We start from the raw sequence: 288,358 nt of genomic DNA on the forward strand, positions 1-288,358 counted from the left end.
GCATTGCATGTGCGAAAATAAAACGTTGAGTATGGAATCAACAATTTGTCCTGTGGTTGTTGGGGATCAGTTCATTTCACTTGAACCTGGGTCTGAGGAGGTGTAAGAGGAGACAGATAACCATTGCTTGGTGGTGGAAACAAATGTAACTCCAAGTCACAGAGGCTTCACATCCTGTACAGATGCAGTGGTGCACTGCTGCTGCTGGAATCATTTACGCAGTGAGCTTTGAAATTCATTATTCTTCATGCCCATAGCTTTTTCTCAATGTATCTAGAATGCACTGCACTTTGTAGATCAAATACAAGCTCAAAGAGGAGCCTTCGTTCTCCTGCATCACAGCATCACTTGACAAGGAGAAGGCATACTTGGAGTATAAAATGCAGTAAAGGAGATTGACAATGATGGTGGTGATGATGACACTGACCAGGCTGGATGAAAGAAACACAAAGGTGGTGGGAAGGGGGAGTAGGACAACTTAGGGCTTGCTATGATCACCTTTTGGCTTCACTTTAGCAAAGGAGCAGATGATGTAATACCTTGTATTGACGGAGAACAGTAAATCTTAGTTTATTCGAGTCAGGACAACTTTAAGCGACAACTCTTGCAGGGTTCTACTTTTGCTTCCATAAACACCAAAGACATGGGTCCCTGAGTGTGTGCGTTTGATGTTAATAACTGTAGGATGTCTGCACATAGGCCACATGCTTGTACATGGAATGGGGTCCCCAATTTTGAACTTTGCTTCAATTACATTTTAGTCAGTGTTGCAAAAATAAAGAACCTTTTACTGAACATCTTGAAAATAGTTTTACATATTTGGTAGTAGGCATAAATCTTATTCTTCTATGTTATACAGAGTTTCAAGCTTAATGGTTGCAAGGTTCAACATAGTGATGGTATGATGATATCTAGCAAATATACCTGGAGCTCTTCTCTGTACATTCCTCTCAGTCTCTATCTTCTCCAGCACACTACTATAGTAGTACCAATGTCCCCTCCTGGTCATAGTAAACTTACACTTTTCTTCCAGGACCGGCTAACACAATTTAGTTTCAGCCCTTCTCCTACTAGCTTCATTGGAGACATAATAGTAGCTAGTCTCATCCCATAAGCTCAAAGTAGAACACAAATTAAGAAGTAGTGTCTGCAGAGGGCAAAACTGGTGAAAAACCAGTATACAAGATTTTCACAGCTTATTGTGATACAGTATATTTATATATATATATATATATATATATATATATATAAATATATATATATATATATATATACAGTACAGACCAAAAGTTTGGACACACCTTCTCATTTAAAGATTTTTCTGTATTTTTATGACTTTGAAAATTGTACATTCACACTGAAGGCATCAAAACTATGAATTAACACATGTGGAATTATATACTTAACAAAAAGGTGTGAAACAAATGAAAATATGTCTTATATTCTAGGTTCTTCAAAGTAGCCACCTTTTGCTTTGATGACTGCTTTGCACACTCTTGGCATTCTCTTGATGAGCTTCAAGAGGTAGTCACCGGAAATGGTTTTCACTTCACAGGTGTGCCCTGTCAGGTTTAATAAGTGGGATTTCTTGCCTTATAAATGGGGTTGGGACCATCAGTTGTGTTGTGCAGAAGTCTGATGGATACACAGCTGATAGTCCTACTGAATAGACTGTTAGAATTTGTATTATGGCAAGAAAAAAGCAGCTAAGTAAAGAAAAACAAGTGGCCATCATTACTAAAAGAAATGAAGGTCAGTAAGTCTGAAAAATTGGGAAAACTTTGAAAGTGTCCCCATGTGCAGTTGCAAAAACCATCAAGCGCTACAAAGAAACTGGCTCACATGAGGACCGTCCCAGGAAAGGAAGACCAAGAGTCACCTCTGCTTCTGAGGATAAGTTTATCTGAGTCACCAGACTCAGAAATTGCAGGTTAACAGCAGCTCAGATTAGAGACCAGGTCAATGCCACACAGAGTTCTAGCAGCAGACTGTTAAGAGGAGACTTTGTGCAGCCGGCCTTCATGGTAAAATAGCTGCTAGGAAACCACTGCTAAGGACAGGCAACAAGCAGAAGAGACTTGTTTGGGCTAAATAACACAAGGAATGGTTATTAGACCAGTGGAAATCTGTGCTTTGGTCTGATGAGTCCAAATTTGAGATCTTTGATTCCAACTACCGTGTCTTTATGCGACGCAGAAAAGGTGAATGGATGGACTCTACATGCCTGGTTCCCACCGTGAAGCATGGAGGAGGAGGTGTGATGTGTGGGGGTGCTTTGATGGTGACACAGTTGGGGATTTATTCAAAATTGAAGGCATACTGAACCAGCATGGCTACCACAGCATCTTGCAGCGGCATGCTATTCCATCCGGTTTGCGTTTAGTTGGACCATCATTTATTTTTCAACAGCCCTCCCGGCTGTGTAAGGGCTATTTGACCAAGAAGGAGCGTGAAGTGGTGCTACGCCAGATGACCTGGCCTCCACAGTCACCAGACCTGAACCCAATCGAGATGGTTTGGGGTGAGCTGGACTGAAGACTGAAGGCAAAAGGGCCAACAAGTGCTAAGCATCTCTAGGAACTCCTTCAAGATTGTCGGAAGACCATTTCCGGTGACTACCTCTTGAAGCTCATCAAGAGAATGCCAAGAGTGTGCAAAGCAGTCATCAAAGTAAAAGGTGGCTACTCTGAAGAACCTAGAATATAAGACATATTTTCATTTGTTTCACACTTTTTTGTTAAGTATATAATTACACATGTGTTAATTCATAGTTTTGAGGTCTTCAGTGTGAATGTACAATTTTCATAGTCATGAAAATGCCGAAAAATGTTTAAATGAAAAGGTGTGTCCAAACTTTTGGTCTGTACTGTATATACAACTGAACTAAAAGTCCTTCTGAGGAATAATCCAGCTGCATATATTCAGTGGTGATAGTAGGAGTTGAAAATACAGTTATCATTTAAAATATAAATGAAAACATATAGTTACAATTTGTTTTGCTGCTTTTTCTAGATAAAAGTTGTGTTTACATTGGGTTTATATTTTTTGTTTTCTGCAGCACCATTTCTAAGCTTTTTGCATATGTATTATTATTTGTTATATTATATTTAAAGTAAAATATTATAGACATTACTTATATATAGAAGTTTTTGTATAAAAGCGTCAAAGATTATTGTGAATAATTCAACAATGTTTTTTGTCTTTCTGGCGATGCTGCTAATAATATCATCTTTCTACTGAATAAACATTTTAGAAACATAATTGTAGTGGCTTAAAAATGCTCAAATGTTGATGTATAAAACCTAAAATGTGAAAGTAAGAAAATAGAGTATGTATGTGTGATATTTAGTACGGTGTAAAAGTTTTAGGCAGGTTTGTAAAAAATGTTTCAAAGTAAAGATGCATTCAAAAATAGAAGTGTTAAAAATGTGTTTTTATATACTAACAAAATACAAAGTGAATGTACTAAAGAGAAATCTAAATCAAATCAATATTTCAGTGATCACCCCTTTGCCTTCAAAACAGTAAAAATTCTTCTAGGTACAGTTATATGAAAAAGTTTGGGCACCCCTATTAATCTTAAGCTTAATGTTTTATAAAAATTGGTGTTTTTGCAACAGCTATTTCAGTTTGATATATGTAATAACTGTTGGAAACAGTAATGTTTATGCCTTGAAATGAGGTTTATTGTACTAACAGAAAATGTGCAATCTGCATTCAAACTAAATTTGACAGGTGCATAAGTATGGGCACCTCACCAGAAAAGTGACATTAATATTTAGTAGATCCTCCTTTTGCAAAAATAACAGCCTCTAGTCGCTTCCTGTAGCTTTTAATGATTTCCTGGATCCTGGATGAAGGTATTTTTGACCATTCCTCTTTACAAAACAATTCCAGTTCAGTTAAGTTTGATGGTCGCCGAGCATGGACAGCCCTCTTCAAATGATCCCACAGATGTTCAATGATATTCAGGTCTGGGGACTGGGATGGCCATTTCAGAACATTGTAATTGTTCCTCTGCATGAATGCCTGAGTAGATTTGGAGCGGTGTTTTGGATCATTGTCTTGCTGAAAGATCCATCCCCTGCGTAACTTCAACTTTGTCACTGATTCTTGAACATTATTGTCAAGAATCTGCTGATACTGAGTGGAATCCATGCGTCCCTCAACTTTAACAAGATTCCCGGTGCCGGCATTGGCCACACAGCCCCAAAGCATGATGGAACCTCCACCAAATTTTACTGAGGGTAGCAAGTGTTTTTCTTGGAATGCTGTGATTTTTTGCCGCCATGCATAACGCCTTTTTGGATGACCAAACAACTCAATCTTGGTTTCATCAGTCCACAGGACCTTCTTCCAAAAAGAAATTGGCTTCTCCAAATGTGCTTTTGCATACCTCAGCCGACTCTGTTTGTGGCATGCTTGCAGAAACGGCATCTTTTGCATCACTCTCCCTTACAGCTTCTCCTTGTGCAAAGTGTGTTGTATAGTTGACCGATGCACAGTGACACCATCTGCAGCAAATTGATGCTGCAGCTCTCTGGAGGTGGTCTGAGGATTGTCCTTGACTGATCTCACCATTCTTCTTCTCCACCTTTCTGATGTTTTTCTTGGCCTGCCACTTCTGGCCTTAACAAGAACTGTCCCTGTGTTCTTCCATTTCCTTACTATGTTCCTCACAGTGGAAACTGACAGGTTAAATCTCTGAGACAGCTTTTTGCATCCCTCCCCTGAACAACTATGTTGAATAATCTTTGTTTTCAGATCATTTGACAGTTGTTTTGAGGAGCCCATGATGCCACTCTTCAGAGGAGATTCAAATAGGAGAACAACTTGCAAGTGGCCACTTTAAGTAGCATTTCTCATGATTGCATACACCTGGCTATGAAGTTCAAAGCTCAATGAGGTTACAAAGCCAAAAAAAGTGCTTTAGTAAGTCAGTAAAAAGTAGGTAGAAGTATTTAAAACAAGAAATTGATAAGGGTGTCCATACTTATGCACCTGTCAAATTTAGTTTGAATGCAGATTGCACATTTTCTGTTAGTACAATAAACCTCATTTCAAGGCAGAAACATTACTGTGTCCAACGGTTATTACATATATCAAACTGAAATAGCTGTTGCAAAAACACCAATTTTTATAAAACATTAAGCTTAAGATTAATAGGGGTGCCCAAAATTTTCATATAACTGTACATTTCACAGAATATTTTAATCAACTCAGGTTGTTCCACATATCTTGGAGAATTAACCACATATCGTCTGTGTATGAAAGCTTGCACAAATTATTCTTTCTCTGAGAGTAATTTCAGACAGATTCGCTGAACAGGACCTTGCATGGATCAAATCATCCCTTCCAGGAAACCTTGTTCATCTTTATGCTGACAGTAATTCTTAATGTAATTGACTGCACTTTTAGGGTCATTGTCCTGTTGCAGAATTAATTTAAAGCCAATCAGATGCCTCTCAGATGGTATTGCATGATGAATAAGCATTTTTGTGTATTTTACAGCATAAATGACACCTTATATCCTGGCCAAATCCCCAACTACATTTGCTGAAATGCAGCCCCAAATTTTAAAATAATCTCCACCATGCTTCACTGTTGATTGCAGACAATCCTTATTGTACCACTCTATAGCCCTTTGGTGGACAAACTGACTTCTGTTACAGCCATATATTTCACATTTTGACTCATCTGTTTAGAGCACCTGCTGCCAGTTTTCTTCATCCCGCTTCGTATGTTTTCATACATAGTTGAGTTGCTTGGTCTTGTGTTTATGTCAAGGGTAGGGCTTTTTGTCTCCAATTTTTAAAAGAAAACCATTTCTAGCAAGACACCTACAAACAATAGATGAGTATAACTGGGGACCATTGGTTTCTACCAGTTCTGAGTTAATGGTATTGCTGGACATCTTTTGATTTGGAAAGGAAGAAAAGACTGCTGTGTCTTCCATCTGCAGCATTGTTTCCATGGCTGACCACTTTGCTTATAGTCCTCAGTGTTGCCCATTTCTTTGAGCTTCTTCAAAAGAGCTTGAACAGCACATTTTAAAACCCAAGTCTACTTTGAAATCTTTCCCTGGGAGAGATCTTTCTAATGCAGTATAATTGCTAAGTTTCTTGTTTTAGTGTTGCCATGGTGTATTATCTGTGACATGAAACTGCCTTCTACAACCTCACCTTTGTAGAAATGTTTAGCATTCTACACAACTGTGTCTATTTCAGTTAATGACTGTGCTTCAACTTACATACAGTAATCATGATCTTTATCACTTATTTGGTATAATTAGTAGTGATGAGCGAGCGTGCTCGTCACTGCTCGGTACTCACCCGAACATCTCATTGCTTGATATGCTCGGCGAGTATTTTGGGATGCTCAGGTGGAAGCTCGGGTCCCTGCCCAGCATGTTTGGCGCTCTTTAGAGAGCTAATTAATATGCAGGGATTGCTTGCCTAGCACTGTAATGCCGTAGCCATGTTGGTTGTGGCCTTTCAGTGATTGGCTGTCCGCATAGCGTCATCAGGACTATATAAGAACTGGTGGCCTATGCTAATCACAGTCTAACCAGGAAACAGGCAGAGTAGGGAGAGATGCTGCTGAGCTAGGGAGAGAATTGGCGGTGTAGTTAGATATAGGTATTCCACACCTAGATATATATCCATCTGAATTAACAATCCTTCTGAGGTCTAATTCAGCTGCATATATTAATCCTGATAGCAGGAGTTAGGCAGGGTTTGTGGCACATTCTGTCTGCTGCTGCTGTTACTGATACCCATATAGCCCTACATATCTGGGCTTTTTTTCTCTTAATCCTGATTATTTGCTTAAAAAGCAATACAGAGTATACCATTTTAGTGCTCCACTTGCTTGTTAGCAGAATACAGCCATATTTTTTTGATTATATTTGCATTACTGTGGAATAAGAGAAACTTTTCCATGATCAGACGTGATCCCATATTACTGCTGTAATAATAAAACATTTTGTGGAACATGCCAAATATTACACCCCATTTAAAATAAGCCAGCTGTGCTTTGTTGAACCTATTCACACTTGGTTGCTGACCAATACCATACTATTGGGCAACTGCCTGAAAGAGTGGCCATCAAACGTGATCCCATATAACTGCCATAATAATACAGACATTTTTGGGAATGTGTCACATATTACACTGCATTTAAAGTCTGCCAGGTGTACAGTGTCCATTTTAGGACATGATCAGATATCAAAATCAAACATCAGAATGATGTCAGTTTGAGGCTAAATACCCTGTCTGAGAAGTGATCCTGACAAGTGATTCTGACAAATGATTCTGACAAGCGATTTTGACAAGCGATTCTGACAAGCGACTTTGACAAGTGACTTTTACAAGTGACTTTTACAACTGTAATAATAATAATGAAAAAAAAAGTAACTGTTCGCTGATGGGACTTGAACCCAAAATTCTGTGCCCTAAAGCTAGTGTACTAACCACTGAGCTATAAACACAGTTTTAAAAACCTAGGAGTTCTATTTGGTTATATGATTTTCAGTGTCTAAAACTCAATGGGACTTATGCACTTATTATTACAGTTGTAAAAGACATTTGTCAAAGTCACATGTCAGAATCACTTGTCAAGATCACTTGTCAGGATCACTTGTCAGACAGGGTATTTAGGCTCAAACTGACATCATTCTGATGTTTGATTTTGATATCTGATCATGTCCTAAAATGGACACTGTACTCCTGGATTGATCTTTCACTCTCAATTTATGGGGAACATTTGTAAAATATTTTTTTTAGAGAAGATGCATTTTCAAATTACTGAGATAGGTGAAGTCAGTTGGCAGGGGCTGGTTGGCAAATTTTATTATTATTATTATTTATTATTATTATTATTAGGCGACGGTCTGAAACCGTGTTCCCATATTACTGCAATAATAATACAGAATTTTTTGGGAAGGTATCAGATATTACACTGCATTTAAAGTATGGCAGTTGTGTGTTCAAACCTATTCACAGTTGGTCACTGACAAATAGCATGTCTGTGAACAATGTTGTCAGAGTATTATGCCACTTTTACGGACTGAAAATAAAACCTACAAAATCAATCTAAAATAGATTTTACTGGAAAAAAAATGTTAAGAAACATTCTTTCCAGGGCAATGATTTGTATATAAGGCCAAAGAAATAGTAAACAAAAAGTTATGTACTGTGGAAAAGATTTATGCAACACTCAACTTGAGCTGATGATACCACCTAGCACCTGTCCCTATTGGAAATGCATCTAACAGGGTTATCGATAGGGAATAGAATAGATTTTTACTTTTTTTAAGGCAGCACCAGCAGAATGCAGTATAAGGCAATAACACCTGGCTGGATCGGTGTAATACGCTATAAATACTGCGATACCTCACCAGTAAATGAATTTCAGATAAGACATGTAATATTCTAAAATATAGAATCTATTTGAATTGTCCTTCCCATTATTAAAGATTTGGTCTCCTATATTGTTATTCCGTATATGTAGCAATTTGAAGGGCTGGCAAAAATTAGGACGCACTTCAATACGCATTTGAAGAGATGTAAAAAAACAAAAATATATAAAGACACATCAGGATCTTTAGTATAAAAACAAACCAGACTCGCCAATGTAACCTCAATGTAATCATATTGTACAGCTCCTGCACCTCCTCTTCCTCTTCGGCCTCCATCTCCGAAATAACCATATCATACTCAAGCTGGAAGCACTGCAGCACTGCCTCGGCCAAGCAGCAACTGGCTGTGCTGAAGATAATATGCTTATGCCTAGGTGACAAACCGCATACCATTGCCTAGTTGTTGAAAGCTGTAACACAGCATGTAGATCTGTGGCTCTCACTGCTGAACATACAGCCAGGCAGGGTTGTGTGTGACAATGTCCGGAACCTGGTGGTGGAGAAATAACAGCCGGAGTAGATACAGTTTCCTTCTATGCCAGTCCTTTCACCGAACTAAAAAATATGGCTGTGGTGAAATACAACTCTCACTGAGAAGCAGTGTTAGAACAACATTGGGCTCACCAGAGAATTTGATTCTGGGGGCCCATCTTTCTCCCCCACTCAAGAGTCCCATAGCAGCTGCAAGGTTTGCACTATGAACTCTCCTGAAGGAGAAGCCAGGGCCCATTGGAGTATTCTCCAGTTTTCTGGTGGGCCCATCCAACCCTGCCGAGAAGCAACACTGACTAAGAAAAGTCTGTGTGAAGGTTCCTGGACACTGTATGGCTGCTTTTTTACTGAGGACTGGCTCCAGCAATACATAAGATTGCAATCTATAATATCCCTTCACTGGTTCACAATTTCTCAGCATATCCAGTTCAAACTAACACTGATCTACAAACGCACCCATAGCCTTTCTCCTCTATACATCTCTGAACTAATGTCCCGATATATATTCCCTTACATAATCTCCTGTCTATCATGCTGGAGAAACTTGCACAAACTGCCACTCAGTATCTTCAGCTCCTTTGTGAGAAACTAATCGTTGGGCAGCCACTCAGTCTACAAAATAAAATTCCTGAGAAGGAAATTGTGGATGGCTTCGCTTCTGGTACTGGGTGCACTGCTAATACCATGGCGTGCCATAATTCACTGGAAATATTCCTGGCTGATTGGACACAAGCTTATTTCCACAGAAAAGTACCAGAAAGCTAAGGAGATGGATAGAGGCTATCAGCATGAATAATTTGCTTGTAGTCTAGGAGACCGACCACTGCTGCTGTCTATCTTGTAAACATTGTGTTGAAGCTTGATTGACCCAGGGCCCGCTATCCTATGCGTCGGGAAGATGTGTTCCGAGGGTCTGACTGAGTACCGGCTTCCATAATATTAACCCAGTGATACATCAGTGAGATGTACCATCCACATGTCTGTGATAGGAGGTCCTTCCCACTAACTGCACTGTTGAGGATATGAGTAATGTTCTGGGACCCGTGCTCGTATAAGGCAGGGATGACACTGGGAGAAATAGTGGTGGCTGGGGATCGAGTACCAAGGGCCAACTGCCGCAAAGAGACTGCGGAAAGCTTCCACATCCATGAGCTTAAAAGGCAAAATTTCTAGTGCAAGCAGTTGAGAAATGTGGCAGTTTAATATTGTGGCCTGTGGGTGGTTGGTTGCGCATTTGCGCTTGTGTTCAAAGGACTGGGGTAGGGACAACTGAACGCTGCGCTGGGACAAGGACATGGACATGATTGCTGATGGTGATGGTTTCAAGTGTGCAAAAACAGGTGCAGAGTGGCAGGCATTTTTGCCTGCATCATGGATGGAGGCTTGGCGTTCATGTACAATAGGGGAAGAGGCAGTGGTGTCACCCGCAGACACTGTTTTTGGACCCTGGCGTTCGGCCCATCAACTTCATCGTCCACCACCTCATCTTACACTCGCACCCTGGTCCTCCTTCTGACTTTCTGTCCATTGTGTCTCATCATCATCCACCTCTTGCAACAGTAATTGCAGTTTCCCACCATCACCAATGGGTGATCATGGCTGCTCAAATATTTGAGCATCGCTACATGTAATCTTCTGTTGCCTTGCTTGAAGCGGACCGTGCGAGTGGCCTGAATCTATAAATGGAAAAGTGAACAGCTCTTGGGGTAACCCTGGACTCTAATCTCTCCTTCAAATCACATATCCAAGCCCTTTCCACTTCCTGCCGACTCCAACTCAAAAATATCTCCCGAATCCACACATTCCTCAACCACAAATCTGCAAAAACACTAGTGCACACCCTCATCATCTCCCGTCATGACAACTGAAACCTCCTGCTCTGTGGCCTCCCTTCCAACTCTTGCACTCCTCCACTCTATCCTAAATTCTGCTGCTTGACTAATCCACCTGTCCCCCCGCTATTTCCTGGCCTCCCCTCTCTGGCTCCCCATTGCTCAGAGACTCCAGTTCAAAACCCTAAACATGGCATGCAAAACCATCCACAGCCTGTCTCCTCCATATACAGTATCTGTGACCTAGTCTCCAGTTACATACCTGCACGCAACCTCCGATCCTCACAAGATCTCTTTCTCTACTGCCCTCTTATCTCCTCTTCCCACAATCGCATACAAGATTTCACCTGTGCATCTCCCCTACTCTGGAACTCTCGCCTACTGTTGAAACCTTCAAAAGGAAGCTGAAGACCCACCTCTTCCGACAAGCATAAAACCTGCAGTATCCCTTGCTCCACCATTCTGCTGCACGAGCAACTCTACCCTCACCTACTGTATCCTCACCCATCCCTTATAGACTGTTTGTGCATCCTCACGGGCAAGGTCCTCTCTCCTCTTGTACCAGTCGGTGCCTTTTTTTCACATATAAAGCGCCATGGAATAAATGGTGCTTTAATAATAAATAATTATTACACTACTTGTACTCTGGATCATTTGATGGCACTTTCCTGGTGTCTTCCCCTAATTTGATGTGTTTTCGCAGCTTTTGGTCCCATTTGAAGGTTGTGCATGGGTTTTGTTTTGGCCCCCATTGAATCCAATGCCATTCAGCAATGTTGGGCGAATATTTAACAAATACATTAGCGAATATTGCAAAAACGGGGATCGTAATTCGAAACGAATATTGAAATCTTCGCTCGTCTCTAATCAGGAACAACCTTTAGCTTAAAAAAATTATGTGGGCATGGCATTATAGTCACCCTGGTGATATGGTGATGGAGGATGAGGAGGAGGGTGACATAAAATAGAAGAATTCCTGAAGAGTATACCCATGTCTGGATGTGAAGGGATTCATATGAATAGCCCCCCCCCCCAAAAAAAAAAAACACTGGATTTGAGTTTATGTTCTGATTCTATGATCTGGTGGTGTTGAGAAGTCTGTCCCAATCCATCTCTTGTTCATTTTGAGAAGTGTCAGCCAGTCAGCATTGTCAGTTGACAGGTGGATGCGCCTATCAGTTATATCAGTTATAATGCCCCCGGCTGCACTAAAAACCATCTCTGACAAAGCGCTAGCGGTCATGACCTCCAAGGCATACAGAGACAGTTCATGCCATGTGTCTAGCTTGGATTCCCAACAGTTGTAAGGCACAGAGAGGAATAATGGAGGACGCTGGTTTAGTTGCCAAGGTAGTACTTCAGCATTTCCAACACTTTTCCCTCCTTGTCAGAGTACCCCATGTATTAGGGCTTGGACGCTGGGAGGGTCTGATAACCTCTGCCGCATCTGGTTTGTGTCTCCCTCGCCCGTACTCCTGGGTTGCCCAATGGACTGTCTGTGACCTCTGCCGCCAGCATTGTCAGATGGGAATATTTTTTTAATTCTTCAACAAGGGCCTGAACTGAATATCTCCAAAAATTAACTCCTACTGTTTCCACCCTCTACTAACCTACTTATATCTAACTTTTTCTAACCTACCAAAATCTATATACTTTGCAATTTCCTTTAGGTGGTGCCACCATAATTCCCACTCGGCACGCCTGCTGTCTAGGAGTCATATTTGACACACAACTTTCCTTTACAGTATTAAACTTGGAAAATCATTCACTCGCTCATGTCCCCTGCACCCTAAAAACATCTCCAAAATCTGACATTTTCTCACCTTTGATACTGCAAAAACTCTTACTGTCGCTCTTATTCACTACTGCAACTCTTTACTAATCGATTTCCCTCTAAGCAAACTGTCTCCTCTCCAATCCCTTCTGAATGCAGCAGCCAGGGTCGTATTTCTATCAAGCAGCTTCACTGACACCACTACCCTGTGCTAGTCATTGTACTGGCTAGGTTTCCCGTTCACTACAGAATACTATACAAACTCATCTCTCTCACCCACCAAGCTGTCCACAGTTCTACACAGCCCTATATCTCATCCTTCATTTATGTCTATCACCACTCTTGTGTACTCTGTTCTGCAACTGATCTAAGACTAACATCCTCTTTAATCAGAACCTCACACCCCCATCTCAAAGACTTCTCTCATGTTGCGCCAGTTTTCAGTAATGCCCTAAATGCGTACAACACGAGGGTTACGGTCAAGGCAGCTGAACATAAAGTCAGTCCTCACAAAATATCCTTCTCTACTCCCATCTTATCTCCTCTTCCCACAATCGCATACAAGATTTCTCCCATGGATCCCCCCTAATCTGGAACTCTGTACTCCAACATATCAAACTCTTGCCTACTGTTGAAACACTCAAAAAGAACCTGAAGACCCACATCTTCTGACAAGCGTACAACCTGCAGTAACCCTCGCTCCACCATACCGCTGCACAATGAGCTCTACCCTCACCTAGTATATCATCAACCATCCCTTGTAGACTGTGAGCCCTCGTGGGCAGAGTCCTCTCGTCTCCTGTACCAGTCAGCTTCACATTTTTGTTCAAGATTATTGTATTTGTTTTTACGATCTATACTCCTTTTTCACATGTAAAGTGCCATGGAATAAATGGTGCTAAAGTAATAATAATAAGAATGTTGTCCAGACTCATGGCTACTGAGACTGGACCTTGTGGAAGACAGGGTGGTGGTGGTAGCAAACTGACTGGAAACATTATCTGCTATTCAACCAACAACCTTTTCACACTGCTCTAGCTTCAATAGTTGTGTTCCGTGGCCCCTTCGAAATTGGGACAGGAAGGTATTTGACATGATGTGGGTGTTTGTTGTGCTCCCTCAGCAGGCACAGTTTCATCTTGCCCAAGGCCTCGGCCTCAGCATGCACCATCACCATTACGTCCACTTCCCCGTCCCTTGCCACGAGCCTTGCCCATATTAAATGGAGTTTAATATTTGTCACATTTCCAAAAATGTTTGTATTATTACAGCAGTAATATAGGATAACGTCTGATGACCACAGGTTTAGGCAGTGACCTGGAAGTCAGAGATGCTTTCAGGGGTCTTCCCTATGCTGTTCCCAAGTCTTTTCAGCACTGTATGGATGTGTCTGATCATGTCACACACACCACATGGCCTGATAAGGTAGTAAAATGTTAAAATGACATTTACCGGTGAATGTATTTTTCACCGTTGAAAGAAATGCAAAAGTCCAAAAATGCATCAAAAACGCTACGTGTGAACATAGCCCAAGGTGTGGAGGAGCATTTTTGTTTTTGGTTATCTATTTTGCCTTATATACAAGTCATTACCCTGGAAAGGATGTTCCTTAACATATTTACCAGGAAAATGCATTTTGGTTTCATTTTTGCATGTTTTATTTTGAGCCCATAAAAGTGGCATAATACTCTGACAACATTGTTCACAGCAGTGACCTGGGAGTCAGAGATGCTTCCAGGGGTCTTCCCCATGCTGTTCTTATGTCATTTGAGCACTGTTCCCATTGATTTGGGCAATTTTTAGGCCCCTGCAGAAATCCAGGGGGGGCCGCCCGGAAAGATGCTCAAGCTTCTCATATACTTACATTGGGCTCGTTGCTATGGTCAAGCTCCCGAGTATTCCAATTTGCTCGACCCGAACAACGAGCACCCAAGCATTTTAGTGCTCGCTCATCACTAATAATTAGTTACTCTTAAAACTTCTTACAGTATTATAAAATCTCTGACTTTGTGCAACAGTACCTAGAAGAATTAATCCTGTTTTGAAGGTAAATGGCGGCCACACTAAATATTGATTTGATTTACATTTCTTGTTTGTTCATTCACTTTGCAATTTGTTAATTGATAAATATAAACTATTACACTTTTTTTTTTAAAACATTCTTACTTTACAGGATTTTTTTCATAACTGCCTAAAATTTTTGCACGTTACTGTATATGTCTGCATTGATCTAAGTTAAAAAAAAAAAAAACAACAAACTTTTTTTGGTGACATATAAATATATACATATTTGGAAAGTTTTAAGTTTGTTATCTTTTGATATACCTCTTTAAACATTTATCTATTGGAACAGAAATCTTCTATTCTGCTGACTGCATCCATTTTCAATGACTTCTGGTTCATCTTTCCGTGCTTCATAAATCATTTATTGGATCTGAGACATATGCTATCCAATTCAAATTGTCAGATTACTTTGTAGGTTGAAGCAAACTTTCTTATGATGTCATTGATCAGAAGTATATCAGACAATTGTCTTAGTGTTTTATAGTATTGTTTTCAGGTGAATGTCCTGCCATCAAAATAGTAAAATATTTATTAGATTGGAAGATTTGGTAAAATGATTCAAATCTATAACTTTAGTAGCATAGAGAAAGCAGTATTTTCAATATATTAAATGTTGTTAAAAAGTGACTAAAATAATCTTTTATCTGTAAATATCTATTTAGGAACTCACAAGTGCAGCCTATAGTGGGATGGTGTCAGACCAGGGCACGTTATTGAACATTAGAAGAGTAAGGAGAAGAGCAGAAAGTGGACAGTGTCAGCATGAATGCAGCATCAGACTGCAGTGAGAAAGATGCTGGGGAGCAGCAGAATGGTGACAAATGTTAAAATCAATTTGTTTCTACAAGAATTGTAAGAGTCATTACACAATGGGTCTATTATTACTTAGTGTTGTTGAACTCATCTTAACTCCTGGCAGCCATGCAAGGTCTTTATCAGTCAAATAGCTAGTGATTAGTGTTGAGCCACCCCCGTAGTGTTCGAGTTCGGTTCGGTTCGTCGAACACCCGTGTGTTCGCCGAACTGTTCGTCGAACTGTTCGTCGAACACCTTCGAACACCGTTAAAACCAATGGCAGGCAAAAAAGAACACATAGAAACACATAGAAAACACCTTCAAAGGTGTCCAAAAGCTGACAAACTGCTCTGAAGACACAACTAACACATGGAAAAGTGACAAGTACATATAGTCATGCGAAAAGAAAAGAGGTGGAGGAGTAAAAGGAGGGGGAGACACAGATATAGGCATGTCATGCCCTTCTAAAATCCAAAAAGTCAGAAGCCGACACGTTCAGTCCGCTCCTGCCCGTGCCACCTCCGTGTCGCCGGGTTTGTGGCAGAGCCGCGGTGAACCCTGACGGCCAGCCCCCCTCTCCCAATACTGGTGCCTGTCCGCTGGTGGGTCGAGCGAGCCCCCCTGTGGTGGAGGCAGCTCTAAGCTTTTTAATTTAAATTGTCTCTCTAATTTGAATGAATACACTTTAAATCCATTTACAAGGATCTATTGGAGGGCAAGTCTCATGCCAGCAGCCGCGTAATTCCAGCTCCAGTAGCGTCCACTAAAGCTGCTGCAGTTAATAAGCTTTTATAAGGATCGAGCTCGGCTGTCCACCGCAAGGCATCCTACTGCCAGTCCCAGCCCCTATGCCGTGGGGTGCATCCTGATGCTCTTCACTGAGTATCCCGTGGTCCCGAAGCATTTCCTTTGAAAAAATTAAGTGTCAAAACTACAGGTGGTGTAGCTTGCTTAACAGCCGGGATAATCCGCTGACTAGCAGACACTGCTACTAGGCACAAAGTATTTCCTGGGCTAGATGCAGTTAAAAATTTGTAATTAGATACTCTCGCTGAGAAAGCATTCCATAGAGTCTCCTGGCACGCCATATATGATTCTCTTAAAAAGCTTGGGGTAGGGGTCTAGGGGACCCTTTTATAGCCAAAATCACGGCCCTGTATCTCAATAAATCACCTAGGCTGAAGATAAATGGAACTGTATTACCCTGAGGGCTCGGTTGCTACAGAGGTATTGCACCTCACCCAGAGGTGTGATATCTCACTCTCAGGTAAGGATGGAGTGTGGATCAGGACCCGACACCTGCATGCATTACACCACATTGCCGTGGGGCAGGGCGACCAATATGCCCCTGAGATGGGCACGACAGTCCCTGTCCCTGGCTGGAGTGGGGGGAGGGAATACTGAGGAAGGGGAACCCTGTAGTGCAGGAGCAGGGAGGAAGCAGTTCCTGGGTGCATTGAGAAGGGAGTATAAAAGGTGGGCACCATCTTAGTTCAGTGCAGAGAAGTCTGAGCAGAAGTGGCAGGGAGCAGGGGCTCTGCATGAGCTCTGCTCCGGAGGCGGGCCTAGTAACAGAGTCCCTGGCCTGGAAGAGGGAGAAGGAAGGAAGAGGAGCGGAGAAGGCTCCAGGAACGAGGAATGAAGGGATCCCAGGGGTGCGGACGGGCGAGTCGCCACCGCACGCCCGAATCCACCTGCGTGGAGGGGTCAGGCCAAAGGGGGAGACCGGTCCCCGAAACTAGTGGAGGCAGGAAACGACCCTAAGCTAGAAACCGGAGGCTGTGACATTTTATGTGGCGCAGCCCCTCGCTACACCCGCTAGGAAGGCACCACATAGGGTCAGGGAAACTGGCGCCAAGTTTATCAAGAGGAGGCCCGAGGCAGCCGGACAGAAGGGTTGGTAAGAAAGGCCAGACAAAGGACACACAAAGGGGGTCCTGTGAAGCGCTCCAAAGTTATCTGGGAGTTGTCTGAGCCCCTCACCTGGTGAGCACAGTACGACGTGGGCAGCCGTTACCTGCAGACTTGGTCTGGATAATAAGAACTGTGAGTAAAGGCCCTGGACTGCATCACTGACTCCGTGTCGTTACTGCTGCTGCCCTGCACCATCACCCCCATCCTCCGCATAGACTGCCCTGAGGCTATACTCCTCCCGTGGGGAGTTATGCTACGCTCTGCTGCACCCACAACACCAGCCTCAGCGGTCTGCCCTGGAGCGGCGGTTCACTCTGACCGCAATCCACGGGTGGCGTAGTCGGACATTTAAACATCAAAACCACATAAATAGTTCCGCCACTGGTTTGACCGCCCTGAGCCACGGAACCGGGTCGCCGCCACGGAGACTACAACCACCAGCATCCACCAAAAAGGGTCCGGCTCCAGGTGTCCCAAGGCCCAGGGGGCGCGTCAGAACATTTTCATCACCTTTCACAATCACCAATGGGACTAGGCAGGGATGTTCTCTGTCCCCTCTCTTACACATCCTAGTGACGGAGCACCTGCTCTCATCAATTCGCCATAACCCCAATATTAGGTGGATTAAGGTGGGAGGGACCGAGTACAAGTGCTCTCTATTTGCTGATGATGTCCTAGTATATATCACTCAATCACATATATCCATCCATGCTGTTATGGCTGAAATAGATCACTTTGTTACATGGTCAAATTTTAAAATTAATGCAGCGAAGTCTGAGGCCCTCGATGTCTCCCTCCCCAAATCCATATAGGATTCCATCCAGTCCAACTTCCCCTTTGCCTGGCCCTCACAGGGTATCAAATACTTAGGAATTCCTATTCATAGAGACCTCTCCCATCTATATTATCTTAATTTTGGGCCCTTTATTGAACAACTCCATACATTTTCTGCCAAAATGGGAAAGAAAAAGGATGTGTCGGCTGCTGAGAAGCAACAAATTGTGGAGTGTTTAGGTCAAGGCATGACTACAATCAACATTGTGCGATGATCAGGATGAAGTGTCTTGGCAATCAAGAATTATGTAGCTGATTCACAGTACACACATGTGCGTGCTGATAAGGGTAAATTGAGAACTCTTTCCTACAAGCAATTACGTCAGGTTAAAAGAGCAGCGGCAAAAAAGCCTTGTCATAGCAGCAGACAAGTTTTTGAAGCTGCTGGTGCCTCCAACGTCCCCCGAACAACAAGATGCAGGGTCCTTCAGAGGTTTGCAGCTGTGCATACGCCATCCTGTCGACCTCCTCTATCCACTTCACACAAGCAGAAACGGCTCCAGTGGGCCAAACATTACATGAAGACTGATTTCAAAACTGTTTTGTTCACGGATGAGTGCCGTGCAGCGCTCGATGGTCCAGATGGATGGAGTGGAGGATGGCTGGTTGATGGACACCCCACGCAAACACGGCTACAGCGCCAACAAGGAGGAGGTGGAGTAATGTTTTGGGCTGGAATCATGGGGAGAGAGATTGTCGGCCCCTTTAGGATCCCTGAAGGCGCTAAAGATGAACTCCATAATGTATGTGGATTTTCTCAAACAGCACTTCCTGCCATGGTTCAAGAAGAAGAACCGTGTATTTCACAGCAAGATCATTTTTTTGCATGATAATGCACCATCTCATGCTACACATAAAACATCTGCATCTCTGGCTGATATGGGCATAAAAGGGGACAAACTTATGGTGTGACCCCCATGCTCCCCTGACCTCTACCCCATTCAGAACCTCTGGAGCATCATCAAAAGGAGTGTCTATGATGGCGGGAGGCAGTTCACATCTAAGCAACAGCTCTGGGAGGGTATTCTGTCCTCATGCAAAACAATTGAAGCAGAAACCATCCAAAACCTGACAAATTCAATGGACGAGAGAGTTCAGAAGCTCCTTTCGAACAAGGGGTCCTATGTGAAAATGTAACATCACCTAGAATAAAGTTTTGAGTTGAAAACTGTTTGATTTCAGTTTCTAATAACCTGCTAATGCTTATAATTTCAAAAATGACCATTTTTTGGTCTTTATTAAAATGAAAAGGTTGATCGAAAAGTTTGGCGGATCTAAGAGTGTGGCAACCCAGTAGTCATGATTACTTCGAATTCTGACAATATGAGGGTCATGTTGCAGGTAGTGCAGCAAGAAGGCAGTTATGTGTCTTGCGCATCTCGGAGCTCCAAAATTATTTTCCGGGCTAGATGCAGCTAAAAATTATTATTAATTTTAAATCTGGTGGAGCTTAGTATAGATGGCCTAATAGGATCAGTGCTGTACACTGCTACAAAACCCAAATTATTTTCCAGCCAAGATACAGATAAACATGATTAGTAATTTTAAATCTGGTGGAGCTTATTATAGATGGCCTAATAGAATCAGTGCTGCACACTGCTACAAAGCCCAAATTATTTTCCAGCCAAGATACAGATAAAAATGATTAGTAATTTGAAAGCTTAAAACGGTTGGTAGGGTGATTTTAACCAATCATCCATCTTTTACTCTCCCCAGGATGACACAGGGGTTGAAAAGTCGTTTCGGATCCATGATTTGTTCATCTTTATGAACGTGAGTCTGTCTACATTATCAGTGGAGAGCCGCGTGCGCTTATCTGTCAGCACACCACCAGCAGCGCTGAACACACGTTCAGACAGAACGCTGGCTGCGGGGCATGACAAGATCTACAAGGCGTAAGTGGCTAGCTCCGGCCATTTATCCAGATTGGAAGCCCAAAAAGAGCAAGGGTCCAGTGACACAGTCATGGCTTCAATGTTTACTTGGAGATACTCCTGTACCATCGTCTCTAGGCGTTGACTATGTGTCAGACTTCTTGTCTCCTGTGGCCTTGCAAAGGATGGGCTAAAAAAGTGGTGAAATGATTGCGCAAAATTGATGTTACCAGCAGATACTGTGGTTCTGTTATGGTTTGAGTGCTGAACACTTGACGGTCCCACGGTTGGCAAGTTGGAACTTTGAGATTCACTACGTGCACCACTGGTGTTTTGTGGAAAAGCACATGTAAGATTCTGCAACAGTCTCTGCTGATACTCCTGCATGCGTGCATCCCTTTCTATGGCAGGAATAATTTCTGCAAATTTACTTTTGTACCGGGGATCTAACAGTGTGGCAACCCAGTAGTCAGGATTATTTCTAATTCTCCCAATTCGAGAGTCATGTTGCAGGTAGTGCAGCAAGAAGGCACTCATGTGTGTTGCGCATCCAGGAGCACCAAGTCCCTGTTGTGTTGGTGGCGAGGTAACAATTATGCTTCCTTCCTCTGTCCTCTCCCCCCAACCTCGCACAACAGAAATGTGATCAAGGTCTCCCTCATCTGATGAGTCTTCCATCAGTTCGTCCTCCACTTCTTCCTGGGCTCCTGCACCTTCCTCACTAGTTTGGCTGCTACCATGCGCCCTGGTAAAACCATCTCCCCCACCCTCACATGCCTGCCGCCTTGGTGCTGCCGAACGTCTGGACCTTGCAGATGTTAGCCCTTCCGCATACAACTCCTCCTCCTCTACTTCCCCCACCTCCTCTTGTGCCACCACCTGACTCCGAATTCTGTTTAACATGTGCTCCAGCATGTAAATCACCGGAATAGTCATGCTGATAATGGCATCGTCAGCACTAAACATCTTCGTCGCCATTTCAAAACTGTGCAGAAGGGTGCATAGGTCCCTGATCTGAGACCACTCCTCCAGCGTGATTTGCCCCACGTCTGGATCTCGTTGGCCCAGGCTATACGTCAGAACGTATTGCACCAGGGCTTGTCGGTGCTGCCACAGTCGCTGCAACATGTGCAGAGTTGAATTCCACCGGGTAGGCACATCGCATTTTAGCCGGTGAAGTGGCAGGCCCAACGACTTCTGTAGAGATGTAAGTCGCTGAGCTGCGGGATGCGAACGGCGGAAGTGAGCACACAGCGACCGTGCCCTCTGCAGAAGGCCATCTAGTCTGGGATAGTGGGCTAAAAATTGCTGGACAACCAGGTTCAACACGTGAGCCATACAAGGCACGTGTGTGACATTGCCCCGGCGAAGGGCCGCACCCAGGTTTGCAGCATTGTCGCACACGGCCTTCCCTGGTTTCAGGTCCAGTGGAGACAACCATTCATGAAATTGGTTCTCCAGAGCTTACCACAACTCCTCAGCTGTGTGACTCACATTTCCCAGACATTTCAAAGTAAAAACCGCCTGATGACGTTGAGCCCTACTGCCAGCATAGTAAGGAGGTGTGCACGATCCCTTCTGCGCAGTTAGAAAGCTTGTGGCATGACCAGACAGGCTTTGGGTGCAGGTGGAAGACTGAGAGGAGGTTGAGGAGGCAGAAGCAGTGGAGGAACTTTGACATAAAGAGGATTGATGCACAACTCGTGGGGACGGCAAGACTTGGACAGCAGCCCCTTGTCCTGCTGTCACCATAGTTACCCAGTGCCCAGTCAGCGACATGTAACGCCCCTGTCCATGCCTACTCGTCCAAGTGTCTGTGGTGAAATGCACCCTGTCACACACAGAGTATCTCAAAGAAGCGGTGACGTTGTGTGCGACATGCTGGTGGAGCGCAGGCACACCTTTCTTTGAGAAGTAGTGCCGACTGGGCATCTGGTACTGGGGCACTGCGACGGACATAAGGTCTCGAAAATCCTGTGTCCACCAGGCGGAAAGGCAGCATTTCTGTAGCCAAGAGCTTGCAGATGGTGAAATTCAACCTCTTAGCTTTCTCATGGCTAGGCGGAAATGGTCTTTTACTTGTCCACATCTGAGGGACCGAGGGCTGGCTATTGTGCTTAGACGGGGTTGATAAGGGTGTCCCCGGCAAACTGCCGGTCTGTGAGGAAGATGCAGGCGGACATGTTAGGTTGCCTTGATCCAAAGGTGGTGCTATCGATGTCGGACAGCGCTCAACACCAGCTGGTGTTACCACCTCCAAAGAAAATGATGACCTGCCAATCACGCTGGCTGTTGCGGGTAAAGAGGTGGCAGGTCTGCGCCCCAAAACAGGTGTGACTGCTGTCCCCCCAGTCACAGAGGATGAAGAGGCCGTGTATGCACAAGATATGGCAGACGGTGGTTGGCCCGGCCGGCTAGGCCGCACTGTAGCACACTGAGCTTCCCACTGCAACTTATGCTTCATGTCCATGTGCCGGATCATGCATGAAGTACTCAAACTATGTATTTTTTGGCCTCTACTTAGCTTTTGCTGACAAATGTTACAGATTACACGAGTTGGGTCATCTTTATTGATCTGAAAAAATGCCCAGGCTATGCAAGGCTTAGCACCCATGCGACCTGAAGAGCCACCACGACTTGTGGTGAGAGGCAGAGTTGTGTTTGAGGATGCAGTTGTTGACGTGCTTACAGTACTACGTCTCTGTCCAGGAAGGCGCAACCTGACCTCGTCGTCACTAGCATCTTCCTCCACCTCCTCTGCTGACCTCATCTCTTGGCTGACTGAGGGTTGAAAGTAAGTGGGATCTCCAACCTCATCATCATCACCCTGTGCGTTATCACACCCGTCGTCCTCAGAGCCAACCATTTCCTGCCCTGACAAAAAACTAAAGTTGTCGCTCCAATCAGGTATTTGAGTCTCATCATCGTCTTCCTCATTGTCTCCACCAACAGGAGTTACAGTTTGGGAATGAGGGTCTACATTATGGTCAGAACCTTCTGCGTCTGGTCCTGGATCCGACTCATAAAGATTCTGGGCATCAGTGCAGATCATTTCCTCGTCTGGATTCACAGAAGCGCTGGAGTCGACCTCTGATTCCCAGGCTATAGTATGAGTAAACAGCTCTGCAGACTCAACCATCTGTTCTACCTCATACTCAGACGGGCAGCTGGAGATTTGGGAGCTGTGAGGAAGCAAGTGTGATTGGGGAGACACCTTTGAGAACTGGAGTATTTGTGATGTTGAAGTTGATGTGGAGGAGAGCCCACTTAAAGGAGCACTTGATATCCGTTGAAGCACCTGCTGTTTTTGTGCCTCATCTGGAATTTGTAGCGATTGGCGTGGCCGTAAGAAAGGGATCTTATCACATTGTCCGCTAAAAGAAGTAGACATTTTAGTTTGGCTGGAAGATGGTCTTTCTTCTGCAGATGTTACTGTTGCTTTAACACCTACCCCACGGACACAACCTTTTTTCCCCTTCCCAACACGCCTATTCCCCTTTCCACCAGCAGCAGGCCTTTTTCCACTCATTTTGGTGGTTAACTAATTCACAACTCTGGAGTTGTTTGCACAAAAAAACAATGGATGGGAACCGAGCAGAGCTGAGTGGCCAAACTGTGGTATTAGGCAAAAACTATTGGCTGGGTTAGATGCAGAAAAAAATTATATACAATTTGCAACCTGATGAAGGTCAGTATAGATGGACTAATAGAACAAGTCCCACACACAGCTAGAAGCCCAAATATTTTTTCAGAGGTAGATGCAGAAAAAAAAATATTCAGTTTGCAACCTGATGGAGGTCAGTATAGATGGACTAATAGAGAAAGTCCCACACACTGCTAGAAGGCCAAATATTTTTTCAGAGCTAGATGCAGACAAAAAATTATTTTGAATTTGCAACCTGATGGAGGTCAGTATAGGTGGACTAATAGAACAAGTCCCACACACTGCTAGAAGGCCAAATATTTTTTCAGAGCTAGATGCAGAAAAAAATTATATTCAGTTTGCAACCTGATGGAGGTCAGTATAGATGGACTAATAGAGAAAGTCCCACACACTGCTAGAAGGCCAAATATTTTTTCAGAGCTAGATGCAGAAAAAAATTATATTCAGTTTGCAACCTGATGGAGGTCAGTATAGATGGACTAATAGAGAAAGTCCCACACACTGCTAGAAGGCCAAATATTTTTTCAGAGCTAGATGCAGAAAAAAATTATATTCAGTTTGCAACCTGATGGAGGTCTGTATAGATGGATTAATAGAACAAGTCCCACACACAGCTAGAAGCCCAATATTTTTTCAGAGGTAGATGCAGAAAAAAATATATTCAGTTTGCAACCTGATGGAGGTCAGTATAGATGGACTAATACAACAAGTCCCACACACAGCTAGAAGCCCAATATTTTTTCAGAGCTAGATGCAGAAAAAATTTTTATTCAATTTGCAACCTGATGGAGGTCAGTATAGATGGACTAATAGAACAAGTCCCACACACAGCTAGAAGCCCAAATATTTTTTCAGAGCTAGATGCAGATAAAAATTATTTTTAATTTGCAACCTGATGGAGGTCAGTATAGATGGACTAATAGAGAAAGTCCCACACACAGCTAGAAGGCCAAATATTTTTTCAGAGCTAGATGCAGAAAAAAATTATATTCAGTTTGCAACCTGATGGAGGTCTGTATAGATTGATTAATAGAACAAGTCCCACACACAGCTAGAAGCCCAATATTTTTTCAGAGGTAGATGCAGAAAAAAATATATTCAGTTTGCAACCTGATGGAGGTGAGTATAGATGGACTAATACAACAAGTCCCACACACAGCTAGAAGCCCAATATTTTTTCAGAGCTAGATGCAGAAAAAAATTTTATTCAGTTTGCAACCTGATGGAGGTCTGTATAGATGGATTAATAGAACAAGTCCCACACACAGCTAGAAGCACAATATTTTTTCAGAGGTAGATGCAGAAAAAAATTATTTTTAATTTGCCACCTGATGGAGGTCAGTATAGATGTACTAATAGAGAAAGTCCCACACACTGCTAGAAGGCCAAATAATTTTTCAGAGCTAGATGCAGAAAAAAATTATATTCAGTTTGCAACCTGATGGAGGTCTGTATAGATGGATTAAGAGAACAAGTCCCACACACAGCTAGAAGCCCAATATTTTTTCAGAGGTAGATGCAGAAAAAAATATATTCAGTTTGCAACCTGATGGAGGTCAGTATAGATGGACTAATACAACAAGTCCCACACACAGCTAGAAGCCCAATATTTTTTCAGAGCTAGATGCAGAAAAAAATTATATTCAATTTGCAACCTGATGGAGGTCAGTATAGATGGAGTAATAGAACAAGTCCCACACACAGCTAGAAGCCCAAATATTTTTTCAGAGCTAGATGCAGATAAAAATTATTTTTAATTTGCAACCTAATGGAGGTCAGTATAGATGGACTAATAGAGAAAGTCCCACACAGAGCTAGAAGGCCAAATATTTTTTCAGAGCTAGATGCAGAAAAAAATTATATTCAGTTTGCAACCTGATGGAGGTCTGTATAGATGGATTAATAGAACAAGTCCCACACACAGCTAGAAGCCCAATATTTTTTCAGAGGTAGATGCAGAAAAAAATATATTCAGTTTGCAACCTGATGGAGGTCAGTATAGATGGACTAATACAACAAGTCCCACACACAGCTAGAAGCCCAATATTTTTTCAGAGCTAGATGCAGAAAAAAATTATATTCAATTTGCAACCTGATGGAGGTCAGTATAGATGGAGTAATAGAACAAGTCTCAGACACAGCTAGAAGCCCAAATATTTTTTCAGAGGTAGATGCAGATAAAAATTATTTTTAATTTGCCACCTGATGGAGGTCAGTATAGATGGACTAATAGAGAAAGTCCCACACACTGCTAGAACGCCAAATAATTTTTCAGAGCTAGATGCAGAAAAAAATTATATTCAGATTGCAACCTGATGGAGGTCTGTATAGATGGATTAATAGAACAAGTCCCACACACAGCTAGAAGCCCAATATTTTTTCAGAGGTAGATGCAGAAAAAAATATATTCAGTTTGCAACCTGATGGAGGTCAGTATAGATGGACTAATACAACAAGTCCCACACACAGCTAGAAGCCCAATATTTTTTCAGAGCTAGATGCAGAAAAAAATTATATTCAGTTTGCAACCTGACGGAGGTCAGTATAGATGGACTAATAGAGAAAGTCCCACACACTGCTAGAAGGCCAAATATTTTTTCAGAGCTAGATGCAGAAAAAAATTATATTCAGTTTGCAACCTGATGGAGGTCAGTATAGATGGACTAATACAACAAGTCCCACACACAGCTAGAAGCCCAATATTTTTTCAGAGCTAGATGCAGAAAAAAATTATATTCAGTTTGCAACCTGATGGAGGTCAGTATAGATGGACTAATAGAGAAAGTCCCACACACTGCTAGAAGGCCAAATATTTTTTCAGAGCTAGATGCAGAAAAAAATTATATTCAGTTTGCAACCTGATGGAGGTCTGTATAGATGGATTAATAGAACAAGTCCCACACACAGCTAGAAGCCCAATATTTTTTCAGAGGTAGATGCAGAAAAAAATATATTCAGTTTGCAACCTGATGGAGGTCAGTATAGATGGACTAATACAACAAGTCCCACACACAGCTAGAAGCCCAATATTTTTTCAGAGCTAGATGCAGAAAAAAATTATATTCAATTTGCAACCTGATGGAGGTCAGTATAGATGGAGTAATAGAACAAGTCCCACACACAGCTAGAAGCCCAAATATTTTTTCAGAGCTAGATGCAGATAAAAATTATTTTTAATTTGCAACCTGATGGAGGTCAGTATAGATGGACTAATAGAGAAAGTCCCACACACAGCTAGAAGGCCAAATATTTTTTCAGAGCTAGATGCAGAAAAAAATTATATTCAGTTTGCAACCTGATGGAGGTCTGTATAGATTGATTAATAGAACAAGTCCCACACACAGCTAGAAGCCCAATATTTTTTCAGAGGTAGATGCAGAAAAAAATATATTCAGTTTGCAACCTGATGGAGGTCAGTATAGATGGACTAATACAACAAGTCCCACACACAGCTAGAAGCCCAATATTTTTTTCAGAGCTAGATGCAGAAAAAAATTATATTCAGTTTGCAACCTGATGGAGGTCTGTATAGATGGATTAATAGAACAAGTCCCACACACAGCTAGAAGCACAATATTTTTTCAGAGGTAGATGCAGAAAAAAATATATTCAGTTTGCAACCTGATGGAGGTCAGTATAGATGGACTAATACAACAAGTCCCACACACAGCTAGAAGCCCAATATTTTTTCAGAGCTAGATGCAGAAAAAAATTATATTCAATTTGCAACCTGATGGAGGTGAGTATAGATGGAGTAATAGAACAAGTCTCAGACACAGCTAGAAGCCCAAATATTTTTTCAGAGGTAGATGCAGATAAAAATTATTTTTAATTTGCCACCTGATGGAGGTCAGTATAGATGTACTAATAGAGAAAGTCCCACACACTGCTAGAAGGCCAAATAATTTTTCAGAGCTAGATGCAGAAAAAAATTATATTCAGTTTGCAACCTGATGGAGGTCTGTATAGATGGATTAAGAGAACAAGTCCCACACACAGCTAGAAGCCCAATATTTTTTCAGAGGTAGATGCAGAAAAAAATATATTCAGTTTGCAACCTGATGGAGGTCAGTATAGATGGACTAATACAACAAGTCCCACACACAGCTAGAAGCCCAATATTTTTTCAGAGCTAGATGCAGAAAAAAATTATATTCAATTTGCAACCTGATGGAGGTCAGTATAGATGGAGTAATAGAACAAGTCCCACACACAGCTAGAAGCCCAAATATTTTTTCAGAGCTAGATGCAGATAAAAATTATTTTTAATTTGCAACCTAATGGAGGTCAGTATAGATGGACTAATAGAGAAAGTCCCACACACAGCTAGAAGGCCAAATATTTTTTCAGAGCTAGATGCAGAAAAAAATTATATTCAGTTTGCAACCTGATGGAGGTCTGTATAGATGGATTAATAGAACAAGTCCCACACACAGCTAGAAGCCCAATATTTTTTCAGAGGTAGATGCAGAAAAAAATATATTCAGTTTGCAACCTGATGGAGGTCAGTATAGATGGACTAATACAACAAGTCCCACACACAGCTAGAAGCCCAATATTTTTTCAGAGCTAGATGCAGAAAAAAATTATATTCAATTTGCAACCTGATGGAGGTCAGTATAGATGGAGTAATAGAACAAGTCTCAGACACAGCTAGAAGCCCAAATATTTTTTCAGAGGTAGATGCAGATAAAAATTATTTTTAATTTGCCACCTGATGGAGGTCAGTATAGATGGACTAATAGAGAAAGTCCCACACACTGCTAGAACGCCAAATAATTTTTCAGAGCTAGATGCAGAAAAAAATTATATTCAGATTGCAACCTGATGGAGGTCTGTATAGATGGATTAATAGAACAAGTCCCACACACAGCTAGAAGCCCAATATTTTTTCAGAGGTAGATGCAGAAAAAAATATATTCAGTTTGCAACCTGATGGAGGTCAGTATAGATGGACTAATACAACAAGTCCCACACACAGCTAGAAGCCCAATATTTTTTCAGAGCTAGATGCAGAAAAAAATTATATTCAATTTGCAACCTGATGGAGGTCAGTATAGATGGAGTAATAGAACAAGTCCCACACACAGCTAGAAGACCAAATATTTTTTCAGAGCTAGATGCAGATAAAAATAATTTTTAATTTGCAGCCTGATGGAGGTCAGTATAGATGGACTAATATAGAAATTCCCACACACTGCTAGAAGGCCAAATATTTTTTCAGAGCAAGATGTAGAAAAAAATTATATTCAGTTTGCAACCTGATGGAGGTCTGTATAGATGGATAAATAGAACAAGTCCCACACACAGCTAGAAGCCCAATATTTTTTCAGAGGTAGATGCAGAAAAAAATATATTCAGTTTGCAACCTGATGGAGGTCAGTATAGATGGACTAATACAACAAGTCCCACACACAGCTAGAAGAACAATATTTTTTCAGAGCTAGATGCAGAAAAAAATTATATTCAATTTGCAACCTGATGGAGGTCAGTATAGATGGAGTAATAGAACAAGTCCCACACACAGCTAGAAGCCCAAATATTTTTTCAGAGGTAGATGCAGATAAAAATTATTTTTAAATTGCAACCTGATGGAGGTCAGTATAGATGGACTAATAGAGAAAGTCCCGCACACTGCTAGAAGGCCAAATATTTTTTCAGAGCTAGATGCAGAAAAAAATTATATTCAGTTTGCAACCTGATGGAGGTCAGTATAGATGGACTAATAGAGAAAGTCCCACACACTGCTAGAAGGCCAAATATTTTTTCAGAGCTAGATGCAGAAAAAAATTATATTCAGTTTGCAACCTGATGGAGGTCTGTATAGATGGATTAATAGAACAAGTCCCACACACAGCTAGAAGCCCAATATTTTTTCAGAGGTAGATGCAGAAAAAATATATTCAGTTTGCAACCTGATGGAGGTCAGTATAGATGGACTAATACAACAAGTCCCACACACAGCTAGAAGCCCAATATTTTTTCAGAGCTAGATGCAGAAAAAAATTATATTCAATTTGCAACCTGATGGAGGTCAGTATAGATGGAGTAGTAGAACAAGTCCCACACACAGCTAGAAGACCAAATATTTTTTCAGAGCTAGATGCAGATAAAAATTATTTTTAATTTGCAACCTGATGGAGGTCAGTATAGATGGACTAATAGAGAAAGTCCCACATACTGATAGAAGGCCAAATATTTTTTCAGAGCTAGATGCAGAAAAAAATTATATTCAGTTTGCAACCTGATGGAGGTCTGTATGGATGGACTAATACAACAAGTCCCACACACAGCTAGAAGCCCAATATTTTTTCAGAGCTAGATGCAGAAAAAAATTATATTCAATTTGCAACCTGATGGAGGTCAGTATAGATGGACTAATACAACAAGTCCCACACACAGCTAGAAGCCCAATATTTTTTCAGAGCTAGATGCAGAAAAAAATTATATTCAATTTGCAACCTGATGGAGGTCAGTATAGATGGAGTAATAGAACAAGTCCCACACACAGCTAGAAGCCCAAATATTTTTTCAGAGGTAGATGCAGATAAAAATTATTTTTAATTTGCAACCTGATGGAGGTCAGTATAGATGGACTAATAGAGAAAGTCCCACACACTGCTAGAAGGCCAAATATTTTTTCAGAGCTAGATGCAGAAAAAAATTATATTCAGTTTGCAACCTGATGGAGGTCTGTATAGATGGATTAATAGAACAAGTCCCACACACAGCTAGAAGCCCAATATTTTTTCAGAGGTAGATGCAGAAAAAAATATATTCAGTTTGCAACCTGATGGAGGTCATTATAGATGGACTAATACAACAAGTCCCACACACAGCTAGAAGCCCAATATTTTTTCAGAGCTAGATGCAGAAAAAAATTATATTCAATTTGCAACCTGATGGAGGTCAGTATAGATGGAGTAATAGAACAAGTCCCACACACAGCTAGAAGCCCAAATATTTTTTCAGAGCTATATGCAGATAAAAATTATTTTTAATTTGCAACCTGATGGAGGTCAGTATAGATGGACTAATAGAGAAAGTCCCACACACTGCTAGAAGGCCAAATATTTTTTCAGAGCTAGATGCAGAAAAAAATTATATTCAGTTTGCAACCTGATGGAGGTCTGTATAGATGGATTAATAGAACAAGTCCCACACACAGCTAGAAGCCCAATATTTTTTCAGAGGTAGATGCAGAAAAAAATATATTCAGTTTGCAACCTGATGGAGGTCATTATAGATGGACTAATACAACAAGTCCCACACACAGCTAGAAGCCCAATATTTTTTCAGAGCTAGATGCAGAAAAAAATTATATTAAATTTGCAACCTGATGGAGGTCAGTATAGATGGAGTAATAGAACAAGTCCCACACACAGCTAGAAGCCCAAATATTTTTTCAGAGCTATATGCAGATAAAAATTATTTTTAATTTGCAACCTGATGGAGGTCAGTATAGATGGACTAATAGAGAAAGTCCCACACACTGCTAGAAGGCCAAATATTTTTTCAGAGCTAGATGCAGAAAAAAATTATATTCAGTTTGCAACCTGATGGAGGTCTGTATAGATGGATTAATAGAACAAGTCCCACACACAGCTAGAAGCCCAATATTTTTTCAGAGGTAGATGCAGAAAAAAATATATTCAGTTTGCAACCTGATGGAGGTCATTATAGATGGACTAATACAACAAGTCCCACACACAGCTAGAAGCCCAATATTTTTTCAGAGCTAGATGCAGAAAAAAATTATATTCAATTTGCAACCTGATGGAGGTCAGTATAGATGGAGTAATAGAACAAGTCCCACACACAGCTAGAAGCCCAAATATTTTTTCAGAGGTAGATGCAGAAAAAAATTATATTCAGTTTGCAACCTGATGGAGGTCTGTATAGATGGATTAATAGAACAAGTCCCACACACAGCTACAAGCCCAATATTTTTTCAGAGGTAGATGCAGAAAAAAATATATTCAGTTTGCAACCTGATATAGGTCAGTATAGATGGACTAATAGAGAAAGTCCCACACACTGCTAGAAGGCCAAATATTTTTTCAGAGGTAGATGCAGAAAAAAATATATTCAATTTGCAACCTGATGGAGGTCAGTATAGATGGACTAATAGAATGATGCTATGCCCAAAAGATTTTACTTCACTAGGTGCAGTAAAAAAATTGGTATTCTATACACAGGTGGTATATCTTGCAACACAGATAGGCTACTCCACTGACTAACACAATCTGCAATAGGCCAAAAAGGATTAGCTTTGCTAGATTCAGCCAAATGTTGTGAAAAAAACTTGCACAGCACTGGCACAGACCTGCCTGGCAAAAACTGATAGGAACTGATGTAACCTAGTCCTGAAAAGGACTCCAATTACAATTAGTCTTTACTCCCACAACCTATCTATTTAAGAGCACAGACCTGCCTGATAAAAGTCGTAGGAAATGCTGTAACCTAGTCCTTAAAAGGACTGCAATCACAACTATTCCCTGCTCCCAAGCTATCTGTAGATTTGTGCGAAAATTGGCTTGAAATTAACAAGGTATAGCGCACACAGCAACAGCGTTGCCATCTAACACGCAGCTGCAGCAGTGAGAAAATGGTGGCGACGGGGAAAATGGCTTGGTCTTATAGGGCAAGGACATGTGACATACACTGCCAATGACACATGCCCTTGCTTGTGTGAAAAAAAGCACTTCGCTCCGTGTGTGCGCTGCTGATAGGCTGACAGATTGCACCTCCCCACTGTAAATGCGGGAAAGAGAAAAAAAAATGGAGATCTTCATTATTCCTGCAGAGATCCATCCCCTGCCCCTCCCCCCACCCCGTTGTACACTCAAACTGCGTATTAACATTAATTTTCATCATTACTGAGAAAAAATCCAGTTATGATTTTGGTGCACGAACAGTTATCGAACATAACCTCGAACAGCCGAATTTTTCTCAAATCGTTCGTGTTCGCCGAACGGCTCGAACACCGCCCAAAACAGCTCGAATTTGAGATTGGCGAACAGTTCGAGTAGAACAACGCTCATCTCTACTAGTGATGAGCGAGCACTAAAATGCTCAGGTGCTCGATGCTTGGGTTGAACACATTGGAATACTCGGGTGCTCGACCCGAGCAAAGTCTATGGGACCCGTAAGTCTATGGGAAACGCATTTTTCAGGCGGCTCCCCCCGGCGGTATGCAGAGGGCCTAAAAATTGCCCAAATCGATGGGAACAGTGCTCAAATCACATGGGGACAGCATGGGGAAGACCCCTGGAATCATTTATGACTCCCAGGTCACTACTGTCAAGAATGTTGGAAGAGACGTGGAGGTCAGAGGGCCGACTGAAAACAATGTTCCCATTATTAGGAAGTGGGTCTCCCATTGTGTTTGCCAATGCAGTGAATGCAAGGGCTGCCAAAAATTGGGAGGCACTCCAATGCCCCTTGCAAGAGACGTGGAGGAGGACCACATAAAAAAATGTTCCCATTAGAAAGGAGCGGGCTTCCTATCCTTGTAATGGCCATGCACTAAGTGTATGGGCTGACAAACATTTATCCCTGGGGGGTATACATGAACATACTGTATAATTATTTTTTTTTACGGTCATCATAAACACCCTTTAAAAAAATTATGCATCATGGACCACGGTCGCCCTGGTGATATGGTGGTGGAGGATGAGTAGAAGGAGGAGGACAAGAGCAAATAGCCAAAATCAGGAAGCGTATACCCATGTGTGGGTGTGAAAAGGTGCATGGGAATACACCTCCCAAGAAAAGACACTGGATTTGAGTTTATGTTACGCTACTATCATTCGGTGGTGTTGAGAAGTCTGGCCCAATCCAGCCCTTGTTCATTTTAATAAGAGTCAGCCTGTTAGCATTTTCAGTTGACAGGCGGATGTGCTTAACAGTTATAATTCAACCAGCGGAACTAGATAGAGAGCCAGTTCATACCATGTATCCAGCTTGGATACCCAATAATTATAAGGCACAGAGGAAACACGGAGGACGTTGGTACGGTCGGCAAGGTACTCCCTCAGCATCTTCCCAAACTTTGCACTCCTTGTGAGAGTACCCCGCGCCTCAGGGCTTGTGCGATGGGAGGGGCTGAGAAAATTCTCCCAGAACTTTGACAGTGTTCCCCTGCCTCTGCTAGATTGAAGTTGTGTCTCTCTCGCTTGTACTCCTTGGTTGTCCAACGAAGTGTGACCTCTGCCGCCAGTGTTTTCAGATGAGAATTTTTTTAATAGCTCCGCAACAAGGGCCTTCTGGTACAGCCCCATTTTTAAAGACCTGTCCGCCTCAGGAATAAGAGATATAAAGTTCTCCTTGTATCGTGGGTCTAGAAGTGTCACCAACAAGTAATGACTGTCACCCAAAATTTTGAGAACGCGAGGGTCATGGGAAAGACAGAGTAACATAAACTCAGCCATGCGTGCCAGACTGGTAACGGGCAAGACTTCCATGTCCTCACCAAGATGACGACTGACCATGCTCTTCTCCAACTCCTCCTCTCTTCCTCTTCCTCCTCCTCTCTGTCCTCTGGCCATGCACGCTGAACAGACAGTATGACAGCTGTGCAGGCAGTACTATCTATAGCAGATGAAACTAGCTCCTCCTCTTCCTCCTCCTCCTCTTCCTCATTGTCTCCTAATCCACATTGGGATGAGATGAGGCTGGGCTGTGTGTAATCACCCTGTATGGTTCCTTGCTCAATCTCATCGTGCTCCGCTTGCAATGCATCCTCTTTGATTGTGTGCAGAGAGCATTTCAAAAGACAGAGAAGCGGGATGGTGATGCTAAATATGGCGTCATTGCCGCTCACCATCTTGGTGGAGTCCTCAAAGTTTTGGAGGATGGTACATATGTCTGACATTCATGTCCACTCCTGAGGTCTTATGTGTGGAGTTTGAACTGAATACCGATGGCCTTGTTGATGCTGGTAATCAACAACTGCCCTCTTCTGCTCACAAATCATTCCCAACATCTGCAGTGTAGAATTCCAACATCACACACCAGTCTGTGAGCCGGAGGCTGCAAACGCTGCTGAAACACGGCAAGGGCGGCAGAAGCTGTAGCTGACTTTCTAAAATGGGCACACAGGTGGCGTACATTAACAAGCAGATCCGGCAGCTCCCGGTAGGATTTGAGAAACCGCTGAACTACGAGGTTAAGCACATGGGCCAGGCATGGTACGTGTGTGAGCTCGCCTCGCCTCAGAGCCGCCACCAGGTTCCGGCCATTGTCACACACGGACCATGCCTGGCTCTAAGTTCAGCGGTGTGAGCCACAGATATGCCTGCTCTTTCAGAGCTGTCCACAACTCTTCAGCATTGTGTGGTTTGTCACTTAAGCATATTAGCTTCAGCAAAGCCTGTTGCTGCTTGGCTGAGGCAGTGCTGCAGTGCTTCCAGCTTGTGACTGACATGGTCATTTCGGAGATGGACGTGTTCCATCCCAAGCTCTGACTAGGTCCCGGCTTCCACTATGTTAACCCAGTGTGCCATCAGAAAGATGTACCGTCCCTGCCCACAAGCACTTGTCCACGTGTCAGTGCTTAGGTGGACTTTCCCGGTATCTGCGTTGTCGATGGCACGGCTAATGTTGTGGGACACGTGCTTGTGTAATGCGGGGACGGCACACCAGGAGAATTAGTGGCGGCTGGTGACTGAGTACCAAGGGATGGCCGCCGACATAAGGTTGCGGAATGCTTCCGTCTCCATGAGCCTAAAAGGCAACATTTCGAGCGCAAGCAGTCGTGAAATGTGAGAATTTAGTAGTGTGGCCTGTGGGGCGTTGGCTGCGTATTTTCGCTTGCGTTCCAAGGACTGTGGTATGGACAACTGAACGCTGCGCTGGGACAAGGATGTGGATGTGCTTTCTGATGCTGCTACTTGAGAGTGTGCAACGACAGGTGCAGGGCAGGTGCAGTGACTCAAACATATCACCGAGCATGCTGTAAATACTCGGCTATACTGGGCTATAGGATTAACGAAACATACTCCCTCATCACTAGTGAACAGCTCTACAGAGTGTCCAAGTGTGGGATCATTTGTCTCAAGGCACTCGGCATGGTGGGAGGAATGAGGATCAGGGTGAGTAATATGCGGTCCAGACTCACGGCTACTGAGACTTGACCGTGTGGAAGTCAGGGCTAGTGTTAGAACTCTCCTTTTAGGTTTTTTCTATTTTGCTGGTCACATGACCTTTTTGCCTATTTAATCCTGCTCCTTCAGGCCATGCTGGACTTCATTGTAATTTCTACTCTTAAGCTAGCCAGGTGCTTTGTAACCTTTCTCAGTCAGTTTAGCTAGGTCTTTTGACCTTTATGTTATATGTTGTGTGTTTGTCTTTTTACTGCTACAATTTCTGCTAGGAGGTGTCCATCTTTCTCCCAGTCCCTAGTTCTTGTAGGGATCCCTCCCTCACATCTATAGGTCTTCGTTCAGACTAGCTGAGGACTTTAGCGGGTATGATCGCAGGATCAGGTTCCCCGTTACATCGTAGGGATCTAGCTTAGTTCTATTGTAGGGACAGATCTCCTGTCTTTCCTTAGTGCTTGTAGCCTATCAAAACAGTAAGTCCAGCCCAAAAATATCTCTTAGGAAAGACCTCCAGCTTCCATCATGATGTCGGTTCAGGATTTGGCTCAACGCCTGCTGGACTCTCTCTGGAGGTGGACGAGCTCCATCAACACGTGAGTAGCTGTTCTGGAGCGCATTTTGTGGAGCCAAAGGTACGATTGCCTGATTTATTTTTTGGTGAACAACAAGATTTTTTTCCTTTAAAAATGCTTGTTTATTGTATTTTCGTTTGAGACCCAGATCCTCTGGTGATGAATCACAGCACATAGGGCTCATAATGTCACTTTTGCGCAAAGAACCTAAGGGATGGGCCTTTTCTCTCCAACCTAGTGATCCGTGCTTTAGATCAGTGGATAGTTTTTTTCTGATTTGGGGTTGTTGTACGATGATCCTGATCGTGTCTCATCAGCTGAGACGGAATTGAGACTTTTGAGACAGGGATCAGGTAATGTGGAAAATTATTGTACTCACTTCCGTCGGTGGTCTGCTCAGGTGGGGTGGAACGATTCAGCTCTGAAAAGTTTGTTTCTTGCTGGGCTAGGTGAAAGGGTTAAGGATCTGCTTATTGCTTATCCTACACCTGGAAACTTGCAGGAGGCAATGCAATTAGCTATACTGGTGGACAGGAGACTGCGTGCAAGGGTTAATGAGAGTAAATTCTTTGCCATATCAGCTTCCAGTCTTGAGAGGGTCTGTACTGACATTGGAGAGCCGATGGAGATTGGGGCGATGTCACTCCGCTCTCAGGAAAAAGACCGCAGGTTTTCTGAAGGTTTGTGCTTTTATTGTGGAAAATCTCACCATTTCATTAAGAACTGTGTGCTTCGTATGAACAAAGAAGAAAAAAAAAAGGTCAGTTACGCCCGTATAGCCTGTTTAAACACTAAGGGGATATTTCTTTCTGCTACTACTGCAGCTCAGGAAGAATTAATTGAATTTCGGGTATTTGTGGATTGTGGTTCTACTCTGAATGTGATTGATGGGGGATTCTTGGAAAAAACTTAAATTAAAACCCAAACCTTTGTCATCCTCTATTGCCGTGGTTTCAGTCGATAGCTCTCCCTTGAAATGTGTTACTCACAAGGTTTATGAATTTCCCCTCACTACTAATGGTATTCACCAAGAAAATTTGGATTTGGTAGTATTAAATAATTAGCCTTCTCCAGTAATTTTGGGGTTTCCCTGGTTAAAATTGCACAATCCTGTACTGGATTGGTCTACTAATGAAATTAAGTCCTGGAGCCCTAAGTGTTATGACAAGTGTTGTAACGGGCGCATTGCTGCTGTGGATAAAGGGGAATTACCAGTACCTATTCAGGATTTTTGGAAAGTTTTTTCTGAGGAGGAGTCGCAAATTTTGCCTCCCCATAGAGACTATGATTGTAGCATTGAATTTGTCCCTGGAGTGACTCTTCCTAAAAGTCGTTTATTTAATCTTACTATTCCTGAGAGAAAGGCTTTGGAGGAATACATACAAACGAGCTTGGCTGCCGGTCATATCAGACCCTCTAAGTCACCTGTGGCTGTTGGATTTTTTTTTGTTAAAAAAATGGACGGCGGTTTACGTCCTTGTCTGGACTTTCGCGAGATTAATAAAATTACTGTACATAATCCCTACCCACTGCCATTGATTCCTGATTTGTTTAACCAGTTAGTGGGGGCCAAGTAGTTCTCTAAAATTGATCTCCGGGGGGCATACAATTTGTTGCGCATGAAGGAGGGTGATGAATGGAAGACTGCTTTTAACACTCCTGTGGGTCATTTTGAGAATCTGGTTATGCCTTTTGGTCTTACCAATGCACCAGCATTTTTTCAGAATCTTATTAATGACATCCTTAGACCTTTGATCGGCAAAAATGTGGTTGTGTATTTGGATGACATTTTGATTTATTCGCCTGATCTGGAGTCTCATTGGCGGAGCGTATGTGAGGTATTACAGTTATTAATTGACAATTCGCTTTTTGCTAAGCTAGAGAAATGTGAGTTCGCTGTACAGAGAATTAGTTTCTTGGGCTACATTATCTCCAGCGAGGGCTTTGAGATGGACCCGGTGAAAGTTCAAGCTGTGCAGGAATGGCCTAGGCCTATTGGTTTGAAATAGATACAGAGGTTTTTGAGTTTCGCCAAGTATTACAGAAAATTCATTAAAAAATTTTCTATTATTGTTAAACCACTGACCGATCTCACCAGGAAAGGTGCTAATACCGTTCAGTGGACTACTGACGCCATTGAAGCGTTTGTGTTTCTAAAGGAGAGGTTCAGCTCTGCCCCCATCCTTATGCAGCCTGATGTGACTAAGCCGTTTTTGGTTGAGGTTGATGCTTCTTCTGTGGGGGTCGGTGCAGTGTTGTCTCAGGAAAACAAGGATGGACTACATCCCTGTGCCTTTTTTTCAAAAAATTTTTCTGAGACTGAACTTAATTACGATATTGGGAATTGCTGGCTATTAAACTCGCATTTGAACACTGGCGTCATCTCTTGGAAGGTGCTGAATTTCCCATTCAGGTTTTCACTGATCATAAAAATCTGATCTATCTTGATGCTGCCAAGTGCTTGAATGCCCGTCAGGCTATGTGGGCACTTTTTTTTTCGCGGTTTAATTTTTCCATTACTTACATCCCGGGTACCAAGAATGTTAAAGCTGATGCGTTGTCTCGCAGCTTTTCTCCCATGGTCGGTGCTGAGGAGGAGGAGAGCATTTTACAAGAAGGTGTTGAGATTGCTGCATTGGACTCCATTTTGGAAGATGAGATTCTTAAAGCACAGGAGAATGCCCCATCTAACACTCCCCATGGGAAGTTGTTTGTGCCTTGGACCTTTAGGAGAGATTTGTTTGTTGAGTGTCATGAGTCTCAGTTGGCAGGTCTTCCAGGAATTTCTGAGACCTAGAGACTTGTGGGTCGCAGTTTTTGGTGGCCTGGATGGCAGAAGGAAGTAATTAAGTGGGTGCGTCAATGTACTGTGTGTGCTAGATGTAAGTCTTCTCATACTCCTGCTGCGGGGTTACTTTGCCCTCTGGAGGTTCCTAGTGCACCTTGGACGTATCTGGCTATGGACTTTATTACTGACCTTCCCTCCTCTAAGGGTTTCACTGTCATCTGGGTGGTCGTGGACCATTTTAGCAAGATGTGTCACTTGGTTCCCTTCATCAAACTGCCCTGCGCTAAGACACTTGCTAAGACCTTTGTCAAGGAAATTGTCAGACTCCATGGTGTTCCTACTGACATTGTTTCTGATAGGGGACCTCAGTTCGTGGCTCATTTTTGGCGTGCCTTTTGTGACAGGTTGGGAGTTCATTTGTCATTTTCATCTGGATATCATCCTGAGTCTAATGGCCAGACAGTATGGAAGAATCAGGATGTTGAGCATTTCTTGCGTTGTTTTGTGGCAGACAATCAAGAGGGGTGGTCTGAGTTTCTGCCGCTTGCTGAATTTGCTCTTAACAATCATACATCCTCTTCTGCTGGGTGTTCGTCTTTTTTTTGCTGTTCTGGGAGACATCCGTCTTTTGGGTCATTCTCCAAATTGGTATCGGCTGTGCCTGAGGAGGAGAGTTTTTCCGGTGATTTGGAGAGAGTTTGGACGGATGTGCGTGGTAATCTTCAGGAGGCTAACAAAAAAAAATAAGAGGTACTTTGACAGGAAACGTCAAGAGGTTTTGTTTACGGTTGGTGACATGGTTTGGTTGTCCTCTAAGAATCTGCGGTTGAGGATTCCTTCTAAAAAATTGGGTCCCAAGTTTGTAGGGCCATTTAAGGTGCTTCAGGTAGTTAACCAATCTGCTGTTAGGTTGGAGGTTCCTACCTCCTGGAAGATTAATCCGGTGTTTCATGTTTCTCTATTGAAAAAAGCTGATGTATCAGATAGAGACGCCACTGCCACTGTTCCTTCGGTGGTGGAGGACGGGGAATATGAAATTTCCCGCATCCTTAATTCTAGACGGTATAGGGGGAGTTTGCAGTATCTCGTCGCTTGGAAGGGTTTCGGTCCCGAGGATAACTCATGGGTGAGGGCGGATGATGTTTCTGCTTCCAGACTTGTCAGACCATTTCACAAGAGGCTTCCTGATAAGCCTGGGCCTAGGGTATCCGGAGGATACTCTTAGAAGAGGGGGTACTGTTAGAACTCTCCTGTTAGTTTTTTTCTATTTTGCTGGTCACATGACCTTTTTGCCTATTTAATCCTGCTCCGCCCTTCTGGCCATGCTGGACTTCATTGTAATTTCTACTCTTAAGCTAGCCAGGTGCTTTGTAACCTTTCTCAGTCAGTTTAGCTAGGTCTTTTGACCTTTATGTTCTATGTTGTGTGTTTGTCTTTTTACTGCTACAATTTCTGCTAGGAGGTGTCCATCTTTCTCCCAGTCCCTAGTTCTTGTAGGGATCCCTCCCTCACATCTATAGGTCTTCGTTCAGACTAGCTGAGGACTTTAGCGGGTCTGATCGCAGGATCAGGTTCCCCGTTACATCATAGGGATCTAGCTTAGTTCTATTGTAGGGACAGATCTCCTGTCTTTCCTTAGTGCTTGTAGCCTATCATAACCATTAGTGGTGGTGATGGTGGCTAAGTGACTGGAAGCATTATCCGCTATCCAACCAACAACCTTTTGACACTGCTCTGAGTTCAATAGTGGTGTGCTGCGGTCCCCTAGGAATTGGGACAGGAAGGGCGGGCGAGAGGATGTGGGTATTTGTTGTGGCACAATTTCAGATTGCCCACGGCCTTGGCCTCAGCCTATGCATGAACCATCACCATCACGTCCAGTTCCCCATTCCTTGCCACATGCCTTGTCCATTTTAAATGGAGGACAATATCTTCCACGCTCACTACAAATGACTGAATTTGGATCGAACTTATATGTGATCCGTGTGACCATCACGTCCAGTTCCTCATCCCTTGCCACATGCCTTGCCCATTTTAAATGGAGGACAATATCTTCCACGCTCACTACAAATGACTGAATTTGGATCGAACTTATATGTGATCCGTGTGACGGATAAACCACAGTTTTAAATATCTGGCCTGTAGGTAACTATTTTGAACAGCAATCTTGTGTCAGTTGTTTCACTGACACACTGAAACAAATTTTTAATGGAGGTCAGAAATAGCTGTATTTTCTGAAAACATATATGTGATCCGTGTGATGGAGAAAACACAGTCTTAGATACCTGGCCTGTAGGTAACTATTTTGAACAGCAAACCAGTGTCAAAAACTTCGATGACACATTGGAAAGAAATTTGAATGGAGGCCAAAAATGGCAGTATTTTCTGAAAACGTATATGTAATCCATGTGACGGAGGAAACACAGTTTTAAATACCTGGCCTGTAGGTAACTATTTTGAACAGAATTCTGGGGTCAATTGCTTCACTGACACACGGAGAACATTTTTTAGTGGAGGTCAGAAATGGCAGTATTTCCTGAAAACCTATGTGATCTGTGTGACAGAGAAAACACAGTTTTAAATACCTGGCCTGTAAGTTACTATTTTGAGCAGCAATCTGGTGTCAATTGCTTCACTGACACACTGAAAAATTTGTTAATGGAGGTCAGAAATGGTAGTATTTTCTGAAAATGTACAGTAGAGACCAAAAGTTTGGACACACCTTCTCATTTAAAGATTTTTCTGTATTTTCATGACTTTGAAAATTGTACATTCACATTGAAGGCATCAAAACTATGAATTAACACATGTGGAATTATGTACTTAACAAAAAAGTGTGAAACAACTGAAAATATGTCTTATATTCTAGGTTCTTCAAAGTAGCCACCTTTTGCTTTGATGACTGCTTTGCACACTCTTGGCATTCTCTTAATGAGCTTCAAGAGGTAGTCACCGGAAATGGTCTTCCAACAATCTCGAAGGAGTTCCCAGAGAAGCTTGGCACTTGTTGGCCCATTTGCCTTCACTCTGTGGTCCAGCTCACCCCAAACCATCTCGATTGGGTTCAGGACTGCTGACTGTGGAGGCCAGGTCATCTGGCGCAGCACCCCATAAATCTCCTTCTTGATCAAATAGCCCTTACACAGCCTGGAGGTGTGTTTGGGGTCATTGTCCTGTTGAAAAATAAATGATGGTCCAACTAAATGCAAACCGGATGGAATAGCATGCCGCTGCAAGATGCTGTGGTAGCCATGCTGGTTCAGTATGCCTTCAATTCTGAATAAATCCCCAACAGTGTCACCAGCAAATCACCCCCACACCATCACACCTCCTCCTCTATGCTTCACGGTGGGAACCAGGCATGTAGAGTCCATCTGTTCACCTTTTCTGCGTCACACAAAGACACGGTGGTTGGAACCAAAGATCTCAAATTTGGACTCATCAGACCAAAGCACAGATTTCCACTGGTCTAATGTCCATTTCTTGTGTTCTTTAGCCCAAACAAGTCTCTTCTGGTTGTTGCCTGTCCTTAGCAGTGGTTTCCTAGCAGCTATTTTACCATGAAGGCCTGCTGCACAAAGTCTCCTCTTAAAAGTTGTTGTAGATATGTGTCTGCTGCTAGAACTCTGTGTGGCATTGACCTGGTCTCTAATCTGAGCTGCTGTTAACCTGCAATTTCTGAGGCTGGTGAATCGGATAAACTTATCCTCAGAAGCAGAGGTGACTCTTGGTCTTCCTTTCCTGGGGCGGTCCTCATGTGAGCCAGTTTCTTTGTAGCGCTTGATGGTTTTTGCAACTGCATTTGGGGACACTTTCAAAGTTTGCCCAATTTTTCAGACTGACTGACCTTCATTTCTTAAAGTAATAATGGCCACTTGTTTTTCTTTACTTAGCTGCATTTTTCTTGCCATAATACAAATTCTAACAGTCTATTCAGTAGGACTATCAGTTGTGTATCCACCTGACTTCTGCACAACACAACTGATGGTCCCAACCCCATTTATAAGGCAAGACTCTATAGGATTCGATGGGATTCATGGGACATTTCACTTTTGGATTACAGTCTGAAATTCCTGCATTTATTTTTAATTAATAAAAGGGTAAACAATGGAGTGTGAGGGAGTCTTTATTCAAATAAAGTTTTTTGTTTTCTGTTTGTCTGTTCTATTTAACTATTCACTTACCAAGCTAGTAATGGGGGTGTCTGATAGGCGCCGCCCTATTACTAAACTCTGGGCTTGATGTCAGTGAACATTACACAGCTGATATCAACCCCAAATATTACCCCACTTGCTAAAGCACCAGTGCAAGCTGGAAGAGCCAGACAATGCTCCAGAATTCGCCCATTTAATGGATGCACCTTTTCTGGGAAGTCTGCTGGCTGCTGGAGAATACCAGCACCCATTCTTTACCTTAGCAGCTTAACAACAATGAGGGTGACCCCGTGCCATTGTTTTTAGTTATTTATTTAAATAAATAAAAGATAACAGCATGGGGGACCCCTCGATTTTTGACAACTAGCTAAGATAAATCAGACAGCTAAGGGCTGCAACCAGTAGATGTCTGCTGTTTCTGCGCTTGTTATCAAAAATAGGAAGGACCCCACGTCTTGTTTTTTTTTCATTATTTTTTTTTTTATCACATGTTGCGCCAGACAATCTCAGCCATCTCAATACTTGGCATGGCTGTGATGGTGCCGGAAGTGCCCACACTGGAAAAGATTGTTGATTGGTTGCATTGCAGTCTTTCAACAGGCTTTATTAGTCTGTCGAACCCGAACAATAACATGTATTTACAGAAAGAAGTCTGTGTTCAGGGTTAGGTACTGGACACTAAGAGGCCAGTAAGTACCCTGTACTTTACTGTTCAGGTTCGCTCATCCCTAGTGTCTATGAGTGGGAGAGAGTGGACTTAATTCTAAATGAGTGAGCCTTTATCTGCTACATGAACCATTTTGTTTATTTTGTCACACTTTTGTGCCAAAAAAAAAGGATGATTTCATTTGTGAGCTGTAATTGTTTATGGATTTTTAATAAACAGATCATTGTTTGGACACAAGAACTGGTTCCCGTGTGTACACTAATGAATGACAATATATATACATATATCTATACCTATATCTATATCTATATCTATATATATATAAAATATCCCAGTAATTATTTTAATTATTTCCTCCCTTTTGGGCTTTGTTGCATGTGTGGCAAGATGACTCGCTCGGCTCTCCTGGATGCAGACTCAGGACAAACGTTCTCAGGTTACCTTTCTGCTGGTTTATTATTTGGCATAGACTCATGCAGGGTTCCACACGAAAAATAAACAAGACCCAGTTGGATTAAACGGGAAAACAAAACAAAATATAGCTCAGTCCATAGGTGAGCAGGTTCCGCCCGCTCTCGGTAGCACAAACTGCAAAGGCAAAGTCCTTGTGAAAAGTTCTGCTGCTTCCACAACACTGTCTGGATACTTCACTCTCCAGACCACACTCCAGAAAAAAAAAAAGGACTGAGCTTTTGCACATTGCTCAGCCACACCATGAGGGGATGTAGGGGGAACGGAGTCCGCCCTCTTTGCCATTCCCATAAAACCGCACACCCTTTAACAGAGTAAACCCATCAGCATATAACATGCTGGCAGAAATAAAGTAGGTCTTAGTTCACACAGTAGAGCATCCTGAGTGGCACTTTCTGACACCAGGCAGGGAATCCTAGAGAGAGCATCTGAATTCCCATGTAACTTCCCGGGCCTATGCTCCACATGAAAGTTAAAATCTTGGATCCCTAGGAACCATCTAGTTGCCCTGGCATTTTTACCCCTCTTCTCCCTCAACCATCTCAAAGGGGCATGGTCTGATACTAATTTAAACTTCCGGCCTAGTAGGCAATATTTCAGTGTATCCACAGCCCATTTTATGGCTAAACACTCTTTCTCTACTGTGGCGTAGTTCTTCTTTTCAGGAAGACAGCTTTCGGCTCAGATAGAGAATGGGATGTTCTTCCCCATTTATCTCTTGAGAGAGTACAGCCCCTAGACCAACCTCTGAAGCGTCTGTTTGGACCACAAATTCTTTCTTAAAGTCTGGTGCGACCAGGACCGGCTGCTTGCACAGTGTTAGCTTCAACTGTTAAAAGGTGGTCTCCGTTTCTTCCGTCCATTTCACCATAGTTGATTTGGTGCCTTTTAGAAGATCTGTTAGTGGCAGGGCCATCATGGCGAAATTCGGGATAAACTGGCGGTAATATCCCACCATTCCGGGAACGCTCTCTGCCGCTTCTTCGAGAGCGGTTGCGGCCAGGTTTGAATTGCCTCCACTTTCTTGATTTGCGGTTTAATTCTCCTCTCCCAACAACATAGCCCAGGTACTTGGCCTCCTCTTTTCCGATGGCACACTTTCTCGGATTTATGCTCTTTAGCGCCTCCAGAATGGCCTGTAGTTTAGGTAGGTGACTAGTCCAGTCTGGACTAAAGACCACAATGCCGTCAAGGTAGGCTGCGGCATACTTCTTATGTGGGGCTAGGATGCGATCCATAGCCTTCTGGAAAGTGGCTGGGGCCCCCTGTAGTACGAACGGCATCCGCATGTATTGAAAACACCCATCAGGTGTTGAGAAAGCCGTCTTCTCCTTAGCCGTCTGGGACATGGGGATCTGCCAGTAGCCCTTCGTCAGGTCAAGAGTGGTGATGTACCTCGCCGGTCCAAGCCTCTTGATGAGTTCATTGACGCGGGGCATCGGGTATGCGCCACACTTGGATACCTCATTCAGCCGGCGGTAGTCATTACAAAGCCTCCACTCTCCATTGGATTTCGGCATGAAGACGATTGGGCTCAATTACCCACTCTTTGACTCCTCTATTACCCCGAGGTCTAACATCCTCTTCACCTCAGCCGAGATCACCTCCCGGCGTGCTTACGGAATCCAATACGGCTTCAGATTTACTCGTACTTGCGGCTCTGTTAGCACGTCATGCTCTACCACTTTAGTATGCCCCGGCAACTCTGAGAACAGCTCCCCATTCCGCTGTAGTAATTCTCGACACTGTTGCTTCTGAGCAGGTGATAGAGTCTCTGCAATAGTGACCTCCTCCACCTTCCCTTCTGGTGCTGCTCCCAGACAAGGAGTTTCCACAGGTTCCAGGTCCTGCCACGGCTTTAGAAAATTCACATGACATTTGATGCGGCTTTCTTCTGCCAGGCTGGTGGACATTATAATTAACCTCGCTGACTTACTCCACCACCTCGTACGGACCTTGCCATTTGGCGAGGAGCTTGCTCTCGATGGTAGGGATTACCTAGTGTTGAGCCACCCCCGTAGTGATCGTGTTCGGTTTGGTTAATCGAACACCGGCAAGTTCGACGAACGGTTCGTCGAACGATTCGTCGAACACCGTCAAACACCATTAAAACCAAAGGCAGGCAAACAAAAACACATAGAAAACGCATAGAAAACACCTTCAAAGGTGTCCAAAAGCTGACAAACTGCTCAGAAGACACAACTAACACATGGAAAAGTGACAAGTACATATAGTCATGCAAAAAGAAAAGAGGTGGAGGAGTAAAAGGAGGAGGAGACACAGATATAGGCATGTCATGCCCATCTAAAGTCAAGAAAGGCTGGAGTAAAAATCTAAAATCAGCCTACCAACACCCAGACGTCGTGACAAGAAAATTAAAAAAATAAATATCTTTAGGTAGAATGGCGGTTCCATTCAGAACACTTTCCTTACAAGACGTAGTGGTATCCCCGTTGGGAGTCGTGCCAAAAACAGAACCCAATACATTCGGACTAATCCACCATTTGTCATATCCAAGGGGCAGGTCAGTAAATGACCAAGTACAATTGTATATAATGTACCTCCTTTGACAAGGCAATCAGGCGGGTCAAGAAGTTGGGAAAGGGCACCCTAATGGCCAAAACAGACATTGAGGGGGCGTTCCGGTTACTTACTACCTGTGCCTCCGAATAGTGTCCACCTATTGGGCTGCTTCTGGGAAGGAGCATACTATATAGATTGCTGTTTGCCCATGGGGTGCTCCATATCCTGCTCACTATTTGAGGCGCTTAGTTGCTTCCTCGAATGGGTCGTCATGGATGTTTATAAGGGGGCACATATTATCCATTACCTCGATGACTTCTAATGCCTGGGCCCAAAAGATTCGCCACAGTGTGAATACACGCGGTAGTCCACCTGTGAGAAGGAGGGAGCTGGAGGTAGAGCGGACACCACAGATCCGAGGGGTTAGATGGAGAACAGAAGAAAGAAAGAGGGCGAGGGAGGTAAGGGAGTAGAGTGGAAGGCCGACCTGAGATCCCCCACGTTCCTGCTGGGCGGGGAACAGCCCTGGGAGGAAAAGCCGCTTGCGCATCCCTTTGAGGTTATGGGCGCGAGCGGGCAGAGGGACTATGCTGGAGTGCCAAGCCGACACGGCCAGTCCGTTCCTGCCCGTGCGACCTCCGTGTCGCCGGGTTTGTGCCAGAGCGGCGGTGGACCCTGACGGCCAGCCCCCCTCTCCCAATACTGGTGCCTGTCCGCAGATGGGTCGAGCCCCCCCCCACGGTGGGGGGGGGGTAACATCTGCCGAAAAAGACAATCTTCCAGCCAAACTAAGATGTCTACTTCTTTTCGCGGACAATGTGATACGATCCCTTTCTTACGGGCACGCCAATCGCTACAAATTCCAGATGAGGCACAAAAACAGCAGGTGCTTCAACGGATATCAAGTGCTTCTTCAAGTGGGCTCTCCTCCACCTCAACTTCAACATCACAAATACTCCAGTCCTCAGAGGTGTCACCCCAATCGCACTTGCTTCCTCACAGCTCCCAAGTCTCCAGCTGCCCGTCTGAGTATGGGGTAACACAGATGGTTGAGTCTGCACAACTGTTTACTCATACTATAGCCTGTGAAACGGAGGTCTGCTCCAGAGCTTCTGTTAATCCAGACGAGGAAATGATCTGCACTGATGCCCAGAATCTTTATGAGTTGGATCCAGGACCAGATGAAGAAGGTTCTGAGCATAATGTAGACCCTCGTTCCCAAACTGTAACTCCTGTTGGTGGAGACAATGATGAAGACGATGATGAGACTCAAATACCTGATTGGAGCGACAACTTGACTTTTCGGTCAGGGCAGGAGGAGGTTGGCTCTGAGGATGACGGGTGTGAGAACACACAGGGTGATGATGACGAGGTTGGAGATGCCACTTACTGTCAACCCACAGTCAGCCAGTCGATGAGGTCAGCAGAGGAGGTGGAGGAGGATGTGACTAGCCCAGGGGATGGGAATGACTCGGTACCCGAGCCTTTGCCTGGCCTTGGGGATGTCGCGGTGGTCGGCTCCCGGGTCCGTACCCTGGGGTCACTCTTTATAAGGGTGGATAATTGTTAATTTTATAAGAGTTCGTGACGCCACCTGTGGTATCTGGTGAGAAGCACCAGCGCTGCAGCAGTCCACTGAGGCCGCAGATAAGGCAGCTCGATGGTATAGCTCCCCACAGGTGGAGCTAGACCTCAGAAAAGCGTATGCAGGGGGAATGCAGGACAGGCGAGACCCAGCTTGGTCAGAGCAAGAACGGGAAAGGACACGGTAGTCACTTCAGTACCTTTTACTGGTGGAAATTCAGGCACATCCCGCAGCACTGTAGGGTGAAGGGTGCATATCAGGATCCTCCCCAGTGAGCGGGTGTAAGGCCTCCTGTTTCTTGCCTCTGCGTAGTAAGTTTATGACCTGTGGGAGCTAGGCCTAACTTTGTCTCTGTCCTGCGCTGGCTGACCTTGTGGTAGGGCCTTGTCTTGGAAATCACGCTCCCAGTATGCGGGGCCTAAGCGTCTCCTGGCTCTGTTACGTATCAGCACCTTAGTGATCTTGTGACTTGTAGTTCTCTAGGGATTCTGGTTATGCCTTACTGGGTCATAGAGATCCCGGCAAGCTCTGATCCGGTGTCCAGTAAATGCTTCGGGGTGAGCTGGTCAAGCTCCTCTGCCCCCTATGTACTAACTCTCCACTCGCCTTCGGCCTACTCTGGCCCTCACTAGGCTATAGACACTAACGGCAGCTTGCCGCTCTTCACCGATCTTATGGCGCTGGCACACCTTAAGCTCTGACTGGGCTCCCTGAATCTAGCTAGCAGGAGCCTCTTGTTCCACTGCTGAACTATTAACTGAGTTCTCTAGAGTAGACTGAGCTCCACTGCAGACTGACCTCTCTTAGGCTTCTCTACTGCAGGAACTCTTCAGAAGAACTGAACTGCCTAGCTCCACCTTCCCTATTTATATCGAAAACGGGCTCCCTCTGCTGGTCTGAGGTGGAAGGTGGAGATGTGTGAATGTTTATGGGGGCCTCTTGTGAAGGATTCCATCAATGCACTCTTCTAGGATCTGTGATACCAAGCGCAGCTAGGCATCACAGATGCTATTGACGACGAGTTTAGGTTGCGCCTTCCTGGACAGAGACAGAGTACTGGAAGCAAGTCAACAACTGCATCCTCAACCACAACTTTGCCTCTGACCACAAGTCGTAGTGGCTCTTCAGGTCGCTTGGGCTCTAAGCCTTGCATAGCCTGGGCATTTTTTAAGATCGATAAGGATGACCCAACTCGTGTTATCTGTAATATTTGTCACCAAAAGCCAAGTAGAGGCCAAAAAATCCATAGTTTGAGTACTTCATGCTTGAACCGTCACATGGATATGAAGCATAAGTTGCAGTGGGAAGCTCACTGTGCTACAATGCGGCCTAGCGGGCCGGGCCAACCACCGTCTGCCCCATCTTGTGCATCCGCGGCCTCTTCATCCTCTGTGACTGGGGGGACAGCAGTCACACATGTTTTTGGACACAGACCTGCCACCTCTTTACCCGCAACAGCTAAATGTGATTGGCAGGTCATCATTTCATTTGGAAGTGGAAATACCAGCTGGTGTTGAACGCTCTCCGACATTGAGAGCACCACCTTTGGATCAAGGCAACCTAACTTTTCCGCTGCAACTTCCTCACAGACCAGCAGTTTGCCGGGGACACCCTACTCAACCCCATTTAAGCACAACAGCCAGCCCTCGGTCCCTCAGATGTGGACAAGTAAAAGACCATTTCCTCCTAGCTATGACAAAGCTGAGGTTCAATTTCACCATCTGCAAGCTCTTGGCTACAGAAATGCTGCCTTTCCGCCTGGTGGACACAGAGGATTTTCGAGACCTTATGTCCGTCGCAGTGCCCCACTGCCCGATGCCCAGTCGGCACTACTTCTCAAAGAAAGGTGTGCCTGCGCTACACCAGCATGTCGCACACAACATCACCGCTTCTTTGAGAAACTCTGTGTGTGACAGGGTGCATTTCACCACAGACACTTGGACGAGTAGGCATGGACAGGGGCGTTACATGTCGCTGACTGGGCACTGGGTAACTATGGTGACAGCAGGACAAGGGGCTGCTGTCCAAGCCTTGCCGTCCCCACGAGTTGTACGTCAATCCTCTTTATCTAGAAGTTCCTCCACTGCTTCTGCCTCCTCAACCTCCTCTCGGTCCTCCACCTGCACCCAAAGCCTGTCTGGTAATGCCACCCGCTTTCTTACTGCACAGAAGTAATCCTGCACACATCCTTACTATGCTGGCAGCAGGGCTCAATGGCATAAGGCGGTGTTTACTTTAAAATGTCTGGGAAATGTGAGTCACACAGCTGAGGAATTGTGGTCAGCTCTGGAGACCCAGTTTCATGAATGGTTGTCTCCACTGGACCTGCAACCAGGGAAGGCCGTGTGCGACAATGCTGCAAACCTGGGTGCGGCCCTTCGCCGGGGCAATGTCACACACGTGCCTTGTATGGCTCACGTGTTGAACCTGGTTTTCCAGCAATTTTTAGCCCACTATCCCGGACTAGATGGCCTTCTGCAGAGGGCACGGTCGCTGTGTGCTCACTTCCGCCGTTTGCATCCCGCAGCTCAACGACTTACATCTCTACAGAAGTCTTTGGGCCTGCCAGTTCACCATGCGATGTGCCGACACGGTGGAATTCAACTCTGCACATGTTGCAGCGACTGTGGCAGCACCGACAAGCCCTGGTGCAATACGTTCTGACGTATAGCCTGGGCGAACGAGATCCAGAGTTGGGGCAAATCAAGCTGCAAGAGTGGTCTCAGAACCGGGACCTATGAAGTTGACGTGCCCCCTGGGCCGTGGGGTACCCGGAGCCAGGCCGGTAGACGCTGGGGGTTGTAGTCACTGTGGCGGTGACCCGGTCCATGACCCTGGGCGGTCAATCCAAGGGTAATTTGTATATATGGGTTTTATAATGTCCGACTACGCCACCTATGGAGTGCGGCCAAAGGGGCTGCCGCTGCGGAACAGTCCTCTGAAGCTGGTGGTTTTGCAGCAATGGTATTATTACTCCCCACAGGAAGAGTGTAGCTTCAGGGCAGTGTGGGTGGATGATGGTGGTTGTAGTGCAGGGAGTCAGTAATGAACACAGAGTCCGTGTGATGCAGTCCCAAGATCTTTACTCACAGTTGTTGCAGTCCAGATTACAGGTACCAGAGCAATCTCACCCGTCGTGCTGTGCGTACTCAGTGAGGGGCTCAGTCCACCCCCAGATAGCTCCGGAGTACTTAGCAGGACCCCCTTCTGTGTGTCCTTTCTCTTGCCTTCTCCCTGCACCTCACACCCAGTGACACTTCTATCCGATATCCTAGGGCCTTGGCGGGCGACGTGTGTTCCGTCCCCTGGGTCCTATGTGGCTACCTTCTTAGTGAGACTGGTGTGGACTTTGGCCTGCAGTAAATGAAATGCTGCAGCCTCTGGTTTCTAGTTGGGCCTTGCTGTTTCTCCGCTAGTTGAGGGACCGGTTCCCCTTATCTGGCCTGACTCCTCTACCTCATGGTAGCAGCGGGCGTACGGGCGGCCTTCTGCATGGCCCGTACCCCTAGGGTCACTTCGGTTCCTGGAGTCTTCCCGCTCCCACTCCTCTCTTCTCTCCTTCAGTCCTGGGCCTCCCAGGCTAGGCCCGCCTCCGGAGCAGAGCTCATGCAGAGCCTCTGCTCCTGTCACTTCTCCTTCTCTGACTGGCTTGCTCTTTCTAAGATGGCTTCCTATTTATACTCTCCCTGTCATGTGCTCCCCTAAGCTGCTTTCTCCACCCACACCCACTACATAGGACCCTCCCGCCAGCTAGGGACCTGGGACTGTGCTCTCCCTTAGGAGCAATCTCGCCCTACCCCCACTGCGGGTATGTGTTGGATGCAGGTGTTAGGGTCCCGAGCCATACTCCTTCCTTACCTGAGGGTGAGATACCACACCTCTGGTTGAGATGCAGTACCTCTGTGGCGACGGAACCCTCAGGGGCGCCACACACCCTTCTGCACAGTTTTGAAATGGCGACGAAGATGTTTAGTGCTGACGATGCCATTATCAGCATGACTATTCCAGTGATTTACATGCTGGAACACATGTTAAACAGAATTCAGAGTCAGGTGGTGGGACAAGAGGAGGTGGAGGTAGTAGAGGAGGAGTCATATGCGGAAAGGATAACATCTCCAAGGTACAGACGGTCGGCAGCATGAAGGCGGCAGGCATGGGAGGGTGGGGGAGAGGGATTAAGGAGGGTGCATGGTAGCAGCCAAACTGTTGAGGAAGGTGCAGGAGCCGAGGAAGAAGTGGAGGACGAACTGGCGATGGGCATGGAAGACTCATCAGATGAGGGAGACCTTGATCACATTTCTGTTGTGTGAGGATGGGGGGAGAAGGCAGAGGAAGGAAGCATGATTCTTACCTCGCTACCAACACAACAAGGACTTGGTCCTCCGGGATGCGCAAGACACATGAGTGCCTTCTTGCTGCACTACCTGCAACATGACCCTTGGATTGTCAGAATTCGAAGTAATCCCGACTATTGGGTTGCCACACTCTTAGACCCCGGTACAAAAGTAAATTTGCCGAAATAATTCCTGCCATCGAAAGGGATTCACGCATGCAGGAGTATCAGCAGAAGCTGTTGCAGAATTTTACATGTGCTTTTCCACAAAACACCAGTGGTGCATGTAGTAAATCCCACAGTTCTAACTTGCAAACCGTGGGACTGTCGAGTCTTCATCACTCAAACCGTAACAGTAACACAGTATCTGCTAGTAACATCAATTTTGTGGAATCGCTTCACCACTTTTTTAGACCATCCTTTGCAAGGCCACAGGAGACAAGAAGTTTGACACATAGGCAACGCCTAGAGAGGATGGAACAGGAGTATCTCCAAGTGAACATCGAAGCGATGACTGTGTCTCTGGACCCTTTCTCATTTTGGGATTCCAATCTGGAAAAATATCCGGAGCTCGCCACTCACGCCTTGGAGATCTTGTCATGCACTGCAGCCAGCGTTCTCTCTGAAAGTGTGTTCAGGGCTGCTGGTGGTGTGCTGACAGATAAGCGCAGGAGGCTGTCCACTGAGAATGTAGACAGACTCACATTCATATAGATGAACAAATCATGGATCCGCAAGGACTTTTCTTCCCCTGTGTCATCCTGGGGAGACTAAAAGCTTGACGATTTGGTAAAATCACATCACCAACCGTTTTAAGCAACTCTGGGGCAATTGATGCCACTTAAGTGGAATCTGTGCCACAATTTTTGGGAAAAATGGAGACTCTTTTTGGAGTCCCCTTGCTGTGTTTTACGTGATGTTGGCATCGTCAATTCCAGGTGGGTTGAGTCGCCCCACCTTTTAACTGTAAGAAACTACATACACTATGGCTTGGGGTAACACAGATGGTTGAGTCTGAAGAGCTGTTTACTCAGAGGTCTGCTCCAAAGCTTCAGTGTCTGCTAGTCAGCGTAGAATTTTTAACTGCATCTAGCCTAGGCAATACTTTGGGTGTAGTAGCCCAGCTGCGAAGCAAGCTGCACCGCCTGTGTATCTAATAAGAATTTTTAAATGCATCTAGCATAGGCAGACTGTGGGGACCTCCAACCAAACCCAGATGCTCAGCCCCCCTACCGCCCCCCTTTCCTTGACAATACAATAATGTAACTCTTACAACTGGATGGGTGAGCATCGGTCACAGCTTTATTAACTATTTATACTCATTCCATTAGAAAGGCATTTTATTTCTAAAATAATTCAGCTTCTTGCAGCATGCCCTGGGTCTCCACACCTGCAAGTTGGCCAACAAGTGTAACTCTCCAACATGTCCTTTCTATTTCCAGGCCACGGAGGATCCTGCATACTCGTATGCAGGACTCTGACCCCCATCCATCACTCTTAATGCTTGTTCCACTCAGTCCTGGAGTCCTGACAGGAATATGTCCAGTCCAATATCCATTAAGTGAACACCGTGGGGCCGCATGAGGCCTGCTTTATCTCCTTCCAGTTGTCGGTGTTGTATCACTACACTGCCTCTGTCTCTTCTAAATTTTGCCATCCGAATATTTATTACCCGCCTTGTCCGTTCGATGGCCGTGATGTCTCGCGCACCTTGCCATACCGCTATGGGCACAATCTCTGACCATACTATAGTTAGTTTTGTGAAAAATTCTCTGAAGCGCTCAGTGTCTAGTTTCATTATTGCCATTAGTTATGCGCTCTTGTGATGACCTAGGTCATTTCCCCCGGCCTGTATAACTAAGATGACCAGACCTCTTGCCTCTCTCCCTACCTTGATTACCTCTATTAGTACCTGTGGCCATAGCAGGCCTCTAATACCTCTCCAGTTGAAATATGTGTTATGAAACTCTAAATTCCTCCCGCCTGGGCGGACTTTCGCCCTTTTTTCTGCCCAATATATATACGAGTGGCCTATCACCCACACTGTTGGCTTAGCCTCACCGGTAAAAGAAACAAACCACGTTAGGATAACAAGTCCGGTCTTATGTATCTTGCCAAACACGTGGATCGCCATCTCCCTATCCTCTGAACTTCCGTTTCTGACAGTCCTGCTCTTGCTGCTTCCGTGGCCGCGCCTATGCGGAATGAGTGTGTCCCGTAATCTTTGGGGTGGTTCCCTGCCAATGTTATGCATTTGGAACTGGTATCTTGATAATGGCATTCCATCAATGTGTGATAGGAAGAAATTACTTTGTGATCTGATGATTATATATGTTTTTACTATTGTTACCCAACTCAGTGTACCGTTTGTGGGTTGTAGAAGTACCCAAGTGCCCCTGCCCGCTGGAACCGTTTTCGATTGGCGTATGCGTAGACGTGTTGCATTATTGGCTATGACTACGTCCTGGTGTAATAAGCCTCCACTGGTGGTAATTTTGGATTGAGTGACTAATTCGCTTATGCATAGTGCCCCGAAGAAGGCGATCGCAAATGCAGTAGACAGTAGTGTTGCTCAAAATTGTGAGTGTCATGTTAATGGTGTTAGGGATATGATGTGAGAAATCAGTTTTAGTGACACGGGACGGGACGTCTACACTCCTGACTTGGCTGACCCCTTTTCCACCCTTTTATGGATTGTCTGATGATGAATCTCTTTGTCACATCTCCCCAATTCAGTAGTTGGAAGTGAAATGCTACTCCGGTCAGACACCGCTGCGCTGACGCCCCTGATATGCCCCTCATCATTAGCTGGTGGAGAAATTCTATGGTGACTTGTAACCTGGCTTGTTCACATTGGTCAACCCGTCTGCCTGCTACTAGTCATGTCCACTCTTCCCATGCATTACCATAAGCTTGCCACGTCGACGGGGCAACTGACGCTCTGATTAATGGCATCAACTATTTGCAACTAGATCCCATAGGGAGGGTGGGCAACTGTTGCCGGATGGGTGAGCGTTGGGGAGGAGCTCTGTGAAAATCTGCCAATTGAATTGTGATAAAGCATTAGCAGCAGCTTTAGACCCCTCAGCATCGTGGCTAGCGCGGACCCATACATTGTGTTTTAGGCACAGGAATGCTAGCCGGCGTTGTAGGCCTAGCACTGGGAGAGACGATGATGCCATCTTATTAATGCAGTGCTCTAGGCTGGTGTTTTTTATGTTATGAAGAGTATATTTTTGTTAGCCAGGTGCCCGCCCCATATTTCTATTGCTACCACTATGGGGAAGAAAAATTATTTTCCGGGCTAGATGCAGCTTAAAATTATTATTAATTTCAAAGCTGGTGGAGCTTAGTATAGATGGCCTAATACAATGAGTACCCCACACTGCTAATATGCCCAAAATTATTTTCCAGGCAAGATGCAGCTAAAAATTATTATTAATTTCAAAACTGGTGGAGCTTGGTATAGATGGCCTAATACAATGAGTACCACACACTGCTACTATGCCCAAAATTATTTTCCAGGCAAGATGCAGCTAAAAATTATTATTAATTTCAAAACTGGTGGAGCTTGGTATAGATGGCCTAATACAATGAGTACCACACACTGCTACTATGCCCAAAATTATTTTCCAGGCAAGATGCAGCTAAAAATTATTATTAATTTCAAAACTGGTGGAGCTTGGTATAGATGGCCTAATACAATGAGTACCACACAGTGCTACTATGCCCAATATTATTTTCCGGGCTAGATGCAGCTAAAAATTATTATTAATTTCAAAACTGGTGAAGCTTGGTATAGATGGCCTAATACATTGAGTACCACACACTGCTACTATGCCCAAAATTATTTTCCAGCAAGATGCAACTAAAAATTATTAGTAATTTGAAAGCTGGTGGAGCTTAGTATACATGGCCTAATAGAATGAGTACCACACACTGCTAATATGCCCAAAATTATTTTACAGGCAAGATGCAGCTAAAAATTATTAGTAATTTGAAAGCTGGTGGAGCTTAGTATAGATGGCCTAATAGAATGAGTTCCACACACTGCTAATATGCCCAAAATAATTTTACAGGCAAGATGAAGCTAAAAATTATTATTAATTTCAAAACTAGTGGAGCTTGGTATAGATGGCCTAATACAATGAGTACCACACACTGCTACTATGCCCAAAATTATTTTCCAGGCAAGATGCAGCTAAAAATTATTAGTAATTTGAAAGCTGGTGGAGCTTAGCATAGATGGCCTAATAGAATGAGTACCACACACTGCTACTATGCCCAAAATGATTGTCCGGGCTAAATGCCGCTAAAAATTATTATTAATTTCAAAACTGGTGGAGCTTGGTATAGATGGCCTAATACAATGAGTACCACACACTGCTACTATGCCCAAAATTATTTTCCAGGCAAGATGCAGCTAAAAATTATTAGTAATTTTTAAAGCTGGTGAAGCTTAGTATAGATGGACTAATAGAATGAGTACCACACACTGCTAATACGTCCAAAATTATTTTCCAGGCAAGATGTAGCTAAAAATTATTATTAATTTCAAAGCTGGTGGAGCTTGGTATAGATGGCCTAATACAATGAGTACAACACACTGCTACTATGCCCAAAATTATTTTCCAGGCAAGATGAAGCTAAAAATTATTATTATTTTCAAAACTGGTGGAGCTTGGTATAGATGGCCTAATACAATGAGTATCACACACTGCTACTATGCCCAAAATCATTTTCTGGTCTATATGCAGCTAAAAATTATTATTAATTTCAAAACTAGTGGAACTTGGTATAGATGGCCTAATACAATGAGTACCACACACTGCTACTATTCCCAAAATTATTTTCCAGGCAAGATGCAGCTAAAAATTATTAGTAATTTGAAAGCTGGTGGAGCTTAGTATAGATGGCCTAATAGAATGAGTACCACACACTGCTAATATGCCCAAAATAATTTTACAGGCAAGATGCAGCTAAAAATTATTATAAATTTCTAAACTGGTGGAGCTTGGTATAGATGGCCTAATGCAATGAGTACCACACACTGCTACTATGCCCAAAATTATTTTCCAGGCAAGATGCAGCTAAAAATTATTATTAATTTCAAAACTGGTGGAGCTTGGTATAGATGGCCTAATACAATGAGTACCACACACTGCTTCTATGCCCAAAAAAAAAAATTTCCGGGCTAGATGCAGCTAAAAAGTATTATTAATTTCAAAACTGGTGGATCTTGGTATAGATGGCCTAATACAATGAGTACCACACACTGCTACTATGCCCAAAATTATTTTCCAGGCAAGATGCAGCTAAAAATTATTAGTAATTTGAAAACTGGTGGAGCTTAGTATAGATGGCCTAATAGAATGAGTACCACACACTGCTAATATGCCCAAAATTATTTTACAGGCAAGATGCAGCTAAAAATTATTATTAATTTCAAAGCTGGTGGAGCTTAGTATAGATGGACTAAGAATAAGTCCCACACACTGCTACAAGCCCAAAATTATTTTCCGAGCTAGATGCAGATAAAATTATTTCTAATTTGCAAGCTGGTGGAGCTTAGTATAGATGGTCTAATAGAATGATGCTATGCCCAAAAGGTTTTACTTGGCTAGGTGCAGTAAAAAAAATGTATTCTAAACACAGGTGGAGTAGCTTGCAACACAGATACGCTACTCCACTGACTAACACACACTGCAAGAGGCCAAAAAGGATTTGCTTAGCTAGATTTAGCCAAATGCTGAGAAAAACACTTGCACAACACTGACACAGGCCTGCCTGGCAAAAAGTCCTAGGAAATGCTGTAAAATAGTCCTCAAAAGGACTGCAATTACAATTAGTCCCTACTCCCAACCTATCAATTTCAGAGCATAGACCTGCCTGCTAAAAGTCATAAGAAATGCTGTAACCTAGTCCTCAAAAGGACTGCAATCACAACTATTCCCTACTCCCAAGCTATCTGTAGATTTCAGGGAAAATTGGCTTGAAATTAACACTGAAAGTATAGCGCACACAGCAACAGCGGTGCCATCTAACATGTAGCTGCAGCAGTGAGAAAATGGTGGCGACTGGGAAAATGGCTGGGTCTTATAGGGCAAGGACATGTGACATACACAGCCAATGACACATGCCCTTGCTTGTGTGAAAAAAAGCGGTTCGCTCCGTGTGTGCGCTGCTGATAGGCTGACAGATTGCACCTCCCCACTGTAAATGCAGGAAAGAGAAAAAAAAATGGAGATCTTCATTATTTCTGCAGAGATCCATCCCCTGCCCCTCCCCCCGCTCCGCTGTACACTCAAACTGTGTAATAACATTGATTATCAGCATTACTGTGAAAAAATCCAGTTATGATTTTGGTGCATGAACAGTTATCGAACATAACCTCGAACAGCCGGATTTTTTTCAAATCGTTCGTGTTCGCCGAACACCGCTCAAAACAGCTCGAATCTGAGATTGGCGAACAGTTCGAGTCGAACAACGCTCATCTCTAGTCAGAATTAGTGTTGAGCCACCCCCGTAGTGTTCGAGTTCGGTTCGGTTCATCGAACACCCGTATGTTCGACGACCTGTTCGTCGAACTGTTCGTCGAACACCGCTAAAACCAATGGCAGGCAAACAAAAACACATAGAAACACATAGAAAACACATAGAAAACACTTCAAAGGTGTCCAAAAGCTGACAAACTGCTCAGAAGACACAAATAACACATGGAAAAGTGACAAGTACATATAGTCATGCGAAAAGAAAAGAGGTGGAGGAGTAAAAGGAGGGGGAGACACAGATATAGGCATGTCATGCCCTTCTAAAACCAGAAAAGTGCGAAGCCGACAAGGCCAGTCCGTTCCTGCCCGTGCGACCTCCGTGTCGCCGGGTTTGTGCCAGAGCTGCGGTGGACCCTGACGGCCAGCCCCCCTCTCCCAATACTGGTGCCTGTCCGCTGGTGGGTCAAGCGAGCCCCCCTGCGGTCGAGGCAGGTCTAAGCTTTTTCATTTAAATTGTCTCTCTAATTTGAATGAGTACACTTTAAATCCTTTTACAAGGATCTATTGGAGGGCAAGTCTGATGCCAGCAGCTGTGGTAATTCCAGCTCCAGTAGCATCCACTAAAGCTGCTGCAGTTAAAAAGCTTTTATAAGGATCGAGCTTGGTGGTCCACCGCAAGGCGTCCTATTGCCAGTCCCAGCCCCTGTGCCTTGGGGTGCCTCCCGATGCTCTTCACTGAGTATCCCGGGGACCCAAAGCATTTCCTGTGAAAAAATTAAGGGTCCAAACTACAGGTGGTGTAGCTTGCTAAACAGCTGGGATAATCTGCTGACTAGCAGACACTGCTACTAGGCACAAAGTATTTCCTGGGCTAGATGCAGTTAAAAATTTGTAATTAGATACTCTCATTGGATGCTGAGAATGCATTCCATAGAGTCTCCTGGCATGGCATATATTATTCTCTTAAAAAGCTTGAGGTAGGGGTCTAGGGGACCCTTTTATAGCCAAAATCACGACCCTGTACCGCAATACGTCACCTAGGCTGAAGATGAATGGAACGGTAGCACCCCGTGGGCTCGGTTGCTACAGAGGTATTGCACCTCACCAAGAGGTGTGATATCTCACTCTCAGGTATGGATGGAGTGTGGATCAGGACCCCGACACCTGCATGCATTACACCACATTGCCGTGGGTCAGGGCGACCAATATGCCCCTGAGATGGGCACGACAGTCCCTGTCCCTGGCTGGAGTGGGGGGAGGGAACACCGAGGAAGGGGAACCCTGTAGTCCAGGATCATGGAGGAAGCAGTTCCTGGGTGCATTGAGAAGGGAGTATAAAAGGTGGGCACCATCTTAGTTCAGTGCAGAGAAGTCTGAGCAGAAGTGACAGGGAGCAGGGGCTCTGCATGAGCTCTGCTCCGGAGGCAGGCTTAGTAACAGTGACCCAGGCCTGGAAGAGGGAGAAGGAAGGAAGAGGAGCAGAGAAGGCTCCAGGATTGAGGAACGAAGGGATCCCAGGGGTGCGGACAGGCGAGTCGCCACAGCACGCCCGAATCCACCTGCATGGAGGGGTCAGGCCAATGGGGGAGACCGGTCCCCGAAACTAGTGGAGGAAGGAAACGACCCTCAGCTAGAAAGCGGAGGCTGTGACATTTTATGTGGCGCAGCCCCTCGCTACACCCACATAGGGTCTGGGAAACTGGCAACAAGTTTACCAAGAGGAGGCCCGGACAGAAGCGTGGTCACTGGTGGGGTAAGAAAGGCCAGAGAAAGGACACACAAAGGGGGTCCTGTGAAGCGCTCCAAAGTTATCTGGGAGTTGGCCGAGCCCCTCACCTGGTGAGCACAGTACGACGTGGGCAGCCCTTACCTGCAGAAGAGGTCTGGATAATAAGAATTGTGAGTAAAGGCCCTGGACTGCATCACTGTCTCCGTGTCGTTACTGCTGCTGCCCTGCACCATCACCCCCATCCTCCGCATACACTGCCCTGAGGCTATACTCCTCCAGTGGGGAGTTACACTACACTCTGCTGCACCCACAACACCAGCCTCAGCGGTCTTCCCTGCAGCGACGGTTTACTCTGACCGCAATCCACGGGTGGCGCAGTCAGACATTTAAACATCAAAACCACATAAATAGTTCCGCCACTTGTTTGACCGCCCTGAGCCACGGAACCGGGTCGCCACCACGGAGACTACAACCCCCAGCATCCACCAAAAAGGGTCCGGCTCCAGGAGTCCCAAGGCTCAGGGTGCGCGTCAGAACATTTTCATCACCTTTCATAATCACCAATGGGACAAGGCAGGGATGTCCTCTGTCCCCTCTCTTATACATCCTAGTGACGGAGCACCTGCTCTCATCAATTCGCCATAACCCCAATATTAGGTGGATTCAGGTGGGAGGCACCGAGTACAAGTGCTCTGCATTTGCTGATGATGTCCTAGTATATATCACTCAATCACATATATCCATCCCTGCTGTTATAGCTGAAATAGATCACTTTGTTACATGGTCAAATTTTAAAATCAATGCAGCGAAGACTGAGGCCCTCGATGTTTCCCTTCCCAAATCCATACAGAATTCCATCCAGTCCAACTTTCCCTTTGCCTGGCCCTCACAGGGTATCAAATACTTAGGAATTCGTATTCATAGAGACCTCTCCCATCTATGTTATCTTAATTTTGGGCCCTTTATTGAACAACTCCACACAGACCACGGTTGTCAAGTTAGAACTGTAAGATTCACACGTGAACCACAGGTGTTTTGTGGAAAAGCACATGTACACTGTATTCCTAATTATTATGCAAAAAGTGTTTAGGACTGATAAGGTAAGAATTTTTTTGTTTGTCAATTAAACTCATTGATGGTGATGTGTGTCAGGGCTCTTTATATCACTGTAAGCAATTGCAGACACCTGTGCTAATTAGTTTGGCAGGTGTGTACAATGAAAGGCAAGACTACTTAAGAAGGCTGTCCCACATTATTAAGCAGCCTACATTTTCTGCCAAAATAGGAAAGAAAAAGGATGTGTCGGCTGCTGAGAAGCAACAAATTGTGGAGTGTTTAGGTCAAGGCATGACTACAATCAACATTGCCAAGACACTTCATCCTGATCATCGCACAATCAAGAAGTATGTAGCTGATTCACAGTACACACGTGTGCGTGCTGATAAGGGAAAATTGAGGACTCTTTCCTACAGGCAATTAAGTCAGGTTAAAAGAGCAGCAGCAAAAAAGCCTTGTCATAGCAGCAGACAAGTTTTTGAAGCTGCTGGTGCTTCCAACGTCCCCCGAACAACAAGATGCAGGGTCTTTCAGAGGTTTGCAGCTGTGCGTAAGCCATCCTGTCGACCTCCTCTATCCACTGTACACAAGCAGAAACAGCTCCATTGGGCCTAACAATACATGAAGACTGACTTCAAAGCTCTTTTGTTCACCGATGAGTGCTGTGCAACGCTCTATGGTCCAGATGGATGGAGAGGAGGATGGCTGGTTGATGGACACCCCATGCAAACACGGCTATGGCGCCAACAAGGAGGAGGTGGAGTAATGTTTTGGCTGGAAACATGGGGAGAGAGATTGTCGGCCCCTTTAGGATCCCTGAAGGGGTAAAGATAAACTCCATAATGTATGTGGAGTTTCTCAAACAGCACTTCCTGCCATGGTTCAAGAAGAAGAACCGTGTATTCCGCAGCAAGATCATTTTCATGCATGATAATGCACCGTCTAATGCTGCACATAACACATCTGCATCTCTGGCTGATATGGGCATAAAAGGGGACAAACTTATGGTGTGACCCCCATGCTCCCCTGACCTCAACCCCATTCAGATCCTATGGAGCATCATCAAAAGGATTGTCTATGATGGCGGGAGGCAGTTCACATCTAAGCAACAGCTCTGGGAGGGTATTCTGTCCTCATGCAAAACAATTGAAGCAGAAACCATCCAAAACCTGACAAATTCAATGGACGAGAGAGTTCAGAAGCTCCTTTCGAACCAGGGGTCCTATGTGCAAATGGAACATCACCTAGAATAAAGTTTTGAGTTGAAAACTGTTTGATTTCAGTTTCTAATAACCTGCTCATGCTTATAATTTCAAAAATGACCATTTTTTTGTTCTTTATTAAAATGAAAAGGTTGATCGAAGAGTGTGGGGGATCTAAGAGTGTGGCAACCCAGTAGTCAGGATTATTTCGAATTCTGACAATCTGAGGGTCATGTTGCAGGTAGTGCAGCAAGAAGGCACTCATGTGTCTTGCGCATCTAGTAGCCCCAAAATTATTTTCAGGGCTAGATGCAGCTAAAAATTATTATTAATTTGAAAGCTGGTGGAGCTTAGTATAGATGGCCTAATAGAATCAGTGCTGCAAACTGCTACAAGGCCCAAATTATTTTCCAGCCAAGATACAGATAAACATGATTAGTAATTTTAAATCTGGTGGAGTTTAGTATAGATGGCCTAATAGAATCAGTACTGCAAACTGCTACAAGGCCCAAATTATTTTACAGCCAAGATACAGATAAACCTGATTAGTAATTTTAAATCTGGTGGAGTTTAGTATAGATGGCCTAAAAGAATCAGCACTGCAAACTGCTACAAGGCCCAAATTATTTTCCAGCCAAGATACAGATAAACATGATTAGTAATTTGAAAGCTTCAAAAGGTTGGTGAGGTGATTTTAAGAAATCATCAAGCTTTTACTCTCCCCAGGATAACACAGGGGTAGAAAAGTCCTTTCGGATCCATGATTTGTTCATCTTTATGAACGTGAGTCTGTCTACATTATCAGTGGAGAGCCGCGTGCGCTTATCTGTCAGCACACCACCAGCAGCGCTGAACACACGTTCAGACAGAACGCTGGCTGCGGGGCATGACAAGATCTCCAAGGCATAAGTGGCGAGCTCCGGCCATTTATCCAGATTGGAAGCCCAAAAAGAGCAAGGGTCCAGTGACACAGTCATGGCTTCAATGTTTATTTGGAGATACTACTGTACCATCTTCTCTAGGCGTTGACTATGTGTCAGACTTCTAGTCTCCTGTGGCCTTGCAAAGGATGGGCTAAAAAAGTGGTGAAATGATTCCGCAAAATTGATGTTACCAGCAGATACTGTGTTTCTGTTACGTTTTAAGTGCTGGACACTTGACGGTCCCATGGTTGGCAAGTTGGAACTGTGAGATTCACTATGTGCACCACTAGTGTTTTGTGGAAATGCACATGTAAGATTCTGCAACAGTCTCTGCTGATACTCCTGCATGCGTGCATCTCTTTCTATGGCAGGAATAATTTCTGCAAATTTACTTTTGCACCGGGGATCTAACAGTGTGGCAACCTAGTAGTCAGGATTATTTATAATTCTCACAATTCGAGGGTCATGTTGCAGGTAGTGCAGCAAGAAGGCACTCATGTGTCTTGCGCATCCAGGAGCACCAAGTCCCTGTTGTGTTGGTGGCGAGGTAACAATCATGCTTTCTTCCTCTGCCCTCTCCCCCCAACCTCGCACAACGGAAATGTGATCAAGGTCTCCCTCATCTGATGAGTCTTCCATCAGTTCGTCCTCCACTTCTTCCTGGGCTCCGGCACCTTCCTCACTAGCTTGGCTGCTACCATGCGCCCTGGTAAAACCATCTCCCCCACCCTCACATGAATGCCGCCATGGTGCTGCCGACTGTCTGGACCATGCAGATGTTAGCCCTTCCGCATACAATTCCTCCTCCTCTACTTCCTCCACCTCCTCTTGTGCCACCACCTGACTCCAAATTCTGTTTAACATGTGCTCCAGCATGTAAATCACCGGAATAGTCATGCTGATAATGGCATCGTCAGCACTAAACATCTTCGTCGCCATTTCAAAACTGTGCAGAAGGGTTCACAGGTCCCTGATCTGAGACCACTCCTCCAGTGTGATTTGCCCCTCCTCAGGATCACGTTGGCCCATGCTATACATCAGAACGTATTGCACCAGGGCTTGTCGGTGCTGCCACATTCGCTGCAACATGTGCAGAGTTGAATTCCACTGGGTAGGAACATCGCATTTTAGCTGGTGAAGTGGCAGGCCCAACAACTTCTGTAGAGATGTCAGTCGCTGAGCTGCGGGATGTGAACGGCGGAAGTGAGTACGCAGCGACCGTGCCCTCTGCAGAAGGCCATCTAGTCCGGGATATTGGGCTAAAAATTGCTGGACAACCAGGTTCAACACGTAAGCCATACAAGGCACGTGTGTGACATTGCCACGGCGAAGGGCAGCACCCAGGTTTGCAGCATTGTCGCACACGGCCTTCCCTTGTTTCAGGTCCAGTGGAGACAACTATTAATGAAACTGGCTCTCCAGAGCTGACCACAACTCCTCAGCTGTGTGACTCACATTTCCCAGACATTTTAAAGTAAAAACTGCCTGATGACGTTGAGCCCTGCTGCCAGCATAGTAAGGAGGTGTGCAGGATCCCTTCTGCGCAGTTAGAAAGCTTGTGGCATGACCAGACAGGCTTTGGGTGCAGGTGGAGGACCGAGAGGAGGTTGAGGAGGCAGAAGCAGTGGAGGAACTTTGAGATAAAGAGGATTGACGCACAATGCATGGGGACGGCAAGACTTGGACAGCAGCCCCTTGTCCTGCTGTCACCATAGTTACCCAGTGCCCAGTCAGCGACATGTAATGCTCCTGTCCATGCCTACTTGTCCAAGTGTCTGTGGTGAAATGCACCCTGTCACACACAGAGTTTCTCAAAGAAGCGGTGATGTTGTGTGCGACATGCTGGTGGAGCGCAGGCACACCTTTCTTTGCGAAGTAGTGCCGACTGGGCATCTAATACTGGGGCACTGCAACGGACATAAGGTCTCGAAAATCCTCTGAGTCCACCAGGCGGAAAGGCAGCATTTCTGTAGCCAACAGTTGCAGATGGTGAAATTCAACCTCTTAGTTTTCTCAAGGCTAGGAGGAAATGGTCTTTTACTTGTTCACATCTGAGGGACCGAGGGCTGGCTATTGTGCTTAGACAGGGTTGAGACGGGTGTCCACGGCAAACTGCGTGGCTGTGAGGAAGATGCAGGCGGACATGTTAGGTTGCCTTGATCCAAAGGTGGTGCTATCGATGTCGGACAGCGCTGAACACCAGCTGGTGTTTCCACCTCCAAAGAAAATGATGACCTGCCAATCACGCTGGCTGTTGCGGGTAAAGAGGTGGTAGGTCTGCGGATGCACAAGATGTGGCAGACGGCGGCTGGCCCGGCCGGCTAGGCTGCATTGTAGCACAGTGAGCTTCCCACTGCAACTTATGCTTTATATCCATGTGCCGGTTCATGCATGAAGTACTTAAACTATTTATTTTTTGGCCTCTACTTAGCTTTTGCTGACAAATAATACAGATAACACAAGTTGGGTCATCTTTATCGATCTGAAAAAATGCCCAGGCTATGCAAGGCTTAGCACCCATGCGACCTGAAGAGCCACCACGACTTGTGGTCAGAGGCAGAGTTGTGTTTGAGGATGCAGTTGTTAACGTGCTTCCAGTACTATGTCTCTGTCCAGGAAGGCGCAACCTGACCTCGTCGTCACTAGCATCCTCCTCCACCTCCTCTGCTGACCTCATCGACTGGCTGACTGCGGGTTGACAGTAAGTGGGATCTCCAACCTCGTCATCATCACCCTGTGTGTTATCACACCCGTCGTCCTCAGAGCCAACCTCTTCCTGCCCTGACAAAAAACTAAAGTTGTCGCTCCAATCACGTATTTGAGTCTCATCATCGTCTTCCTCATCGTCTTCCTCATTGTCTCCACCAACAGGAGTTACAGTTTGGGAACGAGGGTCGACATTATGGTCAGAACCTTCTGCGTCAGGTCCTGGATCCGACTCATAAAGATTCTGGGCATCAGTGCAGACCATTTGCTCGTCTGGATTCACAGAAGCTCTGGAACCGACCTCTGATTCCCAGGCTATTGTATGAATAAACAGCTCTGCAGACTCAACCATTTGCTCTACCCCTTACTCAGATGGGCAGCTGGAGACTTGGGAGCTGTGAGGAGGCAAGTGCGATTGGGGTGACACCTCTGAGGACTGGAGTATTTGTGATGTTGAAGTTGAAGTGGAGGAGAGCCCACTTAAAGGAGCACTTGATATCCATTGAAGCACCTGCTGTTTTTGTGCCTCATCTGGAATTTGTAGCGATTGGCGTGGCCGTAAGAAAGGGATCTTATCACATTGTCCGCTAAGAGTAGTAGACATCTTAGTTTGGCTGGAAGATGGTCTTTATTCTGCAGATGTTACTGTTGCTTTTACACCTACCCCACGGACACAAACTTTTTTTCCATTCCCAACATGCCTATTCCCCTTTCCACCAGCAGCAGTCCTTTTTCCACTCATTTTGGTGGTTAACTAATTCACAACTCTGGAGTTGTTTGCACAAAAAACAATGGATGGGAACCGAGCAGAGCTGAGTGGCCAAACTGTGGTAATAGCCAAAAAGTATTGGCTGGGTTAGATGCAGATAAAAATTATTTTGAATTTGCAACCTGGTGGAGATTAGTATAGATGGACTAATAGAACAAGTCCCACACACTGCTACAAGCCGAAATATTTTTTCATAGCTAGATGAAGAAAAAAATTATATTGAATTTGCAACCTGGTGGAGGTTAGTATAGATGGACTAATAGAACAAGTCCCACACCCTGCTACAAACCAAAATATTTTTTCAGAGCTAGATGCAGAAAAAAAACATATTGAATTTGCAACCTGGTGTAGGTTACTATAGATGGACTAATAGAACAAGTTCCACACACTGCTACAAGCAAAAGCCCAAATATTCTTTCAGAGTGAGATGCAGATAAAAATTATATTGAATTTGCAACCTGGTGGAGGTTACTATAGATGGACTAATAGAACAAGTCCCACACACTGCTTCAAGCCGAAGCCAAAATATTTTTTCAGAGCTAGATGCAGATAAAAATGATATTGAATTTGCAACCTGGTGGAGGTTAGTATAGATGGACTAATAGAACAAGTCCCACACACTGCTACAAGCCGAAATATTTTTTCAGAGCTAGATGCAGATAAAAATTATTTTGAATTTGCAACCAGGTGGAGGTTAGTATAGATGGACTAATAGAACAAGTCCCACACACACCTATAAGCCGAAATATTTTTTCAGAGCTAGATGCAGAAAAAAATTATATTGAATTTGCAACCTGGTGGAGGTTAGTATAGATGGACTAATAGAACAAGTCCCACACACTGCTACAAGCCGAAATATTTTTCAGAGCTAGATGCAGAAAAAAAATATATTGAATTTGCAACCTGGTGGAGGTTAGTATAGATGGACTAATAGAACAAGTCCCACACACTGCTACAAGCCGAAGCCCAAATATTTTTTAAGAGCTAGATGCTGATAAAAATTATATTGAATTTGCAACCTGGTGGAGGTTAGTATAGATGGACTAATAGAACAAGTCCCACACATTGCTACTAGTCGAAATATTTTTTCAGAGCTAGATGCAGATAAAAATTATTTTGAATTTGCAACCTGGTGGAGGTTAGTATAGATGGACTAATAGAACAAGTCCCACACACTGCTACAAGCCAAAATATTTTTTCAGAGCTAGATACAGAAAATTTTTTTATTGAATTTGCAACCTGGTGGAGGTCAGTATAGATGGACTAATAGAACAAGTCCCACACACTGCTGCAAGCCAAAATATTTTTTCAGAGCTAGATGGAGAAAAAAATTATATTCAATTTGCAACCTGGTGGAGGTTAGTATAGATGGACTAATAGAACAAGTCCCACACACTGCTACAAGCCGAAGCCGAAATATTTTTTCAGAGCTAGATGCAGATAAAAATTATATTGAATTTGCAGCCTGGTGGAGGTTAGTATAGATGGACTAATAGAACATGTCCCACACACTGCTACAAGCCGAAATATTTTTTCAGAGCTAGACGCAGAAAAAAGTTAGATTGAATTTGCAACCTCGAGGAGGTTAGTATAGATAGACTAATAGAGCAAGTCCCACACACTGCTACAAGGCAAAGCCGAAATATTTTTTCAGAGCTAGATGCAGATAAAAATTATTTTGAATTTGCAACCTGGTGGAGGTTAGTATAGATGGACTAATAGAACAAGTCCCACACACACCTATAAGCCGAAATATTTTTTCAGAGCTAGATGCAGAAAAAAATTATATTGAATTTGCAACCTGGTGGAGGTTAGTATAGATGGACTAATAGAACAAGTCCCACACACTGCTACAAGCCGAAATATTTTTCAGAGCTAGATGCAGAAAAAAAATATATTGAATTTGAAACCTGGTGGAGGTTAGTATAGATGGACTAATAGAACAAGTCCCACACACTGCTACAAGCCGAAGCCCAAATATTTTTTAAGAGCTAGATGCTGATAAAAATTATATTGAATTTGCAACCTGGTGGAGGTTAGTATAGATGGACTAATAGAACAAGTCCCACACACTGCTACTAGTCGAAATATTTTTTCAGAGCTAGATGCAGATAAAAATTATTTTGAATTTGCAACCTGGTGGAGGTTAGTATAGATGGACTAATAGAACAAGTCCCACACACTGCTACAAGCCAAAATATTTTTTCAGAGCTAGATGCAGAAATTTTTTTTATTGAATTTGCAACCTGGTGGAGGTCAGTATAGATGGACTAATAGAACAAGTCCCACACACTGCTGCAAGCCAATATATTTTTTCAGAGCTAGATGGAGAAAAAAATAATATTCAATTTGCAACCTGGTGGAGGTTAGTATAGATGGACTAATAGAACAAGTCCCACACACTGCTACAAGCCGAAGCCGAAATATTTTTTCAGAGCTAGATGCAGATAAAAATTATATTGAATTTGCAGCCTGGTGGAGGTTAGTATAGATGGACTAATAGAACAAGTCCCACACACTGCTACAAGCCGAAATATTTTTTCAGAGCTAGAGGCAGAAAAAAGTTATATTGAAATTGCAACCTCGAGGAGGTTAGTATAGATAGACTAATAGAGCAAGTCCCACACACTGCTACAAGGCAAAGCCGAAATATTTTTTCAGAGCTAGATGCAGATAAAAATTATTTTGAATTTGCAACCTGGTGGAGGTTAGTATAGATGGACTAATAGAACAAGTCCCACACACTGCTACATGCCGAAATATTTTTTCAGAGCTAGATGCAGAAAAAAATTATATTGAATTTGCAACCTGGTGGAGGTTAGTATAGATGGACTAATAGAACAAGTCCCACACACTGCTACAAGCCGAAATATTTTTTCAGAGCTAGATGGAGAAAAAAATTATATTCAATTTGCAACCTGGTGGAGGTTAGTATAGATGGACTAATAGAACAAGTCCCACACACTGCTACAAGCCGAAGCCGAAATATTTTTTCAGAGCTAGATGCAGATAAAAATTATATTGAATTTGCAGCCTGGTGGAGGTTAGTATAGATGGACTAATAGAACAAGTCCCACACACTGCTACAAGCCGAAATATTTTTTCAGAGCTAGAGGCAGAAAAAAGTTATATTGAATTTGCAACCTCGAGGAGGTTAGTATAGATAGTCTAATAGAGCAAGTCCCACACACTGCTACAAGGCAAAGCCGAAATATTTTTTCAGAGCTAGATGCAGATAAAAATTATTTTGAATTTGCAACCTGGTGGAGGTTAGTATAGATGGACTAATAGAACAAGTCCCACACACTGCTACAAGCCGAATTATTTTTTCAGAGCTAGATGCAGAAAAAAATTATATTGAATTTGCAACCTGGTGGAGGTTAGTATAGATGGACTAATAGAACAAGTCCCACACACTGCTTCAAGCAGAAATATTTTTTCAGAGCTAGATGCAGATAAAAATTATTTTTAATTTGCAACATGGCGGAGGTTACTATAAATGGACTAATAGAACAAGTCTCACACACTGCTGCAAGCCAAAATATTTTTTCAGAGCTAGATGGAGAAAAAAATTATATTCAATTTGCAACCTGGTGGAGGTTAGTATAGATGGACTAATAGAACAAGTCCCACACACTGCTACAAGCCGAAGCCGAAATATTTTTTCAGAGCTAGATGCAGATAAAAATTATATTGAATTTGCAACCTGGAGGAGGTTAGTACAGATGGACTAATAGAACAAGTCCCACACACGGCTACAAGCCGAAATATTTTTTTAAGAGCTAGATGCAGAAAAAAATTATATTGAATTTGCAACCTGGTGAAGGTTAGTATAGATGGACTAATAGAGCAAGTCCCACACACTGCTACAAGGCGAAGCCGACATATTTTTTCAGAGCTAGATGCAGCTAAAAATTAATTTGAATGTGCAACCTGGTGGAGGTTAGTATAGATGGACTAATAGAACAAGTCCCACACACTGCTACAAGCCGAAATATTTTTTCAGAGCTAGAGGCAGAAAAAAGTTATATTGAATTTGCAACCTCGAGGAGGTTAGTATAGATAGTCTAATAGAGCAAGTCCCACACACTGCTACAAGGCAAAGCCGAAATATTTTTTCAGAGCTAGATGCAGATAAAAATTATTTTGAATTTGCAACCTGGTGGAGGTTAGTATAGATGGACTAATAGAACAAGTCCCACACACTGCTACAAGCCGAATTATTTTTTCAGAGCTAGATGCAGAAAAAAATTATATTGAATTTGCAACCTGGTGGAGGTTAGTATAGATGGACTAATAGAACAAGTCCCACACACTGCTTCAAGCAGAAATATTTTTTCAGAGCTAGATGCAGATAAAAATTATTTTTAATTTGCAACATGGCGGAGGTTACTATAAATGGACTAATAGAACAAGTCTCACACACTGCTGCAAGCCAAAATATTTTTTCAGAGCTAGATGGAGAAAAAAATTATATTCAATTTGCAACCTGGTGGAGGTTAGTATAGATGGACTAATAGAACAAGTCCCACACACTGCTACAAGCCGAAGCCGAAATATTTTTTCAGAGCTAGATGCAGATAAAAATTATATTGAATTTGCAACCTGGAGGAGGTTAGTACAGATGGACTAATAGAACAAGTCCCACACACTGCTACAAGCCGAAATATTTTTTTAAGAGCTAGATGCAGAAAAAAATTATATTGAATTTGCAACCTGGTGAAGGTTAGTATAGATGGACTAATAGAGCAAGTCCCACACACTGCTACAAGGCGAAGCCGACATATTTTTTCAGAGCTAGATGCAGCTAAAAATTAATTTGAATGTGCAACCTGGTGGAGGTTAGTATAGATGGACTAATAGAACAAGTACCACACACTGCTACAAGCCGAAATTTTTTTTCAGAGCTAGATGCAGATAAAAATTATTTTTAATTTGCATCCTGGTCTATTTTAGTATAGATGGACTAATAGAACAAGTCTCACACACTGCTACAAGCCAAAATATTTTTTCAGAGCTAGATGCAGATAAAAATTATTTTGAATTTGCAACCTGGTGGAGGTTAGTATAGATGGACTAATAGAACAAGTCCCACACACACCTACAAGCCGAAATATTTTTTCAGAGATAGATGCAGAAAAAAAATATATTGAATTTGCATCCTGGTGGAGGATAGCATAGATGGACTAATAGAACAAGTCCCACACACTGCTACAAGCCAAAATATTTTTTCAGAGCTTGATGCAGAAAAAAATTATATTGAATTTGCAACCTGGTGTAGGTTAGTATAGATGGACTAATAGAACAAGTCCCACACACTGCTACAAGCCGAAGCCCAAATATTTTTTCAGAGCTAGATGCAGATAAAAATTATATTGAATTTGCAACCTGGTGGAGGTTAGTATAGATGAACTAATATAACAAGTCCCACACACTGCTACAAGCCGAAATATTTTTTCAGAGCTAGATGCAGATAATAATTATTTTGAATTTTCAACCTGGTGGAGGTTAGTATAGATGGAATAATAGAACAAGTCCCACACACTGCTACAAACCGAAATATTTTTTCAGAGCTAGATGCAGAAAAAAATTATATTGAATTTGCAACCTTGTGAAAGTTAGTATAGATGGACTAATAGAGCAAGTCCCACACACTGCTACAAGCCGAAGCCGAAATATTTTTTCAGAGTTAGATGCAGATAAAAATTATATTGAATTTGCAACCTGGTGGAGGTTAGTATAGATGGACTAATAGAACAAGTCCCACACACTGCTACAAGCCGAAATATTTTTTCAGAGCTAGATGCAGAAAAAAATTATATTGAATTTGCAACCTCGTGGAGGTTAGTATAGATGGACTAATAGAGCAAGTCCCACACACTGCTACAAGGCGAAGCCGAAATATTTTTTCAGAGCTAGATGCAGATAAATATTATTTTGAATTTGCAACCTGGTGGAGGTTAGTATAGATGGACTAATAGAACAAGTCCCACACACTGCTACAAGCAGAAATATTTTTTCAGAGCTAGATGCAGATAAAAATTATTTTTAATTTGCAACCTGGCGGAGGTTACTATAGCTGGACTAATAGAACAAGTCCCACACACTGCTGCAAGCCAAAATATTTTTTCAGAGCTAGATGGAGAAAAAAATTATATTCAATTTGCAACCTGGTGGAGGTTAGTATAGATGGACTAATAGAACAAGTCCCACACACTGCTACAAGCCGAAGCCGAAATATTTTTTCAGAGCTAGATGCAGATAAAAATTATATTGAATTTGCAACCTGGTGGAGGTTAGTATAGATGGACTAATAGAACAAGTCCCACACACTGCTACAAGCCGAAATATTTATAACAGATTATAGTTTATTTAGAAGGGACCGGAAACAGGGGAAGGGCGGAGGAGTCTGCTTATATGTAAAGTCACGTCTAAAGCCCAGACTAAGGGAAGATATAGGAGAGGGAGAAGAGGGGGTCGAGTCCATGTGGGTAGAGATAGAGGGGGCAAAAAATAATAATAAAATATTACTGGGGGTCTGCTATAAGCCACCCAATATAACAGAGGAGAATGAGAAACTGCTATTAGGACAAATAGACAAAGTAGCAAAACATAATGAGGTGATTGTAATGGGGGACTTCAACTACCCGGATATTGACTGGGAAACAGAAACCTGTAGATCGCAGAAAGGAAAAAGGTTCTTGACAAATATCAAGGATAATTATCTCTCCCAACTAGTGCAGGAACCAACGAGAGGGAAGGCAGTGTTGGACTTAATATTGACTAATAGGCCTGATAGAATAACTGAGGTACAGATAGGGGGGCACCTAGGTAATAGCGATCATAATATTATCAATTTCAAAATGCCCTTCAGTAGGGTTATCAATAAGGGAACAACTAAAACATTAAACTTTAGGAGGGCGAAGTTTGATCAGCTGAAAGAAAACCTTCAACTTATAGACTGGGACAAAGTTCTTAATCAAAGAAATACGAATAGTAAATGGGAAACCTTCAAAAGAATTCTGAATACTCAGTGCGAGAGGTATATACCGTATGGGAATAAAAGGGCCAGAAATAAGAGGAAACCAATATGGTTGAATAAGAACGTAAAAGGGGCGTTAAATAGCAAAAAAGAGGCATTCAAGAGATTAAAACAGGAAAACAGCAAGGAGGCACTAATGTGTTACAAGGAAAAAACGAGAACCTGCAAAAAACAAATAAAAATAGCAAAGGAGGAAACAGAGAGACGTATTGCTAGGGAAAGTAGATCAAATCCCAAACTGTTCTTTACGTATATAAATAGTAAAAGGATTAAATCGAATAATATTGGACCGATAAAAAGTGATGAAGGCAAAATCATAGAGAAAGATGAGGATAAAGCTAATCTATTAAATAAATTTTTTTCGTCAACTTTCACAAAGGAAAAAGAACTAACAGGCGAAATGAGAAGTGACAAGCTTAATCCTCCACTAAGTATGACAAATCTAACCCAAGCTGGGGTACAGAAACGCCTCAGTAACATTAAAATAAACAAATCACCAGGACCTGATGGCATACACCCACGGGTACTAAGGGAACTAAGTAATGTGATAGACAGACCGTTATATCTTATATTTAAGGACTCTGTTGAGACTGGGTCTGTACCACTTGATTGGCGACAGGCGAATGTAGTGCCAATATTCAAAAAGGGAGCAAAAAGTGACGCCGGAAACTATCGGCCGGTGAGTCTGACGTCCGTTGTGGGCAAAATTTTTGAAGGCTTTATTAATGAGGCAATCATGGAGCATCTTGACGCTAATAATCTATTAACCCCGAACCAACATGGATTCATGAGGAATCGCTCCTGCCAAACAAACCTGATTGACTTCTACGAGGAGGTTAGCTCTCGAGTAGATCAGGGGGAACCAGTGGATGTCGTGTATCTCGACTTCTCAAAAGCGTTCGATAGCGTGCCACATAATAGGTTGGTATACAAAATGAGAATGATGGGGCTGGGGGAAAATGTCTGCAAGTGGGTAGCTAACTGGCTAAAGGATAGAAGGCAGAGGGTGGTTATAAATGGAATATACTCAGATTGGGTAAGCGTCACTAGTGGGGTACCACAGGGGACTGTACTAGGCCCAACGTTATTTAATATCTTTATTAACGACATAGTCAACGGGATAAATAGTAAAATATCAATATTTGCAGATGACACAAAGTTATGTAAAACAATTAATACAAAAGAGGATAGTGAAGACCTTCAGAGGGATTTGGATAAGCTGGGTAGGTGGAGCATTAAATGGCAAATGAGGTTTAACGAGGAGAAATGTAAGGTCATACATATGGGAAGGAAAAATGGAAGTCACCAGTACTCACTGAATGGGAAATCATTGGGGAATTCAGAGATGGAGAAGGACTTGGGCATCTTGATTGATAGCAAACTAAATTGGAGTGCCCAAAGTCAGGCCGCTGCTGTAAGGGCAAACAGGGTAATGGGATGTATCAGAAGAGGTATAGCTGCAAAGAGGAGAACATTGTTCTTCCACTTTACAAAGCACTGGTCAGACCCACTTGGAATACTGTGCTCAGTTATGGGCCCCAATATATAGAAAGGATATAAACGAGCTTGAAAAGGTACAAAGGAGGGCAACAAAATTAATAAAGGGAATGGAGGGACTGCAATACCCAGAGAGGTTGGCAAAACTAGGACTATTCAGCCTGGAAAAGAGAAGGTTGAGGGGGGACATAATAAATGTGTACAAATATGTTAGGGGACAGTATAGAGACCTTGCCCGGGATTTGTTCAAAAGGAGGGATATTACGGTAACAAGAGGGCACTCACTAAGACTGGAAGAGAAAAGGTTTCAGCACCAGCATAGGAAGGGGTTCTTTACGGTAAGAGCAGTGAGAATATGGAATTCACTGAGTGAGGAGACGGTAATGTCGGATTCACTACACCAGTTCAAGCGGGGACTGGATGCTTTTCTATATACCAGGCAGATTTCTGCATATACTTAAAAACAGAATAAAATAGTAGGTTGATACAGGGATTTATTCTGACTGCTGGTTTCAGAGTCGGGAGGGAATTTTTCCTCAGGTGAAGATTGGCTAAATCATTTGGGGTTTTTGCCCTCCTCTGGATCAACTTTAGCAACTACAGAACTTACAGGTCGAACTTGATGGACGCAAGTCTTTATTCGGCTTTACAAACTATGTACTATGTACTATGTACTATGTACTATTTTTTCAGAGCTAGATGCAGAAAAAAATTATATTGAATTTGCAACCTGGTGGAGGTTAGTATAGATGGACTAATAGAGCAAGTCCCACACACTGCTACAAGGCGAAGCCGAAATATTTTTTCCGAGCTAGATGCAGATAAAAATTATTTTGAATTTGCAACCTGGTGGAGGTTAGTATAGATGGACAAATAGAACAAGTCCCACACACTGCTACAAGCCGAAAAAATTTTTCAGAGCTACATGCAGAAAAAAATTAAATTGAATTTGCATCCTGGTGGATGTTAGTATAGATGGACTAATAGAACAAGTCTCACACACTGCTACAAGCCAAAATATTTTTTCAGAGCTAGATGCAGAAAAAAAATATATTGAATTTGCAACCTGGTGGAGGTTAGCATAGATGGACTAATAGAACAAGTCCCACACACTGCTACAAGCCAAAATATTTTTTCAGAGCTTGATGCAGAAAAAAATTATATTGAATTTGCAACCTGGTGGAGGTTATTATAGATGGACTAATAGAACAAATCCCACACACTGCTGCAAGCCGAAGCCCAAATATTTTTTCAGAGCTAGATGCAGATAAAAATTATATTGAATTTGCAACCTGGTGGAGGTTAGTATAGATGGACTAATATAACAAGTCCCACACACTGCTACAAGCCGAAATATTTTTTCAGAGCTAGATGCAGATAAAAATTATTTTGAATTTTCAACCTGGTGGAGGTTAGTATAGATGGACTAATAGAACAAGTCCCACACACTGCTACAAGCCGAAATATTTTTTCAGAGCTAGATGCAGATAAAAATTATATTGAATTTGCAACCTGGTGGAGGTTAGTATAGATGGACTAACAGAACAAGTCCCACACACTGCTATAAGCCGAAATATTTTTTCAGAGCTAGATGCAGAAAAAATTATATTGAATTTGCAACCTGGTGGAGGTTAGTATAGATGGACTAATAGAACAAGTCCCACACACTGCTACAAGCCAAAATATTTTTTCAGAGCTAGATGCAGATAAAAATTATTTTTAATTTGCAACCTGGTGGAGGTTAGTATAGATGGACTAATAGAACAAGTCCCACACACTGCTGCAAGCCAAAATATTTTTTCAGTGCTAGATGCAGAAAAAAATTATACTGAATTTGCAACCCGGTGGAGGTTAGTTTAGATGGACTAATAGAATGATGCTATGCCCAAAAGGTTTTACTTCACTAGGTGCAGTAAAAAAATTTGTATTCTTTACACAGGTGGTGTAGCTTGCAACACAGATAGGCTACTCCTCTGACTAACACACACTGCAAGAGGCTAAAAAGGATTTGCTTTGCTAGATTTAGCCAAATGCTGTGAAAAAAACTTGCACAGCACTAAAACAGACCTGCCTGGCAAAAAGTGATAGGAACTGATGTAACCTAGCCCTCATAAGGACTGCAATTACAATTAGTCTTTACTCCTAACCAATCTATTTAAGAGCACAGACCTGCCTGATAAAAGTGATAGGAACTGATGTAACGCAGCCCTGAAAAGGACTGCAATTACAATTAGTCTTTCTCCCAACCTATCTATTTAAGAGCACAAACCTGCCTGATAAAAGTCGTAGCAAATGATGTAACCTAGTCCTTAAAAGGACTGCAGTCACAACTATTCCCTACTCCCAAGCTATCTGTAGATTTGTGCGAAAATAGGCTTGAAATTAACAAAGTATAGCTCACACAGCAACAGCGATGCCGTCTAACACGCAGCTGCAGCAGTGAAAAAATGGTGGCGACGGGGAAAATGGCTGGGTCTTATTGGGCAAGGACATGTGACATACACTGCCAATGAAACATGCCCTTGCTTGTGTGAAAAAAAGTAGTTCGCTCCGTGTGTGCGCTGATGATAGGCTGACAGATTGCACCTCCCCACTGTAAATGCGGGAAAGAGAAAAAAAAATGGAGATCTTCATTATTTAGGCAGAGATCCTCCCCCTGCCCCTCCCCCCGCCTCGCTGTACACCCAAACTGCGTATTAACATTAATTTTCAGCATTACTGAGAAAAAATCCAGCTATGATTTTGGTGCACGAACAGTTATCGAACATAACCTCGAACAGCCGAATTTTTTTCAAATTGTTCGTGTTCGCCGAATGGCTGGAACACCGCCCAAAACAGCTTGAATTTGAGATTGGCGAACAGTTCGAGTCGAACAACGCTCATCTCTAGTCAGAACCTCTTTTGGCAGACCTCTCCAAGCAAAAATATGGACCAGCTCTCGGGCTATACTTTTACTGGACGAATTTCTTAGGGGAACCGCTTCAGGGTACCGGGTTGCATAGTCCATGACGACCAGGATATATTAGTGGCCCTGAGCTGATTTAACTAAAGGGCCCACGAGGTCCATGGCAATCCTTTCAAAGAGAACCTCTATCACAGGTTGTGGGACTAAGGTGCAATGTAAGTGGGAGGAGGGAGCGGTTATTTGGCAGGTGGGGCAGGACCTACAATAGTTTTGAACTTCTTGGTAACACCCTGCCCAATAAAACCTTCTCAGTATCCTCTCCTGAGTTTTCTCGACCCCTAGGTGTCCCCCCAGAACATGTGAATGGGCCATATCTAGTACCCTCCATCTGAATGGCCCCGACACTAACAGCTGTTCCACTATCTCACCACCCCTTAGTTTGGCCAACCGATATAGCAACTTCCCCTGTACTGCAAAGTGTGGGAATCTGGTGTCGGCCCCCGGCTCTTGGGCAACCCCATTACATACAATAACCTGGTTGAACGCCCACTTTAAGGTCAGGTCTCGAACTTGATCAGTCCAAAGTTCTCTCCAAACATATCTAACTCAGGGAGCTCAGCCTCCTCGGTCACCATCTCACCCTCATCACCGACAAGGACACACAGTGGGAACTCCTCCACCTGAGACATCATAGGGGGTTTTTCTCCAAGGACCTGGCTTTTCCCCACGCTACTTAGTCCAGTTCCCTTCCCCCACAAGTCTAAAAATAAGGAAAAATCTGGACCCAATATTACAGGGTGTATCAGGTGGTTCACTACCCCGACTTCTTGGGACTGGGCACCACAGTCTGTCCCCACTGTCACTGTGGCCACGGGATAGTCCTTGGCGTCACCATGGATGCACCGAAAGTCCACAATTTTGGAAGGGATCAACTGGTGGGGAAAGGTAGCTCTGATCAAGGTCACCAGACTCCCGGAGTCCAACAGCCCAAGCACTTTTACTCCATTAATGGACACTGCACACGCCTGCGGCCCCTCGATGGGTTGACAGTCCATGCTACAGGCTGGATAGGCATAATAGGAGACCCGTCTGCCTAGGCTGCAGTCCATGGGCTCAGGGGATATTTGACACCTGGCGGCTACATGTCCAGGGTTGTGACACCGCCATTAGACTATATCTTTAACAACAGTCCTAACGGCACCTTCAGTGGCAGAGGGACATCCCCCAGTGGTAGCTCTAGACCCCTTCCATGCTAAACCCGCCCCCTTTTGGGTATCCCAGTATGAAGAAATGATTGCATCCGGTTTCCCGAGGGATTTCTCAACTACCTGGTACCTCTCTACCAGGCCGATGTAGTCATCTACGTTCTGGGGATCACCCTGGACAACCCAGCTCTGTACTGGCTTGGGAAGGGAATGCATGAATCTGTCAATCACCACCCGCTCAACCATCTGGGCCGGAGTGGAGGACTCTGGTCGTAGCCACTTCTGAACAAGATGCAGTAGGTTACACATCTGCGAGCGAGGGGGTTTGTCGCTAGCATACGCCCAGTGATGAACTCTTGGGCTCTCACCGCCATATTTACTCCCAAGCGTCCTAAGATCTCTGTCTTTAGCTTGGGATATTCCTTAGCATCTTGCAGCGCCAATTCGAAATATGCCTTTTGGGGTTCACCCGATAAATATGGCGCCAGAACCTCTTCCCACTGTCCTGGTTGAAGTCTCTAGCGATCAGCCACCCTCTCAAAAACAGTCAGAAATGCTTCTACATCATCCCCAGGGGTCATCTTCTGCACGACTCGCCTTACCGCCTTCCTGACGTGAGAATCATTAGTCGGCCATGGGGGTGGGGCGGCCGCCCTGCTGGTGCTGCTGCTGCGACTTTTGCTGCAATAGGATTTGCTGAAGCAACAGTTTGGTCGTCTCCTGGTGTTGCTGCTTCATGCTCGGGTGGGCCTGCTGCATACTCTGCTGGGCCTGCTGGTGTTGCTGCTGCAAACTCTGCTGGCTCTGGACCAGGTGCTTAAAGAGATCCTCCATAGAATCATAGAATCATAGAATGGTAGAGTTGGAAGGGACCTCCTGGGTCATCTGGTCCAACCCCCTGCTCAAAGCAGGATTCACTAGATCATCTCAGACAGATGTCTGTCCAGCCTCTGTTTGAAGATGTCCATTGAAGGGGAACTCACCACCTCTCGTGGCAGCCTGTTCCACTCATTAATCACCCTAACTGTCAAAAAGTTTTTTCTAATATCTAATCTGTGTCTCCTCCCATTTAGTTTCATCCCATTGCTTCTAGTCTTTCCTTGTGCAAATGAGAATAAAGATGATCCTTCTACAATGTGACAGCCCTTGACATATTTGTAGACAGCTATTAAGTCTCCTCTCAGTCTTCTTTTTTGCAAGCTAAACATTCCCAAATCCTGCAACCGTTCCTCATAGGACATGGTTTGCAGACCAGTCACCATTCTGGTCGCTCTTCTCTGAACTTGCCCCAGTTTGTCGATGTCTTTTTTAAAATGTGGTGCCCAAAACTGTACACAGTATTCCAGATGAGGTCTGACCAAAGAGGAGTAAAGACCGATAATGACTTCACGTGATCTAGACTGTATGCTTCTGTTAATACATCCCAGAATTGTATTTGCCTTTTTTGCTGCTGCATCACACTGTTGACTCATGTTCAGTCTATGATCTATTAGTATACCTAAGTCTTTTTCACATGTACTGTTGCTTAGCTCTATTCCTCCCATTCTGTATATGCTTTTTTCATTTTTATTGCCCAGATGTAGTACTTTGCATTTTTCCCAGTTAAAAACCATTCTGTTGGTTGCTGCCCACTGCTCCAGTTTATTTAGGTCTTTTTGAATCCTCTCTCTCTCTTCTCTAGTATTAGCTATCCCTCCTAGCTTTGTGTCATCAGCAAATTTAATCAGTTTACCCTCAATTCCTTCATCTAAATCATTGATAAAGATGTTGAACAATACAGGTCCCAGGACGGAGCCCTGTGGTACCCCACTTGAGACATTCATCCAGCTGGATGTGAAGCCATTTACAACCACCCTTTGAGTCCGATCACTAAGCCAGTTATGAATCCACCTAACAGTTGCCTGGTCCATTGCATACTTGGTCATTTTTTCAATAAGGATGATGTGAGATACTTTGTCAAATGCTTTGCTGAAGTCAAGATATACTATATCTACAGCATTTCCCTGATCCACCCAGTCAGTGATTCTGTCATAGAAGGAAATTAAGTTAGTCTGACATGACTTGTTAGTTACAAACCCATGCTGACTCTGGTTAATCACTTCATTCTTATCCATGTACTTACATACATGTTGTTTAATAATTTGTTCAAAGATCTTTCCTGGTATAGAAGTCAGACTCACCGGCCTATAGTTCCCTGGGTCCACCTTCTTCCCCTTTTTGAAGATAGGAACAACATTTGCTCTTCTCTAGTCTTCTGGGACTTCTCCTGTTCTCCAAGAATTTTCAAAGATTATGGAGAGTGGTTCTAAAATTTCTTCTACAATCTCCTTCAGTACTCTGGGGTGTAATTCATCTGGACCTGGAGACTTGAACTCATTTATGTTAGCTAAATATTCCCTCACAATCTTTCTGTTTACTGATAACTTGGATTCCTCTATTCCTTTAAAAGGACAGTGAAGATCAGTTGATGTTACATTTTCTTTCTGAGAGAAAACAGATGCAAAATAGGAATTAAAAAGTTCGGCCTTCTCAACATCCTCTCTTACCATTTCTCCATTTTCATCCTGTAAAAATCCTATAGCATCTTTGACTTTTCTTTTACTTTTGACATACCCCCAAAATCCTTTTTTATTGCTTTTGACATCTCTTGCAAGCCTTAATTCATTGTCAGCTTTAGCTAACATGATACGTGCCCTGCAGGATCTGCAGACTGCATTATAATCTTCTTTAGATATGCCTCCCTCTTTCCATTTAATAAACATTTCTTTCTTTCTTTTTAGCATGTGTTTAAGTTCTGTGTTCATCCATCCTGGTTTCCTTAAATGCTTCCCATTCTTCCTACTTTTCGGGATTGTTAACGATTGTGCTTTGAGAATCTCATTTTTAAAAATTTCCCATCCTTCCTGGACATTTTTGTCCTTAAGGACATCCAGCCATTGGATCCCTCCTATTCTCTTTCTGAGTCTCTTAAAATCTGCCTTTCTAAAATCTAACCTTGAAGTTTGAGTCTTCACATGTCTTCCTCCTCTAGTTATCCAAAATTCTATAATAGCATGATCGCTGCCTCCTAGGGTCCCAGCCACCTTTACCTCCTCAACCATTTCCTCCCTGTTTATAAGGATTAGATCCAAAGTAGCAGATCCCCTTGTTTTCTCCCCTACCTTTTGGAAGATAAAGTTGTCAGCAAGAGAGGATAAGAATTTGCTTGACCTGTTAGTTTTACTTGAGAGAGATTCCCAACAAATGTCTGGATAGTTGAAATCTCCCATGACCACTACGTCATATTTTTTGGAGAACTTGGTCATTTGATACATAAAGAGTTCATCCATATCTTCAGCTTGCCCAGGTGGCCTGTAGTAAATACCTACAATGGTGTCCTTTCCGTTGTTCTCTCCTTGTATTCTTACCCAAACAGTTTCCACAGAACTCCCAGTCTCTGAAGCTTCAATCTCTGTGCAGATATGCGCTTTTCTAACATACAATGCAACACCTCCTCCTCGTTTATCAAGTCTGTTTCTTGCAAATAAGTTGTATCCTTTTAGCCTTTTATTCCAATCATGTGTATCGTCCCACCAAGTTTCAGTGATTCCAATGACATCATATTCCTTTTCCTGCATTAGTAGTTCAAATTCTCCTTGTTTGTTGCCCATGCTTTGTGCATTTGTATAAAAACATTTTAGTTTGTGATTGGTTTCTCTTCCTCCCATATTTTTATTATTTAGATTTTTTTGTCTTTGTTCTTCTTTTCCACTTCCAGTAGCAGAGATCTCAATAGTATTTGTCAGCTGTATGGCTTTTTCTGGCCTTTTGCTTCCCTTCCCACATTGTTCTAGTTTAAAGCTCTTCTGATGAGTGTAGCAAGGCGACTTCCAAATACATGTTTTCCAGTCTTCGTAAGGTGCACCCCATCTCTAGCAAGTAGTCCATCGTATAGGTAATTCATTCCGTGATCCAGAAATCCAAATCCTTGTTGACGGCACCATCGACGTAGCCAGTTGTTCACCTGTAGAATCTTATTCCACCTCATTGTTCCATGGCCATCCACTGGGAGGATGGATGAGAAGACCACCTGCGCTCCCAATTCTTTCACTTTCTTGCCTAAGTCTTCAAAGTCACTGCAGATGGTTGCCAGGTCCTTTCTTGCGGTGTCATTTGTCCCCACATGTATTAGCAGGAATGGGTAGTGATCTGTAGGTCTGAAGAGTCTTGATATCCTGTCAGACACATCTTTAATTTTTGCTCCTGGAAGACAGCACATTTCTCTTGAGGTTATGTCTGGTCTGCAGATAACGGCCTCTGTTCCTCTTAACAGGGAATCCCCCATGACCACCACTCTCCGTTTTTTCTTCACAACATTCTTCTTTCTCCATCTAGGAGGATTCTGAGGGCTTACAAGGTCATTCATTGCTGGCAAAGTCTTATCTTGCTGTATTTCTTCATGGTTCTCCTGTGTGAGAGCCTGGTACTGGTTCCTGAGCAGTATGGGTGCTGACTGCCTCTCGATCCTCCTGCTTCTGTGGGTCACATGCTTCCATTCCTCTGTTTCGTCAGGTGCAGTTCGAATTTCTTCTCTTTCTGAATCATGAAGAGATAATTCTGCTCTGTCTAAGAACTCTTCACCTTCCTTAATGATTTTCAAGGTAGTTAACCTCTCTTCTAGATTTCGCAACTTTTCCTCCAACAGGGACACAAGCTTGCATTTCTGGCATGTGAAGTCTGGCTTTTCCACTGGCAAGTCTGTGAACATGTAGCAGGATATGCAGCTCACCAAATGGCTCCTGGACTCTTCCATGTTCTTATTGTTAATGTTCTGAAAACAGTGAAAAAAGCTTAAAAAAAAGCTTCAAAATGCGCGCGCTGGCTGGCTGTCGGCCTTCACCCAGGACATCCACCGGTCTTTGTGGCAGGTACACATGTTCCTGGAATCCTACACGCATGCTCACCCAACTGTGGCAAGCCGACTCGCTCGGCTCTCCTGGAGGCAGACTCAGGACACACGTTCTCAGGTTACCTTTCTGCTGGTTTATTATTTGGCATAGACTCATGCAGGGTTCCACAGGAAAAATAAACAAGACCCCTTTGGGTTAAATGCAAAAACAAAACAAAATATAGCTCAGTCCATAGGTGAGCAGGTTCTGCTCGCTCTCAGTAGCACAAACTGCACAGGCAAAGTCCCTGTGAAAAGCTCTGCTGCTTACACAACACTTAGTAGGTCTTAGTTCACACAGGAGAGCATCCCGAATGACACATACCTCTCCTCACATATAAAACCAGTGACACTGTCATATATTTCCCCCCTCTGCCCAAGCCGGGGGTTTGGGCACTTTTTGACACCAGTGACAATGTCACACATGTCACAGATAGACTTAAAAAAAAAATGTGTCTTATAGGTTGGGATGAGCTAATCCGAATGGCAAAGTTCATGGTCCATACCGAACACCTAGTGTCCATGCACGGACCCCAGGTACAGACTTCTCCAGCAAGATCAGGTGTATGATGATGAGAGTAGTACTCAAAACAGCCTACTCCTGTGACCTGGATAACCTTTTTACCACTGGTCACAGCTGCTGTCTCACACGCTGTCATCTGTGTGACAGAATGGGAACCGCAGCACTTTGACCTGCGGTAACGAACTTATCGCTGATCAGAGCCAGTGTTTCTTGCACTGCCACACAGATGACAGCGAGGGAAACACTGGATGTTAGGTCCCCATTAATTTCAGGTTCAGGTTCGAGTTAAGGTACTGTTCTGGTACCCGAGCAAACTTTTTTTAACGTTCGCCCGAACATGACGGATCCGAACATCCACAGGTCCACTCATCACTACTCATGGGTTCAGCCATGACACCCTTCTCCTTCTCAGCTTTATTTGTGTGGTTGTAAAACAATGAACTGCTGTGAAAGTCTACCTGATATACGCTGTCAGCAGTAGCAAAAAAGATTGTTAGTTCATATCTAATTTATAGAAACACAGATCCAGATTCAGCCGTCCATTAGATGAAAATAGCACTAATTAGCAGGAAATTAACCCTTTTTTCATCAATAGGATTCCTGTAAGACTGTGATAGGGTAAAGAAAATAACACTGCAGACTATTGGGGACAATCATACTGTATTTGGGCCATCATAATTTGTGATTTCATTTATTATTCATTGTCTACTGCAGTCTAAAGATTACTGCAATATACATTTATTGAGCAAAAAAGGATAATGATACTGTTGCTGATATTAACTCCATACAGGTTCTAGAGGAGCAGTGAGTAATATACTTGATAGATCTGTGGAGTCTGCATCCTGTTTTTTTGACTCCTACTGTCCCTATCTGTAGACATGCCCAGTCACACAAGGATCACTAACATCGCCTCCTGACATTATGGTTCAAGGCACACTGCTTTGAGATCTACTGACTCCTGCATGCAGGGATGTGTTTGACTGATAGGCTACCTTGGTTTCAAAGCACAGACAGGAAATCTCTGCATGCTGTGCTTTGAATGGACTGTAGCAGGAAATAAGGAGTAGTAGTCCACATGACCATATGTGCCAGTTAAGGAACAGGGCAGAATATAAGCAGCAAAAAATACTACATATATTTATATACCATAAACTTTACATGTTTTAATAATCTGTGTGTCAGGGAAATCTCTCTGTAATCACTGATGTGATTTTAAGATATAGGAGCAAGTAAGTAACTGAAAAAGCAAGAAACTAGACAAGTTAATGATTAATTGCTAAAACATTATTACTAATGTGCATTAAAAAGGATATTTAAAGAAAACATGAGTATCCTCAGAATAACTAAATGAACTTAATAAAATCAAAAGCTGTAAAGGTTCCTATGTCCTACAGTCCCCCTTCAGAGGATATTTAAAAAATGAAGAAATAAAGATACTGTAGATATGTCCTTCCTTACCTTTTCTTAGGCTCAACTTATCCTGAGATTTATGGCACAATATGACCAGCTTGAAAAAAAAATTAATTTCAGTCTATCCTATTGTGGTGAGGTGCGCTGGGGGGAATATTGGTCAAGTGGCAATAATTTTTATGGGTTGTGGCCATGCTTGTTGCTTTGAGCAACTTTCAACTAGAGATGAGGAAATCTTTTGAAATTAGAATTCGCCAGCTTTTGTTGATTTTTTCTATTTATTTGATTTTGTAATTAATTGATTTGCTGTGAATCGTAATACAATAAATCCTCAAATTGTTTGGAGATGACATGTGGAACACTTCAAGGTCTCCTATGACTGCATGTCAACACTTTTGATCTCTTCATCCTTAACAGAAAATTGTAGTAACATCCAAGTGACTTTAACATACAGCGGGTGAAATAAGTATTAAACATGTCACCAATTTTCCAAGTAAATGTAACTCTAAAGGTGCTGTTGACATGGAATTCTCATCAGGTCTCGATAAAAACCCATTCAATCCACTTAGGCAAAGAGGTCAAACCATAGATGTTCATAAATTAAGCTATGTTTAAAAAAGACAAATGACACAGGGAAAAGGTATAGAACACACGAAGGAAGAAAAGTGCAAAAAGCCATGGAAAGTCATACATATTCCATTTACTTGTGGAATCTGGAGATGCAAACCGTAGGGCATTATGGGGAAGTAAGCACTGAAACTGGGAACACCGAGCGTTGACTTACCACCAATGTACAACATATGATATTCCTGTAGGGGTTTCAACTGCTAGACATTGTGGGGAAGTGGCCACAGAAAATGACGTTAGTCTGCTCAGGGTCTTTTTTCGTTAATATTGGGTAAATCAAAGTACTTAAATTTGCTTGGAAGTGTGAATTTCAGGTAATTCCATGAAATGATCTGCTGATCTCTACAGAAACTGAACAATGTTGATAAATGTAGAATAATGCATCGAGGCCACAGTAATCATATCGGTGCAAATACATTAATTAGAAATAAACTAGGGATTACAGATCATAAGAAGGCCTTGTGCATTCTGGTTAAAAGTAATCTAAGCAGCAGTACTCAATGCCAAGCAGCAGCTTCAAAAGCAAATACCATTTTAGGGTTCTAGTGGATAAGAGCCGGGAATTCACCCCTGTTACCACTTTGTCACAGATGACATCAGAGAGCTCACACAGATGCTACTGCTGTTACCAGTTTTTCAGGGAAACACAACTCTGCTGCCTCCAACCATCAGCACAATTATGCAATTGGCTCACGAGTGATGGACAACACTGCGTCTGCTTCCATAACTAGGCTTATTATTGGGTGACTAACAGTGAGCTTATGGTATATATACCTCTTATTCCAATGCATGGAATATATGTATATAGCCTCCGTATGGTCACTGTAAGCTCCGCAATAACATTAGGAACGACTAGCTGATTGGACACTTGTTACAGGTAGCGCATGGCTTCAGGGGAGCGGTTTACAGTGCAAGAGGAACAGAGCAAATAAATTTATACTTATTCCAGAAATCTAGGCAGCGTTTACAAAAAATATACAAGATTATACAAAATGGGAACAAACAATACGACATATACAATTACATAAAATAAATAACAAAAGAAAACTACTAAACCTGGTCACGGAAGTGGCTCAGAGCTTAGCAAAGGGAAGCATTTTGATTGAGAAAATGGACCGAAGCTGCAAAGTGAACTATGTCTTGACCAAGAGAGAGACCCAAACTTTAATTTTCATTAGTTCCACGCTATGCCCACATACCTCCCCTTGATGATCTCTCATGGGAGCTGTTTGTGGAATATTCTCAGTGCTTCAGAATTTTATGAGATCCCCAACTTACAGAATATCTTCAACCTTGAAGGTCCCTGGTGTTAGATATTGACATCATATTTTTTTATTGTGATTTTACCTTTACATAGAGACCAAACATGACCTGGCTCACATCATCTACTGGTTCGTTATTAAGTTGGAGGAGTTCTAGTGGCCCCATGGGGATGTGAGTAAGAGCGTTCCGTTTGTCCCTTCGCTACGACACCGGAAATCTATATCTCATACGTAGATATGGGATCAATACACACCTCAATATTCCTATCTGGACCCCAGAGATGGGCCGTCTAGCTGCACTGTACTACAAATTATTTGAACCCAGGAGGCTCTTCATTATGCGTAAACAAATGTCAGTCTTACTGTCCCGATCCCAGCACAATTCTCCTGTTTTAATTACCTGTCCACGGCAGGAGGTCTCTGCTTCAAAAGGCGCTTGAAGCTTGAGCTTCATAAGTTTTAATTAGTTTTTCTCGATTCCCCATATGTTCAATGTGAAGTCCTACTTTAAGAGGTTGAATTGTCAGCTGTTCTCCCTTCTCGGGAGATGTCTGTATGGATTTTATTTTTTTCTCTTTGACAAGGGTGTATAATATACCTATGTAATATCATCCTACAATGAATCTCTTGTAAGGCCATCTCTTGAATTTGGTAATATACTTTTGTGCTCCATATTTTAAAATGGATACAGTAAATAGGGTCAATTCAAAGGTGAGCATCTGCATTTTTAAATGGGATGGAATGACTTGCTTGCAATGAGAGCATAGAAACATTAGGCCTGTTTAATTTAAAAGTGATTTTTTTTACATGTTTAAATACATGTATGAGCAATATAAAGAACTGGCACATGATTTATTATTTCCAAGTACCTTACAAAGGAAGAAGAGATTTCATTACTTGTGGAAGAAAGGTGATTCCAGCATATACATAGGAAAAAGTTATATACAGTTAGGGTAGTCAGACTGTGGAATGCCTTGCCAGTGCCACAAGAGATAATAATGGAACACAATACAACTGCATTTAAAAATATCTGGATGTCTTCTCACAGAAAATACCATTGTGTGTTTAAATATTTTAGTGATATTGTATAATGAGTAGAGATGAGTGAGCAGTAAAATGCTCGGGTGCTCGATGCTCGCGTTGAGCAAATTGGAATGCTCGAGTGCTCGGCCTGAGCAATGAGTTTAATGTAAGTCTATGGGAAACTTGAGCATTTCTCATGCGGCTCCCCAAGGCAGTCTGCAGAGGGCCTAGAAATTACCCAAATCGATGGGAACAGTGCTCAAATGACATGGGAACAGCATGGGGAAGACCCCTGGAAGCATTTCTGACTCCCAGGTCACTGCTGTCAACAACGTTGTCAGAGGTATTACGCCACTTTTACGGACTGTGAGGTAGCACTATTGATCATGTTGAGGGGCACTCGCTTCACCGGGTCAATTAAAGCACACATGCAACGTTTTCCGGTAATCTGAAGTCCAGCAGTTTATTACACATCATAAATTGCTTATAACATAGTCCATCTCAGTGGCTTGCAGGAATTTTACACATGTAATATCCTAGAGCCTTTTCAGAGGCAGCTATGCCCGCTTGGCTTCAGATACAGTCTTCAGCAAGGTAATATCATCAATGTCCATATCAAGCACTGTTTTTACCGTTTCCGGGTCTAGCTGCTTCCATCAGCTCTGTTCTGCCAAAGCTGTGGCTTAAGGCTCAACAGGGGTGGCCTCCAGGCCTCGTGCCTTCCAGGGCTAATTGTGTCCCAGACACAGGGATCAGGTCTCTTGCCTCCCCGTGTTTCAAAACCTGGATATATATCCCTCTGTGTGCACAGGACCTGTGATGATGTCACAGTCATGTGATCAGTCACCTGAAGGGGAGGTACGTGGTCAGCAAGAACACACCCCCTCGGACTTTTTGGCAAATGCAGCAAGCTGCTGCATTACATATCCTCCCCCTCTTCTTCAAGCCCAGGGTATTGAACACATGATATACACAATCACATTATAACTCACGGTTCACACAGAGTCCATGTACTTGATGTTTGTGCTGCTCAGCCCCTGGAACATTAATCATCAACATTATCCCATTCCTTAGGGACCTACCATCTGTCATTGTCACTAACTTCGTCAAGTCATATTTCCGAGTCGTAACCTTGTCAGACCTCCCTCGCTCCCAGCGGTCAATACAGCAGTGCGACCCACTTGCCCTTGTATCTAAGGTCAGGTCCGACTCCGTACTGTCTCGTACTCTATTGGGTCATTTGTATGGGCCTCTCAGACCTGAGTTACTGAAGGACTCACTATCTCTAAACCCACGCCCACTATCCTCAGGACATCTTGAAAGGTCTCTAACTTCTGCTGTAGCCGTTCTATTATTTGGAGGGCCCTTTCTCTGTCTGGTCTCACAATTTATGGATGGCTGCCATCTTCTGCTACTCAGGCGACGCTGTCTTTCCATTCGCAGTCTGGCGAGATTCAACTGTTGTAGCTCTTGCAGATAGGTCACTCTGTACTCCATCAGCATTCGTATATATGCAAGATTTTCTTCTGTTCCTACAGTGGAGAATGACACCATCTTCATCCAGTATCCAGTCCTGATGATCACGTGGACTGCTTACTTTCATCACACCAGACTCCTTTACCATTATTTGCATGGCTTGGACATTTCTCCCAATGATCTTTCTTACCGGAACATGAGACATCCAGATGACTTCTTCCCGCAGACTTTGAGTTTTTCTCATATGCTCCAGTTGTCTAATGGCTTGTTCCGTCTTCAACCGGACAACTCGCTTCGTGCGAACACATCGCCAGTGCATGTCACTTAGGACAGCCACCCTCTTCACTGTGACTTCGGTTGTGGACAGGACCACCAGCTGTTTAGCTTTTGAGGTCAAGTACACTTTACAGGCTCCCACGGCCTTCTTAAACTCTTCATGCCCTGACTTTCTGGTGCATTCTTCTCTCAAATCTTCGGGTACATCTATAAGGCACTTGTACCGAGAAGTTTCTGTCTCACCAGTGGTCTCCAAACGATCATCTGGCTCAGGTTTCAGGGACAACTGACTTTCAGATTCTTCACCCTGTATGCTTCCCCTGAGCTGACTCACAGCTATGAACTCAAGAATTCTCCTCTTGACATTTTCCTTCCCATACTGATCTTCTTTTAACACTTCCTCAGCTCATTTCAGGTCCACCTTCTCATGGTATAGAGGATTAAGCGCAACTTGTTTGCCCTTTTCATTCTCCAAGGTGACCTCGTTCACTGATTGGTACTTTACCAGGCGAACTTTGAGCTCGAAAACTTCTTCCTCTAGCTCAGCTACTCACCTCTCTGTCTCCAATGAGCCCACTTGGCTCTCGACAGCCAGTCTCTCAAGCTTCTCTTGCTTCAAATGGGCTTGTAGTGTCTCCTTGAGCTCCTTGATCTCGGCTCTTACATCCACTGAATCATCCAAGCTCGCATTATTCGAGGAGGTATTTGCTTCATACCTCCCTTCTCCAGTGGCAAACTCCTGACCCTGGTCTGTGGCTTCTCCGATAGACTCCTTCATCTTTTTCTGCTCACCTTCCATCCTGCCGATTCTATCCTTAAGGCACATCTCTGCCCTCTGGAGATCATCATAGAACGTCTTAAGCCCCTTCACCTGAGATCCAGTCCTAGGATGTTTCTGCAGAGATCATCATTCTCATCACGGGTGTCCTGCAGAATGGTCTCAATCACTTGGCGCATGTGCTCTGCATCCGCCTTAACATCCTCTAGTTTTTTCTTAACCTTGAGGAGATCCTCATAGTCCCTCTTGGTTTGTTGCAGATCCCTATTGTGTTCATCATACTCCTTCTTGGATTCATGCAGCTCCCGGTTGAACTGTTCGCGCAGTTGTTCTAGGTCTTGATCGAGTCCCGAAACGTCATCCTTCAGAGCCCCTTTTAAGGCAGATAGCTCCCTATCCCGCTGGTGTAGACCCTCGTCCAGCCTTTGCTTCTCCTTCATCAGCTGCTTCAACTGCTCCTGAAATCTCTGCACTTCCTTTCTTGTGACCTCTGCTTCCTCCGCATCCACAGAGCCTTTCTTCACTTGGTTCAGCTCTGACTGCACCAGGGAGAAACGATTTTTCATCTCATTCAGCTCATCTTCAGACTCCTCTTTCTCAAGCTTCAACTGCAAAACCTCCTCCTTGGTTTTGCGGAGGTCCTCTTTACTTTTCTGGAACATTTCCTTCCATTGATTGATTTCCTCTCTGCTTTCCTCCAGTTCTCGCTGCAAGTTCCTCACAACCTTGTTTTGTTTTCTGCCGTTCAGACTCCAGGCTCAGCTGGTCCTGGGACATGTTCTCCATGTTTTTCCTTAGTTGCTGCACGTCACTCTGATACTGCTGCCTGAGAGGCTCCAGCTCTTGGTCATGATTGGCCTCCTCCTCTTTCAGTGCCCCCTTCAGGGCTGTTAATTCCTGATCCTTCTGTCTCAGTAGATCATCCTGCTTGTACCGAATCTGCAGAACTGCATCCAACTCTTCCTCCTGGTCTTCTTTGCTGTCTGATACTGTACCGGAGGTTGCTACTGGCAACGTCACCTACTCTTCCATCCTGAACTCCTCTGCTTCTAAAGGAGGATCCACACTCGGAAAAAGGCACACAGCATTGAATTTTCTTTAATTACCCTTTCAGAAAAGGCTACAGGAGCAACTTTTTTGTGGCCCTTGCTCCTTCGACGACGAGAGGGGGACTTTCTCACCTCGTTTAACTCCTCCTGACTGAACTGTCTTCCTACTTTCGTAGTGTCACCGTCAGCTGTGGGGTCTGTGTCACTCCCCATGGTGTTGTGGACCAAAAAGTCACCTCCCACTTTGATGTCAACCCCTTCTACTGGAGCTACCCAGTTATCAACGGTTGAATTGTTATTTTTAGGCGGTACCAACACACAACCAGCAACCAATTCTGGTTTTGTATGCCCCACCCCTTTTGGAGACTCTGCCCCCTTTGGACAACCACACCTGTAGGGGGTACTCTAAAAAAAAACCTGCAATAGTCTTAGTACCCAGTTCACAACATCTCTTACTACCTCCCTGGGCACTCTGGGATAGTACCGACGCCACAGGAGAACTCAAGGAATGGTCCGCTGCCACCATTCTGTAAGGGGCCAACAGTAGAGATGAGCGGTGTTCGACTCGAACTGTTCACCAATTTCAGATTCGAGCTGTTTTGGGCAGTGTTCGAATCGTTCGACAAGCTCGAACGATTTGCAAAAAATTCAGCTGTTCGAGGTTATGTTCGATAACTGTTCATGCACCAAAAGCGTAACTGGATTTTTTCACAGAAATACTGTTAATCAATGTTAATAGAAAGTTTCAGTGTAGAGAGGGTGGGGGGAGGGGCAAGGGATGGATCTCTGCAGAAATAATGCCGATCTCCATTTTTTTTTCTTTCTCGCATTTACAGTGGGGCAGTGCAGTCTGTCAGCCTATCAGCAGCGCACACATGCAGCAAAGTGCTTTTTTTTCACACAAGCAAGGGCATGTGTCCTTGGCTGTGTATGTCACATGTCCTTGCCCTATAAGACCCAGCCATTTTCCCCGTCACCACCATTTTCTCACTGCTGCAGCGGAGTGTTAGACGGCACCGCTGCTGCTGTGGGCGCTATACAGTATAACTGAGCGAATTTCCAGTTACATAGAGAGATAGGTTTAGGGAGTAGGGACTAGTTCTTATTGCAGTCCTTTTGAGGGCTAGGTTACAGAAGTTCATAGCACTTTTTGCCAGGCAGGTCTGTGCCAGTGCTGTGCAAGTGTTTTTCACAGCATTTGGCGAATTGTAGCTCAGCCAATCCTTTTGGGCCTGTAGCAGTGTCTGTTAGACATTGGAGTAGCCTATCTGTGTTTGCAAGCTACACCACCTGTGTATCTAATACCAATTTTTCTCTGCATCTAAGCCAGCCAATCCTTTTGGGCTTGTAGCAGTGTTTTGTAGTCAGTGGAGTAGCCCATCTGAAGCAAGCTACACCATGTGTGTATCTAATAACATTTTTTTACTGCATCTAACCCAGGAAATTCTGTTGGGTATAGTAGAAGTGTCTCGTTGTCAGCGAAGTAGCCCACCTGTGAAGGAAGTTACACCACCTGTGTATCTAATTCTAATTTTTTACTGCATATAACCCAGGAAATCCTTTTGGGCTAGTAGCAGTGTCTCGTAGTCAGCAGAGTAGCACATCTGAAGGAAGCTACACCGCCTGTGAATCTAATTGTAATTTTATACGGCATCTAACCCAGGAAATCTTTATGGGCATAGTAGCAGTGTCTCGTAGTCAGCGGAGTTGCCTACCTGTGAAGGAAACTACACCGCCTGTGTATCTAATTCTAATTTTTCACTGCATCTAACCCAGGAATTCTTCTTGGGCCTAGTAGCAGTGTCTGGTAGTCAGCGAAGTAGCCCACCTGTGAAGGAAGTTACACCACCTGTGTATCTAATTCTAATTTTTTACTGCATATAACCCAGGAAATCCTTTTGGGCTAGTAGCAGTGTCTCGTAGTCAGCAGAGTAGCACATCTGAAGCAAGCTACACCGCCTTTGTATCTAATAACAATTTTTAACTGCATCTAGCCCAGGCAATACTTTGGGCCTAGTAGCAGTGTCTGCTAGTCAGCGGAGTAGCTCAGCTGTTAAGCAAGCTACACCGCCTGTATATCTAATTACAAATTTTTAACTGCATCTAGTCCAGGCAATACTTTGGGCCTAGTAGCAGTTTCTGCTAGTCAGCGGAGTAGCCCAGCTGTTAAGCAAGCTACACCACCTGTGCTTTGGACACTTAATTTTTTCAAAGGAAATGCTTCGGGCCCCCGGGACACTAAGTCAAGAGCATCGGGGAGGCACCCCAAGGCAGAGGGGCTGGGACTGGCAGTAGCACGCCTTGCGGCGGACCGCCAAGTTTGATCCTTATAAAAGCTTTTTAACTGCAGCAGCTTTAGTGGACGCTACTGGAACTGGAATTACCGCGGCTGCTGGCACTAGACTTGCCCTCCAATAGATCCTTGTAAAAGGATTTAAAGTGTACTCATTCAAATTACAGAGCCAATTTAAATTACAGAGCTTAGACCTGCCTCCACCGCGGGGGGTCTCGACCCACCAGTGCACAGGCATCAGTATTGGGAGAGGGGGACAGGCCGTCAGGGTCCACCGCGGCTCTGGCACAAACTCGGCAACACGGAGGTCACACAGGCAGGAACGGCCTGACCGTGTCGGCTTCGCACTGCAGTGTAGTCCCTCTGCCCGCTCGCGCCTGTAACCTCAAAGGGATGCGCAAGCGGCTTTTCTTCCAAGGGCTGTTCCCCGCCCAGCAGGAACGTGGGGGAGCTCAGGTAGGCCTTCCACCATACTCCCTTACCTCCCTCGCCCTCTTTCCTTCTTCCATTCTCCATCTAACCCCTCGGCTCTGTGGTATCCGCTCTCCCTCCAGCGCTCTCCTTCTCACAGGTGGACTACCGTGTGTATTCACACTGTGGCGAATCTTTTGTGCCCAGGCATAAGAAGTCATCGAGGTAATGGATAATATGTGTCCCCTTAGAAACATCCATGATGACCCATTTGAGGAAGCAACTAAATACCTCAAATAGTGAGCAGGATATGGAGCACCCCATGGGCAAACAGCGATCTATATAGTATTCTCCTTCCCAGAAGCAGACCAATAGGCGGACACTATTCGGAGGCACAACTAGTAAGTAACCGGAACACCCCCTCAGTGTCTGTTTTGGCCATTAGGGTGCCCCTTCCCAACTTCTTGACCCGCCTGATTGCGTTGTCAAAGGAGGTACAGTTTGTACTACTGTACTTGGTTCCGCGTCAATGTTGTCGTTTACTGACCTGCCCCTTGGATATGGCAAATGGTGGATTAGTCCGAATGTATTTGGTTCCGTTTTTGGCACGACTCCCAACGGGGATACCACTACGTCTTGTAAGGAAAGTGTTCTGAATATAACTGCCATTCTACCTAAAGATATTTCTTTTTTTAATTTTCTTGTCACGACGTTTGGGTGTTGGTAGGCTGATTTTAGATTTTTACTCCAGACTTTCTTGTTTTTAGAAGGGCATGACATGCCTATATCTGTGTCTCCTCCTCCTTTTACTCCTCCACATATTTTCTTTTTGCATAACTATATGTACTTGTGACTTTTCCATGTGTTAGTTGTGTCTTCTGAGCAGTTTGTCAGCTTTTGGACACCTTTGAAGGTGTTTTCTATGTGTTTTCTATGTGTTTCTATGTGTTTTTGTTTGCCTGCTATTGGTTTTAATGGTGCTCAACGGTGTTCGACGAACCGTTCGGCGAACATGCCAGTGTTCGACGAACCGAACCGAACCCAAATACTACGGGGGTGGCTCAACACTAGCCACCGGCTCCAGCCGTTCCTGTACCATGTCCTGATGTCGTTACTCAAATACCTGCTGCTGTGATATTGACAGGCACTTTAATTGCTCAATAGCTTCAGTCTCATTTGCTGCTCCCCTCACTACCATCTTTATCAGCTCCTGCATTTCTTCAGGACACTCAATTTTGCTGAAGAGCGTTTGTAGCCGGTCATCTAACCCCTTCTCCATTCCGTCTGGGGATACTGCTCCATTCACAGCTAATCATGGTATGCTTCTCACACCACTCTCCCTGGAAAAATTTTCATGGCCCCACCAAGCCACAGCAAACCAGGTTTGAGTGTGACGACAATTTTCATAACCCCGCCGAGTTACAGCCAGATGCTTTAATCTTCATCGCCTCGCCGAGCCACAGCCAGATGCTTGCATCCAAGTTCATCACCCTGTGCCGTTACCCCTTGCAACCAGGCTTCAGTTGCCTACATTCTCTAACCAATTGTGAGGTAGCGCTATTGATCATGTTGATCACTTCACCGGGTCAATTAAAGCACACATGCAACGTTTTCCGGTACTCTGAAAATCCGCAGTTTTTTACACATCATAAACTGTTTATAACATAGTCCATCTCAGTAGCTTGCAAGAATGTTACACATGCAATATCCTGGAGCCTTTTCAGTGACAGCTATGCCTGCTTGGCATCAGATACAGTCTTCAGCAAGGTAACAACATCAATGTCCATATCAAGCACCGTTTTTACCGTTTCCGGGTCTAGCTGCTTCCATCAGCTCTGTTCTGCCAAAGCTGTGGTTTAGGGCTCACCAGGTCTGGCCTCCAGGCCTCGTGCCTTCCCAGGGCTAATGGTGTCCCAGACACAGGGATCAGGTCTCTTGCCTCCCCGTGTTTCAAAACCACCTGGATATATATCCCTCTGTGCGCACAGGACCTGTGATGATGTCACAGTCATGTGATCAGTCACCTGAAGGGGAGGTATGTGGTCAGCCAGAACACACCCCCTCAGACATTTTGGCAAATTCCGCAAGCCGCTGCATTATAGGACTTACAATAAAACATACAAAAACGAAACCAAAATGGATTTTCCTGGGAAATATGTTAAGGAACATCCTTTCTATGGTAATGAGTTGTATATAAGGCAAAATAAATACCCAAAAACAAAAATACTCCTCCACACCTTGGGTTATGTTCACACGTAACGTTATTGATGTCTTTTTGCACTTCTGCATTGCATTCAACCGTGACAAGCGTCATTTTAACATTTTACAACCTTATCTGGCCATGTGGTGTGTGAGACATGATCAGACACATCCTGTTTCATTTATGAAGGAGGGACTCTAAAAGTCACAAAGCCTATTTTTATAGGGCCATCAGGCGGACTTTACTATTCTTAAAGGGCCAGCAGTCAGCCCTCGCTATTCTTAAAGAGCCATCAGCCGGCTATGTTTTGTTGTTCCCATTACTAAAGAGTGGGTCTCCTATACTGTTATTGCATTTGCAGTGAGTGGCAGGGCTGCTCAAAATTTCAACGCACCCCAATACCCCTTTGAAAATTTGGACACATTCCAGTACCCATTGGAAGAGACTTAGAGGAGGGCCTCCTGAAAACAATGTTCCCATTATTAGGAAGTGGTTCTCCCATACTGTTTGCCTATGAAGTGAATGCAAGGGTTGCCAAAAATTTGTAGGCACTCCAATGCCCCTTGGAAGAGACGTGGAGGTCAGTGGGCCTCCAGAAAACAATGTTCCCATTATTAGGAGGATGCTGAGGAGGATGACTTGCAGGAGTTGTAGACTGTAGGGGCAACCCTGATTGACCTAGGGCCCGCAATCCTCGGCGTCATAAGGATGTGTTCCGTTCCAAGGTCCGACTGGGTCCCGGCATCCACTATATTAACCCAGTGTGCCATCAGCGAGATTTACCGTCCCTGCCCACAAGCACTTGTCCATGTGTCCGTGGTTAGCTGGATTTTCCCAGTAACTGCATTGCTGAGAGCACGGCTGATGTTGGGCGACACGTGCTTGTGTAATGCGGGGACGGCACACCAGGAGAAATAGTGGCGGCCGGGGACCGAGTACCGAGGGACGGCCGCCGCCATCAGGTTGCGGAAATCTTCGTCTCCATGAGCCTAAAAGGCAACATTTCGAGCGAAGGCAGTCGTGAAATGTGGGAATTTAGTAGTGTGGCCTGTGGGGAGTTTGCTGCGTATTTGCGCTTGCATTCCAAGGACTGGGGTATGGACAACTGAAGTCTGTGCTGGGACAAGTATGTGCTAGCTGATGGTGCTAGTTGAAAGTGTGCAATGACAGGTGCAGGAAAGAGGCATCTTCGCATGCACTATGGACAGGGGATTTGCTTGCATGCACAACAGCGTAAGAAGCAGTGGTGTCACCCGCAGACACTGTTCCTGGACCATTGGGTTCGGACCGCTTAGTCGGGTACTTTGCTGCCATGTGTCTGATTATGCTGTTGGTGGTCAGGCTGGTAGTTTTGCTACCCCTGATGATGCTGGCATGGCAGTTGGTGCAAATGGCCTTTTTGGGGTTATCGGCAGAGTCTTTAAAAAACAACCAGACTTGGGAAGACCTAACAGTTGTACTGGCAACTTCCGTAGTGTTGGTGTTACGGTAACCGTATGTCTATCTTCTGTCTGCAGCCACCACACTGCTTCTTCCTGCCTTTTGGGGTGCTCTGCCTCCCTCCCCCTGTGTGCTGCTGTCCTCGCTCTGCATGTCCTCCTGCCAGGTTGGGTCATATATATATCATCCACCACCTCGTCTTCCACTTCCGCACCCTGTTCCTCCTCCTGACTTTCTGGCAATTGTGTCTCATCATCGTCCACCTCTTGTGACACTTTCTCACCGTCGCCTTCATATGACCGTAACTGCTCAAATATTTGGGCATCGCTACATGCGATCTCCTCTTGCCCTCTTCAAGTGGACCAGGTGAAAGGCCCAAATCTATAAATGGAAAAGTGAACAGCTCTTCAGAGTGTCCAATTGTGTGATCAATTTTCTCTGGGCATTCAGCATGGTGGGAGGAAGGAGGATTAAGGAGAGGAGTATGCAGTCCAGACTCACGGACGGCTACTGAGACTTGATCATGTGGAAGACAGGGTGGTGGTGGCTAAGTGACTGGAAGCATTATCTGCTATCCAACCAATAACCTTTTCACACTGCTCTGTGTTCACTAGTGGTGTTCTGCAGTTCCTTATTAATTGGGACAGGAAGGTCAAGCGAGAAGATATGGGTGTTTGTTGTGACACAATTTCAGCTTGCCCACTGCCTGGTCCTCATCCTCTGCATGCACCATCACCATCACATCCAGTTCCCCATCCCTTGCCACGTGCCTTGCTCATTTTAAATGGAGGACAATATCTTCCACGCTCACTGCAAATGGCAGAATTTGGAACGAACTTACATGTGATCTGTGTGATGGACAAACCACAGTTTAAAATAGCTGGCCTGTAGGTAACTATTTTTAACAGCGCTGACCTCATGTCAATAAGTTCATTAACACACTGCAACAAAATTTCAATGGAAGCAAGAAATGGCAATACTTTCAGCGCAATTATGTGATCCGTGTGACGGACAAACCACATATTTAAACAGCTGGATTTTTAGCGCTGTAATATGGAAAGAACCATGCTGTATTCTGCAGTGTCAACAATCAGATGGCGCAGAAAAACTGTGTTCTCTGGATTGCTTTTTAAGCAAATTTTCAGGATTAAGATAAAAAAATATGTATTTCTGGCCTTTGATACCTGGGGCTATTTCTACAAATATCTGTAAAAGCACCTGCAGATAGAACTGGAATGGACCCTCTTGCTATGTGCACTGCAGTCTGCTATATACCCTGCCTAGCACTGATATCTCTGCAGCTGGATTAGTCCTCAGAAAAACTGTTAGTTGAGATGGATATGTAGAGAATCTTGTAGAATACCTACACTAACTAATAAACAACCAAATCTCTCCCTAGCTCAGCAGCACCTCTTCCTACACTGTCTGATTCCGGAGTGACTGTGACGAGCACGGCTGCGCCAGGTCTAATATAGACCTGATGATGCTGTGCCGCCAGACAATCACTGTAATGCCCACAACCAACAAGGCTACGGCATTACAGTGTGTGGCAGACAATCCCTGTATGTTGATTGGCGCTTGCAGTGTATGGTTGGGAGAATGTAGGCTAAACAAATGTAATGCTTCTCTGTTGTACGCACAACTTTCTGATGAAATCATCACACTACTCTGCCCTATGTTCTATCCTGGGGCTGTGGCTTATTTGAAACGTAAAGGGGTTTTCCCAAGAAAAAAAGTTCATTTTAATCAATGGCTGTGTCTGACCATGTACAGAACATACCACATCTCTTGGGGAGGGGTTGAAGCAAAAGGCAATGCAGACATTACAGCAGGGCATCACAGAGGATTCATTTTGTGAAGTAAAATATTGTTTAAAAACAGGCAGTGAAATGTTTTACCTCACAAAATGAATCAGTTGCGATCCTGTGCTGTAATATCTGTAACGGGTCAGGGAGGCGGAACCTCTGAGCCACTTATACAACGGGGCAGTCCTTGTAAGGAAGCGGGTGGTGACCAGGGAAGACAGGCAGGCAGTCACAGCAGGTGACCGGGACAGTCTCTGGGCAAACGGGCAGGAGGTCACGGCAAGTGACCGGGACAGTCTCTGGGTAAACGGACAGGAGGTCACAGCAAGTGACCGGGGCAGTCTCTGGGTAAACGGGCAGGAGGTCACGGCAAGTGACCGGGGCAGTCTATGGGTAAACGGGCAGGAGGTCACAGCAAGTGACCGGGACAGTCTCTGGGTAAACGGGCAGGAGGTCACGGCAAGTGACCGGGGCAGTCTCTGGGTAAACGGGCAGGAGGTCACGGCAAGTGACCGGGGCAGTCTCTGGGTAAACGGACAGGTACGACCTGTGACGGCTGAGCCTCCAGGTAGGCTAGCAGGCAGATGGCAGATGAGTGCTCCCAGGTGAGCAGGCAGGAGTCTCTGGACTGGCAGGTGGTCACAGTACGTGACAGCGGAGCCTCCAGGTAGGCTACCAGGCAGGTAGCAGATGAGCGCTCCCAGGTGAGCAGGCAAGAGTCTCTGGACTGGCAGGTGGTCACAGCACGTGACGGCGGAGCCTCCAGGTAGGCTAACAGGCAGGTAGCAGATGAGCGCTCCCAGGTGAGCGGGCAAGAGTCTCTGGACTGGCAGGTGGTCACGGCACGTGACGACGGAGCCTCCAGGTAGGCTAACAGGCAGGTAGCAGATGAGCGCTCCCAGGTGAGCAGGCAAGAGCCTCTGGACTGGCAGGTGGTCACAGCACGTGACGGCGGAGCCTCCTGGTAGGCTAGCAGACAGGTAGCAGGTGAGCGCTCCCAGGTGAGCGGGTAAGCTGGTCCATAGACAGACTGACAGGTGTCGGAAGGCAGACCGTCGGACCTCAGGCTAGCAAGCAGGAAAGCGGATGACAGGCAGCAAACTGGCAGGAAACTGGCAGGCAACTGGCAGGCAACAGGCAGGTAACAGGCAGGTAACAGGCAGGTAACAGGCAACGGGACCTGAGGGCTGAAGCAGAGTAGTGAACAGTGCAACAACATTGCTCGGGCCCCTCCATTTTGGAGGAGGTGCCTTATATATGGAGGGATCCTCCGGCCATTGGCCGGGGACTCCTTAGGGCGATGCGTGCGGCCCCTTTAAGAGAGGGGGAGCGTGCGCACGCCCTATGCACAGTGACCGAGGGAGAGCGGGCGCTGCAAGCAGAGCGGGAGGAAGCCGCCGGGCACGGAGCAGAGAGGTGAGGGGAACAGCCTCCTGCTAGGCAGGGACGCTGACGCTACAGTACCCCCCCCCTTTAGGCCCCCCCTTTTTAAAGGCCAGACAGAAATTTAGCAAGGATGAGAGGGGCATGGATGTTCTCCCGAGGCTCCCACGTTCTCTCCTCAGGACCAAACCCCTTCCAATCTACCAGAAAAAAGGTTTTTCCTCTTACCCTTTTGGTGGCCAGAATGTTCTCTACCTCAAACTCGTCTTCAGCAGAAACCGGAGCAGGAGGCGTACCTGTAGACTTGAAAAAGGAGTTAAGTGCCACGGGTTTGAGAAGAGATACATGGAAGGAGTTAGGGATCCGTAAGTTGGCCGGGAGTTTCAATTTATAGGCCACCGGGTTGATCTGTTAGATGACCTCTAGTGGGCCGATGAACCGAGGCCCTAACTTATAGGAAGGAATCTTGAGCCGAACATATTTGGATGAGAGCCAGACTTTATCTCCGGGACGGAATTGTGGAGGATCCAGGCGTTTTTTGTCGGCGTGTCTCTTCATCCGCTCGGACGACTGAAGGAGTGCGGATCGGGTACTCTCCCAAATGGAGGAAAATTTGCTAACGAGAGATTCCGCGGCCGGGTTGTCCACAGAGGTGGAGACAGGAAAAGGGATCCGAGGATGCTGACCGAAGACTACAAAAAACGGGGATTTAGAAGAAGATTCGCTCTCGTGATTGTTGTAAGAGAACTCGGCCCATGGTAGGAGATCCACCCAGTCTGAATGGTGGGCATTAACGAAGTGCCGGAGGTAACTGGTCAAATTCTGATTGATCCGCTCCACTTGACCATTGGACTGTGGGTGGTAAGCGGAGGAGAAGTCCAGGGTGACGTCGAGCAGTTTACATGTGGCTCTCCAGAAGCGTGAGGTGAACTGAACCCCACGATCCGACACGATGTGGAGAGGCAGACCATGGAGACGGAAGATGTGGCGGATAAAGTCTTTAGCTAGCTCGGGAGCAGACGGGAGGCCTGGCAGGGGAAAAAAATGAGCCATTTTGGGAAATCGGTCAGCGACCACCCAAATGACCGTACAACCGGCAGAGACGGGGAGATCTGTTATGAAGTCCATAGCTATATGTTGCCACGGGGCAGCAGGCACAGGCAGAGGAAGAAGGCGGCCGGCAGGCAGGTGTCTCGGAACTTTGTTGCGGGCGCAGGACACACAAGCAGAAACAAAGTCAATTACATCCTTTTGCAGGGTAGGCCACCAGTGGTGCCGAGTAATAAGCTGGAGGGTCTTTTTCTGACCGGAATGCCCAGCTAGCTTAGACGAGTGACCCCAGTGTAGAATCTTCTCCCGATCGGACTCCGTTACGAACGTCTTACCAGGAGGGAGACGATTTAGGCCCACGGGGGCTACCTGCATTACTCTGGCGAGATCGATGATGTGTTTAGGCTCCTCCTCAAGATCAGACACCAGAAAGGATCGGGACAGGGCGTCAGCTTTGATGTTTTTGTCAGCCGGACGAAAATGAAGAATGAAATCAAAGCGGGCAAAAAACAAAGACCACCGGGCTTGACGCGGGTTAAGTCTCTGGGCTCTCTGGAGATATGCCAAGTTCTTGTGGTCAGTGTAAATTATTACCGGGTGGAGAGCCCCCTCGAGCAGGTAACGTCACTCCTCCAGTGCCATCTTAATGGCCAACAATTCTCGGTCTCCTATAGAATAATTGCGCTCAGAAGAGGAGAAAAGTTTGGAGAAAAAGCCGCAGGTTACCTTTCTTCCAGAAGAAGATTTTTGGGTAAGTACCGCCCCAGCTCCGGAGGAGGAGGCGTCAACTTCTAGAAAGAATTGTTTGTTACCGTCCGGGCGATGCAGCACCGAGGCGGAGAGGAAGGCCTGTTTTAAGGAAAGAAATGCCTCCTCTGCTTCGGGCGGCCATTCTCTGGGGTTCGTACCTTTACGGGTGAGAGCAGAGATAGGGGCGGTCCGGGAAGAGAAGTGCGGTATGAACAGGCGGTAATAGTTGGCGAAGCCCAGGAACCGCTGAATAGCCTTCAACCCCTCTGGTCGGGGCCACTTCTGGATGGCAGACAGTGTCTATGGATCCATTTGTAGACCTGTCTGAGAGATTATGTAGCCCAGAAATGGAAGAGAGGTCTGCTCAAAGATGCACTTCTCATATTTAGCGTAGAGGTGGTTCTGCCTGAGCCTGAGCAGGACCTGACGAACGTCCCTCCGGTGAGTAGGAAGATCCGGAGAGAAGACCAAGATATCGTCCAGGTACACCACCACGCAGGAGTAGAGAAGATCACGGAAGATGTCATTGACCAACTCTTGAAAGACGGCAGGAGCGTTACAGAGACCGAAGGGCATCACAAGGTACTCATAGTGGCCGTCCCGGGTATTGAATGCCGTCTTCCATTCATCCCCCTGACGGATACGGACCAGGTTATATGCCCCACGGAGATCCAGTTTGGTGAAGATTCTAGCCTCCCTCAGACGGTCAAATAATTCAGGAATAAGCGGAAGGGGGTATTTATTCTTCACAGTAATCTGGTTTAGGCCTCTATAGTCTATACATGGACGGAGTGAGCCGTCCTTCTTTTTGACAAAGAAGAAGCCTGCTCCCGCCGGGGAGATAGATTTCCGGATAAATCCCCGGGCCAGGTTCTCCTCAATATATTCAGACATGGACCGGGTTTCAGCAGCGGACAAAGGGTAGATTCGCCCACGGGGAGGAGTAGAGCCGGGCATCAGGTCGATTGTGCAGTCGTATGGTCTATGAGGAGGTAAAGTCTCTGCCTCTTTTTTATTGAAGACATCCGCATAAGACCAATAGGGAACCGGAAGACCGGGCAGATTGGCTGGGGTAGGAGAAGGACGGGCAGGACGAACGGGAACTAGACAAGTCTTATGGCAGTCCTGTCCCCAGCGAAGGACCTCTCCGGTCTGCCAGTCAAGCACGGGTGCATGTCTCTGGAGCCAAGGCAGGCCAAGCAAGAGGGCGTGAGAGAGTCCAGGCAGAACATGAAAGGAGATGCTCTCAGAATGCAGCATTCCCACCTGTAGAGTCAGAGATTTGGTGATGAGTTGGATGGGATGTGGTAAGAGGCCCCCATCCACGGCGGCGACAGATAAAGGTACGGCCAGAGTTTTGGTGGGAATGTGGTATTTTTCTACCAGGGATTGAGAGATGAGATTTCCAGTAGTTCCAGAGTCAAGTTGAGCCAGTTCAAAATAGCGGTTCTCTCCGCAGAAGATACAAACAGACAGCATCAGGGATGGAGAGGGTTTACTTTTGTCTAGGGCGACCTCTCTGAGCGATCCTAGACACAGGCGTTTCCCGACCTCTCAGGGCAGGAACGGATCCGGTGCTCCTTACTGCCACAGTAGAAACAGCTCCCCTCGGCACGACGTAAGTCTTGACGGGTCTTGACCATCTTGGTCTGGTCGACCTGTATAGGCTCAGGTGAATGTGCCTGGAGAGTGACGGGTCTCTGGAAGGTAGGGACTAGACGTGGAATCCTCCTCTCACGGGTGACCTACCTAGCGCGCTCCTGGAACCGGATGTCAATCCGGGTGGCAAGTGTAATCAAGTCGTCGAGAGTGGAAGGAATGTCCCGACCGGCGAGTTCATCTTTAATACGGCCGGACAGACCCTCCCAGAAGACGGACACCAGGGCGTCGTTATCCCAGGCCAGCTCCGAAGCAAGGGTACGGAACCGTATGGCATATTGGCCCACGGTGAGACTCCCTAGACAGAGGCGTAGCAGAGATGAGTCGGATGAGGTCCTCCGTCTGGGTTCATCGAAGACCTTCCGGAAAGCCGTGAGAAAGGCTGGCAGGTCGGACACCAGAGGGTCTCCTCTCTCCCATAGAGGATTTAGCCAAGCCAGTGCCTCTCCTGTGAGATGGGACATGATGAATGCTACTTTGGCCCGGTCGGAATTAAACTGGTGGGACTGGTGTTCAAAGTGCAGGGTGCACTGGTTAATGAAGCCCCGAGCTTGAGCGGAGTCGCCTCCGAAGCGAGGAGGTGCAGAAAGCCGGATTCCAGAGCAGGATACTATGGTATTGGTGGTTGCTGGTGGGGCAGTCAAAGTGTCCAGGCGAGTATTGACATTCCGCAGGTGACCCAGGATGGACTCCTGTTGGGAACTCTGTCGGGACAGTTCATGACAAAGGTGCGAGAGCGAGGGAGCTTGGGTGCCACCGGGTTCCATGGCCCGAGCAAACTGTAACGGGTCTGGGAGGCGGAACCTCTGAGCAACTTATACAAGGGGGCAGTCCTTGTAAGGAAGCGGGTGGCGACCAGGGAAGACAGGCAGGCAGTCACAGCAGGTGACCGGGACAGTCTCTGGGCAAACGGGCAGGAGGTCACGGCAAGTGACCGGGACAGTCTCTGGGTAAACGGGCAGGAGGTCACGGCAAGTGACCGGGGCAGTCTCTGGGTAAACGGGCAGGAGGTCACGGCAAGTGACCGGGGCAGTCTCTGGGTAAACGGGCAGGAGGTCACGGCAAGTGACCGGGGCAGTCTCTGGGTAAACGGACAGGTACGACCTGTGACGGCTGAGCCTCCAGGTAGGCTAGCAGGCAGATGGCAGATGAGTGCTCCCAGGTGAGCAGGCAGGAGTCTCTGGACTGGCAGGTGGTCACAGCACGTGACGGCGGAGCCTCCAGGTAGGCTAACAGGCAGGTAGCAGATGAGCGCTCCCAGGTGAGCAGGCAAGAGTCTCTGGACTGGCAGGTGGTCACAGCACGTGACGGCGGAGCCTCCAGGTAGGCTAACAGGCAGGTAGCAGATGAGCGCTCCCAGGTGAGCGGGCAAGAGTCTCTGGACTGGCAGGTGGTCACGGCACATGACGACGGAGCCTCCAGGTAGGCTAACAGGCAGGTAGCAGATGAGCGCTCCCAGGTGAGCAGGCAAGAGTCTCTGGACTGGCAGGTGGTCACAGCACGTGACGGCGGAGCCTCCAGGTAGGCTAGCAGACAGGTAGCAGGTGAGCGCTCCCAGGTGAGCGAGTAAGCTGGTCCATAGACAGACTGACAGGTGTCGGAAGGCAGACCGTCGGACCTCAGGCTAGCAAGCAGGAAAGCGGATGACAGGCAGCAAACTGGCAGGAAACTGGCAGGCAACTGGCAGGTAACAGGCAGGTAACAGGCAGGTAACAGGCAACGGGACCTGAGGGCTGAAGCAGAGTAGTGAACAGTGCAACAACATTGCTCGGGCCCCTCCATTTTGGAGGAGGTGCCTTATATATGGAGGGATCCTCCGGCCATTGGCCGGGGACTCCTTAGGGCGACGCGCACGGCCCCTTTAAGAGAGGGGGAGCGCGCGCGCCCTAAGCACAGTGACCGGGGGAGAGCGGGCGCTGCAAGCAGAGCGGGAGGAAGCCGCCGGGCACGGAGCAGAGAGGTGAGGGGAACAGCGTCCCTGCCTAGCAGGAGGCAGGGACGCCGACGCTACAATATCTGTATACTCTTTTGCTTCCTCCCCTGCCCAGGAGCTGTGGTATGTTCAGACCATGTTCCGTACATGGTTAGACTCAGCCTTGATTTTAATGAACTTTTGTTTGTTGGAAAACCCCTTTAAACTATTCCAACTAAGTAATGACTTCTGCATATGAAATTATTTTAACCTGATTAATTAGTTAAATGCGCAAAGTATATGTAAAACTGGTTAGTCGAAGATGTAAAAGTAACCAAACACAATAATGCGGCATGTACACTGTGTGTACGATTATTATTTAATTTGTATTTTTAATTATTAATTTTATTATTGAACAACTACAGTGATATTGGTCAATCCAAAAGGTTAATAAACCTGAAACCTACATATTTAAGAAAGTAAAAGTAATGTTTTGATTTTCTTACAAAAATAATAATGTGTGCAGAATTATTGGGCAACTATTAGGGTACAGAATTACTTAATTCTACTATTAGAGTACAGAACTACAAAATTCTACAAAATCCAGACATTTAACAGTGACTATCTAACTCACAAAGTGTGTGAGTCACAAATAATATTTTTTTGCAAATCTGTTGTTCTAGTCAAATTTTACACCAGTACACGCCACACTAATACAGTGCCTTGCTGCACTGTTTTTGTTGTTTACCGACCTAACTTTTATTGTTTTGTTATTTTTTGTAAGTGAGTTGAATTTTGTTGAATTTTGTTGAAAAATGTAAAAAAAAATGTAGACCCTTAACTATTTTCACCTCTTTTACAAATCCAGTTTAACAACTGTATATACCACATAAATACTGTAGCCTGCTGCCACATTTTACTTTCTGTATGCCTACTTACATAACTAGCATTTCTTATCTAGTTATTTTTTGGAAGTGGGTTGAATTTTGTTGAAAAAATGTAAAAAAGTCATTAAAAAAATGTAGACATTTAACTATGCATACCCATTTTACAAGTCCAGTTTAACAACAGTACATACTACAACAATACTGTAGCCTGCTTCCATATTTTACTTTCTGTATGTGTACCTACCTACCTACCTAACTAGCATTTCTTATTATGTTTTTTTTGGCAAAGTTTGAATAAATGGGTTTCATTGCATGAACCTACATCTTCCAGTATGACCTTAACAATGGTTAGGACAGAAGATGGTGGGAGTTGTTGCTATCAACCATCATCAGACTGCAGACCATACACAAACCAGTGTTCAGTAACACTATTAAAGGGGTTGTCCTATCAAAAGTGTTAAGTCTGCAGTCACTTTGTGTTACTGCAGACTTATGAATCCTCCCAGCACATACACTGTGCACTGCGGGGATTCACCGGTTTCAGACCCGGTACTGGAGGGTATGTATAAGTTATATATACCCCTGGCCAGTGAACATGCCCTCACTGTCCATACATTTGTATAGAGCGAGGCAACTTATACATACCTGCCGGTCCCGGGTATGAAACTGACGAATCCCTGCAGCACACAGCTCGCACGCTGGGGGGATTCATAAGTCTGCAGTCACACAGGGTGACTGCAGACTTATCACTTTTGACCGGACAACCCCTTTAAGCATTTAAGAAGTAATTTAACTTTTAGGAGATATTTAGATGTTTAAGGACCTTTAATTCAGAGAAGATCCATATTGTCCTGGTCTTGAGACCCTCATCAAAAGACTTTTTAGAAGTGTGCAGGGCCCTATGAATAAAGGATTGATTAAAGTGCTTTTCTCTGCAATCAGACCTCTGCTATGGGCCATACAGGTATGTATAGATTTACTTTTCTATACCCTGAATGGCCATAGTAGAGGTCTGATATCGCCCGGGGGGGGTGGCAGATTCTCTTTAAGGATAACATGTGAAAACAAATTTGCCAAAGGGCAAACTATATACAAATATTTATATATTAGAGTGTGTAGTAATGCCAATAATGTGCTTCAGAAAGATTTATTCTTCTATATTTATGCTGTGATCCAGGGTTGGACTGGTGTGCCCTGGCCCACCGGTATAAATTACTTTAAGGCTGAGTACACACGATGCGTATTTAATGCGTTTCCGTGGCGTTTTTGCAGTTGCGTAAACGCCGCGGAAACGCATTAAAAACGCATGGTAGAAGGGCAGCAATGTTCCCCAATTGAAATCCGCATGTGCTGTGCCCATGATGCGGATTTTTCCGCAGCGTAAACGCTGCGCTCAAAAATCCGCAGCATGTCAATTAATTTTGCCTAAACGCGGCGTTTTCGTCACCATTGACTTGCATTAGAACGCGCCAAATCCGCAAGACTGCATCTGTGCTTGCGTAATTGGTGCGTTATAATGTGCGGATGGTACCCGGGTGTGGAGGAGAGGAGAGTCTCCTCCACACCCAGGTACCACTAAAAAAGCTGTAAAACAAGAATAAAATAAAAAATATATAAATACTTACCATCTGTCGGCCCGCGCAGCGCTCCTGCTTGGTTCCCGGCACTTGCAGTGAGTTGAAGGACCTGCGCTGACGTCAGAGTCATGTGACGGGTCATGTGACACTGACGTCGGCAGGTCTTTCAATTCAAAGTTGCCGGCAGCCGGGAGAACGGAGTGAGCAGGACAGCGCGGGCCATCAGAAGGTAAAGTATACATGTATTTTTTATTTTTACCATTCTCTCGGGTCACACTATATAAATCCATGCCGGTTGCATGGATTTATATAGTGTGACCTAGTTGTCAAGCACTTTCCAGGTGATGCTAAAATTGCCTGGAAAGCGCTTGTCAATCCACATGCGGAAATGTGTCACCCTGGCCTGGATGCCACAAAATGTATTAAAGCTGTGTCTGAGAGCAAGGGGGAGGTTCTCTAGTCAGGGGAACATTAGCATGCAATGCCTCCTGTCTCAGGCCAGTAGGGGGAGCAGGCTGCCCCTATAAAAGCTGGTGCTGGGGGCAGGGTTAGGGAGAACTTGATGGCCTGTCTCAGCACTGAGACTTGCCCCAGAGCAGAACAGGGACAGACAGTTGCACTGCACCTAAGAGGAAGTGTGGCAGGAGGAGAGCCACAAGCCAGAGACAAGAGGCGAAGAGAGCCTGTCTTGGCAGATAAAAGACTTACTTTACCAGACTTTGGTGTCTGAGGCTGGGAGGATTCTACATCCTCCAGCAGATAACCAGTTCGCAAGGGACTGTATATTCCTTGGCCTAAGAAGCCTGGAGGCCCTGCCACAACCGAAGGGACCAGTAAAGCTGTTCAAGGCTGGGAGCAGAAAGGAACCCACGTCACAGGCCGTACAGGCGAGAATACACGGAAAGCTCGGAAACGTGGGCTGTTACCCTATAACGAGGAGATAGCCAGAAGGAGCGCAGAAAGCACGGTAGGCCTACACCCTCACCCTGACCAGGGCCAATTTCCCCGTTGCTCTCAGACATCCAGGTCCCCTCCTAGCTGGGACTGTTTATGGGTCAGTTTACCTGTTTCAGTAAAGACCCTGGACTGCAACCTATTGTCTGTGTGCTCCTTCGCGCCTCCAGCACTACCGGTACTGGGACTCTCACCACCATCACTCCCACCATCCATTATACTGCCCTGGGGCCGCACTCTTCCCGTGGGGAGTCACACTACCCTAGCTGCACACCTCATCAGCCCCAGCAGTCTGCATGCAGCGGCGGTTCCTAATAACCGCAATCCACGGGTGGCGTAGTCGGACATTATCAACAACACATAACGGACTACCACTGGCCTGACCACCCTGAGCCACGGAACCGGGTTGCCACTACTACTCCCATCGTTCCCCCTATTGCCCGGATCCGAGTGCCCCACGGCCCAGGGGGCGAGTCAGCTTTGGCGTAGTCGGCAGGATTTCGTGCCCGCAACCACCGGGTACTGCGTGCCTGAAAAATACTTTTGTAACTTACCTGTGGCGAAGTTTCCCGCCATTCGGAGTCATTTCCCGCCATCGGACGCCATCTTGGACCGTTTCCCGCCGTCTTCCCGCCATCCGCAGCTGTTTCCCGCCAAAGGAAGCCATCTTCAGGACGCCGCGCGGGAAGAAGAGGGGCGTGGACGTCAAAACCGCGCGAGATCCGAAGCTCTGCCCCACGCACCGACGCTGCGCAAGGTCCTGGAAGGGAGAGAGAGCGACGCTGACGTCATCAGGACGCGACGCCAGGTCCTCGTCCATAGCAGCAGCAGCGGAGCCGCGGCCTACAGAAGAGGATCGTCGGAAGGTAGGCCACGCTTAACTAGGGGGGAGGAAGATGTCGGACACAGAGGCCCCCACTACCACCAACGCAGCTGCAGCAGCGGTGATGCCCTTTTCCCTGCCCTACATCCCTGGAGCGGCCCGGCTGCCCAAATACTCAGGGGAGCCCCATGCCCTAACTGACTTCAAGGAAAGGCTATACAGTTTGTTCCACGTTTACCCCCTGACAGAGGAACAGAAGGTCAGCATATTAACAGGGCAGTTAACAGGCGCAGCCCAAAGGGAGGTAAAGTCATGGCACACTCAGGAGAAAAGGACTGTGAAGGGTATTCTGGCCCGGCTGCGGGGTACCTTTGACACACGTACCTCCGCTGAGATTAAAATGAGGTTCTATGGATGTAAGCAGCGGGCACAGGACAGCATCAGAGACTATGCCCTAAATCTGCAGGAAGCCTTGAGGGCTATTCAACAAACTGACCCTGGCAGTGTGCAGTAAACGGATAAGCTGCTAGCAGAACAATTCATAGAAGCTCTGCTGTCTAGCGCCCACAGGGCCCAACTGCGCCTCATGTTCTTTCAGAACCCCGATCTGACCTTTGCCCAATTTAAGGACAGGGCCATAAGGGTGCTCCGTGAATCTGCAACCAGTGGCGCTATAAACCCCCGGCGCCCTGCTCTCACCTACCATCTGGAGGTGGCGCCCTCCTCTATGGACCCCGTGGGGGCTGATGCACAGGCCCTGAACCAAGCCCCGTCGAAAGACCTGCACCACCAAGTCCAGGAGCTGACCAGGAGCGTCGCGGCGTTGACCAGGACCGTCCAGGCGTTGTAAGTGGACCCGTCAAGACCCATCGAACCGGCTTCAAGTCCGGAGGATGTCCCGTGGCGTCGACAGAGGAGGATCCCGTCGTTCCAAGGGAGGCCCACAGACCGCTACGCAGAGGATGGACAGCCCATTTGCCGTCGATGCAACCAGCCCGGACACATTTCCAGGTACTGTAATTTAAACGGGTCCAACCTGGGGCAGAGGGCCAACCCCCAGGCATAAGATCACCAGGCCCTTATAATTAGCGTGATAAGTACGTTGGGGGGCGCCCAGTTTTACCCGTGGTGCTGGACGGTATCCCCATGAGCGCCTTGCTGGATACTGGGTCGCAAGGAACCACTATCCCTTATGTACTTTTTAAGCAGTATTGGACTGATGCTGATATCACACGGTATCCAGACAGTAACTTGAGCATCATCGCCAGTAATGGCTTACCCGTGCCGCAGATGGGGTTGAAGGAGATGACCATTAAAATTGGTAAAGTTGAACTGCCGGCACAGCGAGTGATTATTGTGGACATTGACCGTCGTGAAAGTCACCCTAAAATAACTGTGGGTACTAACGTAATTGAAAATTGTCTTTCAGAGGTAATTGCAATTATACAACAGGTGGCGGTGAATGCTAGTTCCAGCCAACAGAGAGTCCTCAACAAGGAGATAAAAGCCCTGATGAGACGGCAGCAGGTAGAACTGTCTGGTGGTGAGATCGGTAGCGTAAGAATGAGTGACCCATTCCCCATTTCCATGCCTCCCAAAAGTGAAATGATGATCTGGTGTCGGACTGCAATCGGGTTGAGAGGTAGAGACTACCAAGCCATGGTAGAACCCGTGTACTCAGACAGCAGGCCCACCATTTTGACAGCCCGTGGGGTGGTTGATGTCCGTCATGGGAGGGTGCCCGTCCGCATTCTCAACATTGGGGAGAGGGAGGTACACTTACCCAGGTACGCTACACTCGCCAAACTGTTTGTTGCCGAACACAAAGCTATCAGGGCCGTGGAGCCCTTGCCTCCATCTCCACAGGCGGAGGGTAATGTCTCACAGAAACAAAAGGAGGACTGGTGCCAGAAACTCCACGTGGGAGCTGACTCCACTCCCCTGCACCAAAAACAAGGAGTCTACCGGGTGGTACAGGAGTACGAGAGAGTCTTTAGTAAGCACCCGCTGGACTTCGGCAGAGTAAAAGGGATAGAACACCATATCCCCACAGGGAGTCACCCACCGATAAAAGAAAGACACAGACCTGTACCCCCTGCACATTATCAGAACGCAAAGGGCATGCTAAAAGAAATGAAAGAAGCTGGGGTCATTAGAGACAGCTGTAGCCCCTGGGCAGCCCCCTTGGTTCTGGTGAAAAAGAAAGACGGCACCATGAGAATGTGCGTGGACTATAGACAAATCAACCGTATCACCCACAAAGACGCATATCCGCTGCCTAGAATAGAGGAGTCTTTAGCCGCACTAAAATCAGCTAACTTCTTTTCTACTTTGGACCTTACTAGCGGGTACTGGCAGGTTCCTGTGGCAGAGCCTGACAAGGAGAAGACCGCCTTCACCACCCCGATGGGACTGAGCGAGTTCAACTGTATGCCTTTCGGGCTCTGCAATGCACCAGGGACCTTCCTGCGGCTGATGGAATGCTGTCTAGGGCACCGAAACTTCAAGACGGTCCTCCTTTACCTGAACGACGTGATCGTCTATTCGAAGACCTACGAGGACCATCTAAAGCACCTGGCCGAGGTGTTCGAAGCCCTGGCAGGCTACGGCCTGAAGGTGAAACCATCGAAGTGTCACCTGCTGAAACCAAAGGTCCAGTACCCAGGGCACGTGGTAAGGGCGGAAGGAGTGGCCCCCGACCCTGACAAGGTCACGGCAATCAAGAGCTGGCCAAGCCCCTCAAACATCAAAGAGGTGAGACAGTTTCTCGGGTTGGTAGGCTACTACCGAAGGTTCATCCCCGGGTTCACTAAGATGGCAGCTCCTATGCAGGACCTCCTGATCGGACAGTCTAAGTCCAGGAGCCAAAAGCCGCCCTTCAAGTGGGATAAACCGGAAGAGGAGTCCTTCCGCCAGCTAAAGATGGCCCTCACAGGGGACGAGATCCTGGCCTACCCTGATTATGGCCAGCCTTTCATTCTCCACACAGATGCCAGTAATGTGGGACTGGGAGCCGTACTGTCCCAAAACCAACAGGGCAGAGAAAGGGTGATCGCGTACGCCAGCCGGAAGCTGAGACCCACCGAGAGGAACCCGGAGAATTACAGCTCCTTCAAGCTAGAATTCTTGGTGGTGGTGTGGGCCGTGACGGAACGCTTCAAGCATTACCTGGCCTCCGCAAAGTTCACCGTGTACACGGACAACAACCTGTTGACACACCTGGACAATGCAAGACTGGGTGCCCTAGAACAGCGGTGGATGGCCCGTCTCTCCAACTATGACTTCGTGATCAAGTACCGGGCAGGCAAAACCAATGCCAACGCTGACGCCCTATCGAGGATGCCTCACTTACCTGAAGGTGACGAAGACCCAGAAGAGCTGGAGGAGGTATAACTCCCCGCGTTTCACCGGTATGGAGCCGCTCAATACTCCCATCGCGTGAAGGAGGAGGATCTAACAACCGTGATGATCAATCCCCTACCTCACCACAGCTGGGCCGAGACCCAAGATAGTGACCCTGCCATCCGCCTGGTGAAAGATCTGCTGACCCAGGAAGACGCCCGCATGGATCCGGATGCCCCAGAGGAAGCCAAGCAGCTATGGAAAGAGAAGAGCAAGCTGTTCCTCTACGAAGGCAAGTTGTGCAGAAGGATTGTCAACCACCGGACGCACGAGCTGACCTGGCAAGTCGTGGTCCCAAGGCGGGATGCAGCTATGGTCCTGGGGGCTTACCATGACAGAGCGGGGCACTTCGGTTGGAAGAAACTGGAGTTCCTGCTAAGAGGAAGGTTCATTTGGGTCGGCATGAGAGGAGCTGTAGAAAAGTGGTGCAGAGACTGTGGCCCTTGTCACCTGAGGAGGAAGGACCGCACTAGCCAGAAGACACCCTTGAGGCCCATCGTCACCACGCAGCCTCTTGAGCTGGTAGCTCTGGACCATGTCAAATTGGCTCCCAGCCGGTCAGGATACATCTATGCCCTGACAATCGTGGACCACTATTCCCATTTTCTAGTGGTGGTCCCGGTAAAGGACTTGACAGCCCAAACAGCGGCCAGAGCCTTCCAGCAATATTTCTGCCGTCCACACGGGTATCCGGAACAGGTCCTGACAGACCAGGGTCCAGCGTTCGAGGCTGAAATCTTCCAGGAGTTCTGCAACCTCTATGGCCGTAAGAAGATTCGGACAACGCCTTACCATCCACAAACCAACGGGATGTGTGAGAAGATGAACAATATAGTCATTGATCTCCTGAAGACGTTGCCCCTGGAGGAGCGCAGCCTGTGGCCAGAAAAACTGCCGGACCTGATAGACCTATACAACAATATCCCGGTGAATGCTACAAACTGCACCCCGGCTTACCTGATGCGAGCTAGACCAGGTAAGCTGCCCATAGACCTGGAGATGGGAGTCCTATTACCTGAGGACACCTCCCCGGATGCGGACTGGGATACGGAAAGGCAACTGCAGTACAAGAAGGTACAGGAGAGTGTGGAGAAGAGCCTGGCCCAGGTGAGAGAGAAGCAAGAAAGACTCTTCAACCAACACGCCCCTGCTGGTCCCCTAGAGCCTGGTGAGCAAGTCCTAAAGCGAAAAAGAAGGCTACATAAGTTGGACGACCAGTGGGAAAGGGAACCCTACACCGTACTGCAGTCTGACCACGACAACCCAAAGGTGTGCGTAATCACCAGGACGGAGGAGAAACCACTAGCACCGTCTCCAGAGACCACCTCAAAAGATGCCCAGAGCAACTCCGTAGTGCAGAAGAGGATCAGAGTGACCTTGAACCCGCAGAGGACAAGGAAGAAATGATCAGCACCGTTCTCGGAGAGTTCCCTCAGTCCAGGATTCGAATAAATGATGCCATAGTGGTACCCGTCCTGCATTTCCTGCAACTGGCACAGCAACAACCAACACCAGAGCCGGAAGGTGAAGAGGAGCAAGCAGTTCCAGAGGCAGAAGAGCCTGTATCAGCAGCCCAGGAGAGTCAACCCTCTGCTGACAGTGAGCCTGCCATGGCTGCGGTAAGCCAAAGAACCCACAGACAGCTGCCTGCCCTACCTGTACACCCAGCTGGTAGCTGCACCCCTAACGCTAGTCGGGAAAGCCAGGTTGGTCCACCACCAGACAGTGGGTTAAGGAGGTCAACCAGGAGCACAAAGGGGCAGATACCCGCTCGCTGGAAAATATAGAGTGCACTAAAATTGTAAATAATCCTGTTGCCAAATGTTGAATTGTTTGCAAAGTTACATGCATGTTTGGTAATTCTGTATTTCAGTTTCTTGCAGCTACCGTAAGGACTCAAAGGTTATGGACTTTTTATAACCGGGACCTTGTATGGACTGCGTTCGGAGCCTAACCCAGGAATGAACTAAGACTGTGAAGGACTTGGGGTAGGACAGACGCCCACCTGGTTAAGGCTCCCCGTTGTGTTGGTGATATGGACACCCGGTCACAGACCACACTGTGACCTTAAGAACTCAATCTGTGCGTCGTTTGTCTATTAATGTTTTATAGTTATGCATATTGTCTTTGTGTATTGTTTAGTCCCGGAGTACTAAATTTCACTAGGGGGGAATGTGTCACCCTGGCCTGGATGCCACAAAATGTATTAAAGCTGTGTCTGAGAGCAAGGGGGAGGTTCTCTAGTCAGGGGAACATTAGCATGCAATGCCTCCTGTCTCAGGCCAGTAGGGGGAGCAGGCTGCCCCTGTAAAAGCTGGTGCTGGGGGCAGGGTTAGGGAGAACTTGATGGCCTGTCTCAGCACTGACACTTGCCCCAGAGCAGAGCAGGGACAGACAGTTGCACTGCACCTAAGAGGAAGTGTGGCAGGAGGAGAGCCACAAGCCAGAGACAAGAGGCGAAGAGAGCCTGTCTTGGCAGATAAAAGACTTACTTTACCAGACTTTGGTGTCTGAGGCTGGGAGGATTCTACATCCTCCAGCAGATAACCAGTTCGCAATGGACTGTATATTCCTTGGCCTAAGAAGCCTGGAGGCCGTGCCACAACCGAAGGGACCAGTAAAGCTGTACAAGGCTGGGAGCAGAAAGGAACCCACGTCGCAGGCCATACAGGCGAGAATACACGGAAAGCTCGGAAACGTGGGCTGTTACCCTATAACGAGGAGATAGCCAGAAGGAGCGCAGAAAGCACGGTAGGCCTACACCCTCACCCTGACCAGGGCCAATTTCCCCGTTGCTCTCAGACATCCAGGTCCCCTCTTAGCTGGGACTGTTTATGGGTCAGTTTACCTGTTTCAGTAAAGACCCTGGACTGCAACCTATTGTCTGTGTGCTCCTTCGCGCCTCCAGCACTACTGGTACTGGGACTCTCACCACCATCACTCCCACCATCCATTATACTGCCCTGGGGCCGCACTCTTCCCGTGGGGAGTCACACTACCCTAGCTGCACACCTCATCAGCCCCAGCGGTCTGCATGCAGCAGCGGTTCCTAATAACCGCAATCCACGGGTGGCGTAGTCGGACATTATCAACAACACATAACGGACTACCACTGGCCTGACCACCCTGAGCCACGGAACCGGGTTGCCACTACTACTCCCATCGTTCTCCCTATTGCCCGGATCCGAGTGCCCCACGGCCCAGGGGGCGAGTCAGAAACGCATGTGGAAACGCATGTGAATCCGCATGTATTCCGCAGGAAAAGCGCATGCACAATCTGCATGCGTTTTTTCTGCCAGGGAGATGCAGAAATGATGCACAAATTTTCTGCTTCATTTCTGCATCGTGTGCACATACCCTAAGGGCTCACATTACAGCTACATGTAAATGCCTATTAGGCATTATCATTATAGATATGAAGAGTACCTGTATAATGCATTGCAACTAATACAGCAAATACTGCTCAATGCTGCAGTAGTGTTCTCGCAGTAGTGTTCTGCTTCTGACCAGAGCACCAGTAGTTGCTTTTTTTTCTCCACTGGGGTGTTCGCAAAAGGGAACTGGTTTCACAGTGGATCCATCTGAGCTAATTATGAGCTACAAAGTAATGTTAGGACTTATCCAATTTTTGAAAATTTTATTTTTTTCTTTAAAAGGACTCTGTCATTAGCGTCAACCTTTCTATGCCCTCTACAGGGGCATGCTGGTCATAGAAAGTTGAATAAAATGATACTTTAATATTTGCTATCCAATGTTTTATTCCAGAGAAATCCATGTTTTTCTGATATGCAAATGAGCTGTTAAGATGTATGGATTGGACACAGATTTGCATGAGAATTTTCCTCCAGAGCTTAATTTAAATTAGGGGGACAATACCATTATGAACCAAGTAATATCTGACACTTTGCTCTCATGCTGAGACACAGACAGCTCTGTAGTGACATCAAAACACCTCTCTATGAGCAACTGACTCCACCATGCCCACTCATCAAGACCAGCAAGGAAATTGCCAGTCTTGATGAATTGGGGCCTTTGTTTCTTCCCTGTAGCTCAGAGACAACTTAAATTAGACATACAGCCTGTTGGAGGACCTGATGAAAAATCCAGGAAGCAAGTCATATAATGGTTAGGAATAGTGATATTCCTCAAAAAAACACACTTATTCCGAAAGGCTTCTAGAAACAATAGGTATTCTTTAATTAGGCATACTTTCCAGTTTATAGGAAAGACGATGATCAAGCTCCACAGACTGCAATAGTAAAAACAAATGTCTTTTATTTAGAACTTTTTAAAAATATCCAGAAGGCGATAATGTAACTCCAGCTGGTGGAAGAACAATACTAGAAGGGAAGCACAGGAGCACCAAGGCGGTGTGCACTACCATAACAGTAGCAATAAAGCAGCAACTTTTGCAAAGAAAGTGGTGAAGAAGAGTTTTATTCCTGTTTTAGATACCATGACAAAGAAAGTCGAACCACAAGAGAACTTGAAAGGGATAAGGGCTGTGATTTATAGTGCTATTAAATTAAGTCTTGTTTTCTGCCTGTGCTACAGATGGAAAATATTCCTTGGAATTTTGCTTATACAGCTCAACTTAATTGCACCAAAATGAATAATTTAGCAGTGCACAGTCGGAAAAAAGGTCCTGGAATTCGGCTTACACAGCTTGACAAAACTACACCTAAATTATTTATTAATGAATGTAATCTGCTGTGTCACAGTCGCACTTGGAAAAAAATCATGGAATTCTGTTTACGTAAAGGGAACTCTACCAAATGTAACAAATGTATAATTTTTCCCTCATTCCCAGATTACATTGATCATCAAATGCGATACAGTTGAACATTTATGAAGCCTAAGATTCAGATGTTGCAAGGCAACTATCTGAATAAAACTTTTAATAAAAGAGTACTGTATAAAAACAGGGATAAGCAAACACCCTTATGATAGTTCTAATACTGCAGTGAATCCAAAAGAAGACAAAATTGTTCACTTATTTCTAGTGATTTTACTTGAACTGTAAAATAAGTGACTGCTAACAATATATAGTCTTACCTAATAATACGGAAACACATTTATAATGAAGTTTAATATAAGTATCTTACCAGGGGTGGACAGAGAAGATCCCTGTTCAAGAACAGTATACAGTGCTGGCCAAAAGTATTGGCACCCCTGCAATTCTGTCAGATAATACTCAGTTTCTTCCTGAAAATGATTGCAATCACAAATTCTTTGGTATTATTATCTTCATTTAATTTGTCTTCAATGAAAAAAACACAAAAAGAATTGTCCTAAAGCCAAATTGGATATAATTCCACACCAAACCTAAAAAAGGGGGTGGACAAAAGTATTGGCACCCTTGGAAAAATCATGTGATGCTTCTCTAATTCATGTAATTAACAGCACCTGTAACTTACCTGTGGCACCTAACAGGTGTTGGCAATAACTAAATCACACTTGCAGCCAGTTAACATGGATTAAAGTTGACTCAACCACTGTCCTGTGTCCTTGTGTGTACCACATTGAGCATGGAGAAAAGAAAGAAGACCAAAGAACTGTCTGAGGACTTGAGAAACCAAATTGTGAGGAAGCATGAGCAATCTCAAGGCGACAAGTCCATATCCAAAGACCTGAATGTTCCTGTGTCTTCCGTGCGCAGTGTCATCAAGAAGTTTAAAGCCTATGGCAATGTGGCAAACCTCCCTAGATGTGGACGGAAAAGAAAAATTGACGAGACATTTCAACGCAAGATTGTGCGGATGGTGGATAAAGAACCTCGACTAACATCCAAACAAGTTCAAGCTGCCCTGCAGTCCAAGGGTACAACAGTGTCAACCCGTACTATCCGTCGGCGTCTGAATGAAAAGAGACTGTATGGTAGGATACCCAGGAAGACCCCACTTCTTACCCCGAGACATTAAAAAGCCAGGCTGGAGTTTGCCTAAACTTACCTGAGAAAGCCTAAAACGTTTTGGAAGAATGTTCTCTGGTCAGATGAGACAAAAGTAGAGCTTTTTGGGAAAAAGCATCAACATAGAGTGTACAGGAAAAAAAAAAAAGGCATTCAAAGAAAAGAACACGGTCCCTACAGTCAAACATGGCGGAGGTTTCCTGATGTTTTAGGGTTGCTTTGCTGTCTCTGGCACTGGACTGCTTGACCGTGTGCATGGCATTATGAAGTCTGAAGACTACCAACAAATTTTGCAGTGTACGTGCATGAGGTGAGCCGAGTTCATTGGACATTAACTCGGCTCATCTGGATGCCCTCACAGAGAGACACTGTGGAGCGCAAGCAAGCCTGCGCTTCTCAGTGTCTGCGGGATGACAGGCTGGATGGCAGCGTTCTGCTGCAGTCCAGCCTGTCATCTCGATGTAGCAGAGCTGAAGCTGTCATAGGAACCATGGAAAGGTAAGGATGATGTTGCTTTATTATTTTTCTTTTATTTCAGGAGATCGTTGGCTTCAGCTGGAATGGGCGTGACGGTAAGTATGGTTTAATTTAGAACAATAAAGAATTGTGTGTTTATTTCAATTAAAGGACTTTTTTCTGGGTGTTGTGTTTTTTTTAAATACTTTACTAGAAATTCATGGTGGTCATGTCTAATATTGGCGTGACCCCATGAATTTTGGGCTTAGGGCCAGCTGATAATGCCAAGCTGGCCCTAACCCCTTTATTACCCAGTGAGCCACCGCATCAGGGCCCTGGATGAGTTGGGTACAGCGCCAGAATATGGCGCTTCTATGAACGCGCCATTTTCCGGGGTGGCTGCGGACTGCAATTTGCAGCGGGGGTGGCCCAGAAAGCTTGGGCCTCCCTGCGCTGCGGATTCCAGCCCTCAGCTGCCTGGTTGTACCTGGCTGGACACAAAAACAGGGCGAAGCCCCACGTCAATTTTCTTTAAATTATTTCATGAAATAATTAAGAAAAAAAGGGCTTCCCTATATTGTTGTGTCCGGCCAGGTACAAATAGGCAGCTGGTGGTTGGGGGCAGCCCGTTCCTGCCTGCTGCACCTGACTGGACACAAATATAGTGCGAAGCCCCACGTCAATTTTTTTTTAATTATTTCATGAATTTCCTGAAATAATTTAAAAAAACTGAAGTGGGGCTTCGCACAATATTTGTGTCCAGCCAGGTACAGCAGGCAGGAATGGGCTGCCCCCAACCACCAGCTGCCTATTTGTACCTGGCCGGACACAACAATATAGGGAAGGCCTTTTTTTCTTAATTATTTCATGAATTTCATGAAATAATTAAAAAAAATTTAAGTGGGGCTTCGCACTATATTTGTGTCCAGCCAGGTACAGCAGGCAGGAACGGGCTGCCCCCAACCACCAGCTGCCTATTTGTACCTGGCCGGACACAACAATATAGGGAAGGCCTTTTTTTCTTAATTATTTCATGAATTTCATGAAATAATTAAAAAAAAAATACGTGGGGCTTCGCCCTATTTTTGTGTCCAGCCAGGTACAACTAGGCAGCTGGGGGCTGGAATCTGCAGCGCAGGGAGGCCCAAGCTTTCTGGGCCCCCCCCGCTGCAAATTGCAGTCCGCAGCCACCCCGGAAAATGGCGCGTTCATAGAAGCGCCATCTTCTGGCGCTGTACCCAACTCATCCAGGGCCCTGGTGCGGTGGCTCACTGGGTAATAAAGGGGTTAGGGCCAGCTTGGTATTATCAGCTGGCCCCAAGCCCAAAATTCATGGGGTCACGCCAGTATTAGACATGACCGCCATGAATTTCTAGTAAAGTATTTAAAAAAAACACAACACCCAGAAAAAAGTCCTTTAATTGAAATAAACACACAATTCTTTATTGTTCAAAATTAAACCATACTTACCATCACGTCCATTCCAGCTGAAGCCAACGATCTCCTGCAATAAAAGAAAAATAATAAAGCAACCTCATCCTTACCTTTCCATGGTTCCCACGACAGTTTCAGCTCTGCTACATCGAGATGACAGGCTGGACCGCAGCAGAACGCTGCCATCCAGCCTGTCATCCCGCAGACACTGAGAAGCGCAGGCATGCTTGCGCTCCTCAGTGTCTCTCTGTGACGGCATCCAGATGAGCCGAGTTCATGTCCAATGAACTCAGCTCACCTCATGCACGTCACTGACAGCGTAGGAAAATTCTCACGCTGAAGTGCTGAGTGCAGGAGAATTCTCCCACGCTGTCAGTGACGTGCATGAGGTGAGCTCATGTCCAATGAACTCAGCTCACCTCATGCACCTCACTGACAGCGTGGGAAAATTCTCCTGCACTCAGCGCTTCAGCGTGAGAATTCTCCCACGCTGTCAGAGATGAGCGGTGTTCGACTAGAACTGTTCGCCAATCTCAAATTCGAGCTGTTTTGGGCGGTGTTCGAGTTGTTCGATGAACCCGAACGATTTGCAAAAAATTCGGCTGTTCGAGGTTATGTTCGATAGAATTCTCACGCTGAAGCGCTGAGTGCAGGAGAATTTTCCCACTCTGTCAGTGACGTGCATGAGGTGAGCTGAGTTCATTGGACATGAACTCAGCTCATCTGGATGCCGTCACAGCCAGACACTGAGGAGCGCAAAAAAGCCTGTGCTTCTCAGTGTCTGCGGGATGACAGGCTGGATGGCAGCTTTCTGCTGCGGTCCAGCCTGTCATCTCGATGTAGCAGAGCTGAAGCTGTCCTGGGAACCATGGAAAGGTAAGGATGATGTTGCTTTATTATTTTTCTTTTATTGCAGGAGATCGTTGGCTTCAGCTGGAATGGGCATGTTGGTAAGTATGGTTTAATTTAGAACAATAAAGAATAGTGTGTTTATTTCAATTAAAGGACTTTTTTCTGGGTGTTGTGTTTTTTTTTAAATCCTTTACTAGAAATTCATGATGGTCATGTCTAATATTGGCGTGACCCCATGAATTTCGGGCTTAGGGCCAGCTGATAACACCAAGCTGGCCCTAACCCCTTTTTTACCCTGTGAGCCACCGCACCAGGGCCCTGGATGAGTTGGGTACAGCGCCAGAAGATGGCGCTTCTATGAACGCGCCATTTTCCGGGAAGGCTGCGGACTGAGCGCTTCAGCGTGAGAATTCTCCCACGCTGTCAGTGACGTACATGAGGTGAGCTGAGTTCATTGGACATGAGCTCACTTCATGCACATCACTGACAGCGTGGGAAAGTTCTCCTGCACTCAGCGCTTCAGCGTGAGAATTCTCCCATGCTGTCAGTGACGTGCATGAGGTGAGCTGAGTTCATTGGACAACACCTTGGCTCATCTGGATGCCGTCACAGCCTGACACTGAGGAGCGCAAGCATGCCTGCGCTTCTCAGTGTCTGCGGGATGACAGGCTGGATGGCAGCTTTCTGCTGCAGTCCAGCCTGTCATCTCGATGTAACAGAGCTGGAGCTGTCCTGGGAACCATGGAAAGGTAAGGATGATGTTGCTTTATTATTTTTCTTTTATTGCAGGAGATCGTTGGCTTCAGCTGGAATGAGCGTGATGGTAAGTATGGTTTAATTTAGAACAATAAAGAATTGTGTGTTTATTTCAATTAAAGGACTTTATTCTGGGTGTTTGTGTTTTTTTTTAACTTTGACTATGGGGTTAGTAATGGGGGTGTCTTATAGACGCCTCTCCATTACTAACCTGGGCTTGATGTCAGCTGGCATTGTAAGCTGACATCAACCCCAGCCCTATTACCCCACTGCCACCGCTACAGGGCAGTGGGAAGAGCGAGGCAAAGTGCCAGAATTGGCGCATCCTATGGATGCGCCATTTCTGGGGCGGCTGACGACTGGTGTTTCTAGCCTGGGAGGGGGCCAAGATTCATGGCACCCTTAATGGGCTATTAATATCAGCCCCCAGCAGTCTGCCTAGCCTTTGATAGCTATTAAAATAGGGGGGACCCCACGTCATTTTTTTGGGGGGGTCCCCCATTTTAATAGCTAGTAAAGCCTAGGTATTCAGCTGGGGGCTGATATTAGTAGCCTGGGAAGCTCCATGGTTATTACCCCCTTCCCAGACTTCAAACATCTGCCCCAGCCGTCTGCTTAACCTCCGTTAGAGACTAAAATTACGGGGAACCCCACGCCAATTTTTTTTTTAATAAATCCTTTATTTTAACACTAAATGACAAGTACAGTAACCAACACTGTCACTGTACTTCTTATATATGTGACTGGCATGTTTCTATCTATCTAATATATGTGCGATTCTCTATTCCTTCTATTCTAAATTGTCGTGTACCGCTGCTGAATTGCCGGCCGGCTTCTTTAAAGAGACGGTGCATGAAAACACTATTATTTTTTTAAATAAATCCTTTACACTTAATGACAAGTAGAGTAAGCAACACTGTCACTGTATTTATTATATATGTGACTGACATGTTTCTATCTATCTAATCTATGTGTGATGCTCTATCTTTCTGTTCTAAATTGTCGGGTACCGCTGCTGAATTGCCGGCCGGCTTCTTTAAAGAGACGGTGCATGAAAACACTATTATTTTTTTAAATAAATCCTTTACACTTAATGACAAGTACAGTAAGCAACACTGTCACTGTACTTATTATATATGTGACTGACATGTTTCTATCTATCTAATCTATGTGTGATGCTCTATCTTTCTGTTCTAAATTGTCGGGTACCGCTGCTGAATTGCCGGCCGGCTTTTTTAAAGAGAAGGTGCATGAAAACACTAATATTTTTTTTAATAAATCCTTTACACTAAATGACAAGTACAGTAACCAACACAGTCACTGTACTTCTTATATATGTGACTGACATGTTTCTATCTATCTAATCTATGTGTGATGCTCTATTCCTTCTTGTCTAAATTGTCGGGTACCGGTGTATGCCACTGCTGAATTGCCGGCCGGCTTTTTTAAAGAGAGCGTCTTCAGAGCAGTTTGTCAGCTTTTGGACACCTTTGAAGGTGTTTTCTATGTGTTTCTATGTGTTTTTGTTTGCCTGTCATTGGTTTTAACGGTGTTCGACGGTGTTCTAAGGTGTTCGATGAACAGTTCGACGAACAGTTCCTCAAACATCCCGGTGTTCGACGAACCGAACCGAACCCGAACACTACGGGGGTGGCTCAACACTATTCTTCACTCTATGTACCTTTCCATGAGCCCACTGAACTACTGCAGGATACAGTTCTCTTTGCAGACATATCCTTCTTCACACTCTCCAGATTCCGTCATTACAAAATGTTCCTCCCCGTCCGTTCTATCCTTGTTTTTCTTCTTCTGTTACCGCATTCTGCCGGTCCACTGAAGTCCTGTGTGCCGGATTCTTTTCCAGTCTTTGCTCCTCTTCATCTTCCTCCTCTTCTTCTTCCAACCTCAAATTTCTCATTCTCATTTCTTCCTAATCCCCTCATTGTCTCTGACTTCTGATGAACACAAACACCTCCATACCCCCCGACACCTCTGCTTCCTCTGGAAATATTGGTTCCATAGCTGCTGCTTTCGCTGTAATGTCAGACAGATGATTCCCCTTGGCTTCTTCCGAATTCAGTTTCCCATGAGCCTTAATTTTGATCACTGCCACTTGCCTAATTAACTTCAGAGCTTCTATCAGACTTCTCACTGCCACTGCATTCCGGATTGGAGCTCCACTGGCTGTCTTGTAGCCCCTCAGGGCTCATATAAGCCAAAATCGTGGGCAATCCTGAATCCGTACCTCAAGTCCATGTAGATATTGGCCACTTGACTCTCTGCGCACTTGCAGGCTAGGGTCAGAGCATACAGTTTGGCCTCTTGCGCTGACATATAAGATGGCAATGGTCCAGCAGAAACAACCGTAGGTGGGGACACCACCACATATCCGGTATGGTAAGTTTCATATTCATCTGCGTATCTGGACCCATCTGTATACAGTATCAGATCCGCTTCAGGCAGTGACTGTTCAGAGACAGTAGGTAGATGAGAGGTTTCTGCCTCCATGACCTCAACGCAATCATGGTTACTCGAATCAAGGTATTCATCATCTTCTGAGGACCCCCCTAAGTCTTCAGAGCAGTCCCCCCTTGACAGAGGAAGCAGAGTGGAGGGGTTAAAGACAGTACATCGCCGAAGAGCTATATTTTCTGGTAAAAGGAGCTCACATTGGATTCTGACACTACATTGCATAGATAGATGATTGTGCGGGGTTTGTGCAAGCATAGCTTTCAAATCATGAGGGGCCAGTATAGTTGTAGGATGGCCAAGTACATCTGCTGTTCTGTGGAGGAGTTCTGTAGCTGCCAGCACTGCTTTGAGACATGTTGGAGCTGTTTGCGCCACTGGATCCAATTTACTGGAATAATATCCGATGAGTCTCATGTGGCCTCCATGTTTTTGTGCCAGAACTTCTGAGGCATGGCCACATGCTTCAGAGACAAATAGAAAGAATGGAAATTCATAGTTGGGAATCCCCAGTGCAGGGGCTGAAATGATGAGTTCTTTTAACTGGTCCATTGCATCTTCAGCTTCTTGGTCAAAATGCAGGTCAAGCTCAGAAGAGTGGACCCAATCATATAGAGGTTGCATGAGAACTTACGCGTTAGGGATCCACTGCCTGCAGTATGTGACCATTCCCAGGAAATCTTGGAGTTGTTTGACAGTTCTCGGGTACGGGATGTCACAGATGGCAGTTTTCCGCTCTTCAGTGAGATGCTTGGTACCATGGGATATGCAATGACCCAAAATCACAACTTTGGTACAACACCATTGTATCTTTCGCAGAGTAACTTTGCATTCGATGGTGGCCAGAAATTGAAGCAAAGAATAGCTGAACCTTTGGCAAGTTTGATCATCGGGACAACAGAGGAGTAGATCATCGACATATTGTATCAATGTAACTTCAGGGTTCTCACTCTTCCAAGGTTGGAGACAGGTAGTTAAGGCCAGTGTGAAGTGATGAGGGGATCTCTGAGCTCCTTGAGGCATAATGGTCCAGGGGTACTGTACTTCTCTGTGTATAAAAGCAAAAAGATACTGACAGTCTGGATGCAGAGGCACACTGAAGAAGGCGTTTACCAAGTCGATTACTGTGAAATGCGTTGCCTCAGGGGGAATTTCACTGAGTAATGTATGTGGATTTGGCACCACTGGGGTCTCCAGGATTGTAACTGCATTCACAGCTCTCAGATCTGGCACCATCCTAGATTTATCCGGTTCTCCTTCTGCAGTTTTCTTCTTCACTGGAAACAATGGAGTATTGGCTGGAGAAACACAGGGAATTAATGCTCCTTTCTTGAGTAATTCTTGGATCTGGGCATCCAATGACATTTCTTGGGCTGCTTTTAGTGGGTACTGTGAGAGTCTGGGAATCCATGCACCTTCTTTCAGGAAAACTTGGACTGGCGGGACAGGCAGCCGGCCTATATTATCAAGACCTTGAGACCAGAGTTCAGGTGGTATGAAGTCAAGATAATGCTGTGGTATGGCGGTTGTTGCAAATTGTATGACACACAATGGGAGGGCATGTACCTTTGTTTGTTCCTCTAATGATAACAGAGTAGAGACATCTAGATGCATTCCATTCTCATCATATAATATCTGAGCATTTAACTTCTGGAGTAGATCTGCTCCCAACAAATTAAGCGGGCAGGTGTCTGAAATGAGCAATCTGGCCAGCAGCTTCTGTTCTTTCCCAATAGGCAATGGAAATGTTTGTCGGGATGAGTGTGGTTTTCCATCTACTCCCACACATGAAAGGAAATCATCAGATATAAGCGATTCATAGGGTAAATCTCTTGACTGTATTACTGATCTGGCTGCACCCGTGTCTACTAGAAAAGGTAAAGTTCTGTCCCCTACATCTATTTTGACAGTAGAAATCAGTCCAGATTTAGTGGGGACGTTTTCAAATGAGGTCAAGGTGAGCACGGGTTTGCCACTGTCCTATGTGGGGTAATTCTGGTCTTCCCCTGCAAACTGGCGTGGTGGGTCCCTGTTGTTTTGGTACATCTGTTGCTGTGGCTGGTCTCTGTAATTTTGCATAGGTTCTCTTGGCATTGTCTCATACTCTCTCTGTGGTGGCTGCCATGATGACTGTCTATACTCTTGGCGGGAGTATCGTAGATTCCCTTGGTAGCGTGGAGAATCTCTTCTTTCAAATTGTGGGTTGTAGGAGAGTGTCATCGAACCATAGAAAGGATCCCCTCTATTAAAAGGACATTCTCTTCTGAAATGACCAGGTTGGTTACAACAGTAACAGATTGGTTCCCTTAGTCTTAAACTCGGTCCTCTGTACATTTGTGGAGGACCCATCCATTGTGGGGGTGAGCGGTATAGTTGTTGTGGGTATCCTGGGGAATATGACAACTGTACTTGTTGATTATCTGCAGGTTGATAGACTGCTAGAGCAGCTGAAGCAGGAGCAGGAACAGGAGTCGGTGTAGGTCCTGGAGTAGACTCTGGAGCAGGCCTTGGTACAGCATTCAATTGTTTCTCTATAGCTTTAGCAATGAGGAGTACCTTTCGCGGGGACATGCCCACGTATTCTGGCATGGAGTCTGTAAGCTTCGCTGAGATTTCCTCTCTGAGTCCCCTAACAAATGAAGTGACTAGCAGATTCTGTTGGATCCTCTGACCTTTATTGAACCCTTGATCCTTGAACAGAGTATAGATTCTGGTGTAAAATTTTTCGACATTCTTCCCTGATTCTTGAGTACAGTCCGATACACTGGTAGATGAGTCTGTGAGCCGCTCCTTGGCCCATTGCTGAAGTTTTTGACAAAAATCTCCTCCTGATTGGTAAGTCTCTTTGTCTGTCACTTGGCTGTCATTCAGAGTGTAATGCACACGCCTGGACTGGCTGGCGTGTGCTTGTTTATGTAGTGATTCCACTGTGCCATGAACCGGAGAGTGCCTGGAGGGGCGTAACTAAGTTTCTGCCCGATCCGACCAAGGTCGCACGACGGCATACGACGCCAGTGCACCAGGGAGGAACCGAGCAGAGGAACCAGGGTCTACTCCAGGTCAGACTCCGGACACGGCTGTTGACCCACACCGGGGAATACAGGGACAGGCAGACTAGAGCGCAGGCTGGGTAGGGTCCAGTACAGACTGGGAGACAAATTCGAAACCGCAGATGCAGTGGACAGGGCCGAGCAAAGCGAAACCGCAGACGCGGTGGACAGGGCCGAGCAAAGCGAAACCGCAGACGCGGTGTACAGAGCTGAGCAAAGCGAAAACCGCAGACGCGGTGGACAGAGCAGAGCAAAGCGAAAACCGCAGACGCGGCGGACAGAGCAGAGCAAAGCGAAAACCGCAGACGCGGCGGACAGAGCTGAGCAAAGCGAAAACCGCAGACGCGGCGGACAGAGCTGAGCAAAGTGAAAACCGCAGACGCGGCGGACAGAGCTGAGCAAAGCGAAAACCGCAGACGCGGCGGACAGAGCTGAGCAAAGCGAAAGCCGCAGACGCGGCGGACAGAGCTGAGCAAAGCGAAAACCGCAGACGCGGCGGACAGAGCTCAGCAAAGCGAAAACCGCAGACGCGGTGGACAGAGCTGAGCAAAGCGAAAACCGCAGATGCGGTGGACAGAGCTGAGCAAAGCGAAAACCGCAGACGCGGTGGACAGAGCTGAGCAAAGCAAAAACCGCAGACGCGGTGGACAGAGCTGAGCAAAGCGAAAACCGCAGACGCGGTGGACAAAGCTGGGCAAAGCGAAAACCGCAGACGCGGTGGACAGAGCTGAGCAAAGCGAAAACCGCAGACGCGGTGGACAGAGCTGGGCAAAGCGAAAACCGCAGACGCGGTGGACAAGGCTCTGTTCACACAGAACAGACTAGAAGGGAAAGGCAGAACCAGATACCCACAGGGTACTTGCAGAGAAGTAGCGAGTGGACCACAAACTCACAAACGGAAGTACAGTGACAACGAGCAGGAGTTAGGTACGAGTACAGACTCTGCAGAAAAAGGAAAGTAACGGACATAGAGAAAAAACAGGTAAAAGATAGGAGAGAGTTCAGACTGGAACTGAGTGTACGGAAGAGACCGACACTGCAGCGGAATACAGGAGCGGGTCTGGGAATACGGCCCCCAGAGAGGCGGGACGAACAGGCAAGGAGCGTGTTCAGACTGGCCTGGAAATACAGCCTCCAGGAAGGCGGAACGAACAGGCAAGGAACGAGTACAGACTGCAGGTTAAGGTACACAGATAGGACACAGTACAGACATGGAAACAGATACTGCAAGACAGGTAACATAGACAGGACCTGGCATGTCAGAGACAAAAGCCAACTGACAGGGCAAGATGCTCAGGCATCAGTTAATTGGGGCAGCTGGTTTAAATACCAGGTGATAGACAGCAATAGGCTGAGGACGCACAAGGGGTGTGCCTGCAGCAAGTATAAAAAGCAGGAAGTGATCGGGCGCCGCCCTTAAGCAGCAGACACAGAAGCAAACAGACAGCATGGAGGGAAGCCAGAGAGACACCCTGGACTGGAGATCAAGTGCGCGCTCTTGCACAGTGGGAGATGGACCACTATGCAAGGACGCCGCCAGGTATGTTACAGTACCCCCCCCTTACGCCCCCTCTTCTTCAGGCCTGCCAGAATCTTCAACAGGGAATTCGAGGGCCAATTCTTCACTTCGAAGAGATCACTACCACTGTCCACTGGAGAAACTGGTCTCATCTGGGTAGCTAGGATGCTACCTCCTATCCAGCCATCCTCAGCAACAGACGAAACAGGTGGAGTACCAGGAACAGCACACAAGGAAGTCTCTCTCCACTTATTATCAGGTAGCACCCCAGAGGGTTCAGGAGACAACTGGAAGTCCTCCGCCGGGTTGGAGGAGTGCAGAGACTCGGGGGTAACCTCTGCTTCGGGGTACATCTTGTCAAACTCACAGGATGAAATGGGCGAGGTATCAGGTACAAGGTGTAGAAAAGTCCCTGTTACCTTGTTATCTGGTGGTACCCAGGAGGATTCAGTACAGACATGGAAACAGATACTGCAAGACAGGTAACATAGACAGGACCTGGCATGTCAGAGACAAAAGCCAACTGACAGGGCAAGATGCTCAGGCATCAGTTAATTGGGGCAGCTGGTTTAAATACCAGGTGATAGACAGCAATAGGCTGAGGACGCACAAGGGGTGTGCCTGCAGCAAGTATAAAAGCAGGAAGTGATCGGGTGCCGCCCTTAAGCAGCAGACACAGAAGCAAACAGACAGCATGGAGGGAAGCCAGAGAGACACCCTGGACTGGAGATCAAGTGCGCGCTCTTGCACAGTGGGAGATGGACCACTATGCAAGGACGCCGCCAGGTATGTTACACAGAGCTACTTGAATTATTTGCCAAAAGGCATCTCCCGCTTTAATGCTAGTGATTTCATGAAGATCTTTCCAAGTGGCTGAATAAGTTTGTTGAATTTGCCTGATTCTCCTGTAGAACGCCATAGGGTGTCTGTCTGGGTCAGGTAGTTGACTAATCACTTGATTAACTTGCGAGGGTGTGAATGCCACATATCTATTATGGTGATCTGGCACTTGAGATTCTGACTGAGAAGATGTTGAGGGAGATACCGGCAACACAGCAACAGGAGGTGGGCTTGTTTGTCTAGGAAATAGTTCATTTGGGTTATCTTCTGAGGTCACCTGGCGACTGAGTGGGTCTGATCTAGCTGTGGCACTTTCCACAGCTCGGGTGAGAATTTGAGATGTATGATAGTCATTGCTGATTAGTCTTATCTCCTCCAATGTAGTTAGTCCTCTGTACTCCTGTATAGCTTGGACTATTGGTTGGGCACTGGCTTGCATAGGAAATCCATACATTCCAGAACTTATAGCAGGAAGAGCAATAAAAGTAACGTTCCTTTCTCCAGCATATTCTTTCTTCTGACATAGTACACACCATCCGGAGTGACAACCGGAGTAAATGTTGCAGTTGATGTTCCGGGTGTAGTGTATATTGTGGCCTGTATTCCGAGTGCGCCAAGATGGCGGCCACCGGAAAGAAGCACACTACAGGAAGGCTGTGTGCCACTGGGAAGGAGCACACCCACTGACATCTGGTCAGAGGCCGGAGGTGATGCAATGGGTGTAGTAACATGGCCGCTGCAAGATGAGGATGGGGCACTAGGAATGGCTTGGGTAGTAGTGAGGGGTGGGCCTCCTGGACGGGGTGCGTGACATGCAGCACAATAATCTGCTGACAATGGATTCTGCTGGCCACAATTAGAACACACCCAACAATTCATTGCGCCGCCATTATAGGGCGGTGGCGGAGGCATGGTGGGGAGGGGAGGAACAGTGGGAGGTCTGGGACATGGTGCCCCGTACACAAGACAAGTATCTCTATTATCAGGATTCTGCTGATTGCAATTTGTACAGGTCCATCCCCCCGCCGCCATTATCGGGCGGTGGCTGAAGAGCAGTATCTTTGTAATACACATAACATGGCATCTTTCCCTTATTGTCTGCATTTTCTTCCTCCACCCACCCTTCTTTTGACAAATTCTCTGCTGTTCTATACCAAGCCAAAGCTGTTTGTAACAATCCTTCATCTTCTAGCTTGCCTTTTTCTTCTTCATAATTTGCTGCCATTCTAGCTGCTGTAACCGACCGTTATCTGGTAGCTCGCATATTTTAGTTAAATGTTTAAGTTTCTGCACATACTTTTTGACTTCCTTCGATAAACTCAGCGCAACCTTTTTCCACATGTATGCACTTTGCAACAACCCACTATCTTCCAGTTTTCCCTTATTTTCACAAATTGCTGCATTCAACATCTCGTACTGTAATCTACACCCCGGGTACAACCCACACAATGACATTACTTTTTTGTTTTTCTCTACATATTTCCTTCCTTCTCTTCTAGCAACTATATCTTTGGGGTCCTGTCACTCCTGATTGAGCGACCCCTGCGACACAAACAATGTCTTTAGTTTTTCCATGATTTTGGCTCCAGGTCTCCCGTCCCCTTAGACTTATGATCAGACCAGGCAGCTGATACACAAGTAGAATTGTAACAAGTCCCTACACTCCCTACCAAGCACTGAATTGATTCTTTTACGACTTAATGAAGCACTGAACACCCCGCGCACCCACTTCCTAGTGATGTCTTAATATACGGCTTAATGATGCAGTTGGCTCCCCGCGAATTCCATGTCTTAATAGAGGATTGGTTAACCCCGCGTGCCCGCATCCTAATAACGTCTTAATACACGACTTATCAGTAACTTCACATCCCACGTGTCCCACGTCTTAATAGACGACTTAATAGAGGATTGGTTGGCCCCACGCGCCCGCGTCCTAATGACGTCATAATACACGACTTATCAGCAACAACGTCACTCCCCGCGTGCCCGCGTTATAAACAAACAAATTTTCCTAAATTCTCAAGAGTATACTTGTACCCCCCTGCATACAAAGATCATTCTAATGGGACGGAACACCTCAGAAACCACAGAGCAGCAGTTAGCCTGGAGCAACTACACACCAGAGTTCTTGGAATCACACAGTGGGGACCCGCCCAGTCACACGGGGCTGACCCTAAGGGCTAATCTAGACACCACAAGCTCACTAGAGATGGCTCAAAATACGAGTAAGCCCTACGGATTCATTAAATCTGCAGACTTACCGTATTCAGTGAAGAGAGTAGATCAGGCTCTCGTTTTGAGCAGTCCCGGCTTGTCCGTAGGTGGTCCGGTGATGGGCATCACGAGACTTAGAGTCCCCTCGAGTGTGATCCGAGTCACGGCACCATTTGTGGAGGTTTCACCAATTTAAGATACACTAGGTAACTGCTCTCCTCCAAATTAAAGATGTCCGAGTGCATGCAAAGAAGCTAATTAACCAGATTTGCTAATCTGGTTGAAAAACTTCACTCAGAGACTGAACCACGCAAAATGGTATTGTTTATTACATAGACAAGGGGTTATATAGTATTCTACTTCTAGGTGGGATTAGTAAAATTCATTGCTCTTTCTGATAACTTGGCACACTGCAATTTGCTCATCCATGTATCTCTTGGTCTGAGTAACGCCTTAGAAATTGCCATGCACATGCATACGTCATTCCCAGGAAATCATTTAGTTGTTCGTGTCTACAATAAAAACAGAAGCTGCTAGTTATATATTCATTAACTATTATCATAATCCATGTGCATATACAGTACAGACCAAAAGTTTGGACACACCTTCTCATTTAAAGATTTTTCTGTATTTTCATGATTTTGAAAATTGTACATTCACACTGAAGGCATCAAAACTATGAATTAACACATGTGGAATTATATACTTAACAAAAAAGTGTGAAACAACTGAAAATATGTCTTATATTCTAGGTTCTTCAAAGTAGTCACCTTTGGCTTTGATGACTGCTTTGCACACTCTTGGCATTCTCTTGATGAGTTTCAAGAGGTAGTCACTGGAAATGGTCTTCCAGCAATCTTGAAGGAGTTCCCAGAGATGCTTAGCACTTGTTGGCCCTTTTGCCTTCACTCTGCGGTCCAGCTCACCCCAAACCATCTGTGGAGGCCAGGTCATCTGGCATAGCACCCCATCACTCTCCTTCTTGGTCAAATAGCCCTTACACAGCCTGGAGGTATGTTTGGGGTCATTGTCCTGTTGAAAAATAAATGATGGTCCAACTAAACGCAAACTGGATGGAATAGCATGCCGCTGCAAGATGCTGTGGTAGCCATGCTGGTTCAGTATGCCTTCAATTTTGAATAAATCCCCAACAGTGTCACCAGGAAAGCACCCCCACACCATCACACCTCCTCCTCCATGCTTCACGGTGGGAACCAGGCATGTAGAGTCCATCCGTTCACCTTTTCTGCATCACACAAAGACACGGTGGTTGGAACCAAAGATCTCAAATTTGGACTCATCAGACCAAAGCACTGATTTCCACTGATCTAATGTCCATTCCTTGTGTTCTTTAGCCCAATCAAGTCTTTTCTGCTTGTTGGCTGTCCTTAGCAGTGGTTTCTTAGCAGCTATTTTACCATGAAGGCCTGCTGCACAAAGTCTCCTCTTAACAGTTGTTGAAGAGATGTGTCTGCTGATAGAACTCTGTGTGGCATTGACCTGGTCTCTAATCTGAGCTGCTATTAACCAGCAATTTTTGAGGCTAGTGACTCGGATAATCATCCTCCGAAGCAGAGGTGACTTCCTTTCCTGGGGCGAACCCTCATGTGAGCCAGTTTCTTTGTAGCGCTTGATGGTTTTTGCAACTGCACTTGGGGACACTTTCAAAGTTTGCCCAATTTTTCCGACTGACTGACCTTCATTTCTTAAAGTAATGATGGCCACTCGTTTTTCTTTACTTATCTGCTTTTTTCTTGCCATAATAAAAATTCTAACATTCTATTCAGTAGGACTATCAGCTGTGTATCCACCTGACTTCTGCACAACACAACTGATGATCCCAACCCCATTTATAAAGCAAGAAATCCCACTTATTAAACCTGACAGGGCACACCTGTGAAGTGAAAACCATTTCCGGTGACTACCTCTTGGAAGCTCATCAAGAGAATGCCAAGATTGTGCAAAGCAGTCATCAAAGCAAAAGGTGGCTACTTTGAAGAACCTAGGATATAAGACATATTTTCAGTTGTTTCACACTTTTTTGTTAAGTATATAATTCCACATGTGTTAATTCATAGTTTTGATGCCTTCAGTGTGAATGTACAATTTTCAAAGTCATGAAAATGCAGAAAAATCTTTAAATGAAAACGTGTGTCCAAATTTTTGGTCTGTACTGTACACATTTGCATACATACATACACATAGATTATTCCATCATCTGTATATTAATTCACACTGATTAGGTAATCTATTAAAATAAACTAATTGATTTTCTATAATATATATATTTTACCTTGACACAATATATACAGCTTGAGTACACACACAGCCCCCTATATACAGCATAAGTCTACACACAGCCTCCCTATAAATAGTATGTGACCACACACACAGCTCCAATATACTGTATGAGCCCACAAAGATGCCTCTATATGTAGTATGAGTCCACACATAGCCTTCCTATATAGAATATGAATCCTCAAACAGCCCACCTATATACAGTGTGAGCCCTCACACAGCCCCCTATAAACAATATGAGCCCCCACATAGCCTCCATATATACAGTATGATCCCTCATACAGCCTTCTATATACAGTGTGATACCCACATAGCCCCTCTATATAAAGAATGAGCCTCCACACAGCCTTCTTTATATATAGTATGAGCTCCAACACAACATCCATACATACAGTATGAGCACTCATATAACCCCTATAAACAGTATGAGCCACACATAACACCCTTTATACACTATGAGCCCTCACATAGCCTTCCTCTATACAGGCGGACATCCCACACACATTCACACATATAAAAAAAAACACATACTCACCTTTCTCCCATTCCCCTGGTACCCTGCTCCAGTTTTTGTTGTGTACACTGAGCCTCCTCACAGAAGATGCAATGTAGTGATGTCATCGCACCTGCTGTCTCAGTCACACAGAGCCTGTGGCTCCTTCCTCCTACATTATATTCACTGCTATTTGCATCATGAGGATAGAGGTAATGGTGACATTGGGATGCTGGGCGGGGGAGGCCAATAGGCCTGGAACAGTCAGAGGGCTGGATGTGGCCAATGGGCCCTTTAACCAGGATTGCAATAGACTGTAAGAAGCCTTGGCAGTGAACAGGTTGCTTAGATTATAATATGTCTGCCCTTGTATGTTAACTTTGTGTTACTTCAGAAATGTTTAGGCATGTAAAATTCTAGAATTCTGGTGTTATTAAAATCAAAGGAAAGCTGCAAGTAAAATACTTACGGCATTGAGAGTTTTCATCACAGCAATAAATTTGGCATATGACATACCAAATATTTCACACGTCTATTGGAATAATCATACCAATTTATTTATATAGTGGTTTTGTTGTATACTAATTAGCTGAAAATGTTTCCAAATTAAATATTTAAAGTCATATTTGCCAGAAAACAACTGTTTTATTCTCTTTACTTTTCATTGTAACAAATGACAATATTCTTATTTTTTCTTTATTTTTCTGCTTCCAAACTGTAACACACAGTTTCTCTCTGAATTTTATTCAAATGAAAATGGGTAATTCAAAAGAAAAGATTGTGAATCCTACAAAATGAAATACTTTATATCTGTCTATGTTGTTTTTGGGGCAATTCCTGGGATCTTTTTTCTCTAATACATTTATTTTAGATCACAAAGCATTTGAAACAGATATGCAATAACAGCAACATCAAGATGGAATTCTGGCCAAACAATGCAGATTTTGGCACTATAGAATCATAAAAAATGGATAGCATATTGACTCAGTGATCAGCACTATAGCCTTGCAGTGCAGGGGTCCTGTGTTTGAAATCCCACCAAAGACAACATCTGGAAGGAGTTTGTATGTTCTTCCCATATTTTTCTGGTTCTCTGGGATCTAATTTCCACTTCTAAATCATACTGATAGGGAATTTAGATTCTGAGCCCCAATGGGAACGATGATCATGATGTCTGTAAATCTCCATGGAAATTAAAGGGAACCTGTCAGGTCCGATAGCACTAATCTTCATGTTAAGGCCATGGCCCCACCATGGCCCCATTATCAGTATTTGGTCAGTATCCGGTCAGTATTTTTTCTCCGGAGTGGGAGCGAAAACCAGGTGAGGAACAATCAGTGAAAAGGTATAATAGAAACTAGTCACCAATTCTGCATTTATCACCCACTCCTGGTTTTGTCTCCTACTCCTGAGAAAAAATACTGACTGAATACTGACCAAATACTGATAGTGCGGGCGTGGCTTAAAAGTGTTAAGAAGTTGCTTGGCTGCAGTATTGGGAAAGTGTGTACATGAGAGAAAATTAACTTTATTTCTCCTGGGAGCTGCTGGCTTTCAATCATATAAGCATGCCCAGAGCAATTACAGTCACTGTTCCAGACACTGTGAGCTGCAGCTGTAAGCATGCCCTGACACTGCATGACAGCTGACTCTGCACTGCTGATCCTGCTGTCAGTGCAATGCATCAGTGCAGAGCCGATGAGTCAAGCAGTGTTGAGGTATGTACTGAGTGGTGACTGTAATCATCCCGGGCATGTCTGCATGACTCAAAGCCAATAGCTCCTGGGAGAAATAAAGTTAATTTTCTTCCGGGTGTGGCTTTTTCAGTACAGAGGCTGGGCACCTTCATAATACTATTAACTTGGAGATTAACCCTACATTGGCAGGTTAAGCTTTCAGACCTGACATGTTCTCTTTAATGACACTATATAATCAAGTAAAAAAAAATAAAAACAAACAAACAATAACCTAGACTGCAAAAAGGACATGGTCAGGGCCTTAGCAGGTGGTCATAGTAGCTGTATTAACTATTCAGAATTTTGCATTGTAAGTGTCTATTCTGATCAGCAAAATTGAAGTGCAAAATATTCCAATAGTGCCATAGCGTGCAAAGCCTAATCTCAGACTTAAGACTCATGCACATGTATTTGTTACCGTTCCATGCATCCTTTGAGTTGTATGAAGTCAAATATTGCACCTCTATACTTCAATGAAGCCACTGTACCTCCTTATGTCTTGAACTCCATACTGCAACATGCACAGATCATTTCTTCCCAAGAAACAATGAAGAAGTGTAGCTACTTTCTAAAATTGAGTATAGATGTGGCATTGCATCACATTGTTGATATTGCCATGTGATAGGTACAATTCCTGTTTAGAGGTCGCAGATTTATATTATATATGCTGGTTGAAGGCAAGGACTGGTTTCAAAATAAATAAAAAATATTACTGATTTATATATTTTATGTAAAAAATAAACATTTTTTGCATTTTAATTGACCCTGTATGCATCTTGGCCCTTAGCAGTAGTTATACTAATGGCCGGAAGTTCGTAGACTCAAGATATTGTTGTGTATGTACAAACGTTTCCATACTGCTACATTACTGGGACGTCAATTTAAAAACCCAACGGTTATGGATGGTTTATTACAAAGTTTTACCACAGTCGGCTAATTAGACCTATTTTTACATTTTGGAGAACCTCTTCAACACATTGGTAAGAATAAAATGGAGTGAAAAAATGTATGTAGTTTTTATTTGCAGAATGGTTTTCTATTAGAATATTTTATATTGACAAATATTAAATATCATGAGCAATAGATATAAACTAAACTATGTAAAAAGATGAAGTAATTTGAAATGTGTAATTTACTATCATATCATTGTGTATGTTTAAGAATACAAAAAAAAGAGCAAAGAGGAACATACCTTCCTAGAGCAAATGCTAACAATTGCTTTCTTTCTCTATTGCCATTTATATATTTTCCTAATTTAAAGTGTCAATCTACTTGCTTTCTAGTGCAGCGTTTTGTTATTATGAACGAGCACAGATAGCACTTTCCTCATATCCAAGATGTTAATTTTGATAACACTGAGAACCGAGTATTAAAAATATCACTTTCATAAGATTGTTTCCTTACAATATTATATGTTGCCTTCACAATAAAGGCACAGCAATCTAAAAGTAAAACATGATTGGCTTATAAAGCAGGCACATTAATCTTTTACCACTGGTTACCTCGTGACTTAATGGACCACAAATCTCCATCTGCTGCACTGCAGAAGCTAACTGGATTTCCATTTATTATAAATAATGAATGCAAGCTGAAAGTCTCAAGCTCCGAGAATAAATAGTTCCCAAAACAGAAAGCAAGTGGACTATGTGGCAGGATTCTCATAAACTTATTAGAGCGTGATGGGAAATTAATCAAACTTTTAGTCCCATTTAAAACTGATAAAAAAACGACCATCAAAAGATTAAACTATTTATTAATTAATCATTGAGTAACATCCCAGCATGTCTGGGTCAATTTATGAAAACAAGATATTAGGATATGCATTTTACTTTGCCTTAACCGGTTCAGGACCGCCCACTGTACATAAACGTCGGCGCTGCCCGGGCTCTGTGCAGCGCCGACGTTTAAAAACGGTGGGTGGTCCCGCAGCGCTCAGGACCCCCAGGGTCCTGCTAGCGCTGCGGTACCGGTTCAGAGCGATAGCTCTGACATGTGGCATCATGGGGACCTGAATGGATCAGGTCCCCATGATGTTAACCTGTTCCTATCTTCTAGATGCCGCGATCCATAGCGATCGCGGCATTTAAAAGATAGTAACAGCTGGTGGTCGGCGATCGGGACCCCCCACATACCTCAGGAGTGGCGGGGATCCCGGTGCTGTGACCTCTGACATCATTGAGACCTGATTGGCTCAGGTCTCGATGATGTCAGCGTCACACCAGCCAATCAGAGAGATCACCAGGGAAGTTTGTTTTAGCAACAAACTTTCCCGGGCGATCTGCCTGATAAATACACTGTTTCTCCTCCGATCTCAGTGAGAGAGCAGAGGAGAAACAGTGTGACAAGAGCTGCGTCAGCCTTGCCACTGTGAAAGTAAAAAAAATAAAATAAAAAAGAAAGTAAGAGTTAGGGTTAGTGAGTCTGTCAGATCAGTCAGTCCTGTCAGATCAGTCCTGTCAGATCTGTCAGTCAGTCAGTCCTGTCAGATCTATCAGTCAGTCAGTCCTGTCAGATCTATCAGTCAGTCAGTCCTGTCAGATCAGTCAGTCAGTCCTGTCAGATCTATCAGTCAGTCAGTCCTGTCAGATCAGTCAGTCAGTCCTGTCAGATCAGTCAGTCCTGTCAGATCTGTCAGTCAGTCAGTCCTGTCAGATCTGTCAGTCAGTCAGTCCTGTCAGATCTGTCAGTCAGTCAGTCCTGTCAGATCAGTCAGTCAGTCCTGTCAGATCAGTCAGTCCTGTCAGGTCAGTCAGTCCTGTCAGATCAGTCCCGTCCGTTCAGTCCGGTCCGTTCAGTCCAGTCAAAAAATCTAAAAATAAAATGGCCCGTCAGACTTATACCGCAGAGGAGGTGTATGCCCTGCTGTGTTCTGACACTGATGACAGCGCAATCTCAGATGGAGATGTGGATTTTGAGGGCTTTAGTAGCGGCGACACTGAGAGCTCAGAAATGAGCAGTGATTCTGGTCCATCCTCAAGCCCAAGGACCAGTACAACAATAGGGGCAAATAGCGCTACTGGAGAAACGTCTCCAAATCAGGGAACACTGCCCAGTACAAGCGCTGTCCCTGCTACTAGTGAATTGGCGCACGCCAGAGTACAAGGGGCTTTGCCACATGATCTAGCATTTCCCGGATGGGAGGCTTCGGATTCGGCTGCTCCATTCAGCCCTGATTTCAACGCCACTCCTGGTATAAATGTGGAGGTGGAAGATTTTGGACCAATTCATTTTTTTAATTTGTTTTTTACAGACAGCTTGCTAGAGCATATTGTCGTGCAAACAAATTTATATGCATCCCAATTCATAAGCCAGAATCCCCGATCTTACTATGCTAGGGCAAATTTATGGACACCAACTAATGTCCCGGAAATAAAAAATTTTTTAGGACTTACATTTGCCATGGGGCTTGTTAAAAAACCGAGCATTCGATCCTACTGGTCCAACCACCCTGTTCAAGCCACCCCTATGTTTTCAGTCATTCTGCCTAGGACCCGTTATGAAATGCTCATGCGGTTTTGGCATTTTAACGACAATAGTCAATGCCTGCCCAGAAATGCCCCAGAAACATGACAGGTTATATAAAATTAGACCCATCATTGAAAATTTGTCAGAAAAATTCTTAAGCCTCTACACCTCAACACAAAATATTTCTATAGATGAGTCCCTTGTAAAATTCAAAGGAAGACTGCACCTCAAGCAATTTATCCCATCTAAAAGGGCAAGGTTTGGAATAAAGATCTATAAAATGTGCGAAAGTTCAACCGGATACACATCCGCTTTCCGCATATATGAGGGGAAAGATAGCCAACTAAACCCACCAGGATGCCCTACTTATCTGGGGACATCTGCAAAAATAGTTTGGGAGCTAATAAGTCCATTTTTTCAAAAAGGCTACAATCTATATGTGGACAATTATTACACCAGCATACCCCTATTTAAAAGTCTGGTTGAACACAACATCGGGTCTTGTGGGACCATCCGTAAAAACCGTCAGGGGTTTCCACAACCATTGGTCAACCAAAAGTTCCAAAAGGGGCAGTCAGGGGCTGTACGCAACGGAGAGCTGCTTGCCCTGAAATATAGGGATAAGAGGGATATTTTTGTCCTCAGCTCGATCCACACAGATGCCACAAGGGCCACTGTAGAACTAGGATCCACCACTCCGAAGCAAAATCCTGTGTCAGTCATTGACTACAACAAACACATGGGGGGTGTGGACCTTGCAAACCAGGTTCTACAGCCATACCAGGTATCAAGAAAGTCCTATACCTGGTATAAAAAGTTGGTTATCTATTTGTTTCAGGTGGCCACATACAATTCTTTTGTGTTGTACAAAAAAGCAGGAAATTCAGATCCTTTTCTTGATTATCAAGAAAAGGTAATTGAAAATCTTGTCTTTCAAAGTGTTAGCCCCGCTCATCCATTAGAATCTGAGGATGTGAAAAGACTCACTGAGCAACATTTTATTGCACTTATTCCAGCAACGGAAACAAGAAGGAACCCCCAGAAAAGATGTCGTGTATGTACTAAGAGAGGAATGAGGTGTGATACCCGCTACTATTGCCCACAATGCCCATCATTGCCAGCCTTATGCGTCACTGACTGCTTTAAAATCTACCACACAGAACCACGTTTTTAAACTGTAAAAATGTATCCCAATTTGTCATTCAAACATTTGGTTCATTTAGTGAATGACATATTCGAGTAGAGATCACTTAATTTCCAGGGGGAGTTCTCCAGAATCTAAACCTTCCATTGCGTGCTTGTTTCTGGAAATCATCCATCGAGTTAAAATGGTCACTAAACCCATAGATGAATTCCCAGAGGGGTGTCATTTACAAAATGGGGTCACTTCAGGGGGGATTCTTTAGCTCTGGTACTCTGAAAAGTGCCAGAACAGCATAATCCCCCCTGAAGTGACCCCATTATTGAAATGACACCTCTGTGGGAATTCATCTATGGGTTTAGTGACCATTTACCTACTTATTTTCCCACCACTAGATTAATTTATACAGAGGAGTAGATGGTAAAATTCGGACACTTGTTGTGGGTTTCCTCTGTTTAGGCACCTCAGGGGCTCTCCAAATGCAACATGCCGTCCGCTATCCATTCCGGTCAAATTTCCATTCCAAAAGTCAAATGGCGCTCGTTACCTTCCGAGCCATGCCGTGCACCCAAACAGTGGCTTTGCACCACATATGGGGTATCAGCGTGCTCAGGAGAAATTGCACAACACATTTTGCAGTCCATTTTTTCTGTTTGCCCTTGTAAAAATTAAAAATTTGAGGCTAAAGTAGCAGTTTTGTGTTAAAAATGTGTTTTTTTATTTTCACCCTTCAACATTATAAAATTGTGTGAAGCCCCTGGGGGTTCAAGGTGCTCACCACACATCTAGATAAGTTCCTTGAGGGGTCTAGTTTCCAAAATGGGGTGACTTGTTTGGGGTTTCCTCTGTTTAGGCACCTCAGGGGCTCTCCAAATGCAACATGGCGTCCGCTATCGATTCCAGTCAAATTTCCATTCCAAAAGTCAAATGGCGCTCCTTACCTTCCGAGCCATGCCGTGCGCCCAAACAGTGGCTTTGCACCACATATGGGGTATCAGCGTGCTCAGGAGAAATTGCACAACACATTTTGGGGTCCATTTTTTCTGGCTGCCCTTGTGAAAATTAAAAATTTGAGGCTAAAGTAGCAGTTTTGTGTTAAAAATGTGTTTTTTTATTTTCACCCTTCAACATTATAAAATTGTGTGAAGCCCCTGGGGGTTCAAGGTGCTCACCACACATCTAGATAAGTTCCTTGAGGGGTCTAGTTTCCAAAATGGGGTGACTTGTTGGGGGTTTCCTCTGTTTAGGCACCTCAGGGGCTCTCCAAATGCAACATGGCGTCCGCTATCGATTCCAGTCAAATTTCCATTCCAAAAGTCAAATGGCGCTCCTTACCTTCCGAGCCATGCCATGTGCCCAAACAGTGGCTTTGCACCACATATGGGGTATCAGCGTGCTCAGGAGAAATTGCACAACACATTTTGGGGTCCATTTTTTCTGGCTGCCCTTGTGAAAATTAAAAATTTGAGGCTAAAGTAGCAGTTTTGTGATAAAAATGTGTTTTTTTATTTTCACCCTTCAACATTATAAAATTGTGTGAAGCCCCTGGGGGTTCAAGGTGCTCACCACACATCTAGATAAGTTCCTTGAGGGGTCTAGTTTCCAAAATGGGGTGATTTGTTGGGGGTTTCCTCTGTTTAGGCACCTCAGAGGCTCTCCAAATGCAACATGGCGTCCGCTATCGATTCCAGTCAAATTTCCATTCCAAAAGTCAAATGGCGCTCCTTACCTTCCGAGCCATGCCGTGCGCCCAAACAGTGGCTTTGCACCACATATGGGGTATCAGCGTGCTCAGGAGAAATTGCACAACACATTTTGGGGTCCATTTTTTCTGGCTGCCCTTGTGAAAATTAAAAATTTGAGGCTAAAGTAGCAGTTTTGTGATAAAAATGTGTTTTTTTATTTTCACCCTTCAACATTATAAAATTGTGTGAAGCCCCTGGGGGTTCAAGGTGCTCACCACACATCTAGAGTTCCTTGAGGGGTCTAGTTTCCAAAATGGGGTGATTTGTTGGGGGTTTCCTCTGTTTAGGCACCTCAGGGGCTCTCCAAATGCAACATGGCGTCCGCTATCGATTCCAGTCAAATTTCCATTCCAAAAGTCAAATGGCGCTCCTTACCTTCCGAGCCATGCCGTGCGCCCAAACAGTGGCTTTACACCACATATGGGGTATCAGCGTGCTCAGGAGAAATTGCACAACACATTTTGGGGTCCATTTTTTCTGACTGCCCTTGTGAAAATTAAAAATTTGAGGCTAAAGTAGCAGTTTTGTGATAAAAATGTGTTTTTTTATTTTCACCCTTCAACATTATAAAATTGTGTGAAGCCCCTGGGGGTTCAAGGTGCTCACCACACATCTAGATAAGTTCCTTGAGGGGTCTAGTTTCCAAAATGGGGTGACTTGTTGGGGGTTTCCTCTGTTTAGGCACCGCAGGGGCTCTCCAAATGCAACATGGCGTCCGCTATCGATTCCAGTCAAATTTCCATTCCAAAAGTCAAATGGCGCTCCTTACCTTCCGAGCCATGCCGTGCGCCCAAACAGTGGCTTTGCACCACATATGGGGTATCAGCGTGCTCAGGAGAAATTGCACAACACATTTTGGGGTCCATTTTTTCTGGCTGCCCTTGTGAATATTTAAAATTTGAGGCTAAAGTAGCAGTTTTGTGAAAAAAAGTTAAATGTTCATTGTTTTCTTCCACATTCCAAAAATTCCTGTGAAGCACCTGAAGGGTTAATAAACTTCTTGAATGTGGTTTTGAGCACCTTGAGGCGTGCAGTTTTTAGAATGGTATCACTTTTGGGTATTTTCTGTCATAAAGGCTCCTCAAAGTCACTTCAAATAAGATGTGGTCCCTAAAAAAATGTTTTTGTAAATTTTGTTGTAAAAATGAGAAATCGCTGGTCAACTTTTAACCCTTATAGCTTCCTAACAGAAAAAAATTTTGGTTCCAAAATTGTGATGATGTGAAGTAGACATGTGGGAAATGTTATTCATTAACTATTTTGTGTGATATAGCTCTCTGATTAAAGGGCATGAAAATTCAAAGTTTGAAAATTGCAAAATTTTCAAAATTTTCGCCAAATTTCCGATTTTTTCACAAATGATATCGAAGAAATTTTACCACTGTCATGAAGTACAATATGTCACAAAAAAACATTCTCAGAATCAGGGGGATCCGTTGAAGCGTTCCAGAGTAATTACCTCATAAAGTGACAGTGGTCAGAATTGAAAAAATTGGCCCAGTCACGAAGGCAAAAACAGGCTCTGGCGAGAAGTGGTTAATAATCAAATTGCTTCATAATTTCAAATTATTGTTAGACTAGATTTACATAAAGAGCTATATTTCAAAAAGACAATATATACTATATATATATATATATATATATATATATATATATATATATACAGTATATATAGAAATATAATATATACTATAGACCAAAATTACAGTACAGACCAAAAGTTTGGACACACCTTCTCATTTAATGATTTTTCTGTATTTTCATGACTTTGAAAATTGTACATTCACACTGAAGGCATCAAAACTATGAATTAACACATGTGGAATTATATACTTAACAAAAAAGTGTGAAACAACTGAAAATATGTCTTATATTCTAGGTTCTTCAAAGTAGCCACCTTTTGCTTTGATGACTGCTTTGCACACTCTTGGCATTCTCTTGATGAGCTTCAAGAGGCAGTCACCGGAAATGGTCTTCCAACAACCGTAAAGGAGTTCCCAGAGATGCTTAGCACTTGTTGGCCCTTTTGCCTTCACTCTGTGGTCCAGCTCACCCCAAACCATCTCGATTGGGTTCAGGTCTGGTGACTGTGGAGGCCAGGTCATCTGGCTTAGCACCCCATCACTCTCCTTCTTCGTGAAATAGCCCTTACACAGCCTGGAGGTGTGTTTGGGTTCATTGTCCTGTTGAAAAATAAATGATGGTCCAACTAAACGCAAACCGGATGGAATAACATGCCGCTGCAAGATGCTGTGGTAGCCATGCTGGTTCAGTATGCCTTCAATTTTGAATAAATCCCCAACAGTGTCACCAGCAAAGCACCCCCACACCATCACACCTCCTCCTCCATGCTTCATGGTGGGAACCAGGCATGTAGAGTCCATCTGTTCACCTTTTCTGCGTTGCACAAAGACACGGTGGTTGGAAGCAAAGATCTCAAATTTGGACACATCAGACCAAAGCACAGATTTCCACTGGTCTAATGTCCATTCCTTGTGTTCTTTAGCTCAAACAAGTCTCTTCTGCTTGTTGCCTGTCCTTAGCAGTGGTTTCCTAGCAGCTATTTTACCCTGAAGGCCTCCTCTTAGTTGTTGTAGAGATGTGTCTGCTGCTAGAACTCTGTGTGACATTGACCTGGTCTCTAATCTGAGCTGCTGTTTCTTTGTAGCGCTTGATGGTTTTTGCAACTGCACTTGGGGACACTTTCAAAGTTTGCCCAATTTTTCCGACTGACTGACCTTCATTTCTTAAAGTAATGATGGCCACTCGTTTTTCTTTACTCAGCTGCTCTTTTCTTGCCATAATACAAATTCTAACAGTCTATTCAGTAGGACTATCAGCTGTGTATCCACCTGACTTCTGCACAACACAACTGATGGTCCCAACCCCTTTTATAAGGCAAGAAATCCCACTTATTAAACCTGACAGGGCACACCTGTGAAGTGAAAATCATTTCCAGTGACTACCTCTTGAAGCTCATCAAGAGAATGCCAAGAGTGTGCAAAGCAGTCATCAAAGCAAAAGGTGGCTACTTTGAAGAACCTAGAATATAAGACATATTTTCAGTTGTTTCACACTTTTTTGTTAAGTATATAATTCCACATGTGTTAATTCATAGTTTTGATGCCTTCAGTGTGAATGTACAATTTTCATAGTCATGAAAATACAATAAAATCTTTAAATGAGAAGGTGTGTCCAAACTTTTGGTCTGTACTTTATGTGTATATACATACATTTGTGCTCAAAAGTTTACCCCGGCAGAATTTTTCCTTTCTTGGCCTTGTTTCAGAGATCATGAATCATAACAAAAAAACTTTTTCTCCACTCATGGTCATTGGTTGGGTGAAGCCATTTACTATCAAACTACTGTGTTTTCTATTTTTACATCTTAATGACAACCAAAGACATCCAAATGACCCTGACCAAAAGTTCACATAACCCAGTTATTAATACTGTGTATTGCCCCCTCTAACATCAATGACAGCTTGAAGTCTTTTGTGGTAGTTGTGGATGAGGTTCTTTAATTTCTCAGATGGTAATGCTGCCCATTCTTCATGGCAAAAAGCCTCCCGTTCCTGTAAATTCCTGGGCTGTCTAGCATGAACTGCGCGCTTGAGATCTCCTCAGAGTGGCTCAATGATATTGAGGTCAAGGAGACTGAGATGGCCACTCCAGAACCTTCACTTTGTTCTGCTGTAGCCAATCACAGGTTGACTTGGCATTGTGTTTTGGATCGTTGTCATGTTGGAACGTCCAAGGACGTCACATGTGCAGTTTCTGGGCTGATGAGTGCAAATTTGCCTCCAATATTTGCTGATAATGTGCTGCATTCATCTTTCCTTAAACTTTTACTGAGTTTCCTGTGCCTTTGTAGCTCACACATCCCCAAAACATCAGCGATTCACCTCCATGCTTTACTGTAAGAATGGTGTTCCATTCATCATAGGCCTTGGTGACCTCTTTCCAAATGTAACGTTTATGGTTGTGGCCAAAAAGTTCAATTTTTGTCACATCACTCCAAATTATCTTGTTCCAGAAGTTTTGAGGCTTGTCTCTGTGCTGTTTAGCATATTGTAAGCGAGATACTTTGTGGCAGTTGCACAGTAATGGCATTCTTCTGGCGACTCGACCATGCAGCCCATTTTTCTTCAAGTCCCTTCTTATTGTGCATCTTGAAACAGCCACACCGCTAGTTTTCAGAGAGTCCTGAATTTCAACTGATGCTATTTGTGGGTTTTTCTTTGCATCTCAAACAATTTTTCAGACAGTTGCGGCCGAAATTTTTGTTGGTCTACCTGACCGTGGTTTGGTTTTTACAGAACCCCTGATTTTCCATTTGTTAATCACAGTTTGAATGCTGCTGATTGGCATTATTAATTCCTTGGATAATTTTTTGCATCCCTTTCCTGTGTTATACAGTTCAACTACCTTTTCCCTTAGATCTGTTGACAATTCTTTTGCTTTCCCCATGACTCACAATCCAGAAACGTCAGTGGCTGGATGAAAGATGCAAGAGTCTGTCTGGATCCCAGAAACTCACTCAGCTTTTATGCACACACACTGATTACAAGCAAACAGGTCACAAGTGAGGATGTTACCTTTGATAGCCATTCAAACTCATTTGTGTCAAATTCTGGGCATGTTATCAGGCTAATATCACCAGAATATGTGAACTTTTGATCAGGGTCATTTGGATGTTTTTGATTGTCATTAGTGTTGAGCCACCCCCGTAGTGTTCGAGTTCGGTTCGGTTCGTCAAACACCCGTGTGTTCGCCGAACTGTTCGTCGAACTGTTCGTCGAACACCTTCGAACACCGTTAAAACCAATGGCAGGCAAACAAAAACACATAGAAACACATAGAAAACACCTTCAAAGGTGTCCAAAAGCTGACAAACTGCTCAGAAGACACAACTAACACATGGAAAAGTGACAAGTACATATAGTCATGCGAAAAGAAAAGAGGTGGAGGAGTAAAAGGAGGGGGAGACACAGATATAGGCATGTCATGCCCTTCTAAAATCCAAAAAGTGAGAAGCCGACACGGCCAGTCCGTTCCTGCCTGTGCCACCTCTGTGTCGCCGGGTTTGTGCCAGAGCCGCGGTGGACCCTGACGGCCAGCCCCCCTATCCCAATACTGGTGCCTGTCCGCCGGTGGGTCGAGGCCCCCCACGGTGGGGGGGGGAGTAACATCTGCAGAAGAAAGACCATCTTCCAGCCAAACTAAGATGTCGACTTCTTTTCGTGGACAATGTGATACGATCCCATTCTTACGGACACGCCCATCGCTACAAATTTTAGATGAGGCCCAAAAACAGCAGGTGCTTCAATGGATATCAAGTGCTCCTTCAAGTGGGCTCTCCATCACCTCAACTTCAACATCACAAATACTCCAGTCCTCAGAGATGTCACCCCAATCGCACTTGCTTCCTCACAGCTCCCAAGTCTCCAGCTGCCCGTCTGAGTATGGGGTAACACAGATGGCTGAGTCTGCCCAGCTGTTTACTCATACTATAGCCTGGGAAACGGAGGTCTTCTCCAGAGCTTCTGTTAATCCAGATGAGGAAATGATCTGATCCGATGCCCAGAATCTTTATAAGTTGGATCCAGGACCAGATGAAGAAGGTTCTGAGCATAATGTAGACCCTTGTTCCCAAACTGTAACTCCTGTTGGTGGAGACAAGGATGAAGACGATGATGAGACTCAAATACCTGATTGGAGCGACAACTTGACTTTTCGGTCAGGGCAGGAAGAGGTTGGCTCTGAGGGCGACGGGTGTGATAACACACAGGGTGATGATGACGAGGTTGGAGATCCCACTTACTGTCAACCCACAGTCAGACAGTCGATGAGGTCAGCAGAGGAGGTGGAGGAGGATGTGACTAGCCCTGGGGATGGGGATGACTCGGTACCCGGGCATTTGCCTGGCCTTGGGGATGTTGCGGTGGTCGGCTCCCTGGCCCATACCCTGCGGTCTCTCTTTAAAAGGGTGGGTAATTGTTAATTTTATAAGAGTTCATGACGCCACCTGTGGTATCTGGTGACAAGCACCAGCGCTGCAGCAGTCCACTGAGGCCGGTGATAAGGCAGCTCGATGGTATAGCTCCCCACAGGTGGAGCTAGGTCTCAGGGCAGCGTATGCAGGGGGAATGCAGGACAGGCAAGACCCAGCTGGGTCAGAGCAAGAACGGAAACGGACACGGTAGTCACTTCAGTACCTTATACTGGTGGAAATTCAGGCACATCCCGGAGCACTGTAGGGTGAAGGGTGCATATCAGGATCCTCCCCAATGAGCGGGTGTAGGGCCTCCTGTTTCTTGCCTCTGCGTAGTAAGTTTCTGACCTGCCTGGAGCTAGGCCTAACTTTGTCTCTGTCCTGCGCTGGCTGACCTTGTGGTAGGGCCTTCTCTTGGAGTTCACGCTCCCAGTATGCGGGGCCTAAGCGTCTCCTGGCTCTGTTACATATCAGCACCTTAGCGATCCTGGGACTTGTAGTTCTCCAGGGATTCCGGTTATGCCTTACTGGGTCATAGAGATACCGGTAAGCTCGGATCCTGTGTCCGGTAAATGCTTCGGGGTGAGCTGGTTAAGCTCCTCTGCCCCTTATGTACTAACTCGCCACTCGCCTTCGGCCTACTCGGGCCCTCAATAGGCTATACACACTAACGGCAGCTTGCCGCGCTTCACTGATCTTACGGCACCGGCACACCTTAAGCTCTATCTGGGCTCCCTGAATCTAGCAAGCAGGAGCCTCGTGCTCCACTGCTGAACTATTAACTGCATTCTCTAGACTAGACTGAGCTCCACTGCAGACTGACCTCTCTTAGGCTTCTCTTAGGCCTGCTTTATCTCCTTCCAGTTGTCGGTGTCGTATCACTACACCGCCTCTGTCTCTTCTAAATTTTGCCATCCGAATATTTATTACCCGCATTGTCCATTCGATGGCCGTGATGTCTCGCGCACCTTGCCATACCGCTATCGGCACAATCTCTGACCATACTATAGCTAATTTTGTGAAAAATTCTCTGAAGCGCTCAGTGTCTAGTTTCATTATTGCCATTAGTTATGCGCTCTTGTGATGACCTAGGTTGTTTCCCCCGGCCTGTATAACTAAGATGACCGGACCTCTTGCCTCTCTCCCTACCTTGATTACCTCCATTAGTACCTGTGGCCATAGCAGGCCTCTAATACCTCTCCAGTTGAAATATGTGTTATGAAACTCTAATTTCCTCCCGCCTGGGTGGACTTTCGCCCTTTTTTGTGCCCAATATATATACGAGTGGCCTATCACTCACACTGTTGGCTTAGCGTCACCTGTAAAAGAAACAAACCACGTTAGGATAACAAGTCCGGTCTTATGTATCTCGCCAAACACGTGGATCGCCATCTCCCTATCCTCTGAACTTCCGTTTCTGACAGTCCTGCTCTTGCTGCTTCCGTGGCCGCACCTATGCGGAATGAGTGTGTCCCGTAATCTTTGGGGTGGTTCCCTGCCGATGTTATGCATTTATTAAATATAGCTTGGAACAGGTATCTTGATAATGGCGTTCCATCAATGTGTGATACGAAGAAATTACTTTGTGATCTGATGGTTAGATATGTTTTTACTATTGTTACCCGACTCAGTGTACCGTTTGTGGGTTGTAGAAGTACCCAAGTACCCCTGCCCGCTGGAACCGTTTTCGATTGGTGTATGCGTACACGTATTGCATTATTGGCTATGACTACTTCCTGGTGTAATAAGCGTCCACTGGTGGTAATTTTGGATTGAGGGACTAATTCGCTTATACATAGCGCCCCAAAGAAGGTGATCACAAATGCAGTAGACATTAGTGTTGCTTCAAATTGTGAGTGTCATGTTAATGGTGTTAGGGATAAGATGTGAGAAATCAGTTTTAGTGACACGGGACGGGACGTCTACATTCCTGACTTGGCTGACCCCTTTTCCACCCTTTTATGGATTGTCTGATGATGAATCTTTGTCACATCTCCCCAATTCAGTAGTTGGAAGTGAAATGCTACTCCGGTCAGACACCGCTATGCTGACACCCCTGATATGCCCCTCATCATTAGCTGGTGGAGAAATTCTATGGTGACTTGTGATCTGGCTTGTTCACATTGGTCAACCCGTCTGCCTGCTACTAGTCGTGTCCACTCTTCCCATGCCTTACCGTATGCTTGCCACGTTGACGGGGCAACTGACGCTCTGATTAATGGCATCAACTATTCGCCACTAGATCCCATAGGGAGAGTGGGCAACTGTTGCCCGATGGGTGGGCGTTGTGGAAGAGCTCTGTGAAAATCTGCCAATTGAATTGTTATAAAGCGTTAGCAGCAGCTTTATACCCCTCAGCATAGTGGCTAGCGTGGACCCATACATTGTGTTTTAGGCACAGGAATACTAGCCTGCGTAGTAGGGCTAGCACTGGGAGAGACAATGATGCCATCTTATTAATGCAGTGCACTAGGCTGGTGTTTTGTGTTATGAAGCGTATATTTTTGTTAGCCAGGCGCGCGCCCCATATTTCTATTGCTACCACTATTGGGAAAAATTATTTTCAGGGCTAGATGCAGCTAAAAATTATTATTAATTTCAAAGCTGGTGGAGCTTGGTATAGATGGCCTAATACAATGAGTCCCACACACTGCTAGAAGCCCAAATATTTTTTCAGAGGTAGATGCAGATAAAAATTATTTTTAATTTGCAACCTGATGGAGGTCAGTATAGATGGACTAAAAGAGAAAGTCCCACACACAGCTAGAAGCCCAAATATTTTTTCAGAGGTAGATGCAGATAAAAATTATATTCAATTTGCAACCTGATGGAGGTCAGTATAGATGGACTAATAGAGAAAGTCCCACACACTGCTAGAAGGCCAAATATTTTTTCAGAGCTAGATGCAGATAAAAATTATATTCAATTTGCAACCTGATGGAGGTCAATATAGATGGACTAATAGAACAAGTCCCACACACAGCTAGAAGCCCAAATATTTTTTCAGAGGTACTGTAGATGCAGATAAAAATTATTTTTAATTTGCAACCTGATGAAGGTCAGTATAGATGGACTAAAAGAGAAAGTCCCACACACAGCTAGAAGCCCAAATATTTTTTCAGAGGTAGATGCAGATAAAAATTATATTCAATTTGCAACCTGATGGAGGTCAGTATAGATGGACTAATAGAGAAAGTCCCACACACTGCTAGAAGGCCAAATATTTTTTCAGAGCTAGATGCAGATAAAAATTATATTCAATTTGCAACCTGATGGAGGTCAATATAGATGGACTAATAGAACAAGTCCCACACACAGCTAGAAGCCCAAATATTTTTTCAGAGGTACTGTAGATGCAGATAAAAATTATTTTTAATTTGCAACCTGATGGAGGTCAGTATACATGGACTAATACAACAAGTCCCACACACAGCTAGAAGCCCAATATTTTTTCAGAGCTAGATGCAGACAAAAAATTATTTTGAATTTGCAACCTGATGGAGGTCAGTATAGATGGACTAATAGAGAAAGTCCCACACACTGCTAGAAGGCCACATATTTTTTCAGAGGTAGATGCAGAAAAAAATATATTCAGTTTGCAACCTGATGGAGGTCAGTATAGATGGACTAATACAACAAGTCCCACACACAGCTAGAAGCCCAATATTTTTTCAGAGGTAGATGCAGAAAAAAATATATTCAGTTTGCAACCTGATGGAGGTCTGTATAGATGGATTAATAGAACAAGTCCCACACACAGCTAGAAGCCCAAATATTTTTTCAGAGGTAGATGCAGATAAAAATTATTTTTAATTTGCAACCTGATGGAGGTCAGTATAGATGGACTAATAGAGAAAGTCCCACACACTGCTAGAAGGCCAAATATTTTTTCAGAGCTAGATGCAGATAAAAATTATATTCAATTTGCAACCTGATGGAGGTCAGTATAGATGGACTAATAGAACAAGTCCCACACACAGCTAGAAGCCCAAATATTTTTCAGAGGTACTGTAGATGCAGATAAAAATTATTTTTAATTTGCAACCTGATGGAGGTCAGTATAGATGGACTAATACAACAAGTCCCACACACAGCTAGAATCCCAATATTTTTTCAGAGCTAGATGCAGACAAAAAATTATTTTGAATTTGCAACCTGATGGAGGTCAGTATAGATGGACTAATAGAGAAAGTCCCACACACTGCTAGAAGGCCACATATTTTTTAAGAGGTAGATGCAGAAAAAAATATATTCAGTTTGCAACCTGATGGAGGTCTGTATAGATGGATTACTAGAACAAGTCCCACACACAGCTAGAAGCCCAATATTTTTTCAGAGGTAGATGCAGAAAAAAATATATTCAGTTTGCAACCTGATGGAGGTCAGTATAGATGGACTAATACAACAAGTCCCACACACAGCTAGAAGCCCAATATTTTTTCAGAGGTAGATGCAGAAAAAAATATATTCAGTTTGCAACCTGATGAAGGTCTGTATAGATGGATTAATAGAACAAGTCCCACACACAGCTAGAAGCCCAAATATTTTTTCAGAGGTAGATGCAGAAAAAAATTATTTTTAATTTGCAACCTGATGGAGGTCAGTATAGATGGACTAATAGAGAAAGTCCCACACACTGCTAGAAGGCCAAATATTTTTTCAGAGCTAGATGCAGATAAAAATTATATTCAATTTGCAACCTGATGGAGGTCAGTATAGATGGACTAATAGAACAAGTCCCACACACAGCTAGAAGCCCAATATTTTTTCAGAGGTAGATGCAGAAAAAAATATATTCAGTTTGCAACCTGATGGAGGTCTGTATAGATGGATTAATAGAACAAGTCCCACACACAGCTAGAAGCCCAATATTTTTTCAGAGGTAGATGCAGAAAAAAATATACTCAGTTTGCAACCTGATGGAGGTCTGTATAGATGGATTAATAGAACAAGTCCCACACACAGCTAGAAGCCCAATATTTTTTCAGAGGTAGATGCAGAAAAAAATATATTCAGTTTGCAACCTGATGGAGGTCTGTATAGAAGGATTAATAGAACAAGTCCCACACACAGCTAGAAGGCCAAATATTTTTTCAGAGGTATATGCAGAAAAAAATATATTCAGTTTGCAACCTGATGGAGGTCAGTATAGATGGACTAATACAACAAGTCCCACACACAGCTAGAAGCCCAATATTTTTTCAGAGCTAGATGCAGACAAAAAATTATTTTGAATTTGCAACCTGATGGAGGTCAGTATAGATGGACTAATAGAGAAAGTCCCACACACTGCTAGAAGGCCACATATTTTTTCAGAGGTAGATGCAGAAAAAAATATATTCAGTTTGCAACCTGATGGAGGTCTGTATAGATGGATTAATAGAACAAGTCCCACACACAGCTAGAAGCCCAATATTTTTTCAGAGGTAGATGCAGAAAAAAATATATTCAGTTTGCAACCTGATGGAGGTCAGTATAGATGGACTAATACAACAAGTCCCACACACAGCTAGAAGCCCAATATTTTTTCAGAGGTAGGTGCAGAAAAAAATATATTCAGTTTGCAACCTGATGGAGGTCTGTATAGATGGATTAATAGAACAAGTCCCACACACAGCTAGAAGCCCAATATTTTTTCAGAGGTAGATGCAGAAAAAAATATATTCAGTTTGCAACCTGATGGAGGTCTGTATAGATGGATTAATAGAACAAGTCCCACACACAGCTAGAGGCCCAATATTTTTTCAGAGGTAGATGCAGAAAAAAATATATTGAGTTTGCAACCTGATGGAGGTCAGTATAGATGGACTAATACAACAAGTCCCACACACAGCTAGAAGCCCAATATTTTTTCAGAGGTAGGTGCAGAAAAAAATATATTCAGTTTGCAACCTGATGGAGGTCAGTATAGATGGACTAATACAACAAGTCCCACACACAGCTAGAAGCCCAATATTTTTTCAGAGGTAGGTGCAGAAAAAAATATATTCAGTTTGCAACCTGATGGAGGTCTGTATAGATGGATTAATAGAACAAGTCCCACACACAGCTAGAAGCCCAATATTTTTTCAGAGGTAGATGCAGAAAAAAATATATTCAGTTTGCAACCTGATGGAGGTCTGTATAGATGGATTAATAGAACAAGTCCCACACACAGCTAGAAGCCCAAATATTTTTTCAGAGGTAGATGCAGATAAAAATTATTTTTAATTTGCAACCTGATGGAGGTCAGTATAGATGGACTAATAGAGAAAGTCCCACACACTGCTAGAAGGCCAAATATTTTTTCAGAGCTAGATGCAGATAAAAATTATATTCAATTTGCAACCTGATGGAGGTCAGTATAGATGGACTAATAGAACAAGTCCCACACACAGCTAGAAGCCCAAATATTTTTTCAGAGGTACTGTAGATGCAGATAAAAATTATTTTTAATTTGCAACCTGATGGAGGTCAGTATACATGGACTAATACAACAAGTCCCACACACAGCTAGAAGCCCAATATTTTTTCAGAGCTAGATGCAGACAAAAAATTATTTTCAATTTGCAATCTGATGGAGGTCAGTATAGATGGACTAATAGAGAAAGTCCCACACACTGCTAGAAGGCCACATATTTTTTCAGAGGTAGATGCAGAAAAAAATATATTCAGTTTGCAACCTGATGGAGGTCTGTATAGATGGATTAATAGAACAAGTCCCACACACAGCTAGAAGCCCAATATTTTTTCAGAGGTAGATGCAGAAAAAAATATATTCAGTTTGCAACCTGATGGAGGTCAGTATAGATGGACTAATACAACAAGTCCCACACACAGCTAGAAGCCCAATATTTTTTCAGAGGTAGATGCAGAAAAAAATATATTCAGTTTGCAACCTGATGGAGGTCTGTATAGATGGATTAATAGCACAAGTCCCACACACAGCTAGAAGCCCAAATATTTTTTCAGAGGTAGATGCAGATAAAAATTATTTTTAATTTGCAACTTGATGGAGGTCAGTATAGATGGACTAATAGAGAAAGTCCCACACACTGCTAGAAGGCCAAATATTTTTTCAGAGCTAGATGCAGATAAAAATTATATTCAATTTGCAACCTGATGGAGGTCAGTATAGATGGACTAATAGAACAAGTCCCACACACAGCTAGAAGCCCAAATATTTTTTTCAGAGGTACTGTAGATGCAGATAAAAATTATTTTTAATTTGCAACCTGATGGAGGTCAGTATAGATGGACTAATACAACAAGTCCCACACACAGCTAGAAGCCCAATATTATTTCAGAGCTAGATGCAGACAAAAAACTATTTTGAATTTGCAACCTGATCGAGGTCAGTATAGATGGACTAATACAACAAGTCCCACACACAGCTAGAAGCCCAATATTTTTTCAGAGCTAGATGCAGAAAAAAATTATATTCAATTTGCAACCTGATGGAGGTCAGTATAGATGGACTAATAGAATGATGCTATGCCCAAAAGATTTTACTTCACTAGGTGCAGTAAAAAAATTGGTATTCTATACACAGGTGGTATATCTTGCAACACAGATAGGCTACTCCACTGACTAACACACTCTGCAACAGGCCAAAAAGGATTAGCTTTGCTAGATTCAGCCAAATGCTGTGAAAAAAACTTGCACAGCACTGGCACAGACCTGCCTGGCAAAAACTGATAGGAACTGATGTAACCTAGTCCTGAAAAGGACTCCAATTACAATTAGTCTTTACTCCCACAACCTATCTATTTAAGAGCACAGACCTGCCTGATAAAAGTCATAGGAAATGCTGTAACCTAGTCCTTAAAAGGACTGGAATCACAACTATTCCCTACTCCCAAGCTATCTGTAGATTTGTGCGAAAATTGGCTTGAAATTAACAAGGTATAGCACACACAGCAACAGCGGTGCCGTCTAACACGCAGCTGCAGCAGTGAGAAAATGGTGGCGACGGGGAAAATGGCTTGGTCTTATAGGGCAAGGACATGTGACATACACTGCCAATGACACATGCCCTTGCTTGTGTGAAAAAAAGCACTTCGCTCCGTGTGTGCGCTGCTGATAGGCTGACAGATTGCACCTCCCCACTGTAAATGCGGGAAAGAGAAAAAAAAATGGAGATCTTCATTGTTCCTGCAGAGATCCATCCCCTGCCCCTCCCCCCACCCCGCTGTACACTCAAACTGCGTATTAATATTAATTTTCATCATTACTGAGAAAAAATCCAGTTATGATTTTGGTGCACGAACAGTTATCGAACATAACCTCGAACAGACAAATTTTTCTCAAATTGTTCGTGTTCGCCGAACGGCTCGAACACCGCCCAAAACAGCTCGAATTTGAGATTGGCGAACAGTTCGAGTAGAACAACGCTCATCTCTAATTGTCATTAAGATTTAAAAAGAGAAAACACAGTAGTTTGACAATAATTGGGTTCACCCAACCAAAAGTGTTTTTTGTTATCATTCATATTCTCTGAAACCAGGCCATGAAAGGAAAAATTCTGCCGGGGTATGTAAACGTTTGAGCACAACTGTACATATATATATATATACACTGCTCAAAAAAATAAAGGGAACACTTAAACAACAGAATATAACTCCAAGTAAATCAAACTTCTGTGAAATCAAACTGTCTACTTAGGAAGCAACACTGATTGACAATCAATTTCACATGCTGTTGTGCAAATGGACACCCTCAATAAAGGAGTGGTTCTGCAGGTGGGGACCACAGACCACATCTCAGTACCAATGCTTTCTGGCTGATGTTTTGGTCACTTTTGAATGTTGGTTTAGTGCTTTCACACTCATGGTAGCATGAGACGGACTCTACAAGACGCAGAAGTTGCTCAGGTAGTGAGAGCTCATCCAGGATGGCATATTAATGCGAGCTGTGGCAAGAAGGTTTGCTGTGTCTTTCAGTGCAGAGTCCAGAGGCTGGAGGCGCTACCAGAACACAGGCCAGTACACGAGGAGACGTGGAGGGGGCCGTAGGAGGGCAACAACCCAGCAGCAGGACTGCTACCTCTGCCTAAGTGCAAGGAGGAACAGGAGGAGCACTGCCAGTGCCCTGCAAAATGACTTCCAGCAGGCCACAAATGTGAATGTTTCTGCACAAACGGTTAGAAACCGACTCCATGAGGGTGGTATGAGGGCTTGATGTCCACAGATGGGTGTTGTGCTCACAGCCCAACACCGTGCAGGACGCTTGACATTCGCCACAGAACACCAGGATTGGCAAAGTCGCCAGTAGCGCCCTGTGCTCTTCACAGATGAAAACAGGTTCACACTGAGCACATGTGACAGACGTGATAGAGTCTGGAGACGCCGTGGAGAGCGATCTGCTGCCTGCAACATCCTTCAGCATGACTGGTTTGGAAGTGGGTCAGTAATGGTGTGGGGTGGCATTTCTTTGGAGGGCCGTACAGCCCTCCATGTGCTCGCCAGAGGTGCCCTGACTGCCATTAGGTACCGAGATGAGATCCTCAGACCCCTTGTGAGACCATATGCTGGTGCGGTTGGCCCTGGGTTCCTCCTAATGCAGGACAATGCCAGACCTCATGTGGCTGGAGAGTGTCAGTAGTTCCTGGAAGATGAAGGCATTACATACAACACACGTCCCCCGCTACAGGCAATAGTAGAGGGTATAATAGAGTATAAACAACATCATACTATTCTAAAAAATATTTTTTTATTATTTATTAATTCATTTTAAAAAAAATGTGTGTTGTATGTATTGTTTCTGGAGTGACATTTTCTAATTCTGTGGCTAGTGTTGGTTAAAGATGAAGGCATTGAAGCTATGGACTGGCTCGCCCATTCCCCAGACCTGAATCCGATTGAGCACATCTGGGACATTATGTCTCGCTCCATTCACCAATGTTACGTTGCACCACAGACTGTCCAGGAGTTGGCGGATGCTTTAGTCCAGGTCTGGGAGGAGATCCCACAGGAGACCATCCGCAGCCTCATCAGGAGCATGCCCAGGTGTTGTAGGGAGGTCATATAGGCACGTGGAGGCCACACACAATACTGAGCCTCATTTTGACTTGTTTTAAGGACATTACATCAAAGTTGGATCAGCCTGTAGTGTGTTTTTCCACTTTAATTTTGGGGGTGACTCCAAATCCAGGCCTCCATTGGTTAATAAATTTGATTTCCATTGATGATTTTTGTGTGATTTTGTTGTCAGCACATTCAACTTTGTATAGAACAAAGTATTCAATGAGAATATTTCATTCATTCAGATCTAGGATGTGTTATTTGAGTGTTCCCTTTATTTTTGAGCAGTATATACATATATACAGTACTGTATATATACACAACAAGTGCTTCTCACAAAATTAGAACATCCTCAAAAAATTTCATTTATTTCAGTTCTTCAATACAAAAAGTGAACTCATATATTATATAGAGTGATTACAAACAGAGTGATCTATACCAAGTGTTTATTTCTGTTAATGTTGATGATTATGGCTTACAGCCAATGAAAACACAAAAGTTATTATCTCAGTAAATTATAATACTTTATAACAACAGCTTGAAAAATATTTTTAAAATCCGAAATGTTGGCCTACTGAAATGTATGTTCAGTATATGCACTCAGTACTTGTTCGGGGCTCCTTTTGCATCAATTACTGCATCAATGTGGCATGGCATGGAGGCGATCAGCCTGTGGCACTACTGAGGTGTTATGGAAGCCCAGATTTCTTTGATAGCAGCCTTCAGCTCATCTGCATTGTTGGGTCAGTCTGGGGTCTCTCATCTTCCTCTTGATTATACCCCATAGATTCTCTATGGGGTTATGGTCAGGCGAGTTTGCTGGCCAATCAAGCAAAGTGATACTTTTGTTTTTGATCAAGGTATTTGTACTTTTGGCCACGTGGACAGGTGCTAAGTCCTGCTGGAGAATGAAATTTTCATCTCCAAAAAGTTTGTCAGCAGAGTGAAGCATGAAGTGCACTAAAAATTTTTTGTAGATGGCTGCGCAGACTTTGCTCTTGATAAAACACAGTGGACCTACACGAGCAGATAACATGGCTCCCCAAATTATCACTGATTGTGGAAACTTCACACTAGCCCTCAAGCAGGTTGGATTGTGTGCCTCTCCACTCTTCCTCCAGATTCTGGGACCTTGATTTCCAAATAACATGCAAAATTTACTTTTATCTGAAAACAATACCTTGGACCACTGAGCAACAGTCCAGGTCTTTTTCTCCTTGGCCCAGGTAAGACGCTTCTGGCGTTGTCTATTGGTCATGAGTGGCTTGACACAAGGAATGTGACACTTGTAGCCCAAGTCCTGGATAGGTCTGTGTGTGATGGCTCTTGAATCAATGACTCCATAAACCGTCCACTTCTTGTGAATCTCCCCAAAAATTTTGAATGGCCTTTTCTTAATAATCCTTTCAAGGCTGTGGTTATCCTGGTTGCTTGTGAACCTTTTTCTACCACACTTTTTCCTTCCACTCAACTTTCCATTAATATGCTTGGATACAACACTCTTTGAGCAGCCAGCTTCTTTAGCAATGACCTTTTGTGGCTTACCATCCTTGTGAAGTGTGTCAATGACTGCCTTCTGGACATCTGTCAAGTCAGCAGTCTTCCCCATGATTGTGGAGCCTACTGAAACAGACTAAGGGACATTTTTAAATGCGTAGGAAGCCTTTGCAGGTGTTTTTTTAAATTATTTTAATTTACTGAGATAATGACTTTATTTATTTTACTCACTTATATAGTGCCATTAATTCCTCAGAACTTCACAGACATTATCACCACTGCCTCCATTGTGGCTCACAAACTAAATTCCCTATCAGTATGTATTTAGAGTGTGGGAGGAAACCAGAGAACCCGGGGGAAACCCACACAAACACGGGGAGAACATACAATCTCCTTGCAGGTTTTTCCCAAAGCCCACCGTAAGGAAATCAATGGGAAAGGGGGCTCCGTTCACCGGCACCAACATCTTATGAGAGCTCAGGGCCTGCAGCATCGTGTCACTCCTTCTAGCCTTCTGAAGCAGCGACCCTGTCTCCTGTGGACTTAATAAGATCCATCCATTATGTTCCGTCTCCTACATAAGATTCATCATGTCACGATTCCTCCTATTGGTGTGTCGGTACATAGTGACAGTTCAGCCATCCAATCTAGGTCAGGGCATGCTGAGCTGTAAGTATGATGATGGACAGTTCTGCCGTCCAATCAAAGGCTGGGACATGCTGAGCTATCAGTGTTATTGAGTGAGTCCAGCTGCCCAATCAGAGCCAAAGCATTCAAAATTTTCCTCCATGTTTCTGGCTATTTAAAAGGCTCTCTGCCTCCAATTAGTGCCAGTTGTATCTTATGCTCGGTGGTGTCTGCGAGCCTTGTGTTCCTGTGCTCAGTCTCAAATCTATTGTTACCTGACCTTTGACCTTGCTTCTCACAATCCATTGCCTTGCCCCTCTGTCTTGATTCGCTACCTTCCTGAAATCCTGACCTCAGACCGTGACCTGAATATGCCTTTGTCTTACCCCTTTGTCTATGACGAGCACTCTTGATATCTGACCCCAGTCCTCTTTACTACCCAGCATCACACATTCAGTAAGTTCCATCTCCTCAATGTAATTAATAACGTGTCTGTTATTTTTTAATTGAATAATTGTACAGAATGATTCACTGTTTTGTACATCAAAAAGCAAAATGGAATTGATGCATGTGAATGTAGCTATGCTGATGCCACAGGATGTACTTGTTAATACTACATGATAGTCACAAGGCAAATATGAGCATAATCTGTATTTGCTCTGTCTACAGCATGTGATGTTTGGTATTGATTTTACCCCAATATTTGTTTAGTCGACCAATAAATGTGTGAAATTATTACCATGTCTTTTTTATTATAAGGTTAAGTGTGAATTTCAGAAATAAAGTTCTAATGATTAGGAAAAGATAGCATATCCTAGTCATCCTATAAATTTTTTCCACCAGTATTATGGCTAGGAACTGCGGTAATGGGTATGCGTGTTGGTGCGGAAGGTGTGGGAAACTAGTTTCCTATAATTTTCTTATACTGTACTGGGCTAAAACTGAAAACTAAATCTTTGCCCAGGGTAAAGAAGTATCTACGTTTTGCCCCTTGACTATTAGAAACTTTGTAGATCATAATTATTCAAAGACAACAAAGACTACATAATAATTGAGTTTTCATTGTAAGTATATGTTGAGCTGTCTTTTCTATTTTACTACTATATTCAAATATTGAATTTTAACATATATTCACAAAATCCTTTTCAGAAGGTCACTAGAAACATTCATAAAATACACAGTGAGCTCAAATATGCAGTAAAAACGTTTAAAAGAAAACTGAATGAATTGAGTTGGTGGCTTGTTCACATTGGTCAACCCGTCTGCCTGCTACTAGTCGTGTCCACTCTTCCCATGCCTTACCGTATGTTTGACACGTTGACGGGGCAACTGACGCTCTGATTAATGGCATCAACTATTCGCCACTAGATCCCATAGGGAGAGTGGGCAACTGTTGCCCGATGGGTGGGCGTTGTGGAAGAGCTCTGTGAAAATCTGCCAATTGAATTGTTATAAAGCGTTAGCAGCAGCTTTATACCCCTCAGCATAGTGGCTAGCGCGGACCCATACATTGTGTTTTAGGCACAGGAATACTAGCCTGCGTAGTAGGGCTAGCACTGGGAGAGACGATGATGCCATCTTATTAATGCAGTGCGCTAGGCTGGTGTTTTGTGTTATGAAGCGTATGTTTTTGTTAGCCAGGCGCGCGCCCCATATTTCTATTGCTACCAGTATTGGGAAAAATTATTTTCAGGGCTAGATGCAGCTAAAAATTATTATTAATTTCAAAGCTGGTGGAGCTTGGTATAGATGGCCTAATACAATGAGTCCCACACACTGCTAGAAGCCCAAATATTTTTTCAGAGGTAGATGCAAATAAAAATTATTTTTAATTTGAAACCTGATGGAGGTCAGTATAGATGGACTAATAGAGAAAGTCCCACACACTGCTAGAAGGCGAAATATTTTTTCAGAGCTAGATGCAGATTAAAATTATATTCAATTTGCAACCTGATGGAGGTCAGTATAGATGGACTAATAGAGAAAGTCCCACACACTGCTAGAAGGCCAAATATTTTTTCAGAGCTAGATGCAGATAAAAATTATATTCAATTTGCAACCTGATGGAGGTCAGTATAGATGGACTAATAGAACAAGTCCCACACACAGCTAGAAGCCCAAATATTTTTTCAGAGGTACTATAGATGCAGATAAAAATTATTTTTAATTTGCAACCTGATGGAGGTCAGTATAGATGGACTAATACAACAAATCCCACACACAGCTAGAAGCCCAATATTTTTTCAGAGCTAGATGCAGACAAAAAATTATTTTGAATTTGCAACCTGATGGAGGTCAGTATAGATGGACTAATAGAGAAAGTCCCACACACTGCTAGAAGGCCCAATATTTTTTGAGAGGTAGATGCAGAAAAAAATATATTCAGTTTGCAACCTGCTGGAGGTCAGTATAGATGGACTAATACAACAAGTCCCACACACAGCTAGAAGCCCAATATTTTTTCAGAGGTAGATGCAGAAAAAAATATATTCAGTTTGCAACCTGATGGAGGTCTGTATAGATGGATTAATAGAACAAGTCCCACACACAGCTAGAAGCCCAATATTTTTTCAGAGGTAGATGCAGAAAAAAATATATTCAGTTTGAAACCTGATGGAGGTCAGTATAGATGGACTAATACAACAAGTCCCACACACAGCTAGAAGCCCAATATTTTTTCAGAGGTAGATGCAGAAAAAAATATATTCAGTTTGCAACCTGATGGAGGTCTGTATAGATGGATTAATAGAACAAGTCCCACACACAGCTAGAAGCCCAATATTTTTTCAGAGGTAGATGCAGAAAAAAATATATTCAGTTTGCAACCTGATGGAGGTCTGTATAGATGGATTAAAAGAACAAGTCCCACACACAGCTAGAAGCCCAAATATTTTTTCAGAGGTAGATGCAGATAAAAATTATTTTTAATTTGCAACCTGATGGAGGTCAGTATAGATGGACTAATAGAGAAAGTCCCACACACTGCTAGAAGGCCAAATATTTTTTCTGAGCTAGATGCAGATAAAAATTATATTCAATTTGCAACCTGATGGAGGTCAGTATAGATGGACTAATAGAACAAGTCCCACACACAGCTAGAAGCCCAAATATTTTTTCAGAGGTACTGTAGATGCAGATAAAAATTATTTTTAATTTGCAACCTGATGGAGGTCAGTATAGATGGACTAATACAACAAGTCCCACACACAGCTAGAAGCCCAATATTTATTCAGAGCTAGATGCAGACAAAAAAATATTTTGAATTTGCAACCTGATGGAGGTCAGTATAGATGGACTAATAGAGAAAGTCCCACACACTGCTAGAAGGCCACATATTTTTTCAGAGGTAGATGCAGAAAAAAATATATTCAGTTTGCAACCTGGTGGAGGTCTGTATAGATGGATTAATAGAACAAGTCCCACACACAGCTAGAAGCCCAATATTTTTTCAGAGGTAGATGCAGAAAAAAATATATTCAGTTTGCAACCTGATGGAGGTCAGTATAGATGGACTAATACAACAAGTCCCACACACAGCTAGAAGCCCAATATTTTTTCAGAGGTAGATGCAGAAAAAAATATATTCAGTTTGCAACCTGATGGAGGTCTGTATAGATGGATTAATAGAACAAGTCCCACACACAGCTAGAAGCCCAATATTTTTTCAGAGGTAGATGCAGAAAAAAATATATTCAGTTTGCAACCTGATGGAGGTCAGTATAGATGGAGTAATACAACAAGTCCCACACACAGCTAGAAGCCCAATATTTTTTCAGAGCTAGATGAAGACAAAAAATTATTTTGAATTTGCAACCTGATGGAGGTCAGTATAGATGGACTAATAGAGAAAGTCCCACACACTGCTAGAAGGCCACATATTTTTTCAGAGGTAGATGCAGAAAAAAATATATTCAGTTTGCAACCTGATGGAGGTCTGTATAGATGGATTAATAGAACAAGTCCCACACACAGCTAGAAGCCCAATATTTTTTCAGAGGTAGATGCAGAAAAAAATATATTCAGTTTGCAACCTGCTGGAGGTCAGTATAGATGGACAAATACAACAAGTCCCACACACAGCTAGAAGCCCAATATTTTTTCAGAGGTAGATGCAGAAAAAAATATATTCAGTTTGCAACCTGATGGAGGTCTGAATAGATGGATTAATAGAACAAGTCCCACACACAGCTAGAAGCCCAATATTTTTTCAGAGGTAGATGCAGAAAAAAATATATTCAGTTTGCAACCTGATGGAGGTCTGTATAGATGGATTAATAGAACAAGTCCCACACACAGCTAGAAGCCCAAATATTTTTTCAGAGGTAGATGCAGATAAAAATTATTTTTAATTTGAAACCTGATGGAGGTCAGTATAGATGGACTAATAGAGAAAGTCCCACACACTGCTAGAAGGCCAAATATTTTTTCAGAGCTAGATGCAGATAAAAATTATATTCAATTTGCAACCTGATGGAGGTAAGTATAGATGGACTAATAGAACAAGTCCCACACACAGCTAGAAGCCCAAATATTTTTTCAGAGGTACTATAGATGCAGATAAAAATTATTTTTAATTTGCAACCTGATGGAGGTCAGTATAGATGGACTAATACAACAAATCCCACACACAGCTAGAAGCCCAATATTTTTTCAGAGCTAGATGCAGACAAAAAATTATTTTGAATTTGCAACCTGATGGAGGTCAGTATAGATGGACTAATAGAGAAAGTCCCACACACTGCTAGAAGGCCCAATATTTTTTGAGAGGTAGATGCAGAAAAAAATATATTCAGTTTGCAACCTGCTGGAGGTCAGTATAGATGGACTAATACAACAAGTCCCACACACAGCTAGAAGCCCAATATTTTTTCAGAGGTAGATGCAGAAAAAAATATATTCAGTTTGCAACCTGATGGAGGTCTGTATAGATGGATTAATAGAACAAGTCCCACACACAGCTAGAAGCCCAATATTTTTTCAGAGGTAGATGCAGAAAAAAATATATTCAGTTTGAAACCTGATGGAGGTCAGTATAGATGGACTAATACAACAAGTCCCACACACAGCTAGAAGCCCAATATTTTTTCAGAGGTAGATGCAGAAAAAAATATATTCAGTTTGCAACCTGATGGAGGTCTGTATAGATGGATTAATAGAACAAGTCCCACACACAGCTAGAAGCCCAATATTTTTTCAGAGGTAGATGCAGAAAAAAATATATTCAGTTTGCAACCTGATGGAGGTCTGTATAGATGGATTAAAAGAACAAGTCCCACACACAGCTAGAAGCCCAAATATTTTTTCAGAGGTAGATGCAGATAAAAATTATTTTTAATTTGCAACCTGATGGAGGTCAGTATAGATGGACTAATAGAGAAAGTCCCACACACTGCTAGAAGGCCAAATATTTTTTCAGAGCTAGATGCAGATAAAAATTATATTCAATTTGCAACCTGATGGAGGTCAGTATAGATGGACTAATAGAACAAGTCCCACACACAGCTAGAAGCCCAAATATTTTTTCAGAGGTACTGTAGATGCAGATAAAAATTATTTTTAATTTGCAACCTGATGGAGGTCAGTATAGATGGACTAATACAACAAGTCCCACACACAGCTAGAAGCCCAATATTTATTCAGAGCTAGATGCAGACAAAAAAATATTTTGAATTTGCAACCTGATGGAGGTCAGTATAGATGGACTAATAGAGAAAGTCCCACACACTGCTAGAAGGCCACATATTTTTTCAGAGGTAGATGCAGAAAAAAATATATTCAGTTTGCAACCTGGTGGAGGTCTGTATAGATGGATTAATAGAACAAGTCCCACACACAGCTAGAAGCCCAATATTTTTTCAGAGGTAGATGCAGAAAAAAATATATTCAGTTTGCAACCTGATGGAGGTCAGTATAGATGGACTAATACAACAAGTCCCACACACAGCTAGAAGCCCAATATTTTTTCAGAGGTAGATGCAGAAAAAAATATATTCAGTTTGCAACCTGATGGAGGTCTGTATAGATGGATTAATAGAACAAGTCCCACACACAGCTAGAAGCCCAATATTTTTTCAGAGGTAGATGCAGAAAAAAATATATTCAGTTTGCAACCTGATGGAGGTCAGTATAGATGGAGTAATACAACAAGTCCCACACACAGCTAGAAGCCCAATATTTTTTCAGAGCTAGATGAAGACAAAAAATTATTTTGAATTTGCAACCTGATGGAGGTCAGTATAGATGGACTAATAGAGAAAGTCCCACACACTGCTAGAAGGCCACATATTTTTTCAGAGGTAGATGCAGAAAAAAATATATTCAGTTTGCAACCTGATGGAGGTCTGTATAGATGGATTAATAGAACAAGTCCCACACACAGCTAGAAGCCCAATATTTTTTCAGAGGTAGATGCAGAAAAAAATATATTCAGTTTGCAACCTGCTGGAGGTCAGTATAGATGGACAAATACAACAAGTCCCACACACAGCTAGAAGCCCAATATTTTTTCAGAGGTAGATGCAGAAAAAAATATATTCAGTTTGCAACCTGATGGAGGTCTGAATAGATGGATTAATAGAACAAGTCCCACACACAGCTAGAAGCCCAATATTTTTTCAGAGGTAGATGCAGAAAAAAATATATTCAGTTTGCAACCTGATGGAGGTCTGTATAGATGGATTAATAGAACAAGTCCCACACACAGCTAGAAGCCCAAATATTTTTTCAGAGGTAGATGCAGATAAAAATTATTTTTAATTTGAAACCTGATGGAGGTCAGTATAGATGGACTAATAGAGAAAGTCCCACACACTGCTAGAAGGCCAAATATTTTTTCAGAGCTAGATGCAGATAAAAATTATATTCAATTTGCAACCTGATGGAGGTAAGTATAGATGGACTAATAGAACAAGTCCCACACACAGCTAGAAGCCCAAATATTTTTTCAGAGGTACTGTAGATGCAGATAAAAATTATTTTTAATTTGCAACCTGATGGAGGTCAGTATAGATGGACTAATACAACAAGTCCCACACACAGCTAGAAGCCCAATATTTTTTCAGACCTAGATGCAGACAAAAAATTATTTTGAATTTGCAACCTGATGGAGGTCAGTATAAATGGACTAATAGAGAAAGTCCCACACACTGCTAGAAGGCCAAATATTTTTTCAGAGCTAGATGCAGAAAAAAATTATATTCAGTTTGCCACCTGATCGAGGTCAGTATAGATGGACTAATAGAGAAAGTCCCACACACTGCTAGAAGGCCACATATTTTTTCAGAGGTAGATGCAGAAAAAAATATATTCAGTTTGCAACCTGATGGAGGTCTGTATAGATGGATTAATAGAACAAGTCCCACACACAGCTAGAAGCCCAATATTTTTTCAGAGGTAGATGCAGAAAAAAATATATTCAGTTTGCAACCTGATGGAGGTCAGTATAGATGGACTAATACAACAAGTCCCACACACAGCTAGAAGCCCAATATTTTTTCAGAGGTAGATGCAGAAAAAAATATATTCAGTTTGCAACCTGATGGAGGTCTGTATAGATGGATTAATAGAACAAGTCCCACACACAGCTAGAAGCCCAAATATTTTTTCAGAGGTAGATGCAGATAAAAATTATTTTTAATTTGCAACCTGATGGAGGTCCGTATAGATGGACTAATAGAGAAAGTCCCACACACTGCTAGAAGGCCAAATATTTTTTCAGAGCTAGATGCAGATGAAAATTATATTCAATTTGCAACCTGATGGAGGTCAGTATAGATGGACTAATAGAACAAGTCCCACACACAGCTAGAAGCCCAAATATTTTTTCAGAGGTACTGTAGATGCAGATAAAAATTATTTTTAATTTGCAACCTGATGGAGGTCAGTATAGATGGACTAATACAACAAGTCCCACACACAGCTAGAAGCCCAATATTTTTTCAGAGGTAGATGCAGAAAAAAATATATTCAGTTTGCAACCTGATGGAGGTCTGTATAGATGGATTAATAGAACAAGTCCCACACACAGCTAGAAGCCCAATATTTTTTCAGAGGTAGATGCAGAAAAAAATATACTCAGTTTGCAACCTGATGGAGGTCTGTATAGATGGATTAATAGAACAAGTCCCACACACAGCTAGAAGCCCAATATTTTTTCAGAGGTAGATGCAGAAAAAAATATATTCAGTTTGCAACCTGATGGAGGTCTGTATAGAAGGATTAATAGAACAAGTCCCACACACAGCTAGAAGCCCAATATTTTTTCAGAGGTAGATGCAGAAAAAAATATATTCAGTTTGCAACCTGATGGAGGTCAGTATAGATGGACTAATACAACAAGTCCCACACACAGCTAGAAGCCCAATATTTTTTCAGAGGTAGATGCAGAAAAAAATATATTCAGTTTGCAACCTGATGGAAGTCTGTATAGATGGATTAATGGAACAAGTCCCACACACAGCTAGAAGACCAAATATTTTTTCAGAGGTAGATGCAGATAAAAATTATTTTTAATTTGCAACCTGATGGAGGTCATTATAGATGGACTAATAGAGAAAGTCCCACACACTGCTAGAAGGCCAAATATTTTTTCAGAGCTAGATGCAGATAAAAATTATATTCAATTTGCAACCTGATGGAGGTCAGTATAGATGGACTAATAGAACAAGTCCCACACACAGCTAGAAGCCCAAATATTTTTTCAGAGGTACTGTAGATGCAGATAAAAATTATTTTTAATTTGCAACCTGATGGAGGTCAGTATAGATGGACTAATACAACAAGTCCCACACACAGCTAGAGGCCCAATATTTTTTCAGAGCTAGATGCAGACAAAAAATTATTTTGAATATGCAACCTGATGGAGGTCAGTATAGATGGACTAATAGAGAAAGTCCCACACACTGCTAGAAGGCCACATATTTTTTCAGAGGTAGATGCAGAAAAAAATATATTCAGTTTGCAACCTGATGGAGGTCTGTATAGATGGATTAATAGAACAAGTCTCACACACAGCTAGAAGCCCAATATTTTTTCAGAGGTAGATGCAGAAAAAAATATATTCAGTTTGCAACCTGATGGAGGTCAGTATAGATGGACTAATACAACAAGTCCCACACACAGCTAGAAGCCCAATATTTTTTCAGAGGTCGATGCAGAAAAAAATATATTCAGTTTGCAACCTGATGGAGGTCTGTATAGATGGATTAATAGAACAAGTCCCACACACAGCTAGAAGCCCAAATATTTTTTCAGAGGTAGATGCAGATAAAAATTATTTTTAATTTGCAACCTGATGGAGGTCAGTATAGATGGACTAATAGAGAAAGTCCCACACACTGCTAGAAGGCCAAATATTTTTTCAGAGCTAGATGCAGATAAAAATTATATTCAATTTGCAACCTGATGGAGGTCAGTATAGATGGACTAATAGAACAAGTCCCACACACAGCTAGAAGCCCAAATATTTTTTCAGAGGTACTGTAGATGCAGATAAAAATTATTTTTAATTTGCAACCTGATGGAGGTCAGTATAGATGGACTAATAGAGAAAGTCCCACACACAGCTAGAAGCCCAATATTTTTTCAGAGCTAGATGCAGACAAAAAATTATTTTGAATTTGCAACCTGATGGAGGTCAGTATAGATGGACTAATACAACAAGTCCCACACACAGCTAGAAGCCCAATAATTTTTCAGAGCTAGATGCAGACAAAAAATTATTTTGAATTTGCAACCTGATGGAGGTCAGTATAGATGGACTAATAGAGAAAGTCCCACACACTGCTAGAAGGCCACATATTTTTTCAGAGGTAGATGCAGAAAAAAATATATTCAGTTTGCAACCTGATGGAGGTCTGTATAGATGGATTAATAGAACAAGTCCCACACACAGCTAGAAGCCCAATATTTTTTCAGAGGTAGATGCAGAAAAAATATATTCAGTTTGCAACCTGATGGAGGTCTGTATAGATGGATTAATAGAACAAGTCCCACACAGAGCTAGAAGACCAAATATTTTTTCAGAGGTAGATGCAGATAAAAATTGTTTTTAATTTGCAACCTGATGGAGGTCAGTATAGATGGACTAATAGAGAAAGTCCCACACACTGCTAGAAGGCCAAATATTTTTTCAGAGCTAGATGCATATAAAAATTATATTCAATTTGCAACCTGATGGAGGTCAGTATAGATGGACTAATAGAACAAGTCCCACACACAGCTAGAAGCCCAAATATTTTTTCAGAGGTACTGTAGATGCAGATAAAAATTATTTTTAATTTGCAACCTGATGGAGGTCAGAATAGATGGACTAATACAACAAGTCCCACACACAGCTAGAAGCCCAATATTTTTTCAGAGCTAGATGCAGACAAAAAATTATTTTGAATATGCAACCTGATGGAGGTCAGTATAGATGGACTAATAGAGAAAGTCCCACACACTGCTAGAAGGCCACATATTTTTTCAGAGGTAGATGCAGAAAAAAATATATTCAGTTTGCAACCTGATGGAGGTCTGTATAGATGGATTAATAGAACAAGTCCCACACCCAGCTAGAAGCCCATTATTTTTTCAGAGGTAGATGCAGAAAAAAATATATTCAGTTTGCAACCTGATGGAGGTCAGTATAGATGGACTAATAGAACAAGTCCCACACACTGCTAGAAGCCCAAATATTTTTTCAGAGGTACTGTAGATGCAGATAAAAATTAGTTTTAATTTGCAACCTGATGGAGGTCAGTATAGATGGACTAATAGAATGATGCTATGCCCAAAAGATTTTACTTCACTAGGTGCAGTAAAAAAATTGGTATTCTATACACAGGTGGTATATCTTCCAACACAGATAGGCTACTCCACTGACTAACACACTCTGCAATAGGCCAAAAAGGATTAGCTTTGCTAGATTCAGCCAAATGCTGTGAATAAAACTTGCACAGCACTGGCACAGACCTGCCTGGCAAAAACTGATAGGAACTCATGTAACCTAGTCCTGAAAAGGACTCCAATTACAATTAGTCTTTACTCTCACAACCTATCTATTTAAGAGCACAGACCTGCCTGATAAAAGTCATAGGAAATGCTGTAACCTAGTCCTTAAAAGGACTGGAATCACAACTATTCCCTACTCCCAAGCTATCTGTAGATTTGTGCGAAAATTGGCTTGAAATTAACAAGGTATAGCACACACAGCAACAGCGGTGCCGTCTAACACGCAGCTGCAGCAGTGAGAAAATGGTGGCGACGGGGAAAATGGCTTGGTCTTATAGGGCAAGGACATGTGACATACACTGCCAATGACACATGCCCTTGCTTGTGTGAAAAAAAGCACTTCGCTCCGTGTGTGCGCTGCTGATAGGCTGACAGATTGCACCTCCCCACTGTAAATGCGGGAAAGAGAAAAAAAAAATGGAGATCTTCATTGTTCCTGCAGAGATCCATCCCCTGCCCCTCCCCCCACCCCGCTGTACACTCAAACTGCGTATTAACATTAATTTTCATCATTACTGAGAAAAAATCCAGTTATGATTTTGGTGCACGAACAGTTATCGAACATAACCTCGAACAGCCGAATTTTTCTCAAATTGTTCGTGTTCGCCGAACGGCTCGAACACCGCCCAAAACAGCTCGAATTTGAGATTGGCGAACAGTTCGAGTAGAACAACGCTCATCTCTAATTGTCATTAAGATTTAAAAAGAGAAAACACAGTAGTTTGACAATAATTGGGTTCACCCAACCAAAAGTGTTTTTTGTTATCATTCATATTCTCTGAAACCAGGCCATGAAAGGAAAAATTCTGCCGGGGTATGTAAACGTTTGAGCACAACTGTACATATATATATATATACACTGCTCAAAAAAATAAAGGGAACACTTAAACAACAGAATATAACTCCAAGTAAATCAAACTTCTGTGAAATCAAACTGTCTACTTAGGAAGCAACACTGATTGACAATCAATTTCACATGCTGTTGTGAAAATGGACACCCTCAATAAAGGAGTGGTTCTGCAGGTGGGGACCACAGACCACATCTCAGTACCAATGCTTTCTGGCTGATGTTTTGGTCACTTTTGAATGTTTGTTTAGTGCTTTCACACTCATGGTAGCATGAGACGGACTCTACAAGACGCAGAAGTTGCTCAGGTAGTGAGAGCTCATCCAGGATGGCATATTAATGCGAGCTGTGGCAAGAAGGTTTGCTGTGTCTTTCAGTGCAGAGTCCAGAGGCTGGAGGCGCTACCAGGACACAGGCCAGTACACGAGGAGACGTGGAGGGGGCCGTAGGAGTGCAACAACCCAGCAGCAGGACTGCTACCTCTGCCTAAGTGCAAGGAGGAACAGGAGGAGCACTGACAGTGCCCTGCAAAATGACCTCCAGCAGGCCACAAATGTGAATGTTTCTGCACAAACGGTTAGAAACCGACTCCATGAGGGTGGTATGAGGGCTCGATGTCCACAGATGGGTGTTGTGCTCACAGCCCAACACCGTGCAGGACGCTTGACATTCGCCACAGAACACCAGGATTGGCAAAGTCGCCAGTAGCGCCCTGTGCTCTTCACAGATGAAAACAGGTTCACACTGAGCACATGTGACAGACGTGATAGAGTCTGGAGACGCTGTGGAGAGCGATCTGCTGCCTGCAACATCCTTCAGCATGACTGGTTTGGAAGTGGGTCAGTAATGGTGTCTGGTGGCATTTCTTTGGAGGGCCGTACAGCCCTCCATGTGCTCGCCAGAGGTGCCCTGACTGCCATTAGGTACCGAGATGAGATCCTCAGACCCCTTGTGAGACCATATGCTGGTGCGGTTGGCCCTGGGTTCCTCCTAATGCAGGACAATGCCAGACCTCATGTGGCTGGAGAGTGTCAGTAGTTCCTGGAAGATGAAGGCATTACATACAACATACGTCCCCCACTACAGGCAATAGTAGAGGGTATAATAGAGTATAGACAACATCATACTATTCTAAAAAATATTTTTTTATTATTTATTAATTCATTTTAAAAAAAATGTGTGTTGTATGTATTGTTTCTGGAGTGACATTTTCTAATTCTGTGGCTAGTGTTGGTTAAAGATGAAGGCATTGAAGCTATGGACTGGCTCGCCCATTCCCCAGACCTGAATCCGATTGAGCACATCTGGGACATTATGTCTCGCTCCATTCACCAATGTTACGTTGCACCACAGGCTGTCCAGGAGTTGGCGGATGCTTTAGTCCAGGTCTGGGAGGAGATCCCACAGGAGACCATCCGCAGCCTCATCAGGAGCATGCCCAGGCGTTGTAGGGAGGTCATACAGGCACGTGGAGGCCACACACAATACTGAGCCTCATTTTGACTTGTTTTAAGGACATTACATCAAAGTTGGATCAGCCTGTAGTGTGTTTTTCCACTTTAATTTTGGGGGTGACTCCAAATCCAGGCCTCCATTGGTTAATAAATTTGATTTCCATTGATGATTTTTGTGTGATTTTGTTGTCAGCACATTCAACTTTGTATAGAACAAAGTATTCAATGAGAATATTTCATTCATTCAGATCTAGGATGTGTTATTTGAGTGTTCCCTTTATTTTTGAGCAGTATATACATATATACAGTACTGTATATATACACAACAAGTGCTTCTCACAAAATTAGAACATCCTCAAAAAATTTCATTTATTTCAGTTCTTCAATACAAAAAGTGAACTCATATATTATATAGAGTGATTACAAACAGAGTGATCTATACCAAGTGTTTATTTCTGTTAATGTTGATGATTATGGCTTACAGCCAATGAAAACACAAAAGTTATTATCTCAGTAAATTATAATACTTTATAACAACAGCTTGAAAAATATTTTTAAAATCCGAAATGTTGGCCTACTGAAATGTATGTTCAGTATATGCACTCAGTACTTGTTCGGGGCTCCTTTTGCATCAATTACTGCATCAATGTGGCATGGCATGGAGGCGATCAGCCTGTGGCACTACTGAGGTGTTATGGAAGCCCAGATTTCTTTGATAGCAGCCTTCAGCTCATCTGCATTGTTGGGTCAGTCTGGGGTCTCTCATCTTCCTCTTGATTATACCCCATAGATTCTCTATGGGGTTATGGTCAGGCGAGTTTGCTGGCCAATCAAGCAAAGTGATACTTTTGTTTTTGATCAAGGTATTTGTACTTTTGGCCACGTGGACAGGTGCTAAGTCCTGCTGGAGAATGAAATTTTCATCTCCAAAAAGTTTGTCAGCAGAGTGAAGCATGAAGTGCACTAAAAAATTTTTGTAGACGGCTGCGCAGACTTTGCTCTTGATAAAACACAGTGGACCTACACGAGCAGATAACATGGCTCTCCAAATTATCACTGATTGTGGAAACTTCACACTAGCCCTCAAGCAGGTTGGATTGTGTGCCTCTCCACTCTTCCTCCAGACTCTGGGACCTTGATTTCCAAATAAGATGCAAAATTTACTTTTATCTGAAAACAATACCTTGGACCACTGAGCAACAGTCCAGGTCTTTTTCTCCTTGGCCCAGGTAAGACGCTTCTGGCGTTGTCTATTGGTCATGAGTGGCTTGACACAAGGAATGTGACACTTGTAGCCCAAGTCCTGGATAGGTCTGTGTGTCATGGCTCTTGAATCAATGACTCCATAAACAGTCCACTTCTTGTGAATCTCCCCAAAAATTTTGAATGGCCTTTTCTTAATAATCCTTTCAAGGCTGTGGTTATCCTGGTTGCTTGTGAACCTTTTTCTACCACACTTTTTCCTTCCACTCAACTTTCCATTAATATGCTTGGATACAACACTCTTTGAGCAGCCAGCTTCTTTAGCAATGACCTTTTGTGGCTTACCATCCTTGTGGAGTGTGTCAATGACTGCCTTCTGGACATCTGTGAAGTCAGCAGTCTTCCCCATGATTGTGGAGCCTACTGAAACAGACTAAGGGACATTTTTAAATGCGTAGGAAGCCTTTGCAGGTGTTTTTTTTAATTATTTTAATTTACTGAGATAATGACTTTATTTATTTTACTCACTTATATAGCGCCATTAATTCCTCAGAACTTCACAGACATTATCACCACTGCCTCCATTGTGGCTCACAAACTAAATTCCCTATCAGTATGTATTTAGAGTGTGGGAGGAAACCAGAGAACCCGGGGGAAACCCACACAAACACGGGGAGAACATACAATCTCCTTGCAGGTTTTTCCCAAAGCCCACCGTAAGGAAATCAATGGGAAAGGGGGCTCCGTTCACCAGCACCAACATCTTATGAGAGCTCAGGGCCTGCAGCATCGTGTCACTCCTTCTAGCCTTCTGAAGCAGCGACCCTGTCTCCTGTGGACTTAATAAGATCCATCCATTATGTTCCGTCTCCTACATAAGATTCATCATGTCACGATTCCTCCTATTGGTGTGTCGGTACATAGTGACAGTTCAGCCATCCAATCTAGGTCAGGGCATGCTGAGCTGTAAGTATGATGATGGACAGTTCTGCCGTCCAATCAAAGGCTGTGGCATGCTGAGCTATCAGTGTTATTGAGTGAGTCCAGCTGCCCAATCAGAGCCAAAGCATTCAAAATTTTCCTCCATGTTTCTGGCTATTTAAAGGGCTCTCTGCCTCCAATTAGTGCCAGTTGTATCTTATGCTCGGTGGTGTCTGCGAGCCTTGTGTTCCTGTGCTCAGTCTCAGATCTATTGTTACCTGACCTTTGACCTTGCTTCTCACAATCCATTGCCTTGCCCCTCTGTCTTGATTCGCTACCTTCCTAAAATCCTGACCTCAGACCGTGACCTGAATATGCCTTTGTCTTACCCCTTTGTCTATGACAAGCACTCTTGATATCTGACCCCAGTCCTCTTTACTACCCAGCATCACACATTCAGTAAGTTCCATCTCCTCAATGTAATTAATAACGCGTCTGTTATTTTTTAATTGAATAATTGTACAGAATGATTCACTGTTTTGTACATCAAAAAGCAAAATGGAATTGATGTATGTGAATGTAGCTATGCTGATGCCACAGGATGTACTTGTTAATACTACATGATAGTCACAAGACAAATATGAGCATAATCTGTATTTGCTCTGTCTACAGCATGTGATGTTTGGTATTGATTTTACCCCAATATTTGTTTAGTCGACCAATAAATGTGTGAAATTATTACCATGTCTTTTTTATTATAAGGTTAAGTGTGAATTTCAGAAATAAAGTTCTAATGATTAGGAAAAGATAGCGTATCCTAGTCATCCTATAAATTTTTTCCACCAGTATTATGGCTAGGAACTGCGGTAATGGGTATGCGTGTTGGTGCGGAAGGTGTGGGAAACTAGTTTCCTATAATTTTCTTATACTGTACTGGGCTAAAGCTGAAAACTAAATCTTTGCCCAGGGTAAAAAAGTATCTACGTTTTGCCCCTTGACTATTAGAAACTTTGTAGATCATAATTATTCAAAGACAACAAAGACTACATAATAATTGAGTTTTCATTGTAAGTATATGTTGAGCTGTCTTTTCTATTTTACTACTATATTCAAATATTGAATTTTAACAGATATTCACAAAATCCTTTTCAGAAGGTCACTAGAAACATTCATAAAATACACAGTGAGCTCAAATATGCAGTAAAAACGTTTAAAAGAAAACTGAATGAATTGAGTTGGTGGCATTGCTCATTTGAAGTAAATTCTATTTATAAACTATAGGCAAGCTCTGAGAAATATTATTATGCTTTTTTACCAATAGTGAATATTCACTATTTTATTAAAGATGCTAAATATTAAGCAACTCAGTTCACAGATTAGTTTTGCTAAGGTTGCAGCTAAAGTTGATCCCAAAGAAATGTCTTATAATAATAATTTTTATTTCTATAGCACCAACATATTCCGCAGCATTTTACATTTTAGAGGGGACTTGTACAGACAATAAATACATTACAGAATAACATGTAACTCAGATTCAAAAAGGAATGAGGGCCCTGCTCACAAGCTTACCATCTACAGTGGGTACGGAAAGTATTCAGACCCCTTTAAATTTTTCACTCTTTGTTTCATTGCAGCCATTTGGTAAATTCTAAAAAGTTCATTTTTTTCTCATTAAAGTACACTCTGCACCCTATATTGACTGAAAAAAACACAGAAATTTAGAAATTTTTGCATATTTATTTAAAAAGAAAGACAGAAATATCACATGGTCATAAGTATTCAGACCCTTTGCTCAGACAATCATATTTAAGTTACATACTGTCCATTTTCTTGTGATCCTCCTTGAGATGCTTTTACTCCTTAATTGGAGTCCAGCTGTGTTTACTTAAACTGATAGGACTTGATTTGGAAAGGCACAAACCTGTCTATATAAGACCTCACAGCTCACAGTGCATGTCTCACCAAATGAGAATCATGAGCTCAAAGTAACTGCCCAATGAGCTCAGAAACAGAATTGTGGCAAGGCAAAGATCTGGCCAAGGTTTTAAAAGAATTTCTGCATTAGTCAAGGTGTTAGAACCCTCCTGTTTGTTTTTCCCATCTTGTGTTTTGCGATCACGTGACCATCTGCCTTTATATTCCAGCTCCGCCCTTTGGCTGTGCTGGACTTCAGTGTTGTTTGACTGTTTTGCTAGCCAAGTGCTTCTGTGCCTTTCTCTGTCAGTTCGCTTGGTCCTTCAGGGACCTCTAGTACCTTTTTGCCAGTTTATCTTTTCGTGTTCTGCAACAACTTCTCTGTTTAGGAGGTGTCCCATTTTGTTCCAGTCCTTAGTTCTTTTAGGGACCCTTTCCCTTATGCTATAGGTCTTCATTCAGACTAGCTGAGGACTAAGGCGGGTCTGTTCGCAAGGAACAGGCAGCCCGCTACATAGTAGGGATTCAGCTTAGTCTTACTGTAGGGATAGCTTTCCCCTTTCTTTCCTTAGTACTTGTTGTAGATCATAACACAACGTTCCTAAAAGCACAGTGGCCTGGATAATCCTTAAATGGAATAAGTTTGGAACCACCAAAAGTCTTCCTAGACCTGGCCATCCAGCCAAACTGAGCAATCGTGGGAAAAGAGCCTTGGTGAGAGAGGTAAAACAGAACCCCAAGATCACTGTGGCTGAGCTCCAGAGAGGCAGTAGGGAGATGGAAGAAAGTTACACAAAGTCAACTATCACTGCAGCCCTCCACCAGTTGGGCCTTTATGGCAGAGTGGCCTGACGGAAGCCTCTCCTCAGTGCAAGACATATGAAAGCCTGCATAGAGTTTGCTCAAAAACAAATGAAGGACTCCCAGACTATGAAAATAAAATTCTCTGGTCTGATGAGATGAAAATAGATCTTTTTGGTGATAATTTTAAGCGGTATGTGTGGAGAAAACCAGGCACTGCTCATCACATGCCCAATACAATCCCAACAGTGAAACATGGTGGTGGCAGCTTCATGCTATGGGGGTGTTTTTCAGCTGCAGGGACAGGACGGCTGATTGCAATTGAAGGAAACATGGATGCTGCCAAGTACAGAGATATCCTGGATATCTGGAGTGCTCTGGACCTCAGACTTGGCCGAGGTTCACCTTCCAACAAGGCAATGACCCTGAGCACACAGCTAAAATAACAAAGGAGTGGCTTCAGAACAACTCTGTGACCATTTTTGACTGGCCCAGCCAGAGCCCTGACCTAAACCCAATTGTGCATATCTGGAGAGACCTGAAAATGGCTATCTACCAACATTCTCCATCCAACCTGATGGAACTGAAGTGGATCTGCAAGGAAGAATGGAAGAGGATCCCCAAATCCTGGTGTGAAAATCTTGTTACATCATTTCCAAGAAAACTCATGGCTGTACTAGCTCAAAAGGGTGCTTCTACTCAATACTGAGCAAAGGTTCTGAATGCTTATGACCATGTGATATTTCAGTTTTTCTTTTTTAATAAATTTGAAATATTTCTACATTTCTGTTTTTTTTCAGTCAAGATGGGGTGCAGAGTGTACTTTGATGAGAAAAAAATGAACTTTTTAGAATTTACCAAATGGTTGCAATGAAGCAAAGAGTGAAAAATTTAAAGGCGTCTGAATACTTTCCGTACCCACTGTATGAGGAAATGAAGGGGACACAAAAGGTAAATGGTAAAAAGTGCTTGCATTACATGGTCCAGGCATTAAAATAATAAATAGAATACTCACATAATGCTGCATGAACTGGTCACCAGCCAGTCTGCGCACGAGTACATAAACAGAGGGCTGTTAAATGCATGGAGGGTGTGTGAGCAGATGCTATGAGGGTCCCGATTTTGAAGATAGTTATGTATGGGCAAAATGTGGTTAGTTAAATAAATGAGGTGAGGTGATAGTCCAGTCTAAAGAAATTAATTTTTAGACCACTATTAAGAGTGTGGGTATTGGGAAGTAATCAAATTTCCTGGGTAGTGTATTCCAAAGAATTTGCACAGCTTGCGAGACAGAAATGGGAAGTTTTGATTATTGATGATGTTAGTTTTATGTCATTAGCAGAATGGAAGGCACGGGTAGGGTGGTAGACTGAGATGAGGGAAGAGATGTAGGGTGGTGCTGAACTGGTGTCTTTTATGCAGATAATGAGTTCAAACAGGTTCAATTAATACAGGTAATGAGTGGAGTGTAGGAGGGCTTCTTGAAGAAAAACTAACAGGTCTGTGAGAGCCAGAACTCTTGCTAGTTGGTATACCCTGGTTCTAGCCAGGTATCAATTACTGGATTGCTTCCGGTAGTTTCATAAAATCACTATTTTATCAGCAGGAGTTTATTACTAGAGGACCAGTGAACCTGCTGCCATGTAGAGTTCCATATCCATGAGCCCTGTGTTACCCCGCCCCCACCACTGATTGTCAGCTTTCTGCATATGCATAGTATACACAGATTGCTTTCAATCAGTAATGCGGTCAGGGTTTTTTCCCCGAGTCCAGTATTGCAAGAACTGGTAGGTCTTCAGCAGATACAACAGTGATTTTATCAAAACTGCCATAAGCAGCCAAGTAAGTGGTACATCACTAGAATCAGGCTCTCAGCCCCAAAATATATATATATTTTTTAAGATAGGGTAGAAAAAACCTGGTGACAGATTCCCTTTAACAGCACAGTTCACTTTTAGGCTAGCAAATTTGTAAAAACAGTAAAAAATACCCATTTAGGGGGGAGGGGCCTGTCTTGCTGATGTTTATATACAGGTAGTGAAACAGAAGAAGTTGTGGCTTTTTCACAAGTTAAGGTAAAAAAAAATATCCCTGTTTGGGGAGTCAAAAGCTATTTTCTTTGATAAATTAGAAAATAATAGCTTTTTCTCAAGCCATGCAAAAATAATCCTTTTATTAAGGAAGTAAAGATAGCTGTGCTGTTTTGAAAGTGAAGAAGTAATAACTTCTCATCTAGAAGTGAAAAAAATCATCCCTTTTTTAAAATCTTCAACAGGTTTGCAATTCTAAAAATGATTACACAATAAAACAGTTTTTTTATGAAGCTATGTAAAAAATTTTGAAGAACAGGGTAGCTGTTTTCAAAGTGAAGGACCATTGGTTTGTCAGTAGCCATGAAAAACGTTATCCTTATTTTGGTAACTATTTCATATTTGCTTATTTTTAAGAGAATACAGTTATAAAACACACTGAACAAGCATAATAGATAATTGTCTTTGTATAATAGCTGTGAACAAAATGTGAAAGCGGTCTGTGAAGTGGTAATGATTACTGAGGGGACAAAGTTAGGGCTGAAAGACTTTTATTAACCCTCTCCACAACACGTTTCGATGGTGATACTATCTTCATCAGGTGGTACAAGGGTTTGGACAGGGGAGTAACATCTATAGGGATAATACAACATTGGTTAAAAGACTAATTGGTTAATCATTAAACCTACAAACACCCTTTATGTGCCAATGTATATGCACAACCCATGTACAGTACAGACCAAAAGTTTGGACACATCTTCTCATTTAAAAATTTTTCTGTATTTTCAAGACTTTGAAAATTGTACATTCATACTAAAGGCATCCAAACAATGAATTAACACATGTGGAATTATATACTTAATAAAAAAAGTGTGAAACAACTGAAAATATGTCTTATATTCTAGGTTCTTCAAAGCAGCCACCTTTTGCTTTGATGATTGCTTTGCACACTCTTGGCATTTTCTTGATGAGCTTCAAGAGGTAGTCACCGGAAATGGTTTTCACTTCACTGGTGTGCCCTGTCAGGTTTAATAAGTGGGATTTTTTGCCTTATAAATGGGGTTGGGAACATCAGTTGTGTTGTGCAGAAGTCAGGTGGATACACAGCTGATAGTCCTACTGAATAGACTGTGAGAATTTGTATTATGGCAAGAAAAACGAGTGGCCATCATTACTTTAAGAAATGAAGGTCAGTCAGTCCAAAAAATTGGGCAAACTTTGAAAGTGTCCCCAAGTTCAGTTGCAAAAACCATCAAGTGCTACAAAGAATCTGGCTCACATGAGGACTGCCCCAGGAAAGGAAGACCAAGAGTCACCTCTGGTTCTGAGGATAAGTTTTTCCGAGTCACCAGCCTCAGAAATCGCAGGTTAACAGCAGCTCAGACTAGAGACCAGGTCAATGCCACACAGAGTTCTGGCTGAAGACAAATCTCTACAACAACTGTTAAGAGGAGACTTTGTGCAGCAGGCCTTCATGGTGAAATAGCTGCTAGGAAACCACTTCTAAGGACAGGCAACAAGCAGAAGAGACTTGTTTGGGCTAAAGAACACAAGGAATGGACATTAGACCAGTGGAAATCTGTGCTTTGGTCTGATGAGTCCAAATTTGCTTCCAACCACCGTGTCTTTGTGCGACGCAGAAAAGGTGAACGGATGGACTCTACATGCCTGGTTCCCACCGTGAAGCATGGAGGAGGAGGTGTGATGGTGTGGGGGTGCTTTTCTGGTGACACTGTTGAGGATTTATTCAAAATTGAAGGCATACTGAACCAGCATGGCTACCACAGCGTCTTTCAGCGGCATGCTATTCCATCCGGTTTGCGTTTAGTTGGACCATCATTTATTTTTCAACAGGACAATGACCCCAAACACACCTCCAGGCTGTGTAAGGGCTATTTGACTAAGAAGGAGAGTGATAGGGTGCTACGCCAGATGACCTGGCCTCCACAGTCACCAGACCTGAACCCAATCGAGATGGTTTGGGGTGAGCTGGACCGCAGAGTGAAGGCAAAAGGGCCAACAAGTGCTAAGCATCTATGGGAACTCCTTCAAGATTGTTGGAAGACCATTTCCGATGACTACCTCTTGAAGCTCATCAAGAGAATGCCAAGAGTGCGCAAAGCAGTCATCAAAGCAAAAGGTGGCTACTTTGAAGAACCTAGAATATAAGACATATTTTCAGTTGTTTCACACTTTTTTGTTAACTATATAATTCCACATGTGTTAATTCATAGTTTTGATGCCTTCAGTGTGAATGTACAATTTTCATAGTCATGAAAATACAGAAAAATCTTTAAATGAGAAGGTGTGTCCAAACTTTTGGTCTGTACTGTATATGCACAAAAACTGACACACAAAAGATCTTAAAACAAAGGAATATATAACAATGAATTAAAAACATAAAAATAATAATTATATAATACCCAATGGCATTAAAAAAATAATAATCACAATATTAAAAAGTGAAACCAATTGGTAAAAATTATATAATGATTAGAATATAACATGAATAATAATAAAGGTATTATGGCCCACAAGATTATCAATGACAGTTGATGGCTAACTACATTCTCAATAGCCAAATTCAAACCTTCAGGGGCTAAGGTGCCAAGTTTGAAAATCCAGAAACTCTCCCAATTGATCAGGCTGGCCAACCAATCTGGGACAGTATGTACCACATGATCAACAATGGTGAGCCTCATGAATTTCAGATCTTTCTGATGGACAGCATTGAAGTGTTTGGATACACTATGCAACTGATACCCTATTCGTATATTATGTCTATGTTTGTTAAGGCAAGCATGCATGGTTTACACTCTAGCAGATAAACTACATGTGTTGCTTGACAATTCATACCATGAGTAAAAGTGAATGTTTCGTCTGTAGTTCGTGATGACAAAATTTGAACACCATTTTGAATGGTGTTACAACATAAACATTTTGGCGCATTGCATGAATAACAAACCAAACAGGAGTTATCAATCGATTTCTGCATTTTTGGCTTCAAAGATATATTACTGGGTGCGATCAAACTTCGCAAGTTTTTATTTTTTCTATAAATGATACTTGGTCTACTGGGTATGTGTTGACCTAATATTGGATCTCCTTTCAGAATAAACCAAAATTTATTTAAAAATTTTCTGCTTAATTTCTGCATCGTGGGCACATAGCCTTAATCTGTCAATAATAGCCCTAAGATTTTAGTGACAGGGAGGTTCTGGACTTGCCGAATCAGTGTGTCTGTGAATTGCCTAATCTGTGATATACTTCAGTAACAACATTTTAATAACATTTTTTTTTATTCTACACACACTGCAAACAAGGAGGGCAATTAAAAACCCCTCTTTCCTAATTTTGTATTTAAAGAAATATCTGATATCAAGGCTTACTTTCTGGCTTGTGAGATGTACAAGCCATATTTAAAAAAAATGTTTGTACCTCACAAAGTATGTGTGTTGTGAAAACAAAAAATACATTATTTACCCACTTCCTTGTAATAGGCCATTATTAGTTCTTCAATATCAACTCAAAAACAGCAGAATTTTGCAGATGGTTGCTTTTTGGGACATGAACCTACTTAGTTTTTCTTGTTTTACCCCATTTGGTATTGGCCTAAGTAGTGACATAGCTTTTTAGGGTTATCTATAAAAAAAGTACAAAATAGCAAATTTTTTTTGCAAAGTTGTTTTACTAGTACAATTGAACAAGTGTGCATGACATAGCAATACTGCTGTATGTTGTTGTAAGCTACTTACCATGCTTGTATCTATCAACAAATGTAGCATTCTTGGCTATGTGTTTTTGTTGGGTACGATAATTGTGTTTATTTATTTTTTCATAAAACATAATACACACATTTTACTTTTTGTATACCTGTTTTCATGTTCCAATTTGCGAATCGTATACCCTACAGCTATAATGTGTGCTGAGTTTTGGGCTGTGTCCCTGATACCTGGCATTTGTACAGAGGGAAAAGTCTGCTAAGGAATAATTACAGTAAATCAAGACCTTTAACTGAGCAGGTTTGTTTTAGTATGCCTCGTTAAATGGTCAAATTGGAGACACATATGTGCTTCACTTAAATAACAGGCAGGCTGGTGTTGCATTCACCTTTTTGGCTGTAATTTTTAACCTACCTAGCATTTGTGAATATTACATATTTTTTTCCAGGGTTGACTTGGTGAATTAAAATCTTTTTGGAAATGATGCATCCAGTATACTGGTGTCTAAAATGTATGTTAAACGTAAAATTGGCACTGGCCATGGAAGTGGCAGCATGAGAGAATAATAAAATCATTCACGAATAAAAAAGTGGGAGATTCTTGCAATAATTGCACTGGCATTGATGGCAGCAAATGACTCAGCAGTAGCAGTGCTAAACACAGGTTACATATTTCCTCTTTTGCCATGAGCATCAGTGGTGAAAAAGTGGAAGGCTTAATGAATTTTTTTGTCACATCCCTAGTCTAAGTCACAGCAGGATTATGTAACCTCTGGCACCAACACTATTACCTTGATTAATGGACCACCTAATCAGTTGACCTCCTCCAACAACAAAACTTTTAATGTTGTGCATAGCAGAATTTTGATGACATCAATGACACCTGTTTCTGCTCTGCTCCTTAGTCCCTTGCAATACAGCAGCTTGGGAGCTAAGGAAGATATTACACAACTTCTTCCAGCGGATTTGTTGGAAGAGATGAACAGTCAACTTTTGTAACTAACACACAAAGCAGCACACTGTAACGCTAAGTATGCGAAAATGAAATAGATGAAAGTTTTGACTGAGCACTCCGTCTTTATGCCACGGGGAATTTTAATTACAGCAGGATCTTATTATCGCACATACAAGCAGACATAGTCCCTTAGAGAGGAGTTCACATTGATAGGTGATGTCATTAAAGGAGGCACTTGCTAACTTTTTTTATACACAACACAGGTGACATGTGACTCAAAGTTTCTTTAAAACATAATTTGCTTGCTCTGCAGTGAACTCTAGAGCAGGTAACACAAAGTGCTGCGAAGATGTTTTACAGCTTAAAAGCATAGGGTACAGAAGCCTCACAGCCGAGAACTTGCTGTTGTGCTTCAAGGAGAAAGTTTCACACTGACTTGCTCCCCATCAAGACCAGCTGTGAATTTTCTTGTGAGCGACAATGCCCAGAACGATCTGACCGTCTTACAGTTGGGCAAAGCAACCCATGCTCCCTGTGTGGCACACATATTCAATTTAAATGTGCAACATTTCTTTCAGAAATATACCTGCTAGAGGAACATGATAGCAATGGCCAGGAAAGTGTCTATTAGTTTCAAACATTCTTATGCTGCAAAGCATACCCTCATGACTTTGCAGAAACAGAACAGTCTTCTAGAGCTCTGCTTCATTTGCCACATTGCTACTTGATGGAATTCAACTCCTCATATTTTGAAGCATCTCTCCCAGCATCGTGAAGCGATGGTGGACTACAGCATATCATGTACAGTATATCATGTAACTGTATATCATTATAACGCTGATGACATGTTGGTTACTACAGCCCTTCAATGCAATGAAAGAGTAAGTGGAGGAAGGACAGCAACTTGCACATGTTCATCGATACAAGTGTTTTTTGGGACCTCAAGGATGTGGAGGAGGGGGAGGAAGAAGAGAAGGTGGTTGAGGAGAATCAGCAGGGGGATGGGGAGGGAAATAGTGAGTTGGCACAATCAAGGAAAAGGCTGACAATCAGAGTGAAAAATATGACATTGATAACGCTGTCCATGACAACTAATTGTCATAGCAAGGTCATGAAAGTGAACCAACAGGGCCCCTGGTTGTTCTTCGGGGAATGGCGAGCTGTATGCTGAATTACTTGACAGGCATATTGTTACCATCAAGAAAAGGAAGAACTGTTGGATAGTCGTGCTTTTAGAACCTTGCTATAAAAGTAAAAAGGTGACATTTTTCCAGCTTCTGAAACTGAGTGCAAATTGGTTTATTAACATGATAAGCTCTATTACCTGCCATGTGAAGCCTTTACTAAGCGCATGCTTTCATACTGCATGAGTAAAAGACATTTCTCGGAAGGCTGCAGACGCTATACTCCTCCACTTGTGCGCTTGTTATTGCTGCAACAAGTAGCCCAGACAGCAGGTGCAACAGTGTCAGTATATTTGACATGATAGAACAGGTGATTTTTCTGCCATTGCACCAATCCGAGGCAGTTCATCATTTAGAGACTTATTGGCTAAACAGCCATGTTCAGTTGTACCTAGACTGTGTACTTTCTTAAGCAGAAGCATCTTAACACAAATCCCATGGACTTCTGGCTCCGCAGAATGCACCTGTGGCAATTACTGTCCTAGTTTGTCATGAGCATACTGTCTTGATTAGCTTTCAATGTACTATTCAGCGTGGCTCAGTGTATTCAGCATGGCTGGAGGCTTTGTCACATCCAAGTATACCAGGTTATCCATGGATCAGTGCCAACTCTCATTCACCTATAACTGATGCTATGTGTCTACCTGCCTGTGATGGATCAACCCTGTACTCCAAGATTTTGCCACATGGAGGTTGTCGTAGCGCCTATGCAGCTAATGGGACATAATGTTATAAAGTGGGGTGAATATTGTGGATCACATATTGTTGGACATTTTGTGAGGTGACCGAAGCACTCCTGGCCCCCACCTTCCTGTGCTCACTTAGCAGTGGCAAACAGACAATGTGCTGATTAATGGGTTGTTGCATAACTGCTGTCTCAGAGCCTACTGTGGGTATTATCTGGTGAGAACAATGGGTGCTAAAATAGCCTGTGTGATTCTCTATAAAACCTGCTTGTGAGAATAAAATTTAAGTTCATCTTGGAGACACTGTGCGATAGTCATATTTTATATATACCAGGGTAAGAAAAGCCTTTCCATGTCAGGGGCCTACAGAAGAAGATTGGACATCTGCAGATGGGGTAACTAGCTCCCGTCACACTGGTGGCAGCGGTGGGATGCGGTCCATCTTCTACAGGAACCAAGGACTGAATGGAAGACATCTACCAGAAGCTAAAGAGGAATACGTTGAAGGACATTGTGGAAGCTCGAGGGTTAACCGCCAGCAACAAAACAAAAGCGGATTTGATAGCATCCATTATGGAGCTCGACAACGCAACAACCTCCAATGGGAACGTGGAAGAGACTGAATTCCAGAGGGAGGTAAAGAGCAGACTGGCACTTTATGCACCCAATCCGGCAGTACAGATCATAGATAAGGTGATGGCTGATGTGCGTACTGATCTGGATAAAAAGATGGAGATGGAGAGGGCAGAGCGGATGGAGCTAGCCAGGAAGGAGATGGCAGAGCGGACCAAGATAGAGCTAGCCAAGATGGAGATGGTGGAGCGGAGAGAGGAGATACAGCGAGCAGGGGGAGCCCTGGCTTCCTCCCCGGTACCAGCAGGGGTAAGCCACAAAAAGATCCAATACAATGCCTTCCGACAGTTGCGGGAGGCAGAGGAAGACATTGATGGCTTTCTGCAGGACTTTGAGCGGCAGTGTACCCTTCATAAAGTGGAGCCGGAGGATTGGGTCCAGATTCTGGCCAGCAAGCTGACAGGCCGGGCAGCGGATGCCTATCGCATTGTATCGGATAAGGACTGTATGGACTATAAGCGAGTCAAAGAAGTGATCTTGGCCTTGTATGCACTAACACCAGAGGCATACCGTCAAAAGTTCCGAAAAACCACAAAACGGGAAACGGATACCCACGCTGAATGGGCCTGTAAACTATGGCGGTCACTGCTACAGTGGGTACAAGGTAGCAAAGCAGACACGAAGGAGGACGTCCTACAGCTCATCGCGTTAGAACAATTCTTTCCTGGGTTAATGTTAGAACCCTCCTGTTTGTTTTTGTTTCTATCTTGTGTTTTGCGGTCACGTGACCATCTTCCTATATATTCCAGCTCCGCCCTTCTGGCCTTGCTGGACTTCAGTGTTGTTTAGACTGTCTTTCTAGCCTGGTGCTTTTGTGCCTATCTATCTCTAGTTTGCTTGGTCCTCTGGACCTCTAGTACTTTTGTCAGTTTATCTTTTGCTCTGCAACAACTTCTGTTAGGAGGTGTCCCATTTTTTGTCCCAGTCCTTAGCTCTTTTAGGGACCCTTCCCTTTCTCTATAGGTCTCCGTTCAGACTAGCGGAGGATGAAGGCGGGTCTGTTCACAAGGAACAGGTCGCCCGCTACAACGTAGGGACTCAGCTTAGTCTTACTGTAGGGACAGCTCTCCCCTTCTTTCCCTAGTTTATGTTGCAGATCATAACAGTAAGTCTAGCCCAAACAAAAAGATAAACTTTACGGAAAGAAATCCGGGGATCAGTATGGTTTCGGTTCAAGATTTGGCTCAATGCCTGCAGGGATTGTCTCTGGAGGTGTCCGAGCTCCGGCAACACGTGAGTAGCTGTCCAGGAGCGCATTTTGTGGAACCGAAGGTAGGACTCCCTGATATTTTTGATGGTAAACAGCAAGATTTTTTTTCCTTTAAAAATGCTTGTTTATTATATTTTCGTTTGAGACCAAAGTATTCTGGGAATGAATCATAGCGCATTGGGTTTATCATGTCACTTTTGCGCAAGGAACCACAGGGGTGGGCCTTTTTTCTCCAACCTAATGATCTGTGCTTTAGGTCAGTGGAGGATTTTTTTTCTGCTATGGGGCTATTGTATGATGATCCTGATCGAGTCTCATCTGCTGAGACAGAACTGAGACGTTTGAATCAGTGGTCAGGTGATGTTGAAAATTATTGTAAACACTTCAGAAGGTGGTCCTCAGAAGTAAAATGGAATGATTAGGCGTTAAAATGTTTTTTTCTTGCTGGTCTAAGTGAAAGGGTTAAGGATCTGCTGATTGCATTTCCTGCACCTGAAACCTTGCAAGAAGCCATGCAATTAGCTATACGTGTGGACTGGAGACTGTGTGCCAGGGTTTATGATGAAAAAATTCCTGCAATGGCAGCTCCTAGTCCCCAGAGGGTCTGTTCGGATGGCGGAGAACCGATGGAGGTTGGGGCGATGTCACTTCGCTCTCAGGAAAGAGATCGCAGGTTTTCCAAGGGATTGTGTTTTTATTGTGGTAAATCTGACCATTTGATTAAGAACTGTGAGCTTCGTTTAAGTAAAGAAAAAAAAACGGTCAGTTACGCCCGTATTGCTTGTTTGATCTCTAAGGGAGTATTTCTTTCAGGGAGTACCTCATTGCAGGAAGATTTGATTGAATTTCAGGTATTTGTGGATTGCGGTTCAACACTTAATGTGATTGATAAGGGTTTTTTGGAAAAATTTAAATTGGAATCCAAACCTTTGTCATCACCTATTTCTGTGATTGCAATTGATAACACTCCTTTGAAATGTATTACTCACAAGGTTGCTGCATTTCCCCTCACTATCAATGGCATTCACCAAGAAAATTTGGATTTGGTGGTATTAAATAATTTACCCTCTCCAGTCGTTTTAGGTTTGCCTTGGTTAAAAATGCACAATCCTTTACTGGACTGGTCTACTAATGAGATTAACCCTCCGTCACATACAATAGGCCTGACAGGCACATCTCTTTTACTTTCATTTCTCCTTCCTCACCAGATTGTGAGGAAATCCCCTCCCTCCAGGTAGTCTCCTGTCTCTAGCAGCTCTGTGAAACCTCATACCACAGTTGGATTGCAGAGCTTCAGGAGGACAGATATAACTGCGCTAATCTCTCAGGCTCATTGTATGTGAACACGTCACACTCAATAAGGTTGGTATTTTATGTTTTTATTCATCACAATTGTTTATTTAGCTTGTTTTATGAATGTATAGCACAAAGTGTGAGGATATTTCATAGAAATAAGGCAGATTAAAAAAGAAAGTGTGCTGCTCAGGCATATACAGTAGTTCCCTAACACATATTCCTTCTCTTGCTTCAGATTATCTGCTGAAATGGAGAGGAAAATGTACAATTTATCAAAAAACCTTGATTTTGAGGAAGTAACAAACATGCTGTTAGATGATGCAGACCCCACACTGAATGAGGATTTAGGAGAGGAAAGTGAGATTGATTCTCATGATGAAGTGGAAGTATGTGAAGTGGATTCTGAAACAGAGCAAGATGGTGACAGTGATGAGGATGAAGATGGAGAATCTTATTAAATGGGAAAAGATAAAAAAATACAATGGAACAAGAAGCCACTCCAGAAAAAACGTAGGGAACCTCAAAACATTATTACTCACCTTCCTGCAGTTATAGGAACTGCAAGTAATGCAAAAACTGCAGTTGAATGCTGGAATAGTTTATTCACAGATGACATTCTGGACTCTATTGTCACATATACCAACCAATATATAGACATTATAAAGGACAAGTTCATCTGCAACAGAACCATCAAGGCCACAGATGAAATAGAACTGCGTGCTTTTTTTGGATTATTATACCTTGCAGGAGCTTATAGGGCAAATAGACAAAGTTTGGAGGAACTTTGGAGGAAAAATGGGGATGGAGTTGAAAAATTTGGCCTTGTTATGTCCATAAACAGATTCAAGCTTCTAATTCGTTGCCTTCGGTTTGACAACAGAACTACCGAAACCGAACGTAGAACACATGACCGACTTGCTCCAATTCGTGATATATTCCAAAAATTTGTTGAAAACTGTAAAAAAAGCTATTGCCCTGGGGAGAATCTCACTATTGACGAAATGCTCCCTGGTTTTCGTGGTAAATGTGCCTCTCGTCAATATATTCCATCAAAGCCTAACAAATATGGAATAAAAATGTATGCCCTTGTTGATGCCAGTAAGACCTACACTTACAATCTGGAAGTTTATACAGGAAAACAACCAGAAGGTCCTTACTGTGTCAGCAACAATCCCAGTGATGTTGTAAAAAGACTGGCTGAGCCCTTATTTGGATCGGGTCGCAATATAACAGCTGACAATTGGTTTCCAAATTGTGATCTGATTGATTATCTGAAAATGCAGAAGCTTTCGTATCTCGGAACTGTAAGAAAAAATAAAAAAGAATTGCCTACACAGTTTGTAAGTGTGAAAGGGAGACAACAGTACAGCAGTATGTTTGCATTCCATAATGGAAAGGTTTTGGTTTCCTATGTACCACAAGCAAAAAAAATTGTACTTCTTCTATCAATACTTCATGATGATGATGCCATCGATCCTAGGACTGAGGCACAAAAAAACCCGGAGATAATTACATTTTATAATGCAACCAAAGGGGGTGTTGATACAGCTGATCAGATGTGCTCAACTTTCAACGTCAGCAGAAACACCAAACGCTGGCCAATGGTCATATTTTTTGCTATGTTGAATTTAGGTGGTATAAATTCACAAGTCATTTACCTTGAAAACAAGCTTGAACCACTCCGTAGATGATTCTATCTGAAAAAATTGGCCCATGAACTAGTGCTTGGAGAGCTACGCAGGAGAAGTAAGAAAACAATCGGTATCCCCTCTCGCCTTCAAGTTCAGCTCAAAAGATTCCGCCCAGAAGATGATAGTGAAAATTCACCACCTGCACCACCTTCCAAAAGAAGGAGATGCACCACCTGCACCAAGGAAAGCGGAATCAGAAGGCTTTCTAATTATGAATGTCACAAATGTCATAATGCAATCTGCCTGACACATGTAAAAATGATGTGTAATTCTTGCTCTTTGCTCTGCAAGTGTAATTTTTCTGGGGAAACTTCAGGATCTAATTCTGATTGAATATGTGTTTAATAGTACTTAAGGTACCTTAAAATTAAGTTTGTTTCCATAAATTTTCTTTGTAGAGTTTTTTGACAGAGTCGAACTGGGGACTATTTGGCGGGAGTTTTGAAATGTTTGTATTTCAGAGTTATTAGTTTTATGTTAAGTAAATGGGTTTTTTTTGCACCTGATTATGTATAGTCTCTTTTATTACATCCCTATGAAGGTCACTGATCACTTTTAGAGCACTGAAATTGCAAATATTAGATATTATAGGTATTTTTCTAGCCTGCGCCTGACAGTCACATTGTATGTGAACTCGTTAGAACCGATATTGTATGTGACGGAGGGTTAAGTCTTGGAGTCCTAAGTGATATGATAAATGTTGTAATGGTCGCATTGCGGCTGTGGAAAAAGGGGAATTACCTGTACCTATTCAGGATTTTTGGAAGGTTTTTTCAGAGGAGGAGTCACAAGTTTTACCTCCTCATAGGGACTATGATTGCACCATTGAGTTTGTTCCTGGAGCTACTCTTCCCAAGAAACGCTTATTTAATCTGACTATCCCTGAAAGAAAGGCCTTGGAGGAATACATACAGACGAGCTTGGCTGCTGGTCACATTAGACCTTCTAAGTCGCCTGTGGCAGTTGGATTTTTCTTTGTTAAAAAAAAAGACGGTGGTTTACTTCCATGTCTGGACTTTCGTGAAATTAATAAGATTACCGTACGCAATTCCTACCCATTGCCGTTAATTCCAGACTTGTTTAACCAGTTAGTGGGGGCCAAGTGGTTCTCTAAAATTGATCTCTGAGGGGCATACAATTTGTTACGAATGAAGAAGGGTGATGTATGGAAAACTGCTTTTAACACTCCGGTAGGTCATTTTGAGAATCTGGTGATGCCCTTCGGTCTTACCAATGCACCCGCGTTTTTTCAGAACCTTATTAATGACATCCTGAGACCTTTGATTGGCAAGAATGTGGTTGTGTATTTGGATGACATTCTGATTTATTCACCAGATCTGGAGTCCCATTGGCAGAGCGTACGTGAGGTTTTGCAGTTATTGAGTGATAATTCACTTTTTGCTAAGCTGGAGAAATGTGAGTTCGCTGTGCAGAGAATTAGTTTTTGGGCTACATTATCTCCAGCGAGGGCTTTGAGATGGACCCGGTGAAAGTTCAGACTGTGCAGGAATGGCCTAGGCCTATTGGTTTGAAATCTATACAGAGATTTTGGGGTTTCGCCAATTATTACAGGAAATTCATTAAGAATTTTTCTATAATTGTTAAGTCGCTGACCGATCTCACGAGGAAAGGTACGAATACGATCGAGTGGACTACTGAGTCCATTGAAGCTTTTGTGTATCTCAAGGAGAGGTTCAGTTCTGCCCCTATCCTTATGCAGCCTGATGAGAGCAAGCCTTTTTTGGTCGAGGTTGATGCTTCTTCGGTGGGGGTCGGTGCAGTTTTGTCTCAGGAGAACAAGGAAGGAGTACATCCCTGTGTTTTTTTTTCGAAAAAATTTTCAGAAACCGAACTTAATTACGATATTGGTAATCGGGAATTGCTGGCTATTAAACTTGCATTTGAACATTGGCGTCATTTCTTGGAAGGTGCTAAATTTCCTGTTCAGGTTTTCACAGATCATAAGAATTTGATCTATCTGGATGCTGCCAAACGCTTGAATGCCCGTCAAGCTAGGTGGGCACTTTTTTTTTCTCGGTTTAATTTTTCTGTTACCTATATCCCTGGTACTAAGAATGTTAAAGCCGATGCTTTATCTCGCAGCTTTTCTCCCATGGTTGGTACCGAGGAGGAGGAGACCATTTTACTGGAAGGAGTTGTGGTAGCAGCATTGGACTCCGTTTTGGAAGAAGGGATTCTGAAAGTCCAAGAGGATGCCCCATCTAACACTCCTCATGGGAGGTTGTTTGTGCCTAGAACCTCTAGGAGTGATTTGTTTGTGGAGTGTCATGACTCTCGGTTGGCAGGTCATGCAGGAATTTCTGAGACTAAGAGATTTATCAGTCGCAGTTTTTGGTGGCCTGGGTGGCAGAAGGAAGTCATCAAGTGGGTGCATCAATATACGGTGTGTGCTAGGTCAAAGGCTTCCCATAGCCCTGCTGCGGGGTTGCTTTGCCCTTTGGAAGTTCCTAGTGCGCCTTGGACACATTTGGCAATGGATTTTATTACTGACCTTCCTGTGTTCGAGGGTTTCACTGTCATCTGGGTGGTCGTGGACCGTTTTAGCAAGATGTGTCATTTGGTTCCATTCATTAAGCTACCCTGCGCTAAGACATTCGCCAAGGCGTTTGTTAAGGAAATTGCCAGGCTCCATGGCGTTCCCACCGACATTGTTTCTGATAGGGGACCTCAGTTTGTGGCTCGCTTTTGGCGTGCTTTTTGTGACAGGTTGGGAGTCCATTTGTCATTTTCTTCTGGTTATCATCCTGAGTCTAATGGACAGACTGAAAAAAAGAACCAGGATGTTGAACAGTTCTTGCGTTGTTTTGTGGCAGACAATCAAGAAGGGTGGTCTGAGTTTCTGCCACTCACAGAATTTGCTCTTAACAACCATACATCCTCCTCTGCTGGGTGTTCTCCTTTTTTTTGTTGTACGGGGGACATCCGTCTTTTGGTTCGTTCTCCAAATTGGGGTCGGTGGTGCCGGAGGAGGAGAATTTTTCTGGTGATTTGGAGAGAGTTTGGATTAATGTACGTTGTAAACTTCAAGAGGCTAACAAAAAGTCCAAGAAGTATTTTAACAGGAAACGTAAAGAGGTTTTGTTTACTGTGGGTGACATGGTTTGGTTGTCCTCAAAGAATCTGCGGTTGAGGATTCCCTCTAAAAAATTGGGTCCGAAGTTTGTGGGGCCATTTAAGGTGCTTCAGGTGGTTAACCAGTCTGCTGTTAGGTTGGAGGTTCCCTCCTCCTGGAAGATTAATCCTGTGTTTCATGTTTCCTTGTTGAAAAAGGCTGATGTATCGGATAGGGAGGCCACTGTCACAGTTCCTCCGGTGGTGGATGACGGCGAATATGAAATTTCTCGTATCCTGAATTCCAGAGAGCATAGAGGGAGATTGCAGTATCTCGTTGATTGGAAAAGTTTCGGTCCAGAGGATAAATCCTGGGTTAAGGCGGATGATGGCTCTGCCCCTAGACTTGTCAGAGCTTTCCACAGGAGATTTCCGGAGAGGCCTGGGCCAGGAGGATCCGGAGGATCCTCATAAAAGAGGGGGTACTGTTAGAACCTTCCTGTTTGTTTTTGCTTCTATCTTGTGTTTTGCGGTCACGTGACCATCTTCCTATATATTCCAGCTCCGCCCTTCTGGCCTTGTTGGACTTCAGTGTTGTTTAGACTGTCTTTCTAGCCAGGTGCTTTTGTGCCTATCTATCTCTAGTTTGCTTGGTCCTCTGGACCTCTAGTACTTTTGTCAGCTTATCTTTTGCTCTGCAACAACTTCTGTTAGGAGGTGTCCCATTTTTTGTCCCAGTCCTTAGTTCTTTTAGGGACCCCTCCCTTTCTCTATAGGTCTCCGTTCAGCCTAGCCAAGGAAGAAGGCGGGTCTGTTCACAAGGAACAGGTCGCCCGCTACAACGTAGGGACTCAGCTTAGTCTTACTGTAGGGACAGCTCTCCCCATCTTTCCCTAGTTTTTGTTGCAGATCATAACAGTTAACTCCCGAGACACAAGAATGGCTTCCGGACCGGCGACCAACGACTCTTGAGGGGCCCGCACGGCTGACCGATGAACATTATGATGCCAGGAGGGCCCAATTGTCAGGGTCTAAAACTGTCTCAAGGGGCCCTCCCATGGATCTGGAGGCCCCTAAACCACAGAAGCTTGGCTGGGGACCCACCAATACCCCAGCCTACCAGAGTCCTCCTGGGGTGCGATGCCACACCTGCCATCAGCTGGGTCACCTTCAGAGACACTGTCCCAATCGGACCCAGTGCACCCAGTGGCCAAAACCGGAAACGGCTACCTTCAACCGGGCCGCTGTACACTGCTACCAAGGCGAAGCCAACCCGGCATCGGTGGCTATGGCTAATTATGGGATGGAAGAGATAGAGGGAGTGCTGCATGAAGTGAACCCTGAGCAGGCAGCCCAGGCAGATAATCGACAACAACATCGACAGTTGGTGTGGATTAATGGGAAACGGCTGCAGGGATTAAGAGATTCCGGAGCTACTCTGACCCTTGTGAAGTCGCATCTCGCCCAAGACCAAAAGATGGGTCAGACAGTGGCGGTCCGTGTAGCAGGGGGAGCCATACATCGACTGCCCATGGCCAACATTCACCTGAACAGGGGGGTCGGGGATGGTCTTGTCGAGGTCGGCATGATGAAGGATTTGCCTGCAGACGTCCTGCTGGGAAATGACTTGGGGCCAATGTTGTCATCCTTCTTGGTCACCCCCCTGGCTGAGATATATCCTGTGATTACCCGGAGACAAGCTCGAGCTGCGGATGCAGAATCATACTCGGAGGAAGCCCCCGTAAGACACTACAGCCCTTTGCGTATTCCCATAGCCAGACACATTTCATGTGACACCCAAGCAGAATTTAGGAGGAAGGTACTAGAGGATCCCTCATTGCAGGGGTATCGCAGGAAGGCACAAGAGGGGAGAGGGGTACTGGAAGGTGAACAGTTTATATGGCATCAGGGACTCATCTACAGGGTTACAGAGCAAACGCACTCAGGGACGAGCCCCACTGTAAAACGACAGCTGGTAGTTCCCAAAAAGTTTAGGCAGGAGTTGCTGCGAATCTCTCATGACATACCCTTGGCGGGGCACCTTGGAGTCAGCCGCACCAGGCATCATCTGACACAAAACTTCTTTTGGCCAGGGGTATCCCATGATGTTCGTCTGTACTGCCAGACCTGTGACAGTTGCAGCGCATTGGCAAGAGGGGAGATCGCTGCAAGGCCAAATTACACCCCCTTCCCATTGTGGAGGAGCCATTTAGCCGAGTAGCAGTCGATCTGATAGGGCCTTTAGCCAAACCCAGTCCGTCAGGGAAAAGGTATATATTGACAGCGATAGATTACCCCACGTGGTATCCAGAGGCGGTTGCCTTACCTAACATACTGGCAGAGACTGTGGCGGCTGCCCTGCTCCTGGTTTTCTCACGGGTTGGATTTCCCCGGGAGATTATCTCGGATCAGGGCAACCAATTTACGGCAGAGGTGACCAGCCAACTGTGGAGACTGTGTGGTGTAAAGTCCATTAGAAGAGCCCCATACCACCCGCAAACCAACGGGTTGTGTGAGCGCTTTAACGGAACGTTAAAACAACTCATTGGGACGTTCACCCGAACCTACAGGGACTGGGAGAAATTCTTGCCGCACCTCCTGTTCACCTATCAGGAGGTGCCCCAAGAATCTACAGGGTTCTACCCATTTGAACTGTTATATGGGAGGCGGGTGAGGGGGCCCCTAGACTTAGTGCGAGAGCTCTGGGAAGGGGATGAAGCCATAGCAGGAACCGCTATCGTGCCCTTCGTGCTGGAACTCCGGGACCGCCTGCAGGAGTTGACTCAGGCTGTGCATGTGAACATGCAGCAGCCCAATCGCGCCAGCGCGTATGGTACAATCAGAGGGCTAGAGAACGCACCTTTGAGATAGGACAGAAGGTCCTGGTACTAGAACCGGTTAGGCAGAACAAATTCCAGGCCGCATGGCAGGGGCCTTACTGGGTAGTGGGGAAAATAGCCGACACCACCTACAATGTCACCGATTGTGACGACCCCAGGGTTATCCGCAGGTTCCACGTGAATATGCTGAAGCCCTACCGGGAGTGCCCTGAAAGAGGTAGCTGCCATCTGCGCACCCGAAGCAGAGGATTTAGCCAGACTCCCCTTGCCTGATGTCTTAGGTGAGAGGACTCAGTCAAAAACCTGGGACCAGGTACACTTAGGAGAAAACCTGTGGGCCCAGGAGAGAGAGCAGGCCGAGACATTGCTGAGGCAGCGGCAGAGGATGTTTTCAGAGAGACTGGGGTTCACCCGACTTTCACAACACAAGGTTGAGATACAAGATCAGACCCCCCTGAGACAATCCCCCTTCCGCGTCCCGGAGTCTGTACGAGAAGGGATGCGACAAGAGATGCAGGAGATGTTGCGTTTAGGGGTCAGTGAGGAGTCAGATAGTCCCTGGGCGTCCCCTGTAGCATTAGTGCCTTAGAAAGATGGGACTACCCAGTTTTGTGTAGACTATCGCAAGCTAAATGAGAAAACTGTGACGGATGCATATCCCATGCCACGTGTGGACGAGTTGTTAGACCGGCTGGCTGGGGCAAAGTATTTGACCACCATCGATCTATGCAAAGGCTATTGGCAGATCCCCCTAAGTCCTGATGCTATTCCCAAGTCTGCATTTGTCACCTCGTTTGGCTTATTCCAGTTTCGGGTTATGCCATTTGGGATGAAGAATGCCCCCGTGACCTTCCAGAGGTTGGCTGACCAGCTTCTAGATGGTCTCCAGGACTATGCTTGTGCCTACCTGGATGACATCGCCGTCTACAGCGCGACATGGGATGAGCATCTAAATCACCTAGAGACAGTATTGGATAGGATCCATATAGCCGGAATCACCCTGAAGCCAAACAAGTGTCACATAGGAAAAGCAGAGGTTCAGTATTTAGGACATTGGGTGGGGGGTGAAAAACAACTACCGGAACCCGCCAAGATTGAGGCCGAAGCCAAGTGGCCCACCCCACGTACTAAAACCCAAGTCATGGCCTTTCTAGGGACAGCGGGGTATTATAGGAAATTTGTCCCTAATTGCAGCAGCATTGCCAAGCCCCTTACTTATCTGACACATAAGAACCTCCCCCGCCAGGTAACCTGGACCCCCAAGTGTGAGGAAACCTTCCGCCAGCTAAAGGACGCTCTCACAAATACCCCGATATTGGCCGCACCCGATCCAACTAAACGTTTCCTTGTTCACACAGACGCATCTATGTTTGGGTTGGGGGCAGTACTGAGCCAAGTCAGGCGAGATGGCCAAGAACACCCAATAGCTTATCTGAGTCGGAAATTACTGCCTCGAGAAGTCAGCTACGCGGCCGTCGAAAAGGAATGCCTGGCAGTAGTATGGGCTGCCAAGAAGCTCCAACCATATTTGTATGGAAGACAGTTTTCCCTCCTAACGGACCATAACCCCCTGGTATGGCTTAATCGGGTCTCCGGGGACAATGCCAGACTACTACGGTGGAGTTTGGCGCTACAACCGTTAGACTTCACCATCCACTATAGACCTGGCAAGCAAAATGGTAACGCCGATGGACTAAGCAGACAAACTGACCTGCTACCAACCTCATAAATCGTGGACCTCCTCCAGCTGATCCGTCTGGGTGCAGACTGGGAAGGTCGATCCTGTCCGTGAAGGGGGAGCATTGTGACTGATCAACCCCGTACTCCAAGATTTTGCCACATGGGGGTTGTCGTAGCGCCTATGCAGCTAATGGGACATAATGTTATAAAGTGGGGTGAATATTGTGGATCACATATTGTTGGACATTTTGTGAGGTGACCGAAGCACTCCAGGCCCCCACCTTCCTGTGCTCACTTAGCAGTGGCAAACAGACAATGTGCTGATTAATGGGTTGTTGCATAACTGCTGTCTGGGAGCCTACTGTGGGTATTATCTGGTGAGAACAATGGGTGCTAAAAATAGCCTGTTTGATTCTCTATAAAACCTGCTTGTGAGAATAAAAGATAAGTTCATCTTGGAGGCACTGTGCGATAGTCATATTTTATATATCCCAGGGTAAGAAAAGCCTTTCCATGTCAGGGGCCTACAGAAGAAGATTGGACATCTGCAGATGGGGTAACTAGCTCCCGTCACACTGCCTAACTGTTGATTGTCTATCTTCTACAAAGTTCAGCTGCCCATAATGCTATCTATTGTATAGTGCAGTATACAATACAGTCTGTTGCTGTGCTCTACACTGCCAGACATCTCCTTGCCTAGCCTATCTCTATTTTCTGCCATGTAGCTTCTGCCGCTGCTGCTTTTGCCACTACACACCAATGCCAGTAACACATCTGCCCAAATGTTTTAGAATGCTATAATGTGCAGCAGGTTTAAGAGCTGCCACAGAAACCTTGCACTGCCAGACTTCCTTTCTGGGCCTAACATATTGTTCCTCCATGCGGCTTCTGCAGCTGCCACTTCCACTTAACAGCCACACATTTCTTGGATATCCATTGTGTTCTTTAGTGCTACACTGCATTGCTTCTGCCAGGGCTGCGGTTCCTGGCCCTACTCTGCCTGACATCTCCGTTCCTGACAATTCATATCTTTACACTGTGGGACTTCTGCCACAGCTATTATACATGTAAAACAAAGGAAGAAAGAGTGCGCTATAGATGGAGAATGGGAGGCCAATTGGCCACTCACCTGAATGAAGGGGTTGTACACCCCTGCACAACTCCAGTGAATGCGTAAGGGTAGGGAGACTGGTGCTCGCTCTGCGTGCTGCTCACCGCCGTCCGTCACTGGTGCTTCTGCATTCCAGTCTCAGGTCACATAGTTGGGAGTCGACTGTGCATCACTGCAGGTTCTCTAGGCTGGGAGTGGTGGCTCCGATACCACAGGTCCTCAGATTGCTCCAGAGGGGGATACGATCAACCCAAAAGCTGCTCCTGCCGCTTACCTTCAGGATGAGGTAAAAAAACTGTGAACAAAATGTGAAAGTGGTCTGTTGAGCACTAAGGTAATGATCAGTGGGGGGACAAAGTTAGGGCTGAAAGACTTTTATTAACCCTCTCCACAACGCGTTTCGATAGTGATACTATCTTCATCAGGTGGTACAAGGGTTTGGACAGGGGAGTAACATTTATAGGGATAATACAACATTGATTGATTAAAAGACTAATTGGTTAGTCATTAAACCTACAAACACCCTTTATATACACAATATTATGTTCTGCTACCAAAGCTAAGGAAAGAGAGGAGATCTGTCCCTACTATAGGACTCAGCTGAATCCCTACGATGTAACAGGGAACCTGATCCTGCGATCAGACCTGCTAAAGTCCTAATCTAGTCTGTACGGAGACCTATAGATGTGGGGAGGGAATCCCTACAAGTACTAAGGACTGGGAGGAATATGGGACACCTCCTAACAGAAATAGTAGCAGACAGACGAACAAACAAAATAGATAGAACATAGAGGTCCGTAGACCAAGCAAACTAACAGAGATAGATACAGAGCACAGGCTAGCTAGAAAGTAGATATACAATGAAGTCCAGCAAAGCCAGAAGGGCGGAGCAGGACTAAATAGGCCAACAAGGTCATGTGACCAGCAAAGGAAAAAAAACCTAACAGCAAGGTTCTAACAGTACCCCCCTTCTAAGAGGATCCTCCGGATCCCCTAGGACCAGGCTTATCAGGAAATCTCCTGTGAAACGCTCTGATAAGTCTGGACGCGGAAACATCATCTGACCTCACCCAAGAGTTATCCTCGGGTCCGAAACCTTTCCAGGCCACAAGATACTGCAAACTACCTCTATACCGTCTAGAGTCAAGGATGCGAGAAATTTCATATTCCCCGTCCTCCACCACCGGAGGAACAGAGGCAGAGGCGTCACCATCCGACACAACAGCTTTTTTTAACAGAGAGACATGAAAGACCGGATTAATTCTCCAGGAGGTAGGAACTTCCAACCTAACAGCAGATTGGTTGACAACCTGAAGCACCTTAAAGGGCCCTACAAACTTGGGACCCAATTTCTTAGAAGGAATCCTCAACCGCAGATTCCTAGAGGACAACCAAACCATGTCACCAACAGCGAACAAAACCTCCTGTCGTTTCCTATCAAAGTAGTCTTTAGATTTTCTGTTGGCCTCCTGAAGATTACCACGCACATCCGTCCAAACTCTTTCCAAATCACCGGAAAAATTCTCCTCCTCAGGCACGGCAGATCCCAACTTGGAGAACGACCCAAACGACGGATGTCTCCCAGAACAACAAAAAAAAGGCGAACAACCAGCAGAAGAAGATGTATGATTGTTCAGAGCAAATTCGGCAAGTGGCAGAAACTCAGACCACCCCTCTTGATTGTCTGCCACAAAACAACGCAAGAACTGCTCAACATCCTGGTTTTTCCTTTCTGTCTGGCCATTAGATTCAGGATGATATCCGGACGAAAACGACAAATGAATTCCCAACCTGTCACAAAAGGCACGCCAAAAACGAGCCACGAACTGAGGACCCCTATCAGAAACAATGTCAGTAGGAACGCCATGAAGTCTGACAATTTCCTTGACAAAGGCCTTAGCGAGAGTTTTAGCGCAGGGCAGTTTGACGAAGGGAACCAAGTGACACATCTTGCTAAAACGGTCCACGACCATCCAGATGACAGTAAAACCCTCAGAGGGGGGAAGGTCAGTTATAAAGTCCATAGCCAAATGTGTCCAAGGAGCACTGGGGACCTCCAAAGGACAAAGCAACCCCGCAGCAGGAGTATGTGAGGACTTAGATCTAGCACATATAGTACATTGGCGCACCCACTTAATGACTTCCTTCTGCCATCCAGGCCACCAAAAACTGCGACCCACCAGTCTCTTGGTCTCAGAGATTCCGGGATGACCTGCCAACCGAGATTCGTGACACTCAACAAACAAATCTCTCCTAAAGGTCCCAGGCACAAACAACCTCCCATGAGGAGTGTTAGATGGGGCATTCTCCTGAGCTTTAAGAATCTCATCTTCCAAAACGGAGTCTAAAGCAGCTATCACAACACCTTCTTGTAAAATGTTTTCCTCTTTCTCAGCACCGACTATGGGAGAAAAACTGCGAGACAAGGCATCCGCCTTAACATTCTTAGTACCAGGGATGTAAGTAACGGAGAAATTAAACCGCGAGAAAAACAGTGCCCACCTAGCCTGACGGGCATTAAGGCGCTTGGCAGCATCAAGATATATCAGATTTTTATGATCCGTAAGAACCTGAACGGGAAATTCCGCACCTTCCAAGAAGTGGCGCCAGTGTTCAAATGCGAGTTTAATAGCCAATAATTCCCGATTACCAATATCGTAATTCAATTCAGTCTCCGAAAATTTTTTTGAAAAAAAGGCACAGGGATGTAATCCATCCCCGTTATCCTGAGACAATACTGCGCCAACCCCCACAGAGGAAGCATCAACCTCAACCAAAAACGGCCTAGTAACATCAGGCTGCATAAGGATGGGAGCAGAGGTGAACCTCTCCTTGAGATACACAAAAGCTTCAATGGCCTCAGAAGACCACTGAACCGCATCAGCACCTTTCCTGGTGAGATCAGTCAGAGGTTTGACAATACTAGAAAAATTTTTTATGAACTTTCTATAGTAATTGGCGAAACCCAAAAACCTCTGTATCGATTTCAAACCAATAGGCCTAGGCCATTCCTGCACAGCCTGAACCTTAACCGGATCCATCTCAAAACCTTTGCTGGAGATAATGTAGCCCAAAAAACTAATTCTCTGTACAGCGAACTCACATTTCTCCAGCTTAGCAAAAAGCGAATTGTCCATTAATAACTGTAATACCTCACGCACGCTCCGCCAATGAGACTCCAGATCTGGCGAATAAATCAAAATGTCATCCAAATACACAACCACATTTTTACCGATCAAAGGTCTAAGGATGTCATTAATCAGATTCTGAAAAAATGCAGGAGCATTAGTAAGACCAAAAGGCATAACCAGATTCTCAAAATGACCCACAGGAGTGTTAAAAGCAGTCTTCCATTCATCACCCTCCTTCATGCGCAACAGATTGTATGCCCCCTTAAGGTCAATTTTAGAGAACCACTTGGCCCCCAATAACTGGTTAAACAGATCAGGAATCAATGGCAGTGGGTAAGGATTGCGTACCGTAATTTTGTTAATCTCACGAAAATCCAGACAAGGACGTAAACCGCCGTCCTTTTTTTTTACAAAAAAAAATCCAACCGCCACAGGAGACTTAGAGGGCCTAATGTGACCGGCGGCCAAGCTTGTCTGTATGTATTCCTCCAAAGCCTTCCTCTCAGGAATAGTAAGGTTAAATAAACGACTCTTAGGAAGAGTCGCTCCAGGGACAAATTCAATAGAACAATCATAGTCTCTATGGGGAGGCAAAACCTGCGATTCTTTCTCAGAAAAAACTCTCCAAAAATCCTGAATAGGAACAGGCAATTCTCCCCTATCCAAAGCTGCAATACGCCCGTTACAACACTTGTCATAACATTTATGGCTCCAGGATTTAATTTCACTGGTAGACCAATCCAGTACAGGATTGTGAAATTTTAACTAGGGCAAACCCAATATTACTGGAGAAGGCAAGTTATTCAACACTACCAAATCCAATTTCTCATGGTGAACACCATTAATAGTGAGAGGAAATTCACTGACCTTGAGAGTAATATTCTTCAAAGGGGAGCCATCCACAGAAACCACAGCAATGGGGGATGATAAAGGATCAGGTTTTAAATTGAGTTTTTCCACGAATCCCCCATCAATTACATTCAGTGTAGACCCGCAATCAACAAGCACCCGAAATTCCATCAATTTTTTCTGAGCAATCGTGGAAGCAGCTAAAAATACACCCTTGGAATTTAAACAGGCAATACGGGCGTGACTGACCATTTTTTTTTCTTTCTTCATACGAAGCTCACAGCCTTTAATCAAATGACCAGATTTTCCGCAATAGAAACACAAGCCTTCCGAAAAACGACGGTCTTTTTCTTGAGAGCGAGGTGCCACCGATCCAATCTCCATCGGTTCACCACTGTTAATACACACATTATCATAACCAGAAACTGACATAGCAGAGGATTTGCTCTCATTAACCCTAGCACGCAGTCTTCTATCCACCCGTATAGCTAATTGCATAGCCTGTTGCAAATCCTCAGGTGTAGGATAAGCAATTAGCAGGTCTTTAACCCTTTCACTGAACCCAGCAAGAAATAGACTTTTCAGAGCAGAATCGTTCCACCCTGTTTGAGTGGACCAACGACGAAAATGTGTGCAATATTTTTCCACATTACCCGATCCTTGTTTTAAACGTCTCAACTCAGTCTCAGCTGATGCGACACGGTCAGGATCATCATATAATAGTCCCAAAGCAGAAAAAAAACTATCCACTGATCTGAAGCATGAATCACTAGGTTGCAAAGAAAAGGCCCACTCCTGAGGCTCTTTGCGCAAAAGTGACATTATGAACCCTACGCGCTGGGATTCATCCCCAGAGGACTTAGGTCTCAAACGAAAATACAATAAGCAAGCATTTTTAAATGAAAAAAATTCTCGGTGTTCACCAAAAAATAAATCCGGCAAACATACCTTAGGCTCCAAGAAATGTGCTCCAGGACAGTTACTCACGTGCTGACGGAGCTCGGCCACCTCCAGAGAGAGTCCCTGCAGGCGATGAGCCAAATCCTGAACCGACACCATGATGGAACAGAAAAATCTTTCCTTAGAGAATTTGCTGGCTGGACTTACTATTATGTTCTGCTACCAAAGCTAAGGAAAGAGAGGAGATCTGTCCCTACTATAGGACTCAGCTGAATCCCTACGATGTAACAGGGAACCTGATCCTGCGATCAGACCTGCTAAAGTCCTAATCTAGTCTGTACGGAGACCTATAGATGTGGGGAGGGAATCCCTACAAGTACTAAGGACTGGGAGGAATATGGGACACCTCCTAACAGAAATAGTAGCAGACAGACGAACAAACAAAATAGATAGAACATAGAGGTCCGTAGACCAAGCAAACTAACAGAGATAGATACAGAGCACAGGCTAGCTAGAAAGTAGATATACAATGAAGTCCAGCAAAGCCAGAAGGGCGGAGCAGGACTAAATAGGCCAACAAGGTCATGTGACCAGCAAAGGAAAAAAAACCTAACAGCAAGGTTCTAACACACAACCCTGCCATGTGCGCCCTGCCATGCGTGACTCACGCAGTGAGAGTGTCGGCAGCAGAGCGGGACAGCGCTGGAGGAGAGAGGAGGTGAGTATGATTGTTTATTTTTTTTGTGGGCAGTGTAATGGAGGCTCAGAGCGTGCCATGCATACTAGGATGGGGGCTCAAGGGGTGCCATGAATACCAGGATGGGGGATAAAGGAGTGCCATACATACCAAGATGGGGGCTCAGAGGGTGCCATGCATACCAGGATGGCGGATAAAGGGGTGCCATACATACCAGGATGGGGCTCAGAGGGTGCCATGCATACCAGGATGGAGGCTCAGAGGGGAGCCATGCATACCAGGATGGGGGCTCAGAGGGTGCCATGCATACCAGGATCAAGGGGTGCCATGAATACCAGGATGGGGGATAAAGGGGTGCCATACATACCAGGATGGGGCTCAGAGGGTGCCATGCATACCAGGATGGGGGCTCAGAGGGTGCCATGCATACCAGGATCAAGGGGTGCCATGAATACCAGGATGGGGGTAAAGGGGTGCCATGAATACCAGGATGGGGGAGATCAAGGGGTGCCATGAATACCAGGATGGGGATCAAGGGGTGCCATGCATACCATGATGGGGGAATCAAGGGGTGCCATGAATATCAGGATGGGGGATAAAGGGGTGCCATGAATACCAGGATGGGGGAGATCAAGGGGTGCCATGAATTCTAAGATGGGGATCAGGGGATGCCATGAATACCAGGATGGGGGATCAATGGGTGCCATACATAGCAGGATGGGGGATCAAGGGGTGCCATGCATACTAGGATTGGGGATCAAGGGATGCCATGAATACCAGGATGGGGGATCAAGGGGTGCCATACATACCAGGATGGGGGATCAAGGGGTGCCATGAATACTAGAATGGGGATCAGGGGATGCTATGCATACCAGGAAGGGGGATCAAGGAGTGCCATGCATACCAGGATCGGGGACCAAGGGGTACCATGCATACCAGGATGGGGATGAGAGCTAGGTATACAAGGATGGGATGAGGGCCATGTATATCAGGAAGGAGGGGCCATACATACCAGGATGGAGGATATTAACTGAATTGTGGGACATTACCCCAATACCAGTGTCAGCAGCAGACCCCATCCCCCATACCAGGGCATCATGATCACATTTTTTGCTTACATTTTTTTCCCTATTTTCCTCCTCTAAATGCTAGGTGCGTCTTATGGTCCGGTGCATCTTATTGTCCGAAAAATACAGTAAGTCAGAAGCAAATGCACAAATCTAGCAAAGGAAAAAAAATGACCTTAGTGATTTACTGCAGTGCTGTGGACGTAACATAACTGCTGCTACTGATCAGCAAAAATTAGGTCAGCTGCAAAGATACAACTCTGGAAACTAGATTTGTTTTGCTTTTGCGGTTTGACATTGAACATTAATACTTTTCTTGCTAGAAACAGTTTATATATTCATTTATTAAGTACTCTAGACAATTTTGCACCTCACTAGACAAGGCATGGCTTAAAATTTGCCAAATTACACCAACATTTTGCTAAATTCATTGGATAGGTGATGAAAACTTACTCTAGACTGTTTACAGATAAGCATAATACAGCGCTGTGAGCAACTTGGAGGATGTAGTATCTGTGAAACACTGATAAACTTCGGGGATTTAGTCTAATTTTTTCTAGTATTCTAAATTTAGGATGGTTTTCATACATGTTTTCCCTAGTATTCAGTAAATTATTTAACCAAATATGTACATAGACCACAATGTGATTATTGCTTACACTTGTCCTTTCTATTTTCTCATAAATATAATTTCATTACATATGAAAATCAAATTTTAAAATATCCCATAATTAGAGATGAGCAAACCCGAATTTAAAAGTTCAGGGTTTGTAGCAGACAGTTAGTGTCCGGTGCCAAACGCCGAACACGGACTTATGATTTAGTCCCAGAGGATCTTTTTGATGCATGTTGCCAGTGCTGTGTAATTCAGATGCCAGCAACCTCCTCTTCTGATGACCCAACCTCCTATTGGGCTCTGTTTGGTTCCCAAGTTTTGTCCACAACAAAATCATCATAATCTTCATCATCATTCCTGATTTGGCTGACAATCACCTTTGTTTGTGAAATTGCCAGTTCTCCTTGATCCCCACCTGATTCCCACCCCAATACTTTCCATGATTCAGCTTGCTAATACTTTTGACAGTGTCATTACCAAAACATCTAGCAGAGCCTGCAATACAGCTTGACATTAAACTATTTTTCTCCATCTCCTCTGGCACCATGTCTTCCAAGAACAAAGGCTGACTTTTCATTTTTTCCAAAATTCTGGAAGACGTTATTATGGTGTAGTATGTTCTTTAGCCCCCAAGGTGCTATGGGTTAAAAGGACTATAGGGCAGAACAGAAACAGACAGGAGGCCAAATGTAACCGGCGACTGATATTACTACTGCTGTGATAGTTGCTGCCACCAGTGCTGATGGTTTTGTGGCTTCTAGCATGATTTAGCTAGGTTTGATTAACTCTTAATTGCTGCGACATTTCAGAGAGAAACCTCCTTTAGATGATGCCGGAGATAGAGCCACATGGGAGACTAGGTGGATAGGTGGGTTCTCGGCAACTACTTCCCTCCTGATCCCCTAGAGTGGTAGTTCTCCCTCTATACTTGCACGCAAAGAAAAACCTGTCACTCAAGGGGAATGGGTGGGATGAAGCCACCAACTAAGCTCCAATGCAGCTCATTATCCAGTGGTTTTTAAAGTACGTTTTTCTATGAAATGCCTCTGCATCACTGGCTAAAATCATATAGCTAGTACCTATAACAAGCTGAATGTGGATTAGGCAGCATGTATCAGCAGTCAAGTTCACTTTAAGCCAATATAAACATAAAATCACATTACCTGGCCAGCCCATATCTTTTATACTAGCTGTGATAGCCTTTATGACTGACTGGGCTACACCATATGATGTGATTAATGCAGGGTAATACGGTGAAGGCTAAACATCTGCTCTTGACGCCATTAGTGCACTGAGTCAACAGCATTGTGCAAAATTTTGCCGAGCATTGTTAATTATTTTTTTCGAACCTCTAATTAGATTGCAGAGTGTTCAAATTTGCGTGTAACTGCAAAATGTAGGAAGTTTGATACCACGGATAGATCCACTCATATCTACTAGTTATACAAGCTTACAATATATTTACCATTGCACCATTGCACATAAATCATTGCTTTCATACATTGTGCTAAATTGGTTTATATTTTTGCTTTAGCCTCAATATTAATATATTTAGCTTATTTCCCCCCTACTTTTTTACTTTTACTCTTCCTTTGTTTTATTATTTAATGTTTTAGTTATTAGATTTTGATATTGATGTACATTAGTGGAATCTTGCCTTTTGATTTAGAATTGATGTCTTATGTATTTTAAAGGAAATTACAAAAATATCTGACTTGACTGTCAATAAAAATACACATAAAATGATAACATTTGTTAATAAATTTAATTTACCTAAAAAAGACACAGAAATGTCTAAGAACAAATATTAAGAACATGATTTGGCACTAAAATACTAGTTTATGCACCCAATATCAATTCTGTGAAATATGAATTTAGTGATGGGATTTAGGCATATGTTAACATAGCAATGCCTCATGCCAAACGTGCATTGATGAAATGATAAATACTCACTGTTGAAAAATGTCCAGAAGCTGTATTAATATTATAGTGTGTAAATCACTATATTTAATGTCATTCAGTACATTCCGAAGCCAGCTCGATTTCCATTTAATTCTATACTAGTTGATGTATTGTAATAGGGATTATTACTGGTGGACATTATACTATTAAATTTTTTACTTATAGTCTCCTTTTTTATGTTTTATTTTGTGGTCCAAAATATCTTGATTAATTTTATAAAATATCCTTATAGGGTTCAAAACTTCAGGTTTCTTTAACCCATTAATATAAGAGTCATTTATTGCTTTTGTGCTTACATTTTTTCCTCTACTTTGGCCAAAAGCCATTACTTTTTTATTTTTCATTTAACATACAGTGGGGAAAAAAAGTATTTAGTCAGCCACCAATTGTGCAAGTTCTCCCACTTAAAAAGACGAGAGAGGCCTATAATTGACATCATAGGTAGACCTCAACTATGAGAGACAAAATGAGAAAACAAATCCGGAAAATCACATTGTCTGATTTAGAAAGAATTTTTTTTTAAATTTTGGTGGAAAATAAGTATTTGGTCAATCACAAAAGTTCATCTCAATACTTTGTTATATATCCTTTGTTGGCAATGACAGAGGTCAAACATTTTCTGTAAGTCTTCACAAGGTTGGCACACACTGTTGCTGGTATGTTGGCCCATTCCTTCATGCAGATCTTCTCTAGAGCAGTGATGTTTTGGGGCTGTCGCTGGGCAACACAGACTTTCAATTTCCTCTAAATGTTTTCTATCGGGTTTAGATCTGGAGACTAGCTAGGCCTTGAAATGCTTCTTACAAAGCCTCTCCTTCATTGCACCTACATTCACAGTACAGTGAAACTGCGAATGGCTCAATAAATCAGTTAATGATTTGGCGGTGTGCTTGGGATCATTGTCATACTGAAAGACCCAGCCATGTTTCATCTTCAATGCCCTTGCTGATGGAAGGAAGATGGAAGGAGGTTTTCACTCAAAATCTCACGATACATAGCCCCATTCATTCTCTCATTTACACGGATAATTCGTCCTGGTTCCTTGGCAGAGAAACAGCCCCAAAGCATGATATTTTTTTACCCCACTTTAGCTGTATATGGGCTTATATTTTAGGAGATGAATTGGCTTGAAATGGTGAAAAAACTACAATTGTTTTGGGCTTTGTTTTACAGGATTTGCTTAAAGGGCTTGACCACTAATAGGAGAATCCTTTCTTCATCTAAATGTTTGGCCCCAAAAAAAAAAAATGTTATACTTCCCTCCTGTGCTGGCGCTGCTCCAGCGGTGTCAGTACTCATGGTCCGGTTGTTGTGACACATGAGCCAGGCACCCAATCAGTGCCGGCATCACTGGCCCCGCCTTCTGTCAAATTGAAAATGAAGAGGAAGTCCCGGTTGCAACTGCTCTCTGACATCCTCTTCATATTTAATTTGTACACAGGAGGGGGGGCCAGTGACACAGATACTGATTGGGCGCTAGGCTCACATGTCACAACACTGCACGACAGACACTGAAACTGCACAGGAGGTGAGAATAAACTTTTTTTTTTTATCAGGGCCAAACATTTAGGTGAAGAAGGGATTGTCCTAGTAGTAGAAACCCCTTTAAGCGTGGAGTATGACAAGGAATAGTCCAAGTAGTGGACAACTTCTTTAATGTGTTAGAAATCACTAGGAAACATGACTCTGCATGTCAGTATCTATTTGATGACATGTATCTAATTTATTTTTTATACACTGCTCAAAAAAATAAAGGGAACACTCAAATAACACATCCTAGATCTGAATGAATGAAATATTCTCATTGAATACTTTGTTCTGTACAAAGTTGAATGTGCTGACAACAAAATCACACAAAAATCATCAATGTAAATCAAATTTATTAAACAAAGGAGGGCTGGATTTGGAGTCACACCCAAAATTAAAGTGGAAAAACACACTACAGGCTAATCCAAATTTGATGTAATGTCCTTAAAACAAGTCAAAATGAGTCTCAGTATTGTGTGTGGCCTCCACGTGCCTGTATGACCTCCCTACAATGCCTGGGCATGCTCCTGATGCGGTTGCTGATGATCTCCTGTGGGATCTCCTCCCAGACCTGGAATAAAGCATCCGCCAACTCCTGGACAGTTCTTGGTGCAATGTGACGTTGGTGGATGGAGCGAGACATGATGTCCTAGGTGTGCTCAATTGGATTGAGGTCTGGGGAACAGGCGGGCCAGTCCATAGCTTCAATGCATTCATCTTGCAGGAACTGCTGACATACTCCAGCTACATGATGTCTGGCATTGTCCTGCATTAGGAGAATCCAGGACCAACTGCACCAGCATATGGTCTCACAAGGGGTCACAGGTTCTCATCTCGCTACCTAATGGCAGGCAGGCTACCTCTGGCGAGCACACGGACATTTAAAAGAAATAGGCGCAACACTGGTTCTATGACCAAATCAATGTAATGTCGAGCTTTTAGTGTACCTGGAACAAATACTAGAGTGGTCTTGCGATTTTACATTATGCCACCACACACCATAATCATGGGAGCATGATCAGCATGAATTTATCTTGAGAAGGCCTCTTCTTTGCATTCTCCACATGGTCTACATACCTGTATTCGGGTATCATTATGTCCAAGAAAATAGTGGGACTTTTCACTGAAGAGGATAGAATTCTATTCCATCATCCATTACCATTTTGCTCTGCATTATGATAGCTTTTGAAAGTCGTGGCATGGGGGTAATAGAACAAATGTAGCTGGGCATCTGTTTCAAAGCTCATTGTCATGAAAATGCCATTTGACGGCTAACATATAGACTGTTTAATGCTTTAGGATTGGTATGTGACATCCATTTTCATTTTTAGTGCAGAAAGGTTCAATCCTCAAACCATTGGTGCAGCTACTTCAACAAAATGTCACAGGAGTAGTGATGAGCGAGCACTAAAATGCTCGGGTGCTCTGAGCTCGGGTCGAGCACATTGGAATACTCGGGTGCTCGACCCGAGCAACGAGCCCAATGTAAGTCTACGGGAAACTCGAGCATTTTTCTGGCGGTCCCCCCCGGCGGTCTGCAGAAGGTCAAAAGTTGCCCAAATTGATGGGAACAGTGCTCAATTAAACGTCAGGCAGGCAGAATATATAGGCAGACAGGCAGGCGGGGTATATAGGAGGGTGCATGAAAAACATAGCAGGGTACTTGGAACACACTATTGCCCTCCGATTTTCATGCACCCGTCTCTTTAAAAAAGCCGGCCGGCAATTGATCAGCAGCATTCACCGGTACCTGAAAATTTAGAACAGAAAGAATAGAGAATCACACATAGATTACATTGATAGAAACATGTCAGTCACATATATAATAAGTAGAGGGACAGTGTTGGCTACTGTACTTGTCATTTAGTGTTAAAATAAAGGATTTATTAAATAAAAATTGTCGTGGGGTTCCCCGTAATTTTAGTCTCTAGCGGAGGTTAAGCAGACAGCTGGGGCAGATGTTTGAAGCCTGGGAAGGGGGTAATACCCACGGAGATTCCCAGGCTACTAATATCAGCCCCCAGCTGAATACCTAGCCTTTACTAGCTATTATAATGGGGGACCCCCCAAAAAAATGACGTGGGGCCCCCCATATTTTAATAGCTAGCAAAGGCTAGGCAGACAGCTGGGGGCTGATATTAATAGCCCAGGAAGGGTGCCATGAATATTGGCCCCCTCCCAGGCTAGAAACACCAGCTGCCCCAGAAATGGCGCATCCATAGGATGCGCCAATTCTGGCACTTAGCCTCGCTCTTCCCACTGCCCTGTAGCGGTGACAGTAGGGTAATAGGGTTGGGGTTGATGTCAGCTTATAATGCCAGCTGACATCAAGCCCAGGTTAGTAATGGACTGGAGTCTATTAGACACCCCCATTACTAACCCCATAGTCAAAGTTAAAAAAAAACACAAACACCCAAAATAAAGTCTTTTAATTGAAATAAACACACAATTCTTTAATGTTCTAAATTAAACCATACTTACCGTCACACCCATTCCAGCTGAAGCCAACGATCTCCTGCAATAAAAATATAGTAATAAACCAACCTCATACTTACCTTTCCATGATTCCCAGGACATCTTCAGCTCTGCTACGTTGAGAAGACAAGCTGGACCGCAGCAGAACGCTGCCATCCAGCTTGCCATGCCGCAGACACTGAGAAGCTCCTCAGTGAAGCTCCTCAGTGTCCGGCTGTGACGGCATCCGGATGAGCCGAGTTCATGTCCAATGAACTAAGCTCACCTCATGCACGTCACTGACAGCGTGGGAGAATTCTCCTGCGCTCAACGCTTGAGCAGGAGAATTCTCCCACGCTGGGATGGCATTGAGATGACAGGCTGGATGGCAGCTGAGCGCTGCCATCCAGCATGCCATCCTTCATAGACACTGCAGAGCGCAGACATGCTTGCGCTCTGCAGTGTCTCTGAAGGATGACAAGCTGGATGGCAGCGCTTAGCAGCGATCCAACCTGTCATCAGAATGCCATCCCAGCGTGGGAAAATTCTCCTGCTCTCAGTGCTACAGGGCAGTGGGAAGAGCGAGGCTAAGTGCCAGAATTGGCGCATCCTATGGATGCGCCATTTTTGGGGCGGCTGGAGGCTGGTGTTTCTTGCCTGGGAGGGGGCCAATATTCATGGCACCCTTCCTGGGCTTTTAATATCAGCCCACAGCTGTCTGCCTAGCCTTTGCTAGCTATTAAAATAGGGGGGACCGCACTTCATTTTTTTTTGCGTCCCCCATTTTAATAGCTAGTAAAGGCTAGGTATTCAGATGGGATCTGATATTAGTAGCCTGGGAAGCTCCGTGGGTATTACCCCCTTCCCAGGCTTCAAACATCTGCCCCAGCCATCTGCTTAACCTCCGCTAGAGACTAAAATTATGGGGAACCCCACGCCAATTTTTTTTTTAATAAATCCTTTATTTTAACACTAAATGACAAGTACAGTAACCAACACTATCACTGTACTTATTATATATGTGACTGACATGTTTCTATCTATCTAATCTCTGTGTGATGCTATATTCTTTCTGTTCTAAATTGTCGGGTACCGATGATGAATTGCCGGCCGGCTTTTTTAAAGAGACGGGTGCATGAAAACACTATTATTTTTTTTTAATAAATCATTTAACAGGAAATGACAAGTACAGTAACCAGCACTGTCACTGTACTTATTATATATGTGACTGACATGTTTCTATCTATCTAATCTATGTGTGATGCTCTATTCTTTCTGTTCTAAATTGTCGGGTACTGGTGTATGCCGCTGCTGAATTGCCGGCTTTTTATGTTTCACTGTGAGCACTGTTCCCATCGATTTGGGCAATCACTGTAATGCCACAACCACCATGGCTGTGGCATTACAGTGAGTTGCAGACAATCCCTGCATAATTGGTGCTCTAAATAGCGCCAGACATGTAGGACGGGGACCCGAGCTCCCGCCCGAGCCTCGCGCAAATATTCGGCGAGCTCCGAGCATCTCGAGTTCAGAGATGCTCGGGAAAGTACCGAGCAGTGGCGAGCATGCTCGCTCATCACTACACAGGAGTAATTTTTCAATACAGCAATGCCAAGCTACATGTTACTCATGCTATTGTGAGCATCCCTCAAGGCCTAAGCATACTATCATGGCCTGCAGAATATCTGTATTTATTTCCTATTGAGCACATTTGGCAATTCCTTGTTGGGCAATTGCAAAGGGAGCTGTCAGCAGAAGATTTTAATGATTTCCCTGTCTAAGTGCATTAAGCTTGGCAGAACATTCCTCAGACAACCATTAATAACCTCACTGATAGCATGCCAAAGTGAGTAAGTGCATGTGCATTTGTCTCATGGAACTTAATATTTTTTTATTATTTGCATCTCATTAGTGTGTTTATTGATCCTGTGATTTCCATAAATCTAGGACTTTTTCTTGAAGATGTTGCAATTTCAATGTTGAGAAGTTTATGTCCTTGTCATGGGCTGAAAATGTGTGCCTCTTTTAACCATCCCATGATTTTATTTGCCTTGGTAATAGTTGCCTGGCACTCGTCACTAATGTTGAGTTTGCTGTCCACCCATACCCAATAGACTTTTCTGTGACAGTTTTGCCCAATGTTTTACAATGTACATTTTATTTTATAAGAGAAAGAGCATGATTCTACATTTATCTACAGTAAATTTCAATTGATATTTCTCAACCCAATCCTCCATCTTTGATGAAATTTTCTGAAAAATTAAATTATCATCCTGTGTGTAAATTTATGTGCAAAGTTTTGTATCATCTGAAAATGTTTAAATTTTACTCCGTATACTCTCAAAATGCCATTAATAAATATTTTTATTCACGAAAAAGACTGACCATCACCTCCAAAGCATGAAATACGTGTGTACAGGTGCTTACTAGGAGCAGCCATCTTCATATACAACTAATAGTGTTGAGCGAACATGCTCGACACTGCTCGGTACTCGCCCGTAGAGATGAGCGGTGTTTGACTAGAACTGTTCGCCAATCTCAAATTCGAGCTGTTTTGGGCGGTGTTCGAGTTGTTCGACGAACCCGAACGATTTGCAAAAAATTTGGCTGTTCGAGGTTATGTTCGATAACTGTTCGTGAACCAAAAGCGTTTCCTGCATGTCTGGCGCTATTTAGAGCACCAATCATGCAGGGATTGTCTGCCACTCACTGTAATGCCACAACCATGGTGGTTGTGGCATTACAGTGATTGCCCAAATCCATGGGAACAGTGCTCACAGTGAAACATGAAAAGCCGGCAATTCAGCAGCGGCATACACCGGTACCCGACAATTTAGAACCGAAAGAATAGAGCTTCACACATAGATTAGATAGATAGAAACATGTCAGTCACATATATATGAAGTACAGTGACAGTGTTGCTTACTGTACTTGTCATTTAGTGTAAAGGATTTATTAAAAAAAATAATAGTGCTTTCATGCACCGTCTCTTTAAAAAAGCCGGCCGGCAATTCAGCAGCGGTACCCGACAATTTAGAATAGAAGGAATAGAGAATCACACATAGATTAGATAAATAGAAACATGTCAGTCACATATATATGAAGTACAGTGACAGTGTTGATTACTGTACTTGTCATTTAGTGTTAAAATAAAGGATTTATTTAAAAAAAATTGGCGAGGGGTTCCCCATAATTTTAGGCTCTAGCGGAGGTTAAGCAGACAGCTGGGGCAGATGTTTGAAGCATGGGAAGGGGTAAAACCCACGGAGCTTCCCAGGCTACTAATATCATCCCCCAGCTGAATACCTAGCCTTTACTAGCTATTAAAATGGGGGACCCCCCCAAAAAAATGACGTGGGGTCCCCCCTAATTTAATAGCTAGCAAAGGCTAGGCAGACTGCTGGGGGCTGACATTAATAGCCCAGGAAGGGTGCCATGAATATTGGCCCCCTCCCAGGCTAGAAACACCAGCCATCAGCCACCCCAGAAATGGCGCATCCATAGGATGCGCCAATTCTGGCACTTAGCCTCGCTCTTCCCACTGGCCTGTAGCGGTGGCAGTGGGGTAATAGGGCTGGGCTTGATGTCAGATTATAATGCCAGCTGACATCAAGCCCAGGTTAGTAATGGAGAGGCGTCTATAAGACACCCCCATTACTAACCCCATAGTCAAAGTTAAAAAAAAACACAAACACCTAGAATAAAGTCCTTTAATTGAAATAAAGACACAATTCTTTATTGTTCTAAATTAAACCATACTTAACATCACGCCCATTCCAGTTGAAGCCAACGATCCCCTGCAATAAAAGAAAAATAATAAAGCAACATCATCCTTACCTTTCCATGGTTCCCACGACAGCTTCAGCTCTGCTACATTGAGATGCCAGGCTGGACCGCAGCAGAACGCTGCCATCCAGCCTGTCATCTAGAGATGAGCGTTGTTCTACTCGAACTGTTCACCAATCTCAAATTCGAGCTGTTTTGGGCGGTGTTCGAGCCGTTCGGCGAACACGAACAATTTGAGAAAAATTCGGCTGTTCGAGGTTATGTTCGATAACTGTTCGTGCACCAAAATCATAACTGGATTTTTTCTCAGTAATGATGAAAATTAATGTTAATACGCAGTTTGAGTGTACAGCGGGGTGGGGGGAGGGGCAGGGGATGGATCTCTGCAGGAACAATGAAGATCTCCATTTTTTTTCTCTTTCCCGCATTTACAGTGGGGAGGTGCAATCTGTCAGCCTATCAGCAGCGCACACACGGAGCGAAGTGCTTTTTTTCACACAAGCAAGGGCATGTGTCATTGGCAGTGTATGTCACATGTCCTTGCCCTATAAGACCAAGCCATTTTCCCCGTCGCCACCATTTTCTCACTGCTGCAGCTGCGTGTTAGACGGCACCGCTGTTGCTGTGTGCGCTATACCTTGTTAATTTCAAGCCAATTTTCGCACAAATATACAGATAGCTTGGGAGTAGGGAATAGTTGTGATTGCAGTCCTTTTAAGGACTAGGTTACAGCATTTCCTACGACTTTTATCAGGCAGGTCTGTGCTCTTAAATAGATAGGTTGTGGGAGTAAAGACTAATTGTAATTGGAGTCCTTTTCAGGACTAGGTTACATCAGTTCCTATCAGTTTTTGCCAGGCAGGTCTGTGCCAGTGCTGTGCAAGTTTTTTTCACAGCATTTGGCTGAATCTAGCAAAGCTAATCCTTTTTGGCCTATTGCAGAGTGTGTTAGTCAGTGGAGTAGCCTATCTGTGTTGCAAGATATACCACCTGTGTATAGAATACCAATTTTTTTACTGCACCTAGTGAAGTAAAATCTTTTGGGCATAGCATCATTCTATTAGTCCATCTATACTGACCTCCATCAGGTTGCAAACTGAATCTAATTTTTTTCTGCATCTAGCTCTGAAAAAATATTTGGCCTTCTAGCAGTGTGTGGGACTTGTTCTATTAGTCCACCTATACTGACCTCCATCAGGTTGCAAACTGAATATATTTTTTTCTGCATCTACCTCTGAAAAAATATTGGGCTTCTAGCTGTGTGTGGGACTTGTTGTATTAGTCCATCTATACTGACCTCCATCAGGTTGCAAACTGAATATATTTTTTTCTGCATCTACCTCTGAAAAAATATTGGGCTTCTAGCTGTGTGTGGGTCTTGTTCTATTAATCCATCTATACAGACCTCCATCAGGTTGCAAACTGAATATAATTTTTTTCTGCATCTAGCTCTGAAAAAATATTTGGAATTCTAGTAGTGTGTGGGACTTTCTCTGTTAGTCCATCTATACTGACCTCCATCAGGTTGCAAACTGAATATATTTTTTTCTGCATCTACCTCTGAAAAAATATTGGGCTTCTAGCTGTGTGTGGGTCTTGTTCTATTAATCCATCTATACTGACCTCCATCAGGTTGCAAACTGAATATAATTTTTTTCTGCATCTAGCTCTGAAAAAATATTTGGCCTTCTAGTAGTGTGTCGGACTTTCTCTATTAGTCCATCTATACTGACCTCCATCAGGTTGCAAATTAAAAATAATTTTTTTCTGCATCTACAGTACCTCTGAAAAAATATTTGGGCTTCTAGCTGTGTGTGGGACTTGTTGTATTAGTCCATCTATACTGACCTCCATCAGGTTGCAAACTGAATATATTTTTTTCTGCATCTACCTATGAAAAAATATTGGGCTTCTATCTGTGTGTGGGACTTGTTGTATTAGTCCATCTATACTGACCTCCATCAGGTTGCAAACTGAATATATTTTTTTCTGCATCTACCTCTGAAAAAATATTGGGCTTCTAGCTGTGTGTGGGTCTTGTTCTATTAATCCATCTATACAGACCTCCATCAGGTTGCAAACTGAATATATAATTTTTTTCTGCATCTAGCTCTGAAAAAATATTTGGCCTTCTAGCAGTGTGTGGGACTTGTTCTATTAGACCACCTATACTGACCTCCATCAGGTTGCAAATTCAAAATAATTTTTTGTATGCATCTAGCTCTGAAAAAATATTTGGCCTTCTAGCAGTGTGTGGGACTTTCTCTGTTAGTCCATCTATACTGACCTCCATCAGGTTGCAAATTAAAAATAATTTTTATCTGTATCTACAGTACCTCTGAAAAAATATTTGGGCTTCTAGCTGTGTGTGGGTCTTGTTCTATTAATCCATCTATACAGACCTCCATCAGGTTGCAAACTGAATATAATTTTTTTCTGCATCTACCTCTGAAAAAATATTGGGCTTCTAGCTGTGTGTGGGTCTTGTTCTATTAATCCATCTATACAGACCTCCATCAGGTTGCAAACTGAATATATTTTTTTCTGCATCTACCTCTGAAAAAATATTGGGCTTCTAGCTGTGTGTGGGACTTGTTGTATTAGTCCATCTATACTGACCTCCATCAGGTTGCAAATTGAATATAATTTTTTTCTGCATCTAACCCAGCCAATAGTTTTGGCCTAATACCACAGTTTGGCCACTCAGCTCTGCTCGGTTACCATCCATTGTTTTTTTGTGCAAACAACTCCAGAGTTGTGAATTAGTTAACCACCAAAATGAGTGGAAAAAGGCCTGCTGCTGGTGGAAAGGGGAATAGGCGTGTTGGGAAGGGGAAAAAAGGTTGTGTCCGTGGGGTAGGTGTTAAAGCAACAGTAACATCTGCAGAAGAAAGACCATCTTCCAGCCAAACTAAAATGTCTACTTCTTTTAGCGGACAATGTGATAAGATCCCTTTCTTACGGCCACGCCAATCGCTACAAATTCCAGATGAGGCACAAAAACAGCAGGTGCTTCAACGGATATCAAGTGCTCCTTTAAGTGGGCTCTCCTCCACATCAACTTCAACATCACAAATACTCCAGTCCTCAAAGGTGTCACCCCAATCGCACTTGCTTCCTCACAGCTCCCAAATCTCCAGCTGCCCGTCTGAGTATGAGGTAGAACAGATGGTTGAGTCTGCAGAGCTGTTTACTCATACTATAGCCTGGGAATCAGAGGTCGACTCCAGCGCTTCTGTGAATCCAGACGAGGAAATGATCTGCACTGATGCCCAGAATCTTTATGAGTCGGATCCAGGACCAGACGCAGAAGGTTCTGACCATAATGTAGACCCACATTCCCAAACTGTAACTCCTGTTGGTGGAGACAATGAGGAAGACGATGATAAGACTCAAATACCTGATTGGAGCGACAACTTTAGTTTTTTGTCAGGGCAGGAACAGGTTGGCTCTGAGGACGACGGGTGTGATAACACACAGGGTGATGATGATGAGGTTGGAGATCCCACTTACTGTCAACCCACAGTCAGCCAAGAGATGAGGTCAGCAGAGGAGGTGGAGGAAGATGCTAGTGACGACGAGGTCAGGTTGCACCTTCCTGGACAGAGACGTAGTACTGTAAGCACGTCAACAACTGCATCCTCAAACACAACTCTGCCTCTCACCACAAGTCGTGGTGGCTCTTCAGGTCGCATGGTGCTAAGCCTTGCATAGCCTGGGCATTTTTTCAGATCGATAAAGATGACCCAACTCGTGTTATCTGTAACATTTGTCAGCAAAAGCTAAGTAGAGGCCAAAAAATACATAGTTTGAGTACTTCATGCATGAACCGGCACATGGACATGAAGCATAAGTTGCAGTGGGAAGCTCAGTGTGCTACAATGCGGCCTAGCCGGCCGGGCCAACCACCGTCTGCCATATCTTGTGCATCCGCGGCCTCTTCATCCTCTGTGACTGGGGGGACAGCAGTCACACCTGTTTTGGGGCGCAGACCTGCCACCTCTTTACCCGCAACAGCCAGCGTGATTGGCAGGTCATCATTTTCTTTGGAGGTGGTAACACCAGCTGGTTTTGAGCGCTGTCCGACATCGATAGCACCACCTTTGGATCAAGGCAACCTAACATGTCCGCCTGCATCTTCCTCACAGACCGGCAGTTTGCCGGGGACACCCTTATCAACCCCGTCTAAGCACAATAGCCAGCCCTCGGTCCCTCAGATGTGGACAAGTAAAAGACCATTTCCTCCTAGCCATGAGAAAGCTAAGAGGTTGAATTTCACCATCTGCAAGCTCTTGGCTACAGAAATGCTGCCTTTCCGCCTGGTGGACACAGAGGATTTTCGAGACCTTATGTCCGTCGCAGTGCCCCAGTACCAGATGCCCAGTCGGCACTACTTCTCAAAGAAAGGTGTGCCTGCGCTCCACCTGCATGTCGCACACAACATCACCGCTTCTTTGAGAAACTCTGTGTGTGACAGGGTGCATTTCACCACAGACACTTGGACGAGTAGGCATGGACAGGGGCGTTACATGTCGCTGACTGGGCACTGGGTAACTATGGTGACAGCAGGACAAGGGGCTGCTGTCCAAGTCTTGCCGTCCCCACGAGTTGTGCGTCAATCCTCTTTATGTCAAAGTTCCTCCACTGCTTCTGCCTCCTCAACCTCCTCTCGGTCTTCCACCTGCACCCAAAGCCTGTCTGGTCATGCCACAAGCTTTCTAACTGCGCAGAAGGGATCCTGCACACCTCCTTACTATGCTGGCAGTAGGGCTCAACGTCATCAGGCGGTTTTTACTTTGAAATGTCTGGGAAATGTGAGTCACACAGCTGAGGAGTTGTGGTCATCTCTGTAGAACCAATTTCATGAATGGCTGTCTCCACTGGACCTGAAACCAGGGAAGGCCGTGTGCGACAATGCTGCAAACCTGGGTGCGGCCCTTCGCCGGGGCAATGTCACACACGTGCCTTGTATGGCTCACGTGTTGAACCTGGTTGTCCAGCAATTTTTAGCCCACTATCCCAGACTAGATGGCCTTCTGCAGAGGGCACGGTCGCTATGTGCTCACTTCCGCCGTTCGCATCCCGCAGCTCAGCGACTTACATCTCTACAGAAGTCGTTGGGCCTGCCACTTCACCGGCTAAAATGCGATGTGCCTACCCGGTGGAATTCAACTCTGCACATGTTGCAGCGACTGTGGCAGCACCGACAAGCCCTGGTGCAATACGTTCTGACGTATAGCCTGGGCCAACGAGATCCAGAGGTGGGGCAAATCACGCTGGAGGAGTGGTCTCAGATCAGGGACCTATGCACCCTTCTGCACAGTTTTGAAATGGCGACGAAGATGTTTAGTGCTGATGATGCCATTATCAGCATGACTATTCCGGTGATTTACATGCTGGAGCACATGTTAAACAGAATTCGGAGTCAGGTGGTGGCACAAGAGGAGGTGGAGGAAGTAGAGGAGGAGGAGTTGTATGCGGAAGGGCTAACATCTGCAAGGTCCAGACGGTCGACAGCACCAAGGCGGCAGGCATGTGAGGGTGGGGGAGATGGTTTTACCAGGGCGCATGGTAGCAGCCAAACTAGTGAGGAAGGTGCAGGAGCCCAGGAAGAAGTGGAGGACGAACTGATGGAAGACTCATCAGATGAGGGAGACCTTGATCACATTTCTGTTGTGCGAGGTTGGGGGGAGAGGACAGAGGAAGGAAGCATGATTGTTACCTCGCCACCAACACAACAGGGACTTGGTGCTCCTGGATGCGCAACACACATGAGTGCCTTCTTGCTGCACTACCTGCAACATGACCCTCGAATGTGAGAATTAGAAATAATCCTGACTATTGGGTTGCCACACTGTTAGATCCCCGGTACAAAAGTAAATTTGCCGAAATTATTCCTGCCATAGAAAGGGATGCACGCATGCAGGAGTATCAGCAGAGACTGTTGCAGAATCTTACATGTGCTTTTCCCCAAAACACCAGTGGTTCACGTAGTGAATCTTACAGTTCTAACTTGCCAACCGTGGTCTGTATGGAATTGTTCAATAAAGGGCCCAAAATTAAGATAACATAGATGGGAGAGGTCTCTATGAATAGGAATTCCTAAGTATTTGATACCCTGTGAGGGCCAGGCAAAGGGAAAGTTGGACTGGATGGAATCCTATATGGATTTGGGGAGGGAGACATCGAGGGCCTCAGACTTCGCTGCATTGATTTTAAAATTTTACCATGTAACAAAGTGATCTATTTCAGCCATAACAGCAGGGATGGATATATGTGATTGAGTGATATATACTAGGACATCATCAGCAAATAGAGAGCACTTGTACTCGGTGCCTCCCACCTCAATCCACCTAATATTGGGGTTATGGCGAATTGATGAGAGCAGGTGCTCCGTCACTAGGATGTATAAGAGAGGGGACAGAGGACATCCCTGCCTTGTCCCATTGGTGATTGTGAAAGGTGATGAAAATGTTCTGACGCACCCCCTGGGCCTTGGGACACCCGGAGCCGGACCCTTTTTGGTGGATGCTGGTGGTTGTAGTCTTCGTGGCGGCGACCCGGTTCCGTGGCTCAGGGCGGTCAAACCAGTGGCGGAACTATTTATGTGGTTTTGATGTTTAAATGTCCGACTACGCCACCCGTGGATTGCGGTCAGAGTGAACCGCCGCTACAGGGCAGACCGCTGAGGCTGGTGTTGTGGGTGCAGCAGAGTGTAGCATAACTCCCCACGGGAGGAGTATAGCCTCAGGGCAGTGTATGCGGAGGATGGGGGTGATGGTGCAGGGCAGCAGCAGTAACGACACGGAGTCAGTGATGCAGTCCAGGGCCTTTACTCACAGTTCTTATTATCCAGACCATGTCTGCAGGTAACGGCTGCCCACGTCGTACTGTGCTCACCAGGTGAGGGGCTCAGACAACTCCCAGATAACTTTGGAGCACTTCACAGGACCCCCTTTGTGTGTCCTTTGTCTGGCCTTTCTTACCAACACTTCTGTCCGGCTGCCTCGGGCCTCCTCTTGTTAAACTTGGCGCCAGTTTCCCTGACCCTATGTGGTGCCTTCCTAGCGGGTGTAGCGAGGGGCTGCGCCACATAAAATGTCAGAGCCTCCGGTTTCTAGCTGAGGGTGGTTTCCTGCCTCCACTAGTTCGGGGACCGGTCTCCCCCTTTGGCCTGACCCCTCCACGCAGGTGGATTCGGGCGTGCGGTGGCGACTCGCCCATCCGCACCCCTGGGATCCCTTCATTCCTCGTTCCTGGAGCCTTCTCCGCTCCTCTTCCTTCCTTCTCCCTCTTCCAGGCCTGGGCCTCTGTTACTAGGCCCGCCTCCGGAGCAGAGCTCATGCAGAGCCCCTGCTCCCTGCCACTTCTGCTCAGACTTCTCTGCACTGAACTAAGATGGTGCCCACCTTTTATACTCCCTTCTCAATGCACCCAGGAACTGCTTCCTCCCTGCTCCTGCACTACAGGGTTCCCCTTCCTCAGTGTTCCCTCCCCCCACTCCAGCCAGGGACAGGGACTGTCGTGCCCATCTCAGGGGCATATTGGTCGCCCTGCCCCACGGCAATGTGGTGTAATGCATGCAGGTGTCGGGTCCTGATCCACACTCCATCCTTACCTGAGAGTGAGATATCACACCTCTGGGTGAGGTGCAATACGTCTGTAGCAACCGAGCCCTCAGGGTGCTACAGTTCCATTTATCTTCAGCCTAGGTGACGTATTGCGATACAGGGCCGTGATTTTGGCTATAAAAGGGTCCCCTAGACCCCTACCCCAAGCTTTTTAAGAGAATCATATATGGCGTGCCAGGAGACTCTATGGAATGCTTTCTCAGCATCCAACGAGAGTATCTAATTACAAATTTTTAACTGCATCTAGCCCAGGAAATACTTTGTGCCTAGTAGCAGTGTCTGCTAGTCAGCGGATTATCCCGGCTGTTAAGCAAGCTACACCACCTGTAGTTTAGACACTTAATTTTTTCAAAGGAAATGCTTCGGGACCATGGGATACTTAGTGAAGAGCATCAGGAGGCACCCCAAGGCATAGGGGCTGGGACTGGCAGTAGGATGCCTTGCGGTGGACAGCCGAGCTCGATCCTTATAAAAGCTTTTTAACTGCAGCAGCTTTAGTGGACGCTACTGGAGCTGGAATTACCGCGGCTGCTGGCATGAGACTTGCCCTCCAATAGATCCTTGTAAATGGATTTAAAGTGTATTCATTCAAATTAGAGAGACAATTTAAATTAAAAAGCTTAGAGCTGCCTCCACCACAGGGGGGCTCGCTCGACCCACCAGCGGACAGGCACCAGTATTGGGAGAGGGGGGCTGGCCATCAGGGCATCAGGGTTCACCGCGGCTCTGGCACAAACCCGGCGACACGGAGGTGGCACGGGCAGGAGCGGACTGGCCGTGTCGGCTTCTCACTTTTTGGATTTTAGAAGGGCATGACATGCCTATATCTGTGTCTCCCCCTCCTTTTACTCCTCCACCTCTTTTATTTTCACATGACTATATGTACTTGTCACTTTTCCATGTGTTAGTTATGTCTTCTGAGCAGTTTGTCAGCTTTTGGACACCTTTGAAGGTGTTTTCTATGTGTTTCTATGTGTTTTTGTTTGCCTGCCATTGGTTTTAACGGTGTTCGAAGGTGTTCGACGAACAGTTTGACGAACAGTTCGGCGAACACACGGGTGTTCGACGAACCGAACCGAACTCGAACACTACGGGGTGGCTCAACACTACTGTCATCCCGCAGACACTGAGAAGCGCAGTCTTGCTTGCGCTCCTCAGCGTCTCTCTGTGACTGCATCCAGATGAGCCGAGTTCATGTCCAATGAACTCGGCTCACCTCATGCACGTCACTGACAGCGTGGGAAAATTCTCCTGCACTCAGCGCTTCAGCGTGAGAATTCTCCCACGCTGTCAGTGACGTGCATGAGGTGAGCTCATGTCCAATGAACTCAGCTCACCTCATGCACGTCACTGACAGCGTGGGAAAATTCTCCTGCACTCAGCGCTTCAGCGTGAGAATTCTCCCACGCTGTCAGTGACGTGCAAGAGGTGAGCTGAGTTCATTGGACATGAGCTCACCTCATGCACGTCACTGACAGCGTGGGAGAATTCTCACGCTGAAGCGCTGAGTGCAGGAGAATTTTCCCACGCTGTCAGTGACGTGCATGAGGTGAGCCGAGTTCATTGGACATGAACTCAGCTCATCTGGATGCCGTCACAGAGAGACACTGCGGAGCGCCAGCAAGCCTGCGCTTCTCAGTGTCTGCGGGATGACAGGCTGGATGGCAGCTTTCTGCTGCGGTCCAGCCTGTCTTCTCGATGTAGCAGAGCTGAAGCTGTTGTGGGAACCATGGAAAGGTAAGGATGATGTTGCTTTATTATTTTTCTTTTATTTCAGGAGATCGTTGGCTTCAGCTGGAATGGGCGTGATGGTAAGTATGGTTTAATTTAGACCAATAAAGAATTGTGTGTTTATTTCAATTAAAGGACTTTTTTCTGGGTGTTGTGGTTTTTTTAAATACTTTATTAGAAATTCATGGTGGTCATGTCTAATATTGGCGTGACTCCATGAATTTCGGGATTAGGGCCAGCTGATAATGCCAAGCTTGCCCTAACCCCTTTATTACCCAGTGAGCCAGCGCACCAGGGCCCTGGTTGAGTTGGGTACAGCGCCAGAAGATGGCGCTTCTATGATCGTGCCATTTTCCGGGGTGGCTGCGGACTGCAATTTGCAGCGGGGGTGGCCCAGAAAGCTTGGGCCTCCCTGCGCTGCGGATTCCAGCCCCCAGCTGCCTAGTTGTACCTGGCTGGACACAAAAACAGGGCGAAGCCCCACATCAATTTTCTTTAAGTTATTTCATAAAATAATTAAGAAAAAAAGGGCTTCCCTATATTGTTGTGTCCGGCCAGGTACAAATAGGCAGCTGTTGGTTGGGGGCAGCCCGTTCCTGCCTGCTGTACCTGACTGGACCCAAATATAGTGCGAAGCTCCACGTCAATTTTTTTTAAATTATTTAATGAAATAATTAAAAAAAAAAGAGCTTCCCTATATTGTTGTGTCCGGCCAGGTACAAATAGGCAGCTGGTGGTTGGGGGCAGCCCGTTCCTGCCTGCTGTACCTGGCTGGACACAAATATAGTGCGAAGACCCAAGTCAATTTTTTTTTAATTATTTCATGAAATAATTTAAAAAAAAAGGGCTTCCCTATATTGTTGTGTCCGGCCAGGTACAAATAGGCAGCTGGTGGTTGGGGGCAGCCCGTTCCTGCCTGCTGTACCTGACTGGACACAAATATAGTGCGAAGCCCCACGTCAATTTTTTTAAAATTATTTCATGAATTTCCTGAAATAATTGAAAAAAATTGAAGTGGGGCTTCGCACTATATTTGTGTCCAGACAGGTACAGCAGGCAGGAACGGGCTGCCCCCAACCACCAGCTGCCTAATTGTACCTGGCCGGACACAACAATATAGGGAAGGCCTTTTTTTCTTAATTATTTCATGAATTTCATGAAATAATTAAAAAAAAAATACGTGGGCTTCGCCCTATTTTTGTGTCCAGCCATGTACAACTAGGCAGCTGGGGGCTGGAATCCACAGCGCAGGGAGGCCCAAGCTTTCTGCCCCCCCCGCTGCAAATTGCAGTCCGCAGCCACCCCGGTAAATGGCGCATTCATAGAAGCGCCATCTTCTGGCGCTGTATCCAACTCATCCAGGGCCCTGGTGCGGTGGCTCACTGGGTAATAAAGGGGTTACGGCCAGCTTGGTATTATCAGCTGCCCCTAAGCCCGAAATTCATGGGGTCACGCCAATATTAGACATGACCGCCATGAATTTCTAGTAAAGTATTTAAAAAAAACCACAACACCCAGAATAAAGTTCTTTAATTGAAATAAAGACACAATTCTTTTTTGTTCTAAATTAAACTATACTTACCATCACGCCCATTCCAGCTGAAGCCAACGATCTCCTGCAATAAAAGAAAAATAATAAAGCAACATCATCCTTACCTTTCCATGGTTCCCAGGACAGCTTCAGCTCTGCTACATCGAGATGACAGGCTGGACCGCAGCAGAACGCTGCCATCCAGCCTGTCATCCCGCAGACACTGAGAAGCGCAGGCATGCTTGCGCTCCTCTGTGTCTGGCTGTGACGGCATCCAGATGAGCCGAGGTCATGTCCAATGAACTCGGCTCACCTCATGCACGTCACTGACAGCGTGGGAAAATTCTCTAGCACTCAGCGCTTCAGCGTGTGAATTCTCCCACGCTGTCAGTGACGTACATGAGGTGAGCTGAGATCATTGGACATGAACTCACCTCATGCACGTCACTGACAGCGTGGAAAAGTTCTCACGCTGAAGCGCTTAGTGCAGGAGAATTTTCCCACGCTGTCAGTGACGTGCATGAGGTGAGCCGAGTTCATTGGACATGACCTCGGCTCATCTGGATGCCGTCACAGCCAGACACTGAGGAGCGCAAGCATGCCTGCGCTTCTCAGTGTCTTCGGGATGACAGGCTGGATGGCAGCTTTCTGCTGCGGTCCAGCCTGTCATCTCGATGTAGCAGAGCTGAAGCTGTCCTGGGAACCATGGAAAGGTAAGGATGATGTTGCTTTATTATTTTTCTTTTATTGCAGGAGATCGTTGGCTTCAGCTGGAATGGGCGTGACGGTAAGTATGGTTTAATTTAGAACATTAAAGAATTGTGTGTTTATTTCAATTAAAGGACTTTATTCTGGGTGTTTGTGTTTTTTTTTTAACTTTGACTATGGGGTTAGTAATGGGGGTGTCTTATAGACGCCTCTCCATTACTAACCTGGGCTTGATGTCAGCTGGCATTATAAGCTGACATCAACCCCAGTCCTATTACCCCACTGCCACCGCTACAGGGCAGTGGGAAGAGCGAGGCTAAGTGCCAGAATTGGCGCATCCTATGGATGCGCCATTTCTGGGGCGGCTGACGGCTGGTGTTTCTAGCCTGGGAGGGGGCCAATATTCATGGCACCCTTCCTGGGCTATTAATATCATCCCCCAGCTGTCTGCCTAGCCTTTGCTAGCTATTAAAATAGGGGGGACCCCACATCATTTTTTGGGGGGGGTCCCCCATTTTAATAGCTACTAAAGGCTAGGTATTCAGCGGGGGGCTGATATTAGTAGCCTGGGAAGCTCTATGGGTATTACCCCCTTCCCAGGCTTCAAACATCTGCCCCAGCCGTCTGCTTAACCTCCGCTAGAGCCTAAAATTATGGGGAACCCCACGCCAATTTTTTTTTTAATAAATCCTTTATTTTAACACTAAATGACAAGTACAGTAACCAACACTATCACTGTACTTCTTATATATGTGACTGACATGTTTCTATCTATCTTATCTATGTGTGATGCTCTATCTTTCTGTTCTAAATTGTCGGGTACAGATGCTGAATTGCCGGCCAGCTTTTTTAAAGAGACGGTGCAAGAAAAAACTAATATTTTTTTTAAGAAATGCTTTGCACTAAATGACAAGTACAGTAAGCAACACGGTCACTGTACTTATTATATATGTGACTGACATGTTTCTATCTATCTAATCTATGTGTGAAGCTCTATTCTTTCTGTTCTAAATTGTCGGGTACCGCTGCTGAATTGCCGGCCAGCTTTTTTAAAGAGAAGGTGCATGAAAACACTAATATTTTTTTTAATAAATCCTTTACACTAAATGACAAGTACACTAACCAACACTGTCACTGTGCTTCTTATATGTGTGACTGACATGTTTCTATCTATCTAATCTATGTGTGATGCTCTATTCCTTCTTGTCTAAATTGTCGGGTACCGGTGTCTGCCGCTTCTGAATTGCCGGCTGGCTTTTTTAAAGAGAGTGTCTTCTGAGCAGTTTGTCAGCTTTTGGACACCTTTGTAGGTGTTTTCTATGTGTTTCTATGTGTTTTTGTTTGCCTGCCATTGCTTTTAACGGTGTTCGACGGTGTTCTAAGGTGTTCGACGAATAGTTCGACGAACAGTTCCTCGAACATCCCGGTGTTCGACGAACCGAACTGAACCCGAACACTACGGGGGTGGCTCAACACTACTCGCCCGAGCATCACGCTACTCGGGAAGTTCGGCGAGCACCAAGCATTTCCAGGATACTCGGGCGGGAGCTCGGGTCTCCGCCCTGCATGTTTGGCGCTCTTTACAGAGTCAATGAACATGCAGGGATTGCCAGCCAGTCACTGTAATGCTGCAGCCATGTTGGTTGTGGGCATTACATTGATTAGCTGGCCGCACAGCATCACCTCGAGTATTTAAAACCGGGCGTCGCCATCTTGGACACAGACGGCTGGGATCAGACAGTGTAGGGACAGCGCTACTGATTTAGGGAGAGATATATAGTGTGAAATAAATAGTGTACGGTCTGTAAAGGCTGCCAGATCAAACAAACAGTCCTTCTCAGGACTAATATCCATCCCAGATATCAGGCAGGCAGGCAGGCTGTATAGGAGACGCAGTGGTTATACCTGCAAACGCTGCATTACCGTCCTGTGTTCTCCTGTTGCAGAACTTGCTGGACTTAGCTCCAGGTCTCGGGGGCCAGGAAAAATCCTCTTTTTTTCTTCAACAAAATCCTCTTTTTTTTTTTCCTCCTTCACACTGTACAAATACCCGTCTTATTAACCTTTAGGTGTCCCCCCCCCCAAAAAAAATAAAAGTGTGTCTCTGATTTTTCAGACACAAATATATCTGTTGAAAATAGTCTGGTGTAGGCTAGAGTAACAGAAGTGTGGTTTTGCAGTTCCACGGTTCAAACCTCTGTATTATCCACTTTTGGGCCATTTGTATCTAAAAAAAAAACAGTTTGAGTGTGTCGCTCACTGTTCAGCCGCAAATATATATATTTAAAAAAGTCTTGTATACACCAATAAATTATAACTGTGGTTTTGCTGTTCCACGGTAAAAAATCTCTATTATCCTGCTTTTGGCATTTTTAGCCGTAAAACAAAACTAATAGTGTCACCCTGATTTTTCAGACACAAATATATCTGTTGAAAATAGTCTGGTGTAGGCTAGAGAAACAGAAGTGTGGTTTTGCAGTTCCACGGTTCAAACCACTGTATTATCCACTTTTGGGCCATTTGTATCTAAAAAAAAACAGTTTGAGTGTGTCGCTCACTGTTCAGCCGCAAATATATCTATTTTAAAAAGTCTGGTATACACCAGTAAATTATAACTGTGGTTTTGCCGTTCCACGGTAAAAAATCTCTATTATCCAGCTTTTGTTATTTTTTCCGTAAAGAAAAACAGTAATAGTTTCTCCCTGATTGTTCAGATTGTTTAAAAGAGTCAGGTGTAGGCCAGAGAAAAAGAACTGTGGTTTTCCTCTTCCACGGTTCTAATCTACTTTTTAATACCCTTTTTCCATTGATAGTGCGAGTGTAAGCTATTTTACTTCCTTTGCAATGGGCAAGGCGCGTGGCAAGGGACGTGGAACTGGACGTTGTGGTGATGGTGCGTGCAGAGGACGGGGCCGTGGCCAAGGTGAAAATGTGCCACAACCAACAGCCACATCTTCTCGCTCCCACTTCTTGACCGAATTACTAGGGAAGCACAGAACAACACCAGTATTGCGAACTGATCAGTGTGAACAGGTTATTAATTGGATAGCAGATAATACTTCCAGTTACCTGGGCACCACCACCTCCGGTCTGTCTTCCACATGGTCAAATCTTAGTAGCCGTGAGTCTCGACCGCATACTCCTCCTCACCCTGATGCTCCTTCCTCCCACTATGCCGAGTGTCGTCAGACAGCAACTGATCCCACACTTGGACAATCTGAAGAGCAGTTGACTGGTCCATTTCCAGATTTGTGCCCCTCGCCTGCTCCGCTTGAAGTGGTGGAAGAGGAGATCCCATGTAGCGATGCCCAAATATTTGAATAGCCACGGCCACAGGAAGTCGACGCTGGCAATTTGTCACAAGAGGTGGGCGATAACGAGACACAATTGCCAGGAAGTGAGGAGGAGGATCATGGTGCACAAGTGGAAGAGGAGGAGGTGGTGGATGATCTAGTAACTGACCCAACGTGCCAGGAGGATATGCTGAGCGAGGCCAGCAGCACACAGGGTGAGGGAGGCAGAGTACACCAACAGGCAGGAAGAAGCAGTGTGGTGGCTGCTCACAGAAGGCAGGCAATAGCTCCCCGTAACACCAACACGAGGGACGTTGCCAGTACAACCTGTAGGTCTTCCAGAGTCTGGAATTTTTTTAAAGACTCTGCTGATAACCACAAAAAGGCCATTTGTACCACCTGCCATGCCAGCATCAGCAGGGGTGACAAAACTACCAGCCTGACCACCAGCAGCATGATCAGGCCAATGGCAGCAAAGCACCCGACTTTGTGGGGAGAACCCCAGGGTCCACGACCAGTGTCAGCGGGTGGCACCACTGCTTCTTCCGCTGTTGTGCATGCAATAGAACCCCCTGTTGTGTGTGCAAGGCAATCCCCTGTCCATACTGCATGCAAAGATGCCCCCTCCTCTCAGTCTTCACTTGTTATGGCAGTTTCTCAAGAAACACCATCAACGTCCACGTCCCACTGCAGCTTTCAATTGTCCATATCCCAGACCTTTGAACAAAATCGGAAATTCGCAGCTAACGCCCCACAGGCCACAGTCCTAAATTCGCACATTTCACGACAGCTTGCGTTGGAAACTCTGCCTTTTAGGCTGGTGGAGACGGAATCCTTGAGCAACCTTATGGCAGTGGCCGTCCCTCGGTACTCGGTCCCCAGCCGACACTATTTTGCCCGGTGTGCCATCCCCGTACTACACAAGCACGTGTCCCAAAACATCTGCCGTGCCCTCAACAACGCAGTTACTGGGAGAGTCCACCTGACAACGGACACGTAGACAAGTGCTTGTGGCCAGGGACGGTACATCTCCCTGACGGCACACTGGGTAAACATAGTGGAAGCCGGGACCTAGTCGGACCTTGGGACGGAACACATCCTCCCCACACTGAGGATTGCGGGCCCTATGTCAGTCAGAGTTGCCCCCACAGTGTACAGCTACTGCGCATCATCCTCCTCCTCCTCCCCATGTTCAGCCTCCATCTCAGAAATCACCACATCAGTTACAAGCTGGAAGCACTGCAGTACTGCCTCCGCCAAGCGGCAACAGGCTGTTCTGAAACTCATAAGCTTAGGTGAGAAACCTCACACTGCTTGTGAGTTGTGGACAGCTGTGAAAGAGCTGGCAGATCTGTGGCTTACACCGCTGAACTCACATCCAGGCATGGTCGTGTGTGACAATGGCCGTAACCTGGTGGCGGCTCTGAGGCGAGGCGAGATCACACAGGTACCATGCCTGGCTCATGTGCTTAACCTCATAGTTCAGCGGTTTCTTAAATCGTACCCCGAGTTGCCAGATCTGCTTGTCAAAGTACGCCGCCTGTCAGGTCATTTTCGCAAGTCGGCTACAGCTTCCGCCACCCTTGCTGTGTTGCAGCAGCATTTGCAGCTTCCGTCACACCGACTGGTGTGTGATGTCCCCACACGTTGGAACTCTACCCTCCACATGTTGCAAAGGATTTGTGAGCAGAAGAGAGCAGTTGTGGAGTTCCAGCTGCAACAAGGCCATCGATATTCAGGTCAGACTCCACACATAAGACCTCAGGAGTGGACCTGGATGTCTGACATATGTACCATCCTGACAAACTTTGAGGAGGCCACAAAGATGGTGAGTGGCGATGACGCCATCAATATCGTCAGCATTCCACTTGTTTGTCTTTAGCAACGCTCTCTGCAGAGAATTAAAGAGGAGGCATTGCAGCCAGAGTATGATGATATGGATCAAGAAGCCGTAGCAGTCAATTACACCCAGCCCAGCCTCATCTCATCCCAACATGCATTGGGGGACAATGAGGGAGAGGAGGAGGAGGAGGAAGAACAGGAGCTTGTATCATGCGCTGTAGACTTTAGTACCTGTACAACTGTCATACCGTCGGTCCAGTGTGGGTGGTCTGAGGACAGGGGGGAGGAGGAGGAGGAGAGCATGGTCAGTCGTCATCTTGGTGTGGACATGGAAGTCTTGCCCTTTACCAGTCTGGCACGCATGGCTGACTTTATGTTACGCTGTCTTAACCGTGACCCTCGCGTTGTCAAAATGTTGGGTGACAGTCATTACTGGTTGTTGACACTTTTAGACCCCCACTACAAGGAGAACTTTCACTCTCTTATTACTAAGGTGGAGAGGTCTACAAAAATGGGGCAGTACCAGAAGGCCCTTGCTGCAGAACTGTTAAAAAAATTCCCATCTGAACACGCTAGCGGCAGAGATCACAGTTCGTTGCCCAACCAAGGCGTACATGCGAGAGAGACGCAACTCCAATCTTGCAGAGGCAGGGGAACACTGTCAACATTCTGGGACAGTTTTCTGAGACCCTCCCTTCGGACAGACCCTGAGGCGCAGGGTACTCTCACAAGGAGTGGAAAGTTTCAAAAGATGGTGAGGGAGTACCTTGCCGACTGTACCAGCATCCTCCGTAATTCCTCTGTGCCTTTTTAATTATTGGGTATTCAATCTGGAACACTTGGAATGAACTTGCTCTGTACGCCTTGGAGGTCCAGGCCTGCCCTGCCGCTAGCGTGTTATCGGAGCGTGTTTTTAGTGCCGCTGGGGGAATTATAACTGATAAGCGCACTCGCCTGTCAACTGACAATGCTGACAAGCTGACCCTTATCAAAATGAACAAGGGCTGGATTGGGCCAGACTTCTCATCACCACCAAATGACAGCAGAGTAACATAAAGTCAAATCGACTTTCGGGAGGTGTATTCACATGCACCGCTTCACACCCACACATGGGTATACGCTTCCTCATTTCGGCTGTTTTATGTTCTTCTCCTTATCCTCAGCCTCCACCACCACTATACCACCAGGGTAACCTTGGTCCGTGTTGCCATTATTGAAAGTTCCTCCGTCCTTATTTTTGTCAGCTTTTGCTTGGAAGGCATAAGCAAAGACTGTGGGAGACCCACTCCCCAATAATGGGAATAATATTTTTAAGATGCTGTACTGTATGGCTCTTGTAAGGGGCATTAAACCGTCTTGTTAAGCTACTGCAACCTCCACCACTTTTCCAAGGGGCATTAAAACCGTCTTGTTAAGCTACTGGGACCTCCACGTCTCTTACAAGGGGAATTAAAACGGTCTTGTTAAGCTACTGTGACCTCCACATCTCTTTCGAAGGGCATTAAAACCATCTTGTTAAGCTACTGGGACCTCCACGTCTCTTCCGAGGGGCATTAAGACCGTGTTGTTAAGCTACTGTGACCTCCACAACTTTTCCAAGGGGCATTAAAACCATCTTGTTAAGCTACTGGGACCTCCACATCTCTTCCGAGGGGCATTAAAACCATCTTGTTAAGCTACTGTGACCTCCACCACTTTTCCAAGGGGCATTAAAACCGTCTTGTTAAGCTACGGCGACCTCCACCACTTTTCCGAGGGGCATTAATACCATCTTGTTAAGCTACTGGGACCTCCACGTCTCTTCCGAGGGGCATTAAAACCGTCTTGTTAAGCTACTGTGACCTCCACGTCTCTTTCGAGGGGCATTAAAACCGTCTTATTAAGCTATTGGGACCTCCACATCTCTTCCAAGGGGCATTCAAACCGTCTTGTTAAGCTACTGCGACCGCCGCCACTTTTCCAAGGGGCATTCAAACCGTCTTGTTAAGCTACTGCGACCTCCACCACTTTTACGAGGGGCATTAAAACAGTCTTGTTAAGCTACCGCAACCTCCACCACTGTTTTGAGGGGCACTAAAACCGTTTTGTTAAGCTACTGGGACCTGAACGTCTCTTCCGAGGGGTATTAAAATGGTCTTGATAAGCTACTGTGACCTCCACCACTTTTCTAAGTTGCATTAAAACCGTCTTGTTAAGCTACTGGGACCTCCACGTCTCTTCCGAGGGGCATTAAAACCGTCTTGTTAAGCTACTGTGACCTCCACAACTTTTCCAAGGGGCATTAAAACCATCTTGTTAAGCTACTGGGACCTCCACGTCTCTTCCGAGGGGCATTAAAATCATCTTGTTAAGCTACTGTGACCTCCATCACTTTTCCAAGGGGCATTAAAACTGTCTTGTTAAGCTACCGCAACCTCCACCACTTTTCCGAGGGGTATTAATACCATCTTGATAAGCTACTGAGACCTCCATGTCTCTTCCGAGGGGCATTAAAACCGACTTGCTAAGCTACTGTGACCTCCACGTCTCTTTCGAGGGGCATTAAAACCGTCTTGTTAAGCTATTGGGACCTCCACATCTCTTCCAAGGGGCATTCAAACCATCTTGTTAAGCTACTGCGACCGCCACCACTTTTCCAAGGGGCATTCAAACCGTCTTGTTAAGCTACTGCGACCTCCACCACTTTTCCGAGGGGCATTAAAACAGTCTTGTTAAGCTACCGCAACCTCCACCACTTTTTTGAGGGGCATTAAAACCGTTTTGTTAAGCTACTGGGACCTGCACGTCTCTTCCGAGGGGTATTAAAACGGTCTTGTTAAGCTACTGTGACCTCCACCACTTTTCTAAGTGGCATTAAAACCGTCTTGTTAAGCTACTGCGACCTCCACCAGTTTTCCGAGGGGCATTAAAACCGTCTTCTTAAGATACTGGGACCTCCACATCTCTTCCGAGGGGCATTAAAACCATCTTGTTAAGCTACTGTGACCTCCACTACTTTTCCAAGGGGCATTAAAACCATCTTATTAAGCAACTGGGACCTCCACATCTCTTCTGAGGGACATTAAAAGCGTCTTGTTAAACCACTCTGAACTCCACAGCTCTTCCAAGGGGCATTGAAATGTTGTTTTTAATTAACTCTAACCTCTACGAATCGAACGGGCATTGAATTTCCTCCTAATATTTGGCAGCTTTTGCTTGGAAGGCATAAGCAAAGACTATGGGTGACCCACTCCCCAATAATCGGAATAATGTTTGTAATATGCTGTACTGCGTGTCTCTTGTAAGGAGCATTGCAAGTTCCTCCGTCCTAATTTTTGGCAGCTTTTGCTTGGAAGGCAGAAGCAAAGACTATGGGAGACCCACTCCCCAATAATGGGAATAATATTTGTAATATGCTGTACTGCATGGCTCTTGTAAGGGGCATTGCAAGTTCCTCCATCCTAATTTTTGGCAGCTATTGCTTGGAAGGCATAAGCAAGGACTATGGGAGACCCACTCCCGAATAATGGGAATAATGTTTGTAATATGCTGTACTGCATGGCTCTTGTAAGGGGCATTGCAAATTCCTCCGTCCTACTTTTTGGCAGCTTTTGCTTGGAAGGCATAAGCAAAGACTATGGGAGACCCACTCCCCAATAATGGGAATAATGTTTTTAAGATGCTGTACTGTATGGCTCTTGCAAGGTGCATTAACACCGTCTTGTTAAGCTACTGCGACCTCCACCACTTTTAAGAGGGGCATTAAAACCGTCTTGTTAAGCTACTGTGACCTCCACATCTCTTCAAAGGGGCATTAAAATCGTCTTCTTAAGCCACTCTGAACTCCACAGCTTTTCCAAGGGGCATTGAAATGTTGTTTTTAATTACCTCTAACCTCCACGACTCTTCCAACGGGCATTTCATTTCCTCCTAACTTTAGTCAGCTTTTGCTTTTCAATGCAAAGGCGAAAACTAAGGGAGACCCACTCCCCAATAATGGGTACAAGGTTTTTAGTATGCTGAAATCCACGTCTATTTCAAGGGGCATTACAGTTCCTCATAATTTTTGGAAAGCTTTCCATTCACTGCTTAGACCAACAGTGCACAGGAGACCCAGTTGCTATAAATGGAAAAAACGGTTTAGTTAAGGCCCTCTGACCTCCATGTCATTTCCAAGGGGTGTTGGAGTGTCTCAAAATTTTTGGTAGGCATTGCACTCACTGTATGCTCTATAACTGTGTAGCCGAACCTCTCCTTTTGTTACAGAAACATATCCTACAAGACATATGTGGTTGACTGGCCTGATATTGATGTGAATGGTCCCTGTTCCTCCAGCTCTTTCTCCTTTGCCACCACCTCATCCATCATTTATCACATGAAGCTTTGTTTTAACGGGAGTCATAGAACTGACCCATTGAGAACCTCTGGAGCATCATCAAAAGGAGTGTCTATGATGGCGGGAGGCAGTTCACATCTAAGCAACAGCTCTGGGAGGGTATTCTGTCCTCATGAAAAACAATTAAAGCAGAAACCATCCAAAACCTGACAAATTCAATGGACGAGAGAGTTCAGAAGTTCCTTTCGAACATGGGGTCCTATGTGCAAATTTAACATCACCTAGAATAAAGTTTTGAGTTGAAAACTGTTTGATTTCAGTTTGCAATAATCTGCTAATGCTTATCATTTCAAAAATGACCATTTTTTTGTTCTTTATTAAAATGAAAAGGTTGAAAACTCTGCTGTTCATAATAATTTGGAAAATGCATTTTGAGTGCAGTTTGAGTTTTTATTTTTTTGAAAATATACTGTTATCATAGGCAGTTTGTACAAAAACCTTTCAATTGTACTCTAATAGTTATTTGACTGGAAAATGACAATGACTGCAATTCATATAGGTAATTTGGGAAAATCTGAGAAAATATTATTTGCATAATAATTTGGAACACAGTGTAGTTGCAAGTCTGCAACGACAGGTGCAGGGTGGGTGGCATCTTTGCATGTGCCATGAACAGGGGTTTGGCATGCACACACTACAGCGGAATAGGCTGTCCTTCCCACGAAATGCAGTGGGGAGGGCACAGATAATGTTTTGGTATGCAAGCTTAATCTTATGTATAAGGCACACCGGGAAAAATAGGAGCGGCTGGGGACTGAGTATGGATACCTCGCTGCCGAAGCAGCCATGAAGTAATGGCCAGCTTCGGCCTCCTCCAAACTAAAAGGCCCCATTTCAAGTGCAAGCTAGCAGTATAGTATTGCAGCCTAGGGGTGGGTGGGTGGCAGGCTGCACACTTACGCTTGCATTCCAAGAAAACAAAGCAGATGCTAACTTCTATCATCATCATCATGCTCCTCACCTTGGCACTCTCAACTCCCCTGATGGAGAAGCCAGGGCCCACCGGAGGAGTCTGGTTCTCTGGTGGGCTCGTCCAATGCTTCCCTAAAGCAGGCCGGGCTAAAATAAGTGTGTGGGGGGAAGTTGACAGGAGAAATAGGGGCGGCTGGGGACCGAGTATGGACACCCGGCTGCCCCCAGGCGGCTGGGGACCGTGTGTGGACACCCGGCCGCTGGGCGGCTGGGGACTGAGTATGGATACCAGGCCGCCAACGCAGCCATGACGTGGTGGCCAGATTCCGCCTCCACATGCCTAAAAGGCCCAATTTCAAGTGCAAACAAGCAGTATGGTATTGCAGCCTGGGGGTGGGTGGGTGGCAGGCTGCATACTTACGCTTGCATTGCAAGGAATGGGAGAGGTACAATTGAACACTGCCCTGGGACAAGGACTTGAACGGGGATAGTTGCAAGTCTGCAACGACAGGTGCAGGGTGGGAGGCATCTTCGCATGTACCATTAACAGGGGTTTGGCATGCACACACTACAGCAGAATAGGCTGTCCTTCCCACTAAATGCACTGGGGAGGGCACAGATAATGTTTTGGTATGCGCGCTTAATCTTATGTATAAGGCACACCGGGACAAATGGGGCAGCTGGGGACTGAGTATGGATACCTCGCTGCCGAAGCAGCCATGAGGTAGTGGCCAGCTTCGGCCTCCTCCAAACTAAAAGGCCCCATTTCAAGTGCAAGCTAGAAGTATAGTATTGCAGCCTGGGAGTGGGTGACAGGCTGCACACTTACGCTTGCATTCCAAGAAAACAAAGCAGATGCTAACTTCTATCATCATCATCATGCTCGGGTGGGTGGGTGGTTGGCTGCATATTTGTGCTTGCATTGCAAGGAATGGGGGAGGTACAATTGAACACTGCCCTGGGACAAGGACTTGCACGGGGATAGTTGCAAGTCTACATCTTCTGATGCAGCAAGGATGACTTCTGATGGACACACTTTTAGGCAGTGACCTGGGTGTCTGAGATGCTTCCACGGGTCTTCCCCATGCTGTTCCCATGTCTTTTCAGCACTGTATGCATGTGTCACACAGCACATGGCCAGATAAGGTTGTAAAATGTTAAAGTGACATTTCCCGGTGAATGCATTTGTCACAGTTGAAAGCAATACAAAAGTGAAAAAACGCATAAAAAATGCTACTTGTGAACATAGCCCAAGATGTGGAGTAGTATTTTTTTGGGGGGTTATTTATTTTACCTTATACACAAGTCTTTACCCTGGAAAGGAACTTCCTTAACATATTTCACAGGAAAGCAGTTTCAGTTTCATTTTTGAACGTTTTATTGTGAGCCCTTAAAAGTGGCTTAATACCTCTGACCATGTTGTTGACAGCAGTGACCTGGGGGTCATAAATGCTTCCTGGGGTGATCCCCATGCTGTCCCCATGTCATTTGAGCACTGTCACTATCGTTTTGGGCACTTGTTAGGCTTTTAAAAGACTGCCGGAGGTGCCGCCGCAAAAATGCTCAGGTCTCCCATAGACTAACATTGGGCTCGTTGCTCGGGTTGAGCACCCGAGTATCACGGCGAGCTCGGCCCGAGCTTCGATCACCCGAGCATTTTAGTGCTCGCTCAACATTAACAACTAACAAATAAAGTAGCACTCTGCAACGCTAAGTATGCGAACATGAAATCTATGAAATTTGAATTGCATTACTGCTCTAGAAAATAGAAATAACTGAGAAATTTTAGCATATAAATTGGCCAATTCATGTGTACCTGGTAGCCACGATAAGACGTTTCCTGTTCCCAGGACCTACAAATGTGTAACCTCTCTTAGAAACTAAAGAGTGACAGGAGCCCAAACTGCTCCCAGCACTTTAACTCCCTAAATGCTGTGATTGCTGCAATCGCACTATTTAGAGAGAAGGCAGAAAGAGGAAAGCCCCTCCGCCCATGGATTGACACCCCCATAACATCATCGCGGGGGCCATGGTGACCTGATGTCGGGTCTGGTTACTTGGCACTAGCAAGTTAGTTAGATCATATGCAGTGTATGATCTAACTAACGTGTGTCTGCAGGGCTGACAGGTTATAAGGCATAGCAATGCTTTAGCTATATAAATGCAATCAGACTGCAGAAAGTTAAAGTTCCATAGTGGGACTAAGTAAAAAAAGTCGAAAAAGTTTTAAAAAAACGTTGGTAATATATAAAAAAAATCACAAAATAATAATAAAAAAATTGTACAAATAAATAAATATTTTTATGAAAAAAATTTTCATAAACAATAAAAGTACACATATTTGGTATCACCATGTCCAGAACGACTCGACCTATGCAACTGTCCCACCTGTTAACCCATTTAGTGAACACCATAAAAAAAAGAGGCAAAAAAACAATTTTTATCGTCATACCGCCAAGCAAAAAGTGGAATAAAATGCGATCCGAAAGACAAATGTAAATAAAAATGGAATTGCTCAAAATGTCATCTTGTCCTGCAAAAAACAAGCCACAATACAGCTCAATCAGCTGAAAAATAAAAAAGTTATAGCTCTCATAATAAAGCAATGCAAAAATAATTATTTTTTCTATCAAATAGTTGTTATTGTGTAAAAGCATCAAAACATAAAAAAACTATTTAAATGGGGTACTTAACTGACGAATAAACCTGCCTCATCAATTTTACCACACACGTAACAGCATAAAAAAAAACAATTCCTGAATTGCTGGTTTTTGTTCATTCTGCCTCCCAAAAATCAGAATAGAAAGCGATCAAAAATGTCGTGTGCCTGAAAATTGTATCAATAAAACTGTCAACTCATCCCGCAAAAATCAAGCCCTCACATGACTATGTCGGCGGAAATATAAAAAAATTATAGCTCTCAAAATATGCTGATGCAAAAACTAGTTTTTGCAATAAAAAGTGTAATTTAGAGTGTGACAGCTGCCAAACATAAAGACCCAATATTAATCTAGTATCGCTGTAATAGCACCGTCCCGAAGAATAAAGTCTTCTAGTCACTTTTACTACACGAGGAACGGCGCAAAAGATAAATAAAACCAATTCTTCATCTGCTATTGATTTGTTTATTCTGCCTCCCAAAGAATGCAGTATATCTCAGCGCACATTTATCCTGGCCTCTATGCTGAGCACTTTCACCGTGGTTTAGATGTAAATCTCTGAAATACGTAATTTAGACGGAATCCCCAGCAGAAGATTCCCTATAATGAGGCAGGCGGAACATTGTGGACGTCATTTGACTTGTGACTCGGCAGTGTCCATATTTTTATTAGGCGTGCATGAAAGCACCATCAGCCACAGTTTTGTGCACTTCTGGAAAAAAGGATATCGCTGAACAGAGGCCAGATGGGGTCCAGAGTAACTCTGCTGCCTCTGCGTGTTATCTGAATCACGTCACTTGCAGATTTAAATGGAAACCCCAATAAAAGTGCTCAGCGTACTGGTCACTACAATGTACTGGTCACTACAACGTACTGGTCATTACAATGCACTGGGGGATCACAATGGCAGTTTGCAATTTTCACTCAGCAACATCCACTGCTGCTTGTTTCTGGAACACACCCATGTAGTTAAAAACCTTACCACATCTGTAGATAAATTCCCAAAGGGGTATAATTTCCAAAGTGGGGTCACGTTTTTGTTGAGATTCTGGTCTTCTAGCACTTAGGGGCTTTGTAAATGGATGCTATTCTAGGAAAATCTGTGTTCCAGGAGGCAAATAGCGCTTAATCCCTCCCAAGTCTCCCTGTGTGGCTAAGCAGTACTGTACAGCCATATATGGGGTATTTCTACATTCAGCAGAAATTGTGTGACAAATTGTAGTGCCATTTTTACCCATTTCCCAGTGTGAAAATGTAAAATCTTGAGCTAACACAAAACTTTGGTGGTAAAAATGCAATTATTCTTTCTTCACCACTAGAGATGAGCGTTGTTCTACTCGAACTGTTCGCCAACCTCAAATTCGAGCTGTTTTGGGCGGTGTTCGAGCCGTTCGGCGAACACGAACAATTTGAGAAAAATTCGGCTGTTCGAGGTTATGTTCGATAACTGTTCGTGCACCAAAATCATAACTGGATTTTTTCTCAGTAATGATGAAAATTAATGTTAATACGCAGTTTGAGTGTACAGCGGGGTGGGGGGAGGGGCAGGGGATGGATCTCTGCAGGAACAATGAAGATCTCCATTTTTTTTTCTCTTTCCCGCATTTACAGTGGGGAGGTGCAATCTGTCAGCCTATCAGCAGCGCACACACGGAGCGAAGTGCTTTTTTTCACACAAGCAAGGGCATGTGTCATTGGCAGTGTATGTCACATGTCCTTGCCCTATAAGACCAAGCCATTTTCCCCGTCACCACCATTTTCTCACTGCTGCAGCTGCGTGTTAGACGGCACCGCTGTTGCTGTGTGCGCTATACCTTGTTAATTTCAAGCCAATTTTCGCACAAATATACAGATAGCTTGGGAGTAGGGAATAGTTGCGATTGCAGTTCTTTTAAGGACTAGGTTACAGCATTTCCTACGACTTTTATCAGGCAGGTCTGTGCTCTTAAATAGATAGGTTGTGGGAGTAAAGACTAATTGTAATTGGAGTCCTTTTCAGGACTAGGTTACATCAGTTCCTATCAGTTTTTGCCAGGCAGGTCTGTGCCAGTGCTGTGCAAGTTTTTTTCACAGCATTTGGCTGAATCTAGCAAAGCTAATCCTTTTTGGCCTACTGCAGAGTGTGTTAGTCAGTGGAGTAGCCTATCTGTGTTGCAAGATATACCACCTGTGTATAGAATACCAATTTTTTTACTGCACCTAGTGAAGTAAAATCTTTTGGGCATAGCATCATTCTATTAGTCCATCTATACTGACCTCCATCAGGTTGCAAACTGAATCTAATTTTTTTCTGCATCTAGCTCTGAAAAAATATTTGGCCTTCTAGCAGTGTGTGGGACTTGTTCTATTAGTCCACCTATACTGACCTCCATCAGGTTGCAAACTGAATATATTTTTTTCTGCATCTACCTCTGAAAAAATATTGGGCTTCTAGCTGTGTGTAGGACTTGTTGTATTAGTCCATCTATACTGACCTCCATCAGGTTGCAAACTGAATATATTTTTTTTTGCATCTACCTCTGAAAAAATATTGGGCTTCTAGCTGTGTATGGGTCTTGTTCTATTAATCCATCTATACAGACCTCCATCAGGTTGCAAACTGAATATAATTTTTTTCTGCATCTAGCTCTGAAAAAATATTTGGCCTTCTAGTAGTGTGTGGGACTTTCTCTGTTAGTCCATCTATACTGACCTCCATCAGGTTGCAAACTGAATATATTTTTTTCTGCATCTACCTCTGAAAAAATATTGGGCTTCTAGCTGTGTGTGGGTCTTGTTCTATTAATCCATCTATACTGACTTCCATCAGGTTGCAAACTGAATATAATTTTTTTCTGCATCTAGCTCTGAAAAAATATTTGGCCTTCTAGTAGTGTGTCGGACTTTCTCTATTAGTCCATCTATACTGACCTCCATCAGGTTGCAAATTAAAAATAATTTTTATCTGCATCTACAGTACCTCTGAAAAAATATTTGGGCTTCTAGCTGTGTGTGGGACTTGTTGTATTAGTCCATCTATACTGACCTCCATCAGGTTGCAAACTGAATATATTTTTTTCTGCATCTACCTCTGAAAAAATATTGGGCTTCTAGCTGTGTGTGGGACTTGTTGTATTAGTCCATCTATACTGACCTCCATCAGGTTGCAAACTGAATATATTTTTTTCTGCATCTACCTCTGAAAAAATATTGGGCTTCTAGCTGTGTGGGGGTCTTGTTCTATTAATCCATCTATACAGACCTCCATCAGGTTGCAAACTGAATATAATTTTTTTCTGCATCTAGCTCTGAAAAAATATTTGGCCTTCTAGCAGTATGTGGGACTTGTTCTATTAGTCCACCTATACTGACCTCCATCAGGTTGCAAATTCAAAATAATTTTTTGTATGCATCTAGCTCTGAAAAAATATTTGGCCTTCTAGCAGTGTGTGGGACTTTCTCTGTTAGTCCATCTATACTGACCTCCATCAGGTTGCAAATTAAAAATAATTTTTATCTGCATCTACAGTACCTCTGAAAAAATATTTGGGCTTCTAGCTGTGTGTGGGACTTGTTGTATTAGTCCATCTATACTGACCTCCATCAGGTTGCAAACTGAATATATTTTTTTCTGCATCTACCTCTGAAAAAATATTAGGCTTCTAGCTGTGTGTGGGTCTTGTTCTATTAATCCATCTATACAGACCTCCATCAGGTTGCAAACTGAATATAATTTTTTTCTGCATCTACCTCTGAAAAAATATTGGGCTTCTAGCTGTGTGTGGGACTTGTTGTATTAGTCCATCTATACTGACCTCCATCAGGTTGCAAACTGAATATATTTTTTTCTGCATCTACCTCTGAAAAAATATTGGGCTTCTAGCTGTGTGTGGGACTTGTTCTATTAATCCATCTATACAGACCTCCATCAGGTTGCAAACTGAATATATTTTTTTCTGCATCTACCTCTGAAAAAATATTGGGCTTCTAGCTGTGTGTGGGACTTGTTGTATTAGTCCATCTATACTGACCTCCATCAGGTTGCAAACTGAATATATTTTTTTCTGCATCTACCTCTGAAAAAATATTGGGCTTCTAGCTGTGTGTGGGACTTGTTGTATTAGTCCATCTATACTGACCTCCATCAGGTTGCAAATTGAATATAATTTTTTTCTGCATCTAACCCAGCCAATAGTTTTGGCCTAATACCACAGTTTGGCCACTCAGCTCTGCTCGGTTACCATCCATTGTTTTTTTGTGCAAACAACTCCAGAGTTGTGAATTAGTTAACCACCAAAATGAGTGGAAAAAGGCCTGCTGCTGGTGGAAAGGGGAATAGGCGTGTTGGGAAGGGGAAAAAAGGTTGTGTCCGTGGGGTAGGTGTTAAAGCAACAGTAACATCTGCAGAAGAAAGACCATCTTCCAGCGAAACTAAAATGTCTACTTCTTTTAGCGGACAATGTGATAAGATCCCTTTCTTACGGCCACGCCAATCGCTACAAATTCCAGATGAGGCACAAAAACAGCAGGTGCTTCAACGGATATCAAGTGCTCCTTTAAGTGGGCTCTCCTCCACATCAACTTCAACATCACAAATACTCCAGTCCTCAAAGGTGTCACCCAAATCGCACTTGCTTCCTCACAGCTCCCAAATCTCCAGCTGCCCATCTGAGTATGAGGTAGAACAGATGGTTGAGTCTGTAGAGCTGTTTACTCATACTATAGCCTGGGAATCAGAGGTCGGCTCCAGCGCTTCTGTGAATCCAGACGAGGAAATGATCTGCACTGATGCCCAGAATCTTTATGAGTCGGATCCAGGACCAGACGCAGAAGGTTCTGACCATAATGTAGACCCTCATTCCCAAACTGTAACTCCTGTTGGTGGAGACAATGAGGAAGACTATGATAAGACTAAAATACCTGATTGGAGCGACAACTTTAGTTTTTTGTCAGGGCAGGAACAGGTTGGCTCTGAGGACGACGGGTGTGATAACACACAGGGTGATGATGATGAGGTTGGAGATCCCACTTACTGTCAACCCACAGTCAGCCAAGAGATGAGGTCAGCAGAGGAGGTGGAGGAAGATGCTAGTGACGACGAGGTCAGGTTGCGCCTTCCTGGACAGAGACGTAGTACTGGAAGCACGTCAACAACTGCATCCTCAAACACAACTCTGCCTCTCACCACAAGTCCTGGTGGCTCTTCGGGTCGCATGGGTGCTAAGCCTTGCATAGCCTGGGCATTTTTTCAGATCGATAAAGATGACCCAACTCGTGTTATCTGTAACATTTGTCAGCAAAAGCTAAGTAGAGGCCAAAAAATACATAGTTTGAGTACTTCATGCATGAACCGGCACATGGACATGAAGCATAAGTTGCAGTGGGAAGCTCAGTGTGCTACAATGCGGCCTAGCCGGCCGGGCCAACCACCGTCTGCCATATCTTGTGCATCCGCGGCCTCTTCATCCTCTGTGACTGGGGGGACAGCAGTCACACCTGTTTTGGGGCGCAGACCTGCCACCTCTTTACCCGCAACAGCCAGCGTGATTGGCAGGTCATCATTTTCTTTGGAGGTGGTAACACCAGCTGGTGTTGAGCGCTGTCCGACATCGATAGCACCACCTTTGGATCAAGGCAACCTAACATGTCCGCCTGCATCTTCCTCACAGACCGGCAGTTTGCCGGGGACACCCTTATCAACCCCGTCTAAGCACAATAGCCAGCCCTCGGTCCCTCAGATGTGGACAAGTAAAAGACCATTTCCTCCTAGCCATGAGAAAGCTAAGAGGTTGAATTTCACCATCTGCAAGCTCTTGGCTACAGAAATGCTGACTTTCCGCCTGGTGGACACAGAGGATTTACGAGACCTTATGTCCGTCGCAGTGCCCCAGTACCAGATGCCCAGTCGGCACTACTTCTCAAAGAAAGGTGTGCCTGCGCTCCACCAGCATGTCGCACACAACATCACCGCTTCTTTGAGAAACTCTGTGTGTGACAGGGTGCATTTCACCACAGACACTTGGACGAGTAGGCATGGACAGGGGCGTTACATGTCGCTGACTGGGCACTGGGTAACTATGGTGACAGCAGGACAAGGGGCTGCTGTCCAAGTCTTGCCGTCCCCACGAGTTGTGCGTCAATCCTCTTTATGTCAAAGTTCCTCCACTGCTTCTGCCTCCTCAACCTCCTCTCGGTCTTCCACCTGCACCCAAAGCCTGTCTGGTCATGCCACAAGCTTTCTAACTGCGCAGAAGGGATCCTGCACACCTCCTTACTATGCTGGCAGTAGGGCTCAACGTCATCAGGCGGTTTTTACTTTGAAATGTCTGGGAAATGTGAGTCACACAGCTGAGGAGTTGTGGTCAGCTCTGGAGAACCAATTTCATGAATGGCTGTCTCCACTGGACCTGAAACCAGGGAAGGCCGTGTGCGACAATGCTGCAAACCTGGGTGCGGCCCTTCGCCGGGGCAATGTCACACACGTGCCTTGTATGGCTCACGTGTTGAACCTGGTTGTCCAGCAATTTTTAGCCCACTATCCCAGACTAGATGGCCTTCTGCAGAGGGCACGGTCGCTGTGTGCTCACTTCCGCCGTTCGCATCCCGCAGCTCAGCGACTTACATCTCTACAGAAGTCCTTGGGCCTGCCACTTCACCGGCTAAAATGCGATGTGCCTACCCGGTGGAATTCAACTCTGCACATGTTGCAGCGACTGTGGCAGCACCGACAAGCCCTGGTGCAATACGTTCTGACGTATAGCCTGGGCCAACGAGATCCAGAGGTGGGGCAAATCACGCTGGAGGAGTGGTCTCAGATCAGGGACCTATGCACCCTTCTGCACAGTTTTGAAATGGAGACGAAGATGTTTAGTGCTGATGATGCCATTATCAGCATGACTATTCCGGTGATTTACCTGCTGGAGCACATGTTAAACAGAATTCGGAGTCAGGTGGTGGCACAAGAGGAGGTGGAGGAAGTAGAGGAGGAGGAGTTGTATGCGGAAGGGCTAACATCTGCAAGGTCCAGACGGTCGACAGCACCAAGGCGGCAGGCATGTGAGGGTGGGGGAGATGGTTTTACCAGGGCGCATGGTAGCAGCCAAACTAGTGAGGAAGGTGCAGGAGCCCAGGAAGAAGTGGAGGATGAACTGATGGAAGACTCATCAGATGAGGGAGACCTTGATCACATTTCTGTTGTGCGAGGTTGGGGGGAGAGGACAGAGGAAGGAAGCATGATTGTTACCTCGCCACCAACACAACAGGGACTTGGTGCTCCTGGATGCGCAACACACATGAGTGCCTTCTTGCTGCACTACCTGCAACATGACCCTCGAATTGTGAGAATTAGAAATAATCCTGACTACTGGGTTGCCACACTGTTAGATCCCCGGTACAAAAGTAAATTTGCCGAAATTATTCCTGCCATAGAAAGGGATGCACGCATGCAGGAGTATCAGCAGAGACTGTTGCAGAATCTTACATGTGCTTTTCCACAAAACACCAGTGGTGCACGTAGTGAATCTCACAGTTCCAACTTGCCAACCGTGGGACCGTCAAGTGTTCAGCACTCAAACCGTAACAGAACCACAGTATCTGCTGGTAACTAGAGATGAGCGTTGTTCTACTCGAACTGTTCGCCAATCTCAAATTCGAGCTGTTTTGGGCGGTGTTCGAGCCGGTCGGCGAACACGAACAATTTGAGAAAAATTCGGCTGTTCGAGGTTATGTTCGATAACTGTTCGTGCACCAAAATCATAACTGGATTTTTTCTCAGTAATGATGAAAATTAATGTTAATACGCAGTTTGAGTGTACAGCGGGGCGGGGGGAGGGGCAGGGGATGGATCTCTGCAGGAACAATGAAGATCTCCATTTTTTTTTCTCTTTCCCGCATTTGCAGTGGGGAGGTGCAATCTGTCAGCCTATCAGCAGCGCACACACGGAGCGAAGTGCTTTTTTTCACACAAGCAAGGGCATGTGTGATTGGCAGTGTATGTCACATGTCCTTGCCCTATAAGACCAAGCCATTTTCCCCGTCGCCACCATTTTCTCACTGCTGCAGCTGCGTGTTAGACGGCACCGCTGTTGCTGTGTGCGCTATACCTTGTTAATTTCAAGCCAATTTTCGCACAAATATACAGATAGCTTGGGAGTAGGGAATAGTTGTGATTGCAGTCCTTTTAAGGACTAGGTTACAGCATTTCCTACGACTTTTATCAGGCAGGTCTGTGCTCTTAAATAGATAGATTGTGGGAGTAAAGACTAATTGTAATTGGAGTCGTTTTCAGGACTAGGTTACATCAGTTCCTATCAGTTTTTGCCAGGCAGGTCTGTGCCAGTGCTGTGCCAGTTTTTTTCACAGCATTTGGCTGAATCTAGCAAAGCTAATCCTTTTTGGCCTATTGCAGAGTGTGTTAGTCAGTGGAGTAGCCTATCTGTGTTGCAAGATATACCACCTGTGTATAGAATACCAATTTTTTTACTGCACCTAGTGAAGTAAAATCTTTTGGGCATAGCATCATTCTATTAGTCCATCTATACTGACCTCCATCAGGTTGCAAACTTAATATAATTTTTTTCTGCATCTAGCTCTGAAAAAATATTTGGGCTTCTAGCAGTGTGTGGGACTTGGTCTATTAGTCCATCTATACTGACCTCCATCAGGTTGCAAATTAAAAATAATTTTTTTCTTCATTTAGCTCTGAAAAAATATTTGGGCTTCTAGCAGTGTGTGGGACTTGTTCTATTAGTCCTTCTATACTGACCTCCAGCAGGTTGCAAATTGAATATAATTTTTTTCTGCATCTAGCTCTGAAAAAATATTTGGGCTTCTAGCGGTGTGTGGGACTTGGTCTATTAGTCCATCTATACTGACCTCCATCAGGTTGCAAATTAAAAATAATTTTTTTCTGCATCTAGCTCTGAAAAAATATTTGGGCTTCTAGCAGTGTGTGGGACTTGGTCTATTAGTCCATCTATACTGACCTCCATCAGGTTGCAAATTAAAAATAATTTTTTTCTTCATTTATCTCTGAAAAAATATTTGGGCTTCTAGCAGCGTGTGGGACTTGTTCTATTAGTCCATCTATACTGACCTCCATCAGGTTGCAAATTAAAAATAATTTTTTTCTGCATTTAGCTCTGAAAAAATATTTGGGCTTCTAGCAGTGTGTGGGACTTGGTCTATTAGTCCATCTATACTGACCTCCATCAGGTTGCAAATTAAAAATAATTTTTTTCTTCATTTAGCTCTGAAAAAATATTTGGGCTTCTAGCAGTGTGTGGGACTTGTTCTATTAGTCCTTCTATACTGACGTCCAGCAGGTTGCAAATTGAATATAATTTTTTTCTGCATCTAGCTCTGAAAAAATATTTGGGCTTCTAGCGGTGTGTGGGACTTGGTCTATTAGTCCATCTATACTGACCTCCATCAGGTTGTAAATTAAAAATAATTTTTTTCTGCATCTAACCCAGCCAATAGTTTTGGCCTAATACCACAGTTTGGCCACTCAGCTCTGCTCGGTTACCATCCATTGTATTTTTGTGCAAACAACTCCAGAGTTGTGAATTAGTTAACCACCAAAATGAGTGGAAAAAGGCCTGCTGCTGGTGGAAAGGGGAATAGGCGTGTTGGGAAGGGGAAAAAAGGTTGTGTCCGTGGGGTAGGTGCAGAAGAAAGACCATCTTCCAGCCAAACTAAAATGTCTACTTCTTTTAGCGGACAATGTGATAAGATCCCTTTCTTACGGCCACGCCAATCGCTACAAATTCCAGATGAGGCACAAAAACAGCAGGTGCTTCAACGGATATCAAGTGCTCCTTTAAGTGGGCTCTCCTCCACATCAACTTCAACATCACAAATACTCCAGTCCTCAAAGGTGTCACCCCAATCGCACTTGCTTCCTCACAGCTCCCAAATCTCCAGCTGCCCGTCTGAGTATGATGTAGAACAGATGGTTGAGTCTGCAGAGCTGTTTACTCATACTATAGCCTGGGAATCAGAGGTCGACTCCAGCGCTTCTGTGAATCCAGACGAGGAAATGATCTGCACTGATGCCCAGAATCTTTATGAGTCGGATCCAGGACCAGACGCAGAAGGTTCTGACCATAATGTAGACCCTCATTCCCAAACTGTAACTCCTGTTGGTGGAGACAATGAGGAAGACGATGATAAGACTCAAATACCTGATTGGAGCGACAACTTTAGTTTTTTGTCAGGGCAGGAACAGGTTGGCTCTGAGGACGACGGGTGTGATAACGCACAGGGTGATGATGATGAGGTCGGAGATCCCACTTACTGTCAACCCACAGTCAGCCAAGAGATGAGGTCAGCAGAGGAGGTGGAGGAAGATGCTAGTGACGACGAGGTCAGGTTGCGCCTTCCTGGACAGAGACGTAGTACTGGAAGCACGTCAACAACTGCATCCTCAAACACAACTCTGCCTCTCACCACAAGTCGTGGTGGCTCTTCAGGTCGCATGGGTGCTAAGCCTTGCATAGCCTGGGCATTTTTTCAGATCGATAAAGATGACCCAACTCGTGTTATCTGTAACATTTGTCAGCAAAAGCTAAGTAGAGGCCAAAAAATACATAGTTTGAGTACTTCATGCATGAACCGGCACATGGACATGAAGCATAAGTTGCAGTGGGAAGCTCAGTGTGCTACAATGCGGTCTAGCCGGCCGGGCCAACCACCGTCTGCCATATCTTGTGCATCCGCGGCCTCTTCATCCTCTGTGACTGGGGGGACAGCAGTCACACCTGTTTTGGGGCGCAGACCTGCCACCTCTTTACCCGCAACAGCCAGCGTGATTGGCAGGTCATCATTTTCTTTGGAGGTGGTAACACCAGCTGGTCTTGAGCGCTGTCCGACATCGATAGCACCACCTTTGGATCAAGGCAACCTAACATGTCCGCCTGCATCTTCCTCACAGACCGGCAGTTTGCCGGGGACACCCTTATCAACCCCGTCTAAGCACAATAGCCAGCCCTCGGTCCCTCAGATGTGGACAAGTAAAAGACCATTTCCTCCTAGCCATGAGAAAGCTAAGAGGTTGAATTTCACCATCTGCAAGCTCTTGGCTACAGAAATGCTGCCTTTCCGCCTGGTGGACACAGAGGATTTTCGAGACCTTATGTCCTTCGCAGTGCCCCAGTACCAGATGCCCAGTCGGCACTACTTCTCAAAGAAAGGTGTGCCTGCGCTCCACCAGCATGTCGCACACAACATCACCGCTTCTTTGAGAAACTCTGTGTGTGACAGGGTGCATTTCACCACAGAAACTTGGACGAGTAGGCATGGACAGGGGCGTTACATGTCGCTGACTGGGCACTGGGTAACTATGGTGACAGCAGGACAAGGGGCTGCTGTCCAAGTCTTGCCGTCCCCACGAGTTGTGCGTCAATCCTCTTTATGTCATTTTTCCTCCACTGCTTCTGCCTCCTCAACCTCCTCTCGGTCTTCCACCTGCACCCAAAGCCTGTCTGGTCATGCCACAAGCTTTCTAACTGCGCAGAAGGGATCCTGCACACCTCCTTACTATGCTGGCAGTAGGGCTCAACGTCATCAGGCGGTTTTTACATTGAAATGTCTGGGAAATGTGAGTCACACAGCTGAGGAGTTGTGGTCAGCTCTGGAGAACCAATTTCATGAATGGTTGTCTCCACTGGACCTGAAACCAGGGAAGGCCGTGTGCGACAATGCTGCAAACCTGGGTGCGGCCCTTCGCCGGGGCAATGTCACACACGTGCCTTGTATGGCTCACGTGTTGAACCTGGTTGTCCAGCAATTTTTAGCCCACTATCCCAGACTAGATGGCCTTCTGCAGAGGGCACGGTCGCTGTGTGCTCACTTCCGCCATTCGCATCCCGCAGCTCAGCGACTTACATCTCTACAGAAGTCGTTGGGCCTGCCACTTCACCGGCTAAAATGCGATGTGCCTACCCGGTGGAATTCAACTCTGCACATGTTGCAGCGACTGTGGCAGCACCGACAAGCCCTGGTGCAATACGTTCTGACGTATAGCCTGGGCCAACGAGATTCAGAGGTGGGGCAAATCACGCTGGAGGAGTGGTCTCAGATCAGGGACCTATGCACCCTTCTGCACAGTTTTGAAATGGCGACGAAGATGTTTAGTGCTGACGATGCCATTATCAGCATGACTATTCCGGTGATTTACATGCTGGAGCACATGTTAAACAGAATTCGGAGTCAGGTGGTGGCACAAGAGGAGGTGGAGGAAGTAGAGGAGGAGGAGTTGTATGCGGAAGGGCTAACATCTGCAAGGTCCAGACGGTCGGCAGCACCAGGGCGGCAGGCATGTGAGGGTGGGGGAGATGATTTTACCAGGGCGCATGGTAGCAGCCAAACTAGTGAGGAAGGTGCAGGAGCCCAGGAAGAAGTGGAGGACGAACTGATGGAAGACTCATCAGATGAGGGAGACCTTGATCACATTTCTGTTGTGCGAGGTTGGGGGGAGAGGACAGAGGAAGGAAGCATGATTGTTACCTCGCCACCAACACAACAGGGACTTGGTGCTCCTGGATGCGCAACACACATGAGTGCCTTCTTGCTGCACTACCTGCAACATGACCCTCGAATTGTGAGAATTAGAAATAATCCTGACTACTGGGTTGCCACACTGTTAGATCCCCGGTACAAAAGTAAATTTGCAGAAATTATTCCTGCCATAGAAAGGGATGCACGCATGCAGGAGTATCAGCAGAGACTGTTGCAGAATCTTACATGTGCTTTTCCACAAAATACCAGTGGTGCACGTAGTGAATCTCACAGTTCCAACTTGCCAACCGTGGGACCGTCAAGTGTTCAGCACTCAAACCGTAACAGAACCACAGTATCTGCTGGTAACATCAATTTTGCGGAATCATTTCACCACTTTTTTAGCCCATCCTTTGCAAGGCCACAGGAGACAAGAAGTCTGACACATAGTCAACGCCTAGAGACGATGGTACAGGAGTATCTCCAAGTAAACATTGAAGCCACGACTGTGTCACTGGACCCTTGCTCTTTTTGGGCTTCCAATCTGGATAAATGGCCGGAGCTAGCCACTTACGCCTTGGAGATCTTGTCATGCCCCGCAGCCAACGTTCTGTCTGAACGTGTGTTCAGCGCTGCTGGTGGTGTGCTGACAGATAAGCGCACGCGGCTCTCCACTGATAATGTAGACAGACTCACGTTCATAAAGATGAACAAATCATGGATCCGAAACGACTTTTCTACCCCTGTGTCATCCTGGGGAGAGTAAAAGCTTGATGATTGGTTAAAATCACCCTACCAACCGTTTTAAGCTTTCAAATTACTAATCATGTTTATCTGTATCTTGACTGGAAAATAATTTGGGCTTTGTAGCAGTGTGCAGCACTGATCCTATTAGACCATCTATAATAAGCTTCACCAGATTTAAAATTAAAAATAATTTTTAGCTGCATCTAGCCCGGAAAATAATTTTGGGGCTCCGAGATGCGCAAGACACATAAGTGCCTTCTTGCTGCACTACCTGCAGCATGACCCTCATATTGTCAGAATTCGAAGTAATCATGACTACTGGGTTGCCACACTCTTAGATCCCCCAAACTTTTCGATCAACCTTTTCATTTTAATAAAGACCAAAAAAATGGTCATTTTTGAAATTATAAGCATTAGCAGGTTGTTAGAAACTGAAATCAAACAGTTTTCAACTCAAAACTTTATTCTAGGTGATGTTACATTTTCACATAGGACCCCTTGTTCGAAAGGAGCTTCTGAACTCTCTCGTCCATTGAATTTGTCAGGTTTTGGATGGTTTCTGCTTCAATTGTTTTGCATGAGGACAGAATACCCTCCCAGAGCTGTTGCTTAGATGTGAACTGCCTCCCGCCATCATAGACACTCCTTTTAATGATGCTCCAAAGGTTCTGAATGGGGTAGAGGTCAGGGGAGCATGGGGGTCACACCATAAGTTTGTCCCCTTTTATGCCCATATCAGCCAGAGATGCAGATGTTTTATGTGCAGCATGAGATGGTGCATTATCATTCAGAAAAATGATCTTGCTGTGAAATACACGGTTCTTCTTCTTGAACCATGGCAGGAAGTGCTGTTTGAGAAAATCCACATACATTATGGAGTTCATCTTTAGCGCCTTCAGGGATCCTAAAGGGGCCGACAATCTCTCTCCCCATGATTCCAGCCCAAAACATTACTCCACCTCCTCCTTGTTGGCGCTGTAGCCGTGTTTGCGTGGGGTGTCCATCAACCAGCCATCCTCCACTCCATTCATCTGGACCATCGAGCGCTGCACGGCACTCATCCGTGAACAAAACAGTTTTGAAATCAGTCTTCATGTAATGTTTGGCCCACTGGAGCCGTTTCTGCTTGTGTGAAGTGGATAGAGGAGGTCGACAGGATGGCGTATGCACAGCTGCAAACCTCTGAAGGACCCTGCATCTTGTTGTTCGGGGGACGTTGGAGGCACAAGCAGCTTCAAAAACTTGTCTGCTGCTATGACAAGGCTTTTTTGCCGCTGCTCTTTCAACCTGACGTAATTGCCTGTAGGAAAGAGTCCTCAATTTGCCCTTATCAGCACGCACACGTGTGTACTGTGAATCAGCTACATACTTCTTGATTGCCAAGACACTTCATCCTGATCATCGCACAATGTTGATTGTAGTCATGCCTTGACCTAAACACTCCACAATTTGTTGCTTCTCAGCAGCCGACACATCCTTTTTCTTTCACATTTTGGCAGAAAATGTAGGCTGCTTAATAATGTGAGAGAGCCTTCTTAAGTAGTCTTGCCTTTCATTGGACACACCTGCCAAACTAATTAGCACAGGTGTCTGCAATTGCTTACAGTGATATAAAGAGCCCTGACACACATCACCATCAATGAGTTTAACTGACAAACAAACAAATTCTTCCCTTATCACTCCTAAACACTTTTTGCATAATAATTTGGAACGCGGTGTACATGTGCTTTTCCACAAAACACCAGTGGTTCACGTAGTGAATCTTACAGTTCTAACTTGCCAACCGTGGTCTGTATGGAATTGTTCAATAAAGGGCCCAAAATTAAGATAACATAGATGGGAGAGGTCTCTATGAATAGGAATTCCTAAGTATTTGATACCCTGTGAGGGCCAGGCAAAGGGAAAGTTGGACTGGATGGAATCCTATATGGATTTAGGGAGGGAGACATCGAGGGCCTCAGACTTCGCTGCATTGATTTTAAAATTTTACCATGTAACAAAGTGATCTATTTCAGCCATAACAGCAGGGATGGATATATGTGATTGAGTGATATATACTAGGACATCATCAGCAAATAGAGAGCACTTGTACTCGGTGCCTCCCACCTCAATCCACCTAATATTGGGGTTATGGCGAATTGATGAGAGCAGGTGCTCCGTCACTAGGATGTATAAGAGAGGGGACAGAGGACATCCCTGCCTTGTCCCATTGGTGATTGTGAAAGGTGATGAAAATGTTCTGACGCACCCCCTGGGCCTTGGGACACCCGGAGCCGGACCCTTTTTGGTGGATGCTGGTGGTTGTAGTCTTCGTGGCGGCGATCCGGTTCCGTGGCTCAGGGCGGTCAAACCAGTGGCGGAACTATTTATGTGGTTTTGATGTTTAAATGTCCGACTACGCCACCCGTGGATTGCGGTCAGAGTGAACCGACGCTACAGGGCAGACCGCTAAGGCTGGTGTTGTGGGTGCAGCAGAGCGTAGCATAACTCCCCACGGGAGGAGTATAGCCTCAGGGCAGTGTATGCGGAGGATGGGGGTGATGGTGCAGGGCAGCAGCAGTAATGACACGGAGTCAGTGATGCAGTTCAGGGCCTTTACTCACAGTTTTTATTATCCAGACCACGTCTGCAGGTAACGGCTGCCCACGTCGTACTGTGCTCACCAGGTGAGGGGCTCAGACAACTCCCAGATAACTTTGGAGCGCTTCACAGGACCCCCTTTGTGTGTCCTTTGTCTGGCCTTTCTTACCAACACTTCTGTCCGGCTGCCTCGGGCCTCCTCTTGGTAAACTTGGCGCCAGTTTCCCTGACCCTATGTGGTGCCTTCCTAGCGGGTGGAGCAAGGGGCTGCGCAACATAAAATGTCAGAGCCTCCGGTTTCTAGCTGAGGGTCGTTTCCTGCCTCCACTAGTTCGGGGACCGGTCTCCCCCTTTGGCCTGACCCCTCCACGCAGGTGGATTCGGGCGTGCGGTGGCGACTCGCCCGTCCGCCCCCCTGGGATCCCTTCATTCCTCGTTCCTGGAGCCTTCTCCGCTCCTCTTCCTTCCTTCTCCCTCTTGCAGGCCTGGGCCTCTGTTACTAGGCCCGCCTCCGGAGCAGAGCTCATGCAGAGCCCCTGCTCCCTGCCACTTCTGCTCAGACTTCTCTGCACTGAACTAAGATGGTGCCCACCTTTTATACTCCCTTCTCAATGCACCCAGGAACTGCTTCCTCCCTGCTCCTGCACTGCAGGGTTCCCCTTCCTCAGTGTTCCCTCCCCCCACTCCAGCCAGGGACAGGGACTGTCGTGCCCATCTCAGGGGCATATTGGTCGCCCTGCCCCACGGCAATGTGGTGTAATGCATGCAGGTGTCGGGTCCTGATCCACACTCCATCTTTATCTGAGAGTGAGATATCACACCTCTGGGTGAGGTGCAATACGTCTGTAGCAACCGAGCCCTCGGTGCTACAGTTCCATTTATCTTCAGCCTAGGTGACGTATTGTGATACAGGGCCGTGATTTTGGCTATAAAAGGGTCCCCTAGACCCCTACCCCAAGCTTTTTAAGAGAATCATATATGGCGTGCCAGGAGACTCTATGGAATGCTTTCTCAGCATCCAACGAGAGTATCTACTTACAAATTTTTAACTGCATCTAGCCCAGGAAATACTTTGTGCCTAGTAGCAGTGTCTGCTAGTCAGCGGATTATCCCGGCTGTTAAGCAAGCTACACCACCTGTAGTTTGGACACTTAATTTTTTCAAAGGAAATGCTTCGGGACCACGGGATACTTAGTGAAGAGCATCAGGAGGCACCCCAAGGCATAGGGGCTGGGACTGGCAGTAGGATGCCTTGCGGTGGACAGCCGAGCTCGATCCTTATAAAAGCTTTTTAACTGCAGCAGCTTTAGTGGACGCTACTGGAGCTGGAATTACGCGGCTGCTGGCATGAGACTTGCCCTCCAATAGATCCTTGTAAATGGATTTAAAGTGTATTCATTCAAATTAGAGGGACAATTTAAATTAAAAAGCTTAGAGCTGCCTCCACCACAGGGGGGCTCTCTCGACCCACCAGCGGACAGGCACCAGTATTGGGAGAGGGGGGCTGGCCGTCAGGGTTCACCGCGGCTCTGGCACAAACCCGGCGACACGGAGGTGGCACGGGCAGGAGCGGACTGGCCGTCTCGGCTTCTCACTTTTTGGATTTTAGAAGGGCATGACATGCCTATATCTGTGTCTCCCCCTCCTTTTACTCCTCCACCTCTTTTCTTTTCGCATAACTATATGTACTTGTCACTCTTCCATGTGTTAGTTGTGTCTTCTGAGCAGTTTGTCAGCTTTTGGACACCTTTGAAGGTGTTTTCTATGTGTTTCTATGTGTTTTTGTTTGTTTGCCCTTGGTTTTAACGGTGTTCGAAGGTGTTCGACGAACCGAACCGAACTCGAACACTACGGGGGTGGCTCAACACTACTGGTAACATCAATTTTGCGGAACCATTTCACCACTTTTTTAGTCCATCCTTTGCAAGGCCACAGGAGACAAGAAGTCTGACACATAGTCAACGCCTAGAGATTATGGTACAGAAGTATCTCCAAGTAAACATTGAAGCCACGACTGTGTCACTGGACCCTTTCTCTTTTTGGGCTTCCAATCTGGGTAAATGGCCGGAGCTAGCCACTTACGCCTTGGAGATCTTGTCATGCCCCGCAGCCAGCGTTCTGTCTGAACGTGTGTTCAGCGCTGCTGGTGGTGTGCTGACAGATAAGCGCACGCGGCTCTCCACTGATAATGTAGACAGACTCACGTTCATAAAGATGAACAAATCATGGATCCGAAACGACTTTTCTACCCCTGTGTCATCCTGGGGAGAGTAAAAGCTTGATGATTGGTTAAAATCACCCTACCAACCGTTTTAAGCTTTCAAATTACTAATCATGTTTATCTGTATCTTGACTGGAAAATAATTTGGGCTTTGTAGCAGTGTGCAGCACTGATCCTATTAGGCCATCTATAATAAGCTCCACCAGATTTAAAATTAAAAATAATTTTTAGCTGCATCTAGCCCGGAAAATAATTTTGGGGCTCCGAGATGCGCAAGACACATAAGTGCCTTCTTGCTGCACTACCTGCAGCATGACCCTCATATTGTCAGAATTCGAAGTAATCATGACTACTGGGTTGCCACACTCTTAGATCCCCCAAACTTTTCGATCAACCTTTTCATTTTAATAAAGACCAAAAAAATGGTCATTTTTGAAATTATAAGCATTAGCAGGTTGTTAGAAACTGAAATCAAACAGTTTTCAACTCAAAACTTTATTCTAGGTGATGTTACATTTTCACATAGGACCCCTTGTTCGAAAGGAGCTTCTGAACTCTCTCGTCCATTGAATTTGTCAGGTTTTGGATGGTTTCTGCTTCAATTGTTTTGAATGAGGACAGAATACCCTCCCAGAGCTGTTGCTTAGATGTGAACTGCCTCCCGCCATCATAGACACTCCTTTTAATGATGCTCCAAAGGTTCTGAATGGGGTAGAGGTCAGGGGAGCATGGGGGTCACACCATAAGTTTGTCCCCTTTTATGCCCATATCAGCCAGAGATGCAGATGTTTTATGTGCAGCATGAGATGGTGCATTATCATGCAGAAAAATGATCTTGCTGTGAAATACATGGTTCTTCTTCTTGAACCATGGCAGGAAGTGCTGTTTGAGAAAATCCACATACATTATGGAGTTCATCTTTAGCGCCTTCAGGGATCCTAAAGGGGCCGACAATCTCTCTCCCCATGACTCCAGCCCAAAACATTTCTCCACCTCCTCCTTGTTGGCGCTGTAGCCGTGTTTACGTGGGTGTGTCCATCAACCAGCCATCCTCCACTCCATCCATCTGGACCATCGAGCGCTGCACGGCACTCATCCGTGAACAAAACAGTTTTGAAATCAGTCTTCATGTAATGTTTGGCCCACTGGAGCCGTTTCTGCTTGTGTGAAGTGGATAGAGGAGGTCGACAGGATGGCGTATGCACAGCTGCAAACCTCTGAAGGACCCTGCATCTTGTTGTTCGGGGGACGTTGGAGGCACAAGCAGCTTCAAAAACTTGTCTGCTGCTATGACAAGGCTTTTTTGCCGCTGCTCTTTCAACCTGACGTAATTGCCTGTAGGAAAGAGTCCTCAATTTGCCCTTATCAGCACGCACACGTGTGTACTGTGAATCAGCTACATACTTCTTGATTGCCAAGACACTTCATCCTGATCATCGCACAATGTTGATTGTAGTCATGCCTTGACCTAAACACTCCACAATTTGTTGCTTCTCAGCAGCCGACACATCCTTTTTCTTTCACATTTTGGCAGAAAATGTAGGCTGCTTAATAATGTGAGAGAGCCTTCTTAAGTAGTCTTGCCTTTCATTGGACACACCTGCCAAACTAATTAGCACACGTGTCTGCAATTGCTTACAGTGATATAAAGAGCCCTGACACACATCACCATTAATGAGTTTAACTGACAAACAAACAAATTCTTCCCTTATCACTCCTAAACACTTTTTGCATAATAATTTGGAACGCAGTGTACATGTGCTTTTCCACAAAACACCAGTGGTTCACGTAGTGAATCTTACAGTTCTAACTTGCCAACCGTGGTCTGTATGGAATTGTTCAATAAAGGGCCCAAAATTAAGATAACATAGATGGGAGAGGTCTCTATGAATAGGAATTCCTAAGTATTTGATACCCTGTGAGGGCCAGGCAAAGGGAAAGTTGGACTGGATGGAATCCTATATGGATTTGGGGAGGGAGACATCGAGGGCCTCAGACTTCACTGCATTGATTTTAAAATTTTACCATGTAACAAAGTGATCTATTTCAGCCATAACAGCAGGGATGGATATTTGTGATTGAGTGATATATACTAGGACATCATCAGCAAATAGAGAGCACTTGTGCTCGGTGCCTCCCACCTCAATCCACCAAATATTGGGGTTATGGCGAATTGATGAGAGCAGGTGCTCCGTCACTAGGATGTATAAGAGAGGGGACAGAGGACATCCCTGCCTTGTCCCATTGGTGATTGTGAAAGGTGATGAAAATGTTCTGACGCACCCCCTGGGCCTTGGGACACCCGGAGCCGGACCCTTTTTGGTGGATGCTGGTGGTTGTAGTCTTCGTGGCGGCGACCCGGTTCCGTGGCTCAGGGCGGTCAAACCAGTGGCGGAACTATTTATGTGGTTTTGATGTTTAAATGTCCGACTACGCCACCCGTGGATTGCGGTCAGAGTGAACCGCCGCTACAGGGCAGACCGCTGAGGCTGGTGTTGTGGGTGCAGCAGAGCGTAGCATAACTCCCCACGGGAGGAGTATAGCCTCAGGGCAGTGTATGCGGAGGATGGGGGTGATGGTGCAGGGCAGCAGCAGTAACGACACGGAGTCAGTGATGCAGTCCAGGGCCTTTACTCACAGTTCTTATTATCCAGACCACGTCTGCAGGTAACGGCTGCCCACGTCGTACTGTGCTCACCAGGTGAGGGGCTCAGACAACTCCCAGATAACTTTGGAGCACTTCACAGGACCCCCTTTGTGTGTCCTTTGTCTGGCCTTTCTTACCAACACTTCTGTCCGGCTGCCTCGGGCCTCCTCTTGGTAAACTTGGCGCCAGTTTCCCTGACCCTATGTGGTGCCTTCCTAGCGGGTGTAGCGAGGGGCTGCGCCACATAAAATGTCAGAGCCTCCGGTTTCTAGCTGAGGGTCGTTTCCTGCCTCCACTAGTTCGGGGACCGGTCTCCCCCTTTGGCCTGACCCCTCCACGCAGGTGGATTCGGGCGTGCGGTGGCGACTCGCCCGTCCGCACCCCTGGGATCCCTTCATTCCTCGTTCCTGGAGCCTTCTCCGCTCCTCTTCGTTCCTTCTCCCTCTTCCAGGCCTGGGCCTCAGTTACTAGGCCCGCCTCCGGAGCAGAGCTCATGCAGAGCCCCTGCTCCCTGCCACTTCTGCTCAGACTTCTCTGCACTGAACTAAGATGGTGCCCACCTTTTATACTCCCTTCTCAATGCACCCAGGAACTGCTTCCTCCCTGCTCCTGCACTACAGGGTTCCCCTTCCTCAGTGTTCCCTCCCCCCACTCCAGCCAGGGACAGGGACTGTTGTGCCCATCTCAGGGGCATATTGGTCGCCCTGCCCCACGGCAATGTGGTGTAATGCATGCAGGTGTCGGGTCCTGATCCACACTCCATCCTTACCTGAGAGTGAGATATCACACCTCTGGGTGAGGTGCAATACGTCTGTAGCAACCGAGCCCTCAGGGTGCTACAGTTCCATTTATCTTCAGCCTAGGTGATGTATTGCGATACAGGGCCGTGATTTTGGCTATAAAAGGGTCCCCTAGACCCCTACCCCAAGCTTTTTAAGAGAATCATATATGGCGTGCCAGGAGACTCTATGGAATGCTTTCTCAGCATCCAACGAGAGTATCTAATTACAAATTTTTAACTGCATCTAGCCCAGGAAATACTTTGTGCCTAGTAGCAGTGTCTGCTAGTCAGCGGATTATCCCGGCTGTTAAGCAAGCTACACCACCTGTAGTTTAGACACTTAATTTTTTCAAAGGAAATGCTTCGGGACCATGGGATACTTAGTGAAGAGCATCAGGAGGCACCCCAAGGCATAGGGGCTGGGACTGGCAGTAGGATGCCTTGCGGTGGACAGCCGAGCTCGATCCTTATAAAAGCTTTTTAACTGCAGCAGCTTTAGTGGACGCTACTGGAGCTGGAGTTACCGCCGCTGCTGGCATGAGACTTGCCCTCCAATAGATCCTTGTAAATGGATTTAAAGTGTATTCATTCAAATTAGAGAGACAATTTAAATTAAAAAGCTTAGAGCTGCCTCCACCACAGGGGGGCTCGCTCGACCCACCAGCGGACAGGCACCAGTATTGGGAGAGGGGAGCTGGCCGTCAGGGTTCACCGCGGCTCTGGCACAAACCCGGCGACACGGAGGTGGCACGGGCAGGAGCGGACTGGCCGTGTCGGCTTCTCACTTTTTGGATTTTAGAAGGGCATGACATGCCTATATCTGTGTCTCCCCCTCCTTTTACTCCTCCACCTCTTTTATTTTCGCATGACTATATGTACTTGTCACTTTTCCATGTGTTAGTTATGTCTTCTGAGCAGTTTGTCAGCTTTTGGACACCTTTGAAGGTGTTTTCTATGTGTTTCTATGTGTTTTTGTTTGCCTGCCATTGATTTTAACAGTGTTCGAAGGTGTTCGACGAACAGTTCGACGAACAGTTCGGCGAACACACGGGTGTTCGACGAACCGAACCGAACTCGAACACTACGGGGGTGGCTCAACACTATTCACCACCCAATGGTATAAAATGCTGCGAGGCACATGTGGTGTCAACATGCTGACTGCATGCCTAGATGAATTCATTGAGAGGTGCAGTTTGTAAAATGGAGTCTTTTATGGTGGGTTCTGCTGTTATGGCATCTTAGAGGCTTTGCCAATGTGACATGGCTTCATCAAACCTGTTGTCATGCACAGTGTAGGAAAGACAAACTGCAACACGAAGGGATGAGGGGAAGGGAGCCCAGACACTAAGGACAGAGGGGGTGGAGACCTCTTAGGCTGATCTGATACCCCTCTGTCCTTCCCTACCGTCCCTATATTGGTTGCTCACCAATCTCTGAGCAGGAACCTAAAACCCTGTCTCTCCCTAGAGCTAGGGTCTGGCTAGGGAATGGAGGGGATGATCGCTAGTCAGTCCCTTCTAATAGTAAAGACAGCAAGGGGAGACAGACACGGGGGAAGTAGCTTAGCTTGAATCTACTTCAGAGAGATTGTGCACACGTCTTATTAGCACCAGAGAGGAAGTAAGAACTCCACTTGCTCCAAGCCTTCACAAGGGGTCATGTGAATATTACCGGAGCCTCCCTATTGCAAGGTGAAAGTATTTATACACCCAGGCCAGGGTGATAATTAGCAAGAGGAAGGTAGCCACTGGGTCCTAGAGTGAGACATATCTAAGAAGGTATCTGTACTGCCAAATGAAGAGATCTTCTACAACCAACTGCAGGGCGACTATCTGTCACATCTGACGCACCCGTGACACCAGTCCAGCAAAATCTGATCTCCAATATGACGCTCCTTCCCTTCTTAAGTTTCTCCTGTGCCTCAAATGTAGCTTTCAACCACATATGGGGTATCGGCATACTCAGGAGAAATTGCACAACAAATTTTGGGGTATATTTTCTCCCGATATCCTTGTGAAAATGAAAAATTTGGGGGCTAAAACAACATTTTTGTCTGAATTTTTTTTTATCATTTTCACAGATCAATATTATAAAATTCTGTGAAGCACTTGTGGGTGCAAGGTGCTCACCACACATCTAGATAAATTCCTTGAGGAGTCTGAGTTCCAAAATGGGGTCACATGTGGGGATTTTCCACTGTTTAGGCACATCAGAAGCTCTTCAAACACAACATTACTTCCACAGTCCATTCCATCAAAGTCTGCTTTTCAAACTGCCTCTCCTTTTTTCTGAGCTCTGCGGTGCTCCCAAACAGTATGGGGCATCTACATACTCAGGAGAAATTGCACAACAAGTTTGGAGTTTCATTTTCTCCTGTTACTCTTCTGAAATGTAAAAAAATGGTGCTAAAATAACATTATTGTGGGAAAAAATTGATTTTTTTTTATTTTCACAACTCTACGTTATAAACTTCTATGAAGCACTTGGGGGTTCAAGGTTCTCACCACAATTCTAGATAAGTTTCCTGAGGGGTCTAATTTCCAAAATGATGTCACTTGTGAGGGGGGGGGGGGTTTACACTCTTTAGGCACATAAGAGGATCTTCAAACGAGACATGGTGTCCGCTAATTATTCCAGCAGATTTTGCATTCAAAAAATCAAATGGCGCTTCTTCTCTTTCAAGCCCTGCAGGGTGACCATACACTGTTTTTGCTTTACATATTGGGTACCGGTGTACTCAGGAGAAATTGCACAACACATTTTTGGTAAAGTTTTTCCTGTTACCCTTAAAAAATTTAAAAAATTGGGTCTAAAGTAAAATTTTTGTGAAAAAAAGTTAAATGTTCATTTTTTTTTCCACATTCCAAAAACTACTGTGAAGCACCTGAAGGGTTAATAAGCTTATTGAATGTGATTTTGAGCACCTTGAGAGGTACAGCTTTTAGAATGGTGTCACTTTTCATTTTTTTTGCCATGTAAACCCCTCAAACTCACTTCAAATGTAATGTCGTCCATAAAAAATGGGTATGTAAATTTTGCTGGAAAAATGAGAAATCACTGGTCAACGTTTAATCCTTATATCTTTCTTACAAAAAAAAATTATGTTTCAAGAATTGTGCTGATGTAAACTAGACATGTGGGAAATGTTATTTATTAACTATTTTGTGTGACAAATCTCTCTGATTTAAGGACACAAAAATTAAAAGTTTGATAATTTTCAAAATTTTCACCAATACTCAGTTATTTTCACGTATAAACACAAAAAATATCAAACAAATATTACCACTATCATAAAGTACAACATGTTACAAAAAAACAGTCTCAGAGTCAGTGGGTTTTCGTTGAAGCATTCCAGAGTTATTACCTCATATAATGACAGTGGTCAGAATTGTAAAATTTGGCCTGGGCATGAAGGTGTAAACAGGCTTGGGGGGAGGGGGCAAAGGGGTTAAAATCTTACCCCGTGTCAGCTGACCTCATTGTAGATAAGGGCAAAGCAGGAAAAGGGCCCAACTGTTAAGACACTGCCTCAGATGGATTTGCTTAGCAGTAGGTCAGGGTAAGCAACAGGACCAGAGGTGTTAATAAAGTGAAGCAAGACACTCGGATGGTATATAGGTACAGTAAGGACCAGTATAGCTAAATATGCAGGATGGCAGGAGGATCAGTGGACCTCCATGTTCTAAAAGTAGCAGTGTCAAATGTGTGGACTGCAGCTTGCAGCAGTAGTGAAGATTGTTCACACTAACAGCAGAGTTGATTAGGAAATCAGGCACTTTGTTTCAGGAGTGCAGAAAGCACACAGAAACAGCAGAGCTGAGTAGGCAATCAGACACATTATTGCAGGAGTGCAGACGGCACATATAGCAGCAAAATTGAGTTTAAATATCACTAAGGAGCAGCTGAGTAGGATAATGAGGAACCTGGATGTAGCAGAGCCAAGTGGATTTTTTGCTAGAATCCTGGAAAACCGTTTATAGCAAATTGCACTAATTTCTCTATACTCAGAAGGTGTATTTTGGCTTTGGTTGAAGACCTCAGAGATGCATTCTGGGTTGCCGTCGTAACGCATCATAGATTTACACAGATAGAACCACCATGTAACGGGTCTGGGAGGCGGAACCTCTGAGCAACTTATTCAAGGGGGTGGTCCTTGTAAGGAAGCGGGTGGCGACCAGGGAAGACAGGCAGGCAGTCACAGCAGGTAACCGGGACAGTCTCTGGGTAAACGGGCAGGAGGTCACGGCAAGTGACCGGGACAGTCTCTGGGTAAACGGGCAGGAGGTCACGGCAAGTGACCGGGACAGTCTCTGGGTAAACGGGCAGGAGGTCACGGCAAGTGACCGGGACAGTCTCTGGGTAAACGGGCAGGAGGTCACGGAAAGTGACCGGGGCAGTCTCTGGGTAAATGGGCAGGAGGTCACAGCAAGTGACCGGGACAGTCTCTGGGTAAACGGGCAGGTACGACCTGTGACGGCTGAGCCACCAGGTAGGCTAGCAGGCAGATGGCAGATGAGTGCTCCCAGGTGAGCAGGGGAGAGTCTCAGGATAAGCAGGTGGTCACAGCATGTGACGGCGGAGCCTCCAGGTAGGCTAACAGGCAGGTAGCAGATGAGCGCTCCCAGGTGAGCGGGCAAGAGTCTCTGGACTGGCAGATGGTCACAGCATGTGATGGCGGAGCCTCCAGGTAGGCTAACAGGCAGGTAACAGATGAGCACTCCCAGGTGAGCAGGCAAGAGTCTCTGGACTGGCAGGTGGTCACTGCACGTGACGGCGGAGCCTCCAGGTAGGCTAGCAGGCAGGTAGCAGGTGAGCGCTCCCAGGTGAGCGGGCAAGCTGGTCCATAGACAGACTGACAGGTGTCGGAAGGCAGACCGTCGGACCTCAGGCTAGCAAGCAGGAAAGCGGATGACAGGCAGGAATCAGGCAGCAGACTGGCAGGTAACTGGCAGGTAACTGGCAGGTAACAGGCAGGTAACAGGCAGGTAATAGGCAGGTAACAGGCAACGGGACCTGAGGGCTGAAGCAGAGTAGTGAACAGTGCAACAACATTGCTCGGGCACCTCCATTTTGGAGGAGGTGCCTTATATATGGAGGGATCCTCCGGCCATTGGCCGGGAACTCCTTAGGGCGACGCACGCGGCCCCTTTAAGAGAGGGGGAGCGCGCGCGCACCCTAAGCACAGTGACCGGGGGAGAGCGGGCGCTGCAGGCAGAGCGGGAGGAAGCCACCGGGCACGGAGCAGAGAGGTGAGGGGAACAGCGTCCCTGCCTAGCAGGAGGCAGGGACGCCGACGCTACAGTACCCCCCCTTTAGGCCCCCCCTTTTTTAGGCCAGACAGAAATTTAGCAAGGATGAGAGGGGCATGGATGTTCTCCCGGGGCTACCTGCATTACTCTGGCGGGATCGATGATGTGTTTAGGCTCCTCCTCAAGATCAGACACCAGAAAGGATCGGGACAGGGCGTCAGCTTTGATGTTTTTGTCAGCCGGACGAAAATGAAGAATGAAATCAAAGCGGGCAAAAAACAAAGACCACCGGGCTTGGCGCGGGTTAAGTCTCTGGGCGCTCTGGAGATATGCCAAGTTCTTGTGGTTAGTGTAAATTATTACCGGGTGGAGAGCCCCCTCGAGCAGGTAACGCCACTCCTCCAGTGCCATCTTATTGGCCAACAATTCTCAGTCTCCTATAGAATAATTGCGCTCAGAAGAGGAGAAAAGTTTGGAGAAAAAGCCGCAGGTTACCTTTCTTCCGGAAGAAGATTTTTGGGTAAGTACCGCTCCAGCTCCGGAGGAGGATGCGTCAACTTCTAGGAAGAATTGTTTGTTGCCGTCCGGACGATGCAGCACCGAGGCGGAGAGGAAGGCCTGTTTTAAGGAAAGAAATGCCTCCTCTGCTTCGGGCGGCCATTCTCTGGGGTTCGTACCTTTACGGGTGAGAGCAGAGATAGGGGCGGTCCGGGAAGAGAAGTGCGGTATGAACAGGCGGTAATAGTTGGCGAAGCCCAGGAACCGCTGAATAGCCTTCAACCCCTCTGGTCGGGGCCACTTCTGGATGGCAGACAGTTTCTCAGGATCCATTTGTAGACCAGTCTGAGAGATTATGTAGCCCAGAAATGGAAGAGAGGTCTGCTCAAAGATGCACTTCTCATATTTAGCGTAGAGGTGGTTCTGCCTGAGCCTGAGCAGGACCTGACGAACGTCCCTCCGGTGAGTAGGAAGATCCGGAGAGAAGACCAAGATATCGTCCAGGTACACCACCACGCAGGAGTAGAGAAGATCACGGAAGATATCATTGACCAACTCTTGGAAGACGGCAGGAGCGTTACAGAGACTGAAGGGCATCACAAGGTACTCATAGTGGCCGTCCCGGGTATTGAATGCCGTCTTCCACTCATCCCCCTGACGGATACGGACCAGGTTATATGCCCCACGGAGATCCAGTTTGGTGAAGATTCTAGCCCCCCTCAGACGGTCAAATAATTCAGGAATAAGCGGAAGGGGGTATTTATTCTTCACAGTAATCTGGTTTAGGCCTCTATAGTCTATACATGGACGGAGTGAGCCGTCCTTCTTTTTGACAAAGAAGAAGCCTGCTCCCGCCGGGGAGGTAGATTTCCGGATAAATCCCCGGGCCAGGTTCTCCTCAATATAGTCAGACATGGACCGGGTTTCAGCAGCGGACAAAGGGTAGATTCTCCCACGGGGAGGAGCAGAGGCGGGCATCAGGTCGATTGGGCAGTCATATGGTCTATGAGGAGGTAAAGTCTCTGCCTCTTTTTTATTGAAGACATCCTCATAAGACCAATAGGGAACCGGAAGACCGGGCAGATTGGCTGGGGTAGGAGAAGGACGGGCAGGATGAACGGGAACTAGACAAGTCTTATGGCAGTCCTGTCCCCAGCGAAGGACCTCTCCGGTCTGCCAGTCAAGCACGGGTGCATGTTTCTGGAGCCAAGGCAGGCCAAGCAATAGTGCGTGAGAGAGTCCAGGCAGAACATGAAAGGAGATGCTCTCGGAATACAGCATTCCCACCTGTAGAGTCAGAGATTCGGTGATGAGTTGGATGGGATGTGGTAAGAGGCCCCCATCCACGGCGGCGACAGATATAGGTACGGCCAGAGGTTTGGTGGGAATGTGGTATTTTTCTACCAGGGATTGAGAGATGAGATTTCCAGCAGCTCCAGAGTCAAGTTGAGCCAGTTCAAAATAGCGGTTCTCTCCGCAGAGGATAGAAACAGACAGCATCAGGAATGGAGAGGGTTTACTTTTGTCTAGGGCGACCTCTCTGAGCGATCCTAGACACAGGCGTTTCCCGACCTCTCAGGGCAGGAACGGATCCGGTGCTCCTTACTGCCACAGTAGAAACAGCTCCCCTTGGCACGACGTAAGTCTTGACGGGTCTTGACCATCTTGGTCTGGTCGACCTGCATAGGCTCAGGTGAGTGTGCCTGGGGAGTAACAGGGGGAGTGACGGGTCTCTGGAAGGTAGGGACTAGACGTGGAATCCTCCTCTCACGGGTGACCTCCCTAGCGCGCTCCTGGAACCGGATGTCAATCCGGGTGGCAAGTGTAATCAAGTCGTCGAGAGTGGTAGGAATGTCCCAACCGGCGAGTTCATCTTTAATATGGCCGGACAGACCCTCCCAGAAGACGGACACCAGGGCGTCGTCATCCCAGGCCAGCTCCGAAGCAAGGGTACGGAACCGTATGGCATATTGGCCCACGGTGAGACTCCCTTGACGGAGGCGTAGCAGAGATGAGGCGGATGAGGTTTTCCGTCCGGGTTCGTCGAAGACCTTCCGGAAAGCCGTGAGAAAGGCTGGCAGGTCGGTCACCAGAGGGTCTCCTCTCTCCCATAGAGGATTTAGCCAAGCCAGTGCCTCTCCCGTGAGATGGGACATGATGAAGGCTACTTTGGCCCGGTCGGAATTAAACTGGTGGGACTGGTGTTCAAAGTGCAGGGTGCACTGGTTAATGAAGCCCCGAGCTTGAGCGGAGTCGCCTCCGAAGCGAGGAGGTGCAGAAAGCCGGATTCCAGAGCAGGATACTATGGTATTGGTGGGCAGCGGAGCAGCCGGGCTGCGAGTCATGACACTAGCGGTGGTTGCTGGTGGGGCAGTCAAAGTGTCCAGGCGAGTATTGACATTCCGCAGGTGACCCAGGATGGACTCCTGTTGGGACCTCTGTCGGGACAGTTCATGACAAAGGTCCGAGAGCGAGGGAGCTTGGGTGCCACCGGGTTCCATGGCCCGAGCAAGCTGTAACGGGTCTGGGAGGCGGAACCTCTGAGCAACTTATACAAGGGGGTGGTCCTTGTAAGGAAGCGGGTGGCGACCAGGGAAGACAGGCAGGCAGTCACAGCAGGTGACCGGGACAGTCTCTGGGTAAACGGGCAGGAGGTCACGGCAAGTGACCGGGACAGTCTCTGGGTAAACGGGCAGGAGGTCACAGCAAGTGACCGGGACAGTCTCTGGGTAAACAGGCAGGAGGTCACGGCAAGTGACCGGGACAGTCTCTGGGTAAACGGGCAGGTACGACCTGTGATGGATGAGCAACCAGGTAGGCTAGCAGGCAGATGGCAGATGAGTGCTCCCAGGTGAGCAGGGGAGAGTCTCAGGATAAGCAGGTGGTCACAGCATGTGACGGCGGAGCCTCCAGGTAGGCTAACAGGCAGGTAGCAGATGAGCGCTCCCAGGTGAGCGGGCGAGAGTCTCTGGACTGGCAGGAGGTCAAGGCACGTGACGGCGGAGCCTCCAGGTAGGCTAACAGGCAGGTAGCAGATGAGCGCTCCCAGGTGAGCGGGCAAGAGTCTCTGGACTGGCAGATGGTCACAGCACGTGACGGCGGAGCCTCCAGGTAGGCTAACAGGCAGGTAACAGATGAGCGCTCCCAGGTGAGCAGGCAAGAGTCTCTGGACTGGCAGGTGGTCACAGCACGTGACGGCGGAGCCTCCAGGTAGGCTAACAGGCAGGTAGCAGGTGAGCGCTCCCAGGTGAGCGGGCAAGCTGGTCCATAGACAGATTGACAGGTGTCGGAAGGCAGACCGTCGGACCTCAGGCTAGCGAGCAGGAAAGCGGATGACAGGCAGGAATCAGGCAGCAGACTGGCAGGTAACTGGCAGGTAACAGGCAGGTAACAGGCAGGTAACAGGCAGGTAACAGGCAACGGGACCTGAGGGCTGAAGCAGAGTAGTGAACAGTGCAACAACATTGCTCGGGCACCTCCATTTTGGAGGAGGTGCCTTATATATGGAGGGATCCTCCGGCCATTGGCCGGGAACTCCTTAGGGCGACACGTGCGGCCCCTTAAAGAGAGGGGGAGCGCGCGCGCCCTAAGCACAGTGACCGGGGGAGAACGGGCTCTGCAGGCAGAGCGGGAGGAAGCCGCCGGGCACGGAGCAGAGAGGTGAGGGGAACAGCGTCCCTGCCTAGCAGGAGGCAGGGACGCCGACGCTGCACACCAGAAGATAAAGAAAGATACAGAGCCCAGCGCTGGAGTTGGTACAGGTGAGTAACAGTAAGACTGACTGAGAAAGCTGAATAAATTGCCTTGTTGCTTATGTCAGCCACCATAAACAATGAATGGAAAGGCATGGTGCATGTGAGACCACAACTCCATAGAAACGTCTTACTTTGTTTATGCAGTGGGGAAGAACAAGGCACTTAGGATTGTTGTTTCAGTGATTTGTGGGCATCAAATCAAACAAGCTTCATACGTTTATCACATTTACCACCAGTAAGGTTGGATAACTCCACGGGCTTCACTTGTTTAATGTATGCTAGAGGTACTGTTTGGTTAGTCTGTATTGTTTTCCTCTGCTAGGTATCCTATCTTAATGAATTACTCACATTAATGCTTTTTCTGGTTTCTATATATTTCTTGAGCCAACTTCTCTCTATGCAACTGGTTAACAGGTTGCAACCCTGTATAATGAAAATATTAACAAAATGGGCTATGTCATAGTGAAGTATTACAATAATGAAGTAGTTTTTGAATGGGTTAAGTTAACATTCTCAATATTTTTTAGTTTAAAACACAATTCAAAATATTAACCTTTAATTTTTTCATATTTAAAATTCAATCCTCCTAAACAAAAATTCAGCTTAATTAGTCAATGAAATTGTATGTTCAGACCATTAGTTATAATTTAAACTTGTCTTATGAGACCCCCTGAAGAAATTGTAGTCACACAGTTATTTAAAACAAAGTTATCTGATATGGCCATCAATCACTGCTGACCAATATTTTGGTGGGGCATCAATCACTGTATAAAGTTTTACCGAAAATAGAGTTTTCAATTGTTTGATGATAACCCTGTCAACATTTTGACACCTCTAAATTAATTATCATTCTATTAGTGAAGAGTTCCCTTCATCTATTACTGGAATGTAATTTAACCATTAATCTATATAATGAAGTTATAGTGCTGATACACCAGCAGGAAAAATGGAAGAAAAGTATACAGAAGACACAGAAAGATACAAGATTTTTAAAATATTTTGAATTTTAATGTTTGTTATAAGAGAAATTATTATTTTGGTTGTTATTTAGATTTCACTGACAGTGTTTTTTTCAAGTTCTCATTTCTCTGATATATAATTAATAGTGATGGGTGAGAGAGAGAGAACTCCGGAAAAATTCTCTAGTTTGCCATTCACTTCCATTAAACTCGCTTCTCGAGTCAAGCACGTCCGAGCGTCCAAACTGCTCGATTTGAGTACCAAGCACCGGAGCATTTCAGTGCTTGTTCAACACTAATAATTAATGCCATAAAGAATAAATGTTTTTATTTGTAATTGTTGAAATCATACATGTCCTACAATACAGTGTACTGCTACTGTCATTGCTAATTATTACAAGAAGCTGTTTGATTTTAATTCACACATTGATAAATAAAATGAAAATAATAAGACTAGGGGAAATTTTTATGAATGAGTTAACTGCTGGCTCGTTAATAGAAAACAGAAGATTTTTGCTCAAACTCAAGCTTATTGGGTTACAGTTGAGGTACCCCTTGAGTCAGTTTTGGACACACTTTTTTTTTAAATATTTACTCATGAACTATCAAGAACTTACTAAGTAGAATTTCACTTTTTCACTTTTTTTCATACTAAGCTTTGTATGAAAATCTACACTGAGGAAGATAACTTAAGACTATAGAGGAATTTTGAGAAGCAGGATAAATGAATAATGTAAAATAATGCAGCTGTAACATCCCTGGCAGCGTTCTGGCACGGCTTACCATCTCCCACCTTGCAAGACCACCAACTTACCTACCAGTCCAGGCTGTGCACTATGCTCCTCTATTTGCTGTGTGCATGTCTCTTGTCTGCTGGCTTAGGGCGGCGGTGCTGAAACTTACTGATTCTTAAAGTTACAGTGTGCGTAGTCCTAATGCATCCCCAGCCTATTGTTGTGAGTCACTGGATACTTAAACCCCCTCCACCCAGTCCGAGGTGCCTGAGCAACACTTTCTTACAGTGTGTTCTGTGCAACTGTGAGTTGCCAGGTCCTGTCCTGAATCTTGCCTGTTTCCGCCACCCTGGGGGCTGAGTACCCAGGGCTGTTACCTGTATCTGTGACTTCTAGTCTATTTCCGCCACCCTGGGGGCTGAATGCCCAGGCTCGTTCCTGTATCTCTTTCCTGTGTCAGTTCCTGTTTGAACTGTGTCCAAGCCCGTTACCTGTTTGTCTCTATGTCCTATCCTTCCCTTTTCCTGCAGTGTCTGAACCAGTACCTAACTCCTACTCATTGTTTCTGTACTTCTGTTTGTGAGTTTTGTGTCCACTCACTACTTCATAGCAAGTACCTTGTGTGTATCTGGTTCTGCTTGTCCCGTTTCCCTGCCTTCGTATCTACCTGCTGTGTTCTAGCTATCTTCCTGTGTTTCCCTGGCCCTGTCTGTTCCATGTGAACAGAGCCCTGTCCAGTCTGTCCGTTCCTGTGGCACTGCACTGCTCCGCTTCCCGTCCGCACCTGCGGCTCTGCTCTTTCCTGCTCTGCTCCGCTTCCCATCCGCACCTGCGGCTCTTCTCTTTTCTGCTCCGCTCTGCCCTGCTCCACTTCCCGTCTGCACCTGCAGCTCTGCTCTGCTCTGCCCTGCCCCACTTCCCATCCGCACCTGCAGCTCTGCTCTGCCCTGCTCTGCTTCCCCCCTGCACCTGCGGCTCTGCTCTGCTCTGTCCTGCTTTGCTTCTCCTCCGCACCTGCGGCTCTGCTCTGCTCCGCTCTGCTTCCCCTCTGCACCTGCGGCTCTGCTCTGCTTCCCCTCCGCACCTGCGGCTCTGCTCTGCCCTGCTTTGCTTCCCCTCCGCACCTGTGGCTCTGCTCTGCCCTCCTCCGCTTCCCGTCCACACCTCCAGCTCCGCTCTACTATGCCCTGCTCCTCTTCCCCTTTGCACCTGCGGCTCTGCCCTAATCTGCCCTGCTCCACTTCCCATCTGCACCTGCGGCTCTGTTCCTGTTTCTCAGTCTGTACTGGTCCCAATCGAGCCTGTTTACCAACCTGCCAGTACCCGCCTGTCTGTATACCCGCCGTGCTTGCCAGTACCCGCCTGTCTGCATACCAGCCGTGCCTGCCAGTACCTGCCTGTCTGCATACCAGCCAAACCTGCCCGTTCCTTCATTCCCTGATGTGGGTCAACAGCTGTGTGACCGGGGTCTGACCTTGAGTAGCACCTGTGCCACCTCTCACGTCCCTCCTTGGACCACGGAGTCGAGTAAGCCGCCATGTGTCCGTGGTCGGATCTGGTGAGGTCCCTAATCATGCCCCTCCAGGCACTCCTCGGTTCGTGGCCCAGTTGGACCAATAACCACGCTCACACCAAACAGTCCGGGCGTGAGCGTAGCAGCAGCTAAATGTCAGGGTATTTAATTGGACTTAGGAAACAAAATATAAAATCATATACTAAACAGGAAAATGCTGTGTAAAACCACCACGGAAGAATATTTTGGGGTATTGTTGGACATGAAACTCAAATGGCAGCCAGCTGCCATTCAGCTACTGTCAAGGAAAATAAAATCAAGGGATCGATCAGAAGAATCATGACTGATAGTTTTGCCTTTAAACAAGTCAAATGCCAGACACAACTTGGAGAACTGTAGAATTTTAGCAAAAGTGCACAAGAAGGACAAAGCTCAAATGTGAAGAATTTTGATAGATTGCAGTACCAAGACAGTTTACTTGGGACTATTGAGTAGAGATGAGCGTTGTTCTACTCGAACTGTTCGCCAATCTCAAATTTGAGCTGTTTTGGGCGGTGTTCGAGCCGTTCGGCGAACACGAACAATTTGAGAAAAATTCGGCTGTTCGAGGTTATGTTCGATAACTGTTCGTGCACCAAAATTATAACTGGATTTTTTCTCAGTAATGATGAACATTAATGTTAATACGCAGCTTGAGTGTACAGCGGGGTGGGAGGAGGGGCAGGGGATGGATCTCTGCAGGAACAATGAAGATCTCCATTTTTTTTTCTCTTTCCCGCATTTACAGTGGGGAGGTGCAATCTGTCAGCCTATCAGCAGCGCACACACGGAGCGAAGTGCTTTTTTTCACACAAGCAAGGGCATGTGTCATTGGCAGTGTATGTCACATGTCCTTGCCCTATAAGACCAAGCCATTTTCCCCGTCGCCACCATTTTCTCACTGCTGCAGCTGCGTGTTAGACGGCACCGCTGTTGCTGTGTGCGCTATACCTTGTTAATTTCAAGCCAATTTTTGCACAAATCTACAGATAGCTTGGGAGTAGGGAATAGTTGTGATTGCAGTCCTTTTAAGGACTAGGCTACAGCATTTCCTACGACTTTTAACAGGCAGGTCTGTGCTCTTAAATAGATAGATTGTGGGAGTAAAGACTAATTGTAATTTGAGTCCTTTTCAGGACTAGGTTACATCAGTTCCTATCAGTTTTTGCCAGGCAGGTCTGTGCCAGTGCTGTGAAAGTTTTTTTCACAGCATTTGGCTGAATCTAGCAAAGCTAATACTTTTTGGCCTATTGCAGAGTGTGTTAGTCAGTGGAGTAACCTATCTGTGTTGCAAGATATACCACCTGTGTATAGAATACCATTTTTTTTACTGCACCTAGTGAAGTAAAATCTTTTGGGCATAGCATCATTCTATTAGTCCATCTATACTGACCTCCATCAGGTTGCAAATTGAATATAACTTTTTTCTGCATCTAGCTCTGAAAAAATATTGGGCTTCTAACTGTGTGTGGGACTTGTTGTATTAGTCCATCTATACTGACCTCCATCAGGTTGCAAACTGCATATATTTTTTTCTTCATCTACCTCTGAAAAAATATTGGGCTTCTAGCTGTGTGTGGGACTTGTTCTATTAATCCATCTATACAGACCTCCATCAGGTTGCAAACTGAATATATTTTTTTCTGCATCTACCTCTGAAAAAATATTGGGCTTCTAGCTGTGTGTGGGACTTGTTCTATTAATCCTTCTATACAGACCTCCATCAGGTTGCAAACTGAATATATTTTTTTCTGCATCTACCTCTGAAAAAATATTGGGCTTCTAGCTGTGTGTGGGACTTGTTGTATTAGTCCATCTATACTGACCTCCATCAGGTTGCAAACTGAATATATTTTTTTCTGCATCTACCTCCGAAAAAATATTGGGCTTCTAGCTGTGTATGGGACTTGTTGTATTAGTCCATCTCTACAGACCTCCATCAGGTTGCAAACTGAATATATTTTTTTCTGCATCTACCTCTGAAAAAATTTTGGGCTTCTAGCTGTGTGTGGGACTTGTTGTATTAGTCCATCTATACTGACCTCCATCAGGTTGCAAACTGAATATATTTTTTTCTGCATCTACCTCTGAAAAAATATTGGGCTTCTAGCTGTGTGTGGGACTTGTTCTATTAATCCATCTATACAGACCTCCATCAGGTTGCAAACTGAATATATTTTTTTCTGCATCTACCTCTGAAAAAATATTGGGCTTCTAGCTGTGTGTGGGACTTGTTGTATTAGTCCATCTATACTGACCTCCATCAGGTTGCAAACTGAATATATTTTTTTCTGCATCTACCTCTGAAAAAATATTGGGCTTCTAGCTGTGTGTGGGACTTGTTTTATTAATCCATCTATACAGACCTCCATCAGGTTGCAAACTAAATATATTTTTTTCTGCATCTACCTCTGAAAAAATATTGGGCTTCTAGATGTGTGTGGGACTTGTTCTATTAATACATCTATACAGACCTCCATCAGGTTGCAAACTGAATATATTTTTTTCTGCATCTACCTCTGAAAAAATATTGGGCTTCTAGCTGTGTGTGGGACTTGTTGTATTAATCCATCTATACTGACCTCCATCAGGTTGCAAACTGAATATATTTTTTTCTGCATCTACCTCTGAAAAAATATTGGGCTTCTAGCTGTGTGTGGGACTTGTTCTATTAATCCTTCTATACAGACCTCCATCAGGTTGCAAACTGAATATATTTTTTTCTGCATCTACCTCTGAAAAAATATTGGGCTTCTAGCTGTGTGTGGGACTTGTTGTATTAGTCCATCTATACTGACCTCCATCAGGTTGCAAACTGAATATATTTTTTTCTGCATCTACCTCTGAAAAAATATTGGGCTTCTAGCTGTGTGTGGGACTTGTTGTATTAGTCCATCTCTACAGACCTCCATCAGGTTGCAAACTGAATATATTTTTTTCTGCATCTACCTCTGAAAAAATATTGGGCTTCTAGCTGTGTGTGGGACTTGTTCTATTAATCCTTCTATACAGACCTCCATCAGGTTGCAAACTGAATATATTTTTTTCTGCATCTACCTCTGAAAAAATATTGGGCTTCTAGCTGTGTGTGGGACTTGTTGTATTAGTCCATCTATACTGACCTCCATCAGGTTGCAAACTGAATATATTTTTTTCTGCATCTACCTCTGAAAAAATATTGGGCTTCTAGCTGTGTGTGGGACTTGTTGTATTAGTCCATCTCTACAGACCTCCATCAGGTTGCAAACTGAATATATTTTTTTCTGCATCTACCTCTGAAAAAATATTGGGCTTCTAGCTGTGTGTGGGACTTGTTGTATTTGTCCATCTATACTGACCTCCATCAGGTTGCAAACTGAATATATTTTTTTCTGCATCTACCTCTGAAAAAATATTGGGCTTCTAGCTGTGTGTGGGACTTGTTCTATTAGTCCATCTATACTGACCTCCATCAGGTTGCAAACTGAATATATTTTTTTCTGCATCTACCTCTGAAAAAATATTGGGCTTCTAGCTGTGTGTGGGACTTGTTCTATTAATCCATCTATACAGACCTCCATCAGGTTGCAAACTGAATATATTTTTTTCTGCATCTACCTCTGAAAAAATATTTGGCTTCTAGCTGTGTGTGGGACTTGTTGTATTAGTCCATCTATACTGACCTCCATCAGGTTGCAAACTGAATATATTTTTTTCTGCATCTACCTCTGAAAAAATATTGGGCTTCTAGCTGTGTGTGGGACTTGTTTTATTAATCCATCTATACAGACCTCCATCAGGTTGCAAACTAAATATATTTTTTTCTGCATCTACCTCTGAAAAAATATTGGGCTTCTAGATGTGTGTGGGACTTGTTCTATTAATACATCTATACAGACCTCCATCAGGTTGCAAACTGAATATATTTTTTTCTGCATCTACCTCTGAAAAAATATTGGGCTTCTAGCTGTGTGTGGGACTTGTTCTATTAATCCATCTATACTGACCTCCATCAGGTTGCAAACTGAATATATTTTTTTCTGCATCTACCTCTGAAAAAATATTGGGCTTCTAGCTGTGTGTGGGACTTGTTCTATTAATCCTTCTATACAGACCTCCATCAGGTTGCAAACTGAATATATTTTTTTCTGCATCTACCTCTGAAAAAATATTGGGCTTCTAGCTGTGTGTGGGACTTGTTGTATTAGTCCATCTATACTGACCTCCATCAGGTTGCAAACTGAATATATTTTTTTCTGCATCTACCTCTGAAAAAATATTGGGCTTCTAGCTGTGTGTGGGACTTGTTGTATTAGTCCATCTCTACAGACCTCCATCAGGTTGCAAACTGAATATATTTTTTTCTGCATCTACCTCTGAAAAAATATTGGGCTTCTAGCTGTGTGTGGGACTTGTTGTATTAGTCCATATATACTGACCTCCATCAGGTTGCAAACTGAATATATTTTTTTCTGCATCTACCTCTGAAAAAATATTGGGCTTCTAGCTGTGTGTGGGACTTGTTCTATTAATCCATCTATACAGACCTCCATCAGGTTGCAAACTGAATATATTTTTTTCTGCATCTACCTCTGAAAAAATATTGGGCTTCTAGCTGTGTGTGGGACTTGTTGTATTAGTCCATCTATACTGACCTCCATCAGGTTGCAAACTGAATATATTTTTTTCTGCATCCACCTCTGAAAAAATATTGGGCTTCTAGCTGTGTGTGGGACTTGTTTTATTAATCCATCTATACAGACCTCCATCAGGTTGCAAACTGAATATATTTTTTTCTGCATCTACCTCTGAAAAAATATTGGGCTTCTAGCTGTGTGTGGGACTTGTTCTATTAATCCATCTATACAGACCTCCATCAGGTTGCAAACTGAATATATTTTTTTCTGCATCTACCTCTGAAAAAATATTGGGCTTCTAGCTGTGTGTGGGACTTGTTGTATTAATCCATCTATACTGACCTCCATCAAGTTGCAAACTGAATATATTTTTTTCTGCATCTACCTCTGAAAAAATATTGGGCTTCTAGCTGTGTGTGGGACTTGTTCTATTAATCCATCTATACAGACCTCCATCAGGTTGCGAACTGAATATATTTTTTTCTGCATCTAGCTCTGAAAAAATATTTTGCCTTCTAGCAGTGTGTGGGACTTTCTCTATTAGTCCATCTATACTGACCTCCATCAGGTTGCAAATTGAATATAATTTTTTTCTGCATCTAACCCAGCCAATAGTTTTGGCCTAATACCACAGTTTGGCCACTCAGCTCTGCTCGGTTCCCATCCATTGTTTTTTTGTGCAAACAACTCCAGAGTTGTTAATTAGTTAACCACCAAAATGAGTGGAAAAAGGCCTGCTGCTGGTGGAAAGGGGAATAGGCGTGTTGGGAAGGGGAAAAAAGTTTGTGTCCGTGGGGTAGGTGTTAAAGCAACAGTAACATCTGCAGAAGAAAGACCATCTTCCAGCCAAACTAAAATGTCTACTTCTTTTAGCGGACAATGTGATAAGATCCCTTTCTTACGGCCACGCCAATCGCTACAAATTCCAGATGAGGCACAAAAACAGCAGGTGCTTCAACGGATATCAAGTGCTCCTTTAAGTGGGCTCTCCTCCACATCAACTTCAACATCACAAATACTCCAGTCCTCAAAGGTGTCACCCCAATCGCACTTGCTTCCTCACAGCTCCCAAATCTCCAGCTGCCCGTCTGAGTATGATGTAGAACAGATGGTTGAGTCTGCAGAGCTGTTTACTCATACTATAGCCTGGGAATCAGAGGTCGACTCCAGCGCTTCTGTGAATCCAGACGAGGAAATGATCTGCACTGATGCCCAGAATCTTTATGAGTCGGATCCAGGACCAGACGCAGAAGGTTCTGACCATAATGTAGACCCTCATTCCCAAACTGTAACTCCTGTTGGTGGAGACAATGAGTAAGACGATGATAAGACTCAAATACCTGATTGGAGCGACAACTTTAGTTTTTTGTCAGGGCAGGAACAGGTTGGCTCTGAGGACGACGGGTGTGATAACGCACAGGGTGATGATGATGAGGTTGGAGATCCCACTTACTGTCAACCCACAGTCAGCCAAGAGATGAGGTCAGCAGAGGAGGTGGAGGAAGATGCTAGTGACGACGAGGTCAGGTTGCGCCTTCCTGGACAGAGACGTAGTACTGGAAGCACGTCAACAACTGCATCCTCAAACACAACTCTGCCTCTCACCACAAGTCGTGGTGGCTCTTCAGGTCGCATGGGTGCTAAGCCTTGCATAGCCTGGGCATTTTTTCAGATCGATAAAGATGACCCAACTCGTGTTATCTGTAACATTTGTCAGCAAAAGCTAAGTAGAGGCCAAAAAATACATAGTTTGAGTACTTCATGCATGAACCGGCACATGGACATGAAGCATAAGTTGCAGTGGGAAGCTCAGTGTGCTACAATGCGGCCTAGCCGGCCGGGCCAACCACCGTCTGCCATATCTTGTGCATCCGCGGCCTCTTCATCCTCTGTGACTGGGGGGACAGCAGTCACACCTGTTTTGGGGCGCAGACCTGCCACCTCTTTACCCGCAACAGCCAGCGTGATTGGCAGGTCATCATTTTCTTTGGAGGTGGTAACACCAGCTGGTGTTGAGCGCTGTCCGACATCGATAGCACCACCTTTGGATCAAGGCAACCTAACATGTCCGCCTGCATCTTCCTCACAGACCGGCAGTTTGCCGGGGACACCCTTATCAACCCCGTCTAAGCACAATAGCCAGCCCTCGGTCCCTCAGATGTGGACAAGTAAAAGACCATTTCCTCCTAGCCATGAGAAAGCTAAGAGGTTGAATTTCACCATCTGCAAGTTCTTGGCTACAGAAATGCTGACTTTCCGCATGGTGGACACAGAGGATTTTCGAGACCTTATGTCCGTCGCAGTGCCCCAGTACCAGATGCCCAGTCGGCACTACTTCTCAAAGAAAGGTGTGCCTGCGCTCCACCAGCATGTCGCACACAACATCACCGCTTCTTTGAGAAACTCTGTGTGTGACAGGGTGCATTTCACCACAGACACTTGGACGAGTAGGCATGGACAGGGGCGTTACATGTCGCTGACTGGGCACTGGGTAACTATGGTGACAGCAGGACAAGGGGCTGCTGTCCAAGTCTTGCCATCCCCACGAGTTGTGCGTCAATCCTCTTTATGTTAAATTTCCTCCACTGCTTCGGCCTCTTCAACCTCCTCTCGGTCTTCCACCTGCACCCAAAGCCTGTCTGGTCATGCCACAAGCTTTCTAACTGCGCAGAAGGGATCCTGCACACCTCCTTACTATGCTGGCAGTAGGGCTCAACGTCATCAGGCGGTTTTTACATTGAATTGTCTGGGAAATGTGAGTCACACAGCTGAAGAGTTGTGGTCAGCAATGGAGAACCAATTTCATGAATGGTTGTCTCCACTGGACCTGAAACCAGGGAAGGCCGTGT

This window comes from Phyllobates terribilis, unplaced genomic scaffold (assembly GCF_046119375.1).
Source record: "Phyllobates terribilis strain yellow unplaced genomic scaffold, ASM4611937v1 Scaffold_9__5_contigs__length_417890890, whole genome shotgun sequence".
Lineage (NCBI taxonomy): Eukaryota > Metazoa > Chordata > Amphibia > Anura > Dendrobatidae > Phyllobates > Phyllobates terribilis.